Source organism: Lampetra fluviatilis, chromosome 16 (genome assembly GCF_964198595.1).
Source record: "Lampetra fluviatilis chromosome 16, kcLamFluv1.1, whole genome shotgun sequence".
Lineage (NCBI taxonomy): Eukaryota > Metazoa > Chordata > Hyperoartia > Petromyzontiformes > Petromyzontidae > Lampetra > Lampetra fluviatilis.
In genome coordinates this window covers 5,909,690-6,198,047 of record NC_136290.1, presented here as the reverse complement: position 1 = coordinate 6,198,047, position 288,358 = coordinate 5,909,690, and the positions used below count along the sequence as shown (strand labels likewise).

At 47.8% G+C, this 288,358-nt stretch overlaps 4 protein-coding genes across 7 annotated transcripts; all 4 read right to left on the bottom strand.

The window, feature by feature from the left end:
- Positions 1–2,217: 2,217 nt before the first annotated feature.
- Positions 2,218–35,061, bottom strand: LOC144936483 (uncharacterized). 3 transcript variants are annotated; one of them, XM_078863579.1, is made up of 11 exons: positions 34,733–34,763; positions 27,135–27,160; positions 26,562–26,727; positions 23,318–23,359; positions 22,009–22,159; positions 20,998–21,107; positions 19,475–19,641; positions 17,016–17,035; positions 16,578–16,714; positions 14,790–14,992; positions 2,218–13,139 (listed from the first exon to the last, which is right to left on the bottom strand). In XM_078863579.1, the coding sequence occupies exons 3-11, from the start codon at positions 26,699–26,701 to the stop codon at positions 11,191–11,193; spliced, it is 2,919 nt and encodes a 972-aa protein (XP_078719705.1). In that variant the 5' UTR covers positions 26,702–26,727; positions 27,135–27,160; positions 34,733–34,763; the 3' UTR covers positions 2,218–11,190. The 3 variants fall into 3 exon arrangements, with proteins under 3 accessions (XP_078719705.1, XP_078719703.1, XP_078719704.1); XM_078863577.1 differs by lacking the exon at positions 27,135–27,160 and having other exon boundaries at positions 34,733–35,061; XM_078863578.1 differs by lacking the exon at positions 27,135–27,160 and having other exon boundaries at positions 26,562–26,724; positions 34,733–35,061.
- A 15,184-nt stretch (positions 35,062–50,245) lies between these two features.
- On the bottom strand, positions 50,246–147,455 carry LOC144936482 (myotubularin-related protein 5-like). Its single transcript, XM_078863576.1, has 40 exons — positions 147,166–147,455; positions 105,644–105,729; positions 103,894–104,031; positions 103,014–103,157; positions 102,036–102,146; positions 100,791–100,896; positions 96,737–96,869; positions 96,032–96,140; positions 91,759–91,872; positions 90,459–90,536; positions 88,719–88,832; positions 87,940–88,068; positions 86,939–87,037; positions 84,907–85,114; positions 84,078–84,193; positions 82,796–82,945; positions 81,376–81,444; positions 80,540–80,686; positions 79,663–79,901; positions 78,325–78,497; positions 77,472–77,545; positions 76,524–76,722; positions 73,948–74,075; positions 72,413–72,591; positions 71,143–71,279; positions 70,279–70,477; positions 68,361–68,575; positions 67,526–67,666; positions 66,354–66,595; positions 65,759–65,938; positions 64,799–64,900; positions 63,697–63,882; positions 63,184–63,310; positions 62,740–62,864; positions 61,142–61,402; positions 60,175–60,270; positions 58,557–58,786; positions 55,976–56,063; positions 53,663–53,794; positions 50,246–52,747 (listed from the first exon to the last, which is right to left on the bottom strand). Exons 1-40 carry the CDS (start codon positions 147,221–147,223, stop codon positions 52,649–52,651), a joined length of 5,661 nt encoding a protein of 1,886 aa, XP_078719702.1. The 5' UTR covers positions 147,224–147,455; the 3' UTR covers positions 50,246–52,648.
- An 8,240-nt stretch (positions 147,456–155,695) lies between these two features.
- On the bottom strand, positions 155,696–157,834 carry LOC144936439 (uncharacterized). Its single transcript, XM_078863490.1, has one exon. It carries the CDS (start codon positions 157,832–157,834, stop codon positions 155,696–155,698), a length of 2,139 nt encoding a protein of 712 aa, XP_078719616.1.
- Positions 157,835–182,887: 25,053 nt separating this feature from the next.
- Positions 182,888–260,625, bottom strand: LOC144936481 (MOB kinase activator 2-like). Of its 2 annotated transcripts, none has more exons than XM_078863573.1 (5): positions 259,995–260,625; positions 207,426–207,577; positions 199,576–199,669; positions 188,110–188,237; positions 182,888–187,111 (listed from the first exon to the last, which is right to left on the bottom strand). In XM_078863573.1, exons 1-5 carry the CDS (start codon positions 260,030–260,032, stop codon positions 186,849–186,851), a joined length of 675 nt encoding a protein of 224 aa, XP_078719699.1. In that variant the 5' UTR covers positions 260,033–260,625; the 3' UTR covers positions 182,888–186,848. The 2 variants fall into 2 exon arrangements, with proteins under 2 accessions (XP_078719699.1, XP_078719700.1); XM_078863574.1 differs by lacking the exon at positions 259,995–260,625 and adding an exon at positions 239,679–240,048.
- Between the last annotated feature and the right edge of the window lie 27,733 nt (positions 260,626–288,358).

Genomic DNA, 288,358 nt, shown 5'->3' with positions numbered 1-288,358 from the left:
CACCCAGCCCCTCCCGACCCTCCCCACCCAGCCCCTCCCGACCCTACCCACCCAGCCCCTCCCGACCCTCCCCACCCAGCCCCTCCCGACCCTCCCCACCAAGCCCCTCCCGACCCTCCCCACCCAGCCCCTCCCCACCCAGCCCCTCCCCACCCTCCCCACCCAGCCCCTCCCCATCCTCCCCACCCAGCCCCTCCCCACCCAGCCCCATCCTCCCCAATCAGCCCCTCCCCACCCTCCCCTCCCCACCCTACCCCTCCCCTCCCTGCACGACGGACAGACGGACACAATAATCCCCTGTGGGCTGGTGTAACCAGGAGGTTCTTACCAGTAAAATATCAAAGCAAGGGGAGTGCGATGTTTGGGTCTCGCGAATGGGGGTGTTCGTGCAAGACGTCTGCGTTGTTCCACTCGCCAGCGTTCTCCTGGAACTGGGTGAGAATCTAGGATGGTGGCAGAGTGACCCCAGAAAGGAGATCGGGACATGAGTCGGTGGCGAGGTACACAGTTGAGGTCTTGGTTGATGGGTAGGTGGCTGTCGTTGGCAAGAAAACCTGTAAATCTCCGCGCAGGTCGCATGTGTCTGCGGATATATAATGTCAGAATGTTTACCAGAACAGCACGCCAGGGGCTTGCTGTCCTGGTAAACATTCTGCCAGGGGCGTGCTGTCGGTTTCAGTGTGTTCAAGCTATGATGTGCATTGCATCATTTAATAAAGCATCGAGCAGTGTTGTGTACACGCTCATAGACGAGGCTGGAGCGCAGTGACTCTGCCACTGAGTAGATCAGTGATCGGGCGGCAGCTCGCAGCGGAGACACTCCACAATCATTCCTGCACGTTTCTGTAGCGGGGCGAATCTTGATCCTTTCACAAATTTCTAACTCCCATTTAATATCTTGGAGTTGAGTCATTGTCCACTGGGCTGTCACAGGACACATCAATTGTGGGATATGTTGCATGGTTTTTCAGGTGGAAAGTACCTGTGGTTTTATAAGGATTTGGTCAGCCTCCAGCGACAAATATTCCTCAAATAAAGATATATATATCAGCTGTTAAGCGTATTGGCAATGGTCTGTTCCATGTCCTCCTGCCAGCGGGCCTTCGACACTTCACGTGGCCTCAAAGTGCACCTAAACTGGCACAAGCATCGTGGTGACGTCACCGCCACTGAGTGGTGAACCGCGGTTGTTGTTGTTATTGTTCTCGACGTTTGGGTCCGGTTCAGCAAGGGCTATATCATCCGCATATTATTAACTTGTAAGATGATATGCATGGCAGATCACTTATGTTAGAGTGACGGTGCTCGACCCGGGCCTTGAGGGAGGCCATTGTTCAGTTATTTTGAGGTTGTGTTTACCAGCGAGGTGGACCCTGAAGTCCAAGTTAGGTTGGAGTGATGTTGGCCACACCACCGTCTAATGTACCACTCCATCACTGGCCGCTACAGCACACGAAAACAATTGTTGACCACAATCGACACTGATCACTGTCTCAGTATCGAGGGATGATCTTTGCGAATCAGGATGAAAATTGAAAACATTGCTAAGACACACACGACGTTATAAAGGCCTGCAGCAATGCGATAACATATCTGACTACCACACAAAGAAGACTAGAAGTTCAACACGCCTGAACATGACACTTCGTACAGAGTATCACATTCTAGCGCTGTGCCGGAACACTAAGCTTGGTCCATACAAGAGCAGTGCATCTCCCCACAGCCAAGAAAGGTGTAAGCACGCAGAGGTCTCTCCCGCCATGTCAACCTTTGGCCCATCATGCTTTGGGGCATTGTTTTGTTGCAATTGTAGAAATCAGCGAAATGTTCCCTACCCAACAATAGAATTGGCCACACGTTATAAAAACAGGACCCCCCTTTGTCTATGGGTGTTGAGACTCAGTTGAAGCTTTCCTGGGCAAATTACCATTTTGCAACGTGACTGCGTTATTTCGCTCACCGTTTCAGGCCCGACGGTCATACGTTCCGATGGAGCTTTTGGAGGAAGTTCAGTCGACACGAAGTGACACGTCAGCCAAAAAGAGGCCATGGAGAATTGTATTTCAGTAGAACGTCACGGGAATAAAAACACCACTCGTAGTTTGCAAGTCAATAACTGTTTATTGACTATAATAATAGGGTTTATTAACTATTTTTAAAATGTTACCAGGTGAGGCCCACTGAGCTATATAGCTATTTTTCAGACGCGACCTGGCCACAAATGATAGCTCAACAAAGTTTTTATAGCAGCCAAATAATCTGAATCACGTGTTTCTAAATGTGGAGGGAAACCCCGGAGGAACCGGAGAAAGATCCACGCGACTCCAAATATGCAGGTGTCAGAATCAAACCCACGACCTCCTGTATATCAGGCGAGGGCGTTAACATCTTGCCACCGTATCGCCCCAACATTTATTTAAGCCCTAAATGTAATTTGTATTTACTTGAAGTATGACTAGGCTGATTTTCAACGTTTTCATTTTGTGGGAATAAGTATGAATTGGAAATGTTATTTTTTCAATTTTACATATGAATGAATGTTCTTAACTCCCGTTTGTCAGTTAAATGTAACTACAAAATGTTCCATAATTATATATTTTTTCCACAAACCTACAAAACAAATTCTGTGTTTGACGATTGTCACACCGCTATTAACACGAAGGTGTAATTCTATTTGGTAACCGATTGAGATCTGCGTGCAGATGTGTTCTTGGGAGTAGTTTTTTGTTTGTTTATTTTCCATGCAAAAAGCAGCTTCTCATAGCTGTTTAAACACGAGCAGATTGGAGGTGCGCATAACAGTGCCAAATCACATAGTGAGCGTAACTGTGGAAAATGGATAATGTATGTGTGTGCGTTGAACTTCTTTCGCACCGTACGTAGCCAACCGTGCTAATCGGAGGTGCGGACTAATAAATAATATATTTATGATATAATAATGAACTCATCGAGGACTGGAGAGCACTTGAATGATATCGACAGCTTTGCACCATGTATTCCACAGCACACGCAGATGGTTTCCTCATTTCCCCAAGCAAAGAAAAGACCTCAAAAACTAAAGTGCTGTTACATAACGCGAGGATCAAAACTATCTTGAGAATGTCCGTGCAATCAATTGCAGGTGACAGCGCATAAGATCGCATAACAGCTTTAATTATCAAACGCACCAACAGATTACACTTCCACACTGCTAAATACCTTCTTTGTACACCGCCTACAACAAGCAGTTTCCTTAAAAAATACCGACAAAATGAGAACTCTTGTTACCGTTACGCTGTACATCAAGTAAAAAAAACACACCCCAACCATCGATTGAAATGATGCTCATTTCCCCACCCCCCACCGGGGCCTGCGTGCCAAATGCTTTTTGGACAAGAGGGAGAAAAAAAACGTGAGCAAAAAACGTGAGAAAAACAAACCTCTGCGACGACAGCGGCGCAGAGGGAACGTGGCAAGCCCAACCAAGCAAGGGCACGGGGCACACACACACACAAGCATGCTACAGAGCCCACTGCGGAGGTGGTTGTGGTTTGCGCTGGACAGCTTTGTTCGGTGCGTTTTCAGGTGTTGGTTCGGAACGACGTCTTTTTGACGCCTCGCTCCGCATGCTGGGGGACGCTCCGGTTCCTGAAATCCAGTACCGAAAAAGAAGCTCCCACCAGCACGCGGCGCGAAACGTCGGACATCGTTCCCAAAAACAACACGCGGTAACAACCCGAAAACGCATCATCAGAGAGCTACGCTGAAGGACGCGCGAGGGGGCTAAGGCGTGTGTGTCGTGTTCAGCAGACTCGATGGATTCCACGAGTGACTGAAAGAACCAGACCTCAACTCGTGGCAATTAAGGTCGTGCGGAGGATTGCTGCGAGAAGAGAAATAAATAGGAATCGGCTTCCCGATCTGGATAAAGCAAATGGAATTCACGAAGCTAAAGAGAGAAATGTTTACATTTGATTTACAGTTGCAACTAATCAACAAATCGAATAAACTCTGCCAAGAGAAAATACATTATCCATGATTGATTCCTTCGTGAGCAGGTAAACACCCTTTGCACCAAATTACATTTTTTAGATTAATTTAATTAACAATAGTAGTTACCATATTTGTAATAAGATTTGTAAGTTTGTTACAATTCAGCATAATTGGATTCGCTGTTAATTCGGGGTGGAACGATTCAATAAGTTTTCTGGTTCACGATTGGGATTAAATTACAAAAATATAATGCAACCGGTGATTGTAGTGAGTGCTGGTGGTTGGAGGGGGTAAACTCATGACATGCAACATACACAAACACAGTGCAATTCTCACACGTGTGATTAACTGCAGCTCTTGTGAACTTAAGGGGTGACACCGATGCAGAAAGTGTTTGTATCTCGCTGAAAATGAAGGCACACTGCTGTATATTTACAACAGCAACACGCTGCTATTTAAAAAGGGAAATGTTTTTTTTTTAAAGATTTGTGTAGAAAATATTTGAAATTAAAGGTGAAAACTCGTACACGATGACTCGTGTGCAAAATGCATTGACGGATCTATTGTTTAACGGTTCAAGTAAGTTAATTTATTTTTTTCTTTAGGTCAACGGTAGGAACAAATCAGCACCGGGGAAAAAAACATTGCAAACGTGACGGCACTGTCCGAGACAAACCAGGCAGTGCATATCGAAGCCACAACTACAAATGTGACAGTGTGATGCAACACTGACAAAGCCAGTCAATGCGAAACGATAACGACAAGACTGTGTGACAGAAAACAAATCCCTTGAACCAATGATGACCTTGAATCATGACAATAGAATCGTAGGAAGCGAAAGGGTTGAAGATGTTATGAAACCCACTCAACATTCCTCCCCCAAATCTTGTGGAGGGCATGGGCAGAGATAACACTCGGTCCCACTCACCAGCCACATCTGCTCACAAGTGCTTGGGGATCCCCAAAATATATTAATTGACCATGTGCTCGGTACTGCCTAAGTTTAAACTACAATTAAAGTCTGTTGTGATTAAATTTCCAATTTTTCGGAATCAACCGGAGAGTTGTATTGCAAAGAGGCATTTTTAATGTTTGCTGCCCCTGATGTTGAAACACTTCAATGTTAGCTGGAAGTCTGGCCTCAATAATAAAAAAAACATCAAACTGGGTTTTTGCTCACATGCGAATATCGGTTTCAAGTCAGAAGCGCAAACACTTAACACCACCCCCACTCGATTTCAAACAACTTAGGCATAGCCTCATGGAAAAACCTGCCCTGCAGACAGACACCGCAAATTGAAAAATACGAGCCACGACCTCTAAAAAGCCTTGGCCATGCTCTTTTAGTTTTTCTCTGTACATTTTTTATTATTATTAAAGGAATTAAAGTGAATCTATGACAAGTAGGTAGTTTGAAGATTATATTCTTGGGACGTGCATGCAAGGTTCTAGAACCAACTATGTACACCTCAATATACAAGCTGTGGCATCAGCAAGTGGGTACTCATGCTCACTGTTAAAACAAGTATTGATAAAACCAAGTAACATAGGTTGTAATGATTGTCTCTGATAAAGTATTACATTGACGTTTCAGTCGTGGCCTTATCTACAGATATGTTTTTGAATTGTATTTTTGTTACGTCACAATATTAAAACTGCTAATTATACAAAATATAGAAATGTTTTATATGTACAGCGGTGCACACTCATATACAGACCAACGCAGTAATGCCTGGATTATCCAGCAACACAAACTTAATATACTTCTGGGTGCTTATTGTGCGTTCATCAGCAGAAACATGCTACGGTAGAGCAAAGCCGGAGATGCAACAGTTTGCATATTTATGGACGTCAGAATCAATTTGTAGGAATGCAATTCAAAGTGTGTCCACCTCAACGCACTTTAGCTTCAGCAGTCATCAAAGCACAACGAACACTGAAGCACATACCAAAGCATGCCTTTTACGACAGCTAATAAAAAAAAGTGTGAACTATGAATGCGTTTTATTTTTGGATCAAGTGGAATTTAAGTGTAATTTTACACGTTGGCGTTTCATTCTGTAATTGCATTTGTACTATGGACAAAATTACGTTCATTGTATATGGTGTCATAAATTATGGTATTTGTCAATGTCCTCTGCCACGATAGACTTGCAATTTATAGACATTTTGCCAAGTGGCCATTTATTACTCTCTGAATCGAATGCCACTTGTAAACGACCAAAACCCCCCAGTAAGTGTTGACTTTGTCCGATACCATGGCTGGGTATTGCAGAGGGTCAGAGCTTCCGATGGCAAGGCTGCAAGTCAAGACCGTGGCCAAGAGCCGAATCAAACCATCATCCCTCCGCCGCAGATGACTACCAACGGCGTAGAATCGACAGCGTTCGGCCTACGAGCACCACCCCACGTTAGTTTGAATAAGGCAGTGTTCTTCACTCATTTTCAGAGGGGGGGCACTTTAGCCGATAAGACATCATCAGTGTGAGGGCCGCCACACGTTGGACACAATTGGGATTTGACAGCACGATGATGGGGGGGAGGGGGGGTATTGTCACTCGTTGCGTAGTCGGGGGCTGCATGTCAGGGGTCGCACTAAAGGCCACCAGTGGCCTGCTCGGGCTTTGCAGTGAAGGACACTGGAATAGGGACACTTTGGCGCGACGTCTCTGCTTGCTCGGAGCCATGTTTTACATAAGCGTTCAGAAAGTGGCAATTCCATATTTTCACGTTGACCTTGACCTTCTTTCGCACCGTAAGTAGCCAACCATGCTATTCGGAGGTGCATAATCAATCACAGGATGAGCTATGGACACAAGGCAAAACAACAATAGAATTAATGTTTTGCTCTCACACACAACGTCAAAACTGAAGTGCCTTCTTGCTCAACAGAGTAATGGCATGGAACTGATCTCTAATTTGATGACATTGAGCCTGGGTAGAAATGCCACATAACCCTGGCAGGGGCCAGAGGATGACCACTGTTAACTACCCTCAAAGTGGTACTCATCTTATAGAATGGGCTGAGTCTTCCCCCCCACCCCAAACTAAAATGAATCTGTAATTTAAAATACAAGTCGAGTGGTCCAACCACAGCGCCACCCTAGACATGCAGCCATGATGAGAAAGGCAGGAGGAGAGGTACTGTGTGTTGATGACAAGCGAGCTGCGACACTGAAGAACTGAATGGTGGGAGCATTCAGCCTTAAGCGATCATGTTTGTTCGTACAACCAAATGTGTGGCCGCACCTGTAGCATGTAGCAGTCATGCACCACCATCCCTATTAAACCCCGAATCCAAAGCAGGCTCTCGTATCCAAGGAGATGCAAAATACAGCCCATAAGTAGATCTACATTTTATATTTAAACTTGCCAAGCAGCGGCAACATTTGTTGGACACTTTAGCGCTTAAGTCAACTTGCATGATGCACTGAATGCCTTGGCATTCCAGTGTGCCTGCTTTACACAGGCGATCTATATTCGTATGCCACCGTTCACTCCGTGATGTTATTTTCCTAATCGCTGTGGTGATGACACAGGCAATACTTGGGTCACTGAAAAAAAATCCAGGGTTATCTCTGATATTTTTAAAAATATATAATTATGACTCGCTCTCAGGATGCTGCTTTGGATGTTTGGCTTATTTCGAGTATTTTTGTGCGTGGGAGGAAACTGGAGTGCATAAACAAACCCAATGTGTACAAGGAGATAATAAAAATGGAGATGGGTCAGCAAATCTACTTCCTGCATTGTCTTCTCCTGTCTGCTAAGGGCACCCGCTGATGCGCATCTAATGCAACCGAGGACTCCATCTGCGTGCGATTCATCCACCCTGCCTCAAAACCACTTGACTACCTAAATGCATCACCTTTACCACAGCAGAGTTCAGACACTGCTAATGAGTAAGGCATTCGTTACGATGGAAACAACGCGAAACACCCCTGGTTCACACCAATATTGGTTGTGGCGGTATGAAAAGTTCCCGCAATAGATTTGCGACTTGAGCAGTATTGGTACAGCCCTATGAATCATTCACAAACTCCTGCCAGTCACCTCATCGTATGGCTCCAGAGTGTGTAAAAAAACACAGAGGGCCTCTCGAACAAAACAGAAGTTTCCCAGGTGCAATTATGCAGCGGATTAAGCGCATCACTGTAATCTGAGAAAGCCGTCGTGTAACGATTGTGCCACCACGTTTAACAGGCCCTTTGCAGGTTGGAACAAGCACAGCCAAATGCGTCATTTAACAAACTTGACGACACCACATTGTCCTTTGCATTCCTTTACGTTCCGAATTATCGACTGGAGCAACTATGCATTGGCATGTCGCTATGGTAAACAATGCTGTCGTACATGTATTATCAGTGCTCATGTATTAACAGAGAAGGTTTTGATGGTGATGTATAACATTTGGTTTCACCTCCGATTGACTGTAGACTTTTTCACGTGATTGGTCAAAGTGCTGCACCTGCCCTGCTGCACTGCACTATGATATAATCTAATTTATAGAGTGCCTTCACCCAAGGGCGCTTGGTACAGCTTACAAAACGATGACAGAAAATAATTATTTAGATGGCAGGGGGCATAATAAAAATTGAGGAATGAGAACATTTGGTAATTGCACGATTCTTATAGTTCAAGACTACTGTGAAGGTGCTATGTTTCACAGTTGGCAGTAGTTTCACAGTAGAGGGCAATGCTTCTCAGTGGAATCCCAATTGAATTATTTGCAGGTAATTTTTAAAATGTAAAATTTGGACCTTAACCCACGCCACACAAATGGGCCTATTCTTTTCGAATGACGTCACGCGTTAGAACACCTGCAGTCCGGTACCCTTTTGCCAGTATCAAGATATTGAATGTTGCAAATAAACCACAATGACAGCTAGAGTATCGCACAGTCAAAACCACGACGACAATAACGGTGTTGGTAAGAGGCTCGATTTGTAGAGTCAATGTACAGACCCCATTGCTGCTACGTAAAGGATTAAGCCATACATAATTTTACCTTTTCATTTGGCTGGCCACACTTTAGTATAACAAACAAAACAAGGCAATCCATAAGCAAAAGGAACAAAATATACTCACATGAGGATCGTCCTGGAAAAAGTCGACACTCATTTTAATATACCCCACACTAACCTCATTGGAACCAAATAGAAACCTTTCGCAAGGAATCAAGTCAGCATTCACTACACGTACTTGTGGTGAACATGCAAACTGTGGTAATATATGAAGTTTTCTCCGTTCTGACACTGGTGAGGCTAGGCCCTATAGAAGGCTGTCACTGGTGTAGGCCAATCAGTTTCAAAGACAATGCATATATTATCAGAACATGTTGGTTTGCATGTTAACCACAAGTACGTGTGGTTAGCGCGAAATTGATTCCTTGCAAAAGGTTTATATTTGGTGTTTGAACATCTTAACACCTTGTTAAACTCACTTTTTGCCAGTTTTTATTGCATCTCCTCACATAATTCACTCTGTTCATTCGCTCAATCCACCTAATCTGGATGAAACTCAACTTTCTGGAAAATTATATTTTGTGCGATCAATATTTTCCAGGACACTTCTTACATGAACAATTGGCTAATCCTTCTGCACGGATAGCGGATTGCTGCAAGTTGTAACTCGTCAAACGTCAAAGCACCTCTCATTTGAACGCAGGTGGATGCATGCACAGTAACCACTCACACCGCATTGCCACTGGAAAGGCTTACAACAGCCTTGGTGGATACTCACAAGATCAACCCTGCACACCGACAAAAACTATAAAAACATTTAAATTAACAATCGTAACATCATTAAACCAGTAACCAAATACGGTATATGGCCACCATGGCCAACGCTCTTTCAAGTAAAATCAAAGCAAGTAAAATTTCTGTGTTTAAACTTCAATTTAATTATTTTGGTTCACGTGCAAGGGGCGTTTGAAAATGCTGTAAAAGATTAAATCATAATTGGCAATCAACTGAAGCAAAGTTGCTCTGCTTTACGCGAAGAGTGCCCAGTCAGAGGTGATGGCACTCCGTGTGTGGTCTGAACTCAATGCAAGTCAAATCTGTCACTGTGGGGGCCCACGGGAACACTAGAGAGGTCACTTTAATGCCATAAAGAAATAAAATGGCACCGAAAATAACTGACCATTTTTGCATCTACATCCATAACATGATTAGCTGCTGCTTAAAATTATTAAATTGTTTGTCTCAATTTTGTCATAACCACGGAGCACCAAAAGTGATGTAGTTTAACATTAGGTGTGCCTTTGTGCTGTTGCTAAAATGACTGACCAGCAATCGGGTTACGGAGTTTAAATTCTAGTTTGATCAACTCGGTCACCCATTATCCCTCCCCAGTCAATAAAAGGAGCACCACTTTGGGGGCAGTCAACATTGGTTGTCCTAAGCACCACCATGTCAATGGAGAATTGCTATTACTGCCACATGTTTGCAGACAAAGATGAGGGGGGGAAAAAGGCAATTGTTGACTCAAGATTGGCTTCAAGCACGTGACCTTTTGGAGAAATTAAAAAGTGACATTTCTGAGCAGGGTTGTGAAGGGCACTAGCCATTAAGACACGGCATTCTGAGAACACTGCATGTCTTTTAAAAAGCCAACTGATCAATGTGCCTTGAAATAGGACAATCCTGACTTCAAATGCTTGTGATATGGAGGTGACCTTGCACTTAGATTCAAGGAGCAATAACAAACAATAAAACACAACACGTTGTGAAAATACACACCATCCTCCATCTGTGCCACGCCCACACTGCTCTCATTGGGCCACCGACCCTCTATTCTTCACAAACAAAAGCAAAGTGTCTCCTGCAGGGCTTGAATAAACCGAGCCGGTCATAGTGCAAGTTTTGCCAGCCCTGTGTGAATGGAGCCCAACTCAGCCAATGTATTGTGTGACAATGACTTGCTGAAAATGTGTGGAACAGGGGTTGTTTAGAAAAAAAAGTGGAAATTACTCTGAGAAGTTAATAGTGTCCTTGAATATGATGGATGGTTGGGCGTTTCTATATGATATATGTGTTTACTGCAGTAAGATTTTGCAGCGACCATGATGAATGTGGTCAGCTTTATCCCAAAACACGGTGACGACACGTAGCTCAGCCATATTCACAGACGCTTGACAATGTCTGCAAACAGAAAGCAGCATCTATTATTGAACAAGTCCTCATGTCTCTCTCACTCTCTCCCACCGCTGCTGTACTAAATCCCCGCCTGGCAGCGTGCCATAATGTCAATGTCAATCGACTCCTTGCCCAGGATGAGGCGCAGCCGCTTGGGCTGTGAGAACGGCAGGAACGCAGGCACGTCCACCCCAGCGGTTCCCCTCTTCTGTGAGGATCCACCCCGCCTGTGAGCCTGTGCCCCCACCGCCGCTGCCGCCTGTCCGGCGGCGCTCACGGGAGCGGCGATGGTGGCTTCCGCTTCCGGCACGTCTTTGCGCGTGGAGCTGTGCTTGCGGATCTTGCGCTTCTGCAACCGCAGCCGTAGCTGCGTGGGGCCCGTCGGTCCGATCGACTTGTACACCAACACCTTTTTGCAGCCACGGCCTCGTTTTCCGTAGCTGGCAGCGCTGTGCAAGCCTCCGCTGAGCCGCACAATGCGCACTTTGGGCAACTGTGCGCGAACGACCGTGCTAGAGTCAATGCCCTCCAGGTGCTGGGTGGTAGCGGCGGTGGCAGTGGTGGTGGTAGCGGTGGAGACGACGCCATCGCTCTTCACCAGCACCGCCTGGTACTCGTCCGCGCTGTGCCGCCTCTTGGAGTTCCCTCGCCTCTCTGGGGCGATGCCACCCGTCTGCAAATCTGCTGCCGCCGGTGGCGAGGGCGTGGGAGATTTGGCGGTGCCGAGGCTGCCCCTCCTGCCGCCGCCGCACGCGTTTCGTTTCAGGGGCGAGAGCCGCAAAAGCTTTCCGTCTCCCCGCACCGGTCTCCCCGACGAGCGCTTCCTCCGCCTGGCGTCGCCGCCATCGACGTCGTCGTCGCCGCCGTCGCCACCGCCGCCGCCGTCACAATCGCCGTCCGGTCTTGGCGTGCTCCGGCCGACACTCGAGCGTGGGGTGGCCGCCCCCGCGCCGGCCACAATTTTGAGGAGATCCGAGTCGAAGTCCGGGTCGCCCTCCAGGATCCAGTTCTCGATGTCGGCCACCAGATTGCTGGAAAAGGGGGCCGCAGCCACGGCGGCGGCGGTGCTGCCGGGCGGCTCCCAGGCGACGTTCCGGGAGCCCGAGCCGGGCCCCGCGGGGGGGATGCGCAGCAGCGGGAAGCGCTTGGGTGGCGGAGTCACGGAGGTGCCGTACGCCTCGCCCGCCCTCGCCTTGCACTCGCGCGCATTCGAGACCGCCGGCTCGGCGGGCAGCGCACCCGCTCGCCCTCCGGCGCCGAAGCCCGTGCTGGTGCCGCACGCCGGCGACGGGGGCAAGCGGCCCCCGGCCGCGTCGCTCGCCTCGGTCGCCTGCAACGGCGCCTTGCACAGGCTGAGCGCGTCGGCGGCGTCGGCCAGCACCTCGCTGCACCCGGCCAGAGCCCCGCACGCCGGCGAAGGCACGGGACGGCCGTCGTCGGCGCCGTTGCCACGGCCGCCGGGCTCCCCGACGCGAGCCGGCCTCGCGGCGGGGTCGCGCGCCCGCCGCCCGCCGCGGCACAGCCGCTCAACGGCCGGGTCTTTAATCAGCACCACCTTGGGCTGTCGCAGGAGCGCCTGCTGCAGCAGCGCCTTCAGCCGAGCGGTGCCGACCGTCGCCAGCCCGTTCAGGCCGTTCCTCGGCCGCTCCCTGCCGTCGCTTCTGCCCCCGCCGCCTCCGCCGCCCGAGAGCCAGCGCTTGAGCGAACGCGGGGGCACGGCGGGGCCGGCAGGCGACGCCGTGGCGAGCAGCACGCACGGGAAGAACTCGTCGCACGGTGCCGTGGGGGCGCGCAGGCCGGCGGGCGAGCGGTACGGCGGCGCCGGTCGCCCGTCACGAGGCACGAGCCGGCTCGGCTGGCGCAGGCGAATGGCGGTGGCCAGCAGCTCCACAGCGTCGAAGGTCAAGTGCTCTCCGGAGGGAAGGAATGCCAGTCGGCCGCCGTGGTGGCTGCCGTGGTGGCTGCTGTTCGCCGATGCCCGCGCCTTATGTGTCGTCTTCTTGGGCGTGCACGCATTCTTGGCATTGGCTGCGGGTTGAGAGGGAGAGAAGATGGGGCAAGACCAGTGGTTAAGCTTCTCTCTTAAGGATGTTGCATCACCGGGTTAAGCTGAAAGAATAATGCACAGCCCCTTTGGGTCAATTCCCTGCCGGATGGAGGTGTCCCCATACTCCATTGGTATTGGGGATTGTTTGGCCAGACCATTGGGAGGTCGCAGAGAGTCCCAGGAACAGCTCAGATAAAACTTGCTATTGATGGTCAGAAATCAGAGGTCTACTCGACCTAATAATTCCTAATCTTCCCCCTAGCTCCTGAGGTGTGCATCTCATACATACTTGTGCACTATATGCAATGAGACACAGGCAAGTTTAGAAACTTGTATGGTTATCATATACTTGTGCTGCCACTGCCATAATCCTGTTAGCAAATGCTTTCTTAGCAGGGGTTCTCAACTTGCGTCTCAAGTCGCCTGTGGGAGCATGGGCCATATTGAGAGCGTCTTATTGCTGGGTAAAGAATTTGCAGTGATGAAGGATCTGTAATGGTAAGTACTGTATCCATACAGTAGAACTCCCTTAGATTCCACCGCCTTCATTACTATAGTTTTATTCAGCGGTATATGTGGTTGTTGTTGCTGCTTTGACTCTCAGGACATTGCTCACTATGATGAGGGGACCATGGGTTTTGTATAGCAGCTGAGAATAGTTTTTACCACCAATCGTGAAGAACTTGCTGATTTTGGAATGTAGCAGTTTTAGAAAAAGTGAATTCAGGCTCTGGCATGCACTGTTATAAAACTTAGAGGGGTTTGCAGATTTTTATTATTTAGCTGTGTTGGCAGAAGTTATTAGAATAAAAAAAATAGTAACATGTGTAATGGTTAAAATGACACCAAGTAAACATGACAATACTATAAATTCTAGATTTGAAGCTTTCGTGACTGCAAGGATTCATATTCTTAGGTTTTTTCGGTAAAGTCACGTAGGTAAAACATTAAAATTAATAAAAGTAAAATAAAATAAAAATCACGACGTTTCGGAGGCAACACAAGCTTCCGTCTGCAGGTGGAACCGTCACAGCCACGGAAGCTTGTGTTGCCTCCGAAACGTCGTGATTTTTATTTTACTTTTATTAATTTTAATGTTTTACCTACGTGACTTTACCGAAAAAACCTAAGAATATGAATACTATAAATGCTTTTAGGCAAATGCCAAACTTTTGTATTGGAAGAAACCAAATTAAGTGGTGGCTAGTGACTGAGACAAGCAGACACTGGGGACAGGTGGAAAACATTTTTCAAATTAGGAAGAACGTCAATATAAACGGTCTACATTTTCAAGTGCATTTACTGCGCCTTTAATAAAAGTGTTACGTACATGTCAAATAAATTTGAAAAAATTGTAATTTTGCAAATGAAATTATTTTTATTACGATGAACATCCCCACACTGTCCAGCATCAAGCACAGTGAAATAACCCACACTAGCCGTACACAGCGTGGGGAGGCCCTCATCCGGCGGTGGATGGACACAGGCACCGTACATGTACCGAAAGCTTCAGAAGAATACACGGTACGATAACAAGACCGGAAAATGATTGGCGATCGCGCGCGCGCACGACTGATGTTCACGAGCCAAAACTGGTGGCCGCTCGGTATTGACGGGAGCGAACGGCGTACAGAGAAGGCGGCGCGCGCTGCGCTGGGTGTCGGTGCCGCCGGGCATCCTGGAATATCTCCCGGCAGAATCCCTGCCGCCCACGCAGCTCTTCTTGAGGCGGTGCAGCCGCTTGTCGGTCTCGCGCAGGCGGTACGCGCTGTTGAGGCCGCTCGACGGCGCCTCCGATGAGCCGTCCTTGGGCTTGAAGGCGCCCTGGCTTCGCCTGCAAATGCGCAAGCAGAGCGACCACACACGGAGCGCGGCTGTCAGTTTCGCGTGGAACGTGTGTCCCCCCCCCCCCCCCTTCTGTTGGGCTCAGCTCTCAGCAAGGTGGAGGTGTGTGTTGCTTAGCCAAGTGGCTGCTAGAATTGGCAGGTGGATACAAAGTTCCATTACGCATGTTTCAGTGTCCACTTGTTATTTTTTGTGTCATCACCGATTTATGACAAAGCTATGCATTTTAGAATTTAAAAAAACTGGCAGATTCACATGTTCAGGGGAAACAACCTGCGGCTCTGGGAGACATATGCGGCTCTTTAAAGACCGCTTCTTCAGGTAAATTATTAAGGACCGTCTTGTATTCACATTCATTGCGGCTTTAGAAATTATGAATTGTTTTACCGAATTCGAAAAAAATGTCCCTTGTAATTTTGGTTGCCCGACCCCTGCACATGTTGATGAGAAGGTCACAACACATTACTTTATTGATTTGCCCCCTTGTTGATTTTGTAGTGATCACAAATATTACACAACATGTTAATCTGACCCAAGTTGTGTTTTCCTGCTCACTTTAGTAATGGCAGCGTTCATCTCGATTGGCTGTTCTGAGCCAGTGGTGGTCATTCCATATTACTACAATGGGAACTCGTCTCTCCAATATCGTCCATCTTGACCAGTTGAATATGAACTTGTAGTTTTTGGTCTGCATCTACTTCAGCCATAAGAACGAAAAAATATGAAAAACTTTTTTGTTACCTGACCAATGAACCTTTAACTTATTACATACTAGCTTTACTACCCGGCTTCACCCGGGACTTGGATTCACCATGCACGGCCGCCTTTGTCTCCCCAGTGGCGATGTTCACACACCACAGCAGTTAATCGTTTGAGGCTGAGCCAACCTAGGGGAGGCCCAGGACCGGTTCAAATAATTATCACCAGTAGTGGCCGTGAGCGGGAATCGAACTCGGGTCGCCGGGTTCGTAGCGCAGCGTACTAACCACTACACTACAATGCGTTACGCTTCCACATGCGCGGGTCACGTGACAGATTTGACGCCACAGCTCACTTGCTGTGCAAAAAGAGATATGCATTTAATCTTAATTTTAGAACTTTCGTGACTGCAGGAATTATTATTTGTTTCTTTCGGTTAAGTCACGTCTAAAGATAAAATAATAAATTAAATTAAATAATAGAATACGACGTGTTGCAATCGAAACGTCGTATTCTATTATTTAATTTAATTTATTATTTTATCTTTAGACGTGACTTAACCGAAAGAAACAAATAAGATATGCATTTTTGAGCTCCCCCCTCCCCAAAAAAAGTATTTTTATAATGTTTGCATGGTGTACAGTCTGGCAAGTACCCACATAGCAAATTTCCAGTTTGTTGCATGTCAGGAAGTACGCTAAACATTTTGAACAGACACACATTCACAACTTTGCCTTTTATTTCTATGGAGATGAAGAACATTTTTCGTCCTATTCAAAGGGCCAACCAGCCTGACATAATTGTGGATAATTGAGCGTTGCTGATGAAGCAATGCACACATGCGTGGTACTGCGTGGCACCGCATCGCGCCTTACCTCTCGCACGTGTGACACTCGCACAGCTCGTTGTTCTCCCCGAAGAAGCCGTCACCGTAGTAGCACGTGATCTCCTCTCCGGGATCCACATCACGCAGCACTTGCACGCACGCCGCGTCGCGTCCCGTCGACACAAACTGAGCACGCGCGCAGCACAACAACGACGACAGACACTTCCTTCTATAACAACAATCATCTCATATTCTTTGGGTCTGTTGATGAGGCCACGTAGATAGAACAAATGATAAAAATAACGTTTCGATCGTAACACAAGTAATCGTCATCAGGTGAAAAATATAGCGGGAGAGCTGCTGAGAATTTAAATATGGCGCTTCAAACGATGCAAATTACTCAATCGCTTAAATCGCCGCAAACGTTGATATCGTCAAGATGTTAAAACCGAGAATGGAAATTGAAAAATGTGCTCCGTTTACTCACTTTGCAACTTGGCCTGCAATCTGCAGCACACAGCGTGGCAGTATAAAACATGGAGAGAAACAGGAAAGATTGGTTAGCTTCAATTACACATCATTACCGTGGGTCACAGATAAATGTCAGAGGCTTGAGAGAAAGGTTTGCATCTGATATGGGAGTGGTGCAACAACAAAGCATGTCAGTATAGGTGACACCAACCAGGCAGCTAACTGCAACTCGTTGTTCCTTAGAGAAAGTCTTAATCGCTACCACGGCACCTTTTTAGCAAGAGCCAAATAAAATTACCGATGAGAAGTGAAAGCTGATGGTTAAGAACAATTGTTCTGGGGTTACACTCAACAACGCAAAGCGCAGGCAGTAAATAATACACCATGCATGCACTTAAATAATTATATTTAATCAATGTTATGAACAAGAAATAACTTCACAACTGGTGCGCTTTAATAGTGTTGGGCTGCCACAAACTTCTAAGCCTATATGAATCACATGTACATTCCAAGGATTCAATGGCAGTGCTTACAACTCAAGAGCCCAACTGATCTAGACATGTAAAGGTAGGGGAAGCAGTGTCCCAAGCTGGCCTGCATGGGGCTTGTTTGTGCTGTTGGATAAAACTGATGAGCAATGTGCAGCCAACCCCCGTGTCATATTAATCCTGACCAAGCAAAATCGAAAAGTCAATACCAATTAACATCGCAGCATTTACACATTCATCCAGCAGACCCTGTGAGTAAGGCCACACGCGTGGTTGGCTTTCCTATCAAACGCGTGTGTAGTTCGGACAGTAGGATACATGCAATACAACCACGCGTGTCGAGGGATTCCGGCACAAGGCTTAATTTTGCTGGCCACTCAAAAGTCAACTCAAGGCAGCGTTGATATTTTCAAAAGTTATTTTAACAATCGATGTCGAACATGGATAGGAACAGAGCGTTGCTGAAAATAAATGTGAATGCACGCCGTATGGAAAATTGTAACGACTCTGTGGCCTAGAACAATGCATCGATTTTCGGCTGTGCGAGCCAGCTTCTGTAAATCATGCAGATGACCTTCTTCTCCGAGACAATGCATTTTTTCATTGCCATTGCTGCTAGCGTCGCCACAACGAGGCTATGTCACTCCGACACATTAAAGTGAAAACAGAAAGCTCGGGAAGACAAGGACAATCTTATTAAAATAATAAATTTAATGCACACTAATCTGCTTATCGTCACACAGCTTCATGCCTGCTCATCTTCTTTGAAATAGGAACAGGGTGTGCATAGAGCTATGGGGACACGTCCCAATTTTTAAGCTTCACATTTTAGTTCCACGTGAGAGGGTGCCACAATCCCAGCTGATGGAACACGAGGCTTTTAGGACTTAAGCTAAAGTGTATCCCTGCTCGAGCAAGCAATGAGCCAGGTCTCATCTACAGTGGTGGAAATAAGCTGGTGATGAAAATTCCGCATTCCGATCGTGGGGGCCTAATCTCAAAACAGGGCAAGCCACTGTTTAACTTCCCAGTAAGTTCAACGTATTTTATCGACCCTGGAGGAATGATGGGCCGGGTCAATCCCTGACGGACGAGGATTTTGACACGTTTGAGAGTTGAGTGCTCCAAGCACAGCTACACATGGCCTGATTTAAACATTACTATTAGGGTTTTCTTCCACTGTATATTTCCCCCAGCAAACCATCCAAAGCTACTTCAGAATTGTACAAGCTCTGCGAGGTTGTATTCACTGGACTTCCATTAAGTGGCGGGAAAATTTTTAAAAATATAAATGTCCTATTTTAAGTCACGCGACTTCAGTAACTGGTCAATTTACAAAACAGATTTGTTTCTCTGCAATAGGCACTTGGTTTTACTGTAATGTGATTTATGTGTTGTTTTCACATTAGCATTATTATTAGAGCTGATGTCCCTGATGGAAGATTGTTATATGTAGATGTATTATTTCTCCATCAATGCAGAGTAAACCAATACATTTGAAAACACATCAAGGAAAAAAAACGTATTTTATATCCCAGTTATGAGTATGAACTGTTTTATTTATTATGGACAAAAATAATAATCTTGTTGACTTTAATATGATTTTGTTTGATCAAGTAAACATAACTGAAATATTGCCATCGAGGTCATCTGGATCAGAAACAAAAACAATGGCAAAATAATTGGAACAAAAGTTGAAAAGTGCACAAAAAAGAGCATGCAGATGGTGCATGCTTGGAATGATACTTAGGAGACGTAAAGTAGAACACATGGATCAGAGAGCAATAAAGGCACCACAAGTATGTAAACAAAAATAACATTGACCTGAACATCAAATTGCCTGTTAAGACAAGCAACTGGGCTTGGGAAAGACATGTCGCTGGAAGGGACGATGACTTATAGTCGAAACCAACAAGTGACGTGACCGCTGGGTGGAAGAAATGGACGCCCCAGTCCGCTCCCTCGAGGGACAAAGCGCCACACACACCGTGATTGATGAAGGCGGCTGGGCCCAGCCAGAGCTGTGCGCAGTTCTTGCGCGTCGAGTACATGACGCTGAAGTCGTTCTCGCCGTGCCGTAGAAGCAGCGCCTCCTCCTCGGGCGTCATCTCTGCGATGCAGCCGACCAGCAGCTCCATTTTCTCGTTTTTCTTCCTGCGAGCGAAGACGAAGAATCCAGCATGAGGTTAAGACTAAATTCGTCCCAAGGGACAAGCGCTGTTGGCGAGCCCTAAGGCCAACAAGGCTGTGACTCAGCACCACGCACGGCCAGTTGCTTTAATCTCCGTGCCGATGCTCAACCTGGGGAGAATAAAAGGCAAGCTAATGAAAGCAAAATACAGTTTAAGATACTACATATGCCACTGATATGCGTTTCCTAAAAACATGTATATGTACAGACCTTTGGTAAATCCACTGCTGGTGGAGGGCACCCCCAGGACCCAAATAGCTGATAATTGATAAAAGGGCATATGCACTTATAGACCACATCCAAAACATAATTCTTGGTTCCATGGCACGAAAACGGTGCTCCACTTAATAATGAATTAAACGAGCAATTTATTTAAATGCTGGCTCGTGAAGTAGAACTGCAATGCTTTCCGTTGCTTAACAAGAAATATCGCTGTTGGCATCAAGTCAGAACCAAACGTTCAGAGACCAACGCTCACACAACGTGCAGCACGGGACATTTTTTCACTGCGCAAGCTATCGAGCACATGTTAATCTCACCAAATAAAAGTTGCTGTGTATGTGCGTGTTTAAAAAAAAAAAGGCTTCAATATACAATTCGACACCACAGACACTCAATATACCTTTGTAAGAGCCACTCATTTGGCAGTCTTCGTAGCACAGAATGCTTTTACCAAGCACTGGCAGGTTTTACTATCAATGGAGTAACACCACAAATGCGCTATTCAAAAACACGTGTTACCACCCCACCCGAGAGAACGAGGTAGTGCTCTCATCGACATTTCTGACCTTAAACAGGCGGAGGGAATTACACAGTCATACGGCACACAATACTGGACATCTCGTGTTGGCTTTTCACAAAGTGATGCTTGCTTCACGAACCCCATAGGTATGCAGCGCTGCGTTCATTTAATTATTGCATTCGAATGCATTAACAGCACAAAAATAATAAATACTTATGTATGTAGAACTTTATTCGCACCATATGTAGCCAACCATGGTAATCGGAGGTGTGGGGGAAGGATAACAAACTAAACACAAAAAGCAGTTCGAAAGAAATAAGTTCTCAATCTAAATTCACAAGTGCGTAGCTCCAGTGGTTTCCAAATATCAGAAGGAAGATAAAATAAATCTAGCAATGACACAGCTACACAATGGTTTGCTCTTGTATAATTAGCACTAAATGCTGCTCTATTTTGAGGATGGACAAACACCCTTCCCTGTTGATTTGTTATCCGGTGCAAACAGTGATGATTGCGAGGCGTTGTGTGTGCTCTGTGTAAAAGCGTGCACACAAAAACTCTCCACGGTTGAACGAACCATTCTCGCGTGGCCACCACCTTGGCGCCGTTTTTCTCCGACGAGTATCGCGTGCACTGCTGGATCTCAAAGCCGCTCTCCGCCGTGAATATGCGGAGGTAGCGGAGAACCTGCAGTTGGCAAAGAGGAGAGAGATTAAGTGGCGCTGTCAAGATGAGGAACGCTCCTGTTTGCTCACGGGACTCGTAGATGTAAACGTTACGGTCAGTCCCACCTTCTCAGTAGGGAATAGGCAGAATGAACGCATTTTTATAGTTTGAGGCCAGATTTGGCCAGTCAGTCTTTCAGCCCTCTCTCTGCTCTGAAGAAAAGCCTCCGTATGTGTACATGTGCCAAAGTGATTTCTCACTCAATTGAGCATTGAAGTGAACCTCATCTCCCATTTAAAATCCTGAGCCATTGTAAGAAAAATCGTCACTTTCACCTATTCATAGGGCAATCACTGTTGACTTTTCCACAAAGCGGTACCGACTTTATCGAGCCCAGAGGGGTGGTGACCCGAGTGAACCCAAACAAGGATTTTAACTTGCGACCTTCCTATAGTTACCGGTGACCCGAGGCTTTGTGTGTGACTGCAAGCCTCGTAACACACACGGCTCGGCTCACATGGCTTCGTCACGAGAGACCTTCAATGAGCAGGCGAGGTCTTTTATGCATGTAAGTATGTCGAACTTCTTCCGCACCGTACGTCGCCAACCGTGCTAACCTGCTGCACCCATTTTATACCTTTGGGGTTAGGGATTTAGTTGGCTAGATTGGGGAACATTAAGAGGGCATATCATACATTAAAATGTTTAGGCCTAGTGACACCCACAGCGAGTGGTCCTAGGCTGGACAGCAACGCCCTTCATGGGAACCGCTGGCAAGGCACGGACCGCCGCCCCCCCCACTCCCAGCTCTAGTACTCGCTATAAAGATCGTGGTCGATCCGGGCTAGGATCGACCCGAGGAGGATCGGGCCCCCTGCTCCGGCGAGCAGGCTGCGTGCATGCGTGGCCCTGCATGCCGTACGTGCTCCTTGAAGATGCTCTTGTGCAGCAGGTGGTTGCGCGGCCACTCCCGGGCGCTGAGCGCGCGGTACGCTTTCTCAACGTCACCGTCCACACGCAGCTGCTCCGCCACCTTGCGCAGCTCCTCGCGGCGGCCCTTCACCGGCCGGAACCTGCCTCGCACCATACACACAGAAAGGTCAGCTTAATTAGGACATCGGTATGGCATACTAAGGTTGGCAGCCAGAAAGATGTGTGTATTTATATAACAGTGACAAAGATAGCCCTAATCCCATGTAGTATGCACAGGCTGTTGGGGACACTTGCTGTAAACGAGCACCGAAGGGCTATGGGTTAGCACCATGCCGGACTGGCTTTGTCTCCCTCGTTGGGACGTTCATGCACTGTAACAGGTACTCATTGCAGGCTGAGTCGACCTAGGGGAGGGAGCCCCAGGAACAGTTTAGATTCACCATTGAGGTTAGCCATGCACGGGAATCGAACTCGGGTCGCCGGGTTCAGAGTGCAGTGCGCAATCGACTACACTACCACTCCCCAACACACATGTACATACATGAGGATAAAGATCACCACCAAGTTTACCCGTACAGCCGTGATACACTGGGCACTCTTTGGGCAATCATCAAATGCAATCTTTAACACATTTACTGCATGCAACGATGGAAACTTGTAGGAAAACAACAAAGCGTGATGGAGGTATGTCGAAAATAGTGCAGCGACTATTGCCAGTCAATATTAATGCCAGTGACAAGCGTCCTTGTGAGTTATGGCTTTTATAAGGCATCTACGAAGGCAGGCATGGCATATGGGGGGTGGGGGAGGTTAGCGTGGGGAGGACTCATGTCCAAAGAGCGTGCCATTGCCTCCCCCGTGCTGATGTTCACACAGCACCAGGTACTCATTTAAGTTAATAAAGAATAAAGGTTCAGATTCCACTTGTCGTTGATGTGCATTATGATATACGTGCATACAAGCATCAAACATTGGAACATATATACTCAAGCGCACACCAACAACGAAATAGCAGAAATGTACCCCATGGTCAGCCTTCAGAATAATCAATTAAACTTGGCACAAGAAACTGGATTTGCCTCGGCAAACCAAAGATGGCAAACAGGTTGGCAAGCTACTTTAGGTATAATATGTAATGTAGAGGGGCTACATCTAAAACACACACACACTTAAGGGGTAGGTCAATGAAAGGTGATTTAAATACACCTATAAAGCGCATAAAAGCTAATGTGAGCACTCGCATTGAAAGGGGTACAAGCCAATAAAAACAAGACGGCTCTTTCCTCGGAGATACATACCTAGGTTGTGTGTCCCGGAGAGCGTGACACGAGTTTGAAGCTCTGTTAATGAGGGAACAAAAAAATATTGTAAAAGTTACGGCGAGGCAAACCACTGCAGCACTCTAATGATGTATTAAAGTGACTTCACTCGAGTGCAATAATGGCATGCTCAACTGTGACTTTAAAGTAGGCCTGTATAACCCGTCATGAATTGTCACAATTTCAAGTCGCAAGTCAATTTGACAATCAATTTTGACTCATTTTTTACATCTCCTTTGTATTGTTTCTGATTTGTACAGTTGTTTAAATGTAATGTTAGCATGCATGCATAACTGTGTGCAATTTGCGTAAATAGTTGATAGATCTTATATGTATAATTCAGAGTCCATGTATCATCAATGAAAGAACACATTTTAAGGGACAAATTGTTATGCTAAATCTATATTTTTTTGCATAAACAAAACCTCAATCTTGTGCCAGACAGCCCAGGACAAACAACCTACAAGAAAGGGTATTTTTGTATTTCAGGTTGGATGTTTGTTTCGTGGAATTGTGGTTTAAATAGATAATTGCCACCCAGCCTGTGCTCGGGTTAAAAATGCCTGTGACGGAAGGGTAATTTACAAAACATGACAAGATAATGCCAGCCAGCACTTCGGCTGGAGAGACACCACAGTGCTATGTCCCCGAAAAACTGCGGGCTGCCAATGCGACATTTCTGTCACGTAGACTCAATGACGATAGCACATGCTATGTCTCCATGGGTTACACAGATAGACAAACAGTGCAACACTGCAGTTATGCGAGAGGGACGGTGTTTTTATGCACAAACAAATGCAAATAATAGCAGACTTTTTATTATGACTACCCCTAGTTTTGAATAAACTTAGACAATAAGGTGAATGTATTGGTTGTGTGACCACTTCTGAGTGAATTCTCTGAGCTACAAAAAAAACTGTGAAAAATCAGAAGAATCGGTTTGTGGATCAGGAGATTTGTAGTTTAAGCAAATTCATCCGGAGCTCCAGATAGTAATATTCGCTAAGAGAACTTTAACTGCAAAGGCAGCATTCACCGATTCACAGCAATGTCAGGTCGCCTCCTTGACAATAGCAGTATGAGACCTTCAATTTGTTTTAAAAGCAGAAGGTTATCAGTGATGATATACCTGCATCAAGGCATATGAATGTATGAACGTTTAACGGTTAAAAACTCAGCAAAAAAGCTCCGGGCCAGATTTTTGCATCTTAGCGAAATTGTTGTAACGCATCGCATGGGTCAATTTCCCCATTGCTATTAATACAGATACCGGACTTTTTTTGCCTAAAATAGGCACAAATAAAAACAATCCTAAAGAACACCTGAATTAAGTTTAATGCGCTTTATGTATTATTTTGGTAAAAAATTTATTTGAATTAACAATTATACAATATACATGGCTTATTGATTTTTGAATATTGTGAGTTCAACTTTTATAGTTATACACGGATAACATTGATATCCGCCTGTACACTGTGAAAGGATGTGTGTAATAAAGGTACTTCCTAATAATAGAACCAACTGCCCGTTGATAAGACGATTGAGAGCATGGGCGCCAAACTGCATATGACACTGACACTGTGAGGAGAGCACAAACATTAATTGGCTGCAGAATTTGCCTGCCAGGCACTGATGACATTTCTGATATAAATAGAATCCTGTCTCAGTGAGCACCACTGCTGACGGGAACGTGTGAAATTCACAATCGCAGAAGTGAACGATGGCTCTGTTGTATTAGCTTGACCTGGAGTGCATGGATTTGTGCTGTGCACACAGACAGATACTTTCACGAACAGTCACGCTCTCATATGCATATATGCACTCACCACTCATAGGCTTTTTGAAAAATGTACTAATGCACTGAATCACACAAAAGCCTTAACAGACTGCGGGAGAGCGAGTGCTATTAGCGAGCACCTGTGAAGGAGGGACACGCCACAGGAGGGGGTGGGTGGCCAGCACCAGGCCTGGATGCCTTTGAGTCCCCAGTGATGTTTATACATCGCACCAGGTACTCATTTGAGGCTGAGTCGACTAAGGGGAGTCCCAGGACCAGTTCAGATATTCGTTAGCAATGTTGGCCAAGAGCGGGAATCGAACTCGGGTTGCTGGGTTCGTAGTGCAACGCGCGAACCGCTACACTACCCTCCCCACATACATACATACAAAGACAAAGATCCTCCGTATCGGTTACACAGACTGTGGGGGAAGGTGATGTTTGCCTGTGCTGAATAGGGCAAAGTAAGACACGAGGTTGGCAGGGCAGTGTGGCCAGTTCCCATGCCCAACTACTGCCCATCTCCCCACGGTTCTCACTTCACCATGCTTCCGTTATAGGTAAAGTCAACTTAAATTTGACCGGTACAGGTTCATATACTTTCTGGTCACTGATGATGTGCAGGGTCGGGAGTTGAAACAAATTGTCGTGCAGTACGTGCACGACTGTACCACTACGTCAACGTCGATAATTTGCATTTTTCAACAAGTCGGTGATGGCATGTGGGACCTTGTGCACAGCAGACATTATTATTTTTGAGCTATTTTTTTGCATGTTTAGTTTGTGCCCTTCCCCCGCACCTCCCAATAAGCACGGTTGGCCACGAAAAATGCGAAAGAAGTTCAACATACATAATAGAAACTAAGGTAAGTTTAGGATTCTTCGAGTTCCGTGTTAATGCCCGAGAATCAAGAGACCGTTTTAACATTAAATTAGTTCTGGGGTATCACCTAGCACACAAACAAACACTTTCATACAATAAAGACAAACGATAACCTGTGCAGCTTACACAAGCTGTAGGGACAGATGCTGTTATTGAGCACCTATGAATGTCAGCATGGCACCTGAGGGGGTGGCGAGGCCAGAACCACGCCCGGATGCCTTTGTCTCCACCAATGCTGATGTTTAATACACAATGCGCATGGATATACTTGTAAGCCTGAATCGACGTAGAGGAGGACCACAACCAGTTCAGATAGTTTTCACCCATGTTGGCAGCAGTTAGCTAATCATGGCGCAACAGCTCCCCATAATTCACACACACGTAACAACAATCGCCGTTCACCACTCAGTGACGGGGTGACGTCACCATGGCAATTGTGCATATGTTATAGGTGCTCTTTGAGACGACGTGAAGTGTCGAAGGCCCGTTGGAAGGAGGTCACGCAAAAGAACCAGGTGCAATGGGTTGAACACACACACACGTGTACACATTCACACACGCACCGCGTGTTCATCTTGTGCGTCTGGAAGCCCAGGTACTGGTCGAGCACAAGCGAGGTGGCCAGGTCGTCGGTCTCGCAGAGCTCCTTGGCCGACATGCCAGTGCTGGGAGTCAGTCGGGAGCCGTGGCCCTCCGAGCACATCCTGTCCCACGCGCCGGACCCCACTGCTGTCACCACACATAGGCACATGAGCATGAACACACACACACACACGTTGTTTTACACAAAGATCCTGACTTGTATAGATGGACAGGCATGTGTGCACATGGAAACAAGCTGACAACTATAGACAGGTACACCTACACAACAGGCCATATTTTGAGGAATGCACACACACAGGCACATACAACTAACACGTCAAGACACACGGACACACATATGCAAAATACGAAGATTCCCGGTGTACACTACGTAGACTGATGGAGCAAAATGCTGTGAGCAAGCACCTATAAAGGCCAGTATGGTGCAAGAGGGTGTGGTGTAGCTTCCACCATCCATTCCTAGCTGCTATTGTCTCCCCTGTGTGTATATTTACACACACTGCACACGGTACTCATGTTAAGTGTGATTTTACCTTTGGAAGGCCCGGGACAACTGCCCCTAAACATGAACGAGCACACACATATATACATTTAAAGAGCTACCAATAACGTATTGATTCACACACAGTAATAATAGCTCAAATTTACATTGTGCCTTTGAATAAAAAGTATTACTAGACCTTGTACAGAACAATTCACATTATTGGAAAACAGAATTCAAAAGGAATAACAGATAAAGATCCACCTGAGCTACAAGCTGGATCTATGAAAGTTTAGCTTGTCAAGAACCCTCGAGTACTGATTCATCAATTAATTAAAATAAATTATTCTGCTAATAATCCAAGAATTTCCATTTTTAAATAGCAAAAAATTAAATGCGGTTGCAGTTAGACAAATTAAGCAAACACTATTCAAATGAGGCAATAACAATTATACGAGACATTTTTTAAGGAAATGCAAACCCAAAGCAAGACAATTCATTGAATTGTGTGTGAGAGCGAGTGAACTGGTCGACGCGTAGTGCTGTGGAGAGTGCAGCAAGCGTGTCAGAGGCAGGGGAGGATCCTGCAACGTAACAGTCATCTGTGTGCTAAAGGCGCCACCTACCGCTCGCTTATTGCACAACATCCACTCAAGACGCGTATTCTCATCTCCATATATAAAAGGCAAAGTTGTGATTTTGTGTCTGTTCAAAATGCTTAGCATACTTCCCGACATGCTACAAACTTTAAATTTGCCATGTGGGTACTTTCCACGGGTAGGAAAGCTAGTCATCGATATAAATAAAGACCTTCATGTAGGTCTCAAAAACCTGTTGGGTACTTCCCGACAAGGTAGAAAGCTGAAATTTAGTACGTTTGTAGCTTTGAGGACGCAAACAACAGGAACAATCTGGAAATCCGAGATTTCCATTTCAATGCACCCAAATCTCGATTTTAAGTGCCTCATAAACATGAACCATCATTCAATATTTTCATTTTTGAGATATTTCGGATTCAAACGGTTTTGAAACAAAAAAAATACACATTTTAGTACGTTAAAATCTGAATAATTCAAAAACGGTAAAAGATAAGAGGTTCTCCTCAGAGTATTAAGTTCATAAATTTGTGTTCTTTCCAATAAAAAATAACGGACTCTTTGAATTGAGCGGTTTCCGATGGGTACGTCTTTAAATATAACAAGCTGAATCAAGTCGTCAACAACAGTTTTTTTGCGGAACAATACAAATTTTAGTAGTTGTTAGTGTCTGATCGTGGATAAAAAAAAAATCCTATCAGGTTAATTCTTATATTGAAAACTTTTTTTCTGGCAAAGACGGGCTTCATGAACTAGTTTGACTATACACATGTGATGCAAACGGGTGGTCAGCCACAAAGTAATGAGCTGAGAGACTCAACCCACTGAGCTTCAAGCCAGGCGACATATTGCAGTACAGCAAGTGGGTTCCTGATCCATCGGTGAAAGACATTTAAGGCCGTATCCTCTCATATGTGTGACTTCGAGGGGCTCTGGTTTCCTCCCACATGTAAAGGACTCATTAAGGAATTGGACAAACCACCTCGAGCCCATTGTAAATTCTCCGTTGTTGAAAAATATTCGTGCCGCTGTGGAAAGTCAACAGTGGATGTATTATTGGGAGACTGGTCATGGGAATGTGGAATATCTTCGGCCCTAGCTCAATGCTGACCAACAGGAGATGAACATAGCCAAGTTACTCTGCTTTGGCCAGGGAGACGCATCCAAGTGTTTGCGTCTCATTTAACAGCATATGTTGGAAATGTTCCCGTATTTAGATGCTTTGTAAACTCAAATAACCACAAGGATTCCAGTATATTTTGATCACTTAAATCACGGAAACAGCATCTCAAAGCACTTAAAACCACAAACAGGAAATACAAAAACGAGGAAATATCTCGAGAAATAACAAAATAAATGGCAACAAATACAGATAATCGTGCAGCTACATCTTAACAAACCCACAGACACCCAAACATATGGCAAAAATAACAATCACAAGTCCAGCAAACCAATGAAATCCAAGGTAAATGTCTGGTACAAGCCACCAATTAACCTCCAGCAATAATTTTTCCAGCCACAACTTAAAGAATGTTGGGTCCTCAGATTTACAAGTTATAAGCAGACTCGACCATACCTATGCCAAATTCCAGCAATGATTGAATACCTCTGTAAACGCAATGTGATACTCTTTACAACAATGCGTTCTCCAAGTTCCCCCTAACATGCTATATCTGAATTTCGATTTAAAGCTTTTCGTGACTGCAGGGATTCATATTTTTGGTTCTTTCGGTAAAGTCACGTAGAAGGGAAATAATAAAATAAAAATAAAACATAATAAAATGAAATTCTCACGACGTTTCGGCCACAACGCAAGCAGCCGTCCTCAGGTGAAGAAACAGTGCTGTCGGAAAGACAGCGTCTTAAGATCTGAGGACCGCTGCTTGCGTTGTGGCCGAAACGTCGTGAGAATTTCATGTTATTATCTTTTATTTTTATTGTTTTATTATTTCCCTTCTACGTGACTTTACCGAAAGAACCAAGAATATGAATATCCCACATCTGTTTACAGATGTGTGAACATGTGTGTGGAAAGATTAAGAAATGTCTGCATGTACTGCCTCTGTCTGCAAAAGTTTTGCGTCACCATTCCACTTGGGAGCAATACAATTCTTCTGAATCCCCGACGGACTGTAATGCCAATAAAACACTATTTTCAGCATAAACACACCCTTACATTCACCATCAATATACTAAGTATTCTGGGCACTAATACGGTGGTCCACGGGCATCATGAAGCGATGCTCTGGCTACAGAGCTTGACTCGGAATGGGAAAGCTGCGAGTAAAAATTTCAATAAGACACCTCCGGGGTTCATAAAATAATTACAAATTTGTGGGAAGTCAACATTAGTTGTCTTATGTCGAGGCTAAATCCTAGCACAGTATCATGACATTTCCAACGCTTGGTTCTGGGCTGCATACCAAGATAAAATGCCACTGCAAAGCTCATATGACCAGAGATAATTCGACGTTTGACCAGGTCACGTGTACCAAGTGGTGTAAAAAACACAACTGCTTCCTTTAACCTTCTCTTCAACACACATGTCCATTTAAGGTCACAAATGTTACAACCCTCCAATTGTTAAACACTACAGGGTTGATTCCACAGCCCTTCATTGCCCTGAAGAAGACAGAATTGATGCTTGCGTACAGCGGACGTTTACGCCGCCGCAATAAGCAGTGACGTTTTCAAGAAAGACTCGCTACACGCCTTTTCAGAAGGATGCTGCAATATTATGTTTTGCCAATTCCTTCACTGGGTGATTTGCGTATGGAAGGAAACTGGAGAACCCAAGAGAGCAGTTCTCATGACGCATTAAGGCTGTACACACAACACAAGAATGCATTTAAACAAAACACTCCACTATTGATATTCAAACTGTGGAAAAGCAGTGTCAACTTAAAATACGAACTAATAGCAGTGAACAAAAGGAGACATTACAATTAGCCAGCTAATGACCACTTTAGATGTTACTACAGTACCAGCTCAGCAAGTGAAGAATGGGAAGAAAGCTGGGATATTACATTACCAATTCATGAAAAGAAAGTTTCTTATGCATCTAATTGGGCATGTAGGAAAGAATATGAATGAATTTGAAGATTATAACTGCTTAACAAACTCTGCACCAACTAAATGTGCTGCATTTACTTTCATGGACAAATAAGAATCGATTGTTAATGAGAAATGCAAAGCTGAACTGTGACAATTCATGATATTTGCAGAGTGAATCGTTACTCGCCTGAAAGGCTGCAATGTTAATATTTGGACAATAACTGGAAAAAACTCTTCCTTAACCGTTTAAAGTGTAGGGGCAAGCGCGATAAGTGATAATACTCTACGTGATGTCCTACACACCACATTAAATGTGTGTGTGGTTTGCAGCGTAAAATGCACGCCCACATTGTTGTCTGTAGGAGGACCATGCTTTTAAAATGAATGAGATTTGCTTTCGTGCAAGATTAAATATTCTGGTAGTGAATGTTTGGGAACGCAGGGGTTTTGGACCCCTTACGCTTAGCAATTTGTCAAGAGTGGTGGTTTCAATGAATCTGTTAACGTCATTTCAATCGCAGAAAGTGTACAGGAATGCTTATCAAAGTGTGACCTCAGCAGGCTAAACAAAAACGTTAAAGACCCTGTGATGTGGTGCTTGCAAAAAACGGCCGTGTTGTCAGTCATAGCAATATTCAAATATTTGAAAATCACATGTAACTTAACAACATAGAAATACAATTTTAAAAAGATTCGTTTGAAAATTGTGCAATTTTATTAAGTGTATAAAAGTACATCACCATGAATTTGTTTATTGCTGTCCTATGTAAACAAGGGCAGTTGGTGAATCATAATTTCTGACAAGCTGCCATTAGTCTAAAAACCATTACAAGGGTATTTGGTGGTTTATGAAATTGCAGTGTAATATACTTCTTACATGACCTCCTAATCCAAACATTCACTTTGCATTTCAATCACAGAAAAGGATCATGACCGGGAAAAAAGAAAAATCATGCTGACATTCGAAAGTGAAAAAAGTTGTCACAAGTTTCCTGAGAAAATAAAAACATTATTTAACTGTAGTTATATATTATAAAGCAATAAGGAAAATAATGATAGAATATGTTTACAACAATGCACATGATATGTTTAAAGGCATAAAGAACATTTGCAAACAACAATGTGTCTAATTAATTTGGATCCCGTGAAGCTGGAAGACAAGCAGGCTCCCAGTCAAAACATCCTCATTCCTCAAGGGTCAGTACCAATGAGTGCTACACGCTGTGAGGCTGCGTCACTTGGTGCAGGGAGTTGAACTGTGACAATGCTGTGGACAGACTGCTCCTCCCATATGAATGTGAAATCTTCACCACAAGCTCAAGATTACAAAAGATGTGTTTGCACATAAAGACACCGACAAATCGCACAAGGTGCACATTTATAAAGTAGTATAGTTAAAGCAAATTTTTCTAAGAGGACATAACTCACTTTGTGCCAAGTCAGTACTGGCCACCATGCTAGGAGAGACTGGCCACCACCATTGTACTGTGGAATTTACACCAATGAGTGTGGGCTGCTAATGCAGAAGAATGCCACCCCATTGTTTATTCACAAGAAGACTCTTGATTCAGAATTTGACCCCAAGCATCAGTCAAAAACTAAATACTATTAAACTTTTTATTGTATTTTACTAGGAAAGGCCTACTGAGATTTTTCAGAAACGACCTCGCCACAAATGATACCTCAACGAAGTGGCTTATCGCGTGGAAATATATAGTAGCCAAATACTCTGAATCGCACGTTTCTAAATGTGGAGGGGAAAAAACAAGAGAACTCGGAGAAAAATCCACACGACCACGGGGAGACAACATGTCAACTCCAAATAAACCGCAGGCGTGAGGATCTGGATCGAACCCACGACCTCCTTGTATGCCAGGCGAGGCAGTTAACATCTCGCCACACACATGGGTGGGGTAGGTAAACAACTTGACCACGGAGCAACTTCTCAAGAGGAGAAAAAAACCCACAACAAAAGCACCACCTGCACAATGAGCTCTGGGGACAAATTGGCCGCGTTAATCTAATCCCCACAAGGTGAATATGGCGTGTCCCCCGCTCACTGCGCTTACTGCAAGGCGGTGTTGTCCGCCACGCGTGGGACGCAAACAGAACGTGCCTCACATGACAACAGAGCCACGTGGGCAAGGTGCAGTACCACGGGCAGACATCAGGTAGAGCTCCATACACATCACACATTCAACGTGAGGCTAGAAAGGGTGCTAGATACACCATACACGCATTGTACTGGGCACTTTATGCACGCAAAAGAACACACTAATTATATATGGTGTACAGTGCACATTGAGAACACAAAATATACACAATCAACACTATTCTTGGTGTAAACGATACACATTTTATACGCGCACTGCATTATGCACACATTATACAACGTATTATAAATATATTAGTAGCTCAGCAGTTTCAACACGCTATAAAGACTGCACATGCTATATGCATACTCAAAATGCATAACATATAAATCAGAATATAGAATTCAACACAACGCACTACATTCACGTCCATTATACACACTCGTCATGTACTTCGTGGTCATACACGGCGTGTACGAATAAAACACCGAAGAGTACATCAGCAGGATGAGCACAAATACACGAGGATCTTCACTGTGACGAAGCACGTTTGAGACGACTAGCCTTGAGAAAAAGTACAGCACTGAGGTGTGGGGCCATCTCAGATGGAGCACGTGACGTCTATCGGGAAAACGTGGGTGGCGTCGGGTCATAGTGGGGGGTTGCGTTTCGGTGACAGGAATCCTGTGGGGATGCAATTAACTGGATGAACGGTGATTGTGGAAAAGCCTTTCGAAGATTAGATGCAAAGACACGCGCCCGTAACGTATTTTTGCATTTCTGAATCTGAATTGGGCAGTGTGAGAAAGTTCACTACACGCAACACGCATGCATTGAGCACACACAAAAAAGGTACAAAAATACACGCTATGCACAACAGCACGCAAATACATAAACACACAATACACGCATAAAAAACTCATCACACATTAAATACATTACACTGCACAGACCACTCTACATACATACATAACCCATACTCTTGGTTCTTTCGGTAAAGTCACGTAGGTAAATAAAATAATAAATAAAATATAAAAATAACCCACTCACACCAGAATAAAGTCACATCAAATACACGCAGAATCAGAATATGTATGTATACTGGAGGAATCAGAGGAGCGAAAAAGCGCCTTTTCACACTACAAGACACCCCCCCCCCCCAGCGTTTTCCATAAACAAACATAATACACACTACAGAGCACACATACAGACTTTACAAAACACACTACAAGTATACATTATACAAGCATAATATTCACCAACGAACACAACATACCGCAGTACAAGTACTCCATACACAGACGTAAAATACGCAATACAACAGCGTATCCAAGTGAACCCAGAAAATAGACAATACATACAATTACATACCACAAACCACACTACATAGATTTCAGGATCACACAATACTCCATACACAAACACAACATACACAATACAATACAATATACGGCACACACACACAATACCACAACGCACTCCACACGTAAACACCACGAATCGCAACCCACTGCATGGCATTGAAACAGAACCAACCCTCCTTAATGCCGTCCTTAACACTGGCTAAAATGAATGCACAATCATCCAAGAGGCGATGCATTTCACTAAACATTGAAGAAGCGCAAACTAAGAAACCCATCACCTCCTGGTAGTAACACCAACTGCGGCCTAACACCAGCTTGGAGCCTACGAACTTTCCTAATTCCCCTGCGGGCGGGAGCGACACACAACCTCGCTGCGGCGACCAGGCTGGAGGGCCTCCCCCCACCACCCCCGCCCTCCGAGACGCAACCTCGAGCCAAGCTCATCCTCGCAGCACACCCGCGGCACCGCCGTCGTCTCAAGCTCGCTCGGACGCAGATTCGCGACGCACTGAGGAGGGGAATCGCGGGGAGCGAGGGCCCGACCTGCGAGTAGCCGAGGGGAGGCGCGAGAAGCCGAGGCCTGACGCAACATGGCGGCGCCCCGCTCGTTCACTACCTTTCGCTCCGATACTTGAAAATAGTCCCGACTTCGGGCGCCTTTACGGGCCGTTGGGAGCGAATATAGTCGCTGTCATCGCGCCGCTTTTGCACGAGCGTGAGCCGCTCGCGTCGGCCGGCGCTATTTCGAGGCGTTCGGCGTGCGATTTCGACGTCGTCGGACGCTGTGTAGTGAGTGAAGTGGCTGTAGCGTCGGAGGGATACGGTTAGGTGGTTATCGTCTGCGGCCGCTAGCCCCGCCCAGTCCACCGAAGCCCCGCCCAGTCTCCATAAGCCCCGCCCTCCTCATTATAGCCCCGCCCCTTACCTCTTGAAAAGAGAACAGCTCAGCACATTCGTCAATGACACAACCGCCTTCCCAAAGACTCTGTCCACGGACTCCTCTACTTACGAACATTCGACTTACGAACGTTCAACTTACGAACTTTCAGAGATGCGAACAAACCTGTCCGTTATGTCCAGTTGCCCGTTTGCACTGAGAGTCGTAAGTTCAACCGCCGCGCAATAGATGGCGGTGGTGGCATCTACATCTGCAGAACGTGAAGAGCCAGTGGCATCTACATCTGCAGAACGTGAAGAGCCAGTGGCATCTACATCTGTAGAACGTGAAGAGCCAGTGGCATCTACATCTGCAGAACGTGAAGAACCAGTTGCATCTACATCTGTAGAACGTGAAGAGCCAGTGGCATCTACATCTGCAGAACGTGAAGAACCAGTGGCATCTACATCTGCAGAACGTGAAGAACCAGTGGCATCAACATCTGCAGAACGTGAAGAGCCAGTGGCATCTACATCTGCAGAACGTGAAGAACCAGTGGCATCTACATCTGCAGAACGTGAAGAGCCAGTGGCATCTACATCTGCAGAACGCGAAGAGCCAGTGGCATCTACATCTTCAGGACTTGAAGAGCCAGTGACATCTACAGCTGCAGAACGTGAAGAACCAGTGGCATCTACAGCTGCAGAACGTGAAGAACCAGTGACATCTACATCTGCAGAATGTGAAGAACCAGTGGCATCAACATCTGCAGAACGTGAAGACCGGTGGGATTAACATCTACAAGAGATTATACAACTTTTAAAGCCACTCCACGTGTTTAGTGTACATGCCGTACAACATGTTTGGAATCGACAGGAGTAAAGTTGGACTTACGGACAAATCAACTTACGAACAGACCTCTGGAACCTAACTCGTTCATAAGTAGAGGAGTCCCTGTATTTGTTTTTTTCCTGCGTAAAGATAAAAGTAATTGTTACACACACTCATTGAGCCCAACGACCTTCTGGGAGGGCATAATTTCAGCAGTATTAATTCAGTCCAAGCAAACTCCTTACCTATTAATTATTAGCCCTACTGGTTTCTGCTGTTCTGCTGGGTCAACTCTGGGATGAAGCTACCATCTACGATCCTCGGTCTCTGGTCCAGAAATGTAGTATCCCCGTGTGTTCGCTAAGTTAGGAACGGTGGTTACCACCCTATGTCGTTATCCTGTTAATGTTCAGAGTTGCCAATTGTGTTGAGATAATGAATAGTGTTGCCTCCAAAGTCCAGTTGTGTGCCTGAATTTATCCCACTACAATATTAATAAGCAGACAATACACCTCCTGCACGTACTGTTATCTGTCTCTCCATACTCAAAATAAAAGCATTTTTCACATCTCATCAGCTACTTGACCTTCGAAGAGTGCATCATCTCAACAGCATTGATTCAGGCCCACCGCGGGCCTTACGGCGTGGTAGCTTGAATTTTTTTGTTTACGTATACCCCACCATTTGAGAGCCAAATCCCTCGCAAGCGCGCATGCGCAGACAGACAGACAGTCAAAAATGAATTTTATAGGTAAGATTAGTAACACTGTAACAATTTTTTTTCCTGGGTCGTAAGTGTTATTTCATAATTGCATTTGCCTCAAAAGTACAGAAAATGGCTATTATTCCCCATAAACTTTGCTTTTGTGACCAGGACAGTGATATTTTGAAATTTACCTATTTTCCAGAACATTCCAGATAGATTCAGTGCTGAGTAAACTTGGAGTAATCTCTCGAACATTCTAGAACTTTCCAGTAATATAAATAGTATAAATACAGGGGCCTTAAGCCCACCAGTTCAGTTTAGTTCCAGCTGCCTAAGTGGATACATATCTGCATTTTTCTGAGATGGCATCAAGAGGCTGCAAGCATCCGGCAGACGCATTTTGCTATGTCTGCGGCCAATTTATCAAGACAAGAGCGAAAAAGTACTCTGTGGAAGCATGCCTGTCAGGGATCAAGACAAACCCTAGGCACCCCATTTCACCTGCGAGCAATGCAAACAAACTCTGGAAGGTTAGATGGACAATTGTTGCTCGGAATTTTATGTTATAAAATTTGTAAAAAAGATTTAAATTGTAAAAGTTTGAAATTTGAAATGTTTTACAATTTTCAATGTTATTGAAAAAATTTATCATATATGAAACATGTTGCGAGAATCTCTTACACATTAGTCATGGGTGAGATAAATGTATTTTTGTAGGATGGTACAGAGGGGAAAAGAGAGCCATGAAGTTCGCTATCCCAAGAATTTGGCTAACCCACTGACCGCTCAAACAACTGCTACTTCTGCATGGTGGACCCTTCCAAACGTAGGACTGGCAAGAATGAACCTGCTATCACGTATCCGGACCTTCCTTCATCCATCGCCCCGGTGCCACACTGCCATGAACTCCCCGTACACACTCCTCCGGAGAGAGAGCAGCCGTCTTTCGATGAGAGCAGCAAGTCAGAGAGCGAGGAAGTCGTTGTATAACCAAATGACAATTTCAGAGGTGGAGCTGAATAGAGAAACCCACACTACCCCAATCAAAACTACCTCAACGACTTGATCAGAGCTCTTGGTCTCACCAAGTGCAATGCCGAGCTTTTGACGTCTAGGCTCAAGCAGTGGAACTTGTTGGATGAAAGTGTGCAAGTCGCAGATCAGAGAAAGCGTCACCAACCTTTTTGCAGCTTCTTCACCCGTCAAGATGGGCTCTGCTTCTGCAACAATGTGACCAGTCTGTTCGAGGCAATCGGAATCGCCTGTAACTAGAATGAGTGGCACCTCTTCATTGACAGCTCGTCCAGGAACCTCAAAGCCGTGCTGCTCCATAATTGTAAAAAGTACCCGTCTCTTCCCCTGGCTCACTCGGTGCTCCTCAAAGAGGATTACAACAGCATCAATACCTTGTTTGACGCCTTGAAGTATGATGAGTACGGCTGGGAGGTCATCGGAGACTTCAAAATGGTGGCATTCCTGATGGGTCTCCAAGGTGGTTTTACCAAGTTTCTCTGCTATCTTTGCCTTTGGGACAGCAGGGACACTAAGGCGCACTACCACAGGCGGGACTGGCCACAGCGGACCGAGTTATATGTGGGGAGGAACAACGTCAAGTGGGAGCCACTGGTGGACCCCCGGAAGGTGCTGATGCCACCACTGCACATCAAATTGGGCCTTATGAAACAATTTTTCAGAGCTGTAGATAAGGAGTTGGCAGCCTTTAAGTACCTTCAAGACTTCTTCCCTAAGCTGTCTGAGGCAAAGGTCAAAGCCGGTGTCTTTGTCGGACCACAGATAAAGAAGATTCTGGAGTGAAATGAATTCCCCAAGAAGCTCACTAGTAAGGAGAAAGCGGCTTTGGACAACTTTGTTGCAGTGGTTCGTGGCTTCATGGGCAATCACAAGGTCGATAACTATGTGGAGCTGGTTGAGACTGGTGAAGAACTACGGCACAATGGGCTGTAGGATGTCCCTCAAAGTCCACATCCTTGATGCTCATCTTGATAAATTCAAGGAGATCATGGGAGCGTACTCGGAGGAGCAAGGCGAGCGCTTCCACCAGGATATACTGGACTTTGAACGCCACTACCAAGGACAGTAAAACGAGAACATGATGGGAGACTACATTTGGGGGCTGGTTCGTAAAAGCGATTTACAGTATAATCAAAAATCTCGAAAAACGACTCACTTCTAAATCTTTTGTAGTCATTTTTGTATTACTTTCGTAGAAATACATGTTAATTTTGATTAATATGTTGTTTTTTTCTGACTTTATGTGAACGAAAAGACACAAATTCGCCTGTTTTCTCATTGAAAATAGGTACATTTCTAAATATCACTGTCTTGGTCACAAAAGCAAAGTTTGTGGGGAATAATAGCCATTTTCTATACTTTTTAGGCATAAGCAATTACGAAATAAAACTTACTACCCAGTGACAATCAATTAACTATTGTGTTTCCTCTATAAGGAAATGTTAATTGCGAGATGTATTACTTAATAATACGCTTCCACGTATTCAACTGATATGGACACTATTTTGATGCAAAACTACATTCTCTAATCCATATACAGTAGTCATAATTACATTCTCCACAATGACACGGATTGAAGTAGCTGGGAACAGAACGAGAACTTTGGATCAGTGGCAATTCCCAAATGTTGCACACTCTTTGGCAGCGCCATGCGTTGAGGCAGTGGATTCTCAAACCGGAATCGCGACTGAGCTGTGGACGTTGATGCATCATCGCTGACCCCTTCGACACCCGGATTACCCCACACCTGGCCATTTGGCTCACAGGCAAGAAACTCCGCCAGCAGCAGCAGCAGCACCGCAAGCATCTCGTCACAGAGAAATGGCTCAGGTGGCACTCGCTGTTAGGGGGCTGTGTAGAAATGACGTCACGCGATTTTGGACGATTTTTTACCCCCCCCCCACCTCGTCACACGGCGTCACAAAAAGTCAGACCCCCCCCCTCAAATATGACGTCACAAAGCTCTGCCCCCCCCCCCAAACCATATTTGCATTTTGAAAATAAAACATGCTTCATATCGCTTTAAACTATTGTCATTGTAGTGCGTATTTAATGTGGCGCTGAACTCTGATGTTGTAGGAGAAAACATTTATTAAAAAGTCTATTTAATTAAGTAGAACGTGTTGTCTATATTTATTTAAAGTTGCGCATTTTGATGTGACGTCACATTTCTCACCCCCCCCCCCTCGTCACACATCGTCACAAATGTCTGACCCCCCCCCCCATAGGTGCGTGACGTCATTTATGGACGGCCCCTAAGGTGAGCACTCGCCTCTTTAATTGTACGAAAGCGAGTTCGAATCCTGGTCGTGGGTCGACTCAGCTCATTATCTATCCGGAGTCAATAAAATGGGTACCAATTTGTCACAAAAAATAAATACAGGTTGCTTCAAAAAAATGCCAACACTTATATGGGACTATCGTTTTCAATGAAAACAGAACGGATAACACACTGCAACATGAAAACAAATGCATGTTAATAGCTTCAAAAAATCAGTCTCCATTTGTTCGCCATCATTGTCAACACGTGCCTGGAATCTTCTCCAGAGCTCGGAGGTACATTTCTTGTGGTATTGTTGCAAATTCTCAGAAGTGTTGACATCATTTTTGAAGCACCCTGCGTTTATAATTGCAATCATCCACAAGTGAGGACGGCTGCTGTCGTTTGAGTGTGGGATGTCACTCACTGGTTCAGTGCTGCCCGTTGCAGATAAGCGTCAACCATTGCTATTTGGAGCAGGGGACACTGGCCGTATGACGTACTGCACAAGGTGTAAGGACGCCGCCACACGACAATGCTTGACCTTTAATACCATTCACCCGCCTCACTCTTCCGAGAGCACGTGGCTCTTTCGGCACCACACCGCAACAGATGCCCGTCGTGTAAAAGCAGGCTCCTCGGGGGGCAATATTGCAGCAGCGAATATGAACGACTGTGCCTGACGAATGACAAGCAATCGACACTTGTGTCTCTGTTTCCCTGCTACCTCTTTTGATTGTCGCCCACTTTTTCTCAATGTTGAGTCGATTGCCACACGTGCAGTTTTTGTTGTTGTTGGAACTGGTGGGATCTGCATAACGATGAGAGGGCATTTACACTGAGACCTCCTTTACCAGTGGCAAAATATAGTGATAGGTTTTTTTACCCTTTCAACTGATACAAAAACTGACACCTTTATATAAAGGTGTCAGTTTTTGTATAGAGGTGTCAGTTTTTGTACCAGTTGAAAGGGTAAAAAACCTATCACTATATTTTTGCCACTGGTAAAGGAGGTCTCATAGTGTAAATGCCCTCTCATCCTGACACCTTTATATAAAGGTGTCAGTTTTTGTACCAGTTGAAAGGGTAAAAAACCTATCACGATGAGAGGGCATTTTCACATGCAAATGAAACATCTTTGCGGCTGAACTATGGTGCAGTTAGAGCCGGTAATGTGATAGATAACCCCAGAGTTTACTTAAAACATGCGCTTCCCTGTGCAGGAGCATGTTATTGTTGTTGTTGTGGCGGTGGAGGCGATTTAGCAATCGGTGTAAGCCCCACTGAGCAGTTTTATCCGAGTTTACAGTGCCACTGCGCCAATATTTACTTACCCCCTGCCTCTCCAAGCTCATGGGCTTGTTGCCAAAATGTTTCCATCCCCCAAGCATTTTGAAACAATGAAATGCCGGGGTGGATTGGTTGGGGTAAGTTGGGCCATTCAAGCTGAGCGATGGTTGCCTGGCTAACACCGCAATGCACGTCTGTATACACAGCGGAGCGGAGAGCCGGGCAGATAAAATGCAGCAAATTGGCACAGGGGGGGGCACAGGTGGCGCATCTGCCGGTCATCTCAGTCAGCCAACCCACAGCACCTGCAAGGTCTGCCCCGTGACCTCGTGTCAGCGAGCCTTCGACACTTCACGTGGCCTCGAAGTGCACCTGGCCTGGCACAGGCGCCGTGGTGACGTTACCGCCACTTGGTGGCGAATGGCTGTTGTAGATGTTTGTATGTTGGACTTCTTTCGCACCGTACGTAGCCACCCGTGTTAATTGGAGGTTCTCTACATTTGTTGGCTCCTGTACCACCCCTTGTTGAATTTTGTTTAAACCGAATAGCCCCCTGCCTGACCCAAAATGGTTCTGAGAAATAAATGTATGAATAATGAACGTCAATATTTAATCAAATGTCAATTTTGCGAGGTATCCTATCTAGCTCGTAGCTGCAAGCGAATAAAAAAACAAATTCAACGGTCGCTCTGCACGACGTCATTTATTCTCGCTCGATGGTTCCTCTTGGAAACCCGCATTGTTTACGATCAATGCGTTTAGAAAGGTCTTTTATACCGTCCGAGGTTACCATCTGGATTTAAATGTTATCGTAGTTATTTTATATCGACATATTCATACGCGAATGTGCGCCAAATGATTCTCGTGTATGACGCGATTTCACGCGTTTATAAATCAGCTCACGTACCCCCTGGGACATTGCCACTTACCCCCCGGTTGAGAACCAACTGCTCTATAGTGAGCAAGAGTTCATTGCGATCAATTACGCCGAGGTCACCGCACACCGTCACAGATCTGGCAAGCTGGTGCACAGCATATGTACAAGATCACCACAATCTGGTGAACAGCATATGTTTCTAGATTTGAAGCTTTCGTGACTGCAAGGATTCATACTCTTAGGTTTTTTCGGTAAAGTCACGTAGGTAAAAAATACAATCACGACGTTTCGGAGGCAACACAAGTCTCCGTCATCAGGTGGGACCATCACAGCTAGATTTAAGGCCAGGAATTTCACCTATCTGTTAGAGTTTTTAACAGACAACAAGACAAGAAGTCACAGCTTCTCGAGACGCTGGCCTTAAATCTAGCTGTGACGGTCCCACCTGATGACGGAGACTTGTGTTGCCTCCGAAACGTTGTGATTTAATTTTTTACCTACGTGACTTTACCGAAAAAACATAAGAGTATGAACAGCATATGTACAAGATCCCCACTATCTGGCTGTAGATCTTCTTCCCTTTGTTTGATCAGCGACTTCAATTGCCGCTCTAATTACGATGTAGCTCTACGAACGTTAAGGCCACATCGAATTGCGTCAATGATGCCTATTCGGTCTTGATTTGAAGCTTTCGTGACCGCAGGAATCCATACTCTTTGGTTCGTTCGGCAAGGTCACGTAGGTAGAAAAATTAAATAACACAACACATGCAATTGTCATCAAGTGGGACAACAGCAGTTTTTTCTTGCTGTGGTTGTTCCACCTGATGAAGATTGCTTGTGTTGCGATCGAAACGTCGTGATCTTTTATTTTTCTACCTACGTGACTTTACCGAAAGAACCAAAGAGAATGGATGCCTATTCTGTGAAGATGCTGACCCTTGACTTGGAAATGTGGATTTTCTGCCACTGGCTCAGGGCCATCAACAGAGATTATCAAGTATCAGGATCTCTGCGGGAGTGCGTGTTAGCAGACAACAGGGTAGCAACATCTATTGTTGTAGTATAACGTCGTGATCTATTATGTGTTCTACCTACGTAACTTTACCGAAAGAACCAAAGAGTATGTTGTAGTACACTGCTATGCATCCACGTCTATACTCCCCACCTTCACCAGTCCACAATAATCAGTGTGGTGACGGGACATCCATGACCCACACAGAGAGTAGGGAAGTCCTCATCCAGTAGGAGATTCAACGAAGGCTGGACATGTGTAGTGGGATCGGTGGAGGCAACTGCATGAGGCATAAGCCGGCCTGTGTGAGGCCCGATGCGCGCGGCTCACACCAGCCACATGCAGTGACAGCCTCTGGCGGTTTGGGGCCGAGAGCGCCAGGGAGGGCGAAGGGGTTCACCTGGAGCCATGGCATTCCAGGTGAACCCGGAGGCCCGAGGTCGCAACCAGGTAACCCGATACCCGTACCCTACCCGATACCCGGCTACCCGTACCCGGCCGGGTACGGGTAGCCGGGTACCCGTACCCGGCCGGGTACGGGTACCCATTTGCGACCCTGGTGCGGCCGGGTACGGGTACGAGTAGGACGTGAGTCACTGGTGAGTAACCGTTTGTCACTCATTTCGGGTAGGGTACGGGTAGGGAACGGGTACCCATTTGCGACCCTGGTGCGGCCGGGTACGGGTAAGGAATCAAAACCCGTTTGCGACCTCTGCCGAAGGCCTGGTGACCGGAGGTAACGGCCAAGGGGCCCCAAGGAGGGGGCTGGCCGGACCACGGGACCAGGTCCCTCTCGAAGGCTCGAGAAGGGAGGTGTGGCCAGGGGCGGAAGAAGCCCCGGGACTGGCAAACTAAGCCGGACCCCTGAACGGGTCCGGCAGCTGTTGCAAGACTGAAGACAGAAGCCGTCACCCAGAGAAGACCTGCCCGACTACAGGACACAGACTTGAGCCAGGGTCCGGTCCGAGATAGCCACCCCGTGTGAGCGAGGGTTAGCCAGCCCGGAGGAGACACCTCCATAGGGGAGCTGGGAAGGGGCAGTTATTTCCATTCGTGGTTTTAGGGCTTATTGTACATCAACGTGTTGCCTCCAAGAAGTCTCTGTCTCCCTCGTGCGAACCACTACACATGTACATGCCAAATGTAAAAAGATAAAATACAATGGTAAATCCCCACACAGGGTGTGTATCCAAAAACAAAAAGGCTTCATAATACAATACCAACGATACCATTTTATTTTGTACACCTGTTAATACAAAGCTGCTTCACGTACGGAACTCGTTTGAACCTTCACAAGTCTCGAAAAAAATGCATTCCATAGCAACCATTACAAACATGTAAACATCACAGTAAAAATAATTTTAAACTGGACAAAAATAGCAAAGGGTAAATGAAACGTGACGTGGTCTCTCCGCGACACCGGTAACGGCAAACATGCTTTCGATCTCTTAGCTACTACAGGGCACAATCAACAACACTGCCAGTCACTGAGATTCTAATGTGATTTTTGCTCCACAAAGTGCAGTTTGAGCAAAACAAACCAGATAGAAAAGCAATTAAATGGATAAAAAACATATCTAAAAGAACCCAATCTTTATCAAGACCAGGACAATATATTTACACCTGATGTATATATATATTTAGAAGAAATATTAATTGTACTACCAAGTAGGTTGTCGCAGTTGTGCTGCATAACTCTGATGTGTTTCGCGATGCGTTTGACTCCACGTGTCAGGGAGCTTCAGTTCCTAAAGAAGTTTTCAGCACGTGGATAAAATCATCGGACATCGTGCCCAGCAACATGCGGAAACAACCCAAAAACGCATTGGAGATCTAAGAATTTAGGTCGTTGGCTGTAACTATGGGGATTTGGGATTTTTCCTTTCACATATGCTAGTTCTCCTACTTATAATTGGAAATTCAATAAGCGACTTTGTAAACACTGGCCAAGGTTGCAGTTGGCGGCTTGCCACCTTGTGACCGTGCCAATGCTTCAAAGCACCGCTATCCAAAGATGTCATTTGACCTGCGACCATTACAAAATGGATGGCATGTTTTCAAATTTAGCCAACTCAAAGATTATTCTGGGAAGTGACACTTGGCGAAAATAAAGACTTCCAGTTTTGGCCAGGAAACCAGGGGATTTTAAGAATTCACAGAACCAAAAAAAGCAAGCTTGTCCATGCTCAAACAAGCAATGGGGGTGGCATTCAACACCGGTAATGGCTTCTAGATTTGAAGCTTTCGTGACTGCAATGATTCATATTCTTAGGTTTTATCGGTAAAGTCACGTAGGTAAATACATTAAAAAGTAAAATTAAATAAAAATCACGACGTTTCGGAGGCAACACAAGCTTCCGTCTTCAGGTGGTACCGTCACAGCCACGACAGCTGTATCAAGTAAATGAGAGATTGCAGGAGCTACCACTCCGTTTAATGACATCTTTGGATATATAAACGGAGTGGTAGCTCCTGCAATCTCTCATTTACTTGATACAGCTGTCGTGGCTGTGACGGTACCACCTGAAGACGGAAGCTTGTGTTGCCTCCGAAACGTCGTGATTTTTATTTTATTTTACTTTTTAATGTTTTTACCTACGTGACTTTACCGAAAAAACCTAAGAATATGAATACCAGTAATGGGCCTAAGCCAGCAGTGGAAATTCCACATTAGCATGGTGGAGGCTCAGTGTCTAAAAGACAACCATTCCTGACTTCCCACTAAACGATACTTACTTGTATTAAATCCAGAGGAATCATGGGGTTGAGTCAACCACCGACCAGCATAAACTCGCAAGGCGAGCATTCTAACCACAGCATCAGACACGATACAGATACATCCACGGACATTATTTATAACACGGTGTGAGATCATCAAGACAAACTATTTTATAAGGGCGAGAATATATCAAAATGACAAACCATATTCTACAGATGTATTAATAACCTCGAAATTGACAGTAAATATTAACGGTAAATGTAACAAAATGTTCAACCAAGAGCACAAGTTTAGTTATGCTTTTGTTCGTTTCATATACAGTATGTATTTTTGCAAACCGGGACAAAGCCACCTGCCTTCTTATTTGGAAACTGATTCCAAATACATTTGGCCAGACTGACAGATGATGTTGGATTACAGAGACAATAACAGCACATGCATTAAACTGAATCGACTCATTTCACACGTACATGCGCAAGTTGACATTTTGACTTTCATAATGTATTTGGTTGACGTTGTGCAGTACAACGCCATCAATTTGGCAAGTTGGCACTGAACACTTCCCGGCCTAGGCTTTTCTTGTGGTGAGAAGTTACCCTCCACTGCAAAATACTTCGACAAAATTGCACACATACCATGCACCTAACCCAGCGGCATGCCCGTAGAATTTACAGGGGGGAAGCTTTGTGCAATTCAGATTAACAGTATTTAGATAAGCATTGTTCAGATTGATAGGATTTAGATTAACGTTGTTCAGAATAGAGTTGAGCTTATTAGCAGCGCTATCACGAGCATCATTCACAATATTACTCTTCAGATTACTGGTGTTCAGAAACGCTTTCCCAAGAGTTTCCGGGATGTTCCGTGTGTTGTTTGTTGACCTGATGCCCGACGTTTCGTTCCACATGCTGGGACCTTCTTCAGGAATGGAATATTTATTAAATATTTTTTACAGAGACTGAATATTCACTAAATATTCAGTTTTGCAAGATCCCAGCACGTGGAGTGAAATGTTGGGACATCATGGCGAACAAACAACGTAGGGAACCCAAAAGCACATTGGAGAGCTATACGACCTTCGCAGTTGTTCCGGTGAAAGTTGTTCCGATTAAAGTTGTTCAGATGAGTCATCGTTCAGAACGTTGGTGTTACGAGATCGGCATTGTTCAGAGCACAGGGTCGGACAATTATTGTCCCGAGTAGCATTGTGAAAATTAGCAGTGTTCAGACGAGCGGGGTTCTGAACAGCGGTGTTAATATTTGCGTTCCATCAAGCAGCGTTGTACTGTACAGCACGCCATTTAAAAAAAAAACATTTTAAAAAATCAGAGCCGTTAATTCTTACTTTAATAAAAATGTGACAAAAGAGGACATTAACGCGTGTGGTTGAACAACTCGGTGTAACGCGGACAAACAGAATACAGACTACACTCGTGTAAATACGATACAAAACTCTATTTGTATTTACTCGTAACACTACCAATAGTGAAATAGCTCCTTCAGAGACATCGTGGTTACTGAAATCGATCAGGTGTGATAGCACAATTCTATAATTCAAGTGATCTAAAAGTGGGTTTTTGGTGGATCATGTTAGGATCATGTGCACAATACACCCATCTGCTGGGAACAAGGAGGGGTACAGCAAATAGGTTTGCTAATCGAACTGCGTGGCTTTGCCGAGTGTTTGCTCCCTCCTCGTAAATGTGGCTATCTCGAGACATCTGGGCTTCCACCCAACACAGTGGAATTATAATCGTGAGGACATTGGCCAACTATTCCAGAGAGGGAAAAAAAATTTCTCGAGGCTCTCAGTAAGGATTTTAGACAGCGACAAGTAATGAGATGTTTTCCATCGTTATCTCACATGGCTGTGTCTATCATGGTTATAACATTTGATCAGGAATACAGTTTCTGAAATTGTAACAGTTTTGTGTTTAATGACTTTCTCTGCTCCACGAACAATAAAAAAAAAACATGACTGAAATACAAAATAAATAAGCACACATTTTAAATTTGTAAACAATGGCTGTCTAAATATATTTAAACCCCAAAAATTGTAAAACAACAAAAAAAGTAAATTTTTCAAAATGAGATGAACATACAGCAACTACGTTAAATATACCTTCACAATATCCATCACGTTAATCACAGCGAAAAACCTTCATATGCATAAAGTGATATCGATACACCTCCAATTCGTCCACCAACAATAAAAACCGGCCTTATTTTGTCTATCAAAGAATGAAGAATACCTCTCCCTTCTTTATCAATGTTCACAAGTGATAGCCGCAAATGCTCCAATACCCAGAATCCCAAGCAGATACATATTTACAGCTGATGGAGTGATGAAGATTTCCGATCTGTGTGGTTGTTACCGCGTGTCGTTCGGCACAGTGTCAAACGCTTTGCCCCCAAGTGCTGGGAGCTTCATCAGGAGCTGAATAAGAAGATCCCAACACCTAGAACTGATTCGGCAGTTCTCGGCAAGCAGAGTGAAACGTCAGACATCGCGACGAACAACACACGGGCACAACTCGAGCATATTAAACGATCACAAGTGTTAATCATGGTACAAGCACTTGTGCATTCGTCTTCATTGCAGTCTCAATACAAGTTGGCATTGCTATGCCGAGCTGAGTATTTTACGTTAAGATGCACGGTATTCAAATGCTGTTTCACACAAGGCAGTGTTTTTCTTCTACCAGTGGTGCAAACTGTGGGCTGGACACAAAGTGTGTTTCTGACCTATCTACTTGGATTCTTTTTCTCTGGGAACTTTGGTTTCCTCTCACATGCGAAACATATACAGACTGGAGACCTAGACCCAGCATGGTGTTGTTCCTGGTAAGATAGAAGCCATGATTATAAATGGCCGGGTGTTGCTGTGGTCCGAGCGCTAAACTCACCATCGGAATCTTGCAAGTTCAAACCTGACGCGGAATCAGCTGAACCCATGATCCTTCCAGGGGCGATAATATGAGGACGACTTTGTGGGCAGTCAGTCAATTGTGGTAATCCCCTGGATAAACGGGCCCGCCCCTTGCATTGAAATGTGGAATTCCCACTGCCGACTGGGGACCACCAGCAGAAATGAGTGCTGCGACGATAACTCTTCCATTCGAACAGAAACACGCAGGCCACCATTTCAAGAATAAGAGTCACCCCTTGTGTGAAAGTGCGTTCACAGAGTCTAGAGTCTCTATAAACAAACCCCCGCTTTGGTCTGGTGAACTGATAAAAGGCACACAGTGCTGCTATGGCACAATCACTCCGAATCGGCTAAATATGGTCTCCCCGCTGTGTGCAGTTTAAGGGCTCGCTAAAAAAGACGATGCGTGGTTTATGTAATTTTTACGCGGGATAATCTATTTGGGGCGTCGTTTTCCCAAAGCTGCGTTTACTCTCTCTGACATGTTTTCGGGTCACGCACCTGCACGTGAGTTTTGTTCAGCAAGATGTCCCGACGTTTCGTTCCGCGTGCTGGGAGCTTCGTCAGGAACGTCCGATATCGTGCCGAATAACACACGGTACAAGCCGAAAATGCCATCGGAGAGCTTAAATAGCACAACCGCGAAAAAAAAAACTCCGCAATCAAGCTGTTGTACTGTTATTACCGTTATCACTGATCCGGTCGAGCAACACATTGCTTGAAGGTAAAAACAAATGTAATAATTTAATTTGAATACTAAATCATTTAAATGCTATTCTTACTATAGTTTTTAAATGCACATTTGAAATGTTCACTTGTGCAATGGCTATCTTTATTTAATTAAAATGCACTGCGATTATTTAGCTAATTTACCGTTACATTTAAAAAAACACGTCAGCCATAAAACGAGCATGCAAACGTTTAAATACAACTGAGAAAATACAACGGCTTCCATTGTGATCTAAACAACCAGCGGGCTCCCACCAAAGTTGCTCAAACACAACCACCGTTACACAAGAACGCAAAGCGTGCCCAGTCGCTGTCCACGAGAGACCGAGGCATTTCATCACATGTCTGCAATGGGCGCTCGCCCAAACCCTGTGTCAATTGCGCTGTCTTTCTTTTACTTATTATAAGTAGCTTACAAAAAGCCCAGGCAGAATTCATACTTGGGGTGCACAAGCGTAAAAGCTACTGCTGCGCTTTGCAAAATGTGGGTACTTGAAACGTGTGTATTTATTGTGGCCCTGTCAATTGTTTATATAAAATAAATTCTATTCATCTGCAATGTTATTCCAATTGTGCTCTTGGCTCATGGGACGAGATGAAGAAAATTCCTTTTTCAGGACTCTCACGGACGAGCGAGCGAGCGGTGTAACGTTAGTGACTATCAGATAATGGCCCCAGAAGATTATTTTACGGGGACTTTTTTTGGAGCCACTTCACGAAACTTCTTATCCGCACTAGGTGCCGCATCCCTTAATATGCCCTGCAAAGAGTGCTGATGGTATGGCAATCCGACCTCAGTTTAAATGTTGAAATAAGTAAAACAATTGTGAGCAGGCCTGTGGAAGGTGATACCACTGAAGCACTTCTGGCATCCCTTCAAAGTGACCTCTCACTCACACACTCGGGGCACACTTTTTCATGCCCCCTTCTATTTGTAGCTGATCATTTTCATGGCAATCAAACTTCAGTTTCGTTTGTTGATTCTCCGAACTTGATTTTTTTAAACCAAATTAAGTGAGAAAAAAAACGATTCAAAGATGTTCCCACTGCAGTAATTGTTGACTGGTCTGAGGCTGCCACCTCACTGCTGCACAAGGGTACCTGATTTAATCGCATATGACTGAAACTCGGACTTGAACCCAGGTTCTCTGCAATGCTGGATAATTGTTCTAACACGATTTTATTTGACAATTTATACACCCAGCCACATCACTGAGCCTGCCAACTGCTGCTCATGAGCGAGTATGGGTGGTATCATCCACGTTTCATATGAAAGCTGGACTGTGCAGTTATGCCTGAGAACTGAAATCGATGAGCATCAAGTAAAACAAAAATCCCTCCCTTAAACCCGATTCCAGTACAGCTTTGTTGTAAATGAATAACACAACAGAAGCGCATTGAAATTTGGTGTTTGATAATCTACTACAAATAAAAAATGATATATATGGCATGGGACATAAATTGCTTGTCCAGAATAGAAACATTTAAACCAGAGCCAAGTTTGGAAAGTAACATATGACTCACCATATATATCCCAGACTATTTAAACTTTTTATTTATAAATAATTGTGGACTTTTTTTTGGGAGGGCAACATCTTATTTTGACACCAATGTACTGTACTGTTCCACATGCGTACAAATTTACAAATGTAGCTTTTCGCAATGTGGTCCAATAAATTGAAATGTTGACATTTGTGAACAACGTTGCTACTATGTCGAACTACCATAATAGCACTCCTTCGTAACTTACCACCGCACGCAGTCGGCAATGATACACATCGACCGTGGGGTGGCGGCGGACTGTGTGTGTGACTCACAATACCAAGTTTGTGAGTTAACGTTCAACTAAACCGAATACCAAAATACCGAGTCGTGGAACGAGAATGTGGAATTTCTCCCACTAGGTTAGAACTGCGAACGTATAAGTACCCAAAACTGTACTGAGAGGGGGGAATATGAAAACCAAAAAAAATCCTAATGTAAGATCGTGAACCGCAAGTCTTGTGCGAATGTGCTACGCTTTGAATTCCCGGTTCGCAAACGTACACACGGCCACCCCGCTTCACGTGTACATTTCACGTAATATATACACGATAAAATCTACACACAAGATGCAGAGGCTGCTAAGCTGAAATGCACAATGCACTGTAACTTCATCAATCTCACCTAAAATAAACATCCAAAAGTAAGAATCAGTGCAAAGTCAGTTTAATGCAAACTTCAGTAATAAGTACGTGTGTCTAAAAGAACCCACCACTTTTTCAAATGCTACACAATTATAGTAAATGTATGCTAAAAAGATACTTCTCATTAAGTTAAAGTTTAATTTGTCCTCGTTAAAAGGTAAACTGCTCTGAATTTAAGAACAGCCGATATGTCTTCGTGAAACTTGAAAATTTGGCCTCGGGAGAAAAACATCAGGAACGATGCAACCGTCATATTTAAATGTGTGCCTTATAGATTAATAGCAATTGCGGTAAAAAAAAGCCTAATCTGCACTGTCGGCTAATGTGTGGGGGTATTCGTGCACCATCTAGCACCTACATCTTACATGCATTTTCAACAAAACATTCAAAGTTTTCAACACGAGCGGAAAAAAAAATTGTTATGCCTGCGAAAACAGCAGTTTTTTTTTTCTATCACCGTTTCTAGGAAAAATCAAACGGGTGTTGCGAAAAATTAAATGACACTCGTCTTTAGTTTCCTGCCCACCGATTCGCCGACTCAACCTGGCGTTGTCTTACGCGGATTTCGGTGGAGCGAAGCTTGAGGCTGATCGTGGCTTTTGATCCAGTTGTGTGGGATTGAGGCTGGCGTGAACACGTGCAAATTGTGTCACATTGTTGTTACACCTGAAAAGCGCCAGCGAACGGGTCGCTTCCCGTGTCCATTCACAAAACGAGCATCAGCCTGACGATCATTTTTGCACTCGTGTCACCCGCCCGTCTCATTCACAGGCGGAGAAGGACGGACGGCAGTGGACACGGCGAGGCAGAGTGTGAAAATAAATGTAAGCGTTCTTAAAAGTCAGAAGTCACCGTGACACCGACTGCCCGTCCTCTCGCGCTCTGGGCCACGCGGGGCCTGCAGCACGGAGAGCGGTTTCACCGGCTCGTTAATTACCGCGGGGGTCCTCGCTAGGGGCGCAAGGGAGGAGCTCGGCTTGGTGAGGTGGGTGGAGTGGGTGGGGGGAGGTCACGCGTCCGAGAGGCAGCCCTGGATGTGGTCGCTCCACTGTTGCGCCGACGCGGCATCCTGGGCGCAGAAGTTGTACACGCGCTTCGTCGTGCGCACCTGTGTGTCGACAAGAGCGCCAAGTTTTATTTTGCGACCGCTATCAGGTTCGCCGCCAAAACGCCGCCGTGTGAAGACTGCCAGAAGTATAATTATTGACTATTATTGAAAGTTGTTTTGTTATACTGTACTGCACAGCGCTATGAAACCTCCCTGTGGTCTGGTGCGCATAACGCATTTAAAAAATAAATTTTACATTTTAAACTTAACTATTTTCATTTTACCAGGTGAGGCCCACTGAGCTATGTAGCTCTTTATCAGAAGCGACCTGGCCACAAATAATAGCTAAACTGAAAGTGGCTCATCACGTGGAAAGTTACAGCAGCCAAATACTCTAAATGCATGTTTATAAATGTGGAGGGAAAAACCGGAGGACCCGGAGAAAGATCTACGCGACCACGGGGAGACATGCAAACTCCAAATATATAGGTGTCAGGGGTCAGAATCAAACCCGCGGCCTCCTGTATATCAGGCGAGGTAATTAACATCTTGTCACCGTATCGCCCCTAACAGTACTCCTCCCTTGTCTACATTGATTTAATCCATTAATGTAATTTGTATTTTCTTCAAATATGACTAGGCTTACCATTCAATGTTTTCAGTTTGTGTGGATAATTATGAATTGGAAATGTTATTTTTTCAATGTTATATATGAATGAATGTTCTTAACTCCCGTTTGTCAGTTAAATGTAGTTTGACAATTGTCAAACTGCTATTAACACGACCGAGGGGAGAACATGCAAACCCTCAAATATAGAGCAGGCGTTAGGGTCGGGATCAAACCCACGACCTCCTGCATGCCAGGCGAGGACGTAAACATCTCACACCCCAAAAATAATTAGAGCCCGGCTCCAGCTCAGTTCCCTCGTTTTAAGGACCCGTGGTGAATCGAGCGATGGGGCGGCGCCGACGTACGTCGAAGAAGGCCTTGTCCTCCATGTTCTTGGGGGCCCCCAGGGTGGCAGTGGCCGGAGTCACGGACTCCACGTCCCCCAGGTCGATCTCGCCCCTACAGTGCTGGTCGTCCGCCGTGTCGTAGTAGCGCAGCTGTGCGGGCAGACACGAGCGCACGCACGGTCGTCACGCACGCAGTCACGCACAGGGCCACAGGCACACGTGCGCGCAAATACACGCGCGTACACATCCGCCGTCCGGCCATGCGAGACTCCCAAGTGCTGTTAGCGAGCACCTACGAAGGCCGGTGGCGGCACACGAGGGGGTGGGTGGTCAGCATCACGCCCATCCACTTTTGACTCCCTCGTTGGCGATATTTACACACTCTACTAGGTGCTCATTGAGGCCAATTTGATCTGAAAATTAAATACGAATAAGCTGTTCAGTTTCTGCTTTGGTGCAATTATACGTGAAACACCAGGCGAATAGAAAATAACACCAGGTATTTAAAAACAAAGAGGAATAAAACAAAAATCTCAGTTTTTTGACCAAATGGCCTTTTTGCAACAAATAGTCAACAATCATTAACTGGTTTAAATATCTTGATTTGAAGCTTTCGTGACTGCAGGAATCCATACTCTTTGATTCCATAGCCACTTCCGTGCCCTCGTCTAGGAGGCCGCTCTCCTATCTTACAGTTACATGCTAATTTATCACAATAACATCACTAGCCCCGGCCACTTCTTTATAACCCTTGAGCTACACCCATTTCAAACCTTTTAAAACAGTCTGCCTGGGACAACAGCAGTTTTTTCTTGCTGTGGTTGTCCCACCTGATGACGATTGCTTGTGTTGCCCCCGAAACGTCGTGATTTATTTTATTTTATACCTACGTGACTTTACCGAAAGAACCAAAGAGTATGGTTTAAATATCATCATAATATGATATTTTAAAGGGAACTGCAGATCAAAACAACTTTTTTTTACCAGGTTTTCAGAAGCAACCTGGCTATCACAAATGATAGCTCAACAAAGTGGCTTCACATCTCGTGGAAATTTATAGCAGCCAAATACTCGAAGCATATTGATTGTAAATGTGGAGGGGAAAACCGGAGGACCCGGAGAAAAATCCACGCAACCACGGGGAGAAAGACACCGCAAACTCCAAATATACAGCAGGCGTCAGGGTCGGGATCGAACCCACAACCTCCTGTATACCAGGTGGGGTAGTTAACATCTCACCACCGTGGCACCAGCTCACTGGCTGGCTGCCTTCCATTCTTGTGTGTGGTTCCTCCTTGCAAATACTGTGCAGCATAATGGTGATCTGAAATTAATATTAATTGTTCTTGAGGTTTTCAGGGAAAGAGGAGAGAAAGAGTCTATAACAGTGTTGTTGGGGCGAAGGCGGGGGGGGGAGAGTGGTTGCTTACGGATCGATAAAGCATTCCAAAAAAGTTAATATTTGTTGATTGTCTGACTGGAGCGTAATCAGTTTTTCATCATCCTATTCGGCAGCTGACCAAACGTGACTGATTAGCACATGTTGTAATCAATAGGACTGTGAATGTGAATAAGCTCTTTGAAGATAAAATAGCTTTTGAAGATAAGGGTCCTGCACAGTATCTGCATCCCACATGCCTGTAAATGGAGCCGCGTGGACTGCTTATTTGCCGCGTGTAGGCAGAAGACGCAAATGTACAGTGCTGAATGCCTTGATGGAAATAAAATGTCGAAAGAGGAAAACCAGACATAACTGCGTAGGTTCGCTGCAAACCAACAGATTCACAGGTGACGAATGCATTTGAAATACGCACAATTCTTCCACCTAGACAGCTCAAGCAGTGAAGTGAGAATTGTGAAAGTAAAACCTTTTCTCGAACAGGGGATATTCAGATGGTATCATGAAGTAAGCCCACAGATGACTAAACCAGCCGCTGTGCTGCAACAAACACACAATCATCAGCACAGGCTCAACACCACCCCCTCCTCCTCACCCCCCCATCCCAATTACCTTCACTCACCCTCACACACCACTCACTCACACTCCCATCCCACTCACCCTTCCGCCCCACTCACCCTCACTTATCACCCACCCTCCCATCCCACCCACCCTCACTCACCCTCCCACCCACCCACCCTCACTCACCCTCCCACCCACCCACCCACATTCATCCTCACACACCACTCACCCTCAAGCCTCACTCACCTTCACATACCCACCAACCTTAACGTACCACTCTAGCTCGCAAACCACTCACCCTCACATACCGCTCAACCTTCACGCCCCACACTCACCCTCACGCCCCACTCACCCTCCCACCCAATGTGTACCTGGTGTTTCGTTTTGTCCAGCACAAACCAGCGTGCCTTCCAGCCCTTCAGAAGGGCACCTCGCTTGTAGAGAACACCTTCGTATGACCTGCACACACACACCAGGAACCAAGACAAACATCCCCCTTCAGCTGCTGAGACTAACGGAGCACGCGCTGTCAGTGAGCACGGAGAGACGGTGGGCCCTGGCCGTCTTTGTCTTCCCAGTGTCAACGTGCATGACCACACCACAGAAACCCATAAGAGGCTCAGTGCAGCTTCAGGCATCACTGACGTCGCGTGTGGTCAGGAATCGAATCAAGATCGCTGGGATCGCAGCACCACGCACGATCCACCTAACCACTGTTTGTAACTCCCTCGCACACGTAAGACAAAGGTCTCCCATATTGCCATATACATATTTGGGGCCAGTGCTGTTAGTGAGCACCCATTAAAGCAGACAGGGCGTTGCCGAGGAGGTGTTGTTGTGGCCGTTACCACGGCCGGCCACCTCTGTCACTCCAGTTCAGTAGTTGTATACACACTGCACCAAGTACTCAGAAACCAGCTACTCACATACCAGGTACTCACGGCAGATAGTCTTGACGTCATTGCACAGTGGAGCACAATGTAATGCTCCCAAGGCATCCTGATAGCCACTCTGGTTTCAATGAGAACATTTGTGGCAAGAACAGTTAATCTCCACAGGTGTGCAAGCTTACTCACACACCAAGAGCATTTGAAGCTAAAATGAACATCGGCGAGGCCCACATCTACACTGGCAGTCCTGGGTTAGTGGTGGACATTCCACATCGCTTAGGCGGGGTCACTCTCACCATAGGATGACAAAAAGTTGACTTTCTGCAGAGTCGTACAAATTTTGTCAACCTCGCCAACTGCAGGTTTAGTTGAACATTCTGTACTTGGTTAAACAAATTCTTTGGTGATTCTACTGCTGCGTTGGCAGTGCTGCACAAACACAATTAACAAAAACACTCAACCCATTCGTTTCAATGAGCAAAGGCGCGGAGTTCATAACTGTAGGCATTGGCGAGTGGTAGTGATTCCTTGGTCTTATAACGGGGCCCAGTTTGTCCGTGGGACATCTGATGCAGATTTTGGAATGAGGCATCAACCCCAGGAGGAAGATGATGATGATGATGGCGACAGCCAGTGAGCCAGATAAGCTGCGTGCTGGATGTTTATGCATTAAAAAAATGTATGAATTGTGCATCAAATCTACATGTAATGAATAATAATGTGTTCGTGTTGCCTGCCGAGCCACCTCCATCTCTTTCTCCATCCGTTATCGTGAGAGATTTTTGCATGACAAAATAAACCTGATCACGTAAGCCTCGGGGGCAGGCGAGGTCACAACGACCTGCACAGACATTCTGAGCGATTGTTACAACCATATATAAAATAAAAACTAATCTCAAAAAGATGTTGAGCAACGTTCTGAGCTGCAGAGCCACGTGACATGCAACTTGATTTCCCGCAGTCTTGCAGCCAACGTTTAACAGGTCTCGAAGAACAACAGCATGGCTTTAAGCACTTGGCAGGCAAGCTGCACTGTTCAATTTGAGCCTCACAATGTAATCCTCAAAGCCATATTTCACTCGTAATTCAACCGTGATTCCACACAACAACAAAGAAAACCCATCAAGTTAAATCTGATTAATGCATTGAATTTGGCAAAATTCCAGCTCTGAGACTGAAACAATATCAGTTTGCCTGCGATGCAAAGGACATTACTGTCCAGGACAGCTTTGGTTGTAAAGTGCTGCCCTCCTATCGCGTGGACCGGCGGTCACTTAATGTTCTTCCAACACAGAGGGCCCCGCGCACAGCTCTGCGAGCAACAGCAATGGTCTCTTCATCTCGTGACATGACACCGGTAGCGTAATGGGGATGAAATATGGATGAAATGCGCGGAAAAATATGCAAACAAATCAACCATTACCCAATGACGTACGTCAGCGGTTCTTCTTTTGATTTGGTTCCACTTACCTATGTTTAACATTACGAGACCTCCTTTGCCAGTAGCAAGATATAGTAATAGGTTTTTAACCCTTTTAATGTATTGCGTACCCCGAGCTCTCAATACTCTGATGGTGCGATGTCTTTGAGTTGTGCGCCTTTTGGCGTCATTTGGTCCAACACCATGTAAGACTAGGCTCTAAGAAAAGCTGTCTCGGGTGTGGACCAATCAATTTCAAGGACAGTGCATACATTATCAGAGTTGTCTTTTTGTTTGCATTTTGACCGCAAGTGTTGTGGTTAATGCAAACATGATCCCTTGTATAAAGGTGTCAGTTTTTTTGCCAGGTAAAAGGGTAAAATACCTATTACCTATGTTTAAATCATCGGAACAGAATCGATTCTCAACGGAATCGTAAGTCAGTCAAAGTTTGGCGCCAACTAACGTAAAGTGCGGTCGTGTTACTATAGTTCTCTGCAGTGAGTACAGTACAATGCCTCTAAAAACAGCGGCGCTACGCCTCTCAAAATAAAACTAACGGCGGGGAAAGGGACACCCACCCTGCAACTTGCAGAATTGGAAAGGGTGGAGGAAAACATCAAGAAGTATCGGGAAGCGAACCTCTGCTCCGAGTCGCTGATGGGGAAGCCAGAGTAGTAGTCGACGTCGGGGGTGAGCGGCGGCTGCGGCTCGTCCATGCCGGACGACGTCGGGGCCCACGACGCGACGCTGTCCCCGTCTCCGGGCCCGCCCGGGTCCCCAAAAGGGGCGTCCAGGGCCTTGAGCGACGCCCCCACGCTCCCGAGAGAGGGACGCGAGTACGGGGCCCCCGACGGCACGAGAGAGCCCTTCTGTTGGCACGGCGAGCGGCTCGTTTTTAAATGCCTCCGTCGCTGCTACGGTACCACCCCACAACGTCGTCATCATCAGCCATGATCTGTCCACTGCTGCGTGCGTGAAGGCCTCCCCAAGCCGGAAACAGTCTCTAGCGGTCCTGCGTTGTAACACTCAAGCTACCATGGAGCGAGTTGGCTGCCACCATAATGAAGGTATATATCTTCTTGGTTCTTTCGGTACTTCCCTTCTATGTGACTTTACCGAAAGAACCAAGAAGATGAATCCCTGCAGTCACGAAAGCTTTAAATCAGAAGGTAAATATGTACACACACATGCACATTATACTACCCATATAGCCATATAGACTCCTGGGGCAAGTGCTTTTAGTAAGCACTTATTAAGGCTGACTCAATACACGATGGCATGCTTTTTGGCCAGCATCACTCATGGCTGCCTCTGCCTCCCCCATTGCAAATGTTTACACACTTCACCAGGTACTAATTTAAGTCAACCTAGGGTTGGCCACAGGCAGGTTCAGGTACCACTGATGCTAACCGTGGATGGAAATAGAACTCAGGTCTCTGCTACCTTAGATCAGTGTAGACCTAACCACAGTCCCTTTGATAGACACACTGGTAACTACATAAAAATGTTGCATATCCAGCTGCTCACACATATCCACCTGGACTGATTAACCGCCTCGCCCAGTGATGTATTTGTACATCGTGAAACTGTCACGCTCTACAGACGTTCACAGACCAAAACTTTTCACACATCTGCTTATACTTCAATCCCCAGAGAGACAGACATGTAACGTCGTACCACTGTACTACTGTATTTGTATTCACGTAAAAGACAAAGACCCTCCACTGCCCCGTATAGACTTCACAGACTGTTGGAGCAAGTGCTGTGTGCGAGCACCTACAAAGACAGACATTGGCACACGAGGGGGTGGGTGGCCACCACCATGCCCTGCGGCCGCCTTTGGACAGCATAACAGATAAAGACAAAGATCCCCCGTATAGCCTTAACATACTGTGGGGGCAAGTGCTGTTAGCGAGCACCGATAAAGGCCGGCACGGCACACGAGGGGGTGGGTGGCCAACACCACGCACGGCCGCCTTTGTCTTCCGAGTGGCGATGTTCACACATCGTACCAGGTACTCATTTGAGGCTGAGTCAACCTAGGGGAAGCCCAGGACCGGTACAGATAATCGTCACTGGTGTTTTCCGTGAACGGGTCGCCAGGTTCATAGTGCAGCACGCTAACCGCTACACTACCGCTCCCCATTGGGACAGCATGCACATACAAACACACACACACGCACACACGCACACACACGCACGCACGCACACACACGCAGTGCGAGAAGCTACCCCTCTCGGTTCCGTGCAGTCTCACCGGGGAGGTGTGGGGAACCTTGGCCCTGGCGCGGTCCCAGGTCTCCTTCCAGTGCTCGCCCGTGCGGCCCAGAGCCGTCTCCAGCCGCTGGATCTCCTGCCGGGACACAGCGGTAGCAGCAGTGTCAGCCCTCCACTCGTACAGCTGTAGCAGCACTTGTCCACGGGCGGCAGGGTGGTGGTGCAGTGGTGATACAAGGCCTGGGTTCGGTTCACGACTCGGGTGCCCTTTCTGTGCGTGGAGTTTGTATGCTGTGGCCCCCTGTTCTGCGTGGGTTTCCTTGGGCATTTCTGGTTACGTCCCATAGCTAAACGCATACAGTAGCATTGGTGTTAGCCCAGTGGCACAATGCAGGGACCCCTTAATATTTATTATTGACCTATTGGCTTTCCTGGTTAAATAAGTAATTATCGTGATAACATCCCCTCATAAATTTCGATGTAAAGCTTTCGTGACTGCAGGGATTCATATTCTTGGTTCTTTCGGTAAAGTCACGTAGAAGGGAAATAATAAAATAATAAAAAATAAAACAATAACATTCTCACGACGTTTCGATTGCAACACAAGCAATCATCATCAGGTGTGAAAACCACAGCAAGAAAAAAAAAACGTCGTGAGAATTTATTGTTTTATTTTTATTCTTTTATTATTTCCCTTCTACGTGACTTTACCGAAAGAACCAAGAATATGAACCCCTTCATAACTTCGGCCTCGTTTACATTAAACTTTACATCGAAATCCCTGGAAAAAATAGTGTCCCAGAAATAAAATATTTAATTGCCTCTGCCAGTTTGTCTTATTTGGTACCCCGGGGTACCGCCATAAGAATCAAACGCAGCCGGGTGTGGCGTTGGCCACCCACCCCCTCGTGGATTGTGCCGGCCCTTCATAGGTGCTACTCGCTAACAGCACTTGCCCCAACAGTCTGTTAAAGGCTATACAGGGGGCGGGATCTTTGTCTTTGCACCTGCAGCATGGCGGTGATGGCATCGGGCTGAGTCCGCGCCACCCCGTCGTAGCCCCACCACAGCGTGCGCCGGCTGCTCTGGGCCACGGCCGTGCCGCAGCCGCCCCCCCCCGGCGCCCCCCCGTCGGGGGCCCACTCGTCCGCCCCGTGCCCCGCCTCGGGCAGCAGCTCGGGGTCGTAGGGGGGCCCCTCCCTGAGAGCCTCGCCGGTGTAGTAGCCCCAGAGGTGCAGCGCGGCCGTGGAGCAGCACAGGCGCAGCACCTGGCATGCGGACGCGCGGACGCTTGTTATTGTCGCGAGTGGAGAACCCGTTGCGCTGCGTAAGAGACAGCTCTCCTTAAATCTTTCGTGACTGCAGGAATTCGTATTCTTGGGTCTTTTGTAAAGTCACGTAGATAGGTTCAAATAAAATAGCAAGAAACTATGATGTTTCGATCGCAACACAAGCGGTCGTCACCCTTTTTCCTGAAGACGACCGCTTGTGTTGCGATCGAAACGTCGTAGTTTTTTGTTATTTTTCAACGGTTTTACTTAACTTGAAAGCTGTGTTGTGGTCAAATCTTGTAATTAAAAGTTAGTCTACTTCCTGTTGTCCAATTCCAAATGTTGCACACGTACTCAGATCCGGTGACAATGCATGCCTGTATTAAAATCGGCATCAATTCATCAATTAATTGCCTCCTTTCAAGCAATTACATTTTTTTTTCATGGACGGCATGTTAATTATAGATTTTTGTGTAGGTGAAAAACGCCGCGGTCTCTAAGCTGTGGAATCGGCTCGCACAAAAAGCAGGTGCCGCGTGTCTCTTGTAATCAAGATGTCGTTCACTTCCCGTTGTCCAATCGAGTTATTTACTTTTTACAGCACTTTAAAATAAAACCGTTGTTTTTTAAAAACTTTTGTAAAGGAGTTTATTTGTTATTTTCTTTGAACCTATCTACGTGACTTTACCGAAAGACCCAAGAATACAGCTCTCCTTGTTCGTACTTTCATCACAGTCCTCCTGTACTCGGATCGCTAAAAGTAACCAGATTTTTTGCGTCATTAAATGCCAATATAATGCATATTTTGTGAGTTTTGTTGTGATATGATCTCTACGATTTAAAGGATATTCCGGTGAAATGAATACATTAATTGGAGCACGAATTCTAAAGTTAGAGCGATTTTAAATGAACCATGGTCAGTCTGCTCTGTGTTCGCTGCTCCCACCTCTTCGGTGTCGCTATCTATTATACGCCTTCTGAATTTCTTCCATTTTAATTCCACTCAATGCTCATTTATTACATGGGAAATCCAGCTTGTATGTGTGTATGTTGAACTTCTTTCGAACCTTACGTAGCCAAATGTGCCAGCTACCCAGCTAGTTTCGGTGGCAACAGCCCACAGCCATTGACAAAACAGAGTGACTGTTGTGGTGGAGAGGAGCCCAGCCAGCAGCCAGCCAGGAAACTCGAGGCATAGGTGATTATTACTAGCAGTACGACTACGACGCCCGTTTTCCCAGTAAAGCCTCGCCGAGTCCGAAAACTCTCTCTGTTCACGAGGGTCCCGTGCAGGTTTTCCACTCCGCATGGTCCCCGCGGAGTCACGCGTGCACCTCGCTGTCCTCGCCGGGGGAGTAGAGGAAGCTGTAGAAGAGGGGCGCCCTGCGGTGCAGCGAGTCCACGTACTCCCAGAGCGACTGCCCGCACGAGCGCGCGCCCTTCTCCTCGTACAGCACGCCTGCGGCACGCGCGGTCACACGCACGGCAGCATTCAGGGGGCGCGTGTTTGCGGGTGCGTGCAGGTGCGTGCGCGTGTGTGTGCAGTTTGCTCGCTGCGCTAGGAGCCCGGTGACCCGAGCTCGTGGTGACCGTGTGCTGTGTACGTGTGTTGCTGTATTGCCGCATGCGTGTGCTGTGTAAGCGTGTTGCTGTGTTGGTGTGTGTTGTGTCTGTGTATTGCTGTGTTGCCGTGTGCGTGTGCTCCCAGGAAGAGCTGCGTCTGAGCGCTCACCCCCGCTCACCCCGCACGACGCGCTCGCCCTGCTCATACCGCTCACCCTGCTCGATGCGCTCGTAGTCCGAGTCGAGCAGGAAGGTACGGAAGCGGTTGGAGACGTGGTGGTAGGCGAGGAACCGTAGGTAGTAATCGTTGAACTCAAACTCCGTGGGAAACTGATACTGCAGCTATGGGGGGGGGGGGGAGGGGGTGGGAAGAAGAGCTGGATCAAGCAACGGGTGAAGCGGGTTTGCGCCCATGATGAGCCACTTCATTGAGCTATCATTTGCGATAGTCAGGTCGCTTCTGAAAATGAGCTTTACAGCTCAGTGGGCCTTACCTGGTAAAATTGAAAATAGTTTTAATAGTTTAGTTTTAATCTCCAGCGCCGATCACGGCCTAGTCTAGGTCTATAACCATCCGTGCTTCCGTCTTGGCTTTGCGGAGTTATGGTGCGTTATAAACGTCACGTTGATTGATCGATCGGAAAACAACGGGCGAACGAGCGGGCGGGGCGAGCGAACGTTGCCAACGGTTTGCAGACCGCTGTCGGACAGCCGCGGGAGGCAATCACCTGGTGCACGCAGTCGAGGAACTGTAGGAAGACGGGGGTGAAGTTGGCGCTCTGCCCACCCGCGCCCATGTTGCTGCGCTGCCCGAAGCGGTGCCCGAACGCCAGCCACTCCTTCTCGATGAGCAGCCGGAAGCCGTCGAGCGTGCGGTAGAACGGGTCGCTCAGCAGCTGCACCAGGCTCACCACCTGGCTCACGGAGCGCGGGGGGGGGGCCGCAGCGGGGGCATCGCCGTCAATCGACGGCGCGCGCACGCCCACCGATCCCGTGGCGGGCGTGGATGTACGTACGTACGTAGGCATGTTTAACTACTTTCGCACAGCACGTAGCCAACCGTGCTGATCGGATAACGCGATCGCGTCTGCCTCGTAGCGAACGGCCCTGATCGCGCCCTGTCTCGTCCGGTCTCAGAAGCGAAGCCGCGGTGAGAATCGTGAGTGCTTTGATGGGAGACTGCCTGGGAATACCAGGGCAGGTTGCCAGAAGACAGCAGTACAGTGAGGGATTCTTGAGATTAATCTCTGCAAGCTGTGTACCCCCACGTTTATGTGGGTTACTAAGATAACACCTTTCATGACATGAGCTTTATTGATCAGAATTCGATCAACACACTGGCCACGTATAACTAGTATCTTTGTAAATGTGACAATCTCGTCGGGTCGTGGAGGGGTTTAATGACGAGAATTTGGGTATTGCACTGCCATTTGGCCCACACAGAAACAACTATCAATTGATGTTGTTGTTTCTAGACAGTATCTGGGCTTACCAATAGTGTTATGTTTGTATGTACAAAAACACAGCGGCCATGCACATTCACAGGTGTGTGTGTGGGGAATGGTAGTGTAGCGGTTCGCGCGCTGCGCTACGAACCGGGGTCCCGAGTTCGAATCCCGCTCACGGCCAACACCAGTGACGATAATCTGAACTGGTCCTGGGTTGGTGTGTACACATCGCCACGAGGGAGACAACGGCGGCCGGGCGTGGTGGTGCTGGCCACCCACCACCTTGTATGCTGTGCCGGCCTTCATAGATGCTATTCGCTAAGAGCCCTTGCCCCAACAATCTGTTAAGGCTACACGGGGGATCTTTGCCGTTACACCGTGCCTGCGTGGTCGTGTCCCAGCCATCCTCCAGGCCCACGATGACGGACGATCCTCCCTCCAGGAGCTCCACGACCAGGCCACTCAGCTGCAAGAGGCGCTGCAGCTGTGGGTGAGGACGCCACATTGTGTGTGTGGGGGGGGAGGGGGGAGCGGGGGGAGACAGAGGGAGAAACAGAAAGCTGCGTTTAAATTGCACTATGGGTTTCCACGCTGTGCCGCAAAAGCAGCAAGATACAACGTCAAGACCGTAAGCGGATGGGCTGCGTGCTAAAGATAAATGCATGGAAATCTCATCGGTGTCTCCTGGACATCTGTGAAAGAGAGGTTTAAAGCTTATCGGATTCCTCCAATATACATAAAGATTCTGATTCTGATAGGCAACATCAAGGTTTTGATGTTTGCCATCAATGAAACTTCCTTATGCTAGATCCTTCATCACCTGACCTCCAAGGTCAGGCATTTTTTTTTACCAGTTTCAGTAATCTTACCGACACCCAACATTGATCGCTAAGCTGGGGAGACGTGGCTCTCTCGCGCACATAAAGTATTACGAACGTCGCCGAAACACTCACCCTCTGTCCCCGTAGAACAGAACCAATCACAACGGTTTCCCAAATCTCTCGACTGGCTCTCAATCAACTCGCAAATCATCTCCAAGACTGCGCTCCCTCTCTTCAAGGTCCTACAGGAGTAACCCGCTGCCTGCCCTTCTCCCCCCTCTTTCCTTGCTCTACTCACATTCAGATGCTCACCACTCCAGCAACCAATGCCTCTCCGTCGACACTCTATCACTCCAAATTGGCTTTACAAATGCGACAACTTCACGACGCATTTTCAATTGAATGCACCATGACGGCATCCCGATAACAAACAAAAAGGTGCGAGCGAGCCAAATTCCCAAACCCTTCGGCTAAAATATTACGGCCAGTTCCGCCCGAACACAAAACACGATGGACGGCACCTGTGGCAGCCACTCCGACTGCTCCAGCGCCGTCAAGAAGGCGGAGGAGCCGCTGTCCGTGGGCGTGGAGCTGGGGCAGCAGGCGTGCAGCAGCTTGCGGAAGCTGCTGCGCGTGGCAGACAGGTCGGCCATCTCCACGGGGATGGTCTCCATTGCCACCAGGCCCTCCTTCCTCCAGCCCTGCGGGGTCGGAGGGCGATGGCGGGCAAAAAAAAAAATGAGCGCGGAAACGACGGCGGTCGGAGACCCAGTGGGCTGGCTGTCCACCGCTTTAGAGTCAACGTCTCGGGGAGAGACGGCAATCGCAACCTCGGTAGAATGTGTGTACTGTGTGTTGAACTTCTTTCGCACCGTACGTAGCCAACCGTACCAATCGGAGGTACGGGGGAAGGACAACAAAAATTAAACACAAAAAGCAGTTCCAAAGAAATTAAATGTCAATCTAGACGATTTAAAAATACACCGCTCCAGTGGCTTTCTAATATTGTAAGGAAGAGCGTTCCAGACGGCCACAGAGATGAGCGGGCGGATCGTCGTGTTTGAGGGGTGGTGGGGGGGTGGAGAACGGTGGGGGGGAGCGGTGGGGACCCCCCACCTTCAGCTGGGCCTTGTCTCCCACGACGTAGAGCGCCGCTTTGTGGATGCTCAGCGGCAGCTGGTGAGGGTCGCGGCCACCGGAGGTCTTGCCGCGCACGTCCAGGCGGGGCGTGCCGGGCGGCGGGGTGGTGGTGGTGGCCGCCGAATCGGCCGGAGTCTGGTTCAGCGTCTGGTTGCTGCCGCTGGTTGTGCTGCTGCTGCTGGTGAAGCGACGGCCCACGCGCAGGCTGCCCCACTTCGCTGCGGTGCGAGTGCGCCGGTGTGTGCATGTGTGTGTATGCGTTTGAGTGTGAGGGTGTATGTGTGAGTGTGTGAGCGTGTGTTTGTGTGCGAGCGTGTGAGTGTGAGCGTGTGTGTATATGTGTTTGATTGTGAGTGTGTGTGTGAGCATGTGTGTGAGCGTGTGTGTGAGCATGTGTGTGCGAGTAAGAATGTAAGTTATCATTATTGTGTGAGAGCGTACCGGTGTGTGAGCAGTGAACAAGTGAGCGTGAATGTGTTCATGTGTGAGGCCATGCCGGTGTGTTAGAACAGAGGGGACAGACATACATAAGCTCATGCCCAAGCACACGCGGAACAGATTCACTTTCATGAACAGACGGACAGCACACATAAAGGTGTACACACACACACACATGCAGACATGCACGTACAGGTGCCTGCGTGCACAATAACAACAGCCACCAGTGCATAGCCATTGCTGAGAATTGAACTCCAGCAGTCGTGTTCACAGTGCAGTGGAACAACCACGACACTGCAGCTCCCCACGATACACACACCTGCAAACAAGATCCCCCGTGCAGCCTTAACAGACTGTAAAGAGCAAGTGGTGTTAGTGACCACCTATGAGGGCCAAGACAGCACACAAGGGGGAAGGTGGTCAGCACCGTGCCCGGCCGTCTTTGTCTCCCCAGTGGCGACGTTTACACACCACCCCATCAACTCATTCGAGGCTGAGTCGACCTAGGGGAGGCCCAGAAACGTTTAAGATAATCGCCGCTGGTGTAGGCCACGAGCGGTAATGGAACTCGGGTCGCCAGGTTCGTAGCGCGGCGCGCTAACCGCTACACGACCGCTCCCCACGCAACTGCACACACGTGCACCTTAACCCGCAGCCTCACGGAGCGTTGGGGCGGGTGCTGTTAGCGATGAGCGTCCGCGAAGTCTCACCGGCGTCATGGTTGGCCTGGGACCCGCGGACGGTGACCCCGCGACCCCAGATCTCCGCGGCCGCCCCTGGCATGGTGGCCATGATGGCCAGCAGGTACTTCTCCTGCTCCAGGCTCGCAGAGGACTCGGACGAGGCCGGACCTGATTCGGGTGTCAAATCAACCAATCAAGAGATCAATCGATCAATCAGCGAATCGATTGGTCAGACCGACCGACCAATAAACAAAATAATAAAACCAAACTGCCGACCGATCGATTATAATTATCTGATCAATCAGCTGACCGATCAATCAATCAGATGATGATGATAAATCAGTCATAAATAAATTAATCTGGCAATCAGCCACCCAATAAATCAATCAGCCAACCAATCGTACAATCAGAGAATCATTCAGTCAGCCAATCAATTTAGGCGCACAATCAATCACTTGGCCATCAGCAAACCAACCAGCTGACAAAATCAAGCAATCAATCACCTGATCAATCAATCAATTTATTATTTGACCAATGAAGCCCGCAATGGCAGTCACAACCACTGCATTATATAATGACGATGACTGCTTTGATTACCCGGGACAGCCTCAGTGGATCTAATAATGAAGGTGACAAGAGTGATGATGATGATGATCGTCCGTAATTTGATCTTCGGTGGACCAGCCGCAGTGACCGTCATTCTCGATCACCTTCGTCGACTCACAATTCACGTTCTATCAAAATATATGCAAAAAAAAAACGCTTCGTCGACAAATATTAACGTCTCTGATTTCAGTTCGCCAAGGGTTGGGCGGGGGGTGGGGGCGGGGGGGGGGGACACGAGGGGGTACGGAGAGCTCACCGAGGCCACCGTTTCCGCTGCCGTGGGGGCTGGGGTTGCGGAAGAGGCCTCCCACAACCCCCTTCTGCTGCAGCCCCCCCGAGCGCAGCAGCACAGAGCGGGCGCGCGGGTGGCGCCAGCACACCACGGGCAGCCGGCCCTGACGGTAGCAGCGAGACACGCGCTGCAGCGCCGCGTCGCTCGCCGCCTGCGGCACGATCAGCAGCCCCGGGTAGCTGGGGGAAGACGGGGTGGGGGGGGGACGGTGCACAGGAGGGGAGGAGGTTGCCCACGTGAGTGTTGTTTAACGTCATCGTCACTGCCGTTGCCATTGGTGTCATTGTCGGCAGCAGCAGCTACAGCAGCATTACAAATGGAGCCATCGGCAGCAGCTGGAGAAGGAGATTCATCGTCATCATTATCATCAGCAGCAGCAGATCCATGATCATCAGCAGCATTATTGTCATAAGCAGCGTCACCATCATTATTACCAACAGCCTCAATCATCTTTGTCTGTGTCACCACCAATAGCATTGTTATCATCATCATCATCATCGATGCTGCAGAAACAGCATTAGCAGTATTTCAATATCAGCAGCATGATCACTGTAATATTTAATATCATCAGTCACCACCACTATAAAAATATCAACTTGTCAGCTTCGATGACGCCCACGCTGGGCAAGTGTAGAAGCAATCCAGAAGCACGCCATGCGTACGAGAGTGTACGTACGTGTAGGTATGTGTCCATGGGGAGCAGTGGTAGAGTGGTTTGTACACTGTTCGTGGCCAGATCCCAGCCACGGCTGACGTCAATGGCATGTGTGCTACTTGAATCTGTCCAGCTACCTCCTTTCCTCATGGCGGGCTCAGCCTTAAACCAATACCTCGGGCTGGCCACATCACCTCCCTCGTGGATTGTGGAGACCAGAGGAGGGGATGCTCCAGTCGCGTGACCACATTATCGGCTCAGGGGGGTGCGGCAATCGGTCATGTGGGGCCCCGATATTTGATTTGCGCGATTTGCAGAGGCCAAACGTTACTGCTCTAATTAAAGTACAATAAAACGTGAAACGTAAATGAAAGCATGTTCGTAAAAATGAATGTAAACCGCGTTTTAAATAAGTTTATGTGGTTTTTTTTTTGCACCGTTGTTGAAAACATATCTCACGGCGGTTGTCAAGGGGGCCCCCCAACTCGTAGGCTTGGCCACCAGGGGGGGTGGGGGCAAGGCACCCTCCTGCCCCCATACTCGTTACGCTACTGAGGTGCTCGCAAACAGCACAACATTCTGTTTGGCTACACGAGGACACCATCCGTGTACTTATCTACACATAGGTGAAGCTTCCAGGTCAAAGGTGGCGAGGTGGATCAGAGGTCACAGCACTGCTGAGAGCATGGGTTCGAATCGAGAATTAAAGTGAGTTCTCAATGGTGGCATATTGATGGTCTCAGCCTGGTTACCAATGAATGCGCAAAAAATGCTTTGAGCTGAATTTGGCCAAATTCTAGCTCTGAGAATAAAGCACGATATTAGTACGATTGGCATATGACAAACAATTCTCAGTCGAAAATCCTGTGGTGAATTGCATCAGTTTCCGAATGGACACTTTGTCTCATGACATGACACCAATAATAGCATGTACACAAATGTACAGCCCGCTATCAATCCACTGCTAGATGAGTGGGGGTCATAGTGGTTATCAGACCATACTTCACCACGCTGGATCAGTGTGGGTTGGCGAATGCGGGGATGAAAGTCCACTACAACAAGAGACATTGCTGCTCACAACGTAGCCCCGCAGCCCGTAAAAACACCTGTCATTGCACGGTGGTAGCCCATCCAAGCGTTCCCGTGTGATTTGCCCGTAAATAGGTAACAGCCGTATTGTAACGACACTGCGGAAAAAGAGACAACAGCGGAGAGCTGGCCGGCCACCTGTGGCAGAGGTGGTAGAGGCGGTTGGCGGCTGTGATGCGGAAGGGCTCGGTGCCGGCGCGGTTCAGGCTGTTGCTGAGCGTGCCCAGGCCCAGGCGCTGGTAGTCGAGGCAGCACAAGCGCTCCGAGCGCCGCTCCAGCGTCGCGCGCTCCGGCCGCAGCGTGGGGCTGCCCTCGGGAGGCTCGCCGTCCTCGGAAACTGCGGCCGCACGCAGGCACGCACAATCCCGCCGCACGGCATAGTCAGCCACGACGACGGCCGTGTCCCCAGCGACGACACCGCGAGCAATGTCGACAAGGCAAAGCCACGGAGTTTTAGAGCTCCCACGAGAGTTAGGGCTGCCGACCCTCAGAGACTGCGGCGGCACCAACAGCCACACGGCCGGCCACACGGCCGGCCAGACGGCCAGCCCTACGGCCAGCCACATGTGTGAGCAGCCGGTCAATCATAGGCAAGAGGGGGAAAAAACCGAAGGCCTTGGAGCTTGGAATTCAACAGGGCCAGTAAGTCAACAGCACGGATGGCTGAGTAAAGAGAGTTTCTGATTATGTGAACAGCATAAGAAACCTTCCACTTGGCAAAGGCTGACCGAGGGCTTGCTTTGGTTGCTGGAGTGGAGAATTCAGGGATATTTCCTCTCCCACTGGTTGGTAAAACGTTATTTTACAACGTGTAGGATAAGTGCAAAATAAACAACACAATGGGTCATGCCCTTTGGTGAATACCACCGGTGGCTAAACGTGAATGGCATCAGTGTGAGGATGTGGCCGTGAGCCTCGAGTAACGGTGGAAAGAGGGAGGAGGGGAGGAGAGGGAGGAGGGGAGGAGAGGAAGGAGAGGGAGGAGGGAGCTGTGTGTCTCACTGGAGAGTGTGTCGTCTTCCTGCATGACGGGCAAGCAATGGCCGGGCTGCATGCCCAGCTTCTTCTTGGTCGGGATCTGCAAGCCGATGGTCCTCATCCCAGCCTTGGCGTTCCTCACGATGTTCTTTGATATCGAGCTGCGATGACAGGGAGAGAGTTGCACAGCAACAACCGCAGCGCAGGTGAGCGACGGTGGGCGCGTGAATGAGCGAGTGAGTGGGCGCATGAACGAGCGCGGGCCTGAGTTGGTGAGTTGAGAGATCAAGTGTGCGAGTGATGGAGGTAGCGAGCATACGAATAAGTGAGTGGGCTCGTACGTGTGAGGCGGTGAGTGAGTGAGTGAGCGAGAAAGACAGGAAATGAGCGCTATCAGTAAGCGAAGTGAGTGAGTGGGTGAGAAAGTTAATGGGGAGCGGTAGTGCAGCGGTTAGCGCTACGCTGCGCTATGAACCCGGCGACACGGGTTCAATTCCCGTTCACGGCCAACACCAGTGACGATAATCTGAACCGGTCCCGGACCTCCCCTAGGTCGACTCAGCCTCCAATGAGTACCTGTGTAAACATCGCCACAGGGGAGACAAAGACATCGGGCGTGGTACTGGCCACCCACCCCCTCATGTACCGTTCCGGCCTTCATAGGTGCTCGCTAACAGCACTTGCCCCTACAGTCTGTTAAGGCTATACGGGGGAATCTTTGTCTTTGAGAAAGTTAGTGAGCATGTAAACTATAAATTGAGATATTGATGTATATATGTCTGTTGAACTTCTTACTTCGCCAACCGTGTTAATTGGAGGTGCGGGGATATATTGAATAGGCTGGTGAGTAAAGCCAGTTGAGCTAAGAATCTCTTTTGCAAGGGCGACTCGGCTAGCAGACAACATCAAAGCATTCCACAATTACAGATAAAAAACAAACAAACGTAAGAATAGCAATTATATTGAAAGATTACATTCACACTTTAACTTTAGTCATTTTAATGCTGTCAGTTTAAATGAGGACACAGACGGCTGAGTGCAGATGCCAAGAGACGAAACGTTGGGGCAGCTACATTCATTGCTTTTGATCCGAAATGCGTGCGAAATCTGGGAACTGTTTAGTGTGTGAGAGGGTGAGCGAGTGAAAGAGCGAATGAGCAAGGACGTGCTCAAGAGAACGACTGAGCGAGCGAGCGATTGAGCGAGCGGACGCCGGCAAGCCAGCGGGACGAGTGCGTGCGGCACCGTGCGAGGGAGCGGACGAGCCGGGCGAGTGGGCGGCCGCGCTACTCACACGATCGACTGGTTGTGCTTCTCCTTGGGCTTCAGGGCCAGGCTCTGGGCCGAGCCGGCGCAGTGCGACAGGGCGAACGTGGCGAGCGCCGAGGGGGGGAATCGCAGGCGCGCCAGGTGCCGCCGGAATCCCTCCACCGTCTCCGAGCTGACCTCCACGTCGAAGCCGAGCTTCAGCAGCTGCCCCGAGAGCGAGGGGACAAGCCCGCGGGGAATGACGCACTCGTGAGCACTCTGTGCAACGCGCCTTCCTAAACGCGCTTCGTCTCAAAAATTATTTGTAAACCGGCAGCTAGCCGGCAGGGGAAAATGTGTTTGCGCGTTTGCTTTGGTTTGCGTCTCCAACGTTTGGGAAACCCTTTGATCAATTTGGCCGAATTTCAGAAGGATGAGTCTCGCACAGCTGACGCAGCTTTATACTACTCTGTTCTTATTGGATCATCTTTACGACAGTCACAATCGCCTCCCATTCAGGACAAACAGAGCGAATGCAATAAAAGCGTTCAACCTTAGTTGGTAGATGTTAGAAATTCTCCCTTAAAGACCACAGGAGCAAAGGCTGTTGTAGTGAGCACCTGCTGAGGCCGGGGTGAGACAGGGATGGGTGGTGTGGCCAGCTCCAACAAGAAAACCAACTACTCGTCGCAGTGGCGGTGATGTCACCACAGCACTTGTGCCAGGCTAGGCACACCTGGAGGCCATGCAAAGTGTCGAAGGCTCGCTGGAAGGTGCATTTTAAACTGTTTGTGTGTATTTAGCTGCGTGCCAATAACCAGTGAGTGGCATGTGCGGGGTTCTGTGTTGGGTTTATTTAGCTGTGTGTGTGTATCAAGCTGTGTGTGTATCAAGGTGTATGTGTGTGTATCAGGCTGTGTGTGTGTATCAAGGTGTATGTGTGTGTATCAAGCTGTGTGTGTATCAAGGTGTATGTGTGTGTATCAAGCTGTGTGTGTATCAAGGTGTATGTGTGTGTATCAAGCTGTGTGTGTATCAAGGTGTATGTGTGTGTATCAGGCTGTGTGTGTGTATCAAGGTGTGTGTGTGTATTAAGCCGTGTACGTGTGTATTAGGGGAGCGGTAGTGTAGCAGTTAGCGTGCTGCGCTACAAACCCAATGACCCAAGTTCAATTCCCGCTCATGGCCAACACCAGTGATGATTATCTGAACCGGTCCTGGGCCTTCCCTAGGTCGATTCAGCCTCAAATGAGTACCTGGTGTGATGTGTAAAAATCGCTACTGGGAAGACAAAGCCGGTCGGGCATGGTGTTGGCCACCCACTTCCTCGTGCGCAGTGCCGGCATTCAGAGGTGCTCGTTAACAGCACTTGCCCCAACAGTCTGTTCAGCCTACACGGTGGATTTTTGTCTTTACCTGTGTATTAAGCTGCGTGCGTGTGTGTGTGTGTGTGGATAAAGCTGCGTGGAAATGACCAGTGAGTGGCATGTGCTGGGTCCTGTGTTGGATCCTGTGCTGGGTGTGGTACTGGACGCTGTGTTTGGTGCCGTGCCGTGCCGGGTGCCGTGCCGGGTGCCCTACCTGGAAGGTGGCCGACTGCAGCTGCAGGCCCTCGTGCACGTCCTGGTGGAGCTGCGCGTGCACCGAGACGCGCTTCTCCTTGGTGAGTGACGACACGGGGAAGCTGCGCACCACCGGGTACTCGCCCACTGCACGGAACAAAGACAAAGATCCCCCGTGTAGCCTTCACAGACTGTAGGGGCAAGTGCTGTTAGCGAGCGCCTATGACGGCTGGCTCGGGACACGAGGGGGTGGGTGGCCAACACCACGCCCGGCCACCTTTGTCTCCCGAGTGGCGATGTTTACACATCGCACCGAGTACTCATTCGAGGCTAAGTTGACGCCACCGCACGCAACCTGCCAACTGACGGAATAGTGAAATGACTATTTACGCTGCTGGGTGGACATCAGTGTGAGTATTTAACAAACGTGCGCCTCTGTTTCAACTGCCACGCTCGCACATCGAAACGGCGACCTCTGGATAGAAAGCGCTGCGCAACAGCTCTTAATAATTTGCAGTCAAAAGGGCCGTGGGTTCAAATCCCATTTGGAAGTCAACCCTGCCTGTCAACCTTCGATGCTCATGTTCATAATTACATTCACATCAGCTTTGCGGGAAATCAACGGCGGTCGTCCTTTGGACAAACTGGGCCCAACCACAGGAATGGGGAATGTCTACCTCTGGCTGCGGACCACATGTGGAAACGAACGCCGAACCACCCTTGCATGAGCAGGGAGACACTTTGTCGACGACAGTGACTTGAGAACCCGCTGAGAGACATCGGGTCTTTTGATAAGAGAGACTGTGAGCAGGTCACCAGGCGGCAGAGGTCGCAAACGGGTTTTGATTCCTTACCCGTACCCGTACCCGGCCGCACCAGGCTCGCAAACGGGTACCCGTACCCGTACCCTACCCGATACCCAGCTACCCGTACCCGGCCGGGTATCGGGTAGGGTACGGGTACCCAATTGCGACCTCTGGGATGAAGCCATGTTGCAGGCGTGGGTGGGTTGATTCTAGGAACTTGAATTGTGAGAAGAGACAAGACGTTGGGAAATGAGTGACAAACGGTTACTCACCAGTGACTCACGGCCTACCCGTACACGTACCCGGCCGCACTAGGGTCGCAAACGGGTACCCGTACCCGGCCGGGTACGGGTATCGGGTACCCGGTTGCGACCTCTGCCAGGCGGGACATCCCCATGCTGACACTGCTGCTGCTGCTAGTACTACTGCCCTGTTACTGCTGCTGCTGCTAGTACTACTGCCCTGTTACTGCTGCTGCTGCTGCTAGTACTACTGCCCTGTTACTGCTGCTGCTGCTAGTACTACTGCCCTGTTACTGCTGCTGCTGCTAGTACTACTGCCCTGTTACTGCTGCTGCTGCTGCTAGTACTACTGCCCTGTTACTGCTGCTGCTGCTAGTACTACTGCCCTGTTACTGCTGCTGCTGCTAGTACTACTGCCCTGTTACTGCTGCTGCTGCTAGTACTACTGCCCTGTTACTGCTGCTGCTGCTAGTACCTACTGCCCTGTTACTGCTGCTGCTGCTAGTACTACTGCCCTGTTACTGCTGCTGCTGCTGCTAGTACTACTGCCCTGTTACTGCTGCTGCTGCTAGTACTACTGCCCTGTTACTGCTGCTGCTGCTGCTAGTACCTACTGCCCTGTTACTGCTGCTGCTGCTGCTAGTACTACTGCCCTGTTACTGCTGCTGCTGCTAGTACCTACTGCCCTGTTACTGCTGCTGCTGCTGCTAGTACTACTGCCCTGTTACTGCTGCTGCTGCTGCTAGTACTACTGCCCTGTTACTGCTGCTGCTGCTAGTACCTACTGCCCTGTTACTGCTGCTGCTGCTAGTACCTACTGCCCTGTTACTGCTGCTGCTGCTGCTAGTACTACTGCCCTGTTACTGCTGCTGCTGCTGCTAGTACCTACTGCCCTGTTACTGCTGCTGCTGCTGCTAGTACCTACTGCCCTGTTACTGCTGCTGCTGCTATTTCTTCTCCTACCGTTCTTATTCCTCAGGCTTATTTTGGTCTTGCTACCGCTGATGCTCTTCAAACCAGAGCTGATACTTTCGCCTCTGACGCATCTGTTGCTTCTGCTGCTGTCCACTGCTAATACAACCGCTACTGATGGTGCTCCATATGCTGCTGCCACTGTTACTTCTACTGCTGCCAGGGATACTGCTGATGCTACTGCTGCTTCCTCTGTGGATACTGCTGCTGTTGCTGCTGCCACATCTGCCGCTTTTTCCTCTGTGGCGACCGCTGCAACTTGCCAGTGATCCTGCTGCTACTTCTTCTGTGGATCCTGCTGCTGCTTCTTCTGTGCCTACTGCTGCTGCTTCTTCTGTGGCTCCTGCTGCTATTTGCCAGTGATCCTTCTACTGCTTCTTCTGTGGCTACTGTTGCTGCTTCTTCTGTGGCTACTGCTGCCACTTCTTCTGTGGCTACTGCTGCTACTTGCCAGTAATCCTGCTGCTGCTTCTTCTGTGGCGACTGCCGCCACTTCTACTGCTGTTTCTGCCGTCGCCGCCGCTGCTGCTGCTGCTGCTGCTGCAAAAGTGGTTGTGCGCGAGCACGGCGCTCACCCAGGGGGTCGCTGGGCGCCCCGCGGAACATGACGCGGTAGGTGGTGAGGAAGACGGCTCCCTCGGCGGGCAGGAGCGGGGGGCCCCCCAGGAGGCGGCCCCCCACCGTGCCGTCGCGCCCGTCGGGCAGCAGGACGGCGCGGAGGCCCTCCATGAGCAGCTCCTCGCCGGGCAGCAGCAGCGGGCGCACGATCTTGGGCTGCCGTGGCGACGGGGAGGGGGGTGAGGTGAGGGAGGAGAGAGAGAGAGGAGGTGGAGATGAGGGAGAGGTGGGGAGGAGGGAGTGAGGGGATAGAGGGTGAGGAGGGGACATATGGGGGGGGGAGGGAGTGGTGGGTAGGAGGGGGTGAAGGGAGAAAGAGAGTTACAATGAGATAGAAAGAGACAGAGAAAAAGGAGAGACAGGGACAAAGAGTGAGACAAGAGAAAAGACGGAGATTAACAGAGAAGGGGAGAGAGAACAGACTCAGTATTGGCAGAGAGCCCAAAAAATATAGGTATGCTGTGCGAGTGCATGTGTGTGTACGTGTCCATGTGGATGTATGTGGGGGATCTTTATCTTTGTATGTGTCGTGGGGAGCGGTAGTGTAGCGGTTAGCGCGCTGCGCTATGAACCCGGCGACACGAGTTCGATTCCCGCTCACGGCCAACACCAGTGACGATTATCTGAACCGGTCCCAGGCCTCCCCTAGGTCGACTAAGCCTCAAATGAGTACCTGGTGCGGTGTGTAAACATTGCCACTAGGGAGACAAAGGCGGTCGGGCGTGGTGCTGGCCACCCACCCCCTCGTGTACCGTTCCGGCCTTCATAGGTGCTCGCTAACAGCACTTGCCCCTACAGTCTGTTAAGGCTATATGGGGGATCTTTATCTTTGTATGTGTGTGTTTGTATGTGTCTCTGCAGAAGAGCCATGCTGCTTGTGAGCACACGCGACCACACTGCGTCACCTTCTGAATGGGCGGCAGGCGCTTGCTCTCCCGGTGAACAGCTTCCAGGGACTCCAAGTGAAGGGCGACGATTCCTGCAACGAACGTGAACGGCATCGAGAGTTCACGAGCGACCAACGCGCGCGCGCGGGGAGTTCACGCGGACAAACTCGTCAACGTGCAGAGTTACCGTGAGGGTTTTTAGACCGGGTGCTAAGTCGAGCTCAGCGAATCATCACCGATGTCAGTCATGGTCAGGAACTGAACTAAAGTACGCCCCCCCCTGGGGTTCATAGAGCAGTGAGCTCATCACTGCACCACCCACCGCTCCCCCAAACTTTGCTGACGTACGGAATATTCATGCAAGAGGAAGGAAAGAAAGGGAAGAAAGGGGAGGAGGAGGGGGAGAAGGGAGGAGGAACGGGGTGAAGGCGTGCCACCGTTCAGTGTGACTGGAGGTAACAAAATTGGGGACGAAAACATTCGCCAGCAAAGTGTTTTGTTTAGTCTCTCAAATTTAGCAATATTTGGAAGAACGTAATCTGTGTTGTAATGCATTATATTTCTAAGTTTACTAGATTTGTTTTCTCAGTCATTCATACCTGATGTTGCAATCGAAACGTCGTATTCTATTTAATTAATTTTCTTTCTACATGACTTTACCGAAAGAACAAAAGAGTGTTTTATTCGTTTTACCGAGCGACGGCTCCGAGGGGCCAAACGGAGCAAGCGCGAAACCCACAGATTGAGACCGTGCACTAAAAACGCTGGTCACGCACGTACATGCATGTAAGATGCTCAACTTCTTTCGCACCGTACGTAGCCAAACAGCGCTAACCGGACGTGCACGAACACCGCCGCGGTCGTCGCTCACCGGGCAGCATGGCGTCCAGCGCTCGGACGTGCTCGTTGGTGACGCCGCACTCGGTGCACACCTTGTCGGCGAAGCGCATCACGAAGCGCGTCACGGTCCCCGCCACGTCGGCGCCGTCTGCCTCCTCGAAGCCGCTCTCCATGTCGAAGCTCTCGCCCACGCTGCCCCCCACGCTGGCACGCGGCGCACACCACGCACACACTCACTCACTACACGACTCAAGACGGCGCGCACCACGCGCACACTTACTCACTACACGACTCAAGACGGCACGCACCACTCACACACTCACTCACTACACGACTCTAGACGGCGCGCACCACTCACACACTCACTCACTACACGACTCAAGACGGCGCGCACCACGCGCACACTCACTCACTACACGACTCAAGACGGCACGCACCACTCACACACTCACTCACTACATGACTCTAGACGGCACGCACCACTCACACACTCACTCACTACACGACTCAAGACGGCGCGCACCACGCACACACTCACTCACTACACGACTCAAGACGGCACGCACCACTCACACACTCACTCACTACACGACTCAAGACGGCACGCACCACTCACTCACACACTCACTCACTACACGACTCAAGACGGCACGCACCACTCACACACTCACTCACTACACGACTCAAGACGGCACGCACCACTCACACACTCACTCACTACACGACTCAAGACGGCACGCACCACTCACACACTCACTCACTACACGACTCAAGACGGCACGCACCACTCACACACTCACTCACTACACGACTCTAGACGGCACGCACCACTCACACACTCACTCACTACACGACTCAAGACGGCACGCACCACTCACACACGACTCAAGACGGCACGCACCACTCACACACTCACTCACTACACGACTCAAGACGGCACGCACCACTCACACACTCACTCACTACACGACTCTAGACGGCACGCACCACTCACACACTCACTCACTACACGACTCTAGACGGCACGCGCTCACGCCACTCACACACTCACTCACTACACGACTCTAGACGGCACGCGCTCACGCCACTCACACACTCACTCACTACACGACTCTAGACGGCACGCGCTCACACCACTCACACGCTGCCCTCCTAATAAGAGACACGCCTGTGCTTGTCCTCCTAACCTCTTCCTCCCTAACCAGACACCTGCATTGCATCGCTCTCTCCATAACCAGAGACACACCCGTGCTCGCCACCTGTTCCTCCTAGCAAGACACACCCCGTCCCGCATGGCCTCTCCTCTCCTCCCAGCAGCAGCAGACACACCTGTCCCACGCCTCCACCGGCGTCCCCCCCCAACCCTCACCTGTTGGTGGGCACGCTGTTGCTGCCGCTCTCTCCGTCGCAAGCGCCGCTGGCGCGCAGGAGGCCGCGTCCGCGGCTCGTATCGAGCGGCACGAGCAGGCAGGCCATGCGGTGCGCGTACTGCACCGCCTGGCTGAACACGACGCCCTCCTCCGCCGCCTCCTCCTCGCGCCGCCGCTCCGCCCCCACCGGGCGCCACGAGCGCAGCCGCTCGGCGGCCACGTCCAGCGCCGAGCGGTCCTGCCGCGGGGATTTCGCGCGGTTACGTCACCCCCACGCCGACGCTGCCGCCCCCCCCCCCCCACCTGCCCGCCCGCCCGCCCGCCTGCCCCGCGCTTCTCTCGCTCTACCCGCAACAAAACAGCGGCACGGCCTAGCGGGAGCGCGTCCGCCGCTTGTTGTAGAGTTTTTGAGCCAGTTTCTCTCCAGTACAATTTGTCATTTTATCTGTTCCGGATGCATGATGGGGTGAGTTTATAATCATAATCTTTATGGAGAAATCCGATGAGCTATGATTCCCTTTTTCACTAAAGTCCAGTCGGGGTAGGTCAGAAACTTACAACAGAGTATAGGAAAGGTAAGCGAATCACTACAAATTAATATACGTAAAAAAGTATACAAGTTCAAATTGCATAAGTACACCAATTCCCAAGCTTAGGCAAGGCAGCAAAACAACAGCAAGAACAGTCCCGGACCACACGAAGACAACGACACACAGTCGCTCAATAGAATAGGACATTCAATTTGAACTGTTGATGCATGGGTAAGCGTGAAAGAAGTTACAAATCGCATTTGCAATTGGAGTTAACCCCCAACGAAGGCTCCGACCCCACGGCCGGGCTCGGGGGCGGTCCCCCCACCGCGGCACGGAGCGTCACCTCGCTGTCAGGCTGCGGGAGGTACAGGGCGCGGATGTCTCTCTGCACGTCGTTGTAGAAGGCCGCCTCCCAGAACTGCGTGTTGGTCCACACCGGGTGCTCCTGCACGCACGTGTAGGCAAACTGCACCACGCCCGGGCTCAGCTTCTGCAGCGGACAGGGGAGGAAACGCGCAGTGCGGCGGCGGTCACTGGCTGAGCGTGTGGGTGAATGTCTGGGGGGCTGATTGCGTGGGTGGATGTCTGAGGGGCTGAGTGTGTGGGTGGATGTCTGGGGGGCTGAGCGCGTGGGTGGATGTCTGGGGGGCTGAGCGCGTGGGTGGGTGTCTGGGGGACTGAGGGCGTGGGTGAGTATCCGGGTGGAATATTGAGTGATTGGGAAGGTGGTTGGGTGAGTGATTACATGTCTCAGCAGGTTGCTGGATGACTGATTGAGTGAGTATCTGAGTGGGTGGCGGTTAGTCGGTAAGCAAGTGTTCGGGTGGGCGAGTTGACGGATGGATGGGTGGGTGAATTGATATGTGGCTGGATATCTGGCTGACTGGATGGGTGGCTGGGCGAGTGCATGCCTGGGGTCTGGTTGGGCGGGTGGGTTCGTGGGCACGTGTCTCGGTGGCAGAAAAGATTCATTGAGTGTCTCAGCGGAATGCTGTGGCGCTGGCTGGTTGGGCATCTGGGGCCTGGCTGGATGGATGAGTGGGTGACCGAGTGGTTGGTTTAGTGTGTGGGTAAATTTCCGTACTACTGGCTGGCTTGGTGGATATGTGAATGGGTGCGTAGCTGGCAAGGGTTATAGCCAAACAGAACCTTCCTCTGGCTATCGTCCCGATCGCTCACCCTACAGAAAACGGAGGTGATGGGAAGCAGGGCGGCTGCCACCCCATATTCGTCCATGCAAGAACAGTCCTGCGGGGAATAAAATACCTGCTGTCACATCACCGTACGCATTCAAAGCAGAGAGACCACGTGATGCCGAGGTTAGAATATTCGACTCGGTTTCGGAAGGTTGCGAGTGCTAGTACCGGTCATTCACCCTCGTCATTAAAACGAATATCACTTTGTGCGAAGTCAATCTTCAATCTTGGCGGTTCTATGGATATAACGTCGCTTGACTCGGGAATGTGCAATGTCCACACAGGTCTCGAACCTGCGCATGTTGTCTAATTCCTGCGTTCCGCTTTCTGTCTCTCAGTGATATTCCAAGCATGCACATTTCCTAGCTTGTCTGTGCACCGTTTAGCTTTTGTTCCAACTTCTTTGTCAATATTCAATGAATACATTGATTTGCATCCCTCTTCTGTAGGCACATTGGCAATGCTGCTTCTCATTATCACGTTCAGATTTCCAAAAGCACTCCAATCTTCCTCTTGTCCACCTCTTAATTTCATTATTTTGATTCCGGTGCACCTTGAACAATTACCCCGAGGTACACATACTCTGATTGCGTTTTATAGTTGTGTCCCTCGCACAGATATATTCCGTCGTCTAGCGCAAGCGTTGTACACGACCTTTGTTTTGCTCATATTTGCAGCCTTCTTTACAAGTCATAACGGAGGGCACATTAACCCTCTCAGCTTTGCCGACAGCATGGTCATCACAGCTGCAGAACAATCTAGTTTTCTCTCACTCTCAAAGACAAAGATCCCCCGTATAGCCTAAACAGACTATTGGGGCCAGTGCTGTTAGCGAGAACCTATGAAGGCCGGCATGGTACCACGCCCGCCCTCCAGTGGCAACATTTACACACCGTACCAGGAACTAATTTGAGGCTTAGTCAACAATATTTACACACCGTACCAGGAACTAATTTGAGGCTTAGTCAACCTAGGGGAGGCCTAGGACTGCTTTAGATAATCGTCACTTTGTGTCGGCCACCAGAGGGGTAGCCGGGTTCATAGCACAGCACGCTAACCACTACACTACCGCTCCCCATCATGACAAATTGAACTGTCATTTCCTTAGATTGAAAGCTCATTTCTTTAGAACTGCTTTTTGTGTTTAGTTTGTTGTCCTTCCCCGCACCTCCGATTATCACGGTTGACTACGTACAGTGCGAAAGAAATTCAGCATACACAGATACATACCAGACAGACATCCACAAACATCCTCGAGATTTACCGCCCCCCCCCCCACAGGCGCCTCCACCTGCCGCGCGGAATAGAGAGAGAGAGAGGGAAAAGACAACGAGCGTGTCGGCGAATATCAGAGCACCATTCGCCGTGCCACGCTGCGCACCCGGCAGTGGGCGGGCGCTCACCTGCAGGGCACAGTTGACCATGCGCACGACGTAGTCGAACTGCTGGTGGTCGAGCACGGTGCGCGGCTGCTGTGCGTACGAGCCAAGCTCCTGGGCGAAGGCCTGGCGCGCCAAGCGGCCCTTGAGCGCTCGCAGGGCGGCTGGCAGCGCCTGCGTAGCGGAGGGAGCGAGGGGGGGTGGGGGGAAGCGGCGAGAGACCGGGAGAGGCGATTGTCTCTCGGCACGCAGGTTTCCGCAGAAAAAAATAGTACGGTTCTTAATCGACTCTTTTGGGCGAGGCCACATAACGATCCAGCCGAGATTACGCCGCGAGACCCCTCACCACCCGATATAGGCAAAATAATAAAATTGTGCAAGCGCCAATTGTTAAAAGTGCCAATTGTTAATGTGTTAACCAACCGGTTAAGTGGAAAAATAATTCTCGCAGCCAAATTTGGCAATTAGATGCCCATCTAAAAAACTATGATTACTTTTATCATCATTATTTTAACTATCACCATTACTGTCAATAACCATTATCAGTCACCATGATCATCATCAGCAGCAGCATTATTATGGACAAGCAAGGATTAATCAATTTAGATGACTCAAAATGCTATGCATACTAAATAGAGATCTTGCTGTTAAGCTCGAGCAGGGTCCTTCAACTGTATGGAGTGGTGAGATGTTAACTACCTCGCCTGGTATACAGGAGGTCGTTTGTTCGATCCCGACCTCGAAGCCTGTATATTTGGAGTTCGCATGTTCTCCCCAAAGTCACGTCGATTTTTCTCCGGGTCCTCCGGTTTTTCCCTCCACATTTAGAGACATGTTTTTAGAATATTTGGCTGCTATACATTTCCACCTGATAAGCCACTTCATTGAGCTATAATTTGTGGCCAGGTCACTTCGAACAATATCTAAAAGCTCAGTGGGCCTTACCTAGTGAAATAAACATAGTTTAGTTTAGTGTCCACCAGTTGGCCAATTAATAAAACTCGCGTATGCTGGCAGACCATGTAACTTGATGTCACGAGTGCAGACGTGATGGTATCACATGGCTTTATGACGTTATAACCCATGTACATTAACAGCCGTGATCTATCCACTGGTCTCCACAAACTGTCGCCATCCCTGTACAGCCACGCGGATTCAAAAATCCATCACGCGCCTGCACACGATCTCATATCATCGCTCCATCTCTTTGGGAGATGTCCGCTGATGTCCGACTTGGTGTTAGTGCTGCCCCCATCTCTCACAGCACTCTCCGTCATTGTCAAGAGCCCACGGAGGGACGGGATACCTTCTTGGCCTCCAGCAAGTTGTTCTCAAAGATGTAGGTGATGCAGTTCTTGATGACCTCCAGCCGCCGGGCGCTGTTCAGCACGGCGCACACGCCGCTCCTGTCCAGCGCAGACGCTAGGGGGACACAGCAGGAGACGACATCAGCACACGGTTGGGCAATGTTCACGAGCATCTCAGAGGTGCCGGCGGCTCCGTGCTCAGACTTACGAGCCGCCCGGTCACCCCTTGCTCCGTTAAATTAACCTTCACACAACCCCCATCCTGACTGCAATGGAACACCTCCACCTATCAGCCATGGCCAATCTCGACCACCTGATGGACACACGCTTAAAGCAAAGGAGGCAGATTTTAAAAAATCCATTCCTCAAGAACCCATTTAAACCCCCCCCCCCCCTCACGTCGAAGGCCCCCGGGCCCAGTGTGACCAGTGCACACACCTTGATAACTGTGCGAGATCCCCCAGGCAATATGCACAGCTCCTCATCGTCCCACGTGTTAGCCACTCACACCCTCCCCCTCTCATTTTTCCCCCACCCCTCGTGAGTTTGTTTAGTACAAAAGTTCAGCCAACGCTGTAAAAATCCCAACATCGAGCCCTGTAAACAAGGACGCATGCATGCGCGCGCACAAACACACGTGACCTGCAACACCTGGGCAGTGTGTTTATTGTTGGAATATACCACGCGGTCGGGAATGCAAATAAATAAAAACCTCTTAAAAACAAGCAATAACTTTCACGCCCGAAGCGTACGATCGCTCGCGGGGGGAGAGCGGACGAGGAGCCCGTTGGGCGCGGCCGGGGACCAGCTGCCATCGCCGCCACTCACCAGCGGGCGGCCCCGCGGGCACCACGGCACGCCTCTCGATGCGCGCGCTGGCCGGGGTGGCGCTGCGCTGGCGCGAAGACGCGTCCGCGGCGGCGCGTTCCAGCGCGTCCGCGGCGAGCGGTGGGAAGGGCTGCTGGTGCAGGCGCAGGTGGGCGCCGTCTGTGGGGCGGGGCACCTTGTGGTGCGACAGGTGCGGGTTGGGGTTCTCCTGCCGCGCGGAAGGGGGGGGGGGGAAGCGGCACGACAATGCGGTGAGGTCGAAGACGAGGCCAAGACATAAGCATGGAGAGATTCCAATTCGTTAAGATGTTAACTACCTCGCCTGGTATGCAGGAGGTCGTGGGTTCGATGCCGACCCTGACGCCTGTATATTTGGAGTTTGCGGTGTCTCTCTCCCCATGGTCGTGTGGATTTTTCTTTGGGTCATCCGGTTGTTCCCTCCACATTTAGAAACGTGCGTTAAGAGTACTTGCCTGCTACAAATTTTCACACGCCAAGCAACTTCGTTGAGATATCATTTGCGGCCAGGTCGCTTGTGAAAAAAGAACTACAAAGCTCAGTGGGCCCTACCTGGTAAAATAACAATAAATTTCGATTTAAAGCTTTCGTGACTGCAGGGATTCATCTTCTTGGTTCTTTCGGTAAAGTCACGTAGAATGGAAATAATAAAATAATAAAAATAAAACATAATAAAATAATTCTCACGACGTTTCGGCCACAACGCAAGCAGCCGTCTTCAGGTGAAGAACAGGTCTGTCAGAAAGACAGACGCTGTCTTTCTGACAGACCTGTTCTTCTGTTCTTCACCTGAGGACGGCTGCTTGCGTTGTGGCCGAAACGTCGTGATAATTATTTTATTATGTTTTATTTTTATTATTTTATTACTTCCCTTCTACGTGACTTTACCGAAAGAACCATGAAGAAAAAAACAATAGTTTATCGTTTTAAGTGCAATCAGATCGTGAGCGTCGGCGTTGATTGACTTTTAATTCGTTCAAATGTTTTGGGATACTTTTTTTCTGTCAGGCTTTAGGCAAAACACAATTGGACCCAACAATAACAGACATTACAAACGAGACTGACGATACAGACGAGCCAGGCAATAAGCGAGACGGCACGGGTGAGACAATAGCAATGAGAGTTGGCGGTACAAACGAAACAGGCAGTAGAAATGAGATGATGTCAACAAAGACAAAAAAAAAAGCAATATTTGAATAAACTCGTGATTTATGAATCAGAAAAAATTACCTAATCACAGGGTGGGAGGGGAATTCGATAATTTCACGCCTGCCGTGAGATTATCATGGCCAATGCCTTTGATGGCACCATATCAATACGCATCAATGTCTCCCCACACAGCATGCAATCGAGCATGAATCTCAGCAGACTTGATGCACTCTTTCAGCATCAACGTCATCACGGATTTCCGCTTGATCCACGTCAGTCGTCTTCTCGGGGGTCACAGCGGTGCCTCCGTCTGGCTGTGACTGACGTTGCCTGGTGCACGGCTGTGATGGCTAACCGAGTTAACAGACGGCAGTGGCTACCCACGTGGCCTGCAGTCCGACATTGTGGAAGCTGCGAGGGTCGGTGGATCATCACAAAGATGTTGTGAAACCCCCTTCCCGTGTGCGTCGAGGTGGTGCCCGCACCCCTAGCTCGCGAGAATGCAGTACGGAAAAATGTGGACTCCATCCCTTCCGTTTGTACGGGTATAAAGTGTTATCCCCACAAACGTGAGGTTTTCTCCGGGTGCTCTAGTTTCTTCCTCCCACGCGTAAACACTCATTATATTGCCAAAAAAACACCTTGATACGTAGAGGACCGCAGAACTTAAGCAATTATTGCCACCGGCTCAACGCCTCGCTACCTTCCTGCTGGTTCCTCACGCCTCCGGGTAAATACGTTGAAATTATTATTACGAAAGGTGGTTTGTCTCGTTTGTTTGCATGATCGACTTTCGTACGATTCATATATTGGTTTATTGACAGATTAAATGGCCAATTGAACGATTAATTAGTTGGTTGCTCACGTTGCTGTACAGCTGATGAGCCAGCTCCATCACGTGCTTCAGCGTCTTCCTCCGGTCGCCCTCCTCCGCCCGCATGCGGTCCACCTCAAACGCCACCAGCTGTGGGCAACATCATGGCCAAGCCGGCTCATTCACACTCTGCACAACACCCAGCAGCATCAAGAACCAGAATATAACCTGGATCTTACCCTTTCAATACCGCGCGTGTGAATTGTCCGTTGGCTTTCTCGACGGTGAATTTGTTGGACTGGAATAGACTGGTCGACTTTAGATATTACACAAGTTCCATCACCTCCTTCATGCCCCCTCTGCCTTCAAGAACTAAACAACAAAACAACTCCACGCAGAGATGTGCCTGAGTCAGCAATGGAACCCAGGTCCATCTTGCTGTCAGGCACACGCATTACCACTTCGCCACCCTGCCGCCCAGATGAAAATAATGGTCATCATTACGATCATCCCCACCGATGAGGATAATGATGATAAGTCTTGGTGCTGTTGTGATGTTGCTTTTAATGATGGTAAAGATGTTGGTGATATTGTTTGTAAAAAAACATTTACCCCTGGCACGCCACAGGAAGGGGAACAGTCAGTTACACAAAAGGGCAGCAGACAGGGCAAGGTGACCAGGAAAGGAAAGGGATTGCTGGGAAGAAAGTCCCTAAAGGCAGATGGAGAAGGCACGGCTCAAGATGAGCAGCAGGGAGAAAGGAGCACCAGGCAGGAAGGGAAGGAGGGGGAGAAAGAACGAGCGGGCCGAGACGTCGGGGATGACGAGAGGGGAGGAGGGAAGAGAGAAAGAGAGAAAGAAGGAGTGAGCAGAAGTGAGCTGCACGGACAAGCCTCTGTTTTCACAGGGGGCGGGGAGAGGGAAGGGATTAAGATTGGGGGTGGCCACACAGAAGTCACGTGATTTACAGGAAGCTGGTTTAGATCTACAGATTGATGGCCGCACTTGGACGCTTTGTGAGTGAAACCGGAGCTGCATTGAGGTGTAGGACCTCGTCAAAAATGTCGCAGGGACGGTAGGGGGGGCCCCTGTCGGAGATGAAGGTGGCGAAGGACATGCCCTCGAGCAGCCGCGACAGGAAGTCGTCCTCCACAAGGCCCCGCTGGCCCAGGAACGCCGACTGCAAATGCGCACAAACATAAAAATGCGCAGGCACATTTACACACGCGCACATGCGTACACGCGCACGCACGCACTTTAACACATGCGCGCACACGTTAACATGCGCAGGCACATTTACACACGCGCACACGCGCACGCACTTTAACACATGCGCGCACACGTCAACATGCGCACACACACGTACACACGCACGCATTACACACACACATTTACACACGCACGAACATTTACACTCGCACACGCGTTAACACATGCAAACATACGTGTTAACGTGTATATGGGGAACGGAAGTTAAGTGGTTAGTGGACCGCACTACGAAGCCGTCGGCCCGAGTTCGATTCCTGCTCAGGACTAACACCAATTGCGAATAACTGAACCGGTCCTGGGGCTCCCCTATAGGTTTAATCAGCCTAAAAATTAATAACTGATGCAGTGTAGAAACTTACAGACCGGGGAGAAAAAGGCGTCTGGGCGTGGTTCTCGCCACACGACCCACGAGTGCGCCATGCCGGCCTTCATTGGTGCTCACTGACAGCACTTGGCCCAGCAGTCTAGAGAGGCTACGAGGGGGAATCTTCGTCTCAGTGTGCTCCTCCTGCGCTGGGGCGACAGCTCTCACCCCCGGCCGCGACCCCGTCACATAATCACCTTGTGGAAGCGCAGCACGGGCGTGGGCTGCACTCGCACCAGCTGTAGGCACGAGCGGTAGCCCTGCAGTAGGCGTCCGAACAGACGCAGGAAGATGGCACGCAGCTCCTTGTCCTGGGAAAATACAAAAACACAACTTCTGCGTAGGTTTTCGCGGTTGCGGTGTGCACTGCTCCTGTGAGTTTTCGCGTCGTTCCGCGCGTTGTTCGGCACGATGTCCGACGTTTCGTTCCACTTGTTTGGGGCGTTTTCAGGAAATGTTTCAGCAGCACGTGCAGTGGAAAGTAGGACTCCGCGGTGATTACATGGTAAAAGCCGAAAGCTAAACTAAACTGTTTTATTTTACCAGGTAAAGCCCACTGAGCTATAGAGTTCTTCTTCAGAAGCAAAACCTGGTCACAAATGATAGCTCAACGAAGTAGCTTATCGTCATGTGGATATTTATAGCAGCCAAATACTCTAAATGCACGATGTTTCTAAATGTGTAGGAAAAAAAAACGGTGGACCAGGAGAAATATCCACGTGACCAATGGGGAGACCATACAAACGCCAAACATACAGCAGGTGTCAGGGTCGGGATCGAACCCACAACCTCCTGTATACGAGGCAAGGCAGTTAACATCTTGCCACGCATCGGAGAACCAACACGCACACGTTAACGACGATGTGCGAGTTCGCGGCTCTGTGTGCCCCCCAGCCCCCACTTTAGACAACTCAAGCGACAGCGAGCATTCAGGAATACTTTAGTTCTGCCAATGGCACGCGAAGGGCGACCATCATGAAGCATTACATCAGCTCAAGCCATCAGACTGAGAGCTGTGCTCACAGAGCCGTCATCCAGAGGACGAAGCTGGACGAGACAAACTGATGCATGGCGTAACGCTCAGTGAAATGCATGATCTTACAATAACTGTTGGGGCTTACGTAAAAATACGAAATTATGATGATTATTAGGCCGGCCAAGTGAAATTACCCCCATGACCAAACATGCTTTCGCGCAGCTCTTATCTCCATTTGTGACACTGAACCAGTGGTGGAAATTCCACATTTCCATGGTGAGTACCAATTTCCTTTGTGTTTTACTTTGTATAGATCATGGACAGATGATGACGATGATGATGAATGCTTGATGATGATGCTTACAATGCTGCTGCTGTTACTTCTGCTGTTAACAATAATGATTAAGGCAGAACCTGGCTCAAATATGAAGTAACTATAATCTCGATGAAACAACAGTCTACAACAGCCAAGTCAGAACTACTTTGACTCTCTATACAGCAGCACAGGTGTTGGCAAGTCCTAAGACCTTCATCACATTACAGTGTTGTGGAAAAAAGCCCCCACCACATTCGTAAATAAACCTGTGGCTCTAAAAGGAGAAGTTATAAAATAGGCGGCGTTTTAGGGCACGGCCCTTCTTCATGGCACATAGAGGCCAGAGAGTCACGGTGATTTGTAAGAGTTGCAGACAGCACTTGTTGATGAGCAATACATTATGATGACCAGTTTTTAGATCCACAGGAGCTTAATATCAGCTCCTGTGCAACAGCTGAAAGCCTTCAAGTAATCAAACACAATTACCAAATAAACGAATTTAAAATTAAAAGTATCATTGTTTATCATTGTTACAATCCACAAAGTTCACCAGGCTCTGAGTATTTCTCCAGCAGTGGTGAAAGAGTCACGTGTGAGAAGGCAGTGATATTGTTGTGTTGTCGTTTCCCCCCCCCTGGGCGTTACCAGTCTGTCGAGGGGCGAGCAGGCAATGCAGGAGGGTGGGAAGGCATTGTCTGCGACCCCCAGGTCTGGGTTCAACACCTGCAACACAGGGCCCGCAACCGTCATCTCAAAGGCACCGAGTGCTTGCCACAAATTAACCACAATACCTTGCTGATCTCGTCAAGGACGAGTCACCTTCACAGCAGCGGCTTATGGCTAGCCATCGAACAAAGATGGTCACCGCATCGCGCGCTTCCAGATGCGCTTCTGTGGCCGTCTGGAATGCTCTTCCTTCCGATATTAGGAAGCCACTGGAGCTATGCACTTTTAAATCATCTAGATTTAAAACTCGTTTCATTAGAACTACTTTTTGTGTTTAGTTTGTTGTCCTTCACCCGCAAATCCGATGAGCACAGTTGGTTGCGTACGGTGCGACATACATAAATACATACATACACCGAGGCTCCACGTTATTACTGTTAAGTGCAGAGCTCTGTCGCACCGTCAGCGTCACGCAACGAGAAGAATACAAACGCACGCGTGCAGCAGCAGCCCTGTTGCCAATCCACTGCTGGATGAGGGCCTTCCCCACACCATGCACGTCGTGGGTGTTTTTCGACCGTACTTAATCACGCTCGTCAGTGTGAGTTCATAAAGGCGGGGAGCCAAAGACGTTGAAAAAAGAATACGGTACAACATACATACACAAGGAACGCAGTGATTCGCTCCTCCCTCCACGGTTTGCTTTATGAACTGTCACAATTCGGGGGTCACAGTTTGATGCAAAAGCCGATTATTTCTTTGCCTCGTTTTTAAGTCTCCTTTGGTATTTCCGGTTTAATTTTAAAAAAATCTTTGCTTATTGTAATAGTCTAATGATGAAAGTGGACGAACCAAATTATTTGGTGATGCTGGCAGCGGCGCACTCGATCGAGTAGCCAAACAATGCCACGCGTTCGCAAATAACACTCTCGCCTTCAATTGAAAAAATATATATTTAATAAGCAACGTTTCAGGCAATGACCGTTATTTATGTTGGATTTTTTGTTAAGCATAAATTTGGATGTTATTTTTATGTAAAGAATTAAAATTATTCCACTGCTGGATGAAGGCCTCCCCATGCTGTGTTGATCATGAGGGCCATACTTCACTACGCTTGTCGGTACATTTTTGTGAAGGTGAGAAAGGGGCATAGGACGAGTCCAATTCTTGACACCTCGCTGAATCACCGGGGGTAGAGGAAGTGGCGAATAGCACCACCCCTTGGGGTCACACCCGGTCAGACACGTGGGTGTGCGGACTGTCGTGTTGGTGTCAGTACCATGGACAGCGCCGTCAGGGTTTGTTGCAGCAGGGGCTCGGGCAGTAGAGGGAGGTGCACGCATTCGGGAACGGCCACCGTGCCTCCGTCCAGCTCCACTACGATCACGTCCAGCTGCGACGCAAACCAAAGACAAAGATCCCCACCCGTGTAGCCTTAACAGACTGTTGGGGCAAGCGCTGTTAGCGAGTAGCACAAATTATGGTCAGCAAGGCACACGAGGGGGTGGGTTGCCATCACCATGCCCGGCCGCCTTTGTATACCAAGTGGCGATGTGTACACATTGCACCAGGTACTCGGCCGAGTCGACCTAGGGAAGGCCCGGGACTGCTTCAGATAATGGTCACCGGTGTTGGCCATGAGCGGGAATCGAACTCGGGTCGCCTGATTCATAGCACAGCGCGCTAACCGCTACGCCACCGCACATCACCAACACAACCGGCAGGGTCAATGTGAGATTCATTACCATCATCGTGACCTCAATAACAATAATATAATGCATAAGTTTCATTATCTCAATAATAATCACCACCAGCAGGGTTCAGTGTGATATTCATCATCTACATGACCGCTTTTTCTTATTATGTCCTTAATAATAGTAAACATCAGATTCATCATGTCATTGATCAACACTTTGACAATGAACAACATCATAATCCGCACCCACTGGGCTTCTATCCAAACTCACCGCAATCATGTCAACTTCAGCAGGAATAATAATCAGTGCCATTGTGAATATCATCATCATTATTATCATCATCACATCAATCACCTGGATGATCATTAACACAATCATCTCAACAACCAGATTAATGTGATCATTATCATCTGAATAATCACCTACATCATCTTCTTCATGACCGTCTCAATAATCACCTAGATCATTGGCATATTAGCATGCTATCGTACTCTGCATCGCCATCGTCATTATGATCCAAATGATCACAAACAACTAAACATCTTGATCACATCATTGTTTTCCCTTTTCATCTAAAAAACCACTATGATCACCATCACAATCATCTCAATGTTCACTAAGAATATAAACAATAATAACTGTCATCATCACCACCACCACCACCACCACATAATAATAAAAAGTTTGACTGAATTTTATCCTATTCTTGCATATGATGGCAGCAATATGTTTAGGAGCTAAATATCAATGTCGAAGTCTGCTAGCCACCATAAAGATTTCAGCAGAGAGTTTGTGTAGTTTTGCAGGAGCACAGTAATTTACTATATGGTCCATAGTTTTGGTTGCATAACCACAATCGTACTACTGTGGCCTGTCTTTAAATTTCCATTCATTAAGGAGATGTGCACATCGGCCTGTTGATGTTCTGTTACACCAGTGGTGTATTCGAGGAGAAAGCATGTCAAAGCCAGATGGTGCGATGTTTGGGTCTCGAATGATGTGTTTATTCTGGATGTCCGCCTTTGTTCCACGTTGTTTGCACAGTAGCAGCCTTCCGGATCTGGCTGAGATTCTAGGATGGTGACAGCAGCACGATCCCAGAAGGGGGATCGGGACTTTGAATTTCCATAACGTATCACCTCTGTGTATTCTAATGCTTATGTCAGGTGTCCCACAGTTTAGCTGTGACCTACTCATCAAGTAATTGCTTACAGGAAGTAAACCTTGTGCCTTGCATACAAATCATAATGCATATAACATATATGTAAGTATGTGGTAAATCAATGGGCTCACGTGTTGTGCTCTCACACACACATACGTGGCTCGAGTATTTCCATTACCTCTCTCTCAGCAAGAGCGAGCAGCTCAACATCAGAAAGTTCCGAGTCAAATCCCATTTTTCTGTTGTTGACTCAGCCCATCATCCCTCCGCCGTTGATAAAGTGAGTACTACTTTGTGGTGACGACATCGGCTCATATCGCCTCCCGCCATAGGAACGTAGAATTTCTTACCACCGGCTTAGGGCTGTAAGCGGGACAGTAGCACTGCCTTAAGGCCGACAAGAGCAAGAAATCACTTTGACTTTTGACATTCTGCTCTGTAATGCGAGCAAGGGCAACGGTCATGTGAAGGTCACGTACAAACTCTTGGAGCAACATTTGCAGAGTCAGGATCTCAAGGACAAAGACGCAGCTGTTCGGCAGCCAGCTCGCTCGGCTGTTAAGCGGCAGCTCATGTTCTTTGCACCTGAACAGAATCAACATTGTATTGAATTGAAAAATATTAATATTTTTGCACTGGTTTTGTTTTTTGCTTAATTTTACAGCTGCATCCAGAACGATCCTAAGTTAAAAACAACACTTCCTGATAATCGAAACTGAATTTGCTTAACATCACAAGTAAGATCATCCGAAAAAATTAATTCTCGAAACTCAGTGTGACTTTCCTGCCCCCCCCCCCCCCAGTACATGAGCTACACGTTCATATTCCCCCCCGAGGTACACATTACGTCGTTAATTTCCACAGGATAAAGGTAAATAAAGTAAGGGTCGGAGTGTGCTGTAAATATTAACATTCAACGTGACGTCATTACACCACGTGACAACAAAGCTTAACACAGGATAAGGCTAAAAACGAATATTTACAAATAAAAAGCCTCACCGAGTCTCAAGAATAATTTTCTTGATGTTCCTGTCCAGGATTGTTGACCAATTCCATATTGGGTATTTTTTTTGTGTGCGCGAGGACATCAGATCGACTGGAGAAAAGCCACGTATATTAGGAGAAAGCACCCTTCATGCCAGACAGAAACTGTAAGGTGCAACACCGAGTTTCTGTACTGCCTTCCAAAGGCACCATCTCATTACCATCTCACGGTCTGCAGCTCGATCTCTGCGTGATCGGAGAACCCCACCTTCAGATGAGTGCCACCACGGGAGGTGTGGTCAAAACGCTCGGCTCACAATCAGGACGTTACGAATGGAAGTGCCGGTTGGGGATCAACTTAGGTCATCGTCCCTTCGGGTTGAAAAAAAAAAGGTACCAATTTGTGAAAAGTTGACAGTGGTAAGCCAATTTTTACCGGTCTCCTGCCATATGAATGTGGAATTTCCACTACTGGTTTGGCTACCAACAGAGATAAGTGCTGCCGCCAATACTCATTGACCAGTAAGACAATTTTATTTTACTGATGTCATTAAAACTATACCTCAGCCATTAGGGAATTATTTTAATTGTTTTCTTAATTGCCCCAAATATATTCCCACTAGTTGGGGCCCGTATGAAAAAATAATAATAGGTTTTACCCTTTCTGGCAATAAAACAGGTGTTAAGATGTTCAAACACCAAATAGAAACCTTTTGCAAGGCATCAGGTTTGCATTAACCACACGTACTTGTGGTGAACATGCCCAACAAACATGCTGTGACAATATACGCAGTGTATTTGAAACTGATTGGCCTACACCAGAGACAGCCTTCTTTATGGCCTAGTCCCGCCAGTGTGGCCACATCTGTGGCACTAAAGGTTTGCTGCCTTCTTGATTATGTGCCTTAATTCCCATAATCAACAGGGTAGTTCAACCTCTGTGTCACTCGTTGCTCTCTAAGCTCCGCCTCCTTCCTCTCTATGCCCCACCCCCTTCCTCCTTAGGCCCCACCCTTTCCCGATGAGGTGCCACCTCTTTCCACTTTCGTCTCAGGGTGCCTTTCTCTTTTTTTAGACATCGCCCATTCTTCTTTAGACCACGCCGCCCCTTCCACCCGGACACAATGGTGGCGTGTGGGAGTTGTTGGGGGGGACTGTTGGGGGGGACTTTACGACCACGAAATCCCCCTTTGAGCGGCAATATAAAAATAGATTCTGCAACCGGATCCACGTCACGAGATAAGGTAATTTTCATTCGTAGCTTCCGTAGCCAGACGTCACAGAACTATTTTTAAAGTCACTTCAGTTGACATTTGAGTGTAGCTCATGGGCCAAGAGGTTTTGTTGGTACCACCTGGGGCAGAGAATTCCACCAGTATTCACCATGCACAGTACTACACACCATGGGCGCAGAGCTTAGTAATGTACATACCGTCTGTTTCACAGATGCACTTCCTGTTATTTCCATGTGCCGTAGATGTTTCACATCACAATATTCTTTGTCAAACGTACCAGAGGACAACATTTTTCTCGTAAAAATAAACATTGTATAGCGAAAAGCAAAGCACGGTGACATTTCTATCATACATCGTTGCGATCTCGAGATGCGTTTCTGAAGTAAAATCATTGTTAGCATTTGCCACCCTGGGTGGTACCGATAAGCCATTTGTAGCCAATGACAGCTCAAGGACCAATGGTGTATGCCTCACCAGGTCGGGCAGGTGGTTGATGAACATGGAGTGAACACCGATGATGAACGGCGTGGGCGTGCTCAACACCTCCAGGAGCTGGGCTGGCAGAATTGGGATGTAAGGGTAGCTGGAAATACACAAACAAACAGAAAAAGACAAAGATCCACCCCCGCCCTAATCGCCTTTTAACAGACTGTTATGGCAAGTGCTGTTAGCGAGCACCTATGAAAGGCCGGCACGGCACACGGTGGAGTGGTTGGCCACGACACAATATCAACAGCACAACTCTCGATAGGACAATTTAATTACATAGCGGGGGAAAAGATGAAAAAAACAATTCAATTGTAATCGATGAATCTCATTCTTAGTCCCCACTCGGCTCACGCTTGGCTCTGGCTCCAATGAGGCGGCTCACAATGCCAAGCTTACCCTTGAGCTGGCTCCAAGCAATATCCCAGCCGTGCTCAGGATTTCCACGAACCGAGCCCGAGCCAAGCCATGGCCGAGCCGCTTCACCCGTGCTCGGAGGCAACCGAGCGGCTCAAGCCCGAGCGGAGGCGCGTTAGGAGGCCAAACCAAGGCCACCAAGGCGTGACTGATAATACGCAGCCATTCCGAACCACCGGGCCAGCCAGCCACGCGGCTGTGCGGCTGGCTGCGTACGGCGCAAAATAAGTTCAACGTACATACACACACATACATACACCTCGCCGCGCGGCTGACCTGTACTTGAGCGGGAACATGAGCGCCAGCATGGCGCGGCACGCATCGCTCAGCCGCTGGTAGCTGCTCGAGTGGAACAGCACCTTGTGCTCCGTGACGGCGGCACAGAAGAGGTTGAGGACATGGCGAATCCCTGGTCAAAGGCAGCATTCACGCAGGGGATAATGACACATAACACACACACGGGATACAAGCACGTGGCTAGGTGAGCTTGGGCTGGAGACACAAATCGACAAAGATACTCCTCGTAGCCTTGACAGGCTGTTGGGCCAAGTGTTGTGAACGAGCACCTACGAATGCCGGCATGGTACACAAGGGGTGGGTGGCCAGGAGCACACCGTACCACCTCTGTCTCCCTGGCAGCGATATTTAAACACGATGCCTGGTACTCATATCGACCTGAGAAAGGCCCAAGACTAATTCAGATAATCGTCACTGGTTTTGGCCGTCAGCAGGAATCAAATTCAGTTCGCCAGGTTCGTAACGCATCGCACTAACTACTGCACTACCGCACCCTCACATGGTGTATGTATGTTGAACTTCTTTCGCACCGTATGGAGCCAATCATGCTAATCGGTGGTGTGGTAGAGAAACACATGGAGGAGAAGCATACAAAGGATAGAAAAACACACACATTTGTAAAAATTGTATGCAATAAATATGAAGTTAACAGTTCCAGTATTAATCCTATGAGTCCTGCAGCCCACATTCACTGCTATTTCCCCTCTCTGGGAAAAACATGAATAAATCACAGTTCAGGAAAAGAAACCGATCTGAAAAGTGCCAGGAGTACACAAGCGTGGTGCTCTGAGAAGTTCCTGCATGGCGCATTGCGACCACCGCATGTGGTGGGTTCACGTGAACCCTGCAGCCACGAGTGGTAAAATAAAATACCCTTGGATCGAATCACGACCTTGGCATCGTGGGCTTTTAATATCCAATCGCTGGGGCGGGGGGGGGGGGCAGGGCGGGGGCGGGGGGCAAATTATTCCACCTCTAGTCTAACGACAATGCCAGACTGGTCCAACAGAAGGGCTTTCCTCACTCCAGTCGTCATGAAGCCACAATGAAAATCTGAACAAGTTCATCAATTCACCTCTATTGTCTAGAGACCCCATCAGAGACCGGTCTGTCAGTCTATTGTCTAGAGACCCCATTAGAGACCGGTCTGTCAGTCTATTGTCTAGAGACCCCATCAGAGACCGGTCTGTCAGTCTATTGTCTAGAGACTCCATCAGAGACCGGTCTGTCAGTCTATCGTCTAGAGACCCCATCAGAGACCGGTCTGTCAGTCTATTGTCTAGAGACCCTATCAGAGACCGGTCTGTCAGTCTATTGTCTAGAGACCCTATCAGAGACCGGTCTGTCAGTCTATTGTCTAGAGACCCCATCAGAGACAGGTCTGTCAGTCTATTGTCTAGAGACTCCATCAGAAACTGGTCTGTCGATCTATTGTCTCGAGACCCCATCAGAGACAAGTCGGTGAGACTACTGTCAAATTACCCAAACTGTCCTTTCTTGAATGCCTGCTGCCGACCGTGAGGCAATGCCTGTGAACCAAACTGCTGCAAGGCAATACTTGCTGACAAGGACAACGGCTTCAGTCACCGTTGCAGCCTACGTCAGCAGCACAGCAAAGGCGGGAGTTGCTTTGATTGGAACGAGACAAGGGCTTAGACTTGGCGTCTGCAGTCACCGCTACAAAAGCGCTCTGACCTGATCGAATATTGAGTTCATAGGACGTCGGCCCAAGATAGCAAAAGGCTTGGCCGTGCGACGGCTTGTAAAAACGTCACAACAAAAACGGGACGTCCGAGATTTTCCAAGAGCTGGCACAATGCTGTGGCGAGCGTCGAGTTTCCACCAGTCAGCTACATCAATTCCCGGGCGCGCCTTCTATAAACTAAAACTCTTTTTTATTTTACCAGGTAAGGTCCACTGAGCTACACAGCTCTATTTCAGAAGTGACCTGGCCACAAATAATAGCTCGGCGAGGTGGATTATCAAGTGGCAATCTATGGCAGCCACATACTCTAAAATGCATGTTTCTAAATGCGGAGGAAAGAAAAACCTAAGGACCACAGGAAAAATCCATGTGACAGCGGGGAGAAAATTCAAACTTCAAATATGCGGGCATCAGGTTCGGGATCGAACCCGCGACCTCCTGTATACCAGGCGAGGTAGTTAACACCTTACCGCCGTGGTGAATGGACTTTGCCGTATAAATCAAGCCTCTGACAAAATCACCTGGAATGCCCCCGATAGTCATCTGATCTCATCAGCTAATCAGTTTTGAGCCTGGAGAGTGCTTGGATGGATGACCATTGTGCACGGGCCGGTCGTCACATTGTTTGTGGGGCTACAAGACGTCAGGGTCGGAATTGAGCCCACTGAAATTCTGACACGGCAGAAAGGTGGAAAGGACAGAGTTCATCTCTGTTGGTGGCCCTCCGCCAGCGGTGGAAATATCCCACATTCCCCCAGCAAGGGCCTGTAATCTCCACTGCGGGCTTGCGACAAAGTGGCATCAGGTGTCAAAAGACAGGCGTCTGATGGGGATCTCTGGACAAAGCACTGAGACACTGGTCTACTACCCGTGGTGTCCCATGGGGACAATACACTGGCAGAATGGTCTGATGGCATCTTTGTAGAATAGACTGACAGACTCGTCACTGATGAGTTCTCTAGATAATAAACTGACATTGACCTTTGGCTGGGATTTGAACTCATGCCCTTCCAATTGTTAGTCGAGCCCACTCAGCACAGCGCCACACAGAAGTAAAGTACACACAGACGGGCAGCAGGTGCAGTGATCTGGCCGAAGGAAGGTAAGCGATAGTGAGAAGTGGCAACATCAATGGAACTGGTCGCTATGATCGTGATGAAACGCAAGTCGTTATGCACGTCTCTCCTACTGTATAGGTCAGAGAGTTGGACTTTAAGAAAGCCGCTGGAACACAAATGTTTAGGGTCCTTGAGGAGGTGACAGTGGATGTTGCTCGGAATGCCAGAGTGGTATAAGGGGTAAGCGATGTGTAAAGAAAGAATGGAACATGTCAGGAGAACGATGTAGATGTAATGAGGAAGTGGAGGTCGTGACGGGCCATGTGTGCAGGATGGGCAGGTTCCTGAAACTGCCAAGTGGGCACCCAGAGGTAGGAAAGCAAGAAGAAGAGCTAAAGCCAGAAGGTGGTGGTGGAGATAAGACTGGCAGGGCAGACCCTTGGGAACTAGAGCACTGACTGTGCAAGACTTGCTTGACCTGGCAAACGTATATGCATATGTTGAACTGCTTTCGCACCCTACGTAGCCAACCGTGCTAATTGGAGGTGCAGGGAAGGACAACAAACTAAACACAAAAAGCAGTTATAAAAAAATTTGTTTTCAATCTAGATTGAAAAGTGCTTCCCAACATCGGAAGGAAGAGCGTTCCAGACGGGCGCAGAAGTGCACGCAATGCAGTGACCGTCTTAGTTCGATGGCTGGCCAAAAGCCGCTGCGAGAATGACCGGAGTTTGTGCGATGGTTTATGCTCCTTGACGAGATCAGCAAGGTATTGTGGTTCATTTGTGACAAGCACGTTGTGTGTGTGCAATGAGTACGACCTCATAAATGATTCGTTACGCAACCGGCAGCCAAAATGGAAGGGCATTACGGCGAGTGTGGTGGCAACCAACAACTGGCGCCCTGATGAATAGTGCTGTGTGTGCATTAACCGTGAAGATACGAGCCACCTGCTTCACAGCAGACGTTAAACACCTCGTCACGTCATTCGCAAAGAGTAGGCCATCGTGTGCCGGCGTCATGGTCCCACTTTGCCAAATGTGAAAATGACACCACGCATTACTCTATTGTGACTACACACACAGCAATCATCGCCACCCGACCACAAAAAATTGGCAGGACCCTTCCAAAGAAAAGCCAGAAAACTCTCGGTGAGGCTTTTCCGGGAAAACAGGCGTAACACGTAAACAATAGTAATCAACCGCGAGGGCAAATGGTGACCCCTCGACCTGGTTCTGCTCGGACATCGGTGACTTGGAGGGGTCGTTACCGAGCTGCCGGAAAAGAATGGCGACGCTGCTCCCGGTGATGGGGAGGGTGTCGTTTAGTGGCGCCTGGATGACCTGCCTGTCTCCCGCCCCCAGCGAGAAGAGTTTCTGCAAGCACACAGCTCGTCATCAGCATCATCGTCACACAATAGAAAGACACAGGGTCAACTTGAACTATGATCGTTTCAGTTTTAGTGAACCGCAATAACGCTGTGCAGCAATATCCTGATTGACGTCGCCGCCTTTCACGTCATTTCGCAAATACGTCGCCTCAACCCCACACTTACGTCGCTGACAGCGTCGTCTGTCCTTTCTCGTTATCCTGTCGCCTCTCAGCCTTCGGCTCCACCTACCCTGTACATGAACTACTTTGCGTCATGCACAATGTACTGTACTGTATGGTACAAAACGTTATCTGCATGGAGTATTTTGGCAATTTTGAAAATTTGCTTTGATTGATGTCGTTTCAATATTCGTTGTACCTTTCACGAATGCATCCCCAACAAAATCGGGGGCATGACTGTTATTGTAATTTTCAGGGTTGAGAGTCGAGACTGGATTGTGATCGGATGGGTCGCTACGATGCTCAGCAGGATGTTGTTGGCAGCAGTGCAGCATGCAACCATTATTGTACTCAACGTCTCTATCCCCGCATCTATGTTGCCCACCTTCACCAATCTGACAATCGACCAGCGTGGTGAAGTATGGTCAAAACCCCACAACCTGCAGGGCATAAGGCACTCAGTGTTCGCTCGCTCTCGTACAGAGAGAACGACTCAGAGGCGCGGGGAACCACAGACGAGCAAGAAGGCCAGCCACGCGATGAGCCGGGCCCAACAATTCTCCAAGCTCTGCGGTTCTCTATATATGAAGGTGTTTTCGGCCAATTAACGAGCGCTTGCATGTGGGTGAAACCGGAGCACCCAGAGATAACCCATGCGTGCGAGGGGGAAACACTAAATACCATACAGACGGAAGAAGTGGAATACGCATTTTTGCTGTGCCGCCTTCTCCAAGAAAGCCTGGGCGTGACATTCTAGACGCAACGCGTGAAGGGAGTTGCGCAACATTTGTGCGATCCATCAGCCCTCACCCTCCACAATGCTGGATTACAGGCGTGCATCGTCACCGCCGCCGGCCCCTCCATCCAGCAGCGGATGGACAAAAAGGGGCTGTGCATGAGCCTTGGCCATTTTGCAGTGGGGTCTCACAAGCTCAGTTGGGGGGGGGGCGGGGTTCCTGGTTACCTGCGCTCCGCCTGCCGTGGGCACCACACATGACAACAGGTTCCCCACGAGCGTCTCCAGGGGTACGCGCAGGCTGTCTGTGTGCGCCGTGTACAGCAGCCCCAGGCAGTTCTGCGCGAGGGCGAGAGAGAAACGGAGACGACCATCCAAGAAGTTTTTTGTTATTTTATTTGAACCTATCTACGTGACTTTACCGAAAGACCCAAGAATGTGAATTCCTGCAGTCACGAAAGCTTTAAGTCAAGATTCATCCAAGAGGCTTTTACACGACACGCAGCGGGACACCCCCTTAGCAGGGTGCGCGAATCGCGGGCCCTTTGTGTGTGGCCGCCTCGGTGGTTCATTTCCATTCATGGATTGATGAGCGAGCGGATGGAAATCGTCGAGCACGACGATGACTGCGACTGACGACCAAAGGCCAAAAAAGCGATCGACTGTGAGGAAACGAAAGTAACGAGTTTGGATGAAGGCACCGGACCAAGATAGTTTAGCTACGTGATTGAAAACTGCGGGGAACTGAGTAAAACCAAAGCTGCAAAAAATGTTGCGGTATATTTATATTAAGAAGATTTACTGAGTTCACTGATAATATAGGGCTGATCAGATTAAATTGGGTGGAAAAGAATTGGCCCACCGTATATACCAAAGAATTATGATGGTGTTTGGCCAAATGTCTGACTGCTTTAGTCAAACTAAACTCATAGAATTACTCAAATAAATCCACAGCCCAAGGCGAGAGACTAAAATAAAAAAAATTACTACCGACAAAAGACGTCGATTGAAGTGACTGCAGACGTAATTGTGTAACATCATCTACTGACGCACTGTGATGTTAGAGCTCTCGCTGCGAGGGTTCGGCAAGGACGTGTCATCATCCCTCGAGAGGCGGTGTCGGCGGCATGAGCGGCGTCACCAATGAACGCCGTTCAAAAGGAGACGCACATTTTATCGCGGAACGAATTACGAGGGACTACTAACCCTGAAGATTTCGGTGCAGTCCCGTCGCGATACCAGGACAAGGCTCTTGGGAGCAAACACTTGTGCCGGCTTCACGAGACCTGTGTCATCCACTTCCTCTTGCTCCTCCTCCTCTCCATCACTGTCATCTGACGTCTTCCCCGCCTAGACTCACGCAACACACGGGACAAGACAAGAGTCTCATCGCCCCACGGACCGTCGGTCAACTAGCGCTCAGCATCAGCCATGATCAATCCACTGCTGGATGAAGGCCTCCCCCCAAGTCGTGGCCATCTCCCGTGATGCAGCGTTCCACCTGGCACCGGCAAACGAGCCGATTTCACTGCCGCATATTCCTCGGTGGACGCCCTCCCAGATGCGTTCCATCCTGTGGTAGCCACTCTGTCATTATACTTGGCCATCGGCCATCATCCATCGCTGCTGGTGGTGAAGAGATGGCCGGCCAAATGCGCGCAACATTTTAATCCAGGTTCAGATTTTTCTTTACATTGGGTTATGAACAAATGTACCCACACTAATGGTGTGAACAACATTATTTTTTTAATTAATTAACAATTTTTTTCCATTTTACCAGGTACGGTCCACTGAGCGATATAGCTCTTTTTCAGGAGCGACCTTGCCACGAATGAAACCTCATCGAAATGTCTTATCACGTAGAAATGTATAGCAGCCAATTACGCGAAACTCATGGCTCTAGATGTGCAGGGAAAAAACCGGGGGACCCAGAGAAAAATCCACGCGACCACGGGGAGAGAGAGACACGCAAACTCCAAATATACAGACATCAGGGTCGGGATCGAAACCCACGACCCTCCTGGATACCAGGCGAGGTCGTTGACACCTCACCACCGCAGCACCCTTGGGGCTGAAGAGCACTCACGCTGGGCTCGAGGAAGGGCTCCTGGAAGGTGAGGCAGGCACAGTAGTGCCTCTCCGAGTTGATGTCCGTCAGCACCACCACGAAGAACGAGGGCGGAACCCTCTCGGTGCTCGTTTTCCATCCGCTCGGCTGGCAGAACTGAGCGACGCAACACGCACGCAGGCACGCACAGCGACGACAACGACGAGAAGCTTCAAGTTACTGTCGTTTAACCAGGCGAGAACTCACGACACCAGGAGAGTCTCATTTGCAAGAGTGACCAGGGGCATTAGTCTACCAGCATGGGGGCGGTGATTGCTGCGGTAGTAATTTGTGGTGTCGTTTTTTAATAAGGCAAATTTGGATCCTCAACGCCAGCACACAATGGCCTACTCTTGCGAATGACGCCAGGTGATCTTTAACACCTGCTGTGAAGCAGAGGGGGCGTAGCACTATTATGGTTTTCACACCCCGCAGAAATAATCAGGGCGGTCGATGGCTTTGACCGCTGAACAAGAAGAACAGCTGCCATTTGCCACGAAGTGGTGGTGATGTCATCACACCACTGGTGGCAGGCTACACACATAGGCACTCAACCGCGTGCATACACGCGCATGCGTGCACTCACACAAACAACACAAAACACACACATAAGCACGCGGAAATGCACAAACACACACACACGCATGTACAGAGACATGCGCACGCGTTCACACACACATAAGTGCACACACGAATGCACGTGTGCGCAACATGTAAGCACACGTGTGCAACATGTAAGCACACGTGCACACGTGCACACGCAAAACAATGCAAAGCGTGCAGCAACACAGCTGAAGGGAGCCATGCGAAATACAGGTACATCGATCCTTGAAGTCACTAAAATTGCCCAGGTCTGATGGAGGGAACCTGCTTCTTCTTTATCACCGTTTGACTCTCTCTTTAATATGACTCTGGCGCCGTGACATTCTCCCAATGACCACTTGCGGAAAGCAGTGTAACACCGTCAAAACAGTCTAACATCATCCCTCGTTGACCGGTCTGCGGATGGTGATATCACAGAGATGTTCATCGCTTGGCAGGACAACCAATACATATTTTAGTGCTGAAAGCTTGACATATACAATGTTGATTGAAAACCAAATGTATGTGGAACTTCTTTCGTGACCATACGAAGCGTGATAGGATTTTGTTGTGCAGCTACTGGTGACCAGGCTGAGACCATCAGCTCGCTCTACTTGAGAACCTGGTTTAGTCACAGGCGTCTGAACCCCAGACTCAAACTCAGGATGTCAGTGGTGCTGGCTCAAGAGACTCTGAGCTGGTATCAGCAGCCCCTTGAGCCTCTAGGGCCTAGGCCAACCTCATGAGATTTCATCTGCAAGATTATTATCATCATCACCATCATGTATTATTAATTACTCAGTAAGGTAATGATTGCATGCCCAACAGTGTTAAAATCCATGCGACCACGGGGAGAACATGCGAACTCCAAATATACAGGCATCAGGGTCGGGATCGCACGCACGACCTCCTGTATAGCAGGTGAGGTAGTTAACATCTCGCTACCACGGCGCCCTTTGTTTGTATGCATGTATATTGAACTTCTTTCACACCGTACGTAGCCAACCGTGCTAATCGGAAGTGCGGGAGAAGGACAACAAACCAAAACACAAAAAGCAGTTGTAAAGAAATGAGCGCCGGCATAAAGAAAAAACAACACAAAGTGAGAGGCTAAAACACGGCGCTCGAGAGGGAATGAGGCACCCACCAGCTCGAGGCCCTGCGGGAACGGCGCGTCCTCCCACTCCTTGGCAGGAAAACGCTGGAGGATCTTGCCCCGGCCATCACCGCAGCCTGGGTGAGAGGGTGAGCAGCAGACACGCGAGCCGCCAGTCACTCACCACTCGGCTACTCACCCCTCACAGCCGCGCGTCGCGGGGGGGGGGGGTGGACGTGGCCCGGCGGTGGCGCGTTCGCCGCTCGTTGTCACGGAGGCTCGCGGTTTCGAATCCGGCAGGCTGCCCACCCCCCCCCACCACCGGTTACCGCTGCAGGTGTATCGACCGTAAAATACTTACGCTTCTGTCTGTGCCGCGGTGGACGTTATAAATCCCGTGACGTCACGATTCAATTTTGCCAAATCCGAATAGATGTGGATTACTCAATCGGGGATTACACAGAGCAAATCACTTCCTAATGGCAAACTATATCCGTCCGTAAAATGTAGCACTTTCGTGATTGCCCTGCGGAATAAAAATGGCATGCATACCATTATTTACTTGATTTCTCTAAATTTCAACTCTAAGAATTAAAATATTAGTTTCACTGCCATGTGACAGACATGACTCTAAATGTCAGAGTGGGTATAGAAAATGTGTCCTTCTATTGTGTGGGGCCAGAGGTCACTTGAAGGGATCTCAGAGGTAGTTCTGTGATATCCGCTTTCACAGTCTGTTCTCCAACACGAAGGGATGTTCTCCTCTGTGAAAGATCGCATTGGATTCATCTCATAACATGATGATGACAGCACAATTAGATACGAGTGGAAAAAGTAAAAAAATGGGTGTAAGATGACTCCGTGAGAATTGGAGAGCATCCCTCCTGAACAACACCTCTAAGCATGCACAATGAAAACTTGCACCCCGATTTCCTTCAGCGCTTTTCACATCTACGTTTGTTAATATTTAATTTCGTATAATGCTCAATTTATGCACGCCTGATTTTCATGTTCCAATTCCCATACAGTTTGACTACAGCATTAAGTAGAATAACCTTTGAGATACCTATGTATATAATTGCACGACTATACAATATTAACAAGACTTTCAGTAGAACTTTGTGGGAAGTAAACAGGGAGTCCCTTTGCAAATGTTGACTCCTGGTATTGCAATCGCAGCATCGGAGCGTCTTGAAGCATCACCCAACGACGCATACAAGTTACGCGACGCGGCAGCGTCAAAATCCTCGCGTCGAAATTTCCTTCGGAGATTGTGACACCAGGGGTCACCAGGGGTCGCCGAGAGCTAAAGCCAGGGCGAGCAACGCGGACATCGGCATCGCCGCCGTCGAATTACCTAAACAACTCATTCGGCCTTTCCCAGGAAATACAAAAAGAAAACCAAAGTTGAAAGGACCAACAGGGCTCTTCCCAGCGGAACGCTGCACATTTCCCCAGACGTCACTGGGTATCTCCCACCGAGGACAGGCCCCTTCCTGTGTGTCCCTGGCGAGACGGCAGGGCAGTCGCACGCCGTGTTGTCCGAACGTACAGCAGCGTGCAAATCCGCGCTGTTGTGCGTCACTGGCACACCGATTCGAGCAAGAGCCAGGGCAGGCAGCATGCCAGAAAGCAGAGGAACGTTTATAGATTCTGCTGATGTGGGCGAGCGGGCGAGCGAGGGAACGAGGGACGGGCGGGCGGGAGAGCGAGCGAGCGAGGGATAGGTGGGTGGGTGGGCGAGCAAGGGATGGGCAGGCGGGTAGTGTTATGCCTGAGCATTGTGGGGAAGACGTATTCATATTATATCCCATCACAGCATCACTCGTTTATCTCTTTTCTGTTTATCGTCATGGATGGCAGGGTTGCTCCCTCAGTGGATTAGCAGGGCTCCCAGTTGTAATGTTGAGATTAAAAAACTGCAGCGAGGACAGAATTGTGGTAATAGGAATAACAATACGAATGCTTTTATTTATCCAGGAACGCCTAGATGAGTCTCAACCCTCTTTTACAGAAGGATCCTGCATTGAAATGTTAGGATAATTGCATTAATGAGTGTTTGCCATGTGGGAGGAATCTAGAGTACCCAGGAAAAAAACAAAGCTACACTTGCACACAATCAAGAAACCACTGCAGCATTGCCATCTACTGGCCACATTGCAGCCCAGGCCTTCAATACCAGGAGGTAGTATCCCATCCAGTTACTATCCCATCCAGTTACTATCCAGGCTAATCCATGCTTAGCTGCTGAGATCCAACAGGAACAGGTTAGTTCCATACATGCTCATCGTCATCTCACTGAGGTCAGTTAAATGAATACCAGCTCAGAATCTTGCAGAATCAATTTTTTTTATTTATCCTTCAGAAATTCGATGAGCTATGAAGCTCTTTGTCACAGATTTCCAGTGGGGGGGGGGCGAGTTCAGAAAAAAAACTGTTGAGGCTGCACAATTTGGTCAAGGAGTGGTGGTTGTCTGATGTAGACAATGGACTCTGCCATAGCAATGTGTAAATTCCACCACTGCCAAAGAGCAGTGACTAATGCTAAATAGATATAGAGATGGACTCAGAGGCACATTGCAAGTGAAAATAGATGGCGGGATGGCCGGATGGAAATGTCCAAAGTACGCGCGGGCTGCTAATAAAAAAACTGCAACCAAGCCATGCATTACATTGCTTGGTTGTGTTGTATTTCATCGTTGTATTTCAGCGCATGACGCTGTTTAAAAAAAAATCAGCTTTGAAAGGAAATAAAGGAAGCGTCTAATCTAATGCGTTTCTACAGGCATACTCCAAGATTTCGCTTAATCTAATCAAGGTCACAATTTCCGTGCCCACCGTGACATCCCCGGGAAAAAAAACATCAGCCTTACTCCAGATCATCCAAGGACACAGTAGCAATTGTAGGACTGTTCGAATTAACCTGTACAAGGGACCTGACCTAGTTCCACCAAAGACTCCTTAAGTAGACGGTGGCTGCCCTGCCGTTTCTTTGCAGTGACCCTGTCTTATTTTTAACCCAGGAGCCCTGCCTAGAGACAAGCCCAAGGAGCTGCGGTTATATTGGCAACGCTCCAGAGTATTCTACACAACACTGATAGGTGCGCAGCTTAATATAGATAAATGACGATTCAAACTAAATTACGTGGGTATTGATCGTCTTGTCTTAACAACCGTGGATGAGATTCAACGTTTAAAAAAATATATTCATATATGTGCGCTACAACTTGGCATTTTCCAGAGTCGCGTAATATCCGCCCCGACCAACTAACAGCACACGCCCAGTGGTGCAGTGTTTGTGCGTGGTGTCTATTGTCTCTGTACGGAGATATTCACAAATCTGACATTTTTCGCAAACAGCTATGCACGTCAATGTCGCGTACATCCGTTCACTTCTTGAGCACAGCGAAGTGTCGTCTCCGTGTTTAAATCCGTTTGCGCATTATTTCTGTCCAGTGAACTATTAGTGCACGCACGGCGTAACCTGCCATCCTCTGTAGAAGCTCATGTAACCGACCTTTTCACATATTCGCCTACGCCTCACTCCACGACTAGTCCGACTATGCGATGTTGTACTGTCCGCCGCATCAACGTCACTCATTCCCTATCCACGACAGCATGAAGGTCTTCACACAACCGACAACTCCTCGTGGCCCTGCGGTGCCACAATCCATCTCACTCCTCCACACGAACTGATCTCACAGCTCCATCTCCACAGGTGGTCGCCCTCACAGTGGCGTTCCCCCTCCTCGGGCTGACGTTCTTTCGCCAGTCTTGTCCATCAGCCATCGTCCCTCTCCTCTGGCGATGTGACCTGCCCAAGCCCACATACTCGCCCGACTGCTGATGAGACGCTTCATGTCGAAACCGGTCCAGAGTTTGCGTGTCTTGAATCAATGCCGTGCGGCTGATGGGTCGTGGAAGAAACATTTTGTGGTATTTTTTTTTCTACGTGGAAAGATAGATACGTGAAGCAGACGTATTCTCTTCTTATTATTGTGATACTTTTTTTCAAAGATCAATTTGATGCATCTAACTGGCATTGGTTCACTAATACTGTACCCCCCTCTTTCCGTCTCTCAGTATAATAAATACACGGCACTGCATACTACAAGGATTTATTTCATTATCTAATCTCCGTAAATATTTATTTTATTGAATTCAAACAGTCCATTGAGACAACTATGGAGGATTTTAGGTCACATATTTATAAGGTGCAAATAAATATCTGCAGTCTATTTCTAGAATAAACATGGGATACTCTTTTTGTATTCTCCGGCATATTTTCATAAACAACTCATTAAAGCAGCATTGGCTTGGACATTCCAAAGCAGGCCATGACTGAAAAGAGTAATGAGAGTCATTCAGGCTTGTCTGGATTAAATAAATAGCATTATGAAGGTATATTATATAAGTGAGTAATGGCAAACCTGCAAATATGATTCTCTACCCAAGACGTCAACACGTAAACGTTTACTCTTTCAAATTAAGTTAACGTCCACACTTTATTGCGAACAGTATATTTTAACTACCAATAAAACAAAATTTTAATTTTATCAGGTAAGGCCCACTAAACTACACAGCTCTTTTTCAGAAGAGACCTCGCCACAAATGGTAACTCAATGAAGTGGCTTATCGTGTGGAAATTTATAGCAGCAAAATACTCCAAATGCATGTTTCTAAATGTGGAGGGAAAATCGGAGGACCCAGACAAAAATCCACTCAACCACGGGGAGAAAATATGTAAACTTCAAATATACAGGCATCAGGGTCGGGATTGAACCCACGACCTCCTGTATACCAAGCGAGGTAGTTAAAATCTCGCCACTGTGGTGAATGGACTTTCCCATATAAATCAAGCCTCTGACAATCACCTGGAATGCCCCTGATGTCATCACATCTGAGCAGCTAAGCAGGATTGAGCCTGGAGAGTGCTTGGATGGGTGGCCATTGCGCACGGACTGGTCGCCACATGGCTTGCGGGACGACATGGTGGGCAACGCAGGGCAGTACAGCCGAATCCATAATTGTACTGCACTTATCTATGCTGCCCACCTTCGCCAAACCTGTATTGAGCAGTGTGGTGAGGTATAGTCAAATAACCCACAGGGCCCAGACGGTGTGGGGGAGGCCCTCATCCAGCAGTGGATTGACAAAAGGGCAGTATGTGTTCATAGACATCACCCAAATTATTTGATGAAGCTGCTACGTTGGCAGTGATGCAAAGGCGCATATAACAAAAAAAACATTCCTCAATACAACTCTGGTCTTAAAATAAAAATATATAATGGGTGACATCTCGGGCAATGGCCCTTCTTAGATGTTCTATGAAGAAGGGCCATTTCCTTAAAATCACCTGTTATATCTTTATTTCCATTTAAGAGCACAGTGTTATTTACGAATTTGTTGAAATTGTATTCTTATATCACATTCCAGCTTGAAGCAGGAACAGAACCGCAGAGCCAATGCAACCTGACTCAGAGCTCCAGTTGATCGCTGAAGCACACAACGCTAATTCGCAAATGCTTACAGCATTTCACGCAAATTAAAGTACTAATCCTGCACTGTATAAAAATGCTACATGTAGTGAGCATTACCGACAATACAAGCAGGAATACTGACCAAGCCACAAAGGACATTTTTCAAAGAGATTTGCTAGCCAGCAAATAGCGAACGGATCAGAAAACACAAGCATCGTGAATTCCAAAGAGGCCTCGCTGCCAAAAGATTTGATGGGAAACATCTCTCCTCCTCCCGTGCTAGAATACGGACACCGCATCGCGTGGGCCCCTCCGTACGTGTGCAGGAGGCCCAACCTAACCCACGGCTCCTCGCTGCCAAATTCGTGCACTTCCAGCCGCGTGAACCGGCATTGCGACGACTACTGCCGTGGCGCCCGACAGCCCGCTCCACGCCGGGGCCGTACTCAGCCAGCGTTGCACGCATCAAAGGGGCGCTGGATTGGTTATTTTTCTCCCACTGCAGAACTCAAGCCATGCCTTGGACGCCGCATGCATTGAACGGATCGAGATGTTAACTCTCTTTTATGATTGTCGGTTCGATCCAGACTTGACGCCTGGATATTCGGAGTTTGCATGTTTTCTCGCTGCTAAAATTTGTACGTGATAAGCCACTTCGTTGAGCTATCATTTATGATCAGGTTGCTTCTGAAAAAGAGTTACACAGCTCAGTGGGCCTTACCTGGTAAAACAAAAAAAATTAGTAATCGAGCGCACCGACTGGTGCAACATCTGACAAATACAATAACCTCCAGACCCTGGGCATTGCTTGGCTGCAGGGCTTGAGATGGCTCGTGAGGCAAACGTTTCACAGTTTGGTTTTGGCTCGGCACGGAAAATAACCGGTGTGAAAACGACCGTGCCGTGAGGGCCCTGTGCTGCTGGCTCACTCGGGTGTGGCAGTCGAAAAGGAGAAGATAATCACTTTCGGGTTGAAGTGACTCAAATGGAACACAACATCTCGACAGGTTGATTTCTGCAGGTCACCACACCAGATGCTCTCTCATATCTCTGAACGTTCTTATCTTTTAAATAGATATAGCACCTTGTCCCCGCACCTCCGATAAGCGCCAATGGCTACGTACGGTGTGAAATAACTTAAAGATGAATACATATATCCCCAAGGCACTTTCAAGCAATTGTTAAATTGTATATAAGACGGTAGTAGTTGAGACGTGAGACTGTGCGCGGGGTTTCACTGCCTCAGAAGGCACCATTGTAGACTCTGCATGAGGTCGGTCCATTTCAACTTCTCCACCATCGTCACTATGTGATATTATTGTTATTGTAATGCTTGCTTATCTAGAAACACCTCATCGAGTCTCAAGACTCTTTTTCAGGAGGGTCCTGACAAGTTTTTGCAGGAGGGGGGGCAATGTTACTGTGTGAAATCCCAATTGAATATTTTGAAGGTACAGTTTCAGCATTGAGATAGCTATTGGAGGAAATCGCAGACCCCAAAAGGAAACCCATGCAGTATAGATGAACTTGCAAATGCATGAAGGTGCCGTGTTGTGGAATTGAACTCAGGTCCTTTTTGCTGTGAGACACAAGTGTTACCCCTACGCCACCCTGCCACCCACGTCGATCAAGATAATCAGAAATATCTGAGCAGAGCCCGTGGATCTTCCCAAATGCCTAGCTCATATTTCTTTCTGACATTGGGAGGCCTTTAATTAGCATTCGATTTAGCAATGGATTCTTAAAAGGTCCATAAACAAATATTATTACACATTGGCATGGCTCACCACAAGCTCCCATAGTGCTACCCTGCAGCAACCATGCATCCGGCACCTCGATGCAAAAGTCCCCACCCCCTGCTGCGCTGCGCGAGAATCTGCTGCCGGCTGCATTTATTGCCCAGTGTTCCCGAGAACATGAACACTCAGGGGAAGTGCAACATTCTGCTTCCTTCCCTCCCTCCCTCTGCATAAAAAGCCCCTCCCCCCTCCCCTCTTTACCCTGCCCTCATAACCCCCAACCCACTTCTCAGTAGCGGGTCGTACACACAGTGGCAACGAAAGTGAAATGAAGCGAAGATCGAGCGAAAACCTTGACAGGACAAAGCCCATGGCGGAAGGACAAACTCCTCGCTGGGCACAGCCGAATCTGCTCCACTTTCCGGAGCGCTGGCAAACGCTCCCGCGGCGGCTTGCGATTTCCATCCCGTTCGCACAGCCGTTTGTCGACGTTTTCCTTTTTTTTATACGAACGGGGTGAGAAGACACTGTGAACGCCACGACAGTAGTAGAGGGGCGAGAGCGATACTCGGAGGATGACGCTGTGAGCCGTGACGCTGCATTCAGCGGCGATGGGTTTCCGAGCCCAAACTCGCACGACATTTTGCGAACGCACCCAAATTGACCGCATTACTACTACTCCACAAGATCACGTGTGACAGCGATGCTTGTACACGCAAAATCCAGCGGCGGTTCGAGGTGGGGTTGATGGATGTGGGGTCACCCAGTGCAACAATATGCCTCGTACAGCAAGCAGGTTGCATGTCTATCTGAATATCAGAATCTTCACTTAGACTGGGGGAATCGATGAGCTGTGAAGCTTTTTCACAAATATCCGGGAGGGGCGGGTCAGCAAGTCACATAGCTTCTTCATCCTCGGTATGCATGGGTTTTCTCTGGGAATTCCTCTTGCCTCCGCGTCAAATGCAAAAAAAAGCTCAACAAGTGGACAAACATCCCAAGCGGGCAGGACACACATGTCAAAATGCATCTTGAGTTTTGAGTGAGGATTATCTCAGCAAAGTAAAGTGTCTGGAGGAAGCCAAGTGGCTCAGATGGCTCATTCCGTGGAACAACACTGAGCCGGCTGTGCTGAGATTCAGGGTTTGAATCTGGGAAGTCACCCTATGATTAAAACTGGGTTCTCGAACGCAGTGATTTGACGGCGACTTTGAATGCAGCTCTGTGAAACTGTCTTCCAGGGCCGATCTGACACAAGGATGTGCACTGGCTTTCTGAAGTTAGTTTTTAAATGGAATGTCATACTCTCATCCAAATATAAAGCCGATAACACAAGAGGAATACTGTGTAGTGTCTCCACACAGGCAAACATGAGCCGGTGGTGAAAATTCCACATTCTCACGGCAGTTGGTCAGTCTCTTGATCGGGCAACCACTGATCACTGCCTACAAAGTGGTACTCATTTTATTGACACTGGAGGGATGATGGACTAATCGTGCCCACAACCAGGATTTGAAATGTGAGTTAAGTACTGTAATTATAGGGGAGGCACAACTGTTGACATTAACAAACCTTCCACAGGCTCAATGCGATGCCATTGCTCTCCGATGCGATTCCAGGTGGCATCAATTACATTTTCCTGAACCTATTCATAGTCTCAAAAAGCTGCCAGCTCACGAAGCAAAAACGTTGGACATCGTGCCGAACAACACGCGGTGCAACCCGAAAACACATCGGAGAGACATCTATACAGCACAACCGCAGATGCCTACACAACAGTATCAATGCAACGCTGTATATTGACCAGGGGTGAGCGCGACACACAAATGTTTTGTGCAGCACAGCAGAACTAATGATCCGAGAAAATTAGTGGCCAGGGAGCGGTGAGTGTGATTGCCAGTATTCTTCTTCATCGTCGTAGTCTTCGTATGGCTGATGTCGACGTAGAACAACAACGACGATTTTATTTTATATCGAGGCAGAGGAGGAGACGGCAAGCCTTCACGCGGCCTACTGCTCCATTACGTGAGAAGTCACGACGAATGGCATCAACCCGATGACCAAACACCAATGAATGATCTCCCCGTCTCGAGAGCAACAACTCAAGCCAGTTTGCTACGTTTCACGGCGCTGGCAGTTCAATTCGTCACGGCCGCCCAAACTTTCTGGCCGTCGTTACCAAACCACGTAATCTTCTGCAAAGTGGGCACCAAAGCGCATCAAGAGCCTGGTCACCGCGCCAACGTGTGCAGAGTTCATGGCTTGTATTTGACATAAATGGATGGAGATGTTTATTTTTCTAATTAGAGGAACACCAAGAACGACTCCGAAGGTATTTTGCAAGGAAGGGCTTCATCTTGATGAAGATATCCAAATATAGCCTGTGATTGTATAAGCAGGAAGCCGGGCAGATTAATAGCTCGTATCGGCAGCGACCGCTCTGCAAGGCTATGAATAACGCGGCGCGTTGCGTATTCTCTCCGAAGGGGCTGTGTTCTGAGCACAGGAAATGCTTGCGGGTCCATCATCTGTCAAAACGTCCCCGTGTGTGATTGGTCGCTAGCAGGAAGTCGCTACCCTCCAAAAAACACGCATGAATGATCACACTGGAAAAATACCTCACTAGAACGAGAACTGTCCCCCCCCCCGCTTCCGACAATGTGGTGATCATTTTATCAGACACAGAGGGATGTGATGGGCCAAGTTCTTTTTATGAGCAGGATTTGAATTCACGACCTTCTGAAAAAGATTTGGGTGCTCTACTGCGTCCTACAACGATTGGACTTCAACAATGATTCGACATTATTTTTGCCCAGATTTTTCAGGTGGCATTAAGTGCGCTTCACTCAATCAGGTCCCAAGTGCAAATCCTGGTCAGAGGTCACCTCAAGCCAAAGTGATTTCCTGCTCAAATGAACACCGAGATGGTGTCCACCCCCTGTGTACGTACATCCCTTAACGAGTGAGGTAAATTTCACATTCCTATGTCAGGGGCGAGTCCATCCATGGGACAACCACTGTTGACTTCAACATGAAGTGGTGCTCATTTTATGGAACATGGAGGAATGATGGATTGAGTCAACAATCGACCAGGATTTGAACTGGAATCCTTGTCATTGTCAGCTGCTGGCTCTACTGCTGAGCCATCTCTGCCAGATGCCCATTATTTTTCCAGGATCACTCGAATGAGCACCACATTGTGGGAAATCAACCATGGGGTCATCATATTTAGCCCTGAATTCACCGTCGTGGGAATGCAGAATGTCCACCACTGGCTCCGAGCCACCGATAGATATGAGCATTTTAGCAGAAGACACTTTGACTGAGCTTCTGAATGAATTCCTTCTGCCAAAGCAAGTCACACCAATTCAACAAAAAGTACTCCCCATGGTCACGTGGATTTCTCCGAGTCCTCTCGGTTTTGCCTCCACATTTATAAACATGCATTTAGATTACTTAGATAGCTCAACAAAGGCCACTTTGTTGAGCTATCATTTGTGGCCAGGTGGCTTCTGAAAAAGGAAGATAATAGCTCAGTGGGTAAAATAAAAATAGTTTAGTTTTCATTTTTATATATTTTTTAAGTGATTTATTTACCTTGTCTATACTGTACACTCCTATTGTGTTTTTGTATTGTTGTTGTAACTTTCTGACCCGCCCCTACTGGACATTGGATTCCTCCAGAATAAATATTCTGATTCTGAATAGAAGAGTACATAAAAGAGTAAGAAGAGTACAACATCCGTGGCAAGATAAATATTTGCACAATAGCAATCACCGTGTGCGGAGCTGGTGAGATGACTCAGAGGGTTAATACTTGAGCATGAGCATTGAGTGGGCACTACTAAGATCCTGGGTTGAAAAAGACAACCACTCAGACATAAACCAAGCGTAGCGAGTTGATTATCTCTGCCCACCAATGACGGCATTAAATTTGGTTTTCACTCTATGCCGCTTATTCCAGCTCTGGAGAGAGCAGCATTCGTGGTTTGATCATTGTGTGAAAAACTCTTCTGTCTACAGCAGGGCATGTGAGGACATGCAGAGTCCATAGTCTGCCTACGAGGCAATTGAAGAGACCTCGGCATTAGCTATGTGATGTATTCTTCCACAAACTGTTCTCCGTCATACAATATTCACTACTCTATGCAACCGTTCCAAATTATTTCTCTCTCCAGGTTATGATGCATATAGCCCAATCAGAAGATAACTGGGAAAAGTTGTATGACTAAAGTCTCCGTTCACTAAATATACAAATTTCACTGGTGAATTTGCTATTTTACTGATACCTGAATGCATTTGCATGAGGAGATTTTAGAAGCCATCCACAAAGAGATTTAAAAATCCCATCAAAGGGAGAATCTGGAATTCACTCCCAAAAAAAAATCCAAGATCCAATCCAAGATCCAATCCATTTTTTGGATTCTGGATGTGAAAAAAATGAGAATGTTGAATCCACTTACAGGAGAATCTGGAATCCAGAATACCATCAGAGAGAGATAAAAGCGAATTTCACAAAGAAAATCCAGGATCCACTCAGAGGGAGAATCCATAATCCACTCGCAGAGAGAATCCATAATCCAGTCGCAGAGAGAATTCACTCACAGGGAGAATCCAGAATCAGCTCACACAAATCGTAACCACAGGCAACCGTGTGGCCCCACAGCTGAGCCTGCCCTACAGGGAGTGGTCTTCTCCTTTGTCCGTGCCACAGAGCGGAGGCCAAGGCCTGGCACACCAGACGCCTCCACACAGCCGCTCTAGGGGACATGGTCTCCAGAGCAACCCCGGTGGAAGATCGCTCCCGAAGCATGGAGGCACTAATCCCTCTCAAATAACCAATAACTGTGTGTGTGTGTTGGGGCCTGAGAAGGGAGTGGTGGCGCAGTGGTTCGTACACTGCACCACAAACCTGGGAACCTGGGTACGATTCTTGGTCACAGCTGTTGAAAAGTTCCGCCACCTACCGCGTGGCATAGAGGTCACCTGAGAGGGTCTCAAAGGTTTCTCTCCGATTATCTGCTTCCACGGGCGATCATCTAGCGTGAAGAGTCGCAGTGCTCCGTGAGAGCGCCCGATGGATTATTCATCTGACGACGCAACGTCGATCGTACAGTCAGGGATAAAATTGTGGAAACAGACGATATAAAATATTTAAAAACAGACTCCATGAACAAAGGCCACATTTTTGTTTATTAACGGACAACGTGCTACGATCATGTCCGGAAATCATCTCGATTAACCGTCGACTTCCCCTTTGCTTGCACCTGGCCTTGTTAATAAAAGCCACTCGCAAATATACAGCCACTGCGCAGCATAAAGACCACACACACAAGCCACGCTGAGCCACTGGGCTCCCTGAACGCAGTACGACCTGCAGCTGGTAAGCAGAGCATGCCCAAGTCGACAATTATGCTCTCCTGTGAATCTCTTAAAAGAACATCGCTTAATGCATTTGATCTTTTTTTTGCAATGAAAGTGCTTTCGGCTAAAATCGTATCCATCTATGGCACCCTCGGTGTCCTTTTTTTTACCGGATCGCAACATCGAACATACACAATGAATTATATAAGCTGCCTTGCTCGCTTTGGAGAATAAGCCTTGTGCCTATTCCGCCAATCAAGGCCAGCACCAGCAGCAGCAACAACAAAAAATCTGCGGCAACCTCCGGTTCAAATTTGACGGCATGTCACGAGCCAAATAATTTTTGGTAGAAATATGCAGGGGGAAAAGAAAAAAAACTACAACATCTTAAAACGCCGACTCTTAATGCGTTCAAACCGGCACGCTTTTGCCAGCAATCCTGGACGAATGGGACACACAATGCACGGCTGCTGCAGATCTCTCGAATGACGTAAGGTTTTTAAGCTGCCACACAACGTCGAGATGTGCTTCGAGGACCCCCCCCCACCTTACTTGCATCAACGCGTTCCCTTAACGTCGCCTCTCGTAAAAATCACTGCCTATCAAAAAACAATTGAAAGAAAATTACAATTCCCCCCCATCCACCCCCAGCCTGCTAAGAGAGCGAGGGCAGTTGCTGATGCACACCTGCTGAGCGTGCCACCTCTACGCGATGAAATGCAATTGCATTGTCCACTAAGAGGGGTGGGGGGCGTCACTTAATGTTGGGGAAATGCAGCAAAAAAACCGCACACGCCAGAGGTCGCAAACGGGTTTTGATTCCTTACCCGTACCCGGCCGCACCAGGGTCGCAAACGGGTACCCGTACCCGGCCGTACCCTACCCGTACCCGTACCCGTACCCGGCCGGGTACGGGTAGGGTAGGGGTGTCGGGTACCTGATCGCGACCTCTGGGATGAAGCCATGTTGCAGGCGCGGGTGGGTTGATTCTAGGAACTTGAATTGTGAGAAGAGACAAGACGTTGGGAAATGAGTGACAAACGGTTACTCACCAGTGACTCACGGCCTACCCGTACCCGTACCCGGCCGCACCAGGGTGGCAAACGGGTACCCGTACCCGGCCGGGTACGGGTAGCCGGGTATCGGGTAGGGTACGGGTATCGGGTACCCGGTTGCGACCTCTGGCACACGCTGCTTGGACGGTCGAGTGGCACATCGCTTTGGTGGTGGCCACCAACAGGGCTTACAATGCTGAAACACTGCACGGTGTCGAAATGGCTCCTCGCGTTTTATCGCTTTACATTTGTAGCCCCCATATGAATCCACTGCTGCATGAGGGCGTCTGCTGTGCCATCCATGTTGGTTGTGGGTGCTTGTTTGGTGGAAGGGGAGGCAGGGAGCCAGAACTGCGGTTCGAATATCACTTCGCTACCGACGTTAGCCTTCGCTGGGAATTGACCTCAGGTTGATGGGGTCACAGTGCAGAGTGCTGACCACTAATGCTGCCTCGCCACACCATGTGGCTGTTCACATAACCGGCAATTCGATGATCTGTCACGGCTCAAGATTGCGATTCCATTCAAGAATCGATGATTGTTTTTTTATATTGTCGATGGATGTAGTGGTCTCAAGTGAATGGAGGGGCACAATTGAGCCGATGGCATGCATCGCTTACCTATTGAAAAACATTACTTCGTACACGTGAAATTTGTTGCACACATCGTGATCTTTGGATTTAATACGAATCGAAGCACAGTTCACAATTTCGATTTAAAGCTTTCGTGACTGCAGGGATTCATCTTCTTGGTTCTTTCGGTAAAGTTTAGCTGGAGGCATATTATATTTTTTGCGACAAAGAATTGTAATGTATGACTTACTGTTAGTAGCTCAGCTTATTGGAGAGTATATTTAGTATATTGATACTGTAATTTATATTTTAGTTTCTTACATGGTGGTTTAACTGCTGCAGCTCCATACTATTAACATTCCTTCCCTTTATTAATGCTAACCCTATTCCCTCCCTTGGATGCTGCTAATCCTGCATAATGCACGGGCATAATATGACTTTGAAAACCCCCCGCCCACCTCCTACGCATTTCACAAGTAGTGACTAATCCCATATCTGCATTTCCCATAAATATGCTAAATTCCTCTTGATATGCAAATTCCTTTGTCAAGGCGCTCTTCCTCCTACAACCCAGCTTAAATATACGCTTCCAAGCCTGGTGGTGTTCATTCAGACGCTATCTTTCCGACAGACCTGTTCTTCACCTGAGGACGGCTGCTTGCGTTGTGGCCGAAACGTCGTGAGAATTATTTTATTATGTTTCATTTTTATTATTTTATTATTTCCCTTCTACGTGACTTTACCGAAAGAACCAAGAAGACAGTTCACAACCCAACTACAAAGTACCGCAGGTGATCGCGGCCTGTGCCGACCAAGGATGCAGGGAATTAAAAACTAAACATCGATTCATGTTTGTGGAATATTTTCCATTTCTCATGTGACACATACTACGGTAGATGTTATTTCATTCTCGGATTTCTATTTGCTTCATTACTGTACTTGATTCCATTTGTTTTGCCTTTGTCATCACAAATGAACCTCGCTTGAAACCTGAATGCCACAATTCACAGGCAACAATTGAAACATCGTTCAACCTAAGCCTATACACACACAAGCCGGGTGGGTGGTGGGTGGGTGGTGGGTGGTGGGTGGGTGGTGGGTGGGTGGTGGTGGCTTTGCACACCTGTTATCCAGCACTGTGGAGGTGAGGGTTGCTGGATAGCACAAACGTTGTAAGATTCCCTTCCCGGTGGGCGTCACGGTGCAATCCAGAGTCACTGGTGGAATTTCCCACAATGATGCAACACTGTCAGGTGATGCTCATTTTGCCTCCGCTGGAGGGATGAAGATAACGATCAAAACGAGGATGATTCATAGGCGGCCAATGAGGATGACAAAGATGATGATTCATAATCAACGTTTTTGGGTTTAGATCGCGTTATTTATAAATGTGTCGTAACCCTCCACCACCCGACACGGCCAATCAGTAAAAAAGTGTCACGTTGACAAAAGACAAAAACGTGACACTTTTTTACTGATTGGCCGTGTCGGGTGGTGGAGGGTTACGACAGATTTATAAATAACGCGATCTAAACCCAAAAACGTTGATTATGAATAATATTGGTCGCGAAAGCCTACGTGTTAAAGATGATGATGCTGCAATATCAACCTATACTTGAAATCAAACTCATAATTATCCCTTTTACTGAAAGCCCTGCTTCACTACCAACTGCACTGCACCACAGAGGCACATCCTGTAAGTACCCGGTATGTGAAAACACACACACAATGTATCTGAAAACTCAATACGTTCATCAACAACACCACCCCAAATGGGGAAAACAAAAATTAAGGCGACACTTCGGGCACTATCCCTTACCCACATCATACAACTATCGCAGGTTTGCCGAGGACATTTATATAAATACAGGTCGATCTACGTTCCCACCCTCACCTATGGTCATGAGCTTTGGGTAAAAACCGAAAGTATGAGATCGCAGGTACACGGGGTCAAAATGAGGTTTCTCCGCAGGGTTGCCAGGCTCACTCTCCGTGATCGGGTGAGGAGCTCGGTAATCCGTGAGAGCCTCAGAGTCGAGCCGCTGGCTTGGGCACCCGGTAAGGATGCCCCCCGGTAGACTCCCCATGGAACTCTACCGGGCGCGTCCCACTGGGCAAAGACCCCGGGGCCAGCCCAGGACACGCTGGCGGGACTACATCGCTCGGCTGGCCTGGGAACGCTTGGGAATTCCCCAGGAAGAGCTAAAGTCTGTGTATAGTAGTGTAGTGGAGCGTATAATGTATTGTAGTGCTATAGTCTGTCGCCAGGAAAAGGGAGGTCTGGACCGCCACTACTCAACACGTTGCCGCCGTGACCCTCATCAGGATAAGCCAACGGAGAAACGAACGAACTTCATACGAATGTGAAAAACAAACCAAAGAAGCTATTAATACCCTAATCAAGCAGTCATAGGTGGCCATGAATTTCACTGCAGTTATGACTCAACGTTGCGGGTCTTACTTGTGACTACAAAGACGGCGCGTGACTGCATGAGAACACAGCTCACACTGTGCGAGAGTATACTCATCTGACATTTGAGATTGCAGCCGCTTGCCCGCCGAAATGCCGAGACCACGACTTTGTTTTGTTGGGAACGATCCACGGTGCGGTTAAATAACACAAGGAATAAATAAAGTCACTGCGTGCAAACGTGCACACGAGGTGGGGCGGTGGCGAGGTGGGGGCGGGGTGGGTGGTTGGCGGGGGGCAGGTTTGGGGGGGGGCATCCGAAGTTCGGTTTGCAGGCAAGGCTAACATCAGTGGTGAGTGACATCTGAAACGGTCCCGGCCACCTTCTTTGACCAACCCACAATTATTATAATTCGAGGCACACGAGTGCCGAGGAGATTTGGTCATTGCAAGGATTCATTGCAAGGATTCATACTCCCACCTGATGACGGAGACTTGTGTTGCCTCCGAAGCGTCGTGATTTATTATTTTATTTCAATTATTTTTCAATTATTAATACATTTTTTGCCTACGTGGAATTACCGAAAAACCGAAGAGTATGAGATTTGGTGAATCAGATATACCAGGCTGGGTGGCTGAGTAGCAAAGAAAGTGCTCACACCGAGCCAGTTAGCAATGAGTTGAAGGTTAGATTCCCATTACAGTTGCACGGTAATTTTTGTCGAGAATTACCAAAGCAACGGCCATACAAATTTATGTAAAAAATCAATCGTTATTCATCCACGTATTAAACTGCCTTCTGGTGTACAGACCACAATCCCAGATTTATCATTTAAAATGATAACAAATTACGAATTTTCCTGTATGTATGTGGAACTTCTTTCGCACCGTACGTAGCCAACTGCGCTAATAGGAGGTGCGGGGGAAGAACAAACAACAAACAGCTGCCAGGTCTCTCTGAATAGAATTAAATAAAGCTGAATGGGATCGGCTCACGCCTGGATGAATTGAGGTGCTCGCTAACCTGTCATTCCTTTGGGCTACACAAGTTTCCTATGCTGTATGAAGTATCGTACGCCAAATGGGATGCTAACGTCAAGTAGCTTTAACTAATAACGCTGTATTTACATTGCGGGTCCCAAGGTGCCCATGAAGAAAGGCCATCTGTGAGTCCCATTACCCTGCCTTAAGTTCACTCCAAAACCTTCCCTACGAGCAAACTCATCACCAAAAGAAATACACCCCAGGCTGTATTTCCCCACGATAGCAACGGTGGCAAGATAAACTCCCCTGCAAACGGTGCTCTCACGCGTCGACGCAAACACCAAAACAACCAAGACTCAGCGCGCACGTCGATACATAAACACTGCGGCCTTAACAGGAGAAGGAAACAACAAGGTTCAGTGGCCCTTCTTCACGACACACACACAGAGAGAGAGGCCAGAGAGGTAGCGTGCGCCCATGCCAATGGGTCTACGCAGTTGCGCGCCCGTTTGAAATAACAAGAGAATCCGCGAGCAATAAAACAGCGCAGGAAATCACAGCGACGGCTCTCGCTCTGCAGTTGCAGTCCTTCGTAGCAGCAGCAGCAGCAGAGGCCGGGACAAAGAACAAGAAGGATGGAGGTTGGGGGGGGTAGTGGGGATGTAAATAAATGATCGAGTACACCGAGCGCTGCGAAATAAATGGGGCCCTTTGTACGACCCGCGCTGCAGCACGCGATTTTCCGAGCAACAAACTCGCCGGGGTTTGCTCAACGGAGGCGAATGAACCGCGTGTGTTTTGTGCGGAGCAGCAGCAGCAGCAACCAGCGAGCGGCTAAGAGCAGAGAGAGATGGGGGAGTGTAAAGGAGACAGCCAGCGGGTTTGTTTACACGCGGGCGGAGAGCGGCAGCAGGTTGAGAGAACACATCTATCTGGGTTATCGACAACGCCATCCATCAACGTGCTTCCGAGAAGAAATGCGGCGCTTGTTTGGCGGTTTTGACTGCATGCATGCTGCTATATTTAGCGGCTTTCGAAACGTCACGCCGTTTTGCATATGCCGCCGTGCTGTGTTTGTTCATAAATAAAGACGCTCCCCAATAAAACAAATAGCTTTCATGTTACAAATACGTGTCTATGCTGTGTCCCAGACCGCCCAACACGCAGTCTGAAGTTGTATTTGTGATAAAAAAAATACTTTCAAATCGTGCAGAAATGTGCCAACCAGTTTTGGCCAGACACTTCTGAAAAAGAGTTCCGCTGCTAATCAGGTTGTTCCAGCTTAATTCTAACACCATCGCAACGCCACTTCTGTACATTTCCATTTGTGTCGATGTAACACGATAATTATATGCCCACCCGAGATTATCAAGTCTATTTTGCTCAGTCAGAGCGCCTGAGATCCTGGCTTCGAATCCATGCAGCAACCTGTGATCAAACCAGGCTCTCGAATGTGCTGAGTTCATGGTCTCAGCCCAGTCGCCGGTGACTGCAATTGTAACACAATTTTTGATTCCTGGGTACTAAGTGTTATTTTTACATTTCTTATGCGTAAAGAGTATAGAACATTGCTATTATTCCCCACAAACGTCGCTTTTGTGACCAGGACTTTACGTGAACGAAAGACACAAACGCACACGTTTTCTCATTAAAAATAGGTAAATTTCTAAATATCACTGTCCTGGTCACAAAAGCAAAGTTTGTGGGGAATAATAGCCATCTTCTGTACTTTTGAGGCATCAGCAATTAGGAAATAACACTTACTATACAGGAACAAAAAACATTTTTTTGTTACACAGTGTAACCATGACACTGCGGTGACTCACACCATCTCCGTCTGAAGTGGCCACACCTCACCCTCTCCACAAACATAACGCTGGGCAGCGGTGGCGCAGTGGGCTTGCTTACTGCACAATGAAATCGGGCATCCGAGTTTGATTCCTGGCCATGGCTAGCATCAGTGGTGAGTGTATCAGAACTGGTCCTGTGCCCTCTCTCCTTTACAGAGTGGCAACCAACCCCCATGACTGAAAGGCACTGGGAGGCCTTCATCCAGCAGTGGATTGACATTAATCCGCTATTTATAGTGTAATTGTAATGTGTTACATTTATGTAAATGGGGTACAAATGAGATGGAAAAATATCAGAAACAATACAAATGAGACACAGAGGAATTGATTCATGAATTAAATAATTACATCGAATCATGAAAATGTTTCGGATTGCTGAAGGGGTGAGACTCATTACTTCCCCAATGACTGGTATCAAACCAGACATCGGGAGACATTGAAATTGAATAATTGCGGTAAAACTTGGCCAGAAAACCCAGCAATATCAGTATATTCTTGCTTAAAAATAAAACACAAAAACAATTACCGTCTAATGAATCAAATTACCCACATACAATACAACAGCCACACGTTTGTAAGTTTAAATCAAGCAGTGTAATGTCTCGAACAATAAGCCAATTCATAAACCGATTCATGTCTGGTGGGCCTATGAATGCTTAAGATTTATCAGCAAGGCAGCTGCACTGGTCAACTCAGGCCACATCTACCACCGCTCTAAACAATTCTCAAGAGGCAGTCTAGGTTTTACTCCGTAATAAAGTTTTTTTTGGGTTAGTTCGCGTAAATATAAATGTGTCATTCGCCCACCACCACCACCCGACACAGCGAATTAGTAAGGCTTGTCAAGAAAACAAAACTTGCCAATTGATTACTACTTCAGCACACCGGTGTGTTGGAGAGTAAACCCACATTTACGATTTAAGTTCGAGACGTTTCGTTGGCGATTTGCCAGAATTGTGGGTTTCCTCTCCAACACGCAACGGGTGTGCTGACATAGCAACTCGTTGGCACGTTTTGTTTACGTAACAAACCTTACTAATTCCCTGCCGGGTGGTGGTGGGGTTAATGACACATTTATATTTACGTGATCTCACCCAAAAAAAATAACCCCTTAAGTATGGATAACATCGAATGCGAAAGTCTACGTGTTAAACTTGGTTGGACTATTTACAGGTTAGGCATTTCCACTGAACACTGCGAATCTTGTAAGCTCTATATTTTCTTTGGCAGCTCTGTCGCGGTGACTCACTGGCCGTGAAGGTATTTGTTTTACTCCTTTTATGTTTAAAGACAATGTTTTTTTCCCCCATGCAGATGTGATACAATGCGACTTGGATTTACGTGGGATTTAAATGTGACCACGCCTCAAAGCGCTCTACGCAGAAACAGTGGGGATATTTTTTTTTCATAGAGAGAGGCAGTCGGTCACAGGCAGATGAGAAAGGGAACGTCTTGAGCCTGGAATTAAACATTGGCAGGGAGTCAACAGCACGGAGGGCTGGGGGAAGGCAGTGAAACTTAAACTTTAAAACTATTATGCCCAAATGAGCTGTAATAGCTCTTTTTCAGAAGCGACCTGGCCACAAATGTTATAAATGTCACGTCGACATTTATAACAGCCAAATACTCGACACGCATGTTTTTAAATGTGCAGGGGAAAAATCCATGCGACCACGGGGAGAGAGACATGCAAACTCCATATATACAGGCGTCAGGCACGGGTTCGAACCCACGACCTCCTGTATACCAGGCGAGGTAGTTAACATCTCACCACCGAGGGAAGAAAAGAAAATGAGTGATGTCCCACTGAGCTAAGTGTTGACTGGCGTGGGTTGGGGGGGGCTGGAGGCCTTCTGGAGTGGAGAGAGCGTCGAGAGTAGCTGAGTGAGATGAGAGGTAGGCAGGGGAGAGTCCATGGAGGATCTTGAAGACGCTGAGTGCTGTCTTGAAATTGATCCAGGATTAGATGAGATTCTGAGCCAGCGAAGGGATTGGAGTAACATTGTAAATTCTACATATTAATAATTAGTCTCCATTACGGTGCCCGCATGCTGGCACAGAGAGCACACGCAACATTCGACTGCACATGGTGGAGGGACATCACACGTTCTTAGCCACCAACTTGCTAACCACTTTTCTTTTAGTACATGCCACATTTTTTATTGACAATCCTCAATATAAATTAGTCCGAGTGATTATATTTCCTGGAAGGTATTTCAGACCGAAAACTACGACAGTGGCCATTCCAGTAGCTACTGAAGTAGTAGTAGTAATAATAATGAGACAAATTGTTTGGTAACCATCAAAACGATTTAAACATTTAAGCCACAGATGGACAGGCTTTCACCATCTCTGTATTCCAGCGTCATTCGACCACACACGGAGTTACAGCCTTGTATTTACTCAACAGCTGACCTTTATCGACCATTCACTGCTAAATTGGCTGAAGAGCATCGCTCCACCATTTGTTGCGTGTGCGGCACGAAGGAGGAAAACGCCTCTTCCGATTGACCATCCGTGGCTTAACAGCCAATTACGCCTTCAACATAATTACGCCTGAGAGATGCACGGTGGTGCGAGATGACATCTGTTCGCTATTCACAGAAGACAAAAACTAGAGCCAATGAACTGACAATGTGTGGCTAGACAAAACAAAGCTTTAAAAAAAACCCCGCTCTTGCTCCGTCTAAAACGTGATGAAAGGAAGGGTAAATAAAAAGCTAATAAAACGAGAGACGGGCAGACTGCGGTGGTTTATCTTGGCATTGTGAGTCCACATGGTTTGTATTTAAAGATACAGTGAGCAACACGCGATACAGCAAATGGCTACCAAGTCATCTCAGGATAAAGAGCAGCTGGAATAACATAGAAATGGCGCAAACAGCGTTGGCCGATCCATTGCCAGGGTGTTCACCAACAACCATGGCACGGTAATTGAATAGCGTAAACTTAACGAGCTCGGGGCATTGTGAGATTCGGTTTGGGAGGGTTAAGCGAGCGTCTCGTGTCTCACGTGGAGTGAAACGTGTTCGTACCACCAGAGTGGAATGTAAATCCGGAATCATCAGAATATTTATTGGAACTGTTAGGGTCACGTGGTGCTAGGTAATTGTTCGATCACCACGTGACTGGCACGAGAAGAATGTCAGAGAGTCCGTAGCTGCACCCCCTTTGCTCCTGCCTCACTCTGATTGGCTGCCAGTTAGATGACTAATTACCGTCTAAAGTTCAGCCAGGCGAATAAAGCAGAATTTTCACTTTGGACAGCCTTGTGACGTCACTTAAGTGAGACTTAAGCGGGTGTTATGTGATATTGCACGTGGTGTGTGATATTACGTGTTCCGTTAGAGCATCAAGTGTGAGGAGCATCAAGAGTGATAAAGTGTGAAGCCAAACTTCATATTTTTTTTATTTTGGGAACCTCCACAGAGCCTATAATTCGTCCAGGGTGGATAAAATTTGTATCGCTTCGTGAAAAGTCGACTGGTTGTCTTATGGAGACGATATTTGCCATGGGAATGTGGAATTACCATCACTGGTTCAAAGCCACCAATGGAGTTTAGCAGTCCCTCACCTGTATGAGCAGGGATACATTAGAATTGATGATTATCGAACAGTATTTATTATAATTAATTTCGTAGGCAATCTGGTAAGTTTTTTTTTTATATTGACATCAGAATACTCTTGCGAGCACCATCACAGGCTCTCTCACCTTCACTTTACAACATAATGCGAGCTTTGTTCATTTTCCAGCTGTAACAATGTAGGCATTGTTTTCCATTTGCAGCTTCAATTATAAACGTGGGGGCGTGCCTTTGACGCCAGAGCACAGTTTACCTACGCTACTCAATATACCGTTGCCTTCTCTGACATTCACCTTGTGGCAATGTGCTTTGGCGATTCCATGCAGCGGCCGCGATGGAAATCGAACCGTTGACTCGGTGCAAAGTGGCTCAGTGGTGAGTGTGCTCTATAGACATACAGCACACTCACCACTTGAACTTCTTTCGCACCGTACGTAGGCAACCGTGCTAATAGGAGGTGCAGGAAATGTATAGCAGCTAAATACTCTAAACGCATGTTTCTAAACGTGGAGGGGAACACTGGAGGACCTGGAGAAAATCCACTCGGTCACAGGGAGAGACACGTGCAAACTCCAAATATACAGGTGTCAGGGTCGGGATTGAACCCACAATCTCCCGCATACCAGGTGAGGTAGTTAACATCTCGCCACCGAGGCGTCACGAGGCCGCCAAGCCACTCCCAAAGTTTAAACGTGGACCAAGGCACCTCTCTGTTCACAGCTGCTGCGTTCTGCCTTCCTGTCCGCACCCCCTCCTGGCTGACCTCTACCACCTCCCTGGGACCTCTACACGCGACGCGGGGTCAATGCCACTTCTCCGCCCTTGCTATAAAGACAACAAAGGCAAAGATCCCCCGTATAGTCTTAACAAACTGTTGGGGGCAAGTGCTATTAGCGAGCATCTATTAAGGGCAGCATGGTACACGAGGGTGTGGGTGGCCAGCAGCATGCCCGACCGCGTTTGTCTCCCAAGTGGCGACGATTTTAAACAACACACAAGGTACTCATTTGCGGCTGAGTCGACCTAGCGGAGGAACAGGACTGGTTTAGATACTCTCCACTTGTGTTGGCCGTGAGTGGGAATCAAACTCGGGTCGCCGGGTTCGTAGTGCAGCGCGCTAACCGCTACACCACCGCTCCCCACTTCTCTTCCCTCGCTACACACACCCGCACACACACTTGCTCCAATTAGGTTGGTTCATTTTAATTTGTTACACAGACGATTCCATCTAGCCAGTTTGCTGGGTATTTTGCAAGGGAGATGTGTGGTGTGGCGTGCGCACAGCAGCAAAAAAAACCCCACAAAAGGCTAGTCATGTTTGTTAAACAAAAACTTGTACACTCAAAATTGTAATATTTTATAGGGGGAAAAAAGAGGACCACCTCTGGTCCGTTCCTCCACAATGTTTCGCCTTTGCAGCCTATTGGCCCTCTGGATGTAAGTGTTAGCCAGCAGCATTCGTTGAAGCAGCGGTGCGGTGTTTTGTTTGTGGGCACTGGTAGGCGTATTGCTTGAGCTCATAACATCTTGCTGGCCAGCAGTATTTGTTTAATAAGCCCGAGCATTGATGAGATCCAAAAGGTCAAAAACATTCCAGAGTTTTGCTTGCCTAAACAGTTTCTGCTGGATAACATAAACCGAGAATATCCCGAAAGGCCGATACACCAAAGCGCATTTATTTTCATTTGGAGATGCAAGCCGGTGATGGATTTTGTTACCACTCACAACGCTTCACAGCGGCACATTCTGACTTTTTATACAACTTTCGCAGGGCTCTAAATTCAGTTGACCACCGCAGTTGTTGTGTGTGCTTTTGCAACAAAAAAATGCTTAACGTACGTCATGTAAAAAAATAAAAAGTTTATACAGCATCGTCATTTTTCTTTCATACAAAAAAACCACAAGTTTACAAAATTACGAAAGCCAGCACGGGGAGGCCACGTGAGAAACACCGCCTTGATAATATTTCAAAAGCTGCCACGTCAAACGAGGCTCGCACGTCCCTTTGAAAATGTCAGCCAGGTGACCCGCCGCAGAAAACCCACCCTGCCCTGTGGCCACGATTAAAACAGCCGCAGTTACTACGACCTCAGCCCCGTTGCCTGGGAAACAGGCCACACAAATTCTACTCCTTCACACAAAGACCAAGCCGACGGCCGCCAAGTAATTAGGACGGCGCATTTCAATACGTCACGTAAAAAAGGTTTCAGACCCTGCAGCCCGCGAGGCCAAATGAACGTCCCGTTTATTTGTTCGCGTACTGCAGCCGCTGCTGCTGCTGCTGCTGCACGAAGAGTCGGTGTCCCCACGGCTCCCCGCTCAAGTGGGGCCGCGGCAGAGGTCGCAAACGGGTTTTGATTCCGTACCCGTACCCGGCCGCACCAGGGTCGCAAACGGGTACCCGTACCCGGGCACGGGTACCCATACACTACCCGTACCCTACCCGAAATGAGTGACAAACGGTTACTCACCGGTGACTCACGGCCTACCCGTACCCGGCCGCACCAAGGTCGCAAACGGGTACCCGTACCCGGCCGGGTACGGGTAGCCGGGTATCGGGTAGGGCCGCGGTTGCTAATCTGGATCGGTGTCCTGAGGCGCAATCCACCTCCAAAGCGCTGGATGTCTGTCGAGACGAGCAGTGGAGTGGCGGAGGCTCCTCGCCACGACTGGTGGCCCCTCGAGTCGATGGCAGAAATTCCACCTTCCCATGGCGGGGCCACTCTCTCCGTCGGGCAACAACCACCGTTGACTTCCCGCAGAGGGGACTTTATCGACCACAGAAGGATGTTGGTAATTTAGGCTGACGACGTGAGTTGGAAAAAGCAGCCTCCTGCTCGTGAGTCACCCCACTCTGTGCACGATGTCACCCAGCCACGTGTGTGCGTGCGTGCATGCGTGCGTGTGGGGAGCGGTAGTGCAGTGGTTAGCGCTACGCTGCGCTACGAACTTGGCGACCCGGGTTCGATTCCCGCTCACGGCCAACAGCAGTGACGATTATCTGAACCAGTTTTGGGCCTCCCCTGGGTCGACTCAGCCTCAAATGATTACTTGGTACGGTGTGTAAACATCGCCACTAGGGAGACAAATGCGGTCGGGCGTGGTGCTGGCCACTCACCCCCTCGTGTGCCGTTCCGGCCTTGCTAACAGCACTTGCCCCAACAGTCTGTTCAGGCTATATGGGGGATCTTTGTCTTTTGTGCATAAAAAGGGGGAGCGGTGGCACGGCGATTAGCGTGCTGCGCTATAAGCCCGGCGACCTGAGTTTGATTCGTGCTCACGGCCAACGTCGGTGACGATTATCTGCACTTGTCCTGGGCCCCCCCCCTAAGTGGCCACCCACACCCCTCGTGTGCCACCGTGCCGGCCTTAATAGGTGCTCGCTCACAGAATTTGCCCAAACAGTCTGTTAAAGGCTACATGTTCATCTTTGTGAACGTGTGTGTGCGGATATACGCGTAAAGTGCTCTCTTGAGCAACTGTCTCAACAAAAAGCCACGGCTGCAAGAACGAAGGATGGGGGGGGGGGAGACTGCTGAACACTGCACCTGCAGGGTTCAGGAGTGGCACGTTTTCATGTTCCCAACCAACCCGAGCAAGACAGCGCCACAAAAGCACTCTCACCCTCTCACCTTCCACCACCTTCCCTTCGCCCTGGGGCTGAAGAGGGTCGGGGTGGGGGGGGAAAGAATAACGCTTCCCTCGTTCATGTTTCAGGTCTCGTTAGCAGTACACGGCAGCGTGCTGGTGCGCAGCCGACCGTGACCAAGCGGCCCAAAGTGGCAAATCGTTCGCTCCGTCCGTAGAAGGTGGGGATGGGACGGGACGGGTGGGGAAACGTGACATAGCAAAGAAAAAATTTCATACAAAAATGTCGCAAAATGGTTACATTTGTCATGTTGAATGTTAAAAAGAAAGTGGGCTGCACCCTGTCCTTCCACTCGTGGGTTATCCGAGTTAACGAGGTAGACACCAGCTATGTAGAGTTTATTGAAACACATAGACAGATTCAAAATATAAAACGTTGGTAAAAAAAAATTAGCATTTCGCATTGTGTCCATCCTGGTTTCGATTACCATGCATGCCCCCTGTGTGCACCTGAATCGTTTGTTCGATCAAATACCTTTGGGGGAAAAGAAGATCAAGTGGGCTTGGGCAGGACACATCATGAGCACGGATAACGGCTGATAGGTGAGACTGGTAACAGAATAGCAGCCAAAGCAGGGAGGATACCCGAGAGTTGGCCATCATGGAGAGAAACCAATGCAACGTGTCTCAGTGAGATGGATCGTGGCATCGCAGGATCACGAGGCATGACAATGACGCCTTCATCTAGCAGCAGGCAGCCAATGGCTGATGATAATGATTATGTAATCGGCAATGACTCAATAATCACCAATTAATCTTAATTTAGGAGCTTTCGTGACTGCAGGAATTATTATTTGGTTCTTTTCGGTTAAGTCACGTCTAAAAATAAAATAATAAATTAAAATAACATATTACGACGTTTCGATTGCAACACAAGCAATCATCATCAGGCATAAAAAAAAATAGCAACAAAAATCTAACTAGAAAACTATAGACAGACATACAAGCAGACAGACATCACAATGGCACACAGAGAGAGGACACAAATCGGCACAAAGAGAGGGGTCGTTTCTGTGACGGTCCCTTAAATATAGAGAGGGGGGGGCGGGGACGGAGAGAGGGAGGGGGCAGAGAGAATTAGCATATCAATGAGTGTACGGCAACGTACTGCTGTTGCAAGTAAGATGACAATGTGGAACGGGCACGCAAGCTTGAAAATTAGGAGACAGGCACACGAAAATTAAATAACCTAGCAAATTATCGAAATGTGATGTAATACAACACAGAGAGTCGGTTAACACACAATTAACGCATAGCCTGGTTGATTACGTGTTTAAAAATTTGCTAAGTTAGAATTTTAAGTGTTAAAATTCCAAAGAGAGGACACAGGCAGAGAGAACAAATAGCCAGAAAGAAAAAGGATAAGCTTAAAACTTCCCCGTAGAAGTGGTTCAATCTTAATTTAGGAGCTTTCGTGACTGCAGGAATTATTATTTGGTTCTTTTCGGTTAAGTCACGTCTAAAAATAAAATAATAAATTAAAATAACATATTACGACGTTTCGATTGCAACACAAGCAATCATCATCAGGCATTAAAAAAAAAATAGCAACAAAAATCTAACTAGAAAACTATAGACAGACATACAAGCAGACAGACATCACAATGGCACACAGAGAGAGGACACAAATCGGCACAAAGAGAGGGGTCGTTTCTGTGACGGTCCCTTAAATATAGAGAGGGGGGGGGGGCGGGGACGGAGAGAGGGAGGGGGCAGAGAGAATTAGCATATCAATGAGTGTACGGCAACGTACTGCTGTTGCAAGTAAGATGACAATGTGGAACGGGCACGCAAGCTTGAAAATTAGGAGACAGGCACACGAAAATTAAATAACCTAGCAAAATATCGAAATGTGATGTAATACAACACAGAGAGTCGGTTAACACACAATTAACGCATAGCCTGGTTGATTACGTGTTTAAAAATTTGCTAAGTTAGAATTTTAAGTGTGTAATTCCTGCAGTCACGAAAGCTCCTAAATTAAGATTGAACCACTTCTACGGGGAAGTTTTAAGCTTATCCTTTTTCTTTCTGGCTATTTGTTCTCTCTGCCTGTGTCCTCTCTTTGGAATTTTCACACTTAAAATTCTAACTTAGCAAATTTTTAAACACGTAATCAACCAGGCTATGCGTTAATTGTGTGTTAACCGACTCTCTGTGTTGTATTACATCACATTTCGATATTTTGCTAGGTTATTTAATTTTCGTGTGCCTGTCTCCTAATTTTCAAGCTTGCGTGCCCGTTCCACATTGTCATCTTACTTGCAACAGCAGTACGTTGCCGTACACTCATTGATATGCTAATTCTCTCTGCCCCCTCCCTCTCTCCGTCCCCGCCCCCCCCCCCTCTCTATATTTAAGGGACCGTCACAGAAACGACCCCGCTCTTTGTGCCGATTTGTGTCCTCTCTCTGTGTGCAATTGTGATGTCTGTCTGCTTGTATGTCTGTCTATAGTTTTCTAGTTAGATTTTTGTTGCTATTTTTTTTTATGCCTGATGATGATTGCTTGTGTTGCAATCGAAACGTCGTAATATGTTATTTTAATTTATTATTTTATTTTTAGACGTGACTTAACCGAAAAGAACCAAATAATAATTCCTGCAGTCACGAAAGCTCCTAAATTAAGATTGAACCACTTCTACGGGGAAGTTTTAAGCTTATCCTTTTTCTTTCTGGCTATTTGTTCTCTCTGCCTGTGTCCTCTCTTTGGAATTTTCACACTTAAAATTCTAACTTAGCAAATTTTTAAACACGTAATCAACCAGGCTATGCGTTAATTGTGTGTTAACCGACTCTCTGTGTTGTATTACATCACATTTCGATATTTTGCTAGGTTATTTAATTTTCGTGTGCCTGTCTCCTAATTTTCAAGCTTGCGTGCCCGTTCCACATTGTCATCTTACTTGCAACAGCAGTACGTTGCCGTACACTCATTGATATGCTAATTCTCTCTGCCCCCTCCCTCTCTCCGTCCCCGCCCCCCCCCCTCTCTATATTTAAGGGACCGTCACAGAAACGACCCCTCTCTTTGTGCCGATTTGTGTCCTCTCTCTGTGTGCCATTGTGATGTCTGTCTGCTTGTATGTCTGTCTATAGTTTTCTAGTTAGATTTTTGTTGCTATTTTTTTTTATGCCTGATGATGATTGCTTGTGTTGCAATCGAAACGTCGTAATATGTTATTTTAATTTATTATTTTATTTTTAGACGTGACTTAACCGAAAAGAACCAAATAATAATCACCAATTAGCTGGGTGGTCATGGCGTACACCTGTAATCCAGGACTGTGGAGGCAGTAAGGGTTGGTGGATCGTGCAAATGCTGCGAAACTCCAATTCCCGTGGGCATCGAGGTGTCATACTCTGGTTCATCAGGCGGTACAGCAAATTGCGAACGAGTATCATCTGTTCGTTCCGTATGGGATAGAGTGTTGCCCTCTCGTATGCGTGGCTTTTCTCCAGCTGCTCTGGTTTCCTCCCACGTGGATAAAGATTCATTGGCTGGCTGAAAACGTCTTAATATATATAGAGGACTGCAGAGCTTGGGAAATTGTTGATGCTGGCACACTGCCTGGCTGCCTTCGAGCTCGTCTGTGGTTCCACAGCGATTGAGAGATGCAATTTGCATCAGTCACAACGCTTTGCAAAACTAAACATTCGAAGTTGGCCTACTTCAGCAGTTTTTTTTCTTGCTGTGGTTGTCCCACCTGATGACGATTGCTTGTGTTGCGATCGAAACGTCGTGATCAATTATTTTTCTACCTACGTGACTTTACCGAAAGAACAAAAGAGTATTCAAAGATAATTACTGTAATATATAATAGCTAACAGATGGTGGTACAGCAAATATACGTTTCTGATCTTTCTCTGTACGAGCATGAGAGTGTTAAGCCCTTGTATCTGTGAGATTTCCTCCCAAGGTGGAAAAAATACAACGGTCGACACATTGCATGAGATATTATGCTTTGGAACACTAAAATGTCATATTTTGACAATGGCACTGCCACTAATTTCAAGCAAAATTGACAAGGCGGACCTCGCAGGAATACAGCCTTCCGCTCGGTGCAAGCTGACTTTGTGGCGAGCGCTCTAACCACGAGACCACTCAACCAACCAATATTATAAATAGTATTTTATGGCACATACACAAGCACTGTAGCACATTTTTCAGAGCTACTCGACTCCGCAATCTTGACAGCTCGTCTCTTGTTGAATTGCAGGTAACAAATAGTACGTCGACGGGTTTACGAAACTGAAGCAACGGTGTGGGCTTTGTGTTACTTTTTTCAAGCCATGTACTTCAGCCAAAATCGCACAACCATGACCAAACACAAGTGTGTGCTTTCCACTGCACCCCACTCTTTTGACAACTTCCTACCACTGTATGACGGACAGCCCAGTCACCCACTTGGCACCACTTAACCTCTGTTTGTGATCTTTACGAAACAAAAACCAGTTCAGACTTTTGTGGTGATAATGCAATCCGATCCCCCAAAGTTAGGGCAGACGCAAGCAAGTTTCTCAGTTGCCGCCATTCGATTCCCGCGGTTGCCAACGTAGAGGTGCGAAATAAGTTCAACATACACACGTACGTTCGTTATCAAGCACGCGAGCGGTATCTTGCGCGATACCGCTCACGTTCTATAAAACTTCCAAGCTCGCGTGCGTGCCATCCGTACATCAGTGTTGCCCCGTATCGTTACTGTGCATGAATGCTATTGGGCAACGCAGCGCTCGCTTGTAACACGGGAGCCCAGAGCGCGCAAAAATATCTCGGCGCGCGCGCGCGCCCTTGATAAAATGAGCCCAGGTAAAACACACGCAGGCCACACAACCACTGCAGGAGGGAATTCACGAAGCGGCGTAAGTCGACCAACTTGCGCGCACAATGGATCTCGGGCGGTCGAGGTTCAGCCGACCAAATCGCCGGCGCCAGGCTTTGGGCGAGAGGTCCGACAATTTACGATTGCACGCCGCCAAGGAGCGACCCGGTCGCTCGTTCGCTCACTTAATAACGGCTGAGAACAGTGTGGCCCTTGTGCCCAAAATTCTACACCATTGGGTGCCACGCCAGCCGGCATTATGCATGTGAAATAAGAGTCGCCTGTGTTTCGCTAATTTAGGACTCAAACCAAATGCCCAGTGCTATTGAGTTGCGAGCATTTTTTTTATTTTTGGCCACCAACGTGACAGCCATAAATAAATAAATAAACCGCCCATCAGCATGCTATGACCCACATTTTAAATTGGGGATGTATACAAACAAAACAGGCTTGCCGTTTTAAGAACCTTTTAAGGCTAATTGGAACGTAATTGAAAAATGAGATTGGTGCGACCTAAATATTTCAACAAGGCATGTACAACAAAAGTAAATGTTGTATCAGGTTCACTGCATATGACAGGAGTGGTGAATGATTTATGTTTGCAGCGGAGATTCCCTGCCAACACTGAATATCAAAAATGTTTTTCAAAGATCACCGTTAACAACAAATTGGTGTTAGGTGATGCTCACCTCCGCTGGCAGTCGAAAGGCTGTGATGAAAATTTCAAATTCTATAAACCATTTTTATTTTACCGGGTGAGACCCACCCATTGAGCTATATAGCTCTTTTTCAGAAGCCACCTGACCACAAATGATAGCTGAACGAAGTGGCTTATAATGTGGAAATATATAGCAGACAAATACTCTAATACCCATGATCCTAAATGTGGAGAGAAAAACAGGGGGACCTGGAGAAAAACCCACGCGACCAGAGGGAGAATATCCAAACTCAAAAAATACAGGAGTCGGGGTCAGGATTGAACCCACAATCTCCCGCATACCAGGTAAGAGAGTTAACATCTCGCCACCGCAGAGATCAGTATCTCTAGGAACGTAAAGATTATTCCCCTTCCCTCCACCAAGCGAATCAATGAATTGTCACAATTCTAGGTCACGATTTGATTAAATAAAATATTCCTCTCATTTGGTCTCAATGCTTCTGTCTTGCTTGTACAGTTTTATCAACTCCATCAAAGGCTTGGGTAAGACACGTAGCCTAGAACGGATGATGGAAGATAGTAAAGACAAACAGCAGAGTGGCAGCCAAGGAATGGAACACATCTGAGAGGACATCCGTCAAGCAGATGGAGTGCTGAGATCAGTTCATGTGCAGGTGCTGTTTGAATTGTTGCATCGCAAGATCACGAGAGGTGGCGACAGTTGATCACGGTTAATGATGATAATGACACAAAGATTAGAGAAAATATGTAAGTTAGAAACACATTTTTGACCATAACTAACATAAGTGGGCTTGGAAAGGACATATCTGAAAGGGATGACGGTTAGCGATCACGATTAACAATGGAGTGGCAGCCAAAGGGAGTGAACACGCCTGCAAGGGCGACCACTGCGGAGATGGAGCAATGAATTCAGCTCATGTGGAGGCGAAAAATGTTTTGTTGCATCGGAGAGGCCTTCATCCAGCAGTGGAATAGCCAGGTCTGCTGACGACGATGACGTTATTGCATTCATGAATGTGTTACAAGGTTACAATTCCTTAAAAAAAAACACTCTTAAGTATTTCTAAACATAGTAACGCGTAGATCAATGCACTTGATCCATTACTGCGTATTATTAATATTTAATACGAAAAAGCGAATTTCGATGTAAGGGCAGTTCTGTAAAAGGTCAGCACAATATATTCATTCTCGTCAATCTGAAATATTTTGACTGCTCTTGGCAAGAAGGCAATATTATCCAAAACGCTCATCTTGCCGAGCTAACAGATGCTGCTACCGGTAATGCACGGCAATATTAAACACCATTACCAAATAACAGCCTGTGATCAAATCAACTTGGATGCACCGTCACATCTCGGAACCTAATCTGGTTTGAGACTGAATAGTGTTTGGATGGGCGACCGCTGTGAATAACAGCTGTTATAGGCTGCCAGGCTACAACAGATAGCAAAACTCATTATTGTGCTGCACTTCTATGCTCCCGCGTATATGCTTCCCCGTCGTCATCCACCCGCATTGACCAGCGTTGTGAAGTATGGTTAAATAACCATCGCGACCCGCACATCATAGGGAGGTGCTCATCCAGCAGTGAAGTGACAAAAAGAACTGTACAAGCACCATCGTGTTTTGTTCACCCAGGAAAGTCTCACCGAGCATCATGGCTCCTTCTCATGAGGGTCCTGCTTTCGAATGTCCGGCTATCCATTTATTGAAAGCGATGAAACTGCACGGATAAAACCACTGAACAACACAGAAATCTTTAACCCCGCAGTGTAGATGGTCCGTCAGACACCTACTTGATAAACTGCCCTCTTACAGGCAACTCGATACCCCTATGGTCAGGTCAATCTCTGTGTGATCCACCAACCCTTGCTACGGGTTGCATGTTACACGTGTGAGCACTGGTTAATAAGAAACCTGGACGAGTGGTGCCGAGGTCAGATCTATAAACTATAAAAATGCCGACCAAGGGTCAACTCAGCCCATCATCATCACCACTATCTATAAAGGGCTTCTAAAATAGGTACCACTTTGCGTAAACTGGGCCCTGCTATAGGAATGCAGATTTTCCATCATTAGCTCTAGGCCACAAGCAGACATACGTGGTGCCCTAATCCTCATATAAGCACGGAGAGAATGTGACTTTGACAATCAGTCAATAATAGGCGGCACAGTCATGAGCACACACGCCATGACGCTACATTGCTCAGCTGCGAACGCTGCAGCCCCTTGTCGAGCGTCACAAATCAATCGTGGGTGGGGTCACGGTCTCCTCTTCTGTTCCCCCTGTCTGCAGGAGGCATGCCCTTTTCACCCACACTTCCGACTTTCTGTTTTCACTTCTTGTATGCGCACCTGTGTCGCACTGTCTGCGTGGAGTGGCGGTAGAGTGATCAGCGTACTGAGCTACGGACCCGCGATCCGAGTTTGATTCCCGACCATGGCCAACATAAGATGCGGCCACTTGCTCCACACGTGGAGCATGAGGACCAGCACAAATTATGACTGTGGCCACCAAAACTCAGAGAATCGCCCCACGTGCCGAACTCGTGCCCTGAGAGATGAATTCAGGGTGTCATCACAACCGCTCACTCTGCCTCGCCTGAAGCTGCTGAATGGGTTTTTAACCTCGACATCAACACAACTACAACTGCTTCCCCAGCAACACGCAGAAAAAAAGTGGTTGTGTGACATTTAAACTGGTCCTGTGCTTCCTCGAGGTCGACTTGCCACGAGTATCTGTTAGCGTGTGCGTGTTAAAGATTAGCACTAGGGAACGGTGGTACTTACCACTCTACCCCTTGTGTGCCTTACAGGCATTAACAGGTGTTCGCCAACAGCACTTGCCCGAACATTATGTTAAATGACACAAGGGGGATCTTTGTATTCATGTATTTTGCTTCTGTAATGTATGTGTTGCATGCCATATCCACGGTGCCTCAGTGTGAAATATAATAAGTAATTCACATGAATATTAATTCATTCTTGAACAACGCAGTGAATCATATACGTTAGGACCAAGAGGCAGTTAGTTACAGGCAGATGAAACAAGGAAGGTTTGGAGCCTCCTGGACTTAAACAGCGGCAGGGAGTCGAGAGTTGAAAATAAATTCACGTGTTTATATCAGTAAATATTCCATAGATTCATACCACTATACATGTCGTGAGGATCACAATGGAAAGGCAGGAACTGATTTGAGAATAACAATAACATTTCCCCGAAACATGGAAGCGATGAATTGTTACCTCCCAAATGGTAGTGCGGTGCTGTGTGCGTCTACCGAGGATGTGACATCGATGCATTTGTGCAATGATTAAAATAGCCTCTTTTGCTCATGGACACACGCATCAAATGGCACCTGTCAGAATCAGATAGTAACGATTCGTGCAAACTATGCGCAAAGGCACGCAAATGTTACAATTAGACTAACGGAGTGAACAAAACGAGGGAAATTGTGCAAACGAGACGGTAATATCAAGACTAAAATAGTTCCTTGTAATGAATCAGCAGAGTTAATGGAATCGCTGTATGGGGGGTGAAACATCACATGCCTAATTTCAAATGTGCAAGTTTAATTGTTAACACTAAGCATACACGTACAATGTGTCGTGTATGAATTTCCATCGCAGTGTGTATGTATACAGTGCTTTGATATTAATTAAATGGAGTGTATCATATTTAGCATTGTGTGTTGGAGACGTACTTTTACACGTAATTTTTGTTTTGCTTCTGTCATTTTTCAGACAAATGCCAATCCACTGTTGGATTAAGCTCACCCCCCCCCCTCCCACTGCACACATCATGTCAGTCTGGGCTGTTTGTCCATACTCCATGTTGGTCAGTGCAGTTTGGTGAGGGAGGGGGCTCAAGACCGGTTTAGATTATCACTTGTCACTGATGTTAGCCGTGGCCAGGAATCGAACTCAGGTTGGTGGGGTTCATTGTGCAGCATGCTAACAATTGTGCCACAGTTATGCATTTACACATCACACCACATGAATTACTCTATACAGTACACCGAAGAGAACATTACAGACTGAGTGTTTGCATACAATAATGAATGAGTACGGTGTCTTAAACGAATCATATTTTCTATTGGTTAATTGCTGAACACAACTTGAGTTGGTTTTGAACTCGATAAGAATCAACAATAAGCCACAAAACATACAACTTGATATTGGAGGCCTGCCAGCAAAAAGGATGTAGATTTTTATATATTTCTGAAAGTCAAATATATGCCTATTATTGTACAGCAATGACAACCTACTATTCACTGAAACAGCGAATTACTTTAATTATAAAAACTTGGCCAGAGTTTGGTTCAGTGAGAAAATAAGTAGTGCTCCAAGTCATGAGATCCCATCATAATCGGTCCCATCAATAATCATAATTCGTCGTGGGATACTAAAATAGGTACGGGTCCCTGCTGTACTTTATATTGCTATTCAACATGGGCTCTTCTGTGGTAAATAAAATGATTACCACTTTGTGCAAAATCATCAGTGGTTGTGAGACGAATAGCCTGTCCCCACCATCTTCTTGGTTCTTTCGGTAAAGTCACGTAGAAGGGAAATAATAAAATAATAGAAATAAAACGTAATAAAATACAATTCTCATGACGTTTCGGCCACAAGACGCTGTCTTTCCGACAGACCTGTTCTTCACCTGAGGACGGCTGCTTGCGTTGTGGCCGAAACGTCGTGAGAATTGTATTTTATTATGTTTTATTTCTATTATTTTATTATATCCCTTCTACGTGACTTTACCAAAAGAACCAAGAAGATGAATCCCTGCAGTCACGAAAGCTTTAAATCGAAATGTTCCCACCATTTGAACATGGAATTTCCATCACTGTGTATGTGTGCATTCACTTGTATCTTGGATATGTGTGACGGCATATATGTAGGTATTTGGAGCGTGGGCATGTTAATGTGTTGTGTGTATGCAGTATATGTGGGAGTCTGTCTGGTATGTGTCCTTGTCTTATGTGTTGATTGTGCCTATATTTCTGTATGCGTGTGGTACATGGCCGTGCATATTTTTGTAAGTGTGTGTTGTGTGCATGCATGTGTCTGTGGGCAAACACATCTAATATATATGCGGTAAGGACAGATTGATGCAAATTCTAATGATGTTCTGTTCTACAGGGGCTAGGAAGTAGAAATTTGCCACAAATATTGTCGACGCTTATAACCTAACAAATTTCACAATCTACATGATCCAATTTGGATCAACCAAAGTTCAAAATTGCATTCTCCTGCTAAGCACTTACAAATATGATTCCCACCATCAGCGAAACCAAGTAATTCACCTTCCGTGGAGTGAGACAACTCACGCCGGAAAGCCCCTTTAGAATTTCTCTTTTGTACGAATACACTGTACATCCACACACTCCGCTAGGCACGGAACAGGACACGGCAGTTAACCTCAAACAATGGCATCACAATTCAAACCAAATGATTTCCCAGAGCTCCTGCCGGAAGGGTCCGTCGCTCATCAATGCCCGCCCCGAAGCGGGTTCAACATTCCCTGTCTCACAGACACTTGACACGCACAAGGCAGCAATCGCAAACACATTCACGCTGGAGTTCAACAGCTGACAAGTCACCGCTGAACAAATACAAGAGACATTAATACACTGCCCACAGCTTGTAAGTGGGCAGTTTTTTTCGAAGGGCAGTAACACTGCCGCAGACACCAAGACAAAGCTCGCCCTGTGTAGTGGCACACACTGTTGGGGCAAACGTTGTAAGAGAGCAACCTTTAAGGCTGGCACCGCACGCACGCACGTGGGTGGATGGGTGGTGGTGGTGTGGTCAGAACCACTTTTAACCCACCTTTGTCTCCCCCAGTGCTCATGTTTACACGGTGCATTCGCTGATCTTGTGCGGCTACTTGTTTTTTTTAACCTCGGAGAGGATCACTATCAATTTAGATGCCATTTTCCACCGATGCTTTAGATACCAGTGGCCACTGATGGCATGGAATCAAAGCTCTTAATGCCTTTGGCTTCGCTTTTTGCAGTGAGCTCACCGCTGTAACAACCACGACTCCAACCGCTAACGCGTGAACACGTAAAGGCAAAAAGAAAAGTTGGCAACCACTCGCATACAGTAAAGTTTGTTTTTTGCCGCCTCAGCGAATTCTGATACTAAAAATAGATAAGAGTGTTTATTAAGTGGTTTGAAGGAAATAACATTGTGTCCATCAGGCTTTGGGGGCCTCAGAATAATAAGGTTTGTCGGAGCAAGGTAAACATTAGAGGCCAGCTCCACACGGTCACTGCGAGTGCATTTCACGCGTATCTTTAGGGGCTCGTCTGGAGAGTTCACAAGAAATTCGTAATAAAAGCCACATGCAACCACACTGCATTATGTAAGTGTCCATGCGAACGATTGTGGGACCTCATCCAGGTCTCCCTTATGGAAAGGTAATGATCCTCAATGGACTCTGGTCCGGTTAAAGAAGGCATACTGAATATCATGGCGAGGATAAAAATAGTGTTGGGCAGAGCTCAACTACATTGGTGGTTCTGGGCCAGTGGTGGAGATTCGACATTCTTATGGCAAGGGAATAGTCGATAAACGTACAAAAATAGACGATGTGTGTTTGTACATTAAACAGGGTGGGTAATAAGTCCCTGTGCATGAAAGCAATATGATTAACCTCGTGAAGATAAAGGGCATGGAAGACTTCCTTCTTAATACCGTATATACTGTCCACAGTACTTCTCAAAACTACAAATTCCAGGAGGAAGAAGGCAAAGAGTGGCATTCGTCTCAGAAGAGTAAAAAAAATAATGTCAACTCAGATGGCTAGGACATATCGGATCGGGTTAGCGGTAGCCATCTCAGACCAGCCGAGAGCAACGTAGACTCAGATGGACAGGGGGATCTGTCGTAAGGAGAGAGGAACCACAGCTGACGGTAAAGGTGATGCACATGGGAGCACCAGGGTGGAGATGGAGAGGTAGGCCGAAGTGAGAGGCGCTTTCCAAGTGGTGAAACAGGACATGAAAGACGGTGGAGTGGATGTTGAGATGATAGCCCTGGACAGGAGTGGACAGAGAGGGGGGCCAGGATGGCAGACCTTACCACGTGAGTGGGGGAAAAATGCAAGCAAGAGGATTTTACAATTTTTCGGAATTTTCTACCTGTAGTTAAATGCAAATGCTGTGTAATTATGGAACATTCGCCATCATAATGACAACCCTGGCATAACCCACATGAATGGGAAAAAATGCGAGAAAGAGGATATTAGAAATTCAGATCATTATTTTTACCTGTCGTTAAATACAAATGCAGTATGAATATAGAACATTCACCATCACAATCACAACCCTGATATGAACCTGATGGCATGTAATTAAGGCAACAGGCGGCCAATATGCACACGCACACGTAAATAATAATGCAGTAAAATCCATACATGGCCCAGCCAGTGTCCCACAAAGACAAAATTCGTACACGCAACGACATTTGCACAACAAATGCGTCAGATACGAGCCGGCCACTGTGTGTTAAAGTCCATTGTGTGCATTCCATTGTGTGCATGTCATTACCTGTGACATAGGCTGTGTCGGGTGGTGGCGGGTTTAACGACACATTTATATTTACGCGATCTAACCCAAGAAAACCTCTATGACATAAAACATTAGTCGTTAAAGCCTACGTGTTAAATTGCTTAGTATACATAGTGTCATGTTGCAGTATGCATGTGCATTATAGTAAATGTTATGCATTATTGTACGTGTTGACTATACACACCAGTGTGTATGTTCTCGCATGTATACACGTGTGTGTGTGTTTATATTGTGTGTGTTTATACACACACACAATGCAATACACAATGAATGTATATTACAGCAATGCATTCATGTACGTATTCCAGCGAGGGATATGCATGTGTGTGTGACACCACGTTTGCAACATCGTGCTATGGCTACACACGTGTTACGCGTGTTCATCATGTATCGCATCTTGTATTTAAGTTGATGTCTGTGCACCATACCTGTCAACCCCTTATCAGTGCCATACCTTATCACAGATCAATTAACACCTCATCGGACACCCCGTGCCCCTTATACATCTCAAGGTTCATCCTGCAAAGTGCCATCGCAAGGTAGAGACGCACAAATATAATTGTTTTGCCCGTATTGAAGTGGCTGTGTACGCCTTGTGGACCCGAAAACTCTCGTATGGGGTGACATGATGCACGTGTGTGCACATGTGTGTGCACATGCATGTTGTGTGTGACCTGTCACTTTGTGTCACCACTGCTTCCGGCCTCGTCTGTAATGCTGCATCATCATCATCACACGTGATAACAGTGTGCATGCCAAATACCTATGGGTTCATATAATACTGTGTATTATATGTACGCATGTATGATGTTTACATGTATGATGTTCTCATGTATGATGGATGTATCTGTGTGTGTGAGTGTGTTTCACCCTTTCTCCCAATCTCGTATCCATCAAACACGTGTTACTGTACCGGTGAACGCCTCAATAAAGCATTACATGTGGGGTAGCATGTGTGTGTACACGACATGTATGAGCTTGTAATGCGTGTGTGTTGTGTATCTGTGTGTGTTGTGTGTGGGGTGTCGGTATGTGTGGGTGTGGATGTGTGTTGTTGTGTGTTGTGTGTGTCGGTGTCTGTGCTGTGTTTCGGTGTCTGTGTCATTGTGTGTGTGGGGTGTCGGTCGCTGTGCTGTGGTGTGTGTGTGCTGTATGTGGTGTGTCTGTGTGTCAGTGTCTGTGTGTCGGTGTCTCTGTGTCGGTGTGTGTGTGTCGGTGTGTGTGTGGATGTGTGTGTGGATGTGTGCCGGTGTCTGTGTCATTGTGTGTGTGGTGTGTCGGTCGCTGTGCTGTGTGTGCTGTCTGTGGTGTGTGTATGTGGTGTATGTGTGCTGTGTGTGTGCTGTCTGTAGTGTGTGTGTGTGTGCTGTGTGTGTGTGCTGTGTGTGTCACTGTATGTGCTGTCTGTGGTGTGTGAATGTGTGCTGTATGTGGTGTGTGTGTGTGCTGTAGTCTGTGCTGTGTGTGTGTGTGCTGTCTGTGTGCTCTGTGTGTGTGTGCTGTCTGTGTGCTGTGTGTGTGTGGTGTGTGTGCTGTCTGTGTGCTGTGTGTGTGCTGTGTGTGTGCTGTATGTGGTGTATGTGCTGTGTGTGGTGTGTGTGTGCTGTCTGTGTGCAGTGTGTGTGTGCAGTGTGTGTGCTGTGTGTGCACTGTATGTGCTGTCTGTGGTGTGTGGATGTGTGCTGTGTGTGCTGTATGTGGTGTGTGTGTGCTGTGTGTGTGCTGTGTATGCTGTGTGTGCTGTGTGTATGTGCTGTGTGTGTGTGCTGTCTGTGTGCTGTGTGTGTGCTGTATCGGCGTCACCTTTGCTGCCGGCCTCGTCGTATTCCACAACGACAAAGTAGTCTGCGAGTCTCGCCATGAGCTCCCCGTGGGCTCTCTCGCTCCTCCTCCTCCTCGTCTCTCTCCTCCTCCTCGTCCTCTTCGTCCTCCTCGTCGTCGTCGTCGTCTCTCTCTCTCCTCGTCGCGGGGCTCATCGCCCAGCCGGCGAGGAGGAGGAGGAGAAAGGAGAGGACGAGGCGGAGGCGGCGGCGGCGAGCGGTGGAGGAGGCTGAGAGGGGAGCGGAGCGGACATGGCGAGGGATGGGGGTGGGGGGGCGAAGGATGGGGCGAGGGATGGGGGGGGATGGAGGGGGAGGATCGGGGGGGGGATGGAGGGGGGGAGGGGGGGAGGGGGATGGAGGGGGGGAGGGGGATGGGGGGGGCTAGGGATGTGGGGGGCGAGGGATGGGGGGGGGGGTTGGGGGGTGCGAGGGATGGGGGGGTTGGGGGGGGGCTAGGGATGTGGGGGGGGGGGCGAGAGATGGGGGGGCGAGGGTTGGGGGGGGCGAGGGATAGGGGGGGTTGGGGGGGGATGGAGGGGGGGGATGAGGGGGGATGGAGGGGGGGGGATGGGGGGGGCGAGGGATGGGGGGGTTTGGGGGGGCTAGGGATGTGGGGGGGGGGCGAGGGATGGGGGGGGGCGAGGGTTGGGGGGGGGCGAGGGATAGGGGGGGTAGGGGGGGGTGCCTCCAGTGGCCGCCACGCAAAGCCAAAGGTCCCCCGTGTAGCCCACCGCAGCGCTGTTTGGGGGCAAGTGCAGTTCGGACGGAGCCGATTGCAGCTGCTGCTTTAAGATCAGCATCACGCATCAGCGAAGGAGGGTGGGGATGGGGGTGGCCAACACCACGCACGGCCGCCTTTGTCTTCCCGGTGCTGGTACTCTTTTAAGGATGAGTCCATACCTGGTCAGTGCCCCTACATTATTACAGACCATTTCAGACCTTATTGGTCACCCCGTGCCCCCTTATACATCTCAAAAATTAATCCTGCAAAGTCCCATGGCGAGGGAGAAACACAAAGAAATAGACAATCACCACTACTACAATCACCACTCGCTTTATTACAGAACAATTCAGATCTTCATCCTGCAAAGTCCCATGGCAAGGGAGAAACACAAACAAATAGACAACATTTATTAAAACGGCTGTACGCCTCCTGAACCTGAAAACTTAATTTCCCAGTGGTACAAGAATACGGGCTAAACCGTATGGGTTGACATCTGTGTGTAAGTCGGCCGAGGGAGGACCCAGAACCGGTTCAGATATTCGCTACTGATGTTGGTCGTGGGTGGTGAATAGAACTCGGGTAGCCCGGTTTTGCAGGGCGATGCGCAACCACTGCGCCACCGCTCCCCGTGAATACTCACAAAGCCAAAGAGCCCCCCTGTAGCCTGAACAGACTGTTGGGGCAAGTGCTGTTAGCGGGCACCTATGTGAAGGCCGGCACGGCACACGAGGTGGTGGGTGGCAGGCACCACGCCCGACCGCCGTTGTCTCCCCAGTGGCGATGTTTACTACACACCGCACCAGCTACTCATTTGAGGCTGAGTCGACTTAGAGGGAGGACCCTGGACTGATTCAGATCACCGTCACCGGTGTTGGCCGTGAACGGGAATCGAACTCGGGTCGCCGGGTTCGTAGTGCACCATGATACCCGTTGCATGACCGCTCAACACGCGAGGCTTTAAATTTCGTTGGAGCATTCCCAGGGCAGAGCTCAGGGAAATGCAGGGTGCTTCAAAAAAACTGTTAACACTTCTGAAAATTTGCAACAATGCCACAAGAAATGTGCCTCCTCCGGGCTCTGGAGACCACCTGGAGAAGATCCCAGGCACGCGTTGACAATGATGGCGAACACCTGGAGGCTCTGTGACTTTTTGAAGCTTTTAAAATACATTTGTTATCACGTTACAGTGTATTATCCGTTCTTTTTCCATTAAAACGATAGTCGTATAAAAAAAGTGTTAACATGTTTTTGAAGCACGCTGTATTTCTACCCCTCCTCTTCTGTCTAGAGTGGGGGGCGGGGGAGGGACGGATGTTCGGAGATTTTGTAGGTCCTAGATAATAGTACCGTACATTATTATAAAGAGGGGTTTTTGTTGTTGTTCTTTTAACATGTTTATTTTTGTATTATTATCTTGTTGGGGCATTTATATTTTAAACAATTGTTTTAGAAAACACAACTGGAAAATGTGATCCATCATGTCTCACCGTAAAGGAGCTATGCATAGAGTTTATGCGTGTACAAGTCTTGTTAAGATGATGGCAATGAATCATATATTGGCGAATGTCCCATTTTTTAGGCCAATATCTGACAAAAACGACCCAATGTCTCTCTCCATCGTAATGATGACATGTTTCGGCTGTTTCGTAAAAAAAAAGTGAACCAGGCTTCTTCAGAAACGGAGTGGAATGTCAATACAGTTGATAATCCAGTCATGGAAGATTGTCTTCTGACAATAACAACGATTTCTGGGACTGTTGACATTTCATGTTCCACACGGGTGCCTAGACTTTTGGCCATCAACCAGGAACGACCTTATGCACAGTCATACTCTCTGTGGCTATTACAAATACAATTATTAAAATATTCTCACCAAGTTTGTAACATTCGGTCCATCATTTTTCAGAACATTAGTCCCATCCACTAGGAAAAAATAGAGTTCATCCCTCTGTTGGGCAAAATGGTGGTCTCCGTTTTATTGGAAAGTAAATAAATTCTACAGTACTGACAAAGCTCACCTATAGGTGTGTGTAATTACAGAGAGGGCTCTTTGAATATAGTAGGAACATGACTACTCTTTTGTGATATTTGCATGTTTATTTTGTAACCGTATGTATGTTGAACTTCTTTCGCCCTTGTATACAGCAAATCATATATTAGCCACTGTGGAGATGATGTGATGCATCACGTCAGCTCATGAGCAAGACCGATTGTGGCATCACAGAACCGTGAGGATGGTGATGGCGCACAGTGAGGAAGCCTTTAACCTGAAGTGTATAGAGATCATGGCTGATGCTGATGATACAATTGTTTGTCTGTATCCTAGTTTATAATGTGAAATTAGGAGGCATCATCACAAGGTATTATCACACAAATAAAATTGCAGAATTAAATCAAACGAAACGGGAGAAATTAGGCGACTACAAGCCCTGAATTGTGGTGGCTGCAATTCATCATGCCCGATATTAATGCATTTGTCAATCAACCCCATTCTCATCACGCTTGGCTTCCATTGACTTGGACGTGTATCCACAGTCAAAGTATCACTTGTGGGGGAAGTAATAGCTGAGTGATAATTAATTGATCACGTGTGTAGTAAACAAGCGGGTGAGAAGCACAACACATCACGTGCATTGTACCTCAATGGAACATGAACATAAAGAAAACAGCTCCATATCAGAACAAATATTTTTCAACCCACCGTGGTATGTACAGTATGTGGGGTGTGTATCTTTACAGATATGTTAATGCCCACTTACCCTCTACACCAATTTAAGCAGTGGACTGCAGATGTTTAAATCCTTTCACCAAATATCAACATTTCTGTTTCAAAAATTTACCCGGATAGTTTCAATTCCGTTAGCAATCCACTGCTGGATGAGACCTTCCCCTGCTGTGCCAGTCATGGGTGTTGTTTATCCATATTTCACCACAATAGTCACTGCAGATGGTAGAGTACTGGGTCAGATATCACTTACCAGTGATGTTAGCCATGATCAGGAATCACACTCATGTCACCAAGTTTATAAAGCGGTGTGCTAACCGCTGTGACCGCCCCCTCGGATTACAATTGGCCTATAACGAGTACCTCGTGTTTTGCACCATTAGCGGTGGGTAGACAAAAGCAACCAGATGCTGACATTATGATTCCTCACAGCATATTCCCCAAAAGTCTGCATGGCCTTAACAAGATATTTGTCAGCATCTGCGGGGTTCCGTGTGCCTCTGTGCTGCTCTGTGTGTGGCCGTACCAGTCGCTGTTGCTTCTGGAGGCACTCAAGAGGCTTGGGTTTCTGTCCCGTGGCTCCCGCAGATGGGGATTTGGCCAGGGGACATAATCACAGCCTTCCCCCTCAGGGTCTCCAGTGCACATTCGACTTGTCCTACATGGCTTTATTGGCAAGCCTACATTTCGAGCTCGTCAGGCAGGCGAGGCTGCGGTTGGCCGGACTACATGGCCCGGATTATGTGGCCAGCGTGCCCCGCTATCACATGCCACAGCAGCTGTCACTTCTGGGGACCAAGCATCTACTGGCACAGAGCTGGGGTGGAGCGATGCACCAAAATCCGTGATGCACGTGGACGTGCCAATACCATTGCAGAATGACCATTTTAATTTATGCAATCTCCATGCTGGAGGTAGTGGTGGAGATGGGGTATGTGTATGCTGAAGGCGATGGTTATAGTGATGGTCGTGATGATGGAATTATGGCGGTGTTGATGGCGGTAGTTATGATGTAATGGTACCGGTGATGATGGTAGTGTTCATGACTGTGGTAATGGTGGTGGCCGTGGTGATGGTAGAGTTGGAGTGGTGACGGTGCTGTTTGTGTTATTGATTGTGATGTTGACGGTGATGATGGTGGCGGTTGAGAAACTGTTGTCGCACACTTTGCGCTTTTACACTGCGTTGTTCGTGCCCTGGCAGAATGGAGATATTTTACAGGAAGCCTTGCAACAGACGGTCAGGACCGCCAGTGTCAGGATCGGCATCTGTGGAGGAAGCTGAAAAATGATGCCGCTGGGCAGCTGGTGGTGGCTCCCCTCCACCAACAACAGGAGGCAGAGCGGCAACACTCGCAACAGCAAGCAAATGGCGGAAAGTAGAGGTGACAGGAAATGTATTTGGCACCAATAACTGTCGCCTGCAAAGCAATGTCTACTTCTGTCCCATGATGTCCTGTCACAGTGTGCTTTCACCGGATACGATGGTGACATCACCGAGACCATGGCCAATAAAGATCAAACGACCGCTGCACTCTTCTGAGACTTTGGCGGTGCCCATCTCTTTCAGTGGTCTTGGGTCAGAGGTCAAAGCTCCACATTCCTCTGGCGGGGATCGGTCTATCCGCAGAATAGACCCACTGTTGACTTCTTGAAGGCACTGAATCATGACCAGGTGGTGCTCATTTTCCTGTGGCTTTACCCACTCTAATTAGTATGCTCAGGTTTATACAATGGGATGCTGCTGTGGGGTAATGACTGGACTTGCAATCCAGAGGTCAATCTTTCAGGGCAGCAGTGGTAACAATGGTGCAAGTTTGAACTCCCCTCCTCCACCTCTGTCCACCTAGCTAAATAAAAGAGTACAGCACAATCAATCGATCGGTAGGTTCCCTGTGGTGGGATAAAGTGTGGGTGCTCCCAAGATGTCTCGCCAGTATGGAAGAGTAGGCCAACATACTCTCTAGAGGGGCTTTCTAGAGCTTCCTGTAGCACAGGCCCCTTTCGCTAGCAGTGGCTTGAACAAGCATTTGAAGGGCTGCACCTTTATCTTTTTACCATTTATTCTCAGATCTCCCTTGCAAACGAGGTCATTAACCTCAACGGGATTGCTACTGGTCACATGGATGACGCGCGTAAGTGAATGGTTAACAATGCAAACGAGTGTCATGTGACCACATACAGTGACTTGCCTATATTAGCATAGCATAAGTCGTGCGGTGAAGTATGGTCAATAACCCCCATGGTCCTCGATGGCGTGACGAGGCCCTAATCCAGCAGTGGAGTGACAAAATTGAGGTGCGTGACCATGTACGGTAATTTTCATGCACATTTCTGTGCATGCACCACAGTTACATTTAACTGGATTATGTAGAAAATGGTCAGGCTTCTTTGCAAAAAGATCTCATTTCCTTTTTGAGTTCCTCATTAAACATTGGGTTTTGGTCTACATTAAGGGAACAAAAACCGCCTTGCATTTAATTGTAAAATAGACCAACGCATCAACAAGTACACCATGCAATTCAGCTGTCGGCTTTTAAAAAAGAATAAAACCCAACACATTCGTCAACAGCATGAATGCACACACACACATACTTGCCGTTTATGGTAAATCAACATGTATTTAATAATAATGACTTGCCTCTGACCAACTAAACCGGGAGGTGCCCAATCTCAGCATCTAAGCTTGGTTGACCCCGGATAGTGCTTGAATGGGGGTGACCTCCACGCATGTCAAGTTGTCATCGGCAGCTGCGAGGCAGTGCTACATCGTGGTCAGCAGGGGTCAGAGTCCTGCGAAATGTATTGTATTGTACTTCTGTGCTCCCCACCTTCACCAACCCCCCAAAACAAGGTGAATCATGACCAATTAACCCCCGTGACCTGCACGGTGCGGGGAGGCCATCATCCAGCGGTGGATTTACAAAAGGGCATATCCAGTTACCCAGCTTGTTTTGGTGACAACAGACCGCAGCCACGAACAACAGCGTTAGTGTTGGGGTGGACAGGAGCCCAGTCAGCAGCCAGCCAGGAAACTCGAGGCGTAGATTATTTCAAATAGGCGTATGCTAATTAATTAACGACTTTTGGTCAAATTTCGATTTAAAGCTTTCGTGACTGCAGGGATTCATATTCTTGGTTCTTTCGGTAAAGTCACGTAGAATGGAAATAATAAAATAATACAAATAATACAAATAAAACATAATAAAATAATTCTCACGACGTTTCGGCCACAACGCAAGCAGCCGTCCTCAGGTGGAGAACAGGTTATGTTATGAAGAAAGGCTATTGCCAAAAGCTTATATTTAAGCGATTAATTTGAAAATAATGAAACAATTTACAGCTGCACGATGGCCCCCTCCCGTCACGTGTCAGTCACGGGGGTTGTTTGACCATACTTCACCACGCTGGTCAGTGCGGGTTGGTGAAGGTGGTGCCCAGGACCAGTTACAGATATTGTTCGCCACCAACGTTCGCCTTTGTCGGGAATCGAACTCAAGCCACTGCGCAGTGCGCATCGACCACCGCGCCACCAAAACCATCGAACGTTCCACTCTCCAAACGTTTCCTATGAACTTCAAATCTAGATGATTTCCTATGAACTCAGCAAACGCGTGCACTGCGCCCGCGTTCAGGTGCACGCAACGCATGCGTGCATGCATCGCTCGGGCTTCAGCTAAAGGCAGGGGGGGGATTTCGTTTTTTTTTTCAATGTTTAATTTCCGTGCCCTCTCCGAGCACACCTCACGCGCGCGGACTCGAGAGTGAGAGGCCCTTCTTCGATCTAGATTTGAAGAAGGCCCTTCTTCGTTCCACATCGCCGCACGTCGCAGGAGCCGCGCGCACTCGGCGAACGAGCCATCGAACGAAGACGGCGGTCACCGCATCGCGCGCTATCAGATGCGCTCCCACGGCCGTCTGGAACGCTCTTCCTACCGATGTTAGGAAGCCACCGGAGCTGTGCACTTTTAAATCATCCGGATTGACAACTCGTTTCTTTAGAACTGCTTGTTGTGTTTAGTTTGTTGTCCTTCCCCCCGCACCTCCGATTAGCACGGTTGGCTGCGTATAATGCGACTTAAGTTTAACGTATTGTACGTACAATCGTGCACTCGATATTTCATTCGAGGATGGACGACACTGGCAGCCACGTGAAAGTGTCGCCTGCTCACACGAACCCGGCGTGCGTGGCCGGGATAATCATCTTCGCTGGCGTCCCAGAACCAGCGGCACGAGTGTCAGTTACTCCTTTAGGACAGCTCCTGATGGTATATGGCAGTTGTTATAAGGGGCCGTCCATAAATGACGTCACGCGATTTTGGATGATTTTTGACCCCCCCCCCCCCCTTCGTCACACGACGTCACAAAAAGTCAGACCCCGCCTCAAATACGACGTCACAAGCTCTGCCCCCCCCCCCAAAAAAAATTAAACATGCTTCAAATCGCTTTAAACTATTGTCATTGGAGTGCGTATTTAATGTGGCGCTATTTAATTAAGTAGAACCTGTTGTCTATCTATATATATAAAATCGCAAATCTGTCTGTCTGTCTGTGTGTGTGTCTGTGTGTCGCCGGACCATACGCAGTTTCATTGGACGGCGGTTGCCCCTGGCAACGGGTAGCGACGCATTCGCTGCCGGGTGGACGCCATTTTTAATTCCCGTTAAAAATATGCGCACGCATTTGTGGTATAAACTCAATATACCCAGCGTTGCCCGGGGGGGAAATACATTTAAAATCTTATGAAAACTTTCAAACATTACATACCAATGAAAAAACAACTGTGTAATTACTTTTAAACCCGACGCGCCAAGAATCGATTCACTGAATCGCGCAAAGGAATCGAAGGTTGTAGATTCCTTTACATTCGGACTAGGGGTCGGCACGGTTTGAACCGACTCAAACTGGTTTCAAATTGAGCAAACCAAACCAAACCAGCGACGACTGAACCAAAACAAACCAAAACCAAACCAAACTAAGCTAAACCAAACCTCTTGAGTTGGCTTGAACCGAAAAGATGCGCGGCAAACAATATTCGCATTCAATACAAATATCAAGTGTATTAATCGCTAATTTCTACGCAGGCTTTCTTCATATTGAGATTCACTAGCAAGTACTGGACGACGATGTCGTCCACAGCCATCTCCTCAAGCTTGGCACGCCCAATGTCCTTGAACGCAGTGTGGTAGTTCAATGGCAGTGAAACCCCAACACTAGGCAACATCCGCGCCCACGAGCGCACACACATCTCGGCCTTGAACGTGCACTTGTGCAGGTTTGGTCGGTCGAGAAAGGAGCGCTTGGCGGCCGAGTTTGCTCTCTCGGAGGGCACGGACGACGCCGGGATAGGCAAATAGTCGAGGGCCACGCGTCGTAGGCGCGGGTACTTGCCGCCGTACAGCTTCCACCACTCGACGACGTCCATGCTCAGGTCCTGAGTCGGCTCAAGCAGGAAGCGGTCGACCTCGGAGGCGGCGCCGTCATGAGCGTTGGGCGCGTAGACCATGTCAAAGAGGATGTTAATGCCGCCACGCGGCGCCGCCTTCGGCGCCGCGTCCGTCGTCAACGCTGGGTAGCGCTGGTTGAGAATGTCCGTCATCATGTCCTTGATATTGCTGTACTCGGTGCTCGAGGCCGCGGGCTTGGGGTGGCGCAGGTCGAGAAAGCGGGCGACGCGGCTTGGTTCGGACGAGAGAAGGTCGCTGTACTTGACCATGTAGTCGGAGATGGTCAGGGCGGCCGAGCTCACGACCACATGAGGACTCGGGCGGTGGGTCATGCAGTGGCTCAAGAGAGCCTCCTGCGCCGTGATGGCGTTCGAGATGGTGCAGTATTCCTCGGCGCCCATGGCATCGGAGATGGCCGCCGGCTTCTCCAAGAACTGGCAGAGCAGCGCCGCCTGCTCCCACTGCTCGTCCGACAAGCCGGCCTGGCTCCGCGACCAGCCGGGCTCAAGGCAGATGGCGTCGATCACTTGGCGCTGCCTTAGCGACGCCGTGAGCATCACGTACGTGCTACCCCAACGTGTGACCACGTCGAGGCAAGGCGGCTGCAGCGGGCACTTGAGGTAGTGCCGCGCGAGCGACGTGTAGGCCGCCCTCTTCGTCTTGCTCTTGCGGATAGCGCCGAGCGTCGCGCGGAGGCTGCGCAGCAGTGTCTCGAACGCGCCGAATGAGGCCTTGACGCCGAGGTTGACGCAGTGCGTGATGCACCGCAAGCAGCACGTCGAGCGCAGGTTGCTCCCCTCGAGGAGCGTGAGGGACTTGGCGGATGCGACGGCGTCAGAACCGCTGTCGGTGACGACGGCGAGCAGGCGCGGCCACACGCCAAAGTCGTCGAGCAGCTCGTGCAGGCGCTGCGCCATGCGCTTGCCCACGCCTTCGCCCGGGGCCACCCAAAAGAAGTCAATGATGCAGTTGCAGATGGAGAACGACGCCGGGTCCATCCAGTGGAGGGTGACCGAGAAGAAGCCGGTCATGGCGTCGTTTGTCCAACCGTCGTAGGTCAAGGAGACGCAAGAGCCAAAAGTAGTAAAGTACTGTAGCACGAGTAGCTTGAGGACGACATACATCTCGAGCATGCGGCGCTTGACCGTGCGCTCAGACTTGGGCTCGTAACCCGGGGCAGCTCGTTGAAGAAGAGTCGTAAAGGGATCCGATGTTACGTGTTTATGGCCTAGACCACTCGTCGCGATGTACTCGGCGACAAAGCTGTCCATGGCCTTGCTCGCGTGCGCTGACATGGGCGTGGCCATCTTGGACTGCACGAGCAAACCCTTCCCCGTCGGCGGCGACGTGACGACCGTGGGCGACTCGGGGTCGACGATCCCATGGGTCTTGAGATGCTTGATACGGGTGCCCGAGGAGGTGGAGCCCGCGTACTGGAGGGTGCAGATCTTGCAGGCCCGGCTCTGCACGTCGCCCGCGGCCTGGCTCGTCTCAAAGTACTCGTCGTGCCACAGCGCTCGGGACACACGGGCCTTCTTGGGCTTGGGCTGCGTCGCGGTCTGCAGCGCTGCGGCGCCGAGGGTGCGCATGAGGCTCTGCCGCGTGTCGCCGCGCGTGGCGTCCGGGCTCTCACGTTCGCTCGCCATCGGCTCCTCGTCGCTACCGCCGTGTTTGGTCTCTTCCACGTCGTGGGTGAGATACCTTGTGATGCTGGAGCCGCCGGGGATGGCGCCGTCTTGAGCCGCTCGAGCCATGGAGATGCAATTGCAAAGTGAATTCGCAGGCAAAGGCAACTACAGCATGTCCTTTCGTGTCGCCTTTACAACCAACCAAACTAGTTTGAGCCGGTTCCACCCTGTCCGAGCCAAACCGAGTCGGTTTTCGTAGCCCCAAACCAAACCGAACCAGTTCAAAGAGAGCCAAACCAAACCGATTTGGTTCGGTTCAAACCACGGTTTAGTGGTTTGAGCCAAACTGTGCCGACCCCTAATTCGGACGATTCCCGTTTACTATAAGTTGCTTAAAGTCGATATAAACTGCTACGAACGGGAAATATCCGGCGTTTACCGGGGCAAAAATGTCATTAAAAACTCCTGAAAAAATAAAAAAACAATGAAAATGAAACTCTATCATTCAAAATGTAAACCCCCAACATGCCAGGAATCGATTCTTTGAATCGCACAAAGGACTAATCGAAGGTTGTAAATTACTTTAGGATCGCGCTTCCTGTTTAATATAAGTTGCTTATAGAGTTGATATAAACTGCTACGAATGGGAAATATCCGGCGTTGACTGGGGCAAAAATATAATGGTGAGGGCGGTTGTGAGTGGCGATTGTGAGTGGTGATTAGTGAGTGGTGAGGGGAGGTTGAGTGGTGACGGTGAGTGGTGAGGGTGAGTGGTGAGGGTGAATGGTGAGGTTGAGTGGTGAGTGGTGAGGGTGAGTGTTGAGGGTGAGTGGTGAGTGGTGAGGGTGAGTGTTGAGGGTGAGTGGTGAGCGCGTGCATGTGTACCTATGGACGGGGGGCGCGTGTGTGGGGCGAGCGGTAGTGTAGTGGTTAGTGCGCTGCGCTATGAACTCGGCGACCCGAGTTCGATTCCCACTTACTACCACCACCTGTGACGATCATTTGAACCGGTCTTGGGCCTCCCCTAGGTCGACTCAGCCTCAAACGAGTAACCGTGGTGTGAACATCGCCACTGGGGAGACAAAGACGGCCGGGCGTCGAGAATCCAAGTCCCGGGCGAAGCTGGGTAGTAAAGCTAGTATTTATTTAAAGTTGCGCATTTTGATGTGACGTCACATATCTCACCCCCCCCCCTCTCGTCACACATCGTCACAAATGTCTGAACCCCCCCCCCCCCTGATGCGTGACGTCATTTATGGACGGCCCCTAACGCAACAACCCCAACGATTTGTGACCCCTGCAGCTGCAGTATCGTGCTCCAATGCACACGCTCAAATACGGCGCGCCCGATTCTGCCACTCTACAGCTGGACGTGAAGGAGAGTTGACCATACTTCACCACGCTGGGCAGTGTGGGGTTCTGAAGGTGGTGGGGTGGGTGCAGAACAGTAACACATTTTCTCTGCACTGCCCTCTACTGCCCACAACGCCTATTACACATGTACTGGATTAGGGGCCGTCCATATTTGACGTGATGATTGTATGCCAAGCTTGCAAATCGGAGGGGAAAGGACAACAAACCAAACACATCTTTTCGTTTATACATAGGAGGGGAAAACCTTACACCCCAACCCACCCACCCCCACCTCCCGCCCTCCCTTATACATTGGTCACGGCTCAGAATCAGAATCTTTATTTTATTTTCTCACAGATGTCCAGCAGACAGCCGTCAGTCTCCACCCCCAGGCCTCCCAACTCCCTCGGTCGCGCATGCGCAGCTGCCTCGGTGTGCCGCAAAGTTTTCCAGCAAGCTGGAAGGTTGGCCGTAGAATGAAAACAGGTACACATTCCTGCGGAGGGAGCTGGTAGGAACGTTGGGTTGCTCGGTCAATGGCCAGGGTCAACGGCGGCGTGGTGTATTCCGCAAATATGCCCGACTGTGAGGGCGGGCACAAGCCGGCGTGAGTAGGTTAAACGTTGAGTTTTATAAGGGCACCACGGGGTGACCAGCCCCTCCCCACACAGCCCCACCCCTCCCACCCCCCACCCACCCAGCCCTACCCATCCCACCCAGCCCCTCCCCACCCTCCCCACCCAGCCCCTCCCCACCCTCCCCTCCCCACCCAGCCCCACCCTCCCCACCCAGCCCCTCCCTACACGACGGACGGACACAATAATCCCCTGTGGGCTGATGTAACCAGGAGGTTCCTACCAATATAAAGGCACTGCAATCGAGACACCTAGAGCTCAGTCAGACCAAACACGACTCAAAAGTCCCACCTCACCGGTGCTGTTATTAATTGTTGCGATAAAATCAGCACGAATGCACCGAATATCATCAGATCCCAGAAGCTAAGCATGGTTGAGCCTGGTTAGTACTTGAGATGGGAGACTGCATGGCCATATCAGGGTTGTAAAGTGACCTGCAAATGGCAGTACATCAAGTAATCCCTCAGACCATCTGCGTGGAGCTTTTGAGTGTTATCTCCTTGCATACGTGCGTATCTTTCTCTCTCCTACCAAACACTGGCCAAACATGCCAATTCAGGACCCTCCTCAAAAAAGTCTTAAGGGTCAATGATGCAGTCCTGGTTATATTATATATGTATATAAACATAAAGGATTTTATTATTATTATTATATGGTTGGCTCATGTAGCTAATGGCTATCCCTGGCATTGCCTGGCAATTTTGGAATCAATATGATTCATAATTGGCTGTATCACAAGCTAAAGCCCAACATGGCAATGCTTTCTTGCGTTACATCGATCGCAAGACATTTCGTAATCCATTATAAGAAGCACTCAGCTCACCAATCGGGAGGTCTCAAGTTCAAATCCCAGTCAGGGGTCACAAACAGCCCATACTCTCTAAATGAAATGAGAACTGCTCTGTGAGAAATTAACGATTGATGTCACGTGGACAGACTGGCCCATATCATAGGAACGTGGAATGTTTACCACTGGCTAAAAGGACAGCAACACCTGAGGTGAGTGACACTCATGCTGGGTTGGCATGACAAGTCTCAATGTTTCAAATGTGGCTGTTGCCCATGCACTTCTGTGGCCTCTAAGTGGCATTTGTGTTTGTTTATGCAGGAGGGCACATTTTCTTATTCCAAACCGGCCCCAATTACCTTCCCATGAAAACACCATCGCCTTTGCCAGCGTACACACTCCCAAAGAGCGTTATGGAAATCCGAGCTGAATAAATGCAAGCGTATGCCTGCTTCGACCAATTCTCACGTCACTTTGTTAATAATGCATCGCTGTGTACTCGACTGATGTTTAGCGCTGTCAGAATAATTCACCTTCTATGCTGTAATATGCCCAAACAAATACACAATGTCCTGGTTATACATTGAAAAAACGAGGGACAAACACGGGATTGATCACACGCTGCCTCGTCGGCTAAAATGTTACAAGTGAACGGAAGGTCACGGTGCTTCCCTGATTAATTAATAGATGGGGTAGAACTATTGCCGATATCTCTATTGGAAGCCCTGAGCAAGTGGTGGAAATACCACATTTCTATGGTGGGTTTTCACACGAAATATAATCACACAGTTATTTTATAAATATATTGTACTAGCAGCAGCCTGTACATCCTTTGCGTGTGACAGCCTGCCTGTCCGTGCTTTCCTCCCTTCGGATGTGACCGTTCTTTTGGGCGTGACCATTACAGGGGATAGGATACTCAGAGGGAAGCAGTAGATAACGCGCGTCCAGCCAGCAAAACTTTAAACAATATTTCATGTAGTACGATAACCTCTTTCAAGCCCTCTGGCTAGCGTGAAAGACGAGGCTAAATACTGTTTTCTAGATCTCCCAAACGCAGAGGCCCTTTAAACAGCAGTGACATGAGCAAGTAGTTGCAGGCTTGCACCATTCCACCTTATACACTGCATACAACGTTTTGATTGGCACTGTTAGTGTTTACACCCAATGTCACCTGTATTTTTTCTGCAAACAATGTTTGTTCCCAAGTTTTCCCTGGATAAATTTTACTTAATTGACTTGCGCTATTAAATTTAATCGGCTGTCACGCGATGGAATAATGCAAATGAACTGCACAACATCAAGTTTGGAAGTCATTTCGGTGTTTTTGAGCCCCGTGTCTCACGTCGAGTTTCATTCGAGGCCAAACACCTGGTGAGGGCCAGTCTCTGTCAGAGGAGGCACGACCGCTCTTCGTGTGGGACTCTGGCCACACGATAATAAGCAACTTCGTTGAGCTATCATGTGTGGCCAGGTGGCTTCTTAAAAAGAAGCTACTAGCTCAGTGGACGTAACCTGGTAACATTAAACATAATTGAGTTGTATTTGTATATATATATGTGTGTGTGCTTTAAGTGATTGGTTTACCTTTCCTATACTTTACACTCCTATCGTGTTTTTGTTTGTTGTAACCTTTCTGACCTGCCCCTACTGAACATCTGTGAACAAAAAATGATTTATCGCTCATGGGATTCCTCCCGTCATACGTACATATTCTGATACATATTATTTTTGAAGGCAAGCTTCAATGTTGTGACAAAACGGCAGTGCGTGTGGTTCCCATGCGCTGGCTCTGTTATGCCCCTCGGGCTTCGCGGGAGTGGGGGTGGACTTCTCTCGCTGCTAAGTGAAGGTGTTGGATTGGCATCGTTCATTTCCCGCGAGCTACGCGGTTGCCTCAATGGGCCCCTTCTGTTTGAGCGGCGTTTGTTTTGACGACCGCCCAACATACAAAAAAACGGGGGGGGCGGCTTTCAAGAGAGAAAAAAAAATCAAAATCTTTTAACTTTTTTGTATTAACGTCATTCCCAAAGTGGGCGTGAGCAGCGTCCATCCACCACACCCGATCCCATTGACCGCTTACAGCCTCTGCCGTCCCCCCCCCCCACCTGGGCCCCCCAAAAACACCCACCCTCCCACCCTAAAAGGTGAAGCAGTTGCATACATAAGGTGCACAGGTGGAGCAGTAATCCCTGTTGGAGCACCCTCAGCTTGTGCAGTGGTGGTGCTTAGATTGTCAATAGTCATTTACCTTTTCCTTGAAACCAAATCTTCCCGCAAGCTTTTCTTCAAAGGTACGTAGACGCATGGCTGCTTGCATTACATTGCCATTTAAATAAGCTAAACTAAGTGTACGTGCGTTGCATTTTCACATGTCGCAAAGAGCTTTATTCGTAGCAGTGTTAGTACGTGATTATGTGTGCCTGATATTGATATCCAAGAACGAAGCTCTTTTAAAAATGTTTCGCAGTTGTGCTGTATATGTTTGGATAGTATATTGGAGTTACCGACCCCTGCCATAATAACATGGAATTTCTGCAATTGGCTCAGGACCACCAACTGATATGAGCACCAACCTCTTGCTCATTTGAACATGGAGGCAATTTGTCTCTTGCTCCAAAGTATTTCATTATTCTATTTAAAATGTTTAAATTAGAGGTCGAATGTATAATTCGGTAGGTGCACTGCTGCGTGCAAAACTGACAGCTCTGGTAAATTATTCTGGCGATGCAGATGTCTGGTAGACTCAGGAGGCTGATAATGGTCAGGTCAGAGCACTGCGCTAGCACTATAAAAACTCAAAAATATATTATTATTTTACTAGGTAAGGCTCACTGAGCTGGATAGCTCTTTTTTAGAAGCGATCTGGCCACAATTGATATCTCAATGAAGTGGCATATCATGTGGATATTAATAACAGCCAAATACTCTAAACGCACGTTTCTAAACGTTGAGGGAAACGCAGGAGGAACTAGAGAAAAATCCACGCGACCACGGGGAAAACATGCAAACTCCAAATATACAGGCATCAGAGTCGCTAATGAGATATTCATTAGCATCTGGGTGTCAGCCACTCGTATTTAAACCAAGACTCTTAGTTGATGGTCTCAGCCCAGTCGCAAATGACTGGACACAAACACATGCATTATAGTGACAGTTTTCTTTAGTGCAAATTATGAAATTAACGAATTATAATAATGCACACCCCTTTGCCAATTCACTGGTAGACGAGGGCTTCCCAAATCAGTCGGAATTAGAATGTTGTTATACCATACTTCACTACGCTAGTGAGTGCAGCATAGTTAAGAGTAGCGCCTGAGACCAGTTCAGATAATCACTTTCAAACTGATGTTAGCTGTGGCCAGGAATCTAACTCAAGGTCGCTTGGATTTATGGGACAGTGCACTAGCCACTGCTACTCGCAGCAAACTGTTCTGTAAACTTCTTTTTTTGCAAGACAGACATAGAGAGTGACTCGCTTGGTCATCTCCAGAGAAATTGTGCTCAGATAGGGCCTTAAAGCATGGGATGATTTTTGGTATTGCCAGGTATAATTTGAGGCTTTGCTGTCTGCATACCATTTTAGAAAACAGCATCGTCTGTGCTCTGCCATAGAAGTTGATACTTTATGTAATTTCTGAAATAACAAAAAACAGCAACACATCACAATGAAGGAATTTATTTGTATATAAATAGGCGCTAAATGTTATGACGGCTTTTGCATGCCCAAATACAGGAGCACAATTCATTTATTCCATCATTGGCGCGGGGCTTAGGATTGCAAGTCTGTCGCATGCACTTGTGAATATTAATGCGCGTTCCGAGTTATCGATGTGACAATCTAAAGCCTTTAGATTGCCACATATCAAAATATGCAGTTTCTGCTATGGCATAAAAAAAGAGATGCATCTTCATACAAAAAAAACGGGCGTGGATAATAGGATTGCTCTCGGAGCTTAATAGGATCGTTATTGGAGTTTAATAGGATCTGTATTAGGGTTGAATAAGAATTGTATTCAAAATACAAATTACATCGCTGTATAAAATCGGCTCGTGTGAAGGAGCTCGATGGAATGTTTCATCGGAAGATCCTGAGAATTGGCGACGGCCTAGGTATAGGAAGTCTTCAACCATGAGTGGATATAACCTGGCTGGTGATCAAGATCGATGTGTAATCAAAGAGTATAATCAATGTCAAAGTGTCGCCCTGCTCAGATGAAAGGTGCTCATACCCGTGGTGCGATTCTGTGATCATGGATTTCGTTACGATGCATGTGACGGCACCTGGGCGTACTGGTGGCCCCACTAAATCCATCATCACAGAATCACACCACGGATATGAGCGGCGGAAAACATTCATCTGAGCAGGGAGACACCTTGACTTTGACAATACATTGCGGATTCGTGTAGGTTAGAAATGTGACCGCATTACCGTGCACGAGGGGTGTGTCAAGCTTCCTGACCATTATAGCCACGTTGCTCAGAGCCGCACGTGTGTGCGCGTGTGTGTGTATGCGTGCGTGTGTGTGTGTGCGTGTGCGTGCGTGTGTGGGTGTGCGTGTGTGGGGGAGCGGTAATGTAGCGGTGAGCGCGCTGCGCTATGAACCCGGCGACCCGGGTTCGATTGCCGCTAACGGCCAACGCCCTGTGACGATTATCTGAACCGGTCATGGGCCTCCCCTAGGTCGACTCAGCCTAAAATGAGAACCTTGTGCGGTGTGTAAACATCGCTACTGGGGAGACAAAGGCGGTCGGGCGTGGTGCTGGCCACCCACCCCCTCGTGTACCGTTCCGGCCTTCATAGGTGCTCGCTAACAGCACTTGCCCCTAAAGTCTGTTAAGCCTATACGGGGGATCGTTGTCTTTGTGTGTGACACGGGGCGACTCGCAGCTTTGGCTGCGAAAGATTTGAAATTTTAGAAATCTGCGGCAGCGCCCTGAGCGCGTGTGCTCGCTTCTTCCCCGGCTGCGCAAGCCAAAGCACGAGTGCCCAGACCGCTCCTGCTTCCGCGGGGTTTTATTGTTTAAATTTGTAAATGAAATGTTATATATATGGTCTGCGTCTTCATAAAGCCAAACTTTAACTGCCTGGGAGCTATGCGCATGCCACGACTTGGCCATCCCTGCCAAATACCATATGCGTGCGTGTGTGTGATTGGGCAATAGCGCAGTTGCTAGAGCAACAGAGTTTCAAGAATGAGATTATGAGTTCAAACTCCGGTCAGGGTTCACTTAGTCCCATTATTACCATCATCGTCATGATTGTGGCCCTCATGGGACAGTAATGAGAGCACTGCTTGATAGCTATGTAGGAAGTCAACAGTTGCTGCTTTAAGAATAAACTGGTGTCTGCCATGGGAACGTGGAATTTCCACCACTGCCCAAGGATCACGAGCAGAGATGACCTCTGCCCAATACTAATTGAAGCACGGGGAAACCTTTTAAAACGTATTCATAGCCCTTGAGAGTAAACAAATGCAGTGGAACCTCTCTCATCCGTGACCCACGTACCGACGGTACTCCTTCCTATTAATTATCCCCGAATCGATTTGCAAAAAGTCCTGTAATAAACATCTACCCGTGGATAGGAGTCACATGGATGTGGTCTCACAGAGGTGCTAAATTCATCCCGTTACCCGTAACCCGTGATATGTTCATGAAACAGAGGGCCGTGTACGGCGCCTGTAACGTTATTACCACGATAACAAGACAAATGTGCTCGGCGTTCTCACCCGAGTTCGATTCCCGGCCACAATATCCGAACCGGTCAGAGTGTACCCCCCCCCCCCCCTTCACCAATCTGCGCCGACCGGCATGGTGAAGTATGGTCAAACAACCCCCATGGCCAACATGATGTGGGGAGGCTTTCACGGACAAAGGCCTGCATGCATTATTATTGTTGTACGTGGTTATAAACTGTTGTTGTTGTTGTTGTTTCATCTTGACTTAAAGATTTCGTGACTGCAGGAATTCATATTCTTTGGGTCTTTCGGTAAAGTCACGTAGAAACACTTTTTTTTTTTACAAAAAACTACGACGTTTCGATCGCAACACAAGCAATCGTTGCTTGTGTTGCGATCGAAACGTAGTTGTTTGTAAATTTCTGTTGTTTCTACGTGACTTTACCGTTGTTGTTGTTGTTGTTGTTGGCGACGTTAGGTGCATCTTGCCCACAATCTGTCTAATTGGGGCTGTTGTTGCAGCCGACAGCGACATGCGGATGCTCCTGTGGTCGATGTTCCTGTGTGCGTGGTTCTTCATTTGGGCACTGGAGGCCGAGACGGAGGCAAAGCAGCTGCACAGGTGAGCACACAAAGAGCACCCTCGCCAACCCCTCTACGATGGGGAATTGTATGTATATATTGAACTTCTTTCGCACCGTACGAAGCCAACCCTCAATCAGTCCAGCCCACTCAAACACGACCCCAAACCCCTCCAACAAGAGCCGAGTTGGGTCCTCCCTTTGCTCTTTCTGAAGTTGACCCCCACCTATAGAGATCAGTGAGTCAGCCCACTCCTCTGCCAACCGCGATCACGACGACTCAGGGAGCTCTTGCCCCATTGCTCCGTATCATGACTCGAGAACGGGGGGGAGTGGGGAGCAGACAGACACTCACATAGATGTCAAACCATACGGTTTAGTCCGTATTCTTGTACATGGAAATTTAGTTTTCAGGTCCATACAGTGTACAGCCGTTTCAATACGGGCCCATGTATTTGTCTATTTGTTTGTGTTTCTCCCTTGTGATGGGACTTTGTTAGATGAACTGAGATTTATAAGGGCCACGGGGTGACCAATAAGGTCTGAATTGGCCTGTAATAAGTTAGGCACTGATAAGGGGTTAACAGGTTTGTTATTCTTAAACTGGGACTGTATCCTGCGGGACACCGGGACAGTCGTCCCGGAACCAGGACTTTCCCCCCATCCAAAGCACGTGTAGATATCGATATATATATAAAATAAAGATGGACGAGGCTTACGAGACCACATGTTCACGTGGTTAGAACAAATTATGCTGCAGTTAGCGCCACGAACACGACTCGCCTAATCGTGATTGCCATGAGTACATTTTACGTCACCTCGGGGAGACGTGTGATTGATGGAGACGCGTCCTTTATTTAAGTATCTGACAACCTCTTGAGATTCATGATCGCTTCTCCATCGGAGACCATAATGTAGTGACAGTTACAATTTTTTTTTTACAAATCTGCCGTCTTAAATGCCAGTAATGCATGTGCTTTTAAGTGTTTTTGTAAAAATCCCCATACTCGAACCAGTGTTGGGTAGGGTGATCCTGATTGGGAATTTCACATTACTATGGCAGGTGCTAGCCTTTCCAGAGAACGAGCAATGGTTGCCTTCTCACGAAGTGATTACTAATTTTTCTTGTTTCTTTCGGTAAAGTCACGTAGAAGGGAAATAATAAAATATTACAAATATTAAACAATAAAACATTCTCACGACGTTTCGACTGCAACACAAGCAATCATCATCACCTGAAGCAATCATCATCACCTGATGATGATTGCTTGTGTTGCAGTCGAAACGTCGTGAGAATTTGTTATTGTTTTATATTTGTATTATTTTATGATTTCCCTTCTACGTGACTTTACCGAAAGAACCAAGAATATGAATCCCTGCAGTCACGAAAGCTTTAAATCAAAATTTGATTACTCATTGTTTTATCAACCCAGAGGCATCACGACGACGACGACTATGATGATGATCATGACGGACTTGGTTGATTTCCGAACTCAAAAGCTTCCTCTTGTGAGTCTAGCAACACCCACCGAGCTGTCAAAGATATCTGAGCACGTCGAAAAAAAAGACAGTCGCCACATCTGGAGTGCAGCGTCTCTGGCGATAGCCGTTCAATCCACCCCAAGGGGGATTATACGGAAACATTGCAATGGCCTTGTGTTTGATTCTAACACCGCCAGAGCAAATCAGAATCTTTATTTATTCTGGAGGAATCGGATGCGCTGTGAAGCTCTTTTTCACAAATGTTCAGTTGTTTTCACAGATGTCCATTAAATCACCCAGAATGCATCTGATCTTGTCAAGACCTAGGATGCTAAGTGGGGTTGAGCCTCGGTAGTGCTTGTACGTACGTACGTTGAATTTCTTTTGCACCGTACGTAGTCAACCGTGCTAATCGGAGGTGCGGAGGAAGGACAACAAACTAAACACAAAAATGAGGTCTAAAAAATCTAGATTTAAAAGTGCATAGCTCCAGTAGCTTCCTAATTTTGGAAGGAAGAGCGTTCCAGACGGCCGCAGAAGCGCACCTGAAAGCACGCGATGGCGGGTGACCGTCTTTGTTCGACGGCAAGCAGCCAAAAGCCGCTGCCGTGAGGATTTGTGACCGCCACCAATGTGCGAAGAGAAAGAGTTGCCATAGGACGGTAGAGGGAGATGCAGCAGACATACAATTGTTGCTCTGCACTCCTCTCCACCTTCACCAACTGACACCTACCAGCCTGGTGAAGTTTGGTGAAATATCCGTCATGACCCTCACCGAGGTGGCGGATGTACAAAATGCGCTGTACCCCTACACGCACAAGGAACTAGGATAATTTACTCTAGACTGTTGCAGGGCGTTTGGTGGATGGACTGCAAATCTGGATGTCCCATGATGTAGTAGGCCTTGAAATGGAATGGACTAACTACTGTACCTCCGATTAGCACGGTTGGCTACGTACGGTGCGAAATAAGTTCAACATGCATACCTGAATATCTGCCTCACTTACAATTGTCATTGCACGTTTGTTACTTTGATACATTCAAGTGTAATCGTTGCAGCCCTTTGCCAATACACGCCGTGTGTTGCATCATGGTGCTTGTTGGGCCATACTTCAATGCGGGTTGGTGATGTGGTGAGCGAGGCCAGAACCGGTTCAGATATTACTTTCCACAAACGTCAGCCATGGCCAATGCTGCCACACGAAGGCAATTTTATTGTCTATCAAATCGGGAGTCTCATCCATTTCTGTAGAGGGTGGTCCAGATGTCTTGCGACCCCCAATTAATTGACCCCTACTTTTTTTTCCCAGTGCATATTAATTTCTATTTTGAATAAACCTTAATTTAAAAAATAATATAAGTTGAAGAGAATTACATGGGGGGGGGGGAGGGGGTAGCCACAAGACATCTGGACTACCCTGTACATACTCACCAATCTGTCGCGAAAGTGCTGGAGCATGATTACAGGTGTGTGTGTGTGTCTCCATGTTGAATGTTAACTTTACAACCACGTTTACAATTGCCTGCTCCCGACAATGAGCCGGCTCATTTGCTTTACTGCCGGCTTCCAAGTTTTATTGCCACTGGCAGGGCGTGCGAGAGATGGGGTGCGCTGCCACCTAGTGTGCAAGTGATTTCCACAAGTAGACCGGCCTCGTCTTCCAGGGCCCATTCCATACGATGGGGGTAACGTCACCCCTGATCCTCTCTGCGAGAGTTCGCAATGGGAATTGTATCCGTCTCACGTGGCGTGACACCAATGGCAGGATTTGTAGTATAGATTAGAAGGGGGCAACACAAAAAAAGTGCACCGTGTAAATCGAGCCGTACACGTAATTGTGCACCACATTTGCTTTTCCCACCCACACACTTCCCAATGTCTCATGGGGCCACGTTAGCCTCTCGTGAGCTCGGCATTTTTAGACTGCTGATGGCGGTGACTACAATCTCCATGCTGCGGTTGAACCGTCTCGTTCGATAAATGAAATACTGCTGGATCCTGGGACCTGGTCAGGTGATTCGGAGGGCAGATTGCTGTGCGCTGGCACGAGCTGAGATCCTGCGTACAAATGAAGGCAGCCCGCCTCTCGATTAAACTGGGGTTTTGGGTTCAATGAGCTCATGGTCTCAGCCCACTCACCAATGGTGAAGGCGCAGTTCCTTCCTCACGACACTGGTGGCGGATCACTTGAAGGGATCTCAAAAGTAGTTCAGTAACATCCACCTCTGTGGGCCCTTGCCTCTGCTCTGTTCGCGATCTAGATGGAATTCAAATCTGGCACAACAACAACACAATGGGCAAAAGGCACAACCGGCATCACACACATTTTGTCGCATCATTTCTTGTCACCGCCACGGTGGGTTTTACGTAATAGCAAATTGCCCCCCTTTGCTGTCGCGGTGACGAACAGGTCTGCGGTCCGGGCCGAGCCCCGTGGCGGCCGCGGCTCCCGGGGCGCGAGGGCGCACTTGGTGGGCGGTATGGCGAGGCCCGCGATGCCGCTGGCGCGCCGCGTCTCCTGCGTGCTGGGCACGTGCGGCGTGCAGAAGCTCAAGCAGCTGCTGTACGAGCTGGGCCGCAACGACGGGGAGACCACGCACAACACCCGCGACCCCAACGGGTTCGGGAAGTGAGCGCGAGACCGCGACACGGCAGCGGCGGCTACGATGCGGACAACCAAAGGGCCCTTGTCAAGAGAACGAAATTCACGCTTCACAATTAAGCGTCACTAACAGGCCCACTGGGTGGCTTTTGGGGGACTAAAACCGTGCCAGGGAATTGAACGCTGGTGACGATGGTGGTGGTGGTGGCTCGTTACGATCTCCTTGCTGGAGTGAGTTAGACATGTTTCGCTTGTTTATGTTAATGGCTGGGAGAGGTGGCGTGGTGGCTTCGAGGGCTGAGCTGACTCTGCTGGGATCCTGGGTTCAAACTGACTTCTCGAACGTCAGGGAGTTCATGGCTTCAGCTCCTTCGCCAATGACTGCACACACACACAAACATCCCATCATATTAACAAGTGAAAAAAGTGACACGTACATAAAATATGCACTTGAAGGAACTTTAGAAACCTCAGAATTAATTCTGTCGTGCCATTTTCCATATATCGGTCTCTAATATGCGGTAACAACACTGAATTTCTGGAGAGGCTCCAAATGGAAATGTCTTCGTCTCATGGTGTAAATGGCAATAGCACGATTGAGATATAATTGGGAGGAAAATAATGCCAGGCCTACTGCATAGGATGTAGGCTATTTTCCCGCGGACTGTGTGTGGTCCATTTCTGAGCCAAAAAATATTGAGGCGACAGCCCCATCATTTGCAATAGCAACGTCGGCCTCATCTCACTGCCAGCCGCACAGAGATTACAGAGTGGAATGTTGTCGAAGTGCACAAGTTATAAAATAGTAACACGTTGATAATTGTTTTTTTACCCTTCATGTTTGCATAGACCACAATACCTGCAGGTATTGTGGTCTATGCAAACATGACTCCTTGTAAAAAGGTGTCAGTTTTGTTGCCAGATAGAAGGGTAAAAAACCAATTATCATATTTTTACTGGCAAATGAGGTTCCAATAGTAACACATTCTTTATATTAGCAAGCACACGTGGTTTTGAAAGTTTTTTTTTAATCTCTGTGCGGCTGAGACTGTTGGTTTTGTTTTTTGCTTATTCCAAATGTCAGCCAATAAAAATACAGCGTATTATACTGTGCAATAGGTCGACAGCTGAAATGGCGATGCAAGCAGTTATTGAGACAGTTGCTATCCGGTCGGGTGGCACTGTGTTTAGAGAGCTTGACCCCAGTCAGGGGTCAACTCAGCCCATCGTCCTCCTGGGAAAGCAAATACATGTGGCCAAAGATCCCTGAATGTGTCCGACCTCGTCAAACCTCACAAGCTAAGCAGATTTTAATCTGGTTAGTGCTTGGATGAGAGACTGCTTGGTAATTGCAGGTGTGTATTGGGACGCTTGGATTTGCGAAATGTCCAGGAGATGTTTGCATAGCAATAGTTTATTGAATCAATCTGTGCGGAGTGTTGTTATCCCCCCCATATATGTGTGTATTTTTCCCCAGGTTCCCCGATTTCTTTCCACGTGCCAATACTAACGATTGAAATTGGCTGAAACTGCCCAAAACAGGGAGTCTCTTTAAAAAAAAAACCTATTCAGATGGTTAAATGGGGCATTATTATTTTTATTCCTATTTACAATTACAAAATGATTCGCACATTAATGAACAGGACGATCAACTCGGTAATTCTGAGCAACTACACAGTGGCCATCCTCACCCCCTGCTATAGGAATGTAGATTGTTTTTGTTCTCACCACTGCCTCAGCAACGCCAATGGAGTCGTGCATCATCGAACTCTCTTGGTTGAACGGGAAGAAAAAGAAGACGCCTCTGTCTCTTCGATGACTCTGATATTTGCTCGACGCACAAACCACACACGCAACTCCGTGCTCAAATGCGCGTTGACTTACGACGAGAATTTACTTTGGTGATGGTTCTTTAACGATATGTTTTGTAAGCAATGTTTAAACGTCCTGTTTTAAACGTCCTGTTTTGAATAAACGCCGTGCATGGAATGCATATTAACAATATTGCAGGGGGTCGTGTGTGTCGATTATCGTGCGGTCCATATATACGTGAGCCGGTAAAACACCAGCGATCCCAATCGCATCAACACCGCCATTGTCATCTCCTCGGGGTCAGTAAATTGACGACCGCGTGATGAATGTTTGCATAACTTGGTAGGACGCAAACTGTGGTTGTCTTAGGGAGAGGGGACTGGTTCCCGTCATCGGAATGTGTAATTTCCACCACTGGTTAGCATTGGGGCCCTTGTGCCCCCTTATCCATTGCTGTGGGCAAAATATGGCTGCTCAATTTTGTCAGTGATCAGTTTGGAGAAGCAATATATACACTTGCACAGGAATGAGACAAACTGGGTCGAGGATTGTTTCAGCCTAGATACACACAGATGCCAATAGCGCAGATTAAACACATTCCTGCGGAGGGAGCTGGTAGGAACGTTGGGTTGCTCGGTCAATGGCCAGGGTCAACGGCGGCGTGGTGTATTCCGCAAATATGCCCGACTGTGAGGGCGGGCACAAGCCGGCGTGAGTAGGTTAAACGTTGAGTTTTATAAGGGCACCACGGGGTGACCAGCCCCTCCCCACCCAGCCCCACCCCACCCAGCCCCTCCCCACCCAGCCCACCCCTCACCCAGCCCCACCCTCCCCACCCAGCCCCTCCCCACCCTCCCCTCCCCACCCAGCCCCTCCCCACCCTCTCCACCAAGCCCCTCAACACCCTACCCTCCCCACCCAGCCCCACCCCTCCCACCCCCCACCCAGCCCCACCCTCCCTCCCCACCCAGCCCCTCCCCACCCTCCCCACCCAGCCTCTCCCCACCCAGCCCCACCGCTCCCATTTTGGATGCACGACGAACGGACGAATACAATAATCCCCTGTGGGCTTGGTGTAACCAGGAGGTTCTTATCAGTATAAAGAGCTAAATAGCCGTGTATGTGTTCCCACTCATGTATATGTATTTTGGTCAATCAGTCGATGTGTCTTCTGGACGCAAGTTAATTCAGCAGAGTATCTTTAAGAAGACCAACCCCTGTTTATTTTTGACTTCCTGGCTCTCGCCAGCAGAGCCAGGCCTGTTGCCCAGATACCGCTGGATTCGAAGGCGTTGTTGGCAAAGAGCAACTTCATGAAAAAAATATTCTACAAAAAATAAATGTCTTTCCAAATCGTTTGGAAACTGCGCCACCTTGAGGAGACAATTAACACAACAGATGACCTTTAATATTCCTGTACATTAGATTATACCCATATGTTTTGGGTTAGATCACGTAAATATATAAATGTGTCGTTAAACCCGCTTCACCCGACACAGCCAATTAGTAAGGGTTGTTAGTAAACAGAACATGCCAATTCGTTACTAGTACAGCACACCGGTGTGTTTGCGAGCAAAGCCACAACACTTACAATCGGATATTGGTCGCGAAAGCCTACGTGTTAAACGTCACATTATCACAATCGTTATTTAGACTGGAGGAATCCGATGATCTATGCACCTCTTTTTCACAGATGTCCAGCAGGAAACACATTAGAACACGCTACAAATGCAAATGCTGTACATACCCTGTGTACGACACTGTAGTTTATAGTGGGGTGGCACAGTGGTTTGCACATTCGGCACACAACTAACACCAGAGGCGATTTATTTCTAAATGGGTCCTGGGCAACCCCTTCACTGATACGCACTGACCAGCGTGGTGAAGTATGGTCAAGCTTCCCACGTGAGTAAAAGGTGTGGCGAAGCTTTGATCCAGCAGTGTATTGATAAAAGTGCTGGCTATATTTATTATTTTACATTAAACACTGCAGTTTGGCTTACCAGGTCGACCGATCTCTTAGTGACTTGGATCAAGGGTTGGTGGATCATGTTGAGATCATGTGGGTGACACTGCCCTCCAGAGCAAGTAGGCAGCTATGTGTGTGGATCTTTACACGTGTTCTTTGCTCACGCGTGTAGCTTAACCCTGCTCTATCAATCTTGCTTCCTCCACACGAGTAAAAAAAAAATAGGAATCGCTTAAACCAGGGGGTCGGCAAACCAAAAACAAGAAGAGACATGTGTCCTTCATAAATAACGCCACGAAACAACCCTTAAAGAGTCACCGCATGCGGCCCCAGAGCCGCAGGTTCCAGTGACGAACCTCCGATAAGCACGGTTGGCTACGTACGGTGCAAACGAAGTTCAACACACAGACATACATACGAACGAGCCACTTGAAAAATAATTTTAAAAAATACTTTGTTTTGCGGCTCGGTGAGGCTGGGTGAAATACTGTGCATGCATGGCTCCCATGCAACTCAACGAGTGGTTTTAACATCTTTCATTTGATTTATGATTGGCCGCGTTGCATTACGCGCCAAATTCCTCATCGTGTAACCCAGGCCGGTGGCATTGCGGCAAAGCGCTTGACTCACAATCGGAAAGGCTGTGAATTCGAGCTGGTGGCGTGGGATATCAAGTGTGTAAGCGGTGAAAATACGCCAGGGCCCAGGTGCCAGGTGCTAATTGGATCGGGGCCCCATTTAATTAATTGCACTGGGGCCCCCATCAAAGCACATGGTCCCCCACTGATTCGATTCTCGGCTTCGGCTCAGCCCCTTCATTCTCTTCGGGGGCACGAATGCAAGTACTGTACCACTTTGTGGGAAGTCAACAGTGCTCATCTGGGAATGTGGAATCTCCACTTCTTGCTCAGGGCTGCCAATGCCATCATAGTTTTGCATTGTTTTTACATTATTTGTTTGTTTTGCACTTTCCTTTCATTTCCTGTGTATTTGTATCCCTGGTCTCAACAGAGGAGTCTTTGAGTATCAATGGGCTGGCTCTCTTGTAGATCTAGAGCCAGCAGCGTAACTAGCGTGGGGTCAGGTAGGGGGGGTGCCTTGCCCCCCCTGGTGGCCAAAGCTACGAGTTGAGGCCTCCGAGACAACCACCGTGAGATGTTTTCAACAGCTTAAAGAATAAACACGTATTTTAAATGCGCTTAAAATGAATTTTCATTAAAATATTTGATTAATTATAGGCAAGATGAGCCGCGATTTTTAGCCTCGGTGTCACCGTGCGAGACAAATTGTGGCCCCAACGTGATCGATTGCCGCACCCCCTGAGCTGATTACGTGGTTACGCCACTGTGTAGAGCCCTCTTGTCGAGCCACTCCTGGGCGAGGGCCTCCCTCGTGCCGTGATATTCGTGGCGATTTTTCACCCGGCCGAATGGTCCCTCGTGTGCTTCTTTAAAACGAAACGACTCGTTGACAATTGAGCGAGGAGACGCTTTGGCGTCACGATGTTGCTGCATGGGCAACAGAGGGCAGCAGATTACAACCCAACCATGCGCTCTCCACCCCGCACACCAACCCCGTGGCGCCACGCAACGTGAACGACGTCTGGTGCTTATTACTCGTTTCAAAGCACCTCCCCCCCACCTCTCTCTTTGTGTTTATTTCGGGCAATGGAAACAACCTTCGACCGTCTCCATCGCACGGCACCGTCCAGTCGGCCAAGAGACACTGGACTCACCTGGCGAAACGTGGAGACTGTTTGACAAAACAGTCTCCACGTGATGCTGATGTAATCTAATTACATTTTGTCAGGTAAGGCCCACTGAGCTATGTAGCGATTTTTCAGAAGCGACCTGGCTATCACAAATGATAGCTCAACGAAGTGGCTTATCGTGTGGAAATTCATAGCAGCCAAATACTCTAAACGCACTTTGATTCTTAAATCTGGATGAATATTCACAGAGCAAGCACGGTTAAGGCCGCATGGATTTCCACGCTTCGAGGCAACGCGTCTCTCCCCCTTCTCGATCTTCGTTTGCAGCCGTGATCCCAGTGGTGGCAATCTACGCCCATCGACCTATGCTTGCCTTCCCACAAGATGGTACTGATCTTTATAATCGCAGATCGACCGTGGGGCCATAAAAGGCTGAGTTGACCTTCGACTGGGAATTGGAACCCTCCGGCTTGTGAGTCAAGTGCTGCAACTATTGAGCCACCCGTTTGAGCCAGTTCACGTATTCAATTCACGGTGTGGATTATCTTATTTACTCGTGTAAACCCTGCGTTACAATATGAATAAACCTCTTGACATTTGATAATACAGTACAGATCAAACGACTGAATGTGCCCGATCTCAACAGGTTTCTATAGCTACGCTGATTTTCGCCTGGTGAGTACTTGGCCGGGAGATTGCATTGGAATGCCAGGCGCTGCAGGCCTCAGCTGCGAGGTGGCCAGGAGATGACAATATATCAGTGGATTCTTGAATCTATCTGTACAGAGCTTAGAGTGTTATCCCCTCGTATGCGTGATGAGTTTTTTTTACAGGTGCTTGGTTTCCTCTCACTTATCAAAAATTCATAAAAATTGGCCAAACATCCCAAACATTTTTCTTTGCTGTGATACAATTTTTTGCTGTTTTTTTTTATTTTGGGGCCATTTCTTAATTCATGACTTTGAGAGACATTTCAGAGTTAATGTCCGTCGACATATTCAGCACTTCCTCGATCAAGTCTGGGTTTCTCAAACACGATTCACCTTCGTGGGTTTAACTCTCAGCTCGCAAACCCTTATCTAGTGTCCCATCCGCGTCTGTGCGAGCCTTGACAACGCATAAATTGAGCGTTCAGTCGTGACGCGTTTGTTTGTGCGGATCATGTGGCTGTGTTTCTCTCTTACGTGGGGAGCGGTGGTGCAGCGGTTAGCGCGCTGCGCTACGAACCCCACGACCAGAGTTTGATTCCCGCTCACAGCCAATACTAGTTACGATTATTTTCTGAACCGGTCCTGCGCGTCCCCTAGGTCGACACAACCTCAAATGAGTGAGGGAGATAAAGGCGGACGGGCGTGATGCTGGCCACCCACCCCCTCGTGTTAAGTGTCGGTCTTCAAAGGTGCTCGTTAACAGCACTTGCCCCAACAGTCTGTTAAAGGCTATACGGGGGATCTTTGTCTCTGGGTGGTGTTTCCACGCTGTTTGTCGGTTAAAAATAAACTACAGGTCACGTGGAAATAATTAGTTCACGATTAAGTGTGCCAAGTTGTCTCGCAAATCATCATCACCATCGGTGTGCAAATCTGTGCCCCATCGTAACCAGAGCATCATCAAGCGAAACAAAGCTCGCAAGATCGCTAAACAATTGTTGACATCTGACAACGAGCCCGAGTGGAGATGGAGCGATGAAATCAGCTGGGCGAATGTTGTCGTCATCGCAGGATCGTGAAAGACGATGACAGCTTTCGGTGGCGGCTTGGGGAGGGCCGTCCTCATCCAGGAGGAAGTGCATCGATCGTCGCTGGCGATGAGGAAGATGACCATTTGCTTGCTGTTGATGGAATAGCCTAAACTAAATATATATATACCATTGGAACCTCATTTGCCAGTAGCAAAATATGATAATAGTTTTTTTACTCTTTTATCTGGCAACAAAACTGAGGTTCCAATGGTGTAAATTCTTACCCCGAGCTCTCATACTCTGATGGTGCATTGTCTTTGAGTTGTGCGCCTTTTGGCGTCATCTGGTCCAACACCATGTGAGACGAGGCTCTAAGGAAAGCTGTCTCGGGTGTGGACCAATCAATTTCAAGGACAGTGCATACATTATCAGAGTTATGTTTTTTGTTTGCATTCCGACTGCAGGTATTGTGGTCAATGCAAACATGACTCCTTGTAAAAAAGGTGTCAGTTTTGTTGCCAGATAAAAGGGTAAAAACAAAATATATATATTTTTTACTTTCTCCAAATTTGATCTTCCACCGTGCACATGGTGGACTCGTGCGAGAAACCGGGTCCAACTGGTTTCTTCACCGATTTTCAGTTCCCAGTGAGAATATCTTAGAAATTATTTAGTCGTGTACAAATCTAAACTAGAACTGCCTTATCCAAAATTTGCTCGAGCAAGGAAGCACTTTGATCGATAGAATATACTTTTTTTTTAAACAACAGGATGCGGTGCAGGTTTGCATGCTTGGCTGCCTGACCGGTATGCTGATTAGGGTGTTTTTTGCAAGAGGTATTTGTTTGACCCTTTGTGAGCAAATCTAAAGCCGCAGTTTGCATTTCTGCAGGGCCTGTGATGCACGCACGCCCGAGGGATACGCGTGACAAATCCAGATGTGACAAATGTACAGAACTCCGCTCGTCACGCAGAGCGTGGTCACGCGGGGTTACTAATCACTGTTTGCTCTGCGTGAGTGCGCTGGCAAATTCCGTGGCCAGTCGCGTAACTAGCGTGGGGGCAGGGGGTCCCTTGCCCCCTCCACCTCCCTGCCCTCCCGGTAGCCAAAGCTACGAGTTGAGGCCCTACTCGACAACCACCACACTACGGAGCTGCAGTTTGCTGCATTTTGCGAAGACGGAGCTCCCCTTACAGCGCCAAATGTTCGAGACCGTGAGCGTAACGATACGATTGGGCCAGGGGAGCCGCGATATATTCGAGCCACTGGGTGACACCGTGCGAGACAAATCAAATATTGGGGGGCCCCACCGAACCGATTGCCGCACCCCCTGTGCTGATAACGTCGTTACTACTGCACTGTCTGTGCCCCATCATCATGAATATCGTTATTCAATCATCATCACTGCGCAAGTCTAAAGTATATTGGGTACCGGTATAATATATCTACACGATTAAGTCTTCGTTATTAAGTTTGTTAATTGTGAATTAAAACATCTAATTTGTTAATTACATATTAATGCAACTTTAACATGTAGTAAGCCTTAAATTAGTTTATACTTCTCAGTAACGTATGTAAATATGTAGATTATTGTAGGGAAAAATGTACGCTTATTTAAAATATATGGTCTGTAGGTAGGTGTGGTAGGGAGCACAGACGAACGCAAGATTGGGCATGACTGCTTCCGACCACAATAGCATTGCAGATTGATTTCGAGTTCAAATCCCCATGAAGAGTTTTCTTTGGACAGTATTATACACAGTGCTGTCATTACAAACACTGGAGTGTTGACTCAACAGGTACATTAAAATGAGTACCGCTTTGTGAGGAAGTCCACAGTGGTTGTCCTATGGATAGACTTTTCCCCGCCATAGCTATGTGTAATGTCCACATTCCCGAACGGAAGAGTACGCTTAAGAGGACTACCATCCTCAGCCCACTTGATCCTTCTTCGCAGGTAACGTGAGCCCTCTCTCCAGCCCAAGAGGACGACCGCCGTGAATATGGGAGCGATGCGATCGGCTCGTATGCACGAGCTCAGACGGATCGTTGCATCGAGAGATTGAGATGGGGCGCCGCTGTGGCGAGATGTTAACTCCCTCGCCTGGTATGCAGGAGGTCATCGGTCCGATCCCGGACCCATGACCACCGGCTAGAGAAGAGATGGAGTGATGTGGTACAGGAGGACGTGGAGCTGAGTGGACTTGCCGATGACTGGTACCTGCGGTGTCAAGATCGGCCTCAGTGGAGGAGGCTCGTGAAGGACGCTGCTGGGCAGTTGGAGGCAGTCGCCCTCCAGCAACAACGGAGGGCGGAGGAGCGACGCTCACAACAACGAGCGGAGCGCCGGGTGACTAAAGCACAGCAAGTTGGCACAGTAGGGAGCACAGGTGGTGCATCAGCCAGTCATCTCAGTCGACCCGTGGCACCTGCTGGGTCTGCCACGTGACCTCCTGCCAGCAGAAGTTCGACACTTCATGTAGCCACAATGTGCACATGGCCTGGCACAAGCGTCGTGGTGACGTCACGGCCACTTAGTGGCGAATGGAGGATGTTGTTGTTGATCCCGACCCTGGCGCCTGTACATATGGAGTTTGCACGTTGATTGTTGTCTTGTTTTCCCCTCCACATTTCGAATCATGCGTTTAGTGTATTTGGTTGAGACACATTTCGACATGAGGAACCGTTTCGTTAAGCTATTATTTGTGATAGGTCGCTTCTGAAAAATAACTATAAACCTCAGTGGGCCTTACGTGGTAAAATAAAATAGTTCAGTTTCAGATGGTGGTGGATTGGGGAGGCTTTCATCCAGCAGTGGAAAGATCATGTCTGATGATGATACATTATTTGCTATCGTCATATGCTGTGGACATTATGGATGGACGTGTTTTCATCACAGTAGATTAGGACGGCCCCGATATAAGTGAGCAATGCCCAGTGGTCGTTTGAGTAAGAATGGGGCCATGTTTTTGTTGGTGCACTGGGCTCATGTTGGTAGTGAATGTTGGTGGTGGATGTTTCTTGGTAAACGTCGATGGTAAAACTGTGACCACGGTCGTCTTCGCCAGGCCGTCACCATTCCCAGTGCTGCTCTTAGGAATGAATTACCTCTCACCACAGTGAATATTGGGTTCCATTTCAGGCTGAACTGACCTAGGTGCAGTTATCATGAGATCGCACAGCGCAAGACATTACACGTTCTTACAATCACCCCAACGTATCAACTTAGATGAGGATAATCCGATACCATATTTTTTTTCATGACAATGCTATCGCTGTTATGGCCAAGTCATTGTGACTTTTCGTGTCGACTCTATTAAGAAATGTTTTTATCGGAGGTGGCCGGGTGACCCAAGGAGGCTCATAATGGATGCGTCAGAGCTCTGAAGTCGATCCTGCGTTGAAAGTCTGGGCGTCAGCCACTCGTGGTTTAATCCCGAGCGGAGTGATTTTTTTATCGGATCGATCTGCACAACCGAAAAAAAGTTATTCGGCTGAGCGTTGCACATCCCAGCTCCTACGACTACATATTATAAATATGAGGAAGATTAATATGAACTCAAAGCACACTGGGGACATAACAATAATAAAAGACGACATAATTGAAAACAATAAAGGTCCTATTATTGTTGGACTGAGTCACAGACAACCGAGTCACCGTAAAAAGTTACAGTACAACGCAGCATATCTGACTACTACACATCTACCCTGACCAAATAACCAGCCACACAAAGTGCTGAATGTGTACCACGGTGCAACTGGCATGCTCGAGGGCTGGTTGCACATCCGACCTGGTCACATAGCCGCCTTTACCTTAGTTGTCGCCGAGTCGAAATTTGCGACATTGCAACTGTATTAAAATCTGTTAAAACAGATTTTTGTTTTTACATAACAGGTGACCTTTCGTGCAATGGCTCTTCTTCATAGATGTAGGTAGGTGCTACGATACGAATGGCCATTGCTTGAAACATCACCTATTCGCCCCCCACAGTGTTGTTATCGACGAACGGACCGAATTTCGTTGTCAAGCTCGCGTGTTCACCGCTGCCAATGCGGAAGCAAACATCACCAAATGACCAGTTTTTTTTTCAAAATACAAATGTAGAGGATGTTCCGGACATCTTCACACGCAAACACGGGTTAAGGGTCAGGGGTCACGGGAGCACTGCCGTGCACGACACGCAATCCGACGATTGAGTGGAGGACACTGATCGAATTGGTGCAAGAAAAATTATAATTATTATAAAAGGGCAGGAAAACGAATGATTATAAAAGGGCTGTACATTAAAGTGAGCGGAGTTGGAGAGTTCCGAGGTCGGTTTTTGATGACGAGTGAAAGTGTGGTGTGAGTTGGCGTTGAAAATAAAGATCCATCTTAACCAGCTCGTCTCCTCTTCACAAACGACGCTCAATTCGCGCACGGAGCGTGGGGGATGATCTTCTGCCTCTCGAGGAGACGTTCTCCGACAAACGCAAGCCACGCACTGCAAGGTGAGCGCATTGAATTTTTATTGATCCGTTTCCACGCATGACACAGCTAGCTGCCATGCACACACACCTCAGAGCGCAAAACAAACAAAAACATTTTATAAGAGATAAAAACAAAAAATCGAAAATAGATAAAAACAAAAAATCGAAAATAGATAAAAACGACGGACAGAATTACTCGAAACGCCGAGTACGTGCAGAATGAATAACGACGACGAGCGGCATCACCACGACGCACGGGGGCCCTCGAGCCATTCTAAGTGACGCGACCACGGCGTGCCCTTTGACCTGTGATTTTGGGAGCTAATGTCAGCGACGCAAGCCAAGAACTGGGCCAATGAAGCGATGAGGTCTGGGGATCGCAAATCGACCACTCTTTGGTGGTTGCCCCACCCCACCCATTCGGCTTCCCACCCCCTCCATCGAAGGTGGGAAACCCCCCACCCCTACCACCACAGGGCACTTGGTGACGTCACGCCACTGGCCATGACGTCACCAAGCCTCGCCCATCAGCTGCTGACAGGTGGGGAACAGGCGGGGGGAAAACTTAGATGTTACCAACTATTTTCGTGTTTTCCCAATTAGTCGAGAAAACGAACCGATAGATCAATCGATCACGTCAATCATCGTAAAGCCCAGCTCTAGTAGACGCAAGGTCACTGTGTGAAAAAGACGTAGCCTTTGAAATGCACTGTTTACATTTTACTACTCCTTACCGCTGTCCTGCTCATTTGCATACAATTATATTGTCTGTCCTACTGTTTTTGTTTTTTAAACCTGACATTTTCAAATGCGGCTATGGATTGATGCACATAAATAAAAAAAAATCTACCAGAGATACGATTACATAGCGTTTGCTTATATTAGCGACTAAAAGAATATTCCTTACGTGGATAAATACGTTTCTAAAAATGACACTTTAAATGTTTGTGCACATGCTAAAAATTGCAGCAATATATAGAAAAAGGGCCAACTTTGTTATTAACCGGGAAAGGCAATTCATTTTGTTTAATGCCAAGAACAGTTGCAGATTGTATCGGACGAGTCTTGTGACAAAGTGAGGCACTACTCTTTTCAAGTTGCAAGGCAAACCGTTGGTCTGGGTGTACAAATGTCCGCTTAAAATATACTGCCCCTGACGAACGCAGATCCTGGGAACTGGGTTCACACGAACCGAATGCCGCGCGACTGCATTCAGCATTTGCTTCTGCACTTGCGTAGCGGTTTAAACGATTATGCTTTCTTAAGTCATACATTTTTGATTTTTTTCCCACCCAAAACAACATAAAAAATATAACCAACAACCACCCATTAAAAATAAGACCGACTATTGACAATGTATAAAATGATCCCATATTCTCCTTTGGCAAAACATAAAAAAAATACCTGTCACATTATATATTATTATTGTTAATGCAAGGCTTTCGTAAAAACGGCATACAACGTCCAGTAGGAATTGAATGCAGAATCAGAGGGGGGTTTCTCTGTTTTAGAATTACTCGGTACGCAACGATTCACCATCGATTCAAACCCGAATCTTACACCCACGACAGACACGCACGTACATACGTGCACGAACCATGCACGTTCAGGATCCGATGTTATTTTCCTGCGTCGATTCTATGGAAATGTGACCGTCACGAACAAGAAAAGAAAGCAGTCTAACCTTGATTCGAACCGTGACCCCCACCCCCGAAGGTGAGACAATCCGTCGAAGAAGCGGAACGTTAAGTCACACACACACATAAGTTACTGCATACAACACCGTGGGGGTCGGAGGTGGGGTTGAATATCCGTGATGACTTCGCACGCGAATGAGGCTCATAACGCCCGCTCAGCAAATGACCGTGCACACACTGCAACAAGTGACAGCACAGCGATTATCAACGACGACTGCAAGCAGCACTGCTGCTGTTCTATTTTTCTACGAAAACATGCGGCGCGACCGAAGCACCGTCGTACACGGAACAAAGCGACTCAACCCTGATAGGCAATGTCAAAGCATGGGCTACCCACCTTACATAATATATTAGCGTATTCTGTGGACTATACGAAGCACTTCCCGCCATACGTAGCCAACCAGATTGAGATCACTTTATTCCAGAGTGTCTTATACTCCGGAGAATACGGTAATAGACTTCACAACATCCCGTACGATCCTGCAGGATTTTACAACATTCAAATAAAATGTGTTTAATGCACTCCACTGATAGTGTGGTGCCAATGATAGAGCTGCCTGGCCAAGCAGCTTGGGAGTGGTGGGGCAGGTGGATCACTCTGAAGCGCTGAGCGCCACCGGTGATATTCATGGGGCATCCACTTCCTAAGGGACATGCACGAGGAAGTACGGCAAGTAGGTCGTTGCAGAGTTGGAGTAGTCACCTCTTGGAATTGTAGGCAATGGCCAAATATCACAACGAGGACCAAATTCGGAACATGAGTTTTGTGGATGGATATTTAAAATGATTAATGTGCCAACCTTTAATCTGAGCTATTTAAACATTTTCCAACATATGGGTAGTATAAGTGAAATGCATCTACTGAGCTCGATGACACCATCTGTTTTTAAAGGGTATCCAACGTCAACATTTTGCTAAAGGACATTCATATCCATTGCAAATTGCCCCCCCCCCCCCCCGTAATGAGAATAATGTGGAATTTCCAGCGATGGCTCCGGGCCACCAATGGAGATGAGTGTTGAATGCAAACCCCCCAATGCTTGACTGAGCAGGGAACTTTACTTAAATAACATTTAAAATTGCATAGTAGATGCGACACTCAAGATGCAAAAGGCACTTCCATAATCCCCAATTTAATTACAAAAAAAGGTCTTCTTGAAACAAATCCATTTCACCGACGTCTCCTTGTGTTCTCAATGGGGCTCTGAACACCGCTTTAAATATAGGTGACATCTGCACAAGGCGCAGAAAAACCCGACACATTGTAACTCCTGCACGATAATACAGTATGCTTGCTTTAGAGACAATTAAGAAAGTTTGCGAATGCTGACGACTATCAAACCAAATTAAACCTAACTAACATGGTGCCTCGTTCGTGGATAACTAATTTAGAATGTTTAACAACATCGTTGACATTTGAATATACATGATTAACATAATGAGCTGAAGTAAAAAAAAAACATTGCTGCTGTTGTTAAATGAATGTTGTACACATTTAAAGACAGCCCACTTGTATGCAAACACCACCACAGAAATGTACATTACATACAGGCTATACCTCTCAAGTAAATATTAACTCACAACGAAATCCACTGACATTAATAAAAAAAAGCTATTGCATATCAACATTACTTTATTTCCATTTCGAATGGCTAACCCTTGCAGCAGCTTCACAAAAAAAAAAATTGCAGGAAATATTTTGCTTTTCTTTTTTTTAAAAGGTGCCTTAATGTTTAAATTAGTTCCACCAGCAGAGGTTTAAACGCTCACAAATACACCACCAATCGACTCGCACACAGCATGCTCGTCACTTTCCTCAATATACTACCCACGGAACTGGACCGCTTCAAGGTCGCGCAACGAGCAAAGGCCACAGTGGGAAAGCAGCACCGGTCCCCAAGAAGTAATGAACGAACACATATACCGCATATAAACACACACACACGCGCATACACACACGCGTACGCAACTATCAATTGACCTTTTCGTTGAGGAGGTAAAAATGACAGTAAGCATAACAGCTCATCTCGGGAGACCCAAGATTTTGCTCATGTTACGATTTTTTTTGCAAGGTTGAAAAAAAAAGCATTTTTATTATGATAATAATATATAAAAAAAAAACACCCCAGCCTTAATTGTGCTGCATATTTTGCAATGACAGAAACAAATCTGGAGCAGATTTCTTTTCGGAGTCGTCTCCCGTGTTCCATACACTGAAAAGCGAGTAATTGTACTGATGTTTTTTGTCTTGTAGAGTAAAAAAAAAGATAAAAAGGCAGCACGTGCCCAAAACAGCAAGACGAGAAGAAGTCCGTTTCGAGTCACCGTAACATCCTCGAGACGGCTTTTGCGTTAACGCCGATAATGATGATGGCGACGATGACCGTGATGAACCGGTGCGTCTGAATTCTGCTAAAATCCCATGAAACTTCCTCAATCGACAATAGTGCAGCAGCAGCAGCAGTAGCAGGCGCCATCCACCACCAACAACATCTTCCAAAAAAAAAAAACACGGGGCCATCTTTATTCCCTACGTCTTGCGTCTTCACTTACGTCAGCTTCCTCATCGCGCAATTCTATCGCCAAGACGATTTCAGTCCCGTTTGGATTCCCCTGCCGGGGCAAAAAACGTAACACGAACGGACAGACGCGCGCGCGCGCACGGTCGCTATCGGCGTCAGCGTCGGCGCGAGATCTGGGCACGCGGCCCCGGCAGCAGCGCATCGTTCAGCTCGGCCATGAGCGCCAGCTCCTCGGGCGGCAGCAGCGAGAACTCCACGCAGAAGGTGAGGAGGTGCGCGTAGAGGCTGTTGAGGTGCGAGTGCACGTCCAGCGCCACCGTCTCGCGGAAGTGAACCCAGTACACGTGGGCGAGCACGTGGAACAGGTAGCGGAAGATCTTCTGCACGTACGAGTTGAAGAAGTTGGGGAAGTCGCGGCCTGCCGGGTGCATTAGGTGGGGGGCGGACGAGGGGGGGGGCGGGCGGGGGACGGGAGGGAGTAATCGATTAGAATCGAATCGTTGGTACGTTCGGTGGCCGCGCCACTGTTATAGCAGCTTGGTGATGATGGCAAAGGCGCTGTGTTTTCGCAGGCAGGGCGAGTCTGCAGTGGTTTCACAGCAGGGCCGGTTAGGGGGTGGCGATGTTGCCATGCAGTCTGACACAATTGGCGAAAGCCGAGAGTTATTTTCGAATCTGCCAAGATTAGGACCGTGACGGGCCTACCCGTTTCGGACGGCGACACGGCAACGTCACCGTCCGCTGTGAAGCAGTCGCCACGTATCTCTGGTGAACGGGTCCGCGGGATTAACCAGGACGGCCGCTGGGCTCGAGCAACGAAACCTCTGCGACAACCCCGCGAACGCGCTGCCACTCGGGCCAACGCCGCCACCCCCGTCCAATTGGTTAGTCAGTGAGTCGTCGACTTCACTGGCTACTCGGCGATTCGGTAGGTTTATCCTTTACTTGTCGACGAACGCCTTCAGGCCGGTTGCCGCCGCGTTTTCGAACTTCCCGACTAGCAATATAAAGTGCGCGAGTTCAAATCCCGGTCAGGGGGTCAGCCAACTCGGCCCCATCATCCCCTCTGGGTCGAGTAAAATAAGTACCACCTTGTGGCAAGTTGTTCTAGTGAATAGCCCCCAACCTGTAGAGAGCGACATTTCCACCACTGCCTTAGGCCTGCAATGGATGTAAGCGCCGCCGCAGTGCCCACCGGACGCGCGTGGTGGGGACACCGCGACTTTTTGGCAACGAGCGAACTTCACAAAGCCAAGGGATGGGGGGGGGACACACACACACGGAATTTTCATCGGCGCAGCCGGAGGCGAAATACGCCTACGCCGATCACTTCCCCCCGTCGAATTGACGGCTACGGTGGGAAACCCAGGCCAAACGGGGAAAGGGAAAAATCGCGACGATCGACGCGCGTCTCACCGTATTTGGTCGGGAAGATCTTTTCGTCGGTGACGAGGCGCTGCACGTAGCACATGACGTAGTCCACGTACTGCGGCCCCGTGCACTTGAGCTTCTTGCCACGCTCGCCCTCCTGCCAGTACAGCTGCCTGCGGTCGGGAGGCGGGGGAGGGGGGGTGACAGCGGCTCGCTCCGTTAGGACGTCGCCATCGAGGGAGGCGGCGAGGTTGGCCACGTGGCTCACGGGGTCAGAGACACTGAGCTGACCCCCCCGGGGGGGAGGTTTCTCGAGCGATGGGTCTCAGCCTGGTCGTTAAAAACTAAACAGCAACACCCCTTTGTGTGTATTCTTGGGTCTTTCGGTAAAGTCACGTAGATAGGTTCAAAGAAAATAATAAAAAATAACAGAAAACTACGACGTTTCGATCGCAACGCAAGCGGTCGTCTTCAGGAAAACGACCGCATGCGTTGCGATCGAAAGGTCGTAGTTTTTTGTTATTTTTGATGATTTTCTTTGCACCTACCTACGTGACTTTACTCAAAGACCCAAGAATATGAATTCCTGCAGTCACGAAAGCTTTAAGTCAAGATTTACCCCCCTTTGTGTGGTTGTTGACTTCTGTCGATCTTATGGTGGACCACGAAGCTCGTGGTCCAACATAAACCGCATCCGTGCAAACCATGGCAGATGCGGATGCCTGATACACCTCTGATTAGCATGGTTGGTTATGTACCATTCGAAAGAAGTTCAACATACATATATTTACATGCACAAATGGAAAATGTAAAACTCTCCAGTACGTGACTGTGGTCATCCAGAACAGACGTGCAACGTATAACGACACAATGCCCCGATCCACAAGCACAAAGGAGACATCACAGCGACGATACACTCCGCTGCTCCTGCCGCAGTTATCTGGCTTGACCACCGGAATCCTGGGTTTAACTGGGCTGAACTGTACGAGAAATCTCACAGATCCTTCAAATATCTAAACATTGTCCCATCAGGCTAGGATGCATTGGCTGGGTCATGTAGCCTGCAATCCAAACTAATGAATGCTCAACAAACACTTGTGTGTCTGGCCAGATAGAGGGGGCTAAATAAGCATCGCAAACGTTGGATAAAGAGATAAGAGTGGTATGTGTTGCAGGAGGACTTGGAGCTGAGCAAACTTAATGACTGGAACCAGCGGTGTCAAGATTTACATCCGCGGCGGGGACTTGTGAAGGACGGTACTGGGCAGTTATAGGCAGCTTGCGCTCACATAAAAACAAAAACTGCAGGAAGACGAGCGATGCTCACAAAAATGGCAGAGTGCCAGGTGGCTAAAGCATAGCAAGGTGGCATATTGGAAGGGTGCAGGTGGTGCATCTGCCCGTCATCTCAGTCGGTTAAGCTCGAACACCTGGGTCTGTATTCTGGCTTCCTGCCAGCACTTCAGGTGGCCTCCCGCAGTCTACCCAGCCTGGAAAAAATGCCACAAGTCAAAACGTCTGCTCCTCTACCTGAAAATAACAGGGGCTTGCTGTCGCTGCGCATGAGCGTCCGTATGCACGTGCAATTATAAACCGAGTGGCCTCCGGCGACAGTGAATCACCCTGAGCCGGAGCAAATCGCCCGGAATGCACCTCGATTTCATCAGATCTCAGGAAACGCGGCAGGCAGGGTTGGGCCTGCACTGTGGTCAGATGGGCGGTCACGGCCACGCACGAGAGGTTGTCATCGGTTGCGAAGCCATCAGCTGGGCAGCAGAGGCCAGTGCAACCAATTCCACCGTTGTACTTCTCCGCTCCCCCGTCTACGCTGCAGCAACCCGCACTGACCGGCACGGAGAAGTACGGTCAACAAAACTTCCCAGGACCCCGTACCGCATGGGGAGGCCCTCAAACGGCGGCGGATTCAAAAAAGGGCTGTGCCGTGTCCACGCACGTAAGCAAGCGCTGCCATCACAATCATCTGCACAATCGTCCCCGATGGACGGGCCGGCAGAATGATGGACGGACGGACCGAATGACGGATTGATGATGTGACGGACACAGGCAGGTCCGCGCGCCCGTGATAAACTCCGCGCTTTTCTGGACGGTGTCACGTCGCCTGCTCACGGCGCGCTCGCTGGACCGCCCGGGTCAGGCGGTGCGCCGTACAGGACAGCCACCTGATAGCGCAGGCCGCGTGCCACTAAAAATAGGCCGCGGGGCTTTGTGCTCGTGCCAAATGACTTCGATAACAAAGGGAGTCTGGTTACGGTCAAAGACAGCGGCCACAGTTTATACAGCGGCCCTGTTTAGACAGCGGTGCTGCTTCGTGCGAGTCTTGCCGTAGACTGTGCACTACGGGGATGTTTTTTTTTCGTAATGCAAAATTAGATTTTGTAATTATGCAAATAAATACAGATTTATAGAAAGTTAACGGTTTTCAAACCAAATCACAAAATGCGAGTTAATGGACCGAGATGACTAGCAGGTGCAACACCTGCGCTCCCCGCTGTGCCACCATGCACACACACGCGTGCGCACACAAGTACATGTGCGCGTGTGTCTTAAGGGTAAGACATAACAGACTGATGGGCCGAGTGCTATTAGAGAGCACTTATGAAGGCCTAAACAGTGATCGTGTGGTCAGCACCACCCACAGCTGTCTCCATAGTGCCACTTACACACCACACCTGGTACTCATTTCAGGTTGAGTCGATACAGGGGAGGTCCATGACCAGTTCAAATATTCCTCACAGATTTTTGGTCGTGAGCGGGAATCGAACTCAGGTGGGCTGAGGTAGCCGGGTTTGTAGAGGCTGCGTGCTAACAACTACAAAGATACCCCGTATAGCCTTGACAGACTGTTAGGGCAAGTGCTGTTAGTGAGCACGGCACACAAGGGGATGGGTGACCAACACCACGCCTGGCCACCTTTGTCTCTCCAGAGGCAATGTTTGCACACTGTACCAGGTACTCATTTGAGGCTGAGTGGACCTAGGTGAGGCCCAGGACCAGTTCTGATAATCGTCACCGGTGATAGCCGTGAGCGGGAATCGACCTCGGGTCGCCTGGTTCGTAGTGCAGCGCGCTAACCGCTACTACACTACCGCTCCTTAACTACAGTACATACATGGACACGCACACACAGACCCATGCAACTCATGAGCACAAGTATTAAACAATGGTCCTTTTGTACGTGGGCCTTGTTTGAATTACCAATTATCAGCTACTGGCGGGCCAAGTAACTGCAAGAACAACACTGCCTGTGCTCCATATGTTACCCCGGTGGTATAAATAGCCCTTTAAAGTTGCACAAAGCAGGTTTGTGAGGTTTTTTTTCTTTCTTTCTGCCTTTGCTTCCCAGATCTGGGCTAAGGTCCCAGTGAAGTGTGGGCCACAACTTGAGCTCCGGCACAGATTCCCTGGTGTCGACGTCCACCCACCCCTCGCACGCAATGGTTCGTTCCAGAGTGGACGTCCACCCACTTCTGCGACGGTGGGACCATAACACGGGCGTGGGGTTGTCTGGACAAGAAGGATTTTATTTAGGATTTAGTCGCTTCCAGTTGGATTACCTTGCTGATCTCGTCAATGAGCACAAACCCACTATGTGAGCTAAGGTCATCCTCGCAGCGACAGCTGCTTTGGGCTCTGCCATCGAACGAAGCCGTTCACTGCCACCGCGCCCTTCCAGGTGCACTTCTGCAGATGCCTGGAACCCCTCTTCCTTCCGATATTGGGAAGCCACACTGGAGCCTATGCACGTTTAGATCACCTCGATTGAAAACTCACTTCTTCAGAACCGCTTTTTGTGTTTCGCTTGTCGTCCTTCCCACGCGCCTCCAATTAGCGCGGTTGGCTACGTATGGTACGAAAGAAGTTCAACATACACACGCTTTTATAAGCATGGCCGGTTGGTGCTGTGCTTTGAGCGCCACGAGTTGAGATCCTTATTGGGGGGCCGCCTAAGCTCATCATCATCATCCCGTAGTTGAAAAAAGATGCGGCAGTCAACAGTGGCTGTTCTATGAATAGACTGGGCCCCACCAAGGGAATGTGGAATTTACACCACTGGCTCCGGGCTGCCACCTGAGATGCACACCGCTCAGTGCTCAATCGATGATGGGGAGCAATTACGTTGGTGAAACGTACAAACGTGCGAAGTTTGTGCGCACTTCACCTGAATGCGCGCCATGTTCTCGGGCTCTCGGTAAGCTCCGTGAGGCTTTGAGCCCGGTAAGTATTTGGTTGGGAGACGGCTTGGGAATAGCAGGTGATATAGGCTCGTGCTGCGAGGTGGCGAGGAGGTGGTGATGGAGCGGCGAGTTCTTAAGATCTGTCTGTCTGTGCGGAGCTCTGCGGGGGGGGGGGGGTTTCTCCAGAGACTTCCAGTTTCTCCCCCAAATGCCAATCACCCATTAATTAAATCGGCCAAATATCCCAATGCAGGGCCCTCGTGATCTGCTGATATAAATAAAAAAGGAGTCTTGGGACTGTGTAAGGCTCTTTCCTGTCTAAAAACAAAGGGCATTCCTATCTTTTTTTTGCATGCGTCTTTTGGTATTTAAATTGTAGCCCTTTACCCGCCCCTCCGATTATGTATGTTGAACTTCTTTCGCACCATACATAGCCAACCGTGCTAACCAAGGTGCGGGGTAAGGACGAAAAAAGGATTAGCATGCATGGTTGGCTACGTACGGTGCGAAAGTTCATCATGCATACATGATCGTTATTTCTGACTGTATTCTATTCATACAAAAATAATGTTGTATATTGACACATGATCTCCATGCAGCAAGAATCATTGCAGGGTCTTATGACAAATCGTACTATTTTGGTTGATCGTATACATTCTATTGTACGTGTGCATGAGAAAACAACAATGCGTGGATTTACAAACTTAGATAATAATAAGAAATGATTTAATGTTATATTGCATCATTCACATAACATCAAACATGACCACGATGGCCTTTATGGCTCTTAGCATATTAAACATTTCTCATGAATTACGGCGACGTATTTTTTTTTCTCTCCCCACAAAGTACCCTTCTATTCCAATCTAATACATTTAGATATATGGGCTCACTGCTGTGAATTCACCACCCTTTTAATTCAGTATTTTTCCATTCAGCGGGGGTGTTCCGCAAACACTCAAACGTCGGCTCTTCTATTTTATTCTCGTTACCGGTAAAAGGAGCTCGTTTGGTGGAGTTTATTTCCCCGTAAAAATGTTCCCTTTCGTCTCATGCCCCCTGCGGTCTTCCCACAATACAGTGCAGTCATGACAACTACTGTACGATGAATAAAACATAAAATAAAAACTCCCCCCCCCACCCTCCAAAAAAAACAGAATGTGAATTACTTGCTTCTTGTGCAACACGAGGCACTTTAGTAAAATTAAATAAACTGCCAGATTTGTTAATCCGCTGCTGGATGAGGGGTCCTCCCCACGCCTTGTGGGCCATGAAGGATATTTGACCATACTTCACCACGCTGGTCAGCGCGGGTTGGTGAACACAACAATTGATATTGCCGCTCTGCCCTCGACTGCCCACAACGCCGACTATTGCGCCTATCGTTTTAAGCGCCTGGCGACCAGCCGTCCGAGCACGACCCACCCAGGCTCAAACCCTGGTTACCTTCCGAGATGCGACGAGGTTGGGTGCATTCCGGGTTATTTCGTCACGGGCGCGGAAATGCCGTGCGCGTATTTTAACAACTTTTCTGGTTAGGAGTCGAAGAGGTAGTGCTGACGGCGCACCTTGCGCTAAGCGATTTCACAGAAGCTCGTGAAAATGAGAACCGAGGCTTTTTGTGTGGGACGCACGTCAGGGCCCTCAGGGAAATTACAGCACAAATACCGACACGCAGGAGTTTACCGTGAACTTCAGAGGCCAACATTTACGGAGACGTTGTTCTTAATCCCACCTAATCGTAACGCCACGGGACGGTCGATAAGCGTTTCACAAGCGTCTTGCCCGTGATAATTCACGACCGTATCACGAGGTACGCCATCTTTGAGACTTCTGCCCAGAAGGGTGAGGCCCGAGTCTTGAGGCTAATTTTCAGGAGGGTTCTGCTCAGGGCGTTCGACCGCATCCCTTCTTCTTCTTGGTTCTTTCGGTAAAGTTACGTAGAATAGAAATAATAAAATAATAAAAATAAAACATAATAAATATTTTATTATGTTTTATTTTTATTACATAATAAATATTTCATTGTTTTATTTGTATTATTTTATTATTTCCATTCTACGTGACTTTACCAAAAGAACCAAGAAGATGAATCCCTGCAGTCACGAAAGCTTTAAATGGAAAATTCGCATCCCTTCTGCTGATCATCTATTGAGTGTACTGTAAATCACCCGCCATGACACGGACGTTGACAAATAAAGTAGAACAAAAAAACTGATGAGAAGCCGGATGTTATTTTTTGGACAGAGAACCACTTTGAATTTAGTAAAGACAAAGATCCCCCATACAGGCTTAACGGACTTTTGTGGCAAGTACTGCGAGGGAGCACCTATGAAGGCCGGCACGGCACACGAGGGGATGGGTGGTCAACACCACGCCCGATCGCCGTTGTATTCCGAGTGACGATGTTTACACACCACACCAGGTACTCATTTGAGGCCGAGTCGACCTAGGAGGAGGACCGGTTCAGATAATCGTCACCGGCATTGGTGGCTGTGAGCGGAAATCGAACTCGGATCCGCTGGATTCATAATGCAGCACGTGAAACCTACCGCTCACAGCATTACACACAAAGACACATACCTCACTGTGGCGTTCACACACACACATACGCGCACGTGTACTACAACCGCTACACCACCGCTCCCCACTAACAGCTCCTACCTACACGCACACACCCTGGGCAAAACCCTGCTCGCCGTTACCGCCAAACTCGTCACTGCCTCCGCAGGCGCACGTGGCTTTTTCACGCGGCGGCGGTTTCCGATTCTCTCCGTGAATCACCTGTGACCCGCACGCCACCCATCCCTCCCCCCCACGAGTGTAGGCCCGACGGGGAGAGAGGGCGAGCGACACAAGGGAGTGCCTTTGTGTGCGGCGTGATGACTTTCAGACGGCGGAATGTGCCGTCTGACAGGTGCGCCGCCGCTACTTTTCCCGCAGCCGCCCGCGCTTTTTGACGTCCATCGCTCGCGGATCGCGGTGCCGCGAGAATGTTTTTCGCGCAAAAAAATAAGACGATCCTTTTCGCAGACGATGGGGTTCAGGGCTCAAAAACAAAGACGTGATACTACGCGTATCAAACGAAAGCGTCCGAGCGAGACAGTGAAACGTACAAAAACCGTTCGCCTACATACACACGGTTCGGTACAGCACAGATGTGATAGTGAATGTTACCAGGGCGGAACAAGGACACATTTGGGCGGTAATCTGGCGACACTGGTTTTAAGTTTGACGGTTGCACTCGCACGAATAATCTTTCTCAATGGTGCGTGCATTCATACATAAGGAGTCAAATGTGAGCGAAGTGATTCATAATTGGGTTTTCGGTTTAGGTCGTCGTGTAAACGAAATGTCTTGCAAACCCTCCTCCACCCGACACCGCCGATTGGTAAAAGTTTCACGTGGCGGAACCCGGCATGAATATCCGGTAAAATGGGGTGGACTGGGTACTGCGCTACCCTCCTGAACGCATGGTAATCGTTGCTCCTGCGAGATAACAAGACAAATTTGGACATCGCTTTCATGTTATTCTATTTTCGGTTGTGTTCAGTTACATTATTACTCATCCCCTGTCTCCCATTTTCTTCCGCCCCCCCCTCCCCTTATGTACATTTCTCCCGATCGTTAGCCCTACCGCGAGTCGGGACGCCCTCGTTTATTCGTTCCCTAATGTCGAGGGTGCATTACGCCCTGGCTTGTTACGCATTATCTGTTGTTTTTTTTCCCTCGTGTTGAAATTCCCACTGTATTCTGGGTTTTTTTTCATGATGAAAAAAAATTGCTTAGAAAGTATAAAAAAAAAAGTGTCACTTGAATCAAAAGCGGCCTAATTAATTACTGCTTTAGCAGCACTGCCGGTTTGTTGCTGGAAAATAATCTCGCAACATTTTAAAGGGGAGCGCGACGTTTCGCTGGAGACTGCATCCGGCATCGTCAGGTTATCAGCTTAGATCTCAAGTGAAAGCACTTCCTGATCCGGGTCCTTGGGTAGATGCGGTACAATCATGCAAGTGGATCTAATAATTAATTAGTTGATTGGTTGTGACAGGCAGGGTTAGGTGAGTGTCATAAGGTGACTCTATGGAGTAATTAGTGAAAATAAGCCAGCAATTTTTGTTGAGGTGTATTGTAATGAAGCTGGGATTTTAATGCCATTGTGATTCTAGTTAAGCGTTAACAGGACGTACTTAGTGAGTTGTTATGAATATAATCGAGTGTTATTTTGTTATTTAACGCAATCACAATTTAGGGCCATGAAGGCGAGTATTTTTTTCTAATTCCTGTCCGTATAAAATTGGCGAGTGAAGTGTTGGCAGGCGTGGCCAGCCATTGAATGCAGCGCGTCGTTTTTAACGTTACGTCAGCGCAACACCACTGACAATCGGCATGCACGGTAATTGCAGGTGGCCATAGGGGAGTTATAGAGGCGGGTTTATTAAAATGGTGCGGTCGAGCTGTGGAGGATTAAGTGGTCTATATAACTTAAAGAGATTGTAATCGGCTACATTTTTTCATTGCTGCACTCCTTTTTGATAATTGCAGCCGTTGCAGCCACCAACGTTTTGGGAACAACCTTTAACTTTGTAAATCCTACTTTTAAAAAAATAGAATTAGCGCTGGATACAGTCATGCTTGCCAATTTGATTTGTAACGTTGATCCTTACCTGCGTATCGATAGTTCAATGATAATGTGCCATTTTATTGAGAGATGAGTGGTTGTTATCTTGGTGTGGTCTGGGACTATTCTGTTGTCGTTTATGCTGCCTTAACCCAAGCTCGATCGATCAGACCTATATTATAAATTAACTCATTCATTAATACATTATTTTAAAAACAATTATTTATATTTAGTGACTTGCTTACCTCTGTCTCTATTTTGCATTGCTATCGTTGCTTTTGTGTCGTTCGCTGTGGTAACTCGTTGACCCGCCCACTCGCTGACCCGCCCACTCACTGACCCGCCCACTCGCTGACCCACCGACTCACTGACCCACCCACTCGCTGACCCACCCACTCACTGACCCACCCACTCGCTGACCCACCGACTCACTGACCCACCGACTCACTGACCCACCGACTCACTGACCCACCGACTCGCTGACCCGCCCACTCGCTGACCCGCCCACTCGCTGACCCACCGACTCGCTGACCCATCCACTCGCTGACCCACCGACTCACTGACCCACCCACTCGCTGACCCACCGACTCGCTAACCCACCGACTCGCTGACCCACCGACTCGCTGACCCACCGACTCGCTGACCCACCGACTCGCTGACCCACCGACTCACTGACCCACCGACTCGCTGACCCATCGACTCACTGACCCACCTACTGGCTGACCCACCGACTCACTGACCCACTGACTGGCTGACCCACCCACTCACTGACCCACCCACTCACTGACCCACTCAAACTGGACCTCTGTGAATAAAAGAGCTTCTCGGCTCATCAGATTCCCCCTCCAGCCTCAATAAAGATTTTGATTCCGAATGATGGCCACCGCCGCCTCACACATGCTGCCTCGCGAAAGGCCGGAAACCGCCGGCAAAGCCACACAGAGCGTTATGCGGGCGGTGCCACCTCCCGTCCAGTGGCACACACGGGAAGAGATGAGTATTTTTTTTTCCTAAACGATTTCCGTGTTAATCCGAATAGTGAAGTATTGGAACAGATAACTGGTAGCATAATCGATTAGTTAATTAATCAGATAGCATTATTAAACTAATCCACCAATTAACTCATTAAGCGTGAGGTTTTTAAGTATACATGTACCCCATGTTAAACATTGTTGATGGGAACCTCATTTGCCAGTAAAAATATGATAATTGGTTCTTTACCCTTCTATCTGGCAACAAAACTGCAGGTATTGCGGTCTATTCAAACATGACTCCTTGTAAAAAGGTGTCAGTTTTGTTGCCAGATAGAAGGGTAAAGAACCAATTATCATTGTTGATGGGTTTACAAAGTAGAAAAGTTAAGCTAAAAAAAATGTTTTGGTACAAAAATATTACTTTTACATTAAAATAAGAGAAATTGTATTGCCAATACATATCTCAGGCCCTTTGTAAGGACTTGAAACACAACACACGCCAACGCAATAAATAATGTACCAGGATTTAACGCCTTACATTTCAGAAATTCCTGATTTGAAAATTCTAGGTTGTTGCCGCGAAGGAATCCATTAATGTGTACGCCTACTTAAAGTGTGCTGGCATGCGTGCACACACACACACAAACACGTTACATAAACAAAATACGTAACCTCGTTTCTGTCTCTCATCTTCCAAGCGCCTCGCTTTTGTATAGGCCAATCTCCGTATCCCGACGAGCTCATGCCAAGCCAACTGCACGAACATCTCGACACATTCCTCGATACCACAATGAAATGTCAAATATAAAATTGGTGACGTTTTGGCCAGAAGCCCTTCCTCGTGGCACATCAATGGAGACCAGAGAGAGTGGATAACAAGAGTTGGAGACTATCTCTCTGGACGCTCGATATGGATATGGATTGAATTTTAAGGCCACAGTGGTAATCATGAATGTGTTGAGCTTTATTCGGTTACTTGCGCTCGTGCACCACTGCCAACGCAGCAAGCAGCATCGCTAAATAATTTGTTCAACTCCAGTGTTGAAAACTGGCATTATGCCTACACGACCTATTCCAACAGTAACTAATGACGAACTGTTATATAACGTCCGTGCATAACGAGTGGAACGAGGTGGGATTCAATTCATGGAACCCTGGCAAATCTGCCACCTCCGTGGATAAAGAGCAAATAAAAGCCCCCGTCATGTGTGTCAACATAACAGATGCACACGACAACAACAGGGTGAACATAACATCGCAATTTCAAGTATGCAGCCTCGCAATGACCCATAACTACGCTGAGGCCGCCTCTAATTTTAGTCGTGCACAGATTACTCAGAGAAAAACACGAAAGTGTTTATCAGATCCAACCTGTTTACGTCGCCATTACAGGAGTGCTTTTTTTATGCCCCCACCCCCGTATCTGTCTGAATAGATGCGAAATAAATATTAATGTGTTATTAAACTACACGCCTTCCAGAGGTGTCATCCATGATCAAATAATTATAGTTAAGCAGCAGTTTGAGATCGTAGGGTATGACTTACACTTCAAAATGCACATTATCGTCATTGTGTAAGAATGTAGATTAAAAAAAATAGGAGAGCAGAAATTACGTCCCATTAATGTTTGATGATACATGAGCTGGGCGAGATGAGTGCTGGGTGAGCTGGGTGAGTTGGGTGCTGGATGAGTTGGGTGCACCATGGACACGCTACTCACATGCCAGGGATGGTCATGCATGGGCAGGAGGTGCTGGTGCAGAACTCCGACACGGTGCTGTACTGCAGGTTGACGTGGTTGAAGAACGTCGTTGCTGCAATGGGACGACACGAAGAAAGTGAACCCCCAGTTCAGTCATTCACTGCCTTCCCGCACACGGCCGGTGTGTATGCGTGCATGCGCGGTAGTGTAGCGGTTAGCGTGCTGCGCTACGAATCCGAAGACCCGAGTTCCATTCTCGCTCACGGCCATCACCAATGATGATTATTTGAACCGGTCTTGGTCCTCCCCTAGGTCAATTCATCCTCAAATGAGTATCTGGTGCGGTGTGTAAACATCGCCACTAACGAGACAAAGGCAGCTGGACGTGGTGCTGGACACCGACCGGCCTTCGTGTGCGCACTAACAGAACTTACCCCAACAGTTCGTTCAGGCTATACGGGGGATATTTGCCTCTGTATGTATGTTGAACCTCTTTCCGACCGTACGAAGCCAACCATGGTAATCGGACGTGCGTGCGCCAATCTACATTATTACGGCAGGGCCCAGTCTCCGAACAGCACAACCACGTGGGTTTCCAAAAACCGGCACGCACTTTATCAACCCCGGAGGGGATGAAGAGCAGAGTTGACCCCACCTGGGATTTATTAGTCGGGTGCTCTAACATTCGTGATGGATAAACGTGCGTGTGTGTGCGTGTGTGCGTGCGCGCGTGTAAACGGACATCCATTTTTTCAATCCACTGCGGGTCAGTGCGGGTTGAGGAAGCGGGCAGCACAGATGTGTGGAGCACAGAAGTAGAGTACAACAATGCATTTTGCTGTATTACCAATGTCTAGCCACCACCTTAGCCAGCCCTCCCCAAAACATATACGCACCTTTGGGGGCTATTTGACCGTACTTCCTCATACGTACGTACGTGTGACATCTCACAAATCCTGCCGCCCATATCTGCCCGAGTTTAGACTGCACACCGGGGTGATGAGGACTCCAAAGCCATCGAACGAAACGGAACGTCCGCTCTCCGAAAAGTTTCCGGCCCGTGCCTGCCGTGGCGCTGTTCGGAACGATGTCCGACGTTTCACTTTGCGTGCCGGGTAGCTAACTCGCTGGCTCTGGCCCCTCTTTTCGGTGAGGAGGAGGAGGGGGTGGGGGGCGGAGGTGGGCAGAGGGGGGTGGACAATGCGTAGCCACGAAAAAAACCTACACGCACGGACGGGAAATGTCCTGAGAACGGGCAGGCGGCGAGATTAAGCCAAATTAAGGACCGTCCAGCGCGCTGGGCCACGTTGCCCACTGCTCAGGTTTATTTTATTCGGATCGTTTAGCCGCTCCGAGTTGAGCGCATTAGAAGGATTTACTTGTTCCAGGGTCAAACAAAAAGACCATTCTAAATCAAATGGCTTTTGGGATTTGCCCAAAGCTTCTCAATTTGCAGAGTATAAATAACCGACACCTGCTGTGGTGGCGAGTCCACCACGCCTGTAATCCTCGACGTGGCAAGGGGGTTGGTGGATCGCTCCAGAGATGGAGCTGTCGCGCGAGTCAAATCGCTCAACCGCTGGGACGCTAAAAGCCTCCTGACGTCCGCCTGAGATAGATTTACAGGACTCCTCTCCTTCGTAATCCTATTACTCACGACTCATATTATCCGCTGGAGCTTTAGGATCTGGAAAAAGTCCTATTATCCGTAAACCTTATTTTTCCTATTATCTGGAAGAATATCGCATCTTGCTTCATGGGAGAGCTTTCTATTATCCGCAATTTCTTAACCTGTTAAGAGGATTCGTGCGACATTTTAGCCCTATTATCCGCAATGTTCCCCCACCATCACTACGGATGGGAGTTCTCCTGTAGGTGAAATCAATTATATAATTGCACCTCCAATTCGGCACGGTTGACTGTGTACGGTGCAAAAGAAGTTCAACATACCAGGCAAAGAGCTACATGCGTTTGAATGTTTTCACATTTAGGTGTGAGGAGTCTCAAGGCAATCTACTTTCATTCAACACGTTCAAATATTCAACAATTAAACTGACAAAAAATGCTAATGCCCAGACCCTCATGTCAAAGTCTTAATACTTACTAAAGCTTTACAAGCAAAACAAAAGAAATGATCTGAAGTCAGAGTGACTCCCCGCTGAGCAGCTGCTGGGGCGATGTTCTTCTTCTCAATTGATGGTCATGAACCAGCGATGGAATTTCCACATTACAATGGTGGGGGCCAGTCTCTCCATTCGACAACCACAACTGATTTACCACAAAGCGGTGCAAAATGTATTGGCCAAAGAACCGATGTGGCCGACTCGAACTTATTGGGATTTGAACTCGCAGCAATCTCTGGTGAAATCTACGGCGATTGTCCTACGGACAGACTCAACCCCGGCCAGGAGAGTGTGGAATTCCACTGCTGGCTCCGCGGCCGTGAACCGGAGATGAACACCGCCCCCATGATGCTCGATTGAGCATGGAATCCCTTGGACGTTTGACCTCACCGCTTCGGGAAGGAGAGCCAACAAATGTAAAAGCGTGGCCCTGAAGCGGTTGGAGAACAGGAGGGGGAGGGGGGGAGGACAGCCTCGGGAATCGGAAGTCTCAACAAAAGGAGTCACGGAGCGACGGCCGAAACGTCACCCGAGCCCCCGTCGTGGTAGCGCAGTCCCCATTAACAATGTTTCGTTCTACCAGGTAAGGCTCTTTTTCACGAGCGACCTGGTCACAAATGATAGCCCAACGAACTGGCTCATTGCGCGGCATTGTATAGCAGCCAAATACTCCAAACGCGCGATGTTGATTCTAAATGTGGAAGGACCCGGAGAAAAATCCACGCAACCACGGGGAGAACATGCAGCAGGCGTCAGGGTCGGGATTGAACCCACGATCTCCTTGTATACCAGGCGAGGGAGTTAACATCTCGCCACCACGGCGCCCCATTGACACAGACACCGGTGAGCCTCAGAGAGCGGATGCAGCGCGCACTCTCTCTTGGCGAAACCCAAGTCACTCGGCCCGGCCCGTCCAGGAGGCCCGCACACAAATTGCTGGCATGGGATAGGGGGAGTGGAGGGCAAAGGTCGTGCGGGCCAGTAGGCATGCGGGCGCAAACGTACGCGCAGGTGTGCCCGCAGATGACCAACGAACGCACACTCCGGACACAGGCACACACGCCAATGTAGCTTCGTAGACAGACGTACGACGACACAAACACACGCACGTGCAGGTATGGTCACAAACAGACATAAACAGCAGACGCACGCACACTGACACGGACATTCAGATACGTAGACATTCAGAGACACAAATATATCCCAGGATTGCCCGCAGACCCATACATACATACACACACACATTTTCAGATACATAAACATAGAGACACACCAAAAGACATGCTCACAGACCCACAGACAAAGGTCTCATGTATTGCCTAAACAAACTTTTGGGGCAAGTGCTATTTGAAAGCACATATTAAGTCCGGCACAGCACATGAGTGAGTGGGTGGCCAGAACCACGCCCGGCCGCTTTTGTTTCCCCAGTCCTGATGTTTACACACTGCACTAGGTACTCATTTGAGGCCAAGTCGACCTAGGGGAGGCCCAGGACCAGTTCAGATATTTGTCATCGGTGTTGGCCGTGAGCGGCAATCGAACTCTGGTCGCTGGGTTCGCAGCGCAGCACGCTGACCGCTACACTCGACAAACACATTGAGTTACATAAACACAGAGACACACACCCGAAAACATGCCCACAGACTCAAACACACACAAAGGCATACACATTTAGGCGCAGACACACTAAGAAAGGCCGTTCATATTTTCTCTGCGCATATGTTGGCCATGGCCACGAATAAAACTCTGGTAAACGGCTTCAAAGAACAGTGCAGCACCGCTCTTCGGCATGCACCAGCGCCCTCGGACTACCGGACTGTCTGTTTCACCTCAACCACTACACTGCAGACTGTTGGGGCAAGTGCTGTGAGCGAGCACCGATGAAGGCCGGCACGGTACACGAGCCGGTGGGTGGCCAACACCATGCCCAGCCACCTTGGTCTCCCTAGTGGCGATATATGACAAATCTGTATTACCGATGAGGAGACGTGTTCTGGATTATGAGGCATGAGACATTCTTCTTCTGGTGACCAGATTTCTAAACAGGCATATGAATTATTACCTAAATTCAAAGACAAAAATCTCTTCAATAATCACATACTCACAGATCGCAGATTCACGTCCACAGGAGCTCAGACAGACAACGACTGTGACTCACAAACACAAAGACCCCCCGTATAGCCTGTAACAGACTGTTGGGGCAAGTGCTGATAGTGAGCACCTATGAAGGCTGGAACGGCACTCACAGCACAACCGAAATGTCACTGCGTGCCCATAGGCGCTGGAGAGTTGGACACCTTGCGAGGACACCCGAGTAAAACGAGCCGGTCTCAACCAGTCACTTCAACGAGTCACTTCTCCTTCAGAGACATTCTCACGAGTTTGTGACTCTGATGACAATGACACCCCTGGGGCAAAAAAAAAAACAGCCCTGCAAAGGAGGGTGGAGGAAACGCATTGGGGTCAAACAGCCATGTTTTTCGTCACGTGCAAAACGAATTCAGCCTTTTGTTTGTAAACTACATCCAACGAGGCAATTGTTTTCTAATGTTCGTGATTAAAAAAACAACCTTTTAGCTGTGGCTCACCACGGGGAGTAGGATATAATGCATGGACAAAGGAACGGGAAAGGGAAGAGAGAAGAGAAAGAGTGGGAAAAGGAATTGAAAAACGTGATCCATGAAAGGTTCAGTAGAGCTGGGGATAGGCTACATGAGGGCCTTGTGATAGACAGTAGGCACGGCTCAAGATGCGCAGCAGGGAGAAAGAAGGAGCGGCGGGCAGGGAGGGGTAGGATGGGGGGAGAAAGAATGACCGTGCCGAGATGTCGGGATGAGAGGGTGATGGTGACGACGATTAGAGGGGATGAGGGAAGAGAGGAGAGAAGGAGCGAGCATAATTGAGTGGCGTGGAGCAGCGTCTTGCTTTCGCAGGCGGCAGGGAGAGGGATTCCATGTGGGTGTGGCCACACAGATGTCACGTGATTTACGGAAGGCGTGAGCTGACTTAGATATGTATGATGTTAATACGAGTCGTTGATGAACACTTAAAAAGCCCAGGAAAGGCCATTTATCCAGGACAACCTAAAGTCCTACTTTTATGAGGTCCCTGCTTGGGATGTTTGGTTCAGTTCCTAAATGAATAGTTTTTTTGGAAGTGATGATGATGATGTATTGAAGAAAAGCAATATTTTACAGGATGATGTTCAGTTTTGACATTCAGTCAAGGTGGGAGATGCGGGGGTGAATTTCAGAGATATTTATGGGGCGTGACTAAAACAGTGGACTGCTGTTCATTTGAGATTTTAATCGGAAGCGATGCCTGGAGGAAACCCACGCGCAGGAAAGGAGAATGATCAAACTGCTATCAGAAACCTACAATAATAATGATGATGAATTATTTACCCAGAAAATCCACGCCGAGTCCGAAGATGCTTTTTCTACATTGGGATGTTCGTCCAACACCGGGTCACATGGCGTGTTTTTTTTTTGTTTGCCATCGGAAGAAATCAGAGAAGCCGGAGGAAACCCACGCAGAACTGAGGAGAGACCGCACAAACTCAAACAAACTGCACGAGGGGAGTGGCTCCCGAGTCGCGAGTGGAACCCAGGCGCTTCTCGCTCGTGAGGTGCGTGCGTCGCCGCCTCGCCTGCCACTGAATGTCTCCATGAGCGCGCGTCGCACGGACACGGCAACGGATTCTCCGGATTACAAAGACGCGTGTCTCCTGGCCTTTCCTTAAAAAAGCACGGTGGGGGTGGGTGGGAAATAGTGCGTCTTATAATCCGCGGAATATGGCGTGTCTGAGAACGCAAGGATCGGCACGACAAAAGATAGTCTTTTTTATATGTAAATTCAAAAACGTGCACCTTACATAACCTACAAAACTGTGTCGGCAACTTACATAATAACGCACACGAAGTAGACAATTAAACTAAAAACTGCACAGCGGCCGTCACTGTTATATACATTATATATAACAGTCACTGTTATATACATTATATATAACAGTGTTTACATATTGGGATCGCGTTTCCGTAAAAGGTTGTTAATTCCGTGAAATGTTTTTGCCATTGTGACATGTTTCTATAGAGCGGCGCGCTCCGGTAATTTTCCACTCAATGGCGAGCCCTCCCCTTGTCACGATCGACCAATTACACAACAAAGGCCAGCAGCAGCAGCAACAACAACAACAGCAGCAGCAACAAGTCTTGCGCCGAGCCTGGGGGGACTGATAAACCGGGTGAACGCCCAGAGAGATTCATTATCTCTTTTACAACAGGTAGGTGGAAAGTTAAACGAGCATAGGAGTGGTGGTGCAATGCTTCCCCAGGCCCTCTGAGCATGCCTGGGGGGGGATACCCCGTGAGGGACGTGTGTATGTTGAACTTCTTTCGCACCGTACGTAGCCAACCGTCCTAATCGGAGATGCTCAAGGCAGTCAACGGGAGACTTTAGGGACACTGCACCATGGATGCGGTGAGCAGAGTTTCAGCTGGTGTTCCTCGGTGTAGAATTCTATCATTTAGCTCGGCGCCGCTGTGGTTAGAACGCGGGACTCGCACGGAGCTTTTGCGTTCCGTTTGGAATTCAACCAAGTTCTTCATCATCAAGATAAGCCCTCTGGGTTTATTAAAAGAGGATCACTTCACGCAAAGTCAACAATGCGTACGCCATGGATAGACGGGCGTCTGCCGTTGAGGAACGTGGAATTTACTCCATTGACTCAGGACGGCCAATGGACACGGGTGGACAGAGACCATGACCGACGTCCCTCCCCGACGATAAACATGACAGCCACTCTGCGGGAAGTCAACAATAGCTTGTCATGTGGATAGACTGGCCTCATGGGAGAGACTTGCCTCATGGGAGAGACTGGCATTTGCCACAGGAATGTGGAAGTTTGATTTGCGCCAGTGATGTCGACAAATCACAGGGTGCACACCCACAACAACAACAAACACCCGTCATTCGCCACTAAGTGGCGGTCACGTCACCACGGTGCCTGTGCCAAGCCAGGTGCACTTTTGAGGCCACGTGAAGTGTTGAAGTCTCGCTGACAGGAGGTCACGAGACAGACCCAGCAAGTGCCATGGGTTGACTGACCGAGATGACAACTTTCTGCATTTTCGCCGCCCAGCGCCCCCGCTTTATTGTTGTGAGCGTCACTCCTCCGCCCTCTGTTGTTTTTGGAGGGCGACTGCCCTCCCAATGCACGGCAGCATCCTTCGCACCCACACTGCCCCCGACGCCTGCACCACCACCGGGCGAGGCGGCGCACGTCCTGTGATGCGGCGCATGTCCTGTGATGCGGCGCTTCGGGAGCCAAGGATCGGTGGATCGCGATGGCTCTGTGACACCCTCAATCCCGTCGGGGGCTGCGAGGTGACCAGAAAACAGAGATGGGCACCGTCCAACGCTCACCGAAATACGGTGACACTTATAATTCTGTTATTTAATCATCTTACCCGCACCAAGCAGGGTGTCCACATTCACAAAGGCAATGTCGATGCTCGATCTGAGTTCACGTCCTTTAAACTCCCCACTGCTCCTAAAGGTCCCACACCGCTTCTCAGGGCCTGACCGCCCCCATCACTGCTTCCATCAACACTCCCCTATCACCGTTCCTCATCACCGCTACTATCAGCGCCCCCCATCACTGCTCCTATCACCGTCCCCCCATCACCACTTCCATCACCGGTCCCCCGGTGTCTCCCCCCCCCCACCCGGCGGAGCGGCACTCACTGTAGGTGGCGAGCCACTCGTTGCGGTCGATGGCTGGAGGGAGCCGCACGAGCGAGCGGAAGTCACAGTCGGTGACGTGCGCGCGCGCGTACTCGAGCTCCAGGTAGAGCTTCTTCGTCTCCGACGATTTCTCCTTCTCCTTCTTGCTTTTCCTGCTCGCGCAGCGGACAAAAAACGAAGACAACGGTGCCGTTAGCGCACACCTATGAAGGCCGGCACGGCACACGAGGGGGTGGGTGGCCAGCACCATGCCCGGCCGCCTTTGTCTTTCCAGTGGCGATGTTTACACACCGCACCAGGTACTCATTTGAGGCTGATTCGACCTAGGGGAGGCCCAGGGGAGGTGAGTGCCGCTCCACCGCTCGTTAAGAGCGCGGGAGATGTTCCGAGGTTTAGAATTGGGGTGCGGTCGTTGGAAAACAAAGCGCCGATTCTATCCAGTCGCTGGACACGCAATTCCACACCAGGGTGACACATCCTAGCCACGAGTCACACGTGACCACCACGCCACAGGGCGTCTCCCATCGAGAGGAGGTGAGGAGGAACACGTGCGGTTTACAGCGAGGCACACGAACGTCAACAGGCGACTCGTTGTTGTCACAACAAAAACAGAGCGGAGCAACGCAGACGTCCAGAATAAACACCTAATTCGAGACCCAAACACCATCGCACCTCCTCGCTTCCTTCTCAAAGACACCGGTGGAACTAACATCAACCGGCCGATGCATACATCTCCTTTATTCAATGGAAAATTCAAGACACAGGCTCAGCAAGCACCGACGGATGCGAGCACAGAACAACACTCACTTGCGCGCGCATCACAATTCCAACATACGCACAAACAGACGTACGTAGCGCGCGTGCGTATACCCGTACGCGGACGCTTACGCAACGTTAACCACCAGCCGACCGCCGCGACGACGCGCGGAGAGACGGCGCTTTCTGCACGCGCCGCACTCAACCTGCGCTCGAAGCGAAGACAAATCACGCCGGCAGTCAGTTGCGGGGCGGCGGAACGCGAGCGGACGCCCCTCCGCCCGTTTACCGTGAAACCCCGCGGAGCTCTCGCCGCCATCACCCAATTGTAACTCCGGTGCCCAGGGCGGTGGTTCGCGAGGACCGACGTTGATCGTGGTCACGCGAGGGGCTTGGGCGGGCGAACGCGTCGCTGGATGGGGATCGATGGCCATCGGTCGAGAACTCGCAAACGGAGCGGCAGCCAAAATAAATTATAAACTTTTGATTTTACCAGCTCAGGCCCACTGAGCTATGTAGCTCTTTTTCAGAAGTGACCTGGCCACAAATCATAGTTCAACGAAGTGGCTTATCACGTGGAAATTTACAGCAGCCAAAAACTATGAATGCACGTTGATCCTACATGTGGAGGACAAAACAGGACTCGCAACAATTTTAAGTAGTTTTTCGTTTAGTTTTGTTAAGTGATGATAATGAATTGAAATGTACACAAGGGCTTTCTCTGGGTACTCCAGTGTCCTCCCAAAATTAGAAGAGCTACCCAGACATGTATGTGAACGGGATTTTTCGAATAAACAATGAACTGTGACTATATCATCCCGTTGCGATAGGCCAAGGCATGTATCAATGTGTTGCAATGTCTTTCACCATCTTCACAATCCCATTACTCCTCTTATCAGCTCTACGAACATAATAATCCATGGCCGCCCCTTTTACTTCTCCCAGAATGCACTGCTTCTTTGGTAGCCCAATGAATAGGGCCCTTCTTATCTAAGCAGATGGACAATTATGGGTGGCTTCTTATGGGAGGTATGAGGGGCGGTCTTTCCCTCCTCTGGGTTAGCAGCGTTGCTTCTAGTTAACACTAACTAGCTTCTAGTTAACACTACCTAGCAACCAGTGGACGGTGGCCAAGACGATAGCTAAACATCTCGATGCACGATCCTCCAGAAAAAAAATATCCCCCGAGACTCAGTGAGGCGCTTTTTTACACACGAAAAAGGGAACAAGCGTTGCACGTGGATACAGAATCCTTCCTATGTGGACACGCGATGCTGATCCGTGTTAAAAATAATACGCGCGAGTTTAAAGTCCGGGCGCTCCGGTTTCATTTTGCGTGCACATCGCTCGTTCCAGCGCGGTGGTGGTGGGGGGATGGGGGGGGCGGGTCACTGTGACCTTTGCCTAAATAAAGAGCACGGCAGAAAGGATACGTGCACAACACACCACCTGACCATAACCCTGATCCAGATAACGATCCGTCCAATTTGCATGTGAACCCAGCAGAGTGGCAGATGCAAAGCAGCAGGGCTGAGGTCAGGTCCACGTGGACCGGGGTTCAACCGCAACGGTTCCCACTGCGTCCCGGTTGTACTGTAGTCTACTGTACTCTCCGTCATGATAAGACGCTCTGGAAAGTAGGGCGCACTCCGAATTTGTGCCCGGTGCCAATAATGCTCTTCTAATCTGGTCTCACACACACACAGGTGTCTCTATTAGATTAACAAACGCACCCCCAACTTTTTCTTAAAAACGCAGTGGTGGGGGGGGGGGAAGTGTGCCTTATAAACGGGTGAGTAGGGTAGCTCTCCGATGTGTTTTCGGTGTTATATTGCACGTTGTTGAGCGTTATGCCCGATGTTTTTCTCCACGTACTTGGGACCTTATTCAGGAAACGATGATATAGTTTTAATTTTTCGATTTAAAGCTTTCGTGACTGCAGGGATTCATCTTCTTGGTTTTTTCGGTAAAGTCACGTAGAAGGGAAGTAATAAAATAATAAAAATAAAAAATAAAATGAAACAATTCTCACGACGTTTCGGCCACAACGCAAGCAGCCGTCCTCAGGTGCTTGCGTTGTGGCCGAAACGTCGTGAGAATTGTTTCATTTTATTATGTTTTATTTTTATTATTTTATTACTTCCCTTCTACGTGACTTTACCGAAAAAACCAAGAAGATATAGATTTAATTTTTCGATTTAAAGCTTTTGTGACTGCAGGGATTCATCTTCTTGGTTCTTTCGGTAAAGTCACGTATATTATTATTTCCCTTCTACGTGACTTTACCGAAAGTCACGTAGAAGGGAAATAATATTATTAAATAATATTATTTCCCTTCTACGTGACTTTACCGAAAGAACCAAGAAGATGATGATATAGTTCCTGCTGCTGCTACTGCTGCCGCCGCTGGTGTCCGACGTAATCCAGTTCCTGAACAAGCTCCCAAGCACGCGGTGCAGGAAACGCGCGGCACCGTGCGGAACGTCACATGCTACGACCCGAATACAAAAGTGTAAGAGGTAAAACTTATCCTTGTTTTTTCATACTTGATACTGAAAAAAAGGTCCCATTTTGTAGCTGCTCACCGCGTGCTACAGAAGCTCCGATACGTGTGGCATTGTCCTTGTGCTGTTCACCTTTTGGCGTTCTCTGGTCTGACGCTGGTGAGACTCGACCCTAAAGAACCCTGTTGACTCTGGTGTAGGCCAATCAATCTTGATTTGAAGCTTTCGTGACTGCAGGAATGCATACTCTTTGGTTCTTTCGGTAAAGTGACGTAGGTATGAAATAAAATTTATTTTATTGACTTTGACCAAAAGAACCAAAGAGTATAGGCCAATGAGTTTCAAAGACAATTCGCATGTTATTATCAGAACATGTTTGTTTGCATGTTCACCACAAGTACGTGTGGTTAACGGAGACATGATTCCTTGCAAAAAGGTTTCTATTTGGTGGCTGGACATCTTAACACCTGTTTTGTTGGCAAAAAGGGTCAAATCTATTCTTATTTTTCATGTAAGAGACCTTGTCACGCACTCTCCCGAGAGCCGGAAGGAGATTGCCGCCTTTGACCTGGCCGCAAACTTCAAAGTGCAGCGAGGAAGTCGTGGACTTTGTCAGGCGATGCAAATTCTGAGCGGTGGCGTTGCGAAAGGAAAGAGCGCACGGTGGTCACGCTCGCCGGGGCCATGCCGCACCCCCGCTCGCCCGCGCTGCCCCAGCCAGAAACACTTTTCACTGGGACGCCGTCCGTGATGACATTACGATGCGTATGTATGTACGCATGTTGACAGCTACACTGTTACCTTTCTTCCTGCCAAGTCTTGGTGAAAACAAAACTGATGCCTCCCATCGCCAGCAGTGCGGCAAATGGCCGAGAGCGGAGTGTTCTGTCCATGTCATCATGTATGTACGTTTGTTGAACTTCTTTTGCATCGTACGTAGCCAACTGTGCTAATCGGAGGTGCGGGGAAGGACAACAAACGAAACACAAAAGAGATGTGAATCTGGATTGAGATGCTCAAGGAATCGTGGTTCGTGTTTTAACGATAATCATGCAGATGATTTAGGTTTCAATGGACGTGATGATGCCATAAAAAGAAGTTGTCAAGAAATGAGTTCTCAATCCCAATGATTTGAAAGTGCGTAGCTCCAGTGGATTCCTAATATCGGAGGGAAGAGCGTTCCAGACGGCCGCGGAAGCACATCTGAAAGCGCGCGATGGCGGGTGACCGTCTTTGTGCGACGCATTATTGCTGACCCGCCCATACTGGACATCTGTGAAAAAGAGCTCCATAGCTCATCGGATTCCTCCAATCGACATAAAGATTCCGATTCATGTTATTTTTTTGCGGATAAAACAGCAATAGTATGAAGACAAATCGACTCGCGATCAGAAAACTGCGAATGACAATATCCTTAGGTTTTTTCGGTAAAGTCACGTAGGTAAAAACATTAAAAAGTAAAATAAAATAAAAATAAAAAATCACGACGTTTCGGAGGCAACACAAGCTTCCGTCTTCAGGTGGTACCGTCACAGCCACGACAGCTGTATCAAGTAAATGACAATCCCAATCGGGGGTCGACTCGGCCGATCAAACTTTTCCAAGACCCCAATAAAATGAGTAGCACTTTATTTTGAATCAGTAGTGGTTGCAGCTATGGACAATACTGACCTCCTGCTTGGGAATATGTAATCTCCACCACCAATGCAGGGCCGACCAACAAAGGTGTGAGCAGGAGAAATGTAACTTTTGCCCGTGACTCCACTACCAGATACATTCTGTCCCAATTGACCATTAGCTGCTTATAATAGGTAACCCTATTTAAAGCTACAATCACGAATCTACTTCGAAACTAAACTTTTATTTTTATTTTACCAGGTTAAGGCCCACTGAGCTATATAGCTCTTTTTCAGGAACAATCTGGCCACAAATGATAGCCCAACGTAGTGGCTTAGCATGTGGAAATTTATAGCAGCCAAATAATCGAAATGCGTGTTTCTAAATGTTGAGGGAAAACCCAGAGGACCCGGAAAAAAACCCATGCAACCATGGGGAGAGAAACATGCAAACTCCGAATATACAGGCATCGTCAGGGTCGGGATTGAACCCACGACCTCCTGCATACCAGGCGAGGTAGTTAACATTCCGCCACCACGGTATGAGATCCGATTGTGGCTGCCACGTTCGTGGTGGCGCTGGGTTGACGGTTCTGTGGAGGTGCCACGAGTGAGCGTTTCTGTTTGAGATGTTATCGCAAGACGTGGCTTGCTCGACTGAAAAATTATAAGTAAGGAGAATCTGTATATTTTTTACGAAGTATTGCACCAGTAAAAAAAAGACCACCCTACGTCAGCTAGCAACAACAAATGCAATAACTAAATACCAAACCACGACCACAACCACCCCACCCACTACAATTACAACCACCTCCGTCCGCCACCTCCGTCACCATCCTGGGCCTGTTGCCGCAGCGATGGGGACGAGAAAAACCTTTTGCGGGCCACTAAAACGCGTCAAGCGTCGCAATCAAATGAGGCCGGCCAGAAAAACGCCGCACGCACTGGCGGTTGGCGCAGACGAGGAAATGAATCACTGTTGAGGTTTTTGTCAATTTGTCCCCCCCCTCCTCCCTCTGAAGGCGTTGGGCTGCCATCGACTTCATGAATTCAGAGTCAATGACGCAGGGCTTGGGAATGCTGGCGAATAATAATTACGGGTGTACGATCGCCCCCAAAAATCTCCTTCTTACGTAAAAGGATTTTGACTTCGGTGTTTTCACTGTAACCTTGTCACTGAATAAATGTGAAATGGAATGTCCTGGCTCAAAACACTTTAGTACCGTACGGCCAAGTCAAAGCAGAATAAATATACAAAACTCTCAGTAAAAATCAATACCAAATCATATTACTGCAGTTAAACTCCTCTTTCCCATGCTAATGTGAGGGGCACGATCTGCCAACCATACAATCCACCACGGAAATTACCCCTCCAGAAGGGGCTTTGTGTCAGGATTCATGATGGCTATGGACTATTGATAATCCCAACAGAGCACCGCCAACATTTTTTAGAGAATCGTCCATCATCAGCCATGGCCACTCCACTGCTGGATGAAGGCCTCCCAAAGCTGCTGCCACCTTTCAACATCTTGCGATGTAACAATGCACACAACAGCTGCAAAAGGTTTAATTGCAACGGAGAGTGGTCCGTGGAAGCAGATATCACAGAACTACCACTGAGACCTTTTCAAGTGACCCATTGTCCAGTTTGCCAAATTCCATCGATCAAGATGAAAATTTCGATTCTCCGAGTAGAAATTCGCTGAATTGGGTGCAAGCCAAAAATGTCGAGGCTTCTGTTGGAGTCATTGCTGAGCAAGCCGAGGCCATCGCCTCACCACCCTTGAGGATCCAGGTTATCCCCACTCACAATCACAGCAGTGCCGGACAGTGCTCTCTCTCTCGCAAGCCACACACACGGCGGTGTTATCCTGCTGAGCCACCCGGGCCACTGTGAAAAGCATTTTCAGATGGGACTTCTCTGCTCCCATCTCCGCAGCACCCCTGACTCAGTTAATCCCATCGCTCCTGTCGGGTCGGACGCATACACCTGCTCCCTCCCTCTCCCTCTCGAGACCCACCCTCCCCCAGGCCTGAGACAAAAGAATGAGGGGAATGACCGCACTTACCGGCAGATGGGCACACAAAGGACAGCCCAGTCCCGGCTCTGGGATCTCAGCGGAATGTACAGTGCAAGACGGGCAGGGCACACGCGGGCACGGGCGATCGCGTCCGGTGGAGACGGCACCACAGCCAGAGCCATCGGACCTCAACTTGCGTTTAGCCCCATCGCTCGAGGTTGTCCGGCAGAGTTTGCCATTGGGGCGATGGCGCGCGCGATCGCGAGGCCGCGGGTTCAGATGCCGGGCGTGGGGGAGACTCGGCCCATCTGGAATTGTCACCTTTTGTCGCAGACCCAAGCCGGACATACTTTTCAGTCGGCCGAGGCCTATCATAAAAACGTGCAGTGTACTGGAATGAAGTTCAACACAATACCTGTACCAGAACTCGGTACAAATCAATTCTGGCCATCCGAACACAGATGATAAATCTTGGTCAAACTCCAGAACAGGTGGCAACACGAGACTGGGGTTGATGTAAATGACTTCCACTTTGGGGAAAGTCAACAGTGGCTGTCACAAAAAAGAAAGACTTGCACCATGTGTGGATGAAGCCAGGTAGGGATGTAAGAATACATCGATTCAATACGATTCGATTACAGTAATTGTTCACGATACACATGTTGAATCAGACGCATGATACATACGTACAATGTGTGAAAAATATGGAAAGGTTTCCGCCAAGGGTTTTGATTCTGCTACTGAGATAACCGCCGCACCCATTGCTCGTTCGAGCGGAGAGACGACACTTTGCCATTTTTTGAGTCGTCAGTGATTATGCCGACGCCATAAATGTCACTTGCGCACAAAGCCCTTTCACCGCACATTAGGGTCACGACAAATTTACGTCCATCCCAGATGGGGCTTGAACCCAGGCACCCAGAGAGTCACGGGCGTGAGTCACCGCACACGACGACGACGGAACGCACTCCCCCCCCCTCCCCCCAACTCTCGGCGAATAAATATTTAAACGTTCCAAAAGACATCGACGGCACTTTCATTTCACGTTTTTCTAAAGTAAAATAAACTGATCCGCACGTCCTGCAAGAGTAGATTGTCGTTACCGTTGTTGACACTGGCCCTGCATGCGCTAAAACCCGTCCGACAACTTGTGTGAAATTAACAACGCACCGTGGTGTTTTGTACGCCAGTTGCTTTGCTTAAAAGCTCCTGCTGCTAAGTTCACCGAAGAAGGAAATTCTGAAGACATAAACCTTTTTAGGGGTTGCACCTTTTTTCTCTATTTCAAGGTGACCTTTAAGAGGGGTGGAATAAACCAAGCAGTCTTTCGCCAATCCTTTATGAGTAAAAGCTTATACAGTACTTGTAAGCAGGGAACTAATCTATTGAAAGAATGGAATAGGTAAACTATTCATAATAAAATAATAGAAATATAAAACATTAATAAAATAATAGAAATATAAAACATTAATGTTTGATATTTCTATTATTATATTATTTCCCTTCTACGTGACTTTCCCGAAAGAACCAAGAATATGAATCCCTGCAGTCACGAAAGCTTTAAATCAAAATTTATTCATAAGTCTATTTAAAAATTGGTCATGAGAATGCATTTCTAAAATGTAATTCTCATCAGGCCCCATGGTGTTAACCGCAGTCTCCAACCCTTCTTAACTCCGTCTCTCTGGACTCTCTACGTGCTGGGAAGGGCCATTTCCAGGAACGTCGCCTATTATATAAGTTTTCTTTTGGAAGTCACAGCGTTATTGATAAATTATTTTTTATTTTATTAATTGTGCTTGTGCACCAGTGCTAACAACGCAGCATCATGATCATCACCACCACAAGATAATGAGATTACTTATAAGCAGAACTCCGTCCTGCGTCTCCGCATACAAGACACGTTTTAGTCTTGCATGGGCACATTGGCCCTGGAGGGCCTCATCATCCAGCAAAGCAGAGCGGAGTGTTGGGAGATCAACCCCTTTTGTAAAACAGCTCTTTGTAAAACAAAATAAAATGTATGTGGCCCCACCTCGCTCCGTACAATGGGGATTTATCCCCTCATTCATTTGCTACGTTCGAGAGAGGCGAACCAGCAGGGGTGGCGGTGCGCTATCAGGAGGCACACACACACACATGCAGAATGCCCACTTACGAGGTGGAGCATTTGCTTCGAATGCGTCTAAGGAGAAAAGAAACCCTTCGCAGTTTCGTTTCCACTTTGTACGCGTTCATAATCAACGTTTTTGGGTGAGATCGCATTATTATAAATGTGTCTCAACCCTCCACCACCCGACGTGGTCAATCAGTAAAAAATGTGTCACGGTAACAAAATGCCAATTAGTGACTTCTTCTGCCCACCGGTGTGTTTGAAGAGTGAATCCACAACATTTAGAATTTGAGTACGACGTTTCGCTGGCAATTACATCCAGCATCTTCGGGCGATTTGCCAGAATCGTGAAGCAATCCACCTGCTTAAGGTCTTAAATAGTGCAGGATGGCGTCATCTTTGTTGAACCCCATCAGGTTTCGAGATCAGAGGCGGAGGTGGGGGGGTATTGCAATTATGTAATAGATTAGTAATCAGCCACTTAGCATGTGACTCCTCTAAAAGGAATTGCAATAGTGGAGGGTTTCATCCATGGCTGATGATTATGGATATATTTTTACTTCAAAACACTGTACTAAGTGGGAACGCCTGACCAGGTTATAAGGGTTGTTTTTTTGTGGAAAGAAAGTGGAGCAGCCAGGGAAGCCCTACACATAAATAGTGCGTAAACTTCACCCGTATATAGGTCGATGACCTACTGCCGCCTTCCCACGGGCACCACATCGCTGCCCTATAGGTAGGTATCCTATGTCCTGGTTGGCTCCATCTGTACAAGATCCACCAACCCAGTTTCCACCAAATAAATGACTCCAAAATCTTTACGCTGTACTTCAATCAAAGTTCTGGCAGAGATATTATTGGCTGGCGTTGTGACAGCAGTGTGCGATCAATCTCCGGCAGATCGTGCATTTTAAAAACCACAGATTCCTCAAACGCACCTTTGACACACACACCAACGATTTCCCAGCGTTGATTTTGTTTCTAAAGCGGCAGGAACGGACGACGAAGAACACTGCATTTTTCGAAGAGGACTGGCTTCTCGATAAACTGGACGCCATCGTCAAACAACTGGGAAAATAACAGCAGCAGCAAGAAAATGATGATCGTGGCATATAGATAACTGCTTTTTGTCGAATGGCGGCACCTTTGTGCCGGCGAGATTGCCGTGGGGGGCGCGCCAGCCAGACGCGCCGACGTGTCTGGCTGGCGGGGTGACGCAGATGATCTTTAAGAGGACTCGAGACGCAATCTCCGAATGCCTTCGCTCGCGAAAGACACGCGCGGTTGCTATTGTGCGCTCGGGACACCCCGCCGAACTTACACAGGGGTCAACAGCCATGAGAGATTTTGCAATCGCCTCCATGGCATGAACCCTGCTTCGAAAATGCCTAGTCACTCAACGTACAAAAACAACGCGGCGGCGATCATAATACATTCCATAATGTCAATCCACTGATGGACAATAATGTCAACTTTGTAACAAGGTGCACATTTGCTCACTCTCGTAGGGAGAGAACGACTCAACAGGAGCGAGGAGGATCCACAGACAAGGACGCGGGAAGGCAGCGACGCGATGAGCCGTCGCCAAACAATTGCTTCCCAACAACACCTTTTTGTTTTGGAGATTATTTCACCATGTTTAGTGCGGCCTGGAAGCGTATTATTAAATAAGATACATTACAATTCCTTATAAGGGAAACAAACACTAACCGATTACTAATGTAGCATAATCACAATAAAACACATTCCAAATGATTACTAATCTACAACTCGCATCGTAACAATAGCCTGATTACTAATCTAGTATATAATTACAATCACTCCCCCCTTGAATCTTTGCACCTGATGAGTTAATGGGTTAATAATGACGTCACCCTGCTGCTGCTCTATATAAGAACGGGAGACACAGCAGAGCCTCACCATTCTGGCGAATTGCCCGATGATGCTGGATGCAATTACCAGCGAAACGTCGTACTCAAATTGTAAATGTTGTGGCTTCAACACACCGGTGGGCTAAAGCAGTGAACTATTTGTCTATTGTCAACGTGACACATTTTTACTGATTGGCCGTGTCGGGTGGTGGAGGGTTACGACACATTTATAAATAACGTGATCTAAACCCAAAAACGTTGATTATGAATAACATTGGTCGCGAAAGTCTACGTGTTAAACTGATGTTTCACCATGTTTCACCATGTCCGTCAGTGCAGATTGGTGACAGAAGCGGCAGAACCGGTTCAGATATCTCTCGCCGCTCACTCACGTCAGCCGTGGCCGGGAAGACAACTCAGGTCACCGGATTTTCTCAGTGCAGTGTGCAAATTAATACCGTAAGCCTCTCTTAGAAGCTGAACATTGCTTTATGAACATATTGCCATTAACAGCCACTGTGTTACGAACAAAATATACTTCAACTGGAGAACGGGTTTTCTATTTTGACTCAAAGTCGATTTTCTTCATATTTTGTGCTAATTTTTTTGCCAATGTCCCCCCATTATTAACAACAGCGCAAATCGGCAAAAGCCAGGCGACGGTATTTCGTGATTTCACCACAGTGGGAATCTGCCTCCTAATGCTCTCTGGGCAATGGCTATTTTTCACAGCAGAGCGACACAAGCAAGACACCTCGGCAATGCGGGTTCCTCGAAAAGACTGATATTTCAGATGGAGATAAACACAGTCGAAAAATACATTCGCTTGCATTTCTGCCCCCTCTCAAATAAAGAATGCGAATCGCGTGCTTTTTTTTGTAGTAAGTGCACGCGCAAAACATTAGCGCGCGCGTCGACTATTTTAACGAACAAAAAAACATTTAAACACGCTAACGAAATTAACGACTCTTCGCCAGCTGCTCGCCCGAAAGCTCGCCGTGTTCCAGCCAGAAAAGCATTTTTTTTGCAAAACCAGATTCTTGTTCCCTTTATTTTTTTTGTTTCAGTCCGGCAAGCCACTTCTTTCCCAAATCTCCATAACAAAGCGTGGCTCGTGGCACAACCCCAGTGCCACCACGAGCGGCTGCAGCCAAAAGCCAGATTTCGTACCCACCACACAAAGCAAGCCAACGGCCACCACCACCACCGGCACCCAGCAACAACCGTGGGGGCCCTCCCCTCCGGCAACAACCACGCGACACTTACAGCTGTTGGGGAAAGGGCCCCCTGTAATGAGACGGTGGCGTGTGTGCGTGCGTGCCTGGGGGAGGACACGCCTTGTGTCTGGCCAAGCAAATCGACTTGTGTCTGCGCTCCTGAAGCCATTTCGTCTGCCACCGATCCCCTCCTCTCCCGCTTCTCCCTCACTTCATTTTCACACATGCCAATCTTCCTGCCCTGGATCAGGCCGGTGTTGCGAGCGAGCGGTTCAAACGGGGTGAAGCATTCGCGATGGCTTTCTGTTTGCTTCGGCTAATTGAAAGGTGTCCTTTAATTTAACCACGCGCTGAGGGCACGTCGGCAGTGAATCGTACGGCATGTGAAACCCGGGCGATGGGGATTGTTACCGCGGTGCAGGAGTGTGACGACCGCCTCCGTGGGTTGCACGGCGCTCAGACAGCTCAACATGGCTCACAGTCGGAGGGTTACGAGTTCCAATGCAATTTGGGGCTTGACTTTGCCCATCGTCCGTTGATAAAAAAAAAATGCATGACACAATGTGGGCAGTCAACAGTGGCTATCCTGTGGACACACCTCCGATTAGCACGGCCGGCTACGTCGTGCGGTGCGAAAGAAGTTCAACACACGTACACACGCTGGCTCCCGCCATAGGAATGTGTAATTTTACACTTTCAAATTGGTCACACTCAAGTTTCCCTCCCGTCTGCCTATATTCCCCTACGGGGCAAAATACCACAAATGTTAGTGTCAAAATTAAAGTGAATGCTTCATTGAAATCAGTTGCACTCGATGCACCAATGCCTCCGAGTAACTTTGCTTTATTGTCCTCAACTTGTCCACTGCACGTGTCATTCAGTCTCAAAAACGTCTCATCAATGGCTCTGTGTACATCATTGTCTGTGTGTCTCTCTCTCTCTCACGCTCGCTCTTCCTTTCTTTCTCTCACTCGCACACAACTGACAAATTGTTTGAGCTGAGCCATGTCGAAATGCATTGTTGGGTTTGTGTTGCAATTGGACAATGTGCACGTAAGCACGACGATGATGATGATGTCACCTATTTGTGTCTCCGAAGTGGTCTTGCGCGTTTCATTCACGACTCTGCGTCGATCAGTGTCGACGTGTCCGTGCCTTTGTAGGCACACCTCGTGAACGTCTGTGCGTCTCATTCTGAGAGTTTACGCTGCCCACCTCTCTCCCTTCACGTTCTCCCCTGCCCTTGTCCCTATGTCCAACTGGACCCGCTTGCACGGTTGCCCATCCGTGCTTCCGTCTAAACACGCTCGTGTCTCCGCTGCGTCCGTGTGTACATCGCCCGTCCCCGAGACCGACGCAGTCCTCCGTCTCTGCTCCCCTCTCCTGCCCCGGACCCTCTCAGCAGATGGCCGCGGCATCCACCCGACGCGCGTTTGAAGCCGCGACACCGCGCCAGCTGCTTGGAAGCAACTCAACACGGCCGCTGTTCCGGTCCCCTTGGCTGACAGACACCCCCCCCACACCCCCCACTAAGACCCCCCCACCCCACCCACCGAGCCGCCCCCCTCTTCTTGGCTTCCACCTCTAACCCCAGCGCATGTCCTTTGTCCGAATCCCAGCAGGGGGCGAGGACGGGTGGGGGGCACTGATGGGCGGGTGGGGAGAGGGGGGGGTGCTGGGATGGATCTCACCACCAACCCTGCCACCGACTGCATTTTAATTAAAATCCCCCTACCCTCCGCTCACCCACCCGCTCTTCTCCACGGCTTAGCGGATCTAATGAATTCTCCCCGTGGACCACACGTGCATGACGTAATGGTGCTCGCAGCGGTGGCTGCTGCTTCTGTGCAACTTTTGAAACGCGGCCGCCTGCGTCCGTCCGTTTGTCCCCTTTTCCTGCCGGGAAAATTACAAACGTCACTGAACGCTGGGCGGTGTGTGACCTGTGAGCGAGCGAAATTCCTGTCGAGTAGGGTCCTCTCTTCTCCCACTCAGCTCTTGCCGAAAGCCATTCTCTATCCCGCCCCCAGGTCTCGCTTGGGAAAAAAAACAACACTTATAGCCTCACCTGGGTTTTATTAAAGGTCTCAGTCCGCCTACCTGTCTACCACCGCTCAATAAATCTATGACCGGTACCGTGTACATTTATTGGTGTACGTATAGGTTCTGAGCAGGGGCCCACTAACATTGATTGGCCCAATAAACCTCTATGGTAATTGTGAATGTGGGATGATTTGCCCTTGTGTGTGTGTGTTGGTGGGGGAAATGACAGTTGTTCACATACTGAACTATTACGATCTTGGCAACCTGGGTTCAATTCTCAACCTTACACAGCAGTGGCAGGCTTTATCTGACCCATCTCCTTTGCCTCCGCATATAGATCAACTCAGATTTAAATGAATAGCTTGGTGTACTCTTGCAAACAAAGGATGAGGCAACCAAAGGGCGATTGGGGCGTGGTGTTTGGCCACACCACCACCCTCTTCTTGTGTGCTCAATCCACGGAGAGAGGTGCTCACTAACAGCCCTCTCTCTCTCCTACAGCCCGTAAAGCTACACTCCTGTAGATGGCTTTATCTGCCTGCATACGAGATTATAGCAGCAGGACAAAGGGCTCCGATTTGTACGTGTAGATTTGTTTACTGTGCATCCATTGTGCACGGAGGAAGATGGCACTGACAAATGAAAAAAATATATGATGCACTTACACACTCTGGTAAAGAAAACCGTGATTTCCCGATTTTATAAAAACGTTCATTTAAATAAAAATCCCTCCCATTGCGTTGCGCAGGTTTGTTCCAGAACGTTGAGGGTGGCATCGACTTGGGGAGATCTTCATCCAGCAGTGGAATGATCATGGCTGCTGCTGCTGATAATAGTGATGATGATATTATATAGGTAAAAATATGTGAAGATACTATAATTTATTTTGTAGGGCTTGAAAGGAGTTAAAGTATTACTTCTGAGCGAGTTAACTCAGGAGCCTTGCATGGCATTGTGGGTATTTCACATCGCACTCTTCTGACACTGCTGTTTGTGAACGTTGCTTTAAAATCTCATGGCGGCATAAAAACACATTCTCGGATGGAAACCTTGTAATCTTGTGTCAAATATAATAAATATGTGAAATCGGCATTACCTTATAAGGATGAAAATCACAGTAAAATAAGCTCAACAAGGAACCCGACAGTTGAACAATCTGTTTTGTGTATATATTGTTCTTTTTTTTTGCTGGTTTTCATAAAAGCCCTCTTGGGTTTCCAACTTCACTTGCACACAATGGCGGAGCCAGGATTTTCAGGTAGGCAGGGCAACCCCTCCAACAATGAAAAATTATAGGAGTTGTTAGTAAGTAAGGACTTGCCCCTTGCTTTTATTTGACGCGTGTGCGTCGATGGCGCAGCCATCGATCGAGGGTCGAATTCGAACCGTGTGTGATTGGCATCGCGTTCGAAGAAGGTGAATGCCTTCAGGGAAGTCGTGGACTGTATACGCAACTGCGCACAATTCTGTGAGTCACTTACAACTGCTTTGCCGTTACTTATTGCCAATTACGGACGCAGACTATTGTCCTATCATCTCATAGAGTCCCTGGCACGTAATAATATGCTACACAGTGGCAGTGGGGGTCGCAAAATGCCGATTTATTACTAATAAACCCCAATGATCCGATCGAAATTAGGGATTTCGATCGGATCATTGGGAGGGCACGTGCCACCCCACCACCCCCACTGGCTCCTCCAGTGCCTGCACACCATTTAACCTTCTTTTACTTGCACTGTTTGTCTTCACTTGTCTTTTTTGTGAGAATAAAATCTAAATAAAATCATACAAGGAATTGCAAAGTTACGAGGTAAAATCCCAATTAACTCAGCCAATCATCCTCCTATAGGAGGTTAACAATTCGAGTAAAACTGGGAAGACAACAGTGTTTGTCTTACGGATAGAATGTGAAATGTGAAACTTCTACTACGATGAGCCGAGATGGGTACTTGCCCAACTCGGGTTTGCGATCGTCGCACCCAGCAGAAGAGAAAAGCAAAGTATGCCACTCTAAAACATATATATATTTTTAAGTGGCCATAACGATCCGGTGGTTTTGTATTTACAGGAATGCGAGCGAGAGAGGGGGAGCGCATTAAACGCATCTAACGATCAACCGAACCCCGTCGTTGCTAACAACAAACGAAGAGCGGTAACCCACGCGGTTCACCTGCGCGGTTCACCTGCGCGGTTCCCGCTGAGAATTTATCCGACGTTCTTCCTCGTTCGCTCACCGCTCGCTCGCACCACCAGATTTCCCCGCACCAGCGCGACCTCCATCTCACGGGCTCCTTACCACCGATCACGTTACCAAACGCCGCCGGTGACGTTTTTATCAGCGGCCGCGGCGAACAAGAACAAAAAAACTGAACAATCGCAAAGTACCGGATTAAAAAATCCATCGAACTGAAGACTTGAAAAATACAATTACAAAATGCACAAGCAGACGATTTACAATCAAAGATGACTATGGGTGTGACTCGGGGTGCTGCTGCCACAGTGCTGTAAATGGTGAACAAAATGGACTTGCAATCCAGAGGTCTCTGGCTTAGTTTGAAATCTACTGGCATGGCAGTTGAAACAATGGAGCAAGTTTCTTAGATCCCTCCCCTCCCTCCTACCTGTCCACCCAGCAAGACAAATGGGTTCACCGCAGTCAATCAGCAAGTGGTGGAATAAATAAAGTATGGGTAACTCCCACCTCAAACTAACCTTCACTAGAGAGGCTCTCCAGAGCTCTCTATAGCGGAGGCGCCTTCTGCCAGCAGCGGCATGAGAAAGCATTCGTAAGGCTACACTGTTACCTTTCTTCCTGCCAAGTTTTGGTGAAAACAAAACTGATGCCTCCCATCGCCAGCAGTGCGGCAAATGGCCGAGAGCGGAGTGTTCTGTCCATGTCATCATGTATGTACGTTTGTTGAACTTCTTTTGCATCGTACGTAGCCAACTGTGCTAATCGGAGGTGCGGGGAAGGACAACAAACGAAACACAAAGAGATGTGAATCCGGATTGAGATGATCAAGGACTCGTGGTTCGTGTTTTAACGATGCTCATGCAGATTTAGGTTTCGATGGACGCGATGATGCCATTCGACCGAGGGATATGAGCTCATTAAAACGTGAAGGATTGTTCCCCTACGAAAGCGCAATTTATGCTGATAAAATTACCAAAGTGCTTCATGTACCATAAAGCCAGCGCTCTTCACAATGTCAACAACTGAGTGGCTGACTTTAATCTAAAAAGCACAGCATAGTGATCAAGCCAAAAGGCCACAGTGTTCCTGGACGCAAATAAGCACTGAGAGATGCTCATTTCCATTGGTGGTCGTGGGGCAGTGGTGGAAATTCTACATTTCTGTGGCAGGGACCAGTCCATTTAAGGAACAAATTAAAATAACTGTCGACTTCCAGCAAAATGAGTGCCGCAAAAGCGTTACTCATTTTTATTGACCTCAAAGGGATGATGGATTTGAACTCAAAGAGGTTAAGTCTGTGAGCCATGCGTTCTAAAACCAGAGAAGCACCCAAAGATGCCATGGCACAGCGCGACGATAGAGTAAGGGGGCTTGGGCAGTACACGTTGCTAGAAGGAGTGATGATTGATCGACAAAAATAATAAAATAATGACGGGTGAAATGCGTCCACCGGGGGGAGATGGAGCGATGAAATCAGCTCGTGCGCAACGAGACCTTAGCGGGGTTGTTGCATCGCAGAATTTGGGGGCAACGGTGACGGCTGGGGGTGGGGGAGTCCGACTTCATCCAGCAGTGGAGAGATCATAGCAGAGGATGATGACTTGCAATAACAGCAGCCCCCGTTGTCTTGGATGCGGGTTTTCGTACGACTACAATCGCTGTGCTCTCGCCCGTGGTTAAATAAAGGCCGCCGTGCAATTAGTCAAGGCAAACAGAGACCCATCAACACGCTTCATCACCAACGGAACAAAGTTCCCTTGCACGCTCTCTCGACAAAAAGCTGCCCCCCCCCCCTCCAGATGGAAGAAATATCCAGGTGTTTGCAAAGTCACTGCTGTTTAATTATTGTCAGGTGAGGAAGGAGGCGGCTCTTTTTTTTATTCTCAGGCGTAAAAGCAATAAAGGCATAAAACCTAATGTGGCGGATATGGGCGGGCGCCCATCCAGATTATTTGCATTACAATTTACCGGCCGGAGGTGGTAGGGTTCGGCGGCACGTCCAGAACAACACGGCCCTCCCTGCCGCCCCTGCCCTCCCTGCCTCGCTCAAACTGCACGGCCAGCGGAGGGAAATTTTAAACGAGAGACAAAGGCGGCCAATGAATTTAAACTTGCCATCAATGGCAGCCAATGAATTTAAACTTGCAGTTGGCCTGTGGAAGAAAGCTTTTGTTGTAGAGGGCACGTAGAGTGATTTTTTTTTTAAAGGTGGCCCTCATTCGGTTTTCTAACGCTGCACCCAACGTTGAAGCTTACAGCCCGGGTATAAAACCGTATTGCACGGGAGGACAACTCTTTTTGATAGGGGAGGACCAATGTTGCGGATCCTATTATCCACGGGGTTATCCGTGATTTTACTCGCAAATAACCAAGCGGGTGAAAGGATGAACTTGTCGGGATTCGCTCTTATCCGTGACCAAAATAAATCACGGATAATAGGAGTAATGGCATAGCGCTTGCAACTTGCGGATAGCCCTGCGGGTAATAGGACGACTCCTCTCATCCGTGGAAATATCGCGAGTATTAGAAAGTCGCTTTCGGTGTGGGTAAAATCACAGATAAGTGCGGATAACAGTTTATATTAATTAAGTTGTCACTACTTGTGCCACTTTCTCAGAACCATAAACAGGAAATGCCCCGCGCTCCATGTACATTTGAGTGGGAAACAACATCGACTGACTTTTGGCAACACCGTATACACTTTCAAATGTTCAGCAGTGAGGCGGGTTTATACACGAGTAGATTAACGAAAAAAATGGGTCAGCGTACATTATAAACACGAGGTGGAACCAAGAGAAAGGTCCCATTGGGAGGGCGCGTCTCGGCATTTTGAAGCCTTTTAAAGAGGGCCTTAGATGAATAAATAAGTATTTTAATGTATTTTATTTTGGTGAATATCTATAAAATAAAAACATTTTCGAGGTCTCAAGGAGGGGGTCATCTCCCCCCTCCCCTCAGATCTGCCAGGAGAGTGTTGGTGACGAGGTTCAGTGTCGCGACTGGGGCTTTAGGGGTACTGTACACCACTGGGGGTTATATAAGTGGCTGCTATGGTAGCTGGCTGGGTGTTATGTCTGGCCAGAGGGTGTAGTGATGCATCAATTCATCGACGAAAATTGTCATGTAAAGCTCACGATCGAAGCACACGTGTACGAATTGATTTTTTTCAGACTTAAAACAACTTACACACAAATCATATGCCAATGTGACATGCAGGCTATTGGGGCAAACGAAAGTGGGTAAATTACACAAATGAGGTGGTAAAAACGCGAATAACAAATTAACTCATTTGCGATTCGAATCATAGCCACGACTCGTGATAATGAATAAAAAAAAACACATGAGAAGGTAAATAGTTATTTTACACAATGTCTGGGAGCCAGCCTGCTTTCTAGCACCAGAGCACTTTTCATCGGGCATTGGCTCAATTTCCAATAATGGCCGCTCTGGCAGTTTCTAAGGGGAATTACCAAAAGTGTACGGGAAATGCATGGTTTGGCGTCCTTATTGTTTGTTTACGAGAACTGTAACGGCTGGACAGAACATTTTACGGCTTATTCTCAAACTCATAAAGTACAGTCGGTGCAAAAAAAAACGTATTGCCAATATCAAAAAATTACGGAGGAATTAATAGCAGACCCAGCATGCTTTGCATTGCAAGATGACATCACCATTCAATTTACAAGCGTGTGTAAGTGCTTGCTGTGCAGTGCATATCGTAGTTCCATGTCACATCGTCATCTTGAAGGGAAGGGCTGCAACCAAGCTATAATAAATTGTTTCTCGGTGTTGCCGTGCTCACAGAGCTCAGCTCAACATCGGAAGGTCAGGAGTTCAAATCCCTGATAGAGGTCGGACTCACCCCCCCCCCCCCCATCATTACTCTGGGATTAATAAGTTGAGCACCGCTTTGCAGAAGCTCAACAATCGTGGCTGTCCTATGAAGAGACAAGACCCCCCCCCCACCCCCTAGGAATGTGGGAATTTTACCATCACTGGCTTAAGGCAGGCAATGAAATTGAGCATTGCACAATTTTCGTTTGGATATGGGGGATATTTGGACTTACCTAGGGGGAATAAAACCCCCAGTGGAAAATCATTATTCTCCTGAGTTTCGAATTAAACCATCGCTGGCAACTCACAGGGTAAAAACAATAACGATAGTTGAACACGTTAAACTTGCTAAATGAGATTTGTCTCTCACGAGGTTAAATAAAGGCAAGTAAGTTGAACTGCATTGACATGCAGAAAGGTTGCCCAGAATACAACCCTGCGCTTAATGTTGCAGAAGCTCTGCCAAAAACTTTCCCCATAACCCTCTGAAACCACATTCTGCGCAAGTGCAATTTCACCCTACAAGCTAAAACGTTCACGAGTTCTGTCCGGCTGTGCTGTAAATTTACAATAATCACCTTATACCTCCGCCGCTTCAAAAAACCCATCACATCCGCCAGGTAGTGAGATCACAGTCCAGTTTCCTAAACATTTATACTCCGAGTCATTGGTCTAATGTGCTCCCCTCACCAGCCCGCACTGATGGACAGGGCAAAACGGAGCGGATGAGAATGAACAAAGCAGCCCTGGGTTTAATTTCCGAAGCAGAAAAAAAACAGTAAAGCGTCTCCCCTGTTCAAATGAGCGTTAGGGGTCGTCGCCACTGGTCTGCTTCGTCGTCCTTGAAAATTCCACATTTCCTTGACGAGAGTCAATCTCACCCCACTGTGACACAACCACTGCTGCCTTCCCTCAATGTGGCAACCCCTTGGGGGTTTGGTTATGAAGATAGGCCGAGTTGACCCCTGGCTGGGATTTGAACTTGCGACCCCTTGCGACTGCGAGCGGAGCACTCTAAAACGGAGCACCGGAGATTCGTTAGCGGCTGACAAATCTAAATAAAAACTAGACTCGTTAAAATTGGCAGCGTCGGCCTTTAAGGAGGCAATGAGCCACAGTCTGCCGCGTGAACCACAATCGCAGTCGGGCGGTAAACGAGAAGCGTCTTCAGTTACTCGCCATGCGCGCCCGCCTCCGTAATTATACACGACGGGACCGAAATGCCGAGGTAATAAAAATATGACAAATCTCAGCCTCGCCGTGTTTTTATTGCGCCGCGCCGCCGTGCTCAGTCGTAGCTGACGCGGGATGCCTGGCGCCTAACTCGCGCTCCGGTCGCTCGCGTGTTAGCATAGCCTCGCCGCCGCGGCCAGAAAGGGCCCTAATTGGACTGGTCCAATGCCCCGGCTCGATTTTATTTTATAAACCCTCAAAGGCAGAAAAATACCACGATCGCTTGTTTATGTGAATGCGTGCGTGTCCTGCACGTGTGTGTTTGTGTGTGTGTTATGCATGTGTATGGACAGCGGTAGTGCAGTGGTTAGCGCACCTTTCTATTAACCTGGCGACTCGAGTTAGATTCCCGCTCATAGCAAATATGAGTGACAAATATCTGAACCGGTCTGGGCCCTCCCCTAGGTCGACTCAGATTAAAATGAGTACCTGGTGCGGTGCGTAAACATCTGCTCTGGGGAGACAATGGTGGCCGGGTGCGGCGATGGCCACACCACCCCCTCTTGTGCCTTGTTGATCATCATAGGTACTCGATTACATCACTTGCCCCAAATGTCATTCAAGCTATAGGGGGGGGTATCTTTGTCTTTGTTGGTGTGTGTCGAGCAGGACTTAATAGGTGCTGGCTACATTCAACACCACCTAAAGAAAGTTTCCTTGAATCAAAATGTGCCCCTGAATCTGGACCTTCACTGAATCGCGAGGGAGACAAATCATGAGATCCATATCAACTATCATACAATGCAGTATATTACAATTCAGATTTATGTAACATCTAAATTGCAGCATCCACATCCATCTCCAGACACTCTCATAACAGAATCTGGTGTGGGACTCCACTAGGTTGACCGAGCTTAATATTAATGCGGTGTTTATTGTGGCTGACGTCAGCACTTGGAGAGACAAATGTGGCAGGACAAGTACGGTGCTGGCCACCCCCCTCACCACCCCCGTCCCCCTTTGCAGTCTCAGTAGGCGCTCGCTAACAGCACTTGCCCCAGGAGTCCACCCACATTGACATAATCACCTTTTTGTGTGTTTGTGGACCTTAATTGGTACTCGCTAACAGCGTTTGCTCCAAAAAGATCAAATTCCGCTAACAAAGATTGCTTTTGTACATATGCTACGCTCCAATGTATAAGAGCTAGGCAAATCCAGGCTTTCTGGCCTTGAAGATTGCCCTCTTCATTCCACACAAACCTCCCTTCTCCGTCTGTTTCATTTTAAAGAAAACGAAATTATCTCTCTGCTCAAGTGATAAATGGCACGACACCCATCTCCAATGGCGGTGCTGAGACAGCAGTGGAAATTTCCCACAATTCCATGACAGGGTTCATCCATTCAAAGGACGGCCAGCGTTAAGACTTCCCACAGAGTGGTTATATACAGTTGCTCAATTTGTTGACCCTCGAAAGAAGGGATGATGGGCTGAGTGGACCCGCTGACCGGGATTTGAACTCAAGGCCTTCTGACCGAGCTGAGTGTTCAGTCAGCAGACAACAAATATCGCACTCACTGGCCGCCAAAGCCAAGCCTTGGGGCGAAGCATTATTCTTTGTAACCACCACAATGGGTGAATATATTTTTTCAAGGGTATTAATGTACAGTTAATTAAATGTACGAAAGTAATGACCGTACCAGTAAAACTGTCTTGTATGTACTCCTTTAAAAAACAAAACAAATGTGAGCTATTCATTGGGCTCATTTTTTTACGTCTAACGTTGCAAAAAAAGTCTGTAGACTAGTTTCAATAAATCACACCTTAATGTGCTCACTGTTAATCGCGTAACACAAGAACTCAATCAGCGCTGCATTTAAGATGACACGTGAGGACCAGTCGTGGTCGAGCAACTTGGAGCTAAGAGCTCAGTGTGCTGAGCTGGCACCGCTGAAACCCTGCATTCAAATCTGGGCAGCAGCCTCCGAGTAAACGCAGGGTCCTCAAGTTGATCGCCTAACCAGTGATGCACCCAAAAAAACCCACCAAATTTGGTTTTTTGCTTAATTTCTCTGCATTTCAGCTCTGCGAGTTAAACATATAAGTTTGCCAAGTTGACGAACATTACTCTGTAGAAGGGCATTGGGGAAAATACTTCCCCCCCCTAAGAGGTCGTTGGAAAGAGTCTCAGAAGAAGTTCTGTGAATTCCACTTCCGTGGGACTGCTCGCGAGCACAGGGTGTTGGAATGCACTGCAAGAGTTTACGAACGGCTTCTTTGCTTCACGACACAACACGGATAGCGCACTCTGCATTGGATTGGGGGGAAAGAGACACAAATAAAAGACGGAAGGGGCTCTCAAGGGCTCGTGGAATTCCTAAGCTAGTCACACATCAGCCTTCTGAGGTCAGACATTTTATAGCCAGGGTCACATCCATTATGCAGTCCAGTATTTACACAAGAGAAAGGTTAACTCGTCCATCTGTTTTACCGATTCCAGCCATCAAATCCCCTTGTTGGCCTTATGCCTTTTGCATGTAGTGCAGATTGACTTTTCTGACCATGGCCTTCCTCTTATACAGTATTCATCATAGGCATGATTTGGTACTTGCTCCTTTGTAATTCTGTAACACAATTTAGTCGTAATAAAAAATAACACCGTCAAAAATAGGTACATGGCCCAATTTCCATCGTGATGAACCCACTCTAAACTATAGTTGTTGTCAAAAATGGGACAATTTTGGCAAAACTCGCCGATGCGTGACCGTTCTGCCATTGCGTCAAGATGTGAATTTGGCCCAAAGTGTTATCTCCATTTGAATTTTCAAGGGGGGGCAATGCCGATCTGGCCCCGTCTTTACGTGTCCCACCAACCCCAGTTCCGAGTCATTGAATGATTGGTGCGTAAAATGGGCAGCACACATAGCTAAGAGAGAACATCCTACTTATCAAGAACCTCTCAAATCCGGAGAGATCCCTTTAATTCTTTGTGAGGCTTCCTCATTGGATTAGAATCCATTAGCCCAGCTGTGGTGGTCACGCCAATGTGTACCATTGAAAATAAATAGACAAAATAAAGATCCCCCATATAGCCTCATCAGACTGTTGGGAAAAGTGCTGTTAGCGAGCACCTATGAAGGCCGCCATAGCACACGAGAGGGAAGGTGGCCAACACCACACCAGGCCGTCCTTGTCTCCCAAAGTGGTGATGTTTACACACCGCATCAGGTACTCATTTGAGGCTAAGTCGACCTAGGAGAGACCCAGGACCGGTTCCGATAACCGTCACCGGTGTTGACCGTGAGTGGGGATCGAACTTGGGTCACTGGGTTCGTAGCGAAGCGCGCTAACCGCTACACTACCGCTCCCACAATATAGGCAATGTGCACACGCACACGACAGTATGTGGTCATTTGAAGACAGAACAAAAACATACACGTCCAGGGCTATACGTAGTTGGCATTACACAGTTGGCATTACGCTCTAACTCATGAGTGAAGAAATGGATTCGAACGCCTGAGCTCGAATCTAGGTTAGGGTTAAATCATCCCAGCCATCGCGATTATCATTATTCTTATAAACATCAGCAAAATGTCTATAGGGACTCTTTGTGCCAGGGCAGTATCAAGATGATTAAAAAAAAGAAAAAGTCTATAAACTTTATGGCATTTCCACAGGTCGTTAGATGTTCAAACACCAAACAGACACCTGCCTGCAATAACCTTACACACTTGCTGTAAAACATGCAAACAAATATGTTTTGAAACCGATTGGCCTCCACCAGAGAGAGCCTCTTTCATTGCTTTGTCTCGCCAGTGCTAAACCATTTGGTGCTTGAACATCTTAGCACCTGTATATGTGCCAGGAAGGGTAAAGCCTTTTATTTATTTCTATCATTAGCAAAATAATCATCAGCACCAAAACAGTCACCACCACTGTCATCATATTCCCTCCCAGCCAGTAAAATAAGAACCACCCAGTGAGGCGGCACTCTTTACTATGAAGTCAGCAGCGGTTATTCTCAACAACGGAGATACTGGTCCTCGACACACGAATGTGGAATTGCCACCAGTTGCTTAGGACCATCCATGGAGGAGGCGAGCACTGCCTAAACGCTCGTTTGGACATGGGGACACCGATTTTAAAATAATACTATATATAATAATACTATATATAATAATACTATATATAATAATACTATATATAATAATACTATATAATAACTCTGCGACGTAAGTCATCAGTCATCAACCGACCCATTTGTTATGACTCATGCCCCATTGTTTTCAGTAAACTTTTCACCTCCACATTCATTCATATGGGACACCAATGCTGAGCCAGCTGTCACCCGCGTGGATGATTCATTGCAGTCTCACCGCAAGGTGGACATCATTTTCACCTGCCCGGAAATTTCGCGAGTTGCTACGATGTGCCGAGGCCGCGCGTTCACCACTGGTTGCAGGGGGTTCGCGGTGCGATACCCTGCGGCCGCCCTGGTTAATGCTGCTGTGCGCCGTTCGCTTCAGTGGACGTTAAATACCCCCTGGCGCCTTTCGAAGCGAGCAGGCCATTGCGTGCCAGTGTCAAGGTCCAAATTTGCCAAATTCGGAAAATGGCCCGCAAATTACTCGATTGGAATCACACCGCAGCAATCGTCGCGCCCCGGCATGGCACACGTGGGGGTGGGTGGGCAGCGCCACGCCCGGCCGCCTTTGTCTCCCCATTGGCGATGTTTACACATCACAGCAGGTACTCATTTGAAGCTGAGTCGACCTAGGGGAGGCCCAGGACCGGTTCAAATAATCGTCACTGGTATTGGTGGCGTGATCTGGAATCGAACTCGGGGACGCCGGGTTCAAAGCGTAGTGCAAAGCGTAGTGCAAAGTGTAGTGCGCTATCCGCTACACAACCGCTCGGCCACACAAATCAGCAGCCACATACAAACACACAACGAACAACCAAAATAAACATCACCACTCATAACCTTTCATGCAAATTAAGGACCCTGTCATGTTCCTCAGAAGCCTCCCCGCCGGTCAGGTTAATCATAACACAGGGGCATTCAAACATTTACTGAGCTCTTAAAGGGAGTTGGGTTAATGAGTGTTCGAGAAAATTTCCCCCCACATAAAGTCACGAACCCACTGCAGAAATGAACCCACCCGATCTTTTGTTTTCATTTTCTGAACAAGACATGCACATTACAGAAGTGTTGTTTTACTTGTGTGGACCCTGCTGGAGCAATGTGGATTTTCTAGCAGTAATGGATCAGGGCCCACCAACTAGTTAGTCAATGAACAGTATAAGGAAACGAAATTAATATTGCATTCTCAAAGTCCAGAAAGCATGAAAAGCAGCATCATCTGTTCTAAGGCTACTTACTCAACTAAACTAAATCTATTTTTATTTTACCAACTAAGGCCCACTCTCTTTTTTTTTTAGATGTGACATTGCCACAAATGATAGCCCAACGAAGTGGCTTATTACGTGGAAATGTATAGCAGCCAAACACTCTAAACGCACGTCGATTCTAAATGTGAAGGGAAAAACTGGAGGACCCGGAGAAAAATCCACTCGACCACAGGGAGAACATGCAAACTCCAAATACACATGGGTCAGAGTCGGGATCGAACTCACGACTTCCTGTATACCAGACAAGGTGGTTAAATATCTCGTCACGGCGGCATCATTAGTAATCACTGATAGTGTACGACGAAGTAATATTGAACCTAAAAAAAACGTCACACAGACACAATGCTGTTACATAGCAGCCCCTCGCTTCGCAAGCATTGTTCACTCCACGGCACACTTTCGAGCTCGCTCAATCTACGCGGCACACCGAACGTCCGTCTGCCGCTGGTACTGCGTCGTCGCGACCAATGGAGAGGGGAGGGCTGGGGGTTAGGGAGGGGAGAGGGGCTGGATCGGACATTGAACGGCACGGAGGAGAGTTCGTCTGTGCTCGAAGCTTTCATGACTGCAAGGATTCATACTCTTAGGTTTTTTCGGTAAAGTCACGTAGGTAAAAAATAAAATTAAAAGTTAATAAAAGTAATAATGGAAATAAATGCAGTAATGCAGTAATTTTAGCTGTGACGGTCCCACCTGATGACGGAGACTTGTGTTGCCTCCGAAATATATCGTGATTTATTATTTTATTTTATTTCCATTATTACTTTTATTAACTTTTAATTTTATTTTTTACCTACGTGACTTTACCGAAAAAACCTAACAGTATTCTTTCCTTTTCCATAATTGCGGAAAACACGGTGGCGTTTCAGCTGGCTCTTTTCCGTAGCAAATTGGATTAACATGGTTGGCTACGTACGGTGCGAAAGAAGTTCAACGTACATACATATGTAGCATTGCGCCGGTTGCAAAGCGCTTGTCTGTATGTACTGTATAGATCTGCGGAGGCGTCGTAACGCCGGGTTTTTTGTGAGCACAATTTTAAGTGCGTCTACTTTTTGGAATTTGCGAGAAAGAGAAGCTGAACAGTGTGTGCATGCCAATTTTAGATTAAAGAAAAACACACAAATTCCTTGAATAAGGAACAAAAGATATACTATCTCCAGTTTTAGTTGGGAGGTGAAATCAATTTCTTTTTGCTGTGCATGGGAAAAGAAACCCAAGATAATAAATAAAAAACGTGGGGAAAAAGGGTCACTTATGTAATGACAAGGAAAAAAGCGACTTTTGCCAACGCAAGACTCCAAACCAATGCTTACGACGTGCACTAGAAAAATAACCCACCAGCATCCTAATTGGGAGGCTTATCTGAGAGTCAAAGCCTCCGCTCGTGTTTACGTAGTTATGGGAGGCAGCCACACAGAGCTTTTCTCAAAAACGCATTCCTCCCATCTCCCTGGAGGTGTGCCGAGTGCACGTCGTTCATCCAGTGCACGTCGATCATCTGATGAGATTCGTGTGCGTCCAACGTGGAGCGTGCGTCACGTCCCCAGCTACAGAGCTTCAATGGAACTGTGGCCGCGTGGGGGCAATTGACAGGAAAGTCGCCCACCGTTGAAAGATGAAGGAACCTACAGTGCTGGAGTCAAGCAAATGTTGTGCGCAAGAGATTGTGGGAAGGCCTCCCTCTTCCCCCCCACCCGGGTTTTGTTTGGGTCAGAATGCCCTGCGATGCAAATTTAAGACCCAGGGAAAGAGCCACTCTTCAGTGCGCACGTGTGTGTGCATTTTGCTAGGACTTCAAGTGTACATAGCCTGGCACAAGCGCCGTGGTGACCTCACCGCCACTTAGTGACGAATGGCGATTGTTGTTGTTTGCGAGGACTGTTTTACAATCATGAGCAGGGCAAATGACTCGTCTCACCAATTAAAATGTTTCACTTTTATCCATGTCCCATTATAACTTTTACCGCCCACAAAATGATATACTGTAGCTACAAAATAAAACCCCAAGTCCAGAAGAAACACGTTCTGAAGTTGTAATCTCAACGCGATGTGTACCTGAACTCGCCATTTTACTGCAAGCTGGCCATTGTGTTCTGGTGTTTATTGGTCTCAAATGTCAAATTTCGAAAGAACAACTTAAAAAGTCAAAACGATTGAGGCACCAACTGAGGGCCCCTACATGCCCTCTTGTTCCCAACTGAACGAGAGATAATGAATGTCAACGGGCCCTCACCTGGCTAAGAGAAGAGACATTTATGCTGATTGCCTGCACTTAAAGCGTCGTAATCACAGCAAACTGACGCACGCAACACAGATAAACAAATTACTAAGACGAGTATTATAATAGTAAAAACCCTATCCATGTGCGTGTGTGGGTGAGGTGGAGGGTGCGCGGAGCGGTGGCGCAGTGGTTAGCGCACTGCGCCACAAACTCATTAACCAGAGTTCGATTCCAAACGACGACTCAACTCAATTTTGAGTGATTCAATTGAAGCGGTTCGAGACATCCCTTAGGGAGACAAACACGGCCCGGGTGCGCTTCTGACCACACCAGCGCACCACGCAATTCAGCCTTAATAGGTGCTCGCTAACATCCCCTTCCTTCCACCCCCTCTACGCCCCCATAAGTCAATAAAGGCTACACGGGAGACCTTTGTCTTTGTGTGTTAACAGATGCCTTCATTGGCTTGCGTGGTAAACAGACGCTGCCGCTGTGTGTAAACGCAGCCCTTTGTTGATGCATATTTTCCATTTGAAACAGAGAGAGGGGGGTTGGTGGTCGTTCTTCTAATAGTCCAACACATACACAAGAACTGTATTTGCTATAAAAAAAAATCTATATCGAAGACAAAAAATACTCCGAAAAGTGGGAAAGACGTGTATATTGCACAGAATGTAATACGGCACAATGCACAGGGTAACACCATCCTCTCTTGTGAGCACATCAGAGACAGCGAATCAGTTTTGAAAGGTGCACAACTCTGTAGTGTACAATATTGAGATTGGGCAGGGCCCTTCACCCAGCAGTGGATTGATCATGGCTGATGAGATAAATGCCATTGATTGGTGGGAGACATGTGGAGAATTTAAATGAAATGTTTCCCGTCAAATATTGTATCTAAACTAAAAACTAAACTATTTTGTTGTTTTACCAGGTAAGGTTCGCTGAGCTACGTGGATTTTTTTCAGAAGCGTCCAGGCCACAAAACAATGGCTCAACAAAAGTGGCTTGTCATCATCACGTGGAAATGTTGAGCAGCAAAATACTCCAAACGCGTGATGTTGATTCTAAATGTGGAGGGGGGAAGAAAAAACCCTGAGAAACCGGAGACAAATCCAAGCGACCAACGTGGAGAGAGAGAGAGAGACACACGCAAACTCCAAATATACAGCAGGCGTCAGGGTCGGAATCGAATCCACAAACCTCCTGCATACCAGGCGAGGGATTTAACAGCTCACCAATGCAGAGCCCCTATCACAATGCAATATCGAATCGATTATCTAGATATGCAATCGACCCTGTCATTTAAATGTATGCTATTTGTCTGAACGATGAGTGTGAGGAGGCATGGGGGAGTGTGTGTTGCTGTTGTCTAATTTGTCGCGGCTATCCCATCCATCATTCCATGTGAATTGAGTTTAAACCGAGGCATTCTTTCCAGCCATTAAATATTCAGCGTCAGCCTCCATGTGAACGGGCAGGTGAGGAGAAGGCAGGTGAGCACTGTAGGTTGTGTGTGGAACGACACCAGGGGGTATGGAGCCACAGGTGAGATGAGGACATTTACTCTGCAGGTGAATGGGTAGGTAGGTCGACACAGGGAGAGCACACGTCCTGTTTGCGATAACCTATTGATACACAGACGTAGACACGACATGCAAAGTAACAAGAAGACAAAGACCCCCCCCCCCCCGTACAGCCTTTAACAGACTGTTGCTGTTAGCGAGCACCTATTAAGGCACACGCAGGGTGACCAAACACCACGCCCGGTCGCCTTTGTATCCCCAACGCTGATTTTGACACATCGCAACTAGGTACTCATTTAAGGCCGAGTTGACCTAGGGGGGTGGGGTTCAGGGCCGGTTCAGGGTTGCCAATGACATTGGACGTGAGCGGGAATCGAACTCGTGGTCCGCCGTGCTTCGTTTCGCAGAGCGCTAACCGCTGCACCACCGCTCCCCAAATTATACAGACAAAGATCCCCCTTATAGCCTTAACATGCCGTTGGGGCAAGTGCTGTTAGCGAGTAGCACCTATGAAGGGGGGTGGGTGGCCAGCACCACGCCCGACCGCCTTTGTCTCCCAAGTGGCGACGTTTACACACCGCACCAGGTATGCATTTGAGGCTGAGTCGACCTAGGGGAGACCCATGACCGGTTCAGACAATCGTCACCGGTGTTGGCCGTGTCGTGGGTGGGATTCGAACTTGGGTCGCCGGGTTCGTATCGTACCGCGCTAACCGCTGCACCACCGCTCCCCACAAATGATACACACACGTACAGAATATCACACACATGCAGACACATGAAGATCCCCGCGTTATATAAACCGTAGGGCAAAGTGGGTGTTTGCAAACATCCATAACACGCGTGGACATCAAATAAGCTGCCCTTAAAAAACACAGACACACACAGCTCACACATTACCTGGACAGCATAGCCATCAGAAGCAAACAACAACAACAATACAACTCCTAAAATACCATTGTTCCCCACCGCCTTGGTCACTCCTCTGCTGATAGTTACACATCTCAACTTAGGTGGTGATCATTTATGGCCGAGCCGACCTAGGGGTTGACCGCCACCGTTTTAAAAAATATTGTGTTGTGTGCCACCGGTGTCAGCTGTGGTGGGGAGACACAAAGACAAATATCCCCCGTGTAGCCTGAACAGATTGTTGGGGCAAGTGCTGTTTGCGAGCTCCTATGAAGGCCGCTCTCACGGATACACACACACAGATAGACACACACACATAGACACGCACACGGATAAACACACACACAGATAAACACACACACAGATCGACACACACACAGACACACAGATAAACAGACACACACACACACACAGATAAACACACACACAGATAAACACACACACAGATATATACACACACACACAGATATATACACACACACAGATAAACAGACACACACATATATACACACACACAGATAAACACACACAGATATACACACACATGGATAAACAGACACACAGATACACACACAGATAAACACACACGGATAAACAGACACACACACACGGATAAACACACACACACACGAATAAACACACACACACACACGGATAAACACACACAGATAAACACACACACAGATAAACACACGTATAAACAGACACACACACAGATAAACACACACACAGACACACACACGCGCGCGCACACATTCACACTCGGACACAACACCGCTTACTCACAAAGGCTGCACAACAGCGGACACAAGACCTCCATCCTCTGCCGTGATCCAACTCACCATCTGAACAGCCTCCCCATGGCTTGGAGCACCATGCTGTCTGTCTGTCTCTCTCTTGGCTGCTGCTGCTGCTGCACGGGCGTTTCTTGCTCGGCTCTCGTTCGCGAGTGCCTCTACTACTGTGGCGTGTGGCTACAGCAGTCCACGTGCCATGGGAGGGTAAGAATCCCCGCACAGGCAGTTCCAGAGCAGCCTCTCGCTCTCTCTTGCCCTCTCTCTCTCCTCCCTTGCCGAGATGTCCTTCGGCTCGCGGTGCGGTTGAACACCACCAGCTCACCCACCACCCAGTCACCCACCAACTCACCCACTCACCCACCACCAACTCACCCACTCACCCACCCACCACCAACTCACTCACTCACCCACCAGCTCCCACTCACCCACCACCAACTCAGCGGTGTTCAATATGAACCTCGCTGCGAGATGTTAAAAAAAAAATAAACGTTAGGGGCTTTTCATTTGAGTTATCTTACCGGCGAGCCCGGTCTACTTTGAAACAACGAGCTAAATACGCATCAATTCACGCGAAACCCTCCGATTTTTAAAAAATCACAATATCTCGCTCGGCGGCCTCTCCCGAAGCCGTCTGACTCAGTGCCTCTCTGTGAGTGTCTTGAACAGACCGCGCTGAAACGTATTGTGGACAGCAGACACACACACGCACAACACTGTACTGTTACAGACCCACCCACCTCTCTCTGTGGACCTCCCTTAATCCCTCCCCTCTCTCTCTGTCTCTCTCCTCCCTCTCATTCAATCGCAAACCTCTCTCCAATCTCTCTCACTCCCCCCCCGTCTGTGCGGGTATTTTCTCTCTTGTCTGCCCGGAGCTGGGCGCTTTTCGCCAGAGAGGCCGTCCACAAATGACGTCACGCGATTTTTGACCCCCCCCCCTCGTCACACGGCGTCACAAAAAGTCAGACCCCCCCCCTCAAATATGACGTCACAAAGCTCTGCCCCCCCCCAAAACCATATTTCCATTTTGAAAATAAAACATGCTTCAAATCGCTTTAAACTATTGTCATTGTAGTGCGTATTTAATGTGGCGCTGCACTCTGATGTTGTAGGAGCAAACATTTATTTAAAAGTCTATTTAATTAAGTAGAACGTGTTGTCTATATTTATTTAAAGTTTCGCATTTTGATGTGACGTCACATTTCTCAAACACCCCCCCCCTTCGTCACACATCGTCACAAATGTCTGACTCCCCCCCCCCCCCCAGGTGCGTGACGTCATTTATGGACGGCCCCTTTACACGATGCACCATCAGGTTTAAGTGAATCATTAAAGCATAACGTCGCATATCCGGCCAATTATTCCGCTCACTATGCACGTGCACATCGATGTTCACATATCCGATGTCTTCGTGTGTTTGTCCCGGAGAGCCGTCGATGCGAGGCGTTGTATTTGTAACATGGACCGGAATATCGTTGAAAAAAGTGTTCTCGATTTTTGCTAAATACTCGGTTTAATCTTCCATGACTAAATTCGACAAACGAGGGTGTGTCAATACACCAACTTGCATGCATTCACCCTCATCTACATTACATATTATAATAACATTTAAATGTACATTGAGACACATTATTTGTGTATGAACGCACAATAATTTACGGGTTATAGTTCACTGTCCATCATCCTTATGGGGTGATAACATAGGTAACACTTCGTGGGAAGTCAATAGCGATTTCCAAAATATATCCTGGCCATAAATACTGTAAATATGATGCAAATGTGTAATTTAAACCACTGGCTCAGGACCCAAACTATATTATTTGGGCACTTCCTTTTAACTTGTAAGAATACACGTGCACATCAGCGAAACTGTATGCGTAAATATACCTGGTCCATTCTAGAGACATCTGCACTGGCATTGCCCTCTTCCCCTCCCCTGTATCAACCCACACTGGCCAGAATGGGGAAGTATGGTGGTCGAATAGCCCCCGTGATCGACGTGGCGTTGATTAGATTTAATCCAGCAGCGTATTAACAAAGGGCATACAATTAAACCCGAATGTGGTTAAAATGTCATTTTAAGAACGCTTCGTTTTTTCTTTGCTGCTGCCATTCTTCTGACATTGGAACTACATTTTTTTAACCTCCAGCCACAAAGTGCTCCAATGTGCACAGGCCACTAAATTTGTATCGGCCAATTGGACTGCATCTTGGCACGGGCGCAGTTCCAAACCAAAGCTGCTCCGTGTCTCCACAACCCAACTATCATCCGATTCGTTATCATGGTGACGCGATCTCCCTACCTGCCCACGGTAACCGGACACCGCTCATTACCATCTGCATTGTTCTTTGTTCGAGCCCATGAATCCTCACCACATGCCCGTTTACTCCAAGCCACTACCAACACCCTATGCGCCACCACGCCTCCTTCAGCCGATGTCACAAAGGCCCATCCCGCAGCGCTCATTCGGGATTTGCTCTGCCCTTCATTGACATGCTAATTTTTTCTTTGCCCCCTCCCTCTCTCCGCCCCCGCCCCCCTCTCTCTATTTAAGGCCTCGTCACAGAGACGATCTCTCTCTTTGTGCCGATGCGTGTTCTCTCTCTGTGTATCTTTGTGATGTCTGTCTGCTTATATGTCTGTCTATAGTTTTCTGGTTAGATTCTTGTTGCTATTTCTTTTATACCTGATGATGATTGCTTGTGTTGCAATCGAAACGTCGTAGTATGCTATTATTTAATTTATTATTTTATCTTTATACGTGACTTTACCGAAAGAACCAAAGAGTAATCCCTGCAGTCACGAAAGCTCCAAATTAAGAAAGACCATCCGAATCCAGATTAACTGCAGTTGCGTGCCACCACGCAGCCTCCACCAGCCGTCACCATGCCGAAGACCTCTCCATTACAGCCACAAGCAGCGAATTAAAAGCTCTGACCCAAATTCTTCTCTCCCGCGATCAACCATTCTCCCGTTTGCCTGGCGGGTAATGCAAAGAATGAAAGAGGGAATCACAAAACAATTAGCCATCGGCATAAACCAGGAACTTCCACTGCCGCGCATCCTGCAAAGGAAGAGAAAGACAGCCCTTGCCTCCAGGGAGCATTCCACTGTCAGACTCGATCCCTGGCTGTCTTTCAGGAGCACGAAATCCTGCTGTGAACGTGCAACCAGGTGTCAGTCATTTCACAGGAATGCGGCGGCGGGGGGAAAGCGCGCGGGCTAACGACGCGCTCGGATTTCGGCGGCGAACATTTGTTTTGCCATAAACCCAGCGGACAAATATGTACGAGCACAAAGCCGGTCCGTGAAAAATAAATACAAATTATGTTTTAATCCATCAGCCTGTTGGCTTTCCGCGCTGCAATGATCAAACGGGCATTTATTAAAGGAAGAAAAGCATGTTTTGGACTGGTTTCAACCTTCTGAGTCTCATCAGCAGAGTCAGGATTATTAAACAAATGCTGCTGAATTACCAGATGTTATTGACAAGAGCACTCCTTCTAAACCACGGGGCCCTGCTCTAAGCAAAAAACCGGTAAATGCCCATTGAACATATGTGTATTTACTGTTCCTTCTAAAGACATCCGCTTGCGTTTCTCATTACACCAGCGAGCAGCAGCGGTTCAGACTTGTTTATTTTCCGAAAGGCTTGCTTTTGCTATTATTCCTTTTGTATGTTTAACTTCTGTCGCACCTTACGCAGCCAACCGTGCGAATTCGGTTGGCTCCGTATGCCAAAGCGGTCACCTTTCTACAGCGATAAATCGTTGCAAACAATACAGCAGGTGGCGTGGTCACGCTGCAAAGCCCTTGTTAAACGAGGCTCCGTCCATTGAAAGATGATTGCACAGGAGTTGATATGTTCACTGTCCCTTGTGAGAGGTGGTTTGTGGGTAGGGGAAGGCCGGGCAAGATCGCCATGCTGAGCTGCGATCACGCCACCTGCGATCACGTAAATGCCAACCGAGGCCACCTAGCCGAAGCAAACCACATAGCTGCTATTATCCACATGTTCAGTATTGCTGCAAACAAGCTGTTACCCTTGACGGCTCATTGTAATTCACATCGGATGAAAAATGCACGTGTATCCCTAGACAATGATATTAAGCAATGCACGCTCACGTGAAGGATTTTAACCAGCTGGGCACGATGGCAGGGCCTGTATTATCCAGCAAAGCCAAGTGGAGTGCACATACTGATCAACAGCAACTGATCAAGGTTGTTTGACTCAAATGCGGTAGGTTGCGAATTCAAATCCAAGTTAAAAGTGAACACAATTGAAATAATGAGTACATTGAACTCTTATATTTGGGAAATCAACAGTGGGCACCTTCACGGAGAGCATGGCCATGAGAATGTTGAATTTCCACATCTAGTTCAGGGCTGCCAATGAAGATGAGCTCTGTGCCAAACTTGAAAAGAGAGGAATTTGTTTTGTTTGCATCTCATGTCGAGTACAACAACCAGCCCTAAATAGATATTTTATTTTGTAGTAACAGGAGGTAGGAATCTTTCCCCACTTGGTTATGGGTCTAAGGATCGCTGTCAACCCTCAATATTTCCACGGACCAACATCCATGCAGTAAAATATTGTTTCGTGAAGACGGTTCTACCCACCGCCTTGCAGACCACAGCTCACACGTTGGAAACTACCGTTCTTTCTCAGGGCTTCAGTCTCAAACTCCCTGGGAGGGTGGTTTCTTGGTTCCCTGATGATGGGGGATCATATACAGTATTTTAATACAAGACAAATACATGTATGACTTTAAGCTGTGACCCTGCCCTGTCGACCGTCATTTTTGGAAGCGTAAATAAAGTTTTTTTGGATTGTATAGTGTAAACAATACACTCAGCTATAACTGTGCCCAAATTCAAGTGTTCTAACCCTTGTAAGAACAAGTGAACTGACTCACTCGTGATCGTCCACGTGTATTAGATGACCTCTAATAAGAGTGAAACCGCTGCAGAGGCCGCGTGCCGCTTGAGTGTGGCAACATTTTCAAAGGTCACCGCCTAATATGAAGGTCACCACCTAATATATAATGTAGGGCCCTGTTTGAATGCTGGAAATGTTGAGATGGTTTGCCCTTTAGAAAGCTTCTAGATCTGTCTATGACCGCACGGGGGGGGGGGGGCAGAGGGTGGTCCCCAGTCAGCGACGATTAGTCAATTTGTATAGGTTGCAGTGACAGCAATAAGAAATGTGGTTCCAGGATTGGCCTTATCAGCCACAAGCTCTGACCATCATCGCTGTGCATGGGTGATCATCATACTCGATCTCGAGGGATCGCAGATGATGGGGGGGGGGGAGGGCTAACATTTAATTCCTTGGACCGGGACCCATGGCAAACCATGCTCCGCCACTGACTGTACGTACGTGACCATGTACGCAGGCATCGGACCACGAATGCTGACGCCGTCGCCGCAGCGGTACACGACCCCCTGCGGTGTGCACACGTGGAGCGAGTGTGGCTCAAAAGTTGTGTGCAAGGCCACGGGGTCAGCTTGGGCTCACCACCGTTCCTGCCCCTTTGTGAGCAAGGAAGCGGAGGCAGCGTGGTCGGCATTGTGCCGAATACATTCCACGCAGAGCACGGGGATTTACTGCCTCGCCTCTCCCCTTAATCTGGGTCCCCGTCAAACAGGTATCGGCTGACCTCTGTGTTCGTGTCTATGCTTGTTTTGGGGAGTGGTTTGGCTGTTGCAGTTACAGTAGTCAAAAATGTTACATTTTTTTAGATTAAACCCGGAGAACTGGAGAGATCCTAATATACTGTCCTCTCATTTTGCAAGAGTGACCTGGGTAAAAAAAAAACCCCAAAGGAATGCAAAATAAACCCAGCAGGGAAACTAAAACAAGCTGAGCGGAACAACCGCTTCAGAGGAGAAATACACCACACTGTACGTATATTTTCACACAGTACATCAAAATTAAAGAATGTCCCTTTGAAATACATTTCCTGGGTCAGAATTACTTTTAAAACATTCATAGTCGAGTGCATCGTGACGTTATGGATTAAGGGGCCCACCGTCTCCCGTGTTCACCACAGTGCGTTGCGAATCTTGAAATATTGAGAGGGGGTGTTGTTTTTTAACCCAATTCGAAAAAAATGCCTCCGCTTATTATTTTGGTTGCACTACTATACACTACTCTACTATACACTACACTACTGTACACTACACTACTATACACTACCATACACTACACTAACATACACTACACTATACACTACTCTACTATACACTACACTACTGTACACTACACTACTATACACTACTCTACTATACACTACACTACTGTACACTACACTACTATACATTACACTACCATACACTACACTACCAAAATCTACACTACCATACACTACACCATACACTACACTATACACTACACTACTATACACTTCACATTGGGCTCTATGGAGGCCCGTCGTTAAGCGATGAGTCGTTAACAGGGGTTCTACTATATTACACTGGACATTTCAACATCAACAGCAGCAGCTACGATCAGTTCACGACTGCGTAAAAGCCTTCCCAAGCTATTCTTTGGTTCTTTCGGTAAAGTCATGTATAAAGATAAATTAATAAATTAAATAATAGCATACTACGACGTTTCGATTGCAACACAAGCAATCTTCATCAGGTATAAAAGAAATAGCAACAAAAATATAACCAGAAAACTATAGACAGACATACAAGCAGACAGACATCACAAAGACACAGAGAGAGAGAGAACACGTATCAGCACAAAGAGAGAGGTCGTTTCTGTGACGAGGCCTTAAATATAAGAGGGGGTGGGGGCGGAGAGAGGGAGGGGGGTGACTGCAGGAATTATTCGAAACGTCGTAGTATGCTATTATTTGATTTATTATTTTATCTTTATATGTGACTTTACCGAAAGAACCAAAAAATTATTCCTGCAGTCACGAAAGCTCCGAAATTGAGATTTCCTTCCCAAGCTGTCGCGATCTCTCACACAGCCCTGTGATGTAACAATCCACTTTAGCACCTGCACACCACCTGAAATCATCGCTCCATCTCTTGTCGCGGAACGTACTCTCACAACGCGATCTCTCCTTTGGCAGCCGCTCTGTCATTATTCTCGACCACCAGCCATCATCCCTTCTTCGTGATGTCCTGCCTAAGCCAACTTGCTTTTTTATTTATTTAAATGAACAGTCAATGCGATGTCTAACTTGTGTGTGTTCTCTAATCCACGTGCTCCTCTTTCTGTGTCTCAATGTCATTTGTAAAAACTCATCACTCCACGCTCTTCAATTTTTGTCCCAGCCTGACCTGGTCGAGACGTGTCCAAAGAGAGAAATGCTATGAATCAAACTAACCTGGAGCTCAAACAGGAACTGTGGATGCTCTTCAGCATTGGCTGCTCTGAACCTGCTCAAACGAGCTATTAACTGGCGCTTTTCTCTGTTGATACCCCTCATCCAATGCTGGGAATTCCACATTCCCATGGTAAATTGACAGTTTCTCCATAAAGATAACAGATGACACCCACAAATCGATCCAAGTTGATTTGATCGCCAACCGAGATTTGAACTCGCAGCTAAGCGTAATACTGCAGTGATACATGAGCCACAGCCAACAAATACCACCGGGTTATTTATAAAATTCACTTTCCAGTGCAAGGAATTTGTAATACAGCCTCCTGTAATTGTTTACAGTCGCCGTGACACGGGAGCTCTTCATCGTGGCTCTAACTGATCACGCGCGCCCTCTTGTGGTCACTAAACTAAAATTCACTTTTTTTTACTTCACCAGGTGAGGGCCCACCGAACTATATACGGGACCGGAGCTCTTTTTTCAGAAGCGACTTGGCCACAAATGATCGCTCAACGAAGTGGCTTATCACGTGGACATTTATAGCAGCCAAATACCCTAAACGCATGCTTCTAAATATGGGGGGAGAAAAATCCACGCAACCACGGGGCGGACAGGAAAACTCCAAATATACAGGTGCTAGGGTGGGGATCGAACCCACGACCGGTTCGGATGGAACCCACGACCTCCTGTACACCAGGCGAAGTCGTTAACATCTCGCCATCACGGCATCTCTCGCACCGTGGCATCTAAGAGTAAACCCCTCGCCACATTCCTACCAAGGACCACATCTGCAGTGTATGAAATACGTTTCTGTTTCAATGGGTTTGATTATTATTGGCATTAGCCAAGCTAATGGGCCCCTGGGTGTGCAAGTGGGAATCCACATGTTGCGATTCCCAGCGGCAGACTCTGCAGCGGTGAGCAGCGGTGACTTAACCATCAGTTGGTCAAAATTCCCTCGAGTTTAATTTGATGGTGACCTAAGCCAAAGGGGACCACGGGGTATTTCTTCAGGAACCGCTGATGGTTTTTGCATAGTGCACAAAGGCCGAGTGCATTTGTATACATTTCTGTTCGTTGTTTGAAACGTATACTTACTCGGGTTGTTAACATTGTTTTGTCATTGCCGCTAACCAAAGAAAACTGGTAAAAACTGGTTATCGGTTTCCCGCACATATAGAAATGTATTGCAAGCGACGTAACGTGTACCTTTTTAAACTGAGAAACGAAAGCAGCTGTCGCAGTTCGATTTCTAATATTTTTTTCAGGATCAGAATATGTATTCATGCTGGCAGAATCTGATGAGCTATGAAGCTCTTTTCCACAGATGTCCAGTAGATTTCATATTATGAAGCGGCAGTTGAAACAATGGAGAGATTTTTTTGTTGTTTAAATCGACGCCCAACTCCTTTCTGTCCACCCAGCAGTATGCAGTACATGGGTACAACACAATCGATCGGCACGTGCTCTATGGTATGTACGTATGTATGTTGAACTTCTTTTGCACCGTACGTAGCCAAGCATGCTAATCAGAGGTGTGAGAGAAGTACAACAAACTAAACACAAAAATTAGTTCTGAAGAGAAATTAGTTTTCAATCTCGATTGAAAGCTTTCGTGACTGCAGGGATTCATATTCTTGGTTCTTTTGGTAAAGTCACGTCGTGAGAATTTAATTGTTTTATTTTCATTATTTTATGATTTCCCTTCTACGTGACTTCACCGAAAGAACCAAGAATATCGTTTTCAATCTATAATTTCAAAGTGCATAGCTCAAGTGGCTTTATAATATCGGAAGGAAGAGCATTTCAGACGACCGCAGACGCGCGTCTGAAAGCACGCGATGCGGTGAACGTCTTTGTTCGATGGCTAGCTAAAAGCCGCTGCGAGGATAAGCGGAGTTCACGTGATGGTTTATGCTCAACTCGATCAGCATGGTATTGTAGCTTGGGGAACAGTGTACTCCAACCTCTTCCTAGACGCGTGGTCAGTGTGGAAGGGTAGACCAAATACCCGAGGGCTCCAGAAAGCCCATGAACTGGTGAACCAAAATGTTGTTTTGGCATGGGCTAAAAGTTGACTTCTTGTTTGTATATTAATTTGTTATGCACAATTATACTGCAGCAGCACTTAATGAGTCTTGCACCCTTCCAAAAAAGAATTGGTCAAATCTCCAAAATGCGGGGAAGCTTTTGAAAATAATATGGCGGCATAAATGACATTGGGTTTTTTTCTAGATACAGAAAATGCATTATTGTTTATTATACTTATTATAAATAAGGCATGGCAGTAATTGTCGAGAACGCAGCTGCTATTACCCTTCAGTGTTATGACTTGCAGTGCCAAGTTGCTGGATTGTGCTTTCGTGAGTTTTGTTTTAAATGTGTATTATTTGCAGTACCATACGTGTAAGTGTTGCATATTTTAATTTCGTTGTCTTCCCTATACGATGCACTGCAATTGCCCTATCGAGTGGGGTAATTGATTCAGAGATCTCACAGCGCGCCACACACTACTTGTCAGAGATTGATGCGCGGACACATTTTTTCAGAGAGCTTCTTTCTGAATATTCATGCAAACGTTTTGTTGCGTCCTTTGCACAGTAGGGGACGCACTTTCTCACGCAATTCAGCAATCAACTATCAACTTAACGCTTTCGTCAATAACACCGTGGCCTTAAACGGACAAACCCCCCCCACCCCCACAAATATACAGGACGGCATTGTGGGCAAGACTCATCTTCATAGGATATCAAAGATGGGTCATGACATCAACTATGTATGTATGTATGTTGAACTTCTCTCGCATTATAGGTGATTACTTCACCTATGTATGTTGAACTTATTTCGCATGATGGGCGATTACATCACATATGTATGATGGGTCATTACATCACCTCTGTGTGGACGTTGAACTTCTTTCGCACCATACGTAGCCAACCGTGCTAATCCTTGTTCGGCAGTGCTATTGATGGGTATGTCGAGTCGTATTTTATTATTTGTGCTTGTGCACAACTGCCAATTATGCAGCACCAGCAAATGATTCGTTTCATTCTGCAATTAGACCGTCGTATGGGTAGTCAAGTTGATATGTTTCATTCTCAGAGCTGGAATTTATCCAAAATCAAGTGCAAAACTAAATTTAATATGATGGGGTTTATTTATTTATTTGTGCGCGTGTGCAGCGACCACAGCCATTGGGGGCCAGACTGAGATCATCAATTCGGCAAACTCGTGAACCCAGTTTCATCAGGGAGAGTTACCGAACTTGAACCCAGGATCTCGGCGTTGCCCGGTCAATGCTTCGACCTCTCAGCCACCTCCTTCAGTAACGAATATTTAAAAAGTGGCAATTTTTCTCAATTATTTACCTCAACCAAAAACTTTAAACTTTTTACCAGTTAAGGCCCACTGAGCAATATAGCTATTTTTCAGAAGCGACCTTCCAACAGATGTGGGTTATCATGTGGAAATTTAAAGCAGCCAAATCATTCTAAATGTGGAGGGGAAAACTGAAGCACCCGGAGACAAATCCACGCGACTACGGGGAGAGAGACACACAAACTCCAAATATACATGCATCAGGGTCGGCATCGAACCCACGGCCTCCTGCATACCAGGCGAGGTAGTTAACATCTCACCACCGTGGAGCACCCCATTTACATTTCCAACCGCATTTGCAAGCTTAGACCGTATTCTAAACAAAAAATATATATTTTCTGATTGATTCGTCGATTGAGATTGGTCGATGACAGCCTCTTGCAGCATCTAACGGGTGAGAATATGACCGAGGAGTTGCTTCCTTTAATAGGACCCACATTCTTGTTCGGAACGCCGCTCTAGTAGCCATAATACGACTGTGGGAAGGGGGAGGGGGCTGAGCTGGACGCGGGGGGGGGCTGGCAATGAGTAACGGGCTCCAAGACCCCCAAACTAACCAGGCCTCCCCCAAACAAAACTCTGCAAGCACACAGACCCTACATCTCATTCAGCAGCGACAGCTGTTTCCCCCACCCACTATCACCCCCCCCCCCAACGGATCCCATGCGCGCGTCGTCGAGAAAGGCGATATGCCCGTCAGATGGGTGCCATGTCCAGGCTTCTGACCTCACGCCTGCAAATAACCAGGAATGTGAATTCCATGTCGGCCAGGTCGGCACGATCCGTAAAAATAAACGCCCGACAGCAGCGGACACAAGTCGCGCATTCCTCGTCCCCATGCCATTGAAACGCACGCCGTCCGTCGTGGATTTGAGTGCGTGCGTATGGGCGGTTGGGGGGCAGTGGTGGCGTAGCGGCGAGCGCACAACGCGCCACGAAACCTGGCGGGCGACCAGAGTTCGATTCTCGCTCGGCGCCTTGCATGGGTGCCAAGTGCGGTGTATCAACATCAGCACTGGGGAGACAAAGGCGGCACGGGCGTGGTTGGCGGTGGTGGTGGTGGGCACGCAACCCTCTCGTGTGCCGTGTTGAATTTTATTGGTGCTCGCTGCCAGCACTTACCCCCAACCGCCTGTAAAGGCTTCAGGGAGGAGTCTTTATCTGTGTGTGTGTGTGCGTTATGTATGTATGCATCGGTCAGTCATCTTAGTCAGTCGACCCATGGCACCTGGGTTTGCCCCGTGACCTCCTGCCGGCGGGCGTTCGACACTTCACGTGGCATCAACGTACACGTAGCCTGGCACAAGCGCCATGGTGACTTCACCGCCACTTAGTGGCGAATGGCGGCTGTTGTATGCGTTTGGTTGGGGATTAGTTTGCACGGCGGTTCATGCACCGCGCTACAATCCCAACAACCCGGGTTCAATCCCTGGCCACGCAGAGCATCAGTGGAAAGCTGGAATCTCGAATCAGTCCTCTGGGGCTTCCCCTGGGCCAGGGGTTGGCAACCTTTCAAAGAAGAAGAGACATTTTAATTTTATTTTTGTCTTTGACCAAAATAGTTCTAGAGCCGCGCATGCCACGCAGAGAGACTTGTATACAAACACAGCATCGGGTATAAAGCAGATGACAACAGCGACAACACATTCTGACTTCAATAAATCAATTTGTGATAAAATCAAATGCGTCTCTTTCGTTAATTCCTCCCCCTTAATTATTCTACAGTTTGTGACTTGTACATTTTATCGTCACCAAGAGATTCCAATGTGACCTCATTCTCTGCCATATTTAATCGATTATCTTTACGTGAAAATATTTTCAAGATTTAAGTTTTTTTTTTCAAACGGCTGCCCACAAGGGGGCAGCAAAAAGAGCCGCAAGGGGAGAAGACAAAGAGCCAGAGGTGGGACAAAGTCATTGTTATGCAAGTCCAAGTCGAGTCGCAAGTCATCAAATTCATGACTCGAGTCTGACTCGAGTCCAAGTCACATGACTCGAGTCCACATCTCATAGGTGGGACAAAGTCATTCTTATGCAAGTCCAAGTCGAGTCGCAAGTCATCAAATTCATGACTCGAGTCTGACTCGAGTCCAAGTCACATGACTCGAGTCCACATCTCATAGGTGGGACAAAGTCATTGTTATGCAAGTCCAAGTCGAGTCGCAAGTCATCAAATTCATGACTCGAGTCTGACTCGAGTCCAAGTCACATGACTCGAGTCCACATCTCAGAGGTGGGACAAAGTCATTGTTATGCAAGTCCAAGTCGAGTCGCAAGTCATCAAATTCATGACTCGAGTCTGACTCGAGTCCAAGTCACATGACTCGAGTCCACATCTCATAGGTGGGACAAAGTCATTGTTATGCAAGTCCAAGTCGAGTCGCAAGTCATCAAATTCATGACTCGAGTCTGACTCGAGTCCAAGTCACATGACTCGAGTCCACATCTCATAGGTGGGACAAAGTCATTGTTATGCAAGTCCAAGTCGAGTCGCAAGTCATCAAATTCATGACTCGAGTCTGACTCGAGTCCAAGTCACATGACTCGAGTCCACATCTCATAGGTGGGACAAAGTCATTGTTATGCAAGTCCAAGTCGAGTCGCAAGTCATCAAATTCATGACTCGAGTCTGACTCGAGTCCAAGTCACATGACTCGAGTCCACATCTCATAGGTGGGACAAAGTCATTGTTATGCAAGTCCAAGTCGAGTCGCAAGTCATCAAATTCATGACTCGAGTCTGACTCGAGTCCAAGTCACATGACTCGAGTCCACATCTCATAGGTGGGACAAAGTCATTGTTATGCAAGTCCAAGTCGAGTCGCAAGTCATCAAATTCATGACTCGAGTCTGACTCGAGTCCAAGTCACATGACTCGAGTCCACATCTCATAGGTGGGACAAAGTCATTGTTATGCAAGTCCAAGTCGAGTCGCAAGTCATCAAATTCATGACTCGAGTCTGACTCGAGTCCAAGTCACATGACTCGAGTCCACATCTCATAGGTGGGACAAAGTCATTGTTATGCAAGTCCAAGTCGAGTCGCAAGTCATCAAATTCATGACTCGAGTCTGACTCGAGTCCAAGTCACATGACTCGAGTCCACATCTCATAGGTGGGACAAAGTCATTGTTATGCAAGTCCAAGTCGAGTCGCAAGTCATCAAATTCATGACTCGAGTCTGACTCGAGTCCAAGTCACATGACTCGAGTCCACATCTCATAGGTGGGACAAAGTCATTGTTATGCAAGTCCAAGTCGAGTCGCAAGTCATCAAATTCATGACTCGAGTCTGACTCGAGTCCAAGTCACATGACTCGAGTCCACATCAGTCATAGGTGGGACAAAGTCATTGTTATGCAAGTCCAAGTCGAGTCGCAAGTCATCAAATTCATGACTCGAGTCTGACTCGAGTCCAAGTCACATGACTCGAGTCCACATCTCATAGGTGGGACAAAGTCATTGTTATGCAAGTCCAAGTCGAGTCGCAAGTCATCAAATTCATGACTCGAGTCTGACTCGAGTCCAAGTCACATGACTCGAGTCCACATCTCATAGGTGGGACAAAGTCATTGTTATGCAAGTTCAAGTCGAGTCGCAAGTCATCAAATTCATGACTCGAGTCTGACTCGAGTCCAAGTCACATGACTCGAGTCCACATCTCAGAGGTGGGACAAAGTCATTGTTATGCAAGTCCAAGTCGAGTCGCAAGTCATCAAATTCATGACTCGAGTCTGACTCGAGTCCAAGTCACATGACTCGAGTCCACATCTCATAGGTGGGACAAAGTCATTGTTATGCAAGTCCAAGTCGAGTCGCAAGTCATCAAATTCATGACTCGAGTCTGACTCGAGTCCAAGTCACATGACTCGAGTCCACATCTCATAGGTGGGACAAAGTCATTGTTATGCAAGTCCAAGTCGAGTCGCAAGTCATCAAATTCATGACTCGAGTCTGACTCGAGTCCAAGTCACATGACTCGAGTCCACATCTCATAGGTGGGACAAAGTCATTGTTATGCAAGTCCAAGTCGAGTCGCAAGTCATCAAATTCATGACTCGAGTCTGACTCGAGTCCAAGTCACATGACTCGAGTCCACATCTCATAGGTGGGACAAAGTCATTGTTATGCAAGTCCAAGTCGAGTCGCAAGTCATCAAATTCATGACTCGAGTCTGACTCGAGTCCAAGTCACATGACTCGAGTCCACATCTCATAGGTGGGACAAAGTCATTGTTATGCAAGTCCAAGTCGAGTCGCAAGTCATCAAATTCATGACTCGAGTCTGACTCGAGTCCAAGTCACATGACTCGAGTCCACATCTCATAGGTGGGACAAAGTCATTGTTATGCAAGTCCAAGTCGAGTCGCAAGTCATCAAATTCATGACTCGAGTCTGACTCGAGTCCAAGTCACATGACTCGAGTCCACACCTCTGCAAAGAGCCACCACCGCATGAGCCGCAAGTTGCGGACCCCTGCCCTCGGCATACCGGTTCCTGGTCGCCTGTTCTTCTGGCCACACCAAACCCCACTGTGTGTTGTGCTGTCTGTGCCCGCCTCAATACATTCTCATCGTACCCGCGAGCTCTGGTCTCTAATGTTCAATGAGGGTTGCTGCCCGCCTCTGCGTGCTGCACTCGCAGGCGAAGAGCGTCGTAAACGTGAGCGTGAGATGAGAGCACGTGAATTTGATTCAGCTGTCACCATCAGCTGTCCTCTATCCACTGCTGGACAATACCATCGAAAGTGCGTGGTTATGGACACAAGCCATCTTATTATTGTGTGTGTGTGCTTGCGAGCTCGTCTCCAAATTTGTTTGAGTTATCCCCTGGTTTATATAGGTTTTCTCCAGCTACTCCAGTTTCCATTTCAGTCGCAGAAAAATACTCAACACAGCACGGTGGACCAGGCGAACAGGACCCTCCTGTAGCAATAACGGGGCTAGTGAGACTTCCACACGCAAACAACTACGATCTTATTGACTTTAACCCAACAAAGGTGTAATTCCCTTTCCTGAAACCTTATCCCTTGAGCTTTGGCCCAGCAGAACGAAAATTAGTAACAGCTGTCCTCCATTTGGAGGGAATGGCTCCACCATGGGAATGGGGAATTTTCATTCAATGGCTCCAGGCTGCCAGTATAGACGTGACAACTCAATGCTCATTTGGGCTTTGAGATACTTTGAAAAATGTGGCCACGTTATATCCTTATTAAGCGATAAAAAGCACATCGACTTTGTATGTGTGCATGTACGTTGACCTTCTTTCGCACCATACGTAGCCAACAGTGCTAATCGAAGGTGCGAAACAAGTTTTTAGTTAAAGTAGTGCCCTGAATATGCGCACAAAGTCAGGGTGTCTTCCTGCTCAATAATGCACGTGGCCCTGAACGTGTTAAAATATTCTATCCCATAAGCGGACTCCGGCACAATGGACAGTTAGCACGGGCCATGCTTGGAGCGTTCTCATTTGCGCGGCAGAGAGGGTCGGAACACGGGGCGTGAAACGTAGCCGGCGTTCAGCGCTTGGTGAGAGCGGTTCTTGGCTTGCTCCTGGCTTCAGGGAACACAGCGACACGTCTTCCACACGGCATGACCTTCTCGTAACCCGACACACAGCCAATGTCAACGTGCAACGGTGCCAAATTTATAGCGTCGTCCCCGGCCTTTTGCCGCGCGGTTCGAAGATTGACGAGGGATTTACAATCGCTCCCCTCCTGAATTTTAAAACCTCCCCGAAACTTCATTATTTGTTAGAGCTTGTCCGACCTTGTGCATAATGGCAGTAACATATTTCACAGGGAAGTCGTGTGAATGCTGCCTTGGGCTCGTGGGAGGATGTGGAATGGGGGAGACGCTCTCACATTCTCTCTTTCAACGGAGCCTCGTGATTCCTGTGCTAAACCCAACGAGGCTGCGAGCTTTCACCAGGATTGTGTCTGTGTTATGAGTGGTGGCACATCACTGCCGTGCAGCAGATGTTCTATAATACAGTCCAGGGCATCAAGTAGCCAAGATTGAGATAGGGTCTATACGTTAATGCATCCCCGCATTTCGTGACAGTCTTGTTCCGTTTTAACGTTCGACTCTTCCAAATATTCGCGTCTGGATTTGCCACCGCCTCCGAATGGTTATGGTTAAGAAGGGTATGATGCTGCGTTGCGTGACACTGGGCCAAAGTTTAACTGCTATGCGAGCACGTCTTATAAAAGGAACTCTGCTGTGTGAGCTACCATATTTTGCAATGAGAGTATAAACAAAGTTTACCGCTACCTCTGAAAGAATCGCACGTTTTGTCCATTTCTCAATTTTCCTCCAACAACTGTGCCATTGGCATCCCGTCACGAGATGAAGACTCCATTTGGAAATCTCAGAGAGCAGTGCAACCCCTCGTGTGTTGGAGAATGGTCCATGGAAGCTAATTTAAATTGAACTTATTTTCAGATCAAGTGACCTTTTATCTACACACTAGGGGCCATACATTAACTAAGTGCCCCATTGTGATGGAAATGTTTGATGCATGATATTCAAACCAATATTTTTACATTCTCAGAGCTGGAATTTAGCCAAATTAAATGAAACACCAAAAGTAACGTGGTGGGCTTTTTTTGCGTATGACATTCTTGAAGAATCACGTGACATTCTTAAGTAATAATGGCACAGTCAATATAAAAATTGCATACCTCCAAATAAAACACCAATAGAGATCAACAGTATCAGATGCCCCAGCCAAATAAACCAGCACTGAACCACTCACCCTCGAGGGCCGTCTGATCATTTATGCATGAAATTACCGAAGTGAGTTGCCAATGTTAAAGTGGACTTTAAAGACCAGAAGACACGAATCATCACTCACAAAATAAAACAATTGTGTCATTCTAACAGGCCACAGGCTTTACTTGTCAAATCGCAACTGAAATAGTATTAAAATACCGTAACAATGATAAATAATATTGTAACTGTCAAAAAATTGGCGCGGTGGGTAGCGCACTGCGCAATGTACCCGCCTACATGGGTTAAACTCCTAGCCGAGGCTAATGTTAGTGGCGAGTGATATCTGAACCAGTCCTGCCACCCACCCCCCCCCTTATTCGCCAACCCTCAATGACCAATGTGGTGAAGTATGGTCAAACAACACCATGACCAACACGGCACAAGGAGGCCTTCGTCCAGCAATGGATTGAGAATGAGCTGTAAATTAATGCAGAGTAATTACGAATCATCACAACAACGTGACTGTCGCTATGTGTGGACAATTTAATAGCACACTCGGCCGATGGGGCTCAAGGAGTTGAAACCGGTCAAATAGTGTGCCTGCTCGAATGGATGCCACAGAAACTCCTTTTCGAGAGAGAGTCCAGAGAACAAATGTAAATTATATTATAAACTTGATGACACGGACCCTTGTCTGATTATAATTATTGATCATCTGCGTTGCGAAAAAACTCACTCGCAAAAAAGGTACACTTCGGGTTAAAGTAGTCAAACGGAAAGAAAAACATTCCTTTGATCAGACAATGAATATCAAAGAGTCAAATAAACACACCGGGACAATGAACTTCAAATGCTTTGTTTTGGCAATCCAGATAATGAATGTCAAATGGTTAAGTAAAGAACGTGAAAGAAAACACTGAAAGTGTCTCGCTGCCCAAGTGAGCGTGGGCCGGTGCTTATCCAATGTTTATGGCCACAGAGCCAGTGGACGGCAATTCCATATTCTAATGGCGGGAGCAAGCCACTCCATAAGACAACCACTGTTTCACTTCGCAAATAGTTGCACTCGGTCCATTAACCCTAACGAAACATTCCTATTCGTTTATGACAGTCAGAGACACAGAGCGTATGGATGTTGAACCTCTATCGCACCCTACGTATCCAACCGTGCTAATCGGATGTGTGGAGGAAGGACAACAAACTAAACACAAAAAGCAGTTTTAAAAAACGAGTCTTCAATCTTTATTTAAAAGTGCATAGCTCCAGTGGCTTCCTAATCCGGAGGTACACGTCTACTAGATGACATTCGTTTGTGTACATATTTAGGTGTCATCTTTCGTTAGTGATAAATTGCAGCTGAAAAAAACTAATCAACTGGCGTATTTGCCCACGTGACAACTGGATTTGATTGGCTGTCGGCTGATCACTGTTTCATAGCTTTTATGGCTTTATTTTGGTGATTTTTGAAACGTTTTTCGGTTTGGCCATGTTTGTTTGTTGTAGTACAGAGTTAGACTGATGGCCTGAATCTAAGTTGTCTTGTTGTTGTTGTTTGACTTGCATCCCACTGGGATTTTTGCACACAGTGTTGGTGTACGGTGCTTTTTCTGCAATATTTTGCTGTCTTTTCTTGGATTTTCTGTTTGCATGTTCATGTTTTTGTTTTTTTGTTTGTTGCGGTTGCACCCGATTCAAGAGCCGAATGGCTCACAGGGCTATACCTAATAAATGAAACTTGAAACTTGGTGGAGGGTTGTTGTAAAACAGTTACATTTCAGCCGCACGATCACGCCCAAGATGAAGCAATTATAAATCGTATTGGTCGAGAAAGTCTATGGATTAACATCACTTGCAATTTAATTCGTAGGCCCTTTGCAGCGCTGACAGCCAGTGTGTTCTGGTAACAATAGGTCTAGACCTTGCGTCAGCGACTTTGAACATTAAAACAAAGACCCTCATCACTGTAAATAACAAAGATCCCCCTTAGAGCCATGCAGCAGCCTGTTGGGACAAGTGCAGTCAGCGAGCTCCTTTGAAGGCTGACCCGAGGCATGATGAACGGCTGTGGCTCGCAACACACCCGGCAAACGTAATTCACATGCTGCACCAGTTACTATTTTTTATGGCTGAGGTGACCTAGGGAAGACCCAAGACCGTTACAGATATTCGTCACTGATATTTGGGTGGCTGGTTTCGAAGCGCAGAGGGCCAAACCGCTGTACCACCCGCTCTCCGCCGTATACAAAGACAAAGATCCCCCGTATAGCCTTCAACAGTTTGTTGGGGGCAAGTGCTGTAGCGAGGGGGTAGGTGGTCAGCACCACGCCCAGCCACCTGTCTCGCCAATGCTGATGTTTACAAAGCGCACCAGGTACTCTCATTTAAGGTTGAGTCTACCGAGGGGAAGCCCGAGATCGGTTCAAGTATTCGCCAGTTATGGGTCATCCTGCAGCGCTATCCAGCACATCAGTGTCCCACAACGACAATGATCCGTCCGTATAGCCTGTAACAGACTGTTGGGGCAAGTGTTGTTAGCAAGCACCTATGAAGGCCGGCACGGCACACGAGGGGGTGGGTGGCCAGCACCACGCCCCGCCGTCTTTGTCTCCCCAGTGGCGATGTGTACGCACAGCCCAGGTACTCATTTGAGGCTGAGTCGACCTAGGGGAGGCCCTAGACCGATTCAAATATTCGCCAGGGTTATTGGTCGTGAGCGGGAATCGAATTTGGGTCGCTAACCACTACACCACACCCCACCTCGCCGCCCAAACACACACATCACGGTGCAGCCCTTTCAAGCACAATCGCGTCACGCACAAGGACAACGATCCCCCCCATATCGACTTAAACAGGCTCTTGGAGCAAGTGCCAATAGGGAGCACCCTGTGTCCCAAACACACAGGATAGAGGAGTTGTAAGTCGGGCTCACCTGTGTAGCGTATACGATCCATTGCGCTTGAGACGCATGCTGGCCCAAATGGCCCGCAGGAGGCGTTTGGGGCACACGTTTGCAGATGGATGGGCGACCGAGGCACAGAATACCACGTCCACCCTGACTGGCGCCGCCAATCGGAGAGGTGGCGCCCAGACGAGTCGACTGGCTGAGGGTAACAGTGTGCTGCTGCTTGGTTAGCTGACCAGATGGCTGGTCACCCGTTTGGTTAGCTGGCTACGCTGGCTGGAATGCCGGTGGACTTTTTGGCTGGTCAGATTTGGCTGGTTAGCTGTATAATTCGCTGTCTGGCCGAATAGCTGGATAATAAGCTGGATGTCTGGATGTTTGCTCGGCTAACTGCCAGCCTGGCTGAGTGATTAATTGTAATGGCTGTGGCTGACTGTTTAAGTAACTGGCTGATTGGCTGGCTGGTTGGTTGGCGGATAATTATGAGCCTTGCTGGCTGGCTGTGTGGCTGGCTGGTCAACTAAGAGGCTTGCTGGCTGGCCGGCTCAGCTGTGGAGAGATGTGCTGCCAAGACGATTTTATCCAAAGAGCTATGGCTGGGCAAGCGTGGATTTCTTCACAAAGCCGACACTCCTTTCAAATAAATTCTTCGTGTATTATCCGTTTTTTTACGTGGTTTGTATTCGGAGTTCAGCTCAATTGATGAAAAATTTGCAGTTTATGGTACTGTTATGTAATTAATATTTATTTATTAGACTTTTGTTTGGCATTGGTTAGATATTTTTCGCCTCTGTTTTATGTTCGCTGAAAGCGTATTTGTACTGGGCTTTGCAATAAAATGTCACGGAAATTTCTGCAGAATTTATTTAATCTATTGCTTTAAATATTTTGCACAAATGGAAATATATATATATTCCCAAATCATGAATGTATTCTCCTCATTTAATTTAAATGTGGAATATTTGTACATATATGTATTACTCGTTTAACATATATTCAAAGGAAATAAAAGTATTGTTAACACTTGTTATTGTTAATGAAAAAAGATAAGCAATCACTGAATACAATTACAATACAAATTTTGTATTAAAACTATTCTTAACGTGCTGATCATTATTATCATTAACAAATATCACTCTGCGATGCTTGAGAAAAGTATTGCTTTAATTCGTACTTGAAGACCGTACTGTACCCGCTTGCAACGTGCAACGTTTTTTTAACATAAACATTTAGAAAAATGCCATCTGCACCACGAGCCGCAGCAAATGCCTCTCTCCCTCCCTTCCTCTCGCTCGCTCTCTCCCCTTCCTCTCCCCGCGTCTCCCTCGCTGGCGATTTCAGAGCCACACAAATTCGACGCAAAAAAAAAGACTAAGGCTGCACATTTGGCGTATGCTGTCACCTCCGCTGCTGCTCCCTTGTACCGCTGCTGCCGATGCCACTCCTTCGTGTGTTCTCAAGAAAGTTCACCCCGAAGAAGTCACAGTCAGCCAGCGCGCGCGGGTGATTGCTGCGTCTCGGATCTTTGAAAGGCTGGACGTGAGTGTGAGTGAGCGTGTGTGTGCAGAGAAGGCGGCTGTGGAGGGCAGCAGCTGGGAGGGAAGGGGGGCGGGAGGGAGGGAGAGAGGCAGGCACGAGGGGAGGAGGAGGGGGTGATGCCGGATTGCCGTGCCTCGTCCGAAACGCACGCAGGAAGCGACCTGGTCTCCGGGACATTTTCGCAGGAAACTGAGCATGGCTGAGCCAACAAAGTCCAGCCTCTCTCCCTCCCTTCTCGCTCGCTCCCATCCGCACTCCTGCTTTAAAAACAGCCCCTGCTGCTTCTGCCGCATGCTGGCACATCCATAATATACATCTGCGTGTGTGTCTGTGTTATTGTACCTGGGAGCGGTAGTACAAAGTTAGCGCGCTGCGCTACGAACCTGGCGACCCGAGTTCGATTACCCGCTCACTACCAACAATGACGAATATCTGAATCGGTCCTGGGCCTCTCCTAGGTTGACTCGGCCTCAAATGATTACTTGGTGCGATGTGTAAACATCGCCACTTCGGGCGTGGTGCTCGCCCCCCACCCCTCGTGTGTCGTACTGGTCTTCAAAGATGCTCAAAAGAACAATATTTGCCCCCACAGTCATTTGCCCAAACGGGGGATCTTTGTATTTGAGAAAGCTGGTGGTGCTGTGGTCTGAGTGAACGACTCACAATTGGATGGTTTGCGGGTTAAAATCGTGGATTAAAGTTGGGGTTGACTCGGAGCATCATGTCTTCGAGGTTGTTAAAAGAAGTTTAATCTTGTGGAAAGCCGATAGTGGTTGTCCTATGGTTAGATTAGCATCCGCCGTGAGAATGAAGAATGTCCACCTTTAGCCAATGTAGACGGACTCAATGTTCGTTTGAACAGGGATGAACTCTGGCTGAGCTCGATTCCTGTACCATTTTTTTTTAATATCTGTCATTCTGCCAGTTTTTTTGGGCGGAATAGTTTTCATATCAAATGGGGGAACTTTCCACAATTGGGAATTCACGGGGTGGCTGATTCCACGCACAAAAATAATGACACACCCATTATGTCACTACGCTTGTCACGAGGTGTGGTGGAATGACCAACAATTGGGCAGGATTAGAGTGTTGCCAACGTGCGGAATTGTTGTCAATCACGATCACAGCATGTGACTTGGGCACGGGGAGTACTAAGAGGGTGTGGCGATCCATTCCACCCAGAGTCACGCCTCGGCCTAATAATTCCACCTCCATATGACGAGGAATCCCACATCAACGACAGGAAAAAAAAATTGTGCAGGTCGGAAATCCACATTGTAGTTCTTCTGAACTGGTGGTTTCCCAATAATGGGAGCTTTTGTACATGCAATGCACCCATTTGTGTGTTGTTATGAGAACCTCCATTCGATGCAACAAATAATGTTTGCAACAAATAATGTCTGCACTTTGCAGCGAGTGTCACAATGGAGGCACACGCACACATGAAGATGGTGAAGATGATGATGAAGACGAAGAATGTTTAATGATTGTGGTGAAGCCTGTGATGATGATTGTGGTAATGATGATGGTGCCGACTATATTCATGCCATTGTTGATGATGATGAGGACGATGGTGATGTTTTTTTCTGTTACTGCAGCTGCTACCTCTGACGTTGTGTCTGCTATTGATGATACTGTACCAGTAAGAGGTAAGTGCCCCTAACATCAGTGACAGCTGCTCTGATACACTTAAACGGATGCCTGATGCAGTATGTGCTTGTCCTTTTCACCTATTTAGCCGTATTTAAGGTAACATTAAAACACGTAACAGGCAGGCCATCTCTAGAAGGCTACCGTCTTCCAACCAATAGCAATGTTTCAGAGACAATAACCCTTGAGAACATTGCCAATACTAGAACGGTTGATCTCAAATTATTGGAGGCTCCGATCAAATTCCTCCAAACCCACCACAAGCACTTTCCACCGAAAACGATTGTCCAGCATCTGCCCACCCTTGATGTGTCCTTCCGTGGCAGACCAGTGCACTTATTATCCCATCGTCAAGAGAAGCGCCTGACCTTCAAGCCTCACATAAAACAGGTCTGTGAAAAGACAAAATCAAGAGTCGCCCTGCTGCAGCAGAATGACCACTTGGGGCATCTCAGTCTGATGGTCTGAGAACTGTCACCCAATCGCTGATCTACTCAGTTGCAAGAGTCACTGCGCTCCAGCTTTTTTACGGGAGATCGTACACAAAACTGCTGGATGCACAATTAAATAACGCGATGCGCATCGTAACCAGAACACTGAAACCGACACCAAATCCCCTGGGGCTCCCTGTTCTGCCGAAAGTTCTACCACCGAATATCCACAGAGATTGGCAAACTGCAAGGGAGTTCAATTGCTTTCTTGCCAACAACAACCATCTACCAATCATCAGCAAATACCTCAACAATGTACCTCGCCGCTGACTCCAATCTCAATCCTCTTCTCTGGGATCGCACTGTCACCTTGCTAGAATCTCACCCAGATCCCAAAGAACACGAGCAAACGGAGTGGAACAAATGCGGACGTTCGAAATAACAAAAAACACCTCGCACGAGACCCACACATGACACCTCCCGGCTGTGAGATACCTCGAAGGCACCGGCGGTGTAGCCATGAACCGCATCAGAACAGCAGCAGGGCAATGCCCACATCTCCTTCATGAATGGCACATTAATTAAAAACAAGCCACAGTGGTTTCGATTGTGGTAATGCAACGCATACGATGGACCGTGTCGTAAATCACTGGAGTCTGCACTCCTTCAACGGAGGAATAGCAAAACCAGACGAACTCTCCCCTAAAACCCTCACGTGGCTAGCAGACCTCCACATTGGTACTTAACTCCGGAACATATTGCCAAGTGATACGATTGATGTGGGTTGGTGCATTGGTGATTTGTGGATCATCATCATATGCAGCAGCAGACATCGTTACCTTCATTGTAACCATAATCTTCATTGATTCTCATAACAATCATTGGTATCATTACCATTCTCATCCTCGCAATAAAAACTGTTATCATCATCATTGTTTTGAAGTGGCGCTAGAATTTCTCGGTGGAGGGCAAAGCAACCCACACATTAGTGTGCACATACTTATCGGGTTCCCATATTTTATATGGAGTGCTCTTGCCAATAACGTAATTTCTTTCAAATTATCTTCACAAGTAAAACCCCACTTTTGTTTACCAAGTGTGAAGGAACGTCTGCGTGGGCCTTTGGCCCAGATGGTTTCTCTAAAACGTAGCGATCCGGCTCAGCATGGAACAGCAGGGACTGACGGGGTAAGACAGGGGAGTAGGTTTAGGGAGATAGTAGAAGAGAGAGGAGTGGGTAAAGGGAGAGAGGGGAAGAGTGGGGAGTGGGTAAAGGGAGAGAGGAGAAGAGAGATGAGTGGGTAAAGGGAGAGAGGGGACGAGAGGGGGAGCAGGGCATGCATAGAGGAAGGGGAGATGGGGCCACATGAGTGTGGGAGGCCACGTGCGAGGCAGAGTCCACACTGAATCCTTCCACTCACAGGCGTCCTGATCTTTATTCGCATTCCACATCGCAGCAAAACAAACGCCCGCTCACAAACAAGAAGCTCGGGACGGTACCCAAACTCTGTTTGCGCGGTGGTGCCACGGTTAGCGCACTTACGCTACCAACAACGGCGACCCGAGTTCGATTCTCGCTCATGTCCAATAACGGTGGCGAGTGTCTGACCCGGCCCTGTGTCTCCTCTAGGTCGACTCAGCCTTAAATACGCACTTGGTGCAGTCTGTAAACAAAGGTGGAGGAAAACGCGCCGTGCATAGGCGCTCTCTAACAGCACTTGTCCCAGTCTGTAAAGGCTACACAAAGGGGGCCCTTTGTTTTTGTGTGGGTGTGTGTGTGCTTCGTGAACACCGATGAAGGCCGGCATGGCACACGGAGCAGCGGAAGAGCGGCACTGAGTAATCGCTCCAGGCTGACTTGGCTTGAGGGAGGCCCGGCCCTAGGTTCAGATTGCAGTGGCCGGCGTGTCCGCGTTGTTGTTTGCGGACACGCGGTCGAACTCTGGACAACTGCGAGGTGCCCAGACCACGACTCTATCTCGCGCTGCCCAACTGCCCTGAACGCATAGACGCGCTCGCCAACAGCAGATGCCCGTACAGTGAATATAGTGCTGAAGGGAAGACCTTTGTCTCAATCGGCGTGTGAGTGTGTTGTGTTATTGTAACTCGAGCAAACGCATAGAGGTGCTCATTGGTCTAAGGCACTGCCCCCCCACCACTTTCCCCTTCACCCCCACCCTCGGCGGACTCGCTTTCCTCCCTTGAATGCGTCACTTTTAATATGAACCACATGGGCCGTGCCAAAAATCATGTCGACATGTTTTCGGTTCGCTTGAGCCAGGGGGCTCTTGGTAGGGGGGGGGGTGGAGGTTGCGAATGCGCGCATTGAAGAGGCTCACTCAGCGAGGAGGAATACCCGCGCCTTGTAAACAGCAGCCTTGGCTGTCGGGATCGAGGGTAACATTGGACGGAGCCAGCCTGCTTAGTCGACATCGTTTGATATTTAAGGAGAGAAAAAAAACGTATTTCGTAAGCGCAGCTCGGTTCTGCTGGCATGCGAATGAACGCTGCAGAGTCCTTGTGGGATAAAAAAAAACGCGTAAAAAAACCTTCGATGACATTTTTTTGACGGCATTGTTTCATGATGTCTTCCCCCCGCCCCCAACATTCTGTTCCGATTGTTACGAGATGAAACGTTCAATCCATAGCCCCCGTGAAGCAGTGCATCATCAGCCTGCGTGTTAGAGAACGGCTCGTGGAAGTAGAGTGTATAGAACTGCTTCTGAGTTCCCTTCCAGTGACCTTTGTTTCTGTCGACACAGAGGGCGGCGCAGTTTCCTCCATGCCCTGTTGCAGAGATGTGTTTGTCTTGTGACAGTCAAACTGGTATTTTATAATGATCAGTTACAACATTTAGCCAAATCTATATATCTAAATCAGCTCAAGGCTCCCATGAATTATGTGACTTATGTGTGGCCTCCCTTTACTGTGAACCCCCCCACCCCCCTTTTTCCCGCCCCCTGTGAAAACAGACGCTACTATATGTATCAATGTTGAACTTCTTTCCCACCGTACGTAGCCAACCGTGCTAAGTGGAGGTGCCGCTGCTTCCTGATCGCTCCGTGCTTCTATCTCCCTTTCTTCCCTCCCTCCACGCATCACCATCTCATCCCCGACATCTTGGCCCGCTCATTATTTCTCCCCCTTCTCCCCTTCCTGCCCAGTCCTTCCTCTTTCTCCCTGCTGCTCATCTTGAGCAGTGCCCTCTCCGTCTGCCTTTAGGGACTTCCTTCCCAGCAATCCCTTTCCTGGTCACCTTGCCCTGTCTGCTGCCCTTTTGTGCAACTTACTCTGCTTCCCTTCCCGTGCTGTGCCACAGGTAAACATTTATATGCATACAAAAATAAAATAAACAAATTGACGTATAGGTATTTGGCATAGAAATAACCATAAACCTGTTACACTTGAATATTAGGTTTCATTGCTGGTGGCTGAAACCCAGATGTGAATCCAGGATCACAGAAGTAATGTCTCATTGCTCCGATTCATGAGCCACCCAGCGACATCTTGGATGACAATTTAACTACCAAATGTAACTACGAATGTAAAATGTATTTTAAAATACTGTTAGTATTAACGTGACTTCACACCTATGTAACTACATAGTGTGTACGCATTGCACATAAAATAGAAAAACCTATTCAGGGTAACATTTTAATCTTTGGAGTTGTTTGGGTTCAGGAATCATGAAGATCTATAAGTTGAACGATTGATGGCTCTGGCCCTTTGGGCAAAATGGTTGGAATTGGCGCGTGTAATGTCATCGCTCCTCCATCCACAGTCGCACATTACACAGCAGCATGTGAATCATACACACAGTGTTTACAGGCATTTATCGTCCGTGTAAGATGGGCCTTTCAGCAAAATGGAATCGATCAATCTCTGACATGGACTTTGTGAAGTTGCATCTCGCCATTTGATAGCGCCGCTGTATATAATTTGCCGTTCTGTCAGGTTTTGCACATATTTGCACTTTTCGTGGTTATTCTCGACTGCTCTACGTGTCCCTCGTGCTTTGCGATCCGTTGCAAATTTGAGAAATTTCTATCATAGCAGAGACGTGTATCTCTACCGGCTGTCTCACCTGCATAATAACGATCTTGCATCAAAGCGCCAAACTGTCTCCTTCATGTAGCGATCAAAGTAGCGGTGATAACAGTGGTGAATTTGCGATGTAGGTAGTGGGGGGGGGGAGATTGTATTGATATTTACCAGATAAAATAAATTGAATGTTTTTCATTATTGTAGGGCCCTATTTCGAAAGTTTGACATTCCAAAATGCCCCCGACTCGGGAAGTTTCTATATCCGCCTCTGTGCGCTTATATGTGTGTGTGTGGTGTCGACCATGAGACAGTGGGTGAAAACTGCACATGGCGGGAGCAGAGTGTCCATAAAACACAACCACAATCTCAGCCTAAATAGAATAAACATCCTGTCGATCACAAATCAGAGAGGCACATACAGTGACAGCCATTGCCTCTCTCGCCGAGTTGGAACGAAGATTTGCACGCACGCTAAGTGAGATCCCACACACACTCCCGAGCGTTCACTTCACAGCAGAGCGTAAATTGTAACCCTCGTGTGCACACCTCCTGCAAGGCAGGGCAGTTGCCACGGACGTAAGGAATGTCTCGACCCTTAACGGTACGTAGAACACGCGTTCTTTTTGAGAGCTACTCGCAGGTGGCAACGGCGCGGTTTTTCATATCGGTTCATCTCAGCCTGCAATCGTCGACACTACCTCGTGCCACGCTCAATCGACTCATATGAAAGGCCAATAGGCAGGTGTCTGATGTGGCCTTCATAGATTAGACTGCCTCACTCGTCTCTGATGAGTTATTTAGACAACAGGCTGACAAGACTTGTCTCTAATTGGGTATCTCGACAATAGACTGACAAATACGTCTCTGACGGTGTCTTTAGACAACAGGCTGACAGACCCGTCTCTGATTCGGTACTTTTTAACAACACACCCACAGACCAGTCTCTGACTGGGGTCTTTAGACAAACCATTCTTTCCTCGACCAATGTTATCTTAACAAAATAACGCTCGATTTGCAACAACACCCTTCCTCTGGCACATCGCATGAAATAAGACAAAGAACGAACGGAAAACCGAATTTCCATGAAGATTTTAACTTCGCCACTCCGGGCACCACCTTAGTGCGTCTCGTCCGACGCGGCACGTTCCACACGAGGCTCTAAACGCCGGTGTTTAGGAATACCACCTCTTCGTCTGCGCGTGTGTGGGTGACTTTGACTGGGGTCAGATTTGCTTACCGCTGCCAGCTGTCGGCTTCTCCGGTTACAGACGGCCAGTTCGCTGAGATTCGTGCCCTCAAACAGCCACGAACCGTGAGGAGAATGCCGGAATTAGGGCGCTCCCTCAAGAATTGATGGCCCGGATATAGCACAGTGGGAAAAGTCGCAAGGCCCCCAACTGTGATGCCGTGAGTTCAGATCCTGGCAAAGATCGACTCAGCCTCGTGATCGTCACAATCATAGCCCGAGGCTCAGTAAAACGAATTCCACAATGCGCCATGAAGTCACACGTTGTCACAGACGGCTCCCTGCAACAGAATGTGGAATTTCCACCACTTGTTTTGGGTGACCCACAGAGATGATAATCCACTAGATTGAAAACCGATTTCTTTAGAACTGCTTGGAGTGTTTAGTCTGTTTAACACGTAGGCTTTCGCGACCAGTATTATTCATAATCACCGTTTTTGGGTTTAGATCGCGTTATTTATAAATGTGTCGTAACCCTCCACCACCCGACACGGCCAATCAGTAAAAAAGTGTCACGTTGACAAAAGACAAATAGTTCACTGCTTTAGCCCACCGGTGTGTTGAAGCGTGAAACCACAACTCAAATTGTAAATGTTGTGGTTTCTCGCTTCAACACACCGGTGGGCTAAAGCAGTGAACTATTTGTCTTTTGTCAACGTGACACTTTTTTACTGATTGGCCGTGTTGGGTGGTGGAGGGTTACGACACATTTATAAATAACGCGATCTAAACCCAAAAACGTTGATTATGAAGTGTTTAGTCTGTTGTCCTTCCCCCGCACCTCCGATTGCCACGGTTGGCTACGTACGGTGCGAAAGCAGTTCAGCATACATCCATACAATACTAGTTTGAGCAGAGAAATGTTGCCTTTTGGTTGACTTCCCATAATGCAGTTAATAATGTTTCTTTAAATCAATTACCATGATGTACTATGCACTATAAAACTGCTAACCCAAGTTTGAGTTCCAGTTATGGTGAGCGATTGATATCTGATCCGGTCCTGGGTTCTCCCTTATCACCAGTGGTAGTGAATGTTTTCATGGAGAAATTTGAAACAGATGCCATCCTGACATTCATCCTACGCCATTCACGGGCAAAACCACGTCAGCAGTACTTAATTCAGCTCACTTGGTTTCTCTAATCAAGGACATTTCACTCTCTCCAGATGATTTGCTTGTCAGCTTCGATGTAGTCTCTCTGTTCTCTGTACCTGAAACCATAGCAATCATTGAAGACTTGGCCCAACAGGGACTGAATCCTGATGTCGCAACTTTAGTGAGGCACTGCCTTACCAACACTTACTTCATCTGTAATGGTACATTCTACAAACAAAATGAAGGTACCCCTATGGGTTATCTTTTATCACCAGTGGCAGCGAATGTTTTCATGGAGAAATTTGAAACAGATGCCATCCTGACATCCACCCTACGCCCTTCCCCGTGGAAGAGATAAGTATATGACACTTTCGTCATCTGGCCACATGGCTAGCCAGCACTGAACCAGTTTTTCAAGCACATCAATTCCATACACCCATCCATCAATTCACCATGGAAGTGGAAAATGGTGGCAAGCTACCAATCCTGCATGTTTTGACCGAGAAGAGGCCTGATGGCTCGTTGGGACATTCCGTCTACAGGAAAGCCACCCACACGGATTCCTATCTAAAGCCTGACTCCCACCACCATCCGGCCCAGAAGAACTCCCTCATCAAAACACTACACCGTAGGGCCCGCTGTATCTCCACCAACACCACCTAGCCAGTGTACTGGAGCACGTACACCAAGCGTCTGGGGATGGAATTCCTTTCCAGCTCAGACCCCGCTTGCTTGCCTATCGCCACATATACAACCTTGTTGTAACAGCTCTCTCGCTGGTTCAGCAGTTCCACTGCTGGATTATTTGTTTCCGCCTGAGAACGACTGATTGTGTTGCGATCGAAACGTCTTGAAATGTTATTCTTTGTTTTATTTTATTTTCTATCTACGTGACTTTACCGAAACAACCAAATAGTATGGATTCCTGCATTCACGAAAGCTTCAAATCACATTAACAAGCACGGTAAAGTATGGTTCAACATACATACATCCAGCACGCCCCTAAATATGCGGACATTCTTTTCAATCACAGTTGCTGATTGCAGGCCCAAAGGCACAAAACACCAAGCGGCGAGCAACAGACAGCACCATTGAAGTTGGCAATTTATCGGAGTGAATATTTAAGTTAATTCAGCAAGGTTATAAAAAAAACACTTCGGGGAAAAGAGACAGCGAGAGAAAATAACAAAGTCGGGCAGTGCGAAAAAGAGAAGCAGAGAAGTGTCGTGACCTGCAGTGTGGTGCTCGAACACAGTATATGGTTGGTGAAACGACCAGCCTGGTAATCCCAGTGGCGTCGTAACGACATTATGAGCTCAGGCGTCCGGCGATCGGTCAGGTGTGGCCCCAATCTTTTGTTTGTCTCGCACGGTCGCACCCACGTTTTTATGTATCGCGGCTCCTTTTGCCTCATCACATCTTTAATAATCTCCATTGAAAAAAACAAACCGCGTGTTAAATAAGTGTGTTGGTTTTTTTCGATTTAAAGCTTTCGTGACTGCAGGGATTCATCTTCTTGGTTCTTTCGGTAAAGTCACGTAGAATGGAAATAATAAAATAATAAAAATAAAACATAATAAAATAATTCTCACCATGCTTAATTATGTTCGCTAAAATAATTAAGCATGGTGAGAATAATTTAATTATGTTTTATTTTTATTATTTTATTATTTCCATTATACGTGACTTTACCGAAAGAACCAAGACGAAGTGTGTTGTTCTTTAAAATAACAACACACTTAAAAACTTATTTTACACTGTTGTTGAAAACAGAATTCACGGTGGTTGTCAAAACAACCCCCAACTCATAGCTTTTGCGACAAGTGGGCGGGGTGGACAAGGCACCCACTGCCCCCACACTCGTCACGTGACTGCCGAGGCCTCAACACGGGCGAAGGAATCAACGAGTGAAGTTCATTGGAGCCAGTAGCCATCATGGTAGTTACGATAGAAGACTTTGACTTCAGATGGCAGAAGCTGAAACATTGGTTTTCGGCAGCAAGCAGTGGTCAGTTTCGTTTTGGAAATCGTGCTATTTAGGTGAATACTCTTTGGTTCTTTCGGTAAAGTCACCTGCAATCGAAACGTCGTGATCTATTTTTTTTCTACCTACGTGACTTTACCGAAAGAACTAAAGATTATGGATTCCTGCACTCACGAAAGCTTAAAATAAATTATTTAGGTGAAGTTGTGTATGTACTTGTATTGGGTTATATGACTGTTATATGCTCATGCGTGCTATGTTCTTGCCATTATGCTATCGAGAATGAAGTTATATTTGATTAAATAATTCCATAATGGTGAAATAATTAATATAATGAAATAACACGGAGATTGTAATCAATACTAGTTCCACTCTAACCCAGGGGAAAATGCCTATGGTGCTTTTTCCAAGGACAAACCACAATGCGGCTAAATATATTTGTTGAGTAACATAATGTACCAACAATCGAGCCACAGCAGTAACATGGTACAGTACCTTTGTTACTAAGAACACACTGTATATTAATTAACATCAATTGAACGGCTAAAGTGTCTGTTCCATTGACAAAATACAACCCAGAACCGGAACATTTACTGAAATTCGTTAAAACAATTGGTCTTCCAAACCGACTGCTTTAAACAGTAGCATTTACTCAAACAGGTCTTGACTTCTGCGAGTCTCATTAGCAGGGTGTGGTTCGCCCAACGATTGCTGCTTCGTCTTCGCCTTCGCCTCCCGTTGGAGGCGAAAGCCATTCATGATGGACATAAGAGAGGAGCTGTTTCACTTCAAGGATAAAAAAACTAACAAACGCCTTCACTGTTTCACAATTTCTTCACAATCCACTGAGAGATGCCACACAATTACGCGGTGCTTACCATGCCACGGTTGTTTCACGTAAGCCTCAACTGGCTGCTTTAGCGTTTTTCTCAAATCACCCGTAAGTGTATTAAATTCCATCAAACCTCGGAAGCTAAACATGTCCGTAATGATATGTTTTTTTTATCTATATATAGCCCCTTCCTATAACACGAGGCGTCTCAGAGCGATGCGCATCATATCCCACCTCAGCACATTTGAAAAGTTGGCAATGCCAGCATGAGCGACCACCGTGCAATGACACGTCATTATAGGCTGCGCTGGGGGTTAGTGAAGATTCGGCACAATCCATTTGTTGGACTGTAATTCTACCCATTGTCATTTGTATGACTGCTGCAAAGTATGATCTTGTGTTTTGATTTAGTGCGCTGATCTTAAAGGTCCACTGAAAAATCTTGATACTCCTACTGATGCTCCTGCTGTTGTGGAGTGACTCATGCAGCCAGCTATGGCTACAGGGTTTGGTGGTAAATGTTTTTTATGTCGTTTATTGTAAAAATTCAGTCACAGTTCCTATGATCACTGTTACATTGCTTATGGCTTCATTTTGGTAATTTCGAAAAGTTTTTTGGTTTGGCCATGTTTTGTTTGTTGTAGTACGGAGTTAGACTGATGGCTTTAATCTAAGTTGTCTTGTGGTTGTTGTTGTTGTTTGACTTGCATCCCACTGGGATTTTTGCACACAGCGTTGATTTACGGTGCTTTTTCTGGAAGACTTTGCAGTTTTTTCCTGGATTTTTCTGTTTGCGCATAGTCACTTTAAGATGTTTTCTTGTTCATGTTTTTGTTTTGTTGCGGTTGCACCCGATTCAAGAGCCGAATGGCTCACAGGGCTATACCAAATAAACTGAAACTGAAACAATCAGCACCGGACTGACAAAGACGCTTTACATGCACATGCCACCGGATGGTTTGACATTTATCTTTTTTTTGTATTGTTCTGTGAGGAAGAGGAGGAACCGCCTTGGAACGTGACCACAAGCCAGCATGGGTGGTGCTGAGACTTGGGTTTCCTATATCCATCGCCCATTGCCTGCAGTGCAGCACAAATGATGAAGTTTTTCCTATCTGGAGCCACGCACATACACACAAAAGATGAAGATCCCCCGTATAGCCTTAAAAGACTGTTGGGGCAAGTGGTGTTAGCGAGTACCTATGAAAACCGGCACAGTACACGAGGGGGTGAATGGCCAGCACCATGCCCGACCGCCTTTGTCTCCCCGGTGGCGATGTTTACGCACCGCGCCAGGTACTCATTTGAGGCTGAGTCAACCGAGGAGAGGCCCAGGACCAGTTCAGATAATCGTCACTGGCGTTGTCCGTGAGTGGGAATCGAACTCGGGTCTCCTGATTCATAGCGCAGCGCGCTAACCATAACACTACCGCACACACAAAGACAAAGATCCCCCCCCACCCATATAGCCTTAAACAGACTGTGGGGGCAAGTGCTGATAGCGAGCACCTATTAAGATCGGCACAGCACACGGGAGTGGAGGGGGGGTGGTGGTCTGCACCATTCCAGGCCGCATTCATCTCCCCAGTGCTGATGCTTAGTACACCGCACCAGGCACTCATTTCAGGCTGAGTCGACCCACCACCGTCACCGATATTGGCTGCGAGACGGAATCGAAATTGGGTCGCTGGGTTTGTGGCGCGCCGCGCGCTAACCGCTGCACCACCGCTCCACACAACGCACACAACACCCACGCACACAACACAACGTGCACGCAACACACAAACGCACGCGTGGTCCCAACAGTCCTCGACTATGCATTCAGCATTTTTTCCGAGCAATTAGTGCCACCAGTGTTCCCGTCCACGCCCCATGGCTCCTCGCGAAACGGGCCACTCTCAATCGTGGAGAGCGCATTTTGTAAACTGAACCCTCTTGCTGTTTTAGCTCTCCCCCAGAGTGAAGAAAACGTTATATGTATTAAGTGTTGGTTATATCTGCATACAGCAAGCACAGAATATATATATGTAGTGGGTCCAATTGAGTTGCAGACGTCTCTCTTTAGAGGCAACACTTGTATTGTAACATCAACACGTTAACACAAAGGGGTAACTGCCCCTTCACCAGATACAGCCTGGGGTGGTGACCACCTGGCTAACTACACTATACGTAGGAGTTACAGCTACGAAGGGTCAGACCCACACTCAGGTCCCCGACCACGTGTTGATGCCTCGTAGGACGTAGAGCTTCCAGCTTGGAGATGTGGAGCTTCCAGCTTGTGGAATGCAGCGACCCCGGTCCCTCTCAGAGACCCACCTTATATCCTCCCGGGTCGGGGCCGCTCCGCCCTCGGCCCCGCCCACCTTCTCGAGCGTTCTAGCTCCCTCTCGACCCCCCTCCAGAGCTCTCCCTGGACACGTGATCACCCCCTAGCCCCCCACCTGGGCCCTTCTCTGTGGACACTCCAGATCACGTGTCTACGGGGTCAACCAGAGTGCCATGGCCCGGGGCAACCCTGTCCCTGGGCTGACACTCTCCTTCTCCCCCTTGTGGGAGCCCGCACTAAGCGCTATGCGTGGTGCCCGCGCTGTTCCAGCGCTCACCAAGCCCCGCTAGGGCTGGTACTACACCCGCCTAGGGGGTGTGCTATGCGCAAGCCGGCCTCACACAGCAACACACACGGTGCTGTCTGCGACGTAGGAACATCGCACGCCACGGCCCTCCCGGGCCGGCACCATACAATGACATCCCCGATGTCACCACATGTGTACAGTGTACTTGAGGACCCGGAGAAAAAACCACGCAACCACGGGAAGAGAGAGACATGCCAATTCCAAATAAACAAACATCAGGGTCGGGAGCGAACCCATGTGCCTCCTGTATACTGGACGAGGTAGTTAACATCTCGCCACCGTGGCACCCTTTATTTAGTGAAATGAACCGATATATTAATTTCATAATATGAAGCTCCTTAAGTGGGGCTTAATGTAAATAAGAGCGGTGCACAAACAATGCACAACAGGTTCGCTGAATAATGAATGTATCTTGCAGGGGGCATAACTGGGAAACACATGAGGTCATAGAGGATAAAGCAACGTCTTGAGCCTGGAGTTCAACAGGAGTAGGTACACAAGAAAAACAAACATTCAGGGTAATACAATTAATTAACTTTAGTCACGGAATGGTAGTAAGGGATGACTGCTGGGCCGCCAAAATATTTCAGATTAATTTTTTTCTTCAGAATATGTATTTTATACTGGAGGAATCCGATGAGCTAATATGCTCTTTTTCACAGATGTCTAGTTGACATTTGCTAGGACTTGCCCCTCCATAGCAATGTGGAATATCCCCACACTGACTCAGGCTGAGCAATGCCCAATGCTCCGATGAGCAATGAGACGTGTTGATTTGATGTTGACGTGATTGCGAATGATTTCATGCAAAATTAAGGAAGTGCACTCTGAGTGATGTACAAGCACAAATGTGAATACTGATGAAGCTGTGGTGCAGTGATATGTGCACTGCACTACGAACCAACCCGGGGTACCTGGGTTCGATTCTTGCCCATGGCAAGTGATATCTGAACCGGTTCAAGGTGCCCCCTTCACTAACCCACATTGGTCAGTGTGGTGAAGAATGGTTGAACAAGCCTCATGATAGACACGGTCTGTGAAGGCTTTCATCCATCAGTGGATTGACAAGAACAGTACATAATCGATAGCTTGTCACTAATACAGTACTGAGATGTGGGCATATGTTTGGGTGACTGTGCTGTTTGTGTTGTGCTTTCACTGAATGTGTAACCTCTTACAGAACGCCTAAGCGAGTGTAGAAGCTGCTGTGGTCTGTATTGTTGTGGAAAAAATGGTGGAGCGGTGGCATCGTGGTTGGTGCACTGTGCTATACACCCAGCGTCCTAAGTTCGATTCCCAGTCACGGCTAACATCAGTGGTGGATAATTGAACCATTTCTGGGGCTCCTTTATGTCGAAATGTTGAATCAACCTTTAACGAGTACTTGCCACGGTGCGTAAACGTCAGAACTGGGGAGCCAAAGGTGGCCGGGCGCAGTGCTGGACACACCGCCCCCCTTGTGCGCCATGCAGGCCTTCATAGGTGCTCGCTGACAGCACCTGCCCCAACAATCTGTTAACGGCTACACGAAGGATCTTTGTCCGTTTTTTAATTTCTGTACAAATCTGCCCTGTGGTTTATCTGACCCCCCACCCCCACCACGAACGTACATGTGGCACTGATTTTCTCCACGGCTTGCCGCAATGAGTTTGAGAAACCCAAAACGGTCCGGACGATCCACCACTCCAATATTTTAATAATGTGCACACATGCAATGTCACGGGATTTATGTGTATATTTTTTACAACATAGTTGATCAGCTACAGTTTCAAGCAATATTGCCAGGGGAGGCTGACCCAGGCTAGCATTTCACTCTACTCTAATTTGAATCTATTCTGGACTCATTCTGATCAAAACAGCCCGCAGCCATATCATCTGTCTCCAACAACTGGGGCTAAAGCCTCATTCTGGAGAGGCCTTTGCTGCGTATGGCTTTGCAGAAGCTGTGTGAGAGCAATTAATCAGGCTGAGTGTTGCTGTGATTGAAGCCATCCACTCACATTATTATAGTTAGGTCATGGAAGCAAGACCAGCGCAGGTATCGACTCAACACATGTTTACTCTATGAAATTACTCTATGGGCAGTCAAAAATCGCCATACAATGGACATATGGGTACTCGTCATGAGAACGTAAAATATGCACCACTGGTTGAGGAAAACCAAGGGAAGATGAGCACTACACCTTGATCACTTGTGCAGAGGGACACTTTTTTACTTTAAAATCCTGAATTTTAATCTGGATTTCTGCTCCCCGTGAGTAAACCTTATCAAGTGGAGGGAGTTCATGATCTGTCTCAGTTCGGTCACTAATAATTCTACAAAAAAAAGCCAAAAAGTGACAATTTTATTTTTCCCTTTAAGTAGGCTTATCGCTGACAGTTTACTTCACCCACAGATCTAAAGTAAATAGTGTGGTCTGTAGAGTTGTGTTGTAGTGCCTATGATGTATCTAAATGGATTCCATTTTTTTAATGATTGTTTTGCTTCTACATAAATCGGACGTTATTTATCTTGCGAACGCCACATTAACAAAGGCATGTCAGAGCGCTTCATATGAAAAAAATTTACATCCCTGCCCAACACATATATACTATGAGACATTGAGTTTAGAACATCAACAAAGCAATGCATACTCTAGTCAGTAGAACGTTAAACTAATACCTATTATAATTAAGACCAGTTAGTCGTATCAAGATATTACACAGCAAACGCCGGTATCCAGCAAGCCTCATGTGCAGTCCTGATAGCACGATCATAATTAATTCGGCGAGACAATCCAATTTGGTATGTGAAACTAAATATATATGTATGTATAATATATTCTAGAATGAATCCTAAGAAAGGTTGCCTCTGAAACATAAAGGTTGGTGGGTGACACCGGGATGTAGCCACCTTATGCATCAGAAATGAGCAGGGCAAAATAAGATCTAAATGAGGTAGTACAGGAAGTAGGTTTCTGAGATATCTGCATGCGATTTTGAGTTGTATGCACCTTTTTGCATACATTTCCTCCAAGCACTCTGGGTTTCTTTCAAGCACAGAAAATACCAACATATTTGCCATACATTTCAGTCAGCCTCAAATGAGTCTTTAGGCTCAGTTGAGGCTTGTCTTGTTAAGAAAACAACGTTTTTGTAACATTGCCGAGTGAAAGTACCGTAAGTTTCCTGCCAGATAAAACACATGGCGCTATGCTGCTCCCTAGTGGATATTCGTGAACACGGACTATGTGCTGTTCGACGTACCAATAACATTACGTAACCTCAATCGCCTGCAAACATAGTGCATTGTGTGGAAGCAAATTCATGCCTCAATTTAACTGTAACTTTAGCTGCACCGAGAAAGCCCAAAATGTAAAATACGCGATTTGGCGGGAACGCTGTGGTCACAGGCATGCTACCTTGTGCGTCATGCATTTATGTGTTCAGCTACACACAATCAAAGTGCAATCCTGTCCTCATGCATCAGCAACGGGGCCGTTGCTCAACCCTCTCTCGGCAATTCTGATCCAGTAAACACGAATTTCACATTCCTACGATAGGGCCAGTCCGCATACAGGACGGCCACTGTTGATTCTCCTGCACAAAGTGTGATCCTCATGTTCACTCCAGTGCAACTCAATGTTTTAATTGACCGGAGGAAATATTTTGCAGACTATCCTCGTAAATTGGCAGACAACACACCTCCCCATCTACACAACACAAGATTCTGTGGAGGGGCTGTTTGCGGAATACCATGCACCAATTACATACATTTCTGAATCAAAACGACTCTAAATCGTAGCGTTTGCAAACAGTTTTTCTCCAGACCAATTTACATGGCTTTGTGTACCATCAGTGGTGGTCCCCGAATCACAGGGTTGGGACTACTGATGTAGATTATAAAGTACATACACAAGCAAACATGTATATACCTATAATAATCATAGTTTACAGCCTTGTCAGTTATGGGCGTTTTTTTAAAACCATATTTCACCACGCTGGTCAGTGCAGGGTGGTGAAGGGTAGGGGTAGGACTGATTCATATACCACTGGCCACTGTGGATGATAATTGCACTCATGTTTCTGGGTTCTTAGCACAGCGTGTTAATCACTGCGCTATTACTCCACCGATTGTTCTCTTCATGATCATAATTACCATAAACATCTGACTGGCTGGGCAGCCTGAAGGTCAACGTGATTGCTACTGAACCATTTTGCGTGGTTCAGTGGTAAGCACCTCCAATTATCACGGTTGGCGACGTACGGTACGAAAGAAGCTCGACATACATACACAGCACTTTTTTGTCAATCCACTGCTGGAGGAGGGCTTCTCCACACCATGTGGGTCATTTGGGGGTTATATAATCATACTACACCACGCTGGTAATTGCGAATTCGTGGTTGGGAAGCATAGACTTTGGGGCATAGAAGTACAGTACAACAATGGCTTTTGCTAATATTCCCTCTCTGATGCTCACGACGCAGCCCCACAAGCCCTATGACAACCTGTTTGGGCACGAGTGGGTCACCCATCCAAACACTATCCAGGCTCAAACCTGCTTAGCTTCCTGATGATATTGTTCACATTCTGGGTGACCGGGGGGGGGAGTGATTGGGGGGGGCGACATAAAACGACCAAGCAATTAAAGTGTCGTAGAGAATTGAAATAGTCCACCGTCTAATTGATGGGGGTGATACAGACTGTAGCATCCATGACTACGAAGGTTTTCACTGTTTTGCTGTGTAACTCTACGATATATTTTCCACCAGCCCACAGGGGATTATTGTGTCCGTCCGTCCGTCGTGCATCCAAAAATGGGAGGGATGGGGCTGGGTGGAGAGGGGAGGGTGGGGAGTGGCTGGGTGTGGAGGGGCTGGGTGGGGAGGGTGGGGCTGGGTGGGGGTTGGAAGGGGTGAGGCTGGGTGGGGTGGGGCTGGTCACCCCGTGGTGCCCTTATAAAACTCAACGTTTAACCTACTCACGCCGGCTTGTGTCCGCCCTCACAGTCGGGCATATTTGCGGAATACACCACGCCGCCGTTGACCCTGGCCATTGACAGATCAACCCAACGTTCCTACCAGCTCCCTCCGCAGGAATGTGTTTTTATTCTACTGCGTGGTCGTTCCGGATAATGTCTGATGTCCGCTCCACCTGCTGTGAGCTTCTGCAGGAACTGAATTTCAGCGCTGGATATCGTGCAGAACAACACACGCCGCAATCTGAAGTCACAACCGACAGCTATACTGCAGGATATTATCACGAGGCAGAATATTTCCTTTGGCAAGAGGAGCATGTGAGCCGATTAAACAGTCAAGGCATGATCTTAATTTTAGAACTTTCGTGACTGCAGGAATTATTATTTGGTTCTTTCGGTTAAGTCACGTCTAAAGATAAAATAATAAATTAAATTAAATAATAGAATACTTTAATTTAATTTATTATTTTATCTTTAGACGTGACTTAACCGAAAGAACCAAATAATAAGTCAAGGCATGCTTAGCAAGTTTCAAAAGAATACCATCAGCAAAGTATTTGTTTTTTTATGAATGGGCCACCGTTAAAGAAAGAACATCAATCAATAACGCTGTTTTTCTTGCACGTGGTCAATTCCGAAATATCTTTCCCTTCAGTTCCCTCTACATGAACATTGCCTCCATTCTTATCATTGTTTGTGGCCTTATAGGCTGCAATATGCCATAACTCAAGTGTCTCACTGCTCTAATTTTTTGCAGGGCATTCAGCCAGCAGTGCTACATTCCACATCACCATTGCCAGAGCCATTCCCTCCAAAGATTGATCCCTGTAATACTACAAAAGTATGCTACAGTACACACCGATATCGACAACAACCATCGCAATTCGCCACGACAACAATGCGTAATATCTATGAAGTGTGACTTACGAGACACACACACACACAGATCTGGAGGCACCCACGATTTATCAACAACTAACAGGGCTAACTACACTCTGGGTTATCCTAAACCCAACCGGGTCTCTATGTAACTTACCTCCCCGACGACCAAAGACCCGAATGAAACGACGTTGCACGGTGAAGTTCCCTCTCCCACGATTACTCCGCGCCCGTCCCTCTCTGATCCTCTCAATCCGTGGCCTCGCTCCGCCCGTACGGCCATGACCCCCTGCTCGGTCTCTCCCGACGGAACCGGGGCCAGCGTCATGTGTCCTTTTCCAGGCTCCCTTCACTACCCCCGTGTCGGCAACGTCCCCCCTCGCTCTCTCTCTGCGACGGGACCCCGCTCTCTCTAGGGCCGGCTTCTCCACCATGTCTCCGCCTGCACCAGAGAGAGAAGCGTACACATTTAGTGGTAGGAACCTCCTGGTTACACCAGCCCACAGGGGATTATTGTGTCCGTCCGTCCGTCGTGCATCCAAAAATGGGAGGGGTGGGGCTGGGTGGGGAGGGGAGGGTGGGGAGGGGCTGGGTGGGAAAGGTGGGGAGGGGCTGGGTGGGGAGGGTGGGGAGGGGCTGGGTGGGGGGGTGGGGCTGGGTGGGGAGGGGCTGGGTGGGAAGGGTGGGGAGGGGCTGTGGGGAGGGTGGGGAGGGGCTAGGTGGAGAGGGGCTTGGTGGAGGGTGGGGAGGGGCTGGGTGGAGGGTGGGGAGGGGCTGGGTGGGGGGTGGGTGGGGTGGGGCTGGGTGGGGGGTGGGAGAGAGGGGTGGGGCTGGGTGGGGAGGGGCTGGTCACCCCGTGGTGCCCTTATAAAACTCAACGTTTAACTTACTCACGCCGGCTTGTGCCCGCCCTCACAGTCGGGCATATTTGCGGAATACACCACGTCGCCGTTGACCCTGGCCATTGACCGAGCAACCCAACGTTCCTACCAGCTCCCTCCGCAGGAATGTGTTCCAAGTTGTGGGTGTAGCCGGAGTACACGCCATAGAGACGCTATTTACGTCTCTACATCTACACAATTCAGATGATGTATAATACAAAACATAACAACTCTTATTGGGTATTTTTCCCCCGTCAAAATGACATTACATTCCACTTGCTTTTATCTTCGTCATGTCATAGAATTAAGACATTTCGTACGGAAAGCTTGCAGCAAGAAATTTCACAGCAGCATCCCGTTTATAGAATAAAACGTTTCTTAAAGTACCCACATTCTTCCAATTGCATCTTCTCCACACTAGGTGGCGCACCATGTAACATGCTCTGCTCCAGAGCTATTCATTGAACCGCAGTCAAATACAACACAAACTCAATCTTGAATTCATTGACTTCAATAATTTAAGTGGTGTTTGTTTTTGTTTCCCAGAATAAGCTATGCGAAAACCACATTTTATACTTTATTTTATTGTGCAGTCAGTGGTGACCAGGCTTAAGCCATCGACTCACTTAACCGACAAATGTGTTAATCCTGGGCGGTTACCCAGACTTGAAACTGAGATCTCGCCGGTCGTGGCTCAAGTTCTCTGACAACATTTGCTGTCACCCGGCCATCTCCCATTTTGTATTCTAATGGCATAACACAGTTGATACAACTAACTACTGCAACTCAACAATGTGTTTTCCAATACAATACTTTACTTGATTTCACCAGTGGGAAGTGAGAAACCATGGCACTACTTGATTGACTACACCGACGACAATATAAATACAGGCATTGTCATGGCTTTCGTTTTATTTGTGACCATACGTAAGCTGGCGTTCAGGAGGAAGTCTGCTTCGCCGATATAATTATCCAGGAAGCAAATTCCGCAGCGTGACTTGCGTACAGGAAACCCTAAGGCGGCAGAGTTGGCATTGCGTGCACACATCATGAGCGATGGGTGGGGCTGTGTTAGGTAAAGGAGCAGCCCTGCAGGTGCTTGTTCACACGACCGCTGGCTTAAACTAAATCATTAAAAAAAAAACTTTTACCAGGTAAGTCCTCACTGAGCTGCTATAGAGCCCCTTTTTCAGAAGCGACCTGGCCACAAACGATCGCCCAACGAAGTGAAATGTATTGCAACCAAATACTTGAAACGCGTGATGTTCATTCTAAATGTGGAGGGAAAATCTGGAAGACCCGCAGAAAAATCCACGCGACCACAAGGATAGAAAACATACAACATGCAAATATACAGCAGGCGTTTTGGTAGGGATCGACCCCACGACCTCCTGCATACCAGGGAGCTCTCGAGAGAGCCCCTCTAGAGAGAGTATTTTTGGCCTACTCTTCCACACTGGCCAGACGTGTTGGGGGAGAATGGGAGTACCCACATTCATGGCCACCTGCCGATTTATTAACTGTGGTATACACGTTTATACTGCTTGGATGGACAGAAGTTGGGGGCTGGGGGTCAGATGGAATTTAACAAAATGTCATTGTTTGAACTGCCACGCCGGGAGATGGAACCAGCGTGCTAACCGTTGCACCACTGCGGCACCAACAAAGACAAAAGTAACACTCCCGGCCACATTTGTCTTCAACCCGGCGGTGATGATTCCGACCACACCACCACCAATGTAGTGCATAATCATTATTTTAGGTCGATTGGCTCAAAGCGAATGTATGTACAGTACTGTAGGTATATCGAACTTTACTTACACTGTGCGTAGCCAACCGTGCGAATCAGAGTTGTGGGGGAAGGACAACAAACTAAACACAAAAAGCAGTTTCTAAATAAATTAGTTTTCAATCTGGATGATTTAAAAGTGCATCGGTGGCTTCCTAATATCGGAAGGAAGAGCGTTCCCGACGGCCGCAGAACATGGTAGGAATGCCACATTCCCATGGACGTGGTGAGTCTCTCCACGCGACGACCACTGTTGATGTAATCCTAGTGAGCACTGAAGGGATGATTGATTGATGATGATGAAGGGCTGAGTCAACCGTGGACCAGGAATTCAACTAATCACCTTCCAAGTGAGTGGGCGGTCTAAGCAGAACTCCGTAAGAATATTAACCTTTTAATGGAAAAGCATAAATAGTACGGACAATCATCATCATGACCACCATCATCCGTGATCTATCAACAGCTGGATGAAGATCTCCTTAAGTCCTAGCTCATGGTCCCACAATGCCATACATGGCCCATCTTGCTTCCTGCACATGACATACAGTACATGTACATCCCTTGTGCCAATCCACTGCTGGATGAAGGTCTCCCCACGCCGTGCCGGTCGTGGGCGCTGGTTGACCATACTTCACCATGCTGGTCAGTGCCAGTTGTTGAAGGCAAGGGGCATAGACGTGGGAACATCGAAGTACAGTACAGTACCAACATGGATTTTCCTGCACTGCCCTCTGCTGATAACATAACTCCACAGCAGCTTACAACACCTGCATGCATGCTGGCCGCCCATCAACTCCCTACCCAGGCTGAAACCTTCCGAGATCTGAGTAGATTGGATGAATCCCGGTTGCGGTGGTGGTCACACAGCACAGCCCAGTCAATTGTTTCTGACAAAACAGTCGTCGGTCTGGCCTAAAGATACAATAACCATAACAGTTGCAACTTATAACTCGCCGCTGGACAGTTTTCCGATCACTCTTGAGACAGAACGGTTTCAGAGGCGCGAGGAGAAACCACAGTCAAGCGGTGAGCCGGGAGCAAATCCCCCCACACCAAGCTCTGCGGTCCTATATATATAGTGTTATCATTTCGATTTAAAGCTTTCGTGACTGCAGGGATTCATCTTCTTGGTTCTTTCGGTAAAGTCACGTAGAATGGAAATAATAAAATAAAAACAATAAAAATAATTAACTAATTCTCACGACGTTTCGGCCACAACGCAAGCAGCCGTCCTCAGGTGGAGAACAGGTCTGTCGAGAAGACAGAGTCTTCAGACTCTGTCTTCAGACTCTGTCTTCAGACTCTGTCTTCTCGACACCTGAGGACGGCTGCTTGCGTTGTGGCCGAAACGTCGTGAGAATTATTTAATTATGTTTTATTTTTATTATTTTATTATTTCCATTCTACGTGACTTTACCGAAAGAACCAAGAAGATATAGTGTTATCAGTCAAGCAATGTGATATATGGTCAGAAACCGGTGCACCTGGAGAAAACCCACGTGTGCTAGGGGAGCAACATGTTGTCCCATACACATGGGACAGGTGGATAGCGTAAGCCAGAGTATGGCATGAGCTCGACGCCCACGGAAAGGGAGTTTCGCAACATTTGTGTGATCCTCCGACCCTCGCTGCTGCCTCCAAGGCGCTGGACTACAGGGCGTGCATGGCCACCATCCGCCGGGAGGCAAACTGTGACAATGAGTGACGCCCCTCCTGCATTGTTCTGAGAAAGGAGAAGTGGAGAGGGAGTGACAATGTGAGTGTGGTGAAGCCATCCACTCACTGTCTGCGGGAAACCACTTTGGGGGTGGGGGGAGGGACTCGATGTCCACAAATCTCCACTGAGCCCCACGACGCTGGGTCATTGGGTGTGGCGTTCCAGTGAATGTGACCCAGGCTATGCGCTGCATCTGCCAATCATCTCGGTCAACCCATGCGGCGCCTGTGCCTGTCCCGTGACCTCCTGCCAGCAGCGAACCTTCGACATTTCTTAAACCTGGCATCAAGGTGCATCTAGCCTGGCACAAGCGCCGCGTGGTGAGGTCACCGCCACTTAGTGGCGAATGGCGGTTGTCGTGTAGGGTTGCCACCTGTCCTGTCTTTCCCAGGGACGTCCTATTGTCTTAGTTGGCTGACCTGGGAAAAATCCAAGACATTAAAGTCCCGGTTTTTGTCAGTTACATAATATTCCAGCGGTTCTCCCCCTATTCTGTAAATGTGATATTCTTTTTCCCATATATTCAGGGGTTTTTTGTACCATAGAGGCGGTGATCCTAGATTTTTTGTTACGCGTGTTTTCGTATTGCGGTTCTTTAACACGAATACAGGGTAATCCAATTAACTACTATAATGACTTAAAGCTTTCGTGACTGCAGGCCTGGCCACCATCCTCCTTAGACCCCGCTCTTTCCTTCTTAGGCACCACCTCTTCTTGATCGGACCCGCCCCTTCTTATATAGGCCCCGCCTCCTGTTTAGGCATCACCTCCCCCCAGACACAGGGTGGGGCTGTTTTGGTAGAGGCGAGGGTGCTGGAAGGAGTGGGGAGTGGGCATGCAACAGTGGTAGTGGTGAGGGTGTTGGAAGGAGTGGGGAGTGGGCATGCAACAGTGGTAGTGGTGAGGGTGGTGGAAGGAGTGGGGAGTGGGCATGCAACAGTGGTAGTGGTGAGGGTGTTGAAGGAGTGGGGGGAGCATGCAACAGTGGTAGAGGTGAGGGTGGTGGAGGAGTGGGGAGTGGACATGCAACAGTGGTAGTGGTGAGGGTGTTGGAAGGAGTGGGGAGTGGGCATGCAACAGTGGTAGTGGTGGGGGTGTTGAAGGAGTGGGGAGTGGGCATGCAACAGTGGTAGTGGTGGGGGTGGTGGAAGGAGTGGGGAGTGGGCATGCAACAGTGGTAGTGTTGTGTTGGAGACATTGGATGTTAAGGGCGTGGCGGCTTCACGGCCAAAGTTTCTTCTTAGAGCAGCAATATAATTACAGACCACGATAAGGAATGTACCGCAAGCAGAACGTTTTCAAATCAGTGCACATGCCTTACTATGACATATAGATCTTACAAATAACGTGGAACAAATCTGGCTCACCTCGAGTGTACAGTAATCAAGTCAGCATTGCTTCGACCCTGTAATTTGTTTTACTTCGATTGCGATTATCATCTCTATCCAATAAGCAGGCAAAAAACTGGGCCAACGTTCCATGTCCACTGGGTTGTTACATTTCTTTGTTTCATGTGGGACGCGGTATCTATTAATGCACTGAATGAGTTCACACTTTTCGTCATCTGCTTTATCGCTGAGGCTCTACTTGTCCATTCGCCTGCGAGCCATGGGTGGAAAAAACCCGATTTTTCCAGCGGCAAGCATCGTGTTTTTTTGTTTAATACAATTAAACCAGATTTCGGGTAATTAAAACCTGGTTTAATGAATACGAAACTCTGATCCAAGGCTTAGGCTGCTTCCTCGTCGGTGCTACTATCGTACTCGGGGCCATCGGGCACGGGGTAGTCGTAGAATGCGGCGGGCAGGTTGGTCTTGATGAACACGAGCTTCTCCACAATCGTGGGCGCCAGTGAGTTCCTTCGCTTGGAATGGATGAAACCCATCGTTGAGAAGTGCGGCTCTGCAATTAAAACCAATTAAACCGTGTTTCTCCCAATCTCAGATGATCGGGTTTAATATAAAAAGACAATTAAACCCGATTGTAAAAAACCCGACTGTGCCACCCTTGCTGCGTGCAGAGTTCCCGGATCTCACGGGTCAACAACATCTGGGAAAACCAGGCCAACCCTTACGGATCCATTCACCGCCGGCTTCACCCAGGCTTGGGTTGTGCAAGCTCACTGGGAACGCACGCACACTTTGAACAACACCGCCGAACGAATGACGCTTCGAGCGCACGCAATAACGCACGTTTCGTGTCACACACTCCACTGACAATAATAACAACAACAAATACAAACACCCCAATCCCCCCGGACCTCCCGGTGTAGTCTTGATAATACTTTTGGGACAAGTGGCTGTTATAGGGGGCACCTATGCAGGTCGGAACGACACAGATTGGGGGGGGGGGGGTGGGTCGGTCAACACCACACGCGGCCGTCTTTGTCTCCCCAGTGCTGACATTTACACGCCACACCATTTAATGTTGAGTCGACCTAGGGGTGGCCCATGGTTTACATATTCGTCAACGTTATTGGCTGTGAACGGGAATCGAACTCAGGTGGCGCAGTGCTGCCAACCACTGCGCCACCGCTCTCCACTAGCAAATCCAAAGATCCCCCGGGTAGCCTGACCAGATTGTTGGGGCAAGTGCTGTTAGCGAGCACCTGTGAAGGCCGGCAAGTGGGGCACGAGGTGGGTAGTCAACACACACGAGAGCACAGTGATTACGGTACACGTGCACTGAGTGGCGGTGACGTCATCCCAGCGTTT

Bases quoted from the DNA above. Each gene is read 5' to 3' on its own strand.
- LOC144936439 (XM_078863490.1), bottom strand. From the start codon at position 157,834: ATGGCTCGAGCGGCTCAAGACGGCGCCATCCCCGGCGGCTCCAGCATC.
- LOC144936481 (XM_078863573.1), bottom strand. From the start codon at position 260,032: ATGCGTCTCAAGCGCAATGGATCGTATACGCTACACAG. The intron at 199,670-207,425 runs GTGAGTGCCGCT...GTCCCATTGCAG, and splicing joins CGAGTGGCTCGCCACCTACA to CAACGACGTTCTTCAACCAC. The intron at 187,112-188,109 runs GTGAGACGCGCG...TGCACCCGGCAG, and splicing joins GATCTTCCCGACCAAATACG to GCCGCGACTTCCCCAACTTC.
- LOC144936483 (XM_078863577.1), bottom strand. From the start codon at position 34,781: ATGTTGCGTCAGGCCTCGGCTTCTCGCGCCTCCCCTCGGCTACTCGCA. The intron at 23,360-26,561 runs GTGCGTGTGTGA...CCTCATTAACAG, and splicing joins ACGCACAAGATGAACACGCG to AGCTTCAAACTCGTGTCACG. The intron at 22,160-23,317 runs GTATGTATCTCC...GGTGCGAGGCAG, and splicing joins CTCCGGGACACACAACCTAG to GTTCCGGCCGGTGAAGGGCC.
- LOC144936482 (XM_078863576.1), bottom strand. From the start codon at position 147,223: ATGGCGAGACTCGCAGACTACTTTGTCGTTGTGGAATACGACGAGGCC. The intron at 66,596-67,525 runs GTGAGACTTCGC...CTCGCACCGCAG, and splicing joins CCAGGCCAACCATGACGCCG to CGAAGTGGGGCAGCCTGCGC. The intron at 53,795-55,975 runs GTACACATTGGG...CTGCCCGCACAG, and splicing joins TGGACAAAACGAAACACCAG to CTGCGCTACTACGACACGGC.